Genomic DNA, 288,358 nt, shown 5'->3' with positions numbered 1-288,358 from the left:
CATACAAATCAAACTGCTTTGCTGCGGCTCTCAGAGATTTCTTGAGCCACCAAAACTTCCTGGAGCTTTCAATGTCTTTAAATTATGCTAAGATGTTTTCATCATTTTTATTTAAAAAAAAAACAAAACAAAACGAAAGAGCAAAGTATCCATCTTCTTTTGATTGGGATTTAGAGGCTTTTTATTTCATGACAAAATCATCCTAATTTGAATTTCTCAAGTCCATTTTTTTTTTTTTTTGCTTTAAAATGCTTCCTGTTGGAAATACTTGGAATCGATCAGTGGCAACAGAACACAGAATGCATCTTTATATCTTGCTCATCATGTAATGAAGATAAAATTCCCATAAAATATATGTTTCTAATAAACTATTAAAAATAGCTAATGAAAGATTTAAAAGCCAACAGTTAGATAATCCTTTCTTTTCCTCCTCAAAATAAATCTGAACTGACCAATTGGTTAATTTCCCTTTTAAGTGCTTGTGCTGAAAAGCAACTGTTCTTCCAAGAAAGCACTAGCTGTTTCCAGGATACTTACACACGCACAATGACTCATGATGGAATAGATTCAGTAAACATACAGCTGTACTGAACACGAGCTAAGCTCCATTCAAGGCCAGGAAAGAAAATGAGCACAAATAAATATTAAGGAGGTAAAGGGGGGGCGGGGTGAGGGGGGATGGAGCGCAAACAAGATCTGTCCCGGCAGCTCATGTGGCTTTGCCTCAATTCTCTTAGCCATAGCTTTGTGAAGACAGATGACATTCAATTCTATGTATAATGCAAAATAGACAATAACTGCTGAAACTTGAGACAGCTGCCAGGTGTAAAAAAAAAAAAAAAAAAAAAAAGGAAAAGAAAAGAAAAAGAAAAAAAAAGAAGAAAAGATGATAAATCCATAAATTAATGAAAGACATCTGCTGGGGAATATAAAAGATCAGAGAAGTAGGGGACTGCAGCTGAACCTAAAACGGTGTTCAAACAACCTGAGAATGTAAGTGTTGTCTGTTTACCAAGCACGGTACAACCTCACCTAAACAACAGCCGCAGGAGGAGCAGTGGAGGCAGCAAAAAGGCAAATGGGAGGATAAGAGGTTGTGAAGCCTGCAGGAAGAAAATTCTTTTTTTCCCCAACTGAACCCTGAATTGTGCCTAGAGATTTTACGTGCTGCAGGGCCAACCAAATAGATCGGGAATACTAATTCTCAAACGTTTTTAAAATCTGGAGGATTTTAGCTTTCTCCTTAAGCTCTGATTTGCTATGTGTCTAAGAGACTTTTCCCCTTAGACACCTTAAATGGGCAGAAAAGATCTAAATTCTCACATGTCATAAAGGGACAGAGCCAGTTGTGGCTCCACCAGAAGTTTAACATAATCAATGGGATGTGTAGTTTATGGAATTTTTTTTTTTAATGTACTTACTTCATAATCAGAGGGAGAGAGAAGAGAGGAACCCAGAGTCTTCCAGTCTTTAATAGTCATGTTTCCCTACAGATAATACACCTAACAGAACTAACTCCTGTGGCCCCACATGACTTCCAAAATAGTAAAAAATCAACTTCTATGGATTCATTCATATTTTAGAAATTCACTTTGAATTCAGGTTTTCTGGGTGGATTTTTAGCTTCAAATCATCAAACCATTTTTCTGTTTGAACCTCAAGTATTTTTTAACATTCCCCCTAAAAGTCCACCAGGGAAAGCTGGCTGCGGGTGCAGGGGCTCAGTTTCTTCACCTGTACGTCTTAACCGCGCCTGGAACATGGCTCTTGTGCTTTACTTGGCTGCATGCAAATGTTGGAGGCCCGAACAAGGCTATTTTTCTTGAGATGCAAAGAGGATGCATGACAAGGAACATCAGGAGGAAAAACAATTGGCTGGCTGTTTCTTTTGGAATTTGAATAAAACTTAATATTTGATTAAATAGATTCATTTGCAAAGACACTGAACAAATTTTTTATATCCAAGACATGAGCTTTTGGGGCAGGTGCACTGACATTCAGTTTACCATGCACACATTCACTATTGCCCTTCCATCAGAAAAGATACCAAGGTAGTGCATTCCATGATCTAGAACATATACGCTTAATGTGCGGGACTTGGAATGGATTTATCTGATCAGCTGGTGTCCTTGATAGTTCTTATCTTGGCTCCTTTGTTCAAAGAAACAGATGATGCCTTTGGGGTGGGAAAGAATCGTTTCTTAAGTATTCAATTATCCGTTACAGTTTGGAAAGCCATGAACTAAAGAGAAAAGCAATAATAACAATCATGAAGGTACCATTTCATCCCATTTCTCCTCATTTCGATTGAGCTTTTCAAAGAATAACTGTATAACAGGTTCAGATATGGCCTTGTCTACCTAAATTGAAGTCCACTCACTTGCTGTGATTTCTAGAGATTTCTTTGAACTAAAAGCTTGAGAATTTTGCCTAGGCATCATCATCAAGAAAGTCAAGGGAAGAACTCATTGCCACACAAGGACAGAGACGAGAGAAAAGGACATCCAGTCTCCCAACAAACATTCCTGTTCTCACTGCCTTCAGAACTGTGTAGACTCCAGAAAATGGTACTCACCTATCTTTTTCCTGAGAAACAATATAGCAAAGAGATAAATGGTTAACAGGGTGAGGTTGTGGAGGGGAAAAGAGAAAGAAACAGAAGCTGGAAGGACAGCAGGAAGGAAATGTAATCATTAATTGCAGGAAGACGCCAAAACTATTTAGTGACACACAAGAAATAACTCCAGGTGTAAGCAACTACTATTTCATAGGAACACAGGTGTTTCCAAACCATCCCTGTTGAGCAGAATCTTCTACCATAAGAGAGAGAAGTTATTCATTCCTTTGAAGAAGAAGCAACTAAATTCTCTTTAAAGCCTTTGATATGTATAGAAAGAAAAGGAAGTTCTTTCTATTCAAATCCTCAGAATTCCTCAGGGGATTTAGAGAGGGTGAGACAGGAGCAAAAGCAACACTTTCAGCAATCCAAAGATGGTTTTCTTAGAAATTCAACTTATTTAAAAACAACAACCAGAAACCAGCATCTTGAGTTAAAGAGTTAAGTATGGCCTTATAGGACTGAAACCTGGCTTCAATAGTCATCCAAATGGGCATATCCCTTTCCTGTGTGTGTGTGTGTGTGTGTGTGTGTGTGTGTGACAGAGAGAGTGAGGAGAGAGAGAACCCACCATCACTACAACTGGCTTCAAAATGAAGTAAGAGATCTCCGGGGAGCAATGGGGTCTGGCCCTGGACATAAGCCTGGTATGAGCCCCAGAAGACGCTCTCCTGCAAGGTGTAAAAAAAAAGAAAATTCAATGCCTGTGCCTTTGTTTGTTGCCTTTCTCATCACCAACAGCTATATTCCAATTTGACCAATGTTTGTTGCCTGCTTATGAGGTGTATGACATGGTGCCTGGCACAGCTTTGATTCAAGACTGGTGGATTCAACCTCAGATCTCTGAAAGTTAGATTTGTAAATCAGCAACCAAACCAAGACTCATCTGTTTACGTCTTAAGTCCTCACATCTTTCCCTCCAGACATTATTCTCTTCTTCCTCTCTACGAAAAGAGACTCCGTGCTTAACTGCCCAAGTGGGTCTCATATGTGTATCGCGCATTCACCTTATCAGAAATCTTCACTGCTGTCTTGAATAGGCCGGAAAGATGACTTTCACATCAAGGAAAATACATTTCTACCACAGCTGGGACTTTGCCCTTACATGGCAGCCTCTGGAGTGGGTTTAGATATGAAAATGCCAATCTCTAGTCATCAAGACGATTGCTAAAACCCTCACGTTAGCAACAGCCAACTTAATAGCTAAATTTTATATCCATCTGACAATTTCTTATAAAAGAAACATGCCTCTACTTGCCCCCAAATGTTACTATTCTATACCCCCAAAACATCAACAACCACACAATTTTTTAAAAATTTACTGAAAGGACCAATTTATAGAGAAAACAAAAAAACATGAGTTAAAAATAACTAGAGTTCAGGACAGGTCTAATGAAAAAATGTAACTGGCATTTCAAAAGTCAGGTTCAAAATATAAAAGAGACCTAAAAAGAGGCATTTTTAAAGTTGAATACAGCTGAGTTTTATATTTAATTGTGCTCTCTTGCTTTCCAAAATAATTTGCTTTGTGTATGTTAGGACAAAAGATTTCTGTGTATGGCTGAACAGAGGTTAATCATGCATAGAGGCAGCTGCACCAGACCCGAAGAACAGACCTTGGGTGAACGAGAGAGACGGATGTCGTCTGAATAAATTAGTACCTGTATATTTCCTTAAAAAAAAAAAAAAATCCCCCTTAAAGAATAAGGAGAGCATCTAACTCCCCATCCACATCCATCCTCTCCCACTGCAGCCTCCCACCAGCAAAGTGTTCCTCCTAAGATTTAATCAGGCCTTCTTTAAACGGACCAGGAGCCTTCTAGATGGCTAAAGGGAGAATTCTTCTTACGGAATCTTGGGGATCTCGAAACTGACTTTACTCCACTATGAATCTTACTATGTTAAAATCTGATGAGTGCAATATTACACTGAGATTTCCCCCCTCCCCCATCCTCTAAAAATACTCTTGAGGGAGAAAAAGAATAAGAAGATAATACGGGAAGAAACAGCAGAAAAAAAACACTGCTGCAAAAGCACAGATGAAATAGGAGCGCTTGGGGGCAATCAACAACTTGTGAAAGTTGCAGGGATGTTGGTTTCCTGTAAAGCTTTTGTGCAACCAGAAGCATCACGCACGTGTTGATAAAAGCCTATGACTCCGAATAAGAGGGCAGACTGGAGAAGACAGGAATCTACATGACTCTAAAACCCTGGGTAAACCTGACCTTGGGGGAAGACTTTTTGGCTTTCCGTTTGTTTTCTCCTTGGTCTGGGGTGGGGGTGGGGTGCAAATGAAAGGATATTGCACTTCCCGAATACGGTGAGATCTCAGACATGTCTTGAAGATCGCCACACTCGGATTTGATGAGAGACAAGGAGAGCCCTTCCGCGGTGCTGGGTGGGTGTGCTGGTGAACAGGGGTGGTGGCTCAGGTGATGGGACGACATCTTGGTCCTCAGACTCGTGGTCTCCCTAGTTAAGTCTAAGGATTCAGGAGAGGCTCGGTCTTTCCCCGAGAAGGAGCCGGTGGGAGCACCTATTGGACTCTGAAACGGGTAGGCCATCAAGGGGAGGGGGAAGGGGTGGCGGAAGGTGGACGTGGTGAAGCCCGCGGTGGCCGACAGGGGCGACTGGTGCAGGGGCTGGTGGTGGCCGCCGGCGGGGGGGCCGGAGGCAGACTGGTCCGAGGAGTTTTTGCGGACCACCAGGGGCAGGGCTTCCGTCTGGTCTGTGGAACCCGGCATCTGCACGTTGCCAAAGGTGTCCAGGGGATTCGGAATGATGACGTCGCCAAAGCACTGCAGGCGCTGGTTGGCGGTGTGGAAGTTGTGGTTCTCCCCGTTGACTGCAAACCTGGCCTGGGGGATCTGCAGCGGTGGGAAGACCTGAGGAACTTGGCGGGAGGGTTTGGCCGAGAAGACTTTGACCACCGTGTCCACCACCTGCGACATGGCAGTGTTCAGTTCCTGTTTCAAGGTCTCGGCCAAGTGTTTGCCTTCAGGCTGCAGGGAGTTGGGCCCGGGGTCTCGTTCTTTGTGGCTGCCTTCTCGCTTGGGCTTGTTTTCGGCCATTTCCTGCTCCCGGATCAGGGCCCGGGCTCGGTCGATGAACTGCCCTGGGTCCAGCTCGCACATCTCATTGTCTGACCTCCCCACCGAGTCCTGGGCCCTGGCCTCCAGGATCTCGGAGCGCATGCTGTCTTCAGACAGGTTACCATCTTCATCATTTTCAGAATCGGTGCTGTCATAGATTTGGTAGAACTTTTCCTGCAGCTGGCGCAGCTGTTTCTGCATGTCCTCCAGCTGCTGCTTCAGCTGTCGGCGCTCCTCTCGCTTCTGTTCTTTGCGGGCTGAAACCAGCTGCTGGAAACTCTGCTGCTGCTGCTGGGGCAGCTTCTGCTTGCGTTTGTTTTCTCGGTAACTTTCTCGGGGACTCACAGACTGCGGGGCCATCTCTCTTTCATTTTCATTGCCCCGTAATGCCACACTGGGGGAATGGCTCATACCCCGGATTATATTCTCAACCCGGGCGCGCTTTGCTCTCAGGTGCTCGTCACATAAGCGATCCACATCAAACTGGCTCATAGTAGGCCTGCCAAAAGGGGAAAGACACTCTGGGGGGCTGTCTCTTGAAGAGTTGCTGCATATATCCTCCTGATGTACTTCGGAGCCTGTACTAGAGAGACCGCTGGCTTGGAAACTGGGCTCCGTGCCACCATTTTTGTTCATGTTATTTTTCAACAGCTGGGAAATTATAGTTGCTCCTGGAAAAGGCATCATGGCATCTTCATACGAGTTCGCCCTCTTCAGCAGCTTGCGGAGTACGTTTGACTTCTCCCCATCTGCATGCTGCACCACTGAATACTCAACATCCTGCTCAGAACCTTGGGGATTCATGGCACTAAAAAACGTGGCTCTTGCCTTAGCGAAAAATGCAGATGCTGTCCCTACCGTCCTTTTCACTCCAATGTCAACTCTTCTCCTCTTGGTTTGCCGGCTTAAGAGGGCTGTGCTGTCATGGTCAGGCATCACTGGACAGTTATTGTGCCATCTTCAAAAGCTCGTCAGCTGGGCACAGCTCAAGAATCCCGGGACCCTGGCCAACAGAACAAAAGGACTGATGAATCATTTTCTTTAAATTTCTCCAAATTTCCTGACCTCAATCCTGAATCAAATGCAAAATGCATAGGCTCTGGGATTTATGGCACATTACAATTATTGCAATTTATTATGCACTCTGCTTGAAATGAAACATTTTTAAATATTTCTGCTCCACTGGTTTAAGATGGATTAAGATTAAAAAAAAAAAAAAAAAAAGGCAAAAACTGCTTAAGCACCAGTAATATGATTCTCTTTCACAAATGCCTAAAATGATACTGTTTATCTTCAGAAGAAACAGTAGATTATAAGAACACAGCCTCTGACAACCAATTGATTAAATTTTGGGCACTGAGATTCATATTACAAAAGCAGATAAAAGTGGTCCCTACTTAAGAAATAAGGTTAAATTTTGAGGATGCATGAAATCTGAATGAAAAATTCCATTTCTGCAATAGAATTATTGTGGCTTTAATGCTATTAAGGGGAAATGAGTCTAAAAAATGCAAATATTTCACATACATCCTTTATTACTGAATTTTAAAATATTTTTGTCATATGTGAAATGGGAAAGAGAACACTCCCATCAGCATCTTTCCAACACAAATGGTCAATTTAACATGGAAATAAATGCACAAATACTCATTTTACAAGTCTGCTTATTTAGCACAGATATGCGCTTTTTTAATATTAAAAATCACATCTGAAGATGGTGTCTGTTGCTGGATTTTAATGTAAGTATGAGAATATTTATAAATTTTCATCTTGTCTTTTTGATGACTTAAATTTTAAAGTTGGACTCAGTGCAAAAGAAGGACATTATCACATTTTAGAAATCCATATGTGGAACAATAAATTGAATTAGGCAAGGATAAATACATCATCAGTACTAGTTTTTTTTTTTTCCTATAATCTGCCAAAATAATACTTCAAATGCCTGAAGAAACTCTTTAACGTACACCACTTGTGAATCTTATTTCTTATGCCAAATTAAAACATTAAAAAAAAAAAGACAGAAAAAAAAAAAGACTGAAAGGAGATACATAAAGAAGAAAAAAGATAACGTCAATTAACTATGTGAGAAAGGGAAATACTGTCTCTGCATATGAACTTCCATTGTTTCTTGGGAACACAATATAAAAAGAGAATATCCTTCCTTGCATTTTACAAAAGGCACTTGACATATTTTGTGGTGTTAACCAGTGATGGCTAACCCCCAATTCTGTCTAAACGTTAAGATGTCACATCTCCTTGCTTACAATGGACGTTTTAAGAAGAAAATGAAAAAAAAATTTTTTTTCACACGGGGTTTATCTAATATTAAACTTCACGTTTGCTTAACAGAGCACATCTTCACAATAACAGGGTCTATTGCCAAAGGCAGCGTGCAGAGTGTTTGGAAGAGCTCCCATCTCTTTCGGTTCACCTGTGAAAACATCTACGTGCTCCCTAGGACTGCATCTGTGGCTAGTTTTAAAGAATGACTATCCATGCAAATAGGCATAATTTCAGCATGAAATAACCTGTTAAAAATCAAGAAAAAGCTCAATGCTTAGATGGCAGTGTGTATTTTTTTTTAAGTGACAAAGATGTCATCCTGCAACCCTTGTTCCCAGTTTTCCTATGAAGATGCAACCTTTAAATAAAACCTGGTTCAGAGTGTCAAGAAAGCAACATGATGCTTCTTTATATGTTTTTTGGATGCTTGAGGGTAAAATAGTTTTTGTGTGCCTCAGGATGGAATATCCTAAACTTGGAATGGAATCAGATCTTGATAACTTCAGCATTAGAGTTCAAAATTGAATTCAAGATGATTGTGACCCCTCACACATTAATAAATGAAATTGGCTTCAGGAATACAAGAATCCAATGGCAAATATTTCACTAACATGTTAGATCTGATAAATCAGGTACAGCTGTCAAGTGAGAGAAAAAAGGGGGGAACTGAGACAAACAAGAAAAAAGATGAATTATTTTAAAGCTCAGAAAGATTCGCATATTGAGGGGGACGTTTTTTGCAAGGAGGACTCTGTGTGTATATATCAGCTTTTCAAAAAGAGAGTTCATTGCCATTCTTTAAAAATTTTACCTCTTGTCTTTTTGTGTGTAAATCATTTTCTCCTTAATAGCACCTGAAAAGCACACAGGTCTCCAATCAAAATGTTGAATAAACTTTCTGCAGTATTTTCTTCCCCTGTTCCTGCTAACATCCTATCTGGATTTTCCTCCTACCCATCCTTGTTATAGGAAGAGCATCTCTGCAAGAGAGGCTCAGAAACAACACGCTGGTCTAAGAGATGAACACAAGGTCATCCACAGCCATCCTTCCTTTCCCAGCTGCCTCTACCTCTGCGTCAACTGCACTTCCTCTCCTCTAGCCTAGGTATCAACAGCTGCATCCCCACCTCATGCCTGAGCCAAGAGGAGGGCTGTGCTCTTTCTAATGTGGAAAGAAATGATACGCTCATCTTCAGTGGCGAATGCGTGTTAATTAAACATGATCGTTGGGTGTTATAAGAAGAAAATATCCTGTAACTTCTTTAAAATTCCCCAAACGAAACTGATTTTTGCAATTCTCTTTCAACTGGTCAGCATTCTTAGATCAAATAATAATTTGTTTCTGTTTGGGGCTAAGGGAAATTATATACTTTTAGGTCTTATTGTAAAATGTACAGCTGAGACATAACAATCAGGACAAAACAAATGGGAAAACTAGGAAAAATCCAGCTAGATATAATCCAGCAAGACAAGGCATTATATTAATAGGTGTGAATAAATAACTCTCTCCATATAGCTTTGAGCTGAATTCAAAAATGAAGGTATAGGAGGCATACACATTGGAATTATAACCCATGGAGGCTATAGGAGAGATTAAATAAAATAACTGGTGACTATAGTACTTTATCAGCATCATGTTTCATAAACAGTATATATGAATATTTTACCACACAAGAAAATGCATTGTTAAATGACTATAATAAAAATTAAATCACCTGAAAATGCTTTCAAAAGTGCTTCCATGACTTCCCAGTTCAGAATTTAGAGAATGCTATGGAATGAATTTATCAGTGATATCAACCTGCCCATTAAAGATTTTTAAAAATTCCCTTATTTCTTAATATATGTATTAAGCCATATGTTTCAACTACAATTATTATTGATTTTTATTATATTTAATTTTAATCTTGAGTTTAACCTGGCAATGGGAAACCTTCTGATCAGCACTGGTGAACATCAATATCAGCAAGTATGCAGAAAAATACTGATACAGAATTTGAACCCAAATGTATTATCGATTGATACACATATTCTATTCCTTTAATTAATATGAAAATCTACATAGAATATTTTATTATTAAATATTGGGTTGTACCACTTGGCATCTAACTACCAAATGCTTTAATAATTTCTATATGAGGAGTATCTTAACATTAGCAGATTCTTCCCAGAGAAAAGAACAAACATCCAAGTATAATCAAGTCAGATTTTAAGGACTCCACAACATTCATTAAAATCTGAATTATCTAAAGAATTAACTTTAGAAGGAGAATCCCAAGGAAGCCGATGATAATGTCAGTAGAAAAGAATTTTCAGAGGAGGATTTCAAAGGAACACTGCAGTGTGAAGTAGAAAGTGGTGAAGTGCTCTGCTTTAAGTTTATGTGTGGATGAGTCCCTTAGCGTTCACCTGAACCTACCAAACACTGTTAACAGGCTACACCCCAATACAAAATTAAAAGTTTAAAGTTTTTTGGGGAAAAAGTTATTTGGAAGGGGGTGCAACCTTTACGCCTCTATCTGGAGTCCAGATTCTGGACAAAGATGTGTTCACTATGGTTTTTATTCAAACAGTTCAGGTAAATCTTTCATGAGATGGGGAAGAAGGTATGGCTGCAGTGCTTTCCTGCTTGGATTATATAGATCATCAGTCTTGATTGATAAAATGATTTGAAGAAATTGCTCAAGCCTATGCTTTTACTTCTTTTAGAAAACCACCTTTAAGTGGGCCTCTGATCTACTTGGGTCAAGTCTCTTATGAAATTTCAAGTGGAATAACACCAACAAAGAACACTGTGAATCCATCTGGAAATCAGTAATTCAAGGGGGAAAATTAGATGACTTGATTTAGGTACCCACCCCCGTCCCCCGCCCCCCGCCGGGCCCCCTACCAAGCTGTCCCCTTCACTGTATTTAAGAGTTCATTTCTGCTAATTAGCAACTTTCTCCTTGGAGAAGTTCCTGCTATAAGGTTAAGAAAGCCTTTGGTGTTTACTGTGAATAATCCACTTGATATTAGTTAATACTTAAATTAATTAAGATTGTATTGTCAAAGCTTATAACAGATTCTAAATTTTCCTATCATAGTGTTCTCAAATCAGAACCATTTCATTTAAAATTCCTCCATTCTATCAAAAATTCCATATATTTTTCACCTGCAAGATGAAAACAGCAAATTTCTGGAACATGCCTAAAATATTCATTTCTACTTATTTAAAAAGTAATAATTCACCAGATTAGTAAACAAAAGGGAGTGAGAAATAACTTCAAGAAGAAACAATTTTTTTTCCTTCTGAAGAGAACTGAAATACTCTAACTGTCCTTTGAAGCTTTAGAATACCCCAGGCAATAGGTTTTAGAAATTTCTTATGTATATGTCCTTTGCAATATATGTCCAATACAATATGGATACTTAATTAGAATCCAATTATAACGTATCAGGCACAATCCATCTTTCTATTATTAAATTACTAACATTTTATAAGCTTTTATTAATCTTGAACCTTACCATTCCTCATCTTAACAGGTGCAAATGCAAACAATACCTATAAGAAATTCATGAAAAAAGGCCTATTTCACTTTGAATTAATAAAGAGCACGCCTGGCAGCTAGGTTATGTTTTAAGATTATAAGTGCTACTTACAGAAGAAAGATGTTAGGGAATGAATAAAGTGAGAACAAAGATGAATGTTATGTATGCATGACATTTTTCCCACAAGGTGGTGATTAAACTAAATAGAATTCTGGATAATGGACACATAAAAATATCAATAAGTGCCCAGCACAGAAAATACTTAATAAAAATAAAGCAAATGAACATATCCATAGATGACATATTAATTATGAAAGAACTGCAAAAGCATCCAAGAAAAGTATTAGGAGGAACTTGGATGTTTAAGTTGAAAGAATAAATGACATACACTCTCTCATTTTCATGAAACAATGATCATCCACCAAGCAACCAAACCAACCAGCAAAAACCATTCGCCATCTAATCTAATTCTATGCAACTCAAGAAGCAGCCTGGTTGAAAGAAAATAAATAAATAAATAAAAGATCAGATGTTGAGAATCCAGATATAGTGCCTACACTGAATTCTCAATAGCCTCCTTCACACACGAAGCCACAGTCCTTACCTTCATCAGTTTTACCATTGCAGAAACAGGTCCACGGTGTAGCCCATGGACAGGTTAACCAAATTACTCCCCCTTTTCTTCATCACCACCCACAGCCCATTTAATTTTGAAAATGCTCAGAAGTTCTTGCAAGAAACTCTTCAGAGAGCGGACTGCCTGCATCTTGCATCAAATAGAAAAGCACAGTTACCTCTCACATACTTGAGATTTTCCTTCTCCATCAAAGTACTAACTAGGACATCTGGCACATGTCTGGTACAATGACAGGCTCATTCTACTTTATGAGAGTATTTAACATACGACTTGAAAGAGTTATGCACATACCTATTCTTTCTGGGCAGGGAGAAAGCACGCTAAAAAGATAAGCATTAACAACAGTAACACTTTCAAACTGACTTTGGTATTCTTGGCAGTTACACATACTACCCATGGATGTCCAAATCTCACACACACACACACACACACACACACACACACACATACAAAAGAAAGCTCTCACCACTCCCCCACAACGCCCCCACAGACCTGGGAGACAGGCGTAAACCAGAGGGAAGCAAAGAGAAAGTCAATGTCCCTCCACCTGCTGCCTGAAGTGGGGGGTAATTTCAGCTGCCTGGCAGACAGAAGCCTGAGACACAGCCTCCCTAGCAGCCTGCCAACATCCTTAAGAAAAATAAACAAACACATACCAACTTGTCCCCCACCCCCAACCAAAGGACTCACATGGCAGGGCTCAAAACATAACAGCCTAGTTCCCATTAGCCCGGACAATCCTATTAACCAGGGCAACCATAAATTCATAAACCTCTACAACCCTGGAGCACAGCACCGTGGTCTGGAACAGTACAGACATATACAGACACAGAGGAAATTTGCACCTGTCTTTCTTGACACAACACACCTGTCAGGCCCTGCCCATGCACAGCCCTCGGGCTAATAGACCTCTGCCTACGTAGTCTAGGAAAGTACATTTTTTTTTTTTTTTCCTTTTGGTAAGGGAGGTTATAGATGGGAGAGAGGGTGGGGTGGGGAGAGAGGAAGAGAAGAGACTTCTAGCCTTGACTTTGAGAGAAGGCCACCCTGTGCTTGCACTGTTTTCATAAGCTCAAGGAGACAACCAGACCTTCTTGGAAAAATAAAAACAAGCAGGTGAGTTCTCAGCCTTCCCCCAGGCGGAGTGGGTTCTGGATTGCCAAGAACAGCAGTTTCACACTCCAACCTGCCTCCTTGGGCTATTTAAGACTGTCGATCAACCCCTCCTCCCAGTTCTTCTCAGCCTGCCAGGAGGACTCTCTACTTCCGAAAAAAAAAAAAAAAAGACTGAAAAAGTGGCGGGAGACCTGTGAGTCTCCCTCCAAAACTACTCCCCCTCTAACTTCCCTCCCGCGCCCCCCCACCCCCGGCCCCTCCAATCCACACTCTCCACCTACGTTGAGTTTTAGCCGGAGGAGTAAGTGGCGGGCACACCCGAAGAACCAACAACTTGCTAAACCGGGGGCTTTGGGGAATGTCTCCCCCCCACCCCAGCTTGCCCTCGTCGCCCCCTCTCCTTGTCTGTTCAGGCAGGATAGCCGCTTTCCCCGCGCCGCTCCCCCCTCCTCCGGACTTTTGTTCCCAGTAGCAATCACGCTCACCTCTCCATTCCTCCCTTTCCAGTCCTCCGAAGTGGGGCAAAATTGTAGGTACCACCCAGACGAACCAAGATCAGATGGAAGCAGCCCAACCGAACCGGCCGCCGGCGTTGACTGCGAGCAGATCCGCTGGACAAGAACATCCCCTACCCCCACCCGGACCGCGATCCTTCCATCCTTCTGCGGCGCTCGCGCCCCAGCTCCCCCTCCGACCACGCGACGCCCCCCCCGCCCCCCGCCCCCCGCAACCCGAGGCTTCCAGTGCCACCTTACCCTACTGAACTTGACTTAGCCCTGGGTCCTGGGAGCTCAGGAGAGGGGAGCCGCGCTCGTTGCCCGGGACCATCTCTCCACTGCTCCAACCCTGATCTCAACATTTCGGCTTCGACAGCGTTTTGAGAGGCAAGTAGCCGAGCGCCCCCCCTCCACCCCATCCCCCCCTCCTCCTCCCTCTCCCTTCCTCCCTACTCCCTGGCCCTCTGCTGGGGTTAAAAAGGAGAAGTGAAAGGTATGCAAATGACAAGCAAATTGGAAGAGCCTGGAAGAAAGGCAGCTATAATAAACAAGACAAAGAGAGAGGACGTGGGGACTAGCCCAGGAGTTTTCCTCCGGGCGAGATGGGAAGGATGAGACTGGGGAGGAGACCCGGGGGATTCAGACGAACAAAAAGCGACCCGGTCCCCCTCGCGGTCCTCTCTCCGGAGAAGAGGGCCAGAGAAAGAAGGAAAGGAAGCGAACGCCTCCTCACCGCGTCCCCCCCCCCCCCCCCCCCCGAAACAGTACACAAAAGGTGACAAGATCAGCGACAAGTCCAGCACTACTAGCCTTCTCCCCCCTCCACACACACACACACCGCCAACACCACCCCCCCAGCCACCAGCAGGAAAGAGAAAGAAATAAAAAGCCAAGCGGATCACTTACTCTTAGGAACTGGGAGGAGCGGAGCGCTGAGTTCCACTGAGGCTCCTGCTTAGAAACTGTTTAGACGCTAATTTTTTTTTCCCCTTAAATTATGATTCATCTAAAGAACACCCTTTTCTCCCGGGGATGGGGGTGGGGGGGATAGATGTGTACACGGGTCTGAGTAATGGGAGTCTCTTTTTCTGGTCTTCTCATTCAAGAACAAGCCGGTACAAGTGATTCTGGAAAAGGGGAGGGGACTCGCGAAGGGGGGGAGAAGATACTTACGCGGTGCAGAGAGCAGTGGGACCCACCGAGCCTTTTTTTTGGGGGGGGGGGCAGGCGGAGAGAGGAGGACACGCGCGCGCACACGCACGGGGAGAGATCTTGCGGGTGATGAATATGATAATTGGACAAGGGACGGTGAGTCCGTGCGGGCACGCGCTAGCGGGCCGGCGGGGAGAAGGAGACGGGAGAGAGGAGAGGGTGGGCTGGGGGAGGGTGGGAAGAGGAGCGGAGAGAGCGCAGGAGAAGAGGCGAGAGGTGAGAAGGGAGGAGAAGAGGGGAGACAGGAGAGGAGAGGAGCGAAGCGGAGAGGGAGCGGGCGGACCCGGCGAGAGCTCTTTTGCGCCGCTCTGCTTCCCCCGGCTGCAATGGTGTATTATTTCCGAGCGCTCCCTCGGCTGAGGGCTCCGCTCCACAACAAGATTTACTTTAAGACACAGCTGAAGGAAACAGGAAGACTGCACGTCACAGTCTGACTGACGTACCCGGCCCCAGCACCCAATCGCGAGGCGCCTTCGGATTCAAGGGGGGATAGCGAGGCAAGAGAACTTGGGAGGAGAAAAAAAAATATATAAAAGGGGTGGGGGTGAGGGGCTGGGAGGAGAGGAGGGGAGAGGGGCCCCACGCTCCCCTCCCCTGCCTCCATCCCCGCCCCCACTCCCCACCTCACCCGCGCCCAACAGCCGCTGCTTCGGGGCGACCGGCTCGCTGCGCCCGCGGCCGGAGCGAGCGGTCTGCGGGCGCTGTGCTGAGCGCCGCTCGGCTCACACTCGCTCTTCCAGGACGCAGGTCCTTTTTTTTTTTTTTTTTTTCCCTCCCCTTCATTTCTCAGATACCGCTGATTGAGTTCGCCGAGCGGCCGAGCGAGTGAGCGCTCCTCGGACGGGGGGTGGAGGAAGGCATAGAAAAAGTGTTCTGGAGAAAAAGTGGGGGTTTAAAGGGGGCTGGGGTGGTCTACGAGGACAGAGCGGGGGCCCTCAAATCATTCCACTTTTTAAATGATCGTAGCTAGTATCAGGAATACATGTCACTGTGGCTTTCTTTGAAAGGAGAGGTGGACAATACAGGTAGGTTTTGGATTAAAATAATAGTAGGTGCCAGAGGTTTGGCTTCGGCTCCGCTGCATCAGATATGAGAAGATCAGTATTGGCTGAATCCCAGTTAATCTCCCATCAAAATTGTTAGGAAGAAGAATATTTGTCCTTGGTTACCTCTAACAACCTTATCTGGATTGTAGGTACAGCAACCTTGGGGAGGGGTGGGGGGGGGGAATGTTACAAACATTACTACCAACCGATTACCGCTCAGTAACTCACTCACCCCAGAATGATTAGAGAGAGGTTTCATGAAGGATTTACACCGTTTTGACGTCTGGGTAACAAACTTGAAAGTTTCCTAGGTAAGAAATTTCAAGCGCTTAAATTTCGGGCTTCTGCGTCAAGCCACAGAAAATTCACTTTGTTTTGACATTTCTTGGACGAAAAATAACCAGCGAGATTTCTTTAGATCATGTGGTTCTTGAAGAGCTGCTTGGGATTTGAAAGTTGCTAATGCTAAGGCGCAAGCTTCCAGCCGCAGCGAGGATGTCGCTTTCACCGGGCACAGTAAACGGGCTTTTAATAAGACAACCGCGTTTATGACTTCAAGGTCCTATAAAAGCTGGGACTTGCAAGGGCTGTGAAGCAGAAACATTCACACCCAATCGATAAGACGCTCTTTTTTTTTTTTTTTTTTTTTGTAGGATGGGGACAAGTATTTTTCGTGTGTCCCTCGAATTTAACCAGATCAAAGGTTGAATCGTGTTGCGTCGTGACAACAGAGTGTTTGTGAAGTGTGTTACAATACACTGGCCAACTACCACCACCACCTTCCGCAACACACACACACACACGCACACTTTTCCTGGGACAATTTCAGCCTCAAATTCATCAAACTGTGAAGAAGTCTAATCTTTGAATAAGAATAGTGACAATAGTATGTTCCAGTCCATACCCTGTAGGAAACTTTTGGCATGGGATTCAAACACTGAAAAGAAGAAGGGGGAAAAAATTAAGCCGGCCGGGTTAGGTGTTGGGGACCAGGAAAGAAAGGGGGAAAAAAAAACCCACCAGACTTGCTTGAGCATCCCCCCACCTTCATGTCTCCCTTCTCGCTGCCTCCAGGCACTCCCCCTACCCATTATGGAATCAACACAGAGGCTCGCAAACACAGGACTCACACTTCCAATGATCGGCCACTGCATCAAGTGTTCTAATCGAGATGTGACAATTTAGACTGGGCACAGAAATAATCTAGCCACATGGCCATTAGATACAGGGTGGAATAGTGTTTCTTTTGGTTGGGTCCTTTCGAGGTAAGCGGGTGTACTGAGCGGAGAAATGCGGGTTCTGTGAATGGATCAGCGCTACTTCCTTTCTTCTTTTTCGTCCTAGTATCTTCCTTAAGTAGCCCAGTGTGTACCTGATCGCGCCAGCCCACAATTAAACAGAAGTAAAGGATACATGCCCTCCACACCTTAAAACCATCTGCTCAGTTTGACATTTAAAAGGGAGGAGGGCAGGGAAGGAGGAGAGGAGAGGAAGTGGGGAAGAAAGGAAGCTGAGCGGGAGAAAAGGTTCAGACTCTAGAAGGAAACGGCTTGAACTTTAGCCCACAAGTTTATGTCAATTGCACCTAGCGCCCCGGTGCACGTTTTGCACACACTATGCCCGGGAACTGGCGGCGGGAAAAGTTTCCTGCGAGCCCTAGTAAGTCCTTTATCTCTCCCGGGGGAAGGCAGGCCCGTGTCGAGGTCGGGGTACCCCGCTTGGCAAACAAGAAATCTCCTCCACCCCGCAGCCTCGGCGGCGGAGGCTCGCGGCTCGCCAGCTCTGCCGCGGTGGTTCGCAGCCCGAACTGGGGGCACCAGAGCGGCTTGTGGAGTGAAATAGGAGCGCGCGCGACGCTGGACGAGCGAGCTCGGTCCGCAGCCCAGCTAGGCGAGCTGCATATGCTGAGGCCAGAACTGTCTCCTAAAGTCTGGGCGACATACAGGCCAGGCTCCTGGCAACCTCTCCAGCCAGAACTTCGGCGTTCTCCCGGGGCTCAGGCCGCCCTGAATCAAGGCGTGAGGCCCAAGCTCCCTATCTCCGGCTACTCGCGGTTTGTTTTCTGATAGGCGAGAAGCGATCAGTCAGCCCGGAGACGAGAAGTCGCCTAGATACAGGCTCCATCTCTGAAACCATCGGGCAAGTTTAGGGTCAGACCCTTTCTCCGCCCTACTGCCAACACAACCCCAGTAACTTAAAAGTTAACACAAGTTCTGACCGGTCTTCCAACAAACCTCATCTATGCAGTTTACATTTGCTTTTTTATCAGAAGGGTGATCTGTGTGCGTTCTTAGTCAAACTCTTTCACTTATCACTTATGCATCTAGTTCTGGGTTAAACACACTTCTGCTTGATATTTCTTCGGTGTATTTTACCCCTCAGGTTCTTTCTTAAAGCCAGTAGGTGGGGATAGGAGAGAACAGTGCATATCAGTAATTTAAAAACCTTACAAACAATCGTTAGCAGATCCTAAATAAACCAATTCTGGGAATTGCAACCAGATCCAGCTGAGAGACAAACATGGATGTTTATTTCAGGAGAAGGATGCTGAAGATCCAGCCTGGATAAACACCTAACAGCACCCACCACCCACTACCACCACCGCCCTGAAGAGAGGAAGAAAAAGAAATAAAAACCCACTCTAGGGTGCAGGCCGGCCTGCTGCAGGCTGTCTAGAGGTGGACTGCCTGCCTGCCTGCCATATTCCTGCTCTTTCTCTCAATCCCTATGCCCAGTGTGAGGCCAAGACCAAAGTGGATTTGTTCTGAACGAGGGGGAAAGTGAAATGCCAGGAGATCAGTAGCAAGTAGCAGCTGCAAGGTTTCTCTCCTGGGAACCCCACTGCTTAGAAGCCTCCAGAGCGATGCTTGTTTAACCAACAGCTTTCAAAGTAAACAGAAGCGATTCACTCCAAAGAAGTTGAACTATAACTCTTACAAAAATTTGGGGTTGGGGTGCTGGCAGAAAAAGTAATAAAAAACAAAATAAAGCCCCCACCCCCAAATCAGGGCCCAGAACAAAGCTTCAAGGAGCCTAGAATTGTCCTAAACAAATCCATTGAAAGGATTCCTTACAATAGTGACCTCGAAGAAAATCACTCTTACCCCACAAACACACACTTGCGCTGGGGAGGGGGGCTTGGTTGTCAGTGATCGAAGGGGCACACTACTACTTGATTTTATGGAAGTGGGCGAAAACAATCAAATGGAGGTACGATCCCTTCCCCAGAGTAGAAAGGAGTAGGCTGGGAGCTCTGCGACGCCAACCTTGGCTTTGCCTCAGGCACCGAACTTTCCAATATCAAGATATTAACAGATGGTGGTGAGCACATGGAGGGCTGTTACTTACATAATCCAGCCACTCCGCCCGGGCGCGCTGAGCCCAAAAAGGCGCCCGCCAGGCCGCGCGCGCGTGTCTTCGGAGGGGTGCTGTTGCCCCACCCCCGACCTCCCTCCGGAATAACTTGCCTTTTTTCAACCCCACCGGGCTCTTTGAGGATTAGTATTTGGAGAGGTTGTGATTTTGGGGCGGGGGGTGGAACCATACATCGATCCTCTTGGGCTATATCTTCTTCAGTCCACGGTAGAGAAGAAGCCAAGGGCAGAGGGAAGTGAAGGGACGCTTTCGGAGAGAACTGGGCGATCTCGCTCCGAATCTGGGGGTGCTGGGGAGTGGGATTTACGCCATTTACACCCCTCCCTCTTTGGCGCGGATTAGCATCTCTTCTCGTGTCCCTGAAATACTAGAGCAGGCACGGGCCGCAGCCAGGGGGAGTGGGGTGGGGTGAGGGTGTGTGTGTGTGTGTGTGTGTGTGTGTGTGTGTGTGTGTGTGTGTGTACGCCTCTGCACGCTGGGGCGCAGTGGGCAAAGTTACGCAGAGCCTCTGGACACCGCCGTACTTCCGAGCTTTGGCAGGATTTTAAGCACTGGGTCTCGCACGTGGGGAACCCCTTTCGGGCGGTAGCGCCCGCTTGCCTGCACGCCCACAGCACCTCCCCGGAGGCCTGGTCGTCCCCTCCCCGGCCCCGTGTGTCTGAGTACCTCCGCGTGCGTGCCCGGGGACAGATTTGTTTGACGAGCCTCCTTCCCGATGGCGACTCGGGGCCGCCCAAACCCGCGAGGAACACGCCTGCATGTGTCGGAAAAGTTTCGGGTCGGGTGGGAAGGCTGGGAGTCTCCTCTGCAGCCCCGAGGCGGGAGCGGGGCCTCCGAGTCAGTGTCTTCCTCCGGGTCTCCTCCTCCCTCCCGGCCCTTCCTTCCTCGCCCCGGCCCCGCGCTAGGTGTCGCGGCCTCTCCGGTCGGGAGACGACGCGCGCGAGTAGCGGCGGCCGTGGCGCCGCGCAGCGGGCGGAGGGCGCGCCCCCTCCCACCCGGTTGCCCCGTGGGGGTGCGGGTCGCCCCGCCCGGACCCCGCGGCCCTGCCCTTCGCCCGGGGCCGCCGCCCGGCTCCGCGGGCCAGAGCTGGGCGCCCGGCGGGCGCGGAGGGCAGCCACCTGCTCCCCGCGCGCGGCGCGGAGCCGGGAACGTCCGACGCCGCTCGGCCGGCGCCGGGCGATCGCCCCCGCCGCCCGCCTGTTGCTGCGGGGTCTCGGCGGCGGCGTTCCCGCAGCCAGTGGGATAGCTCAGCCTGGAAGGTGGGGGCCACCACTGGGGACCCAGATAGGGGCGGGGACGCTTGGAGGGCTTGAGACCTCCCCTTCTGCCCACCCCCTTTATTTTCTCATTTGGCTTTTCTTAGGACCGTTTTCAGTCAAGGATGTGAATTTCGGAGAAGATGCTCTTTTCAAGGGGCTTTAATAGTAGGACTTAACTCATCCCTACTGCCCATTTTAGGAGGCTTTTAATCTGGACGCCAGCGAGTTAGAAATAAATAGGTGTAGGCCAGGCTCACAGAGGGAAAAAGAGAAGGAAGCTCCCAGTTTGGATTTATTTTGGGGTGGGTGGGGGAGAGAGTGAGTGACTCTGGAAAGTTGCATTTTGTTTAAATTAGAGCAAGACAAAGTTGAAAGCCAGATTTCTATAATTTTTCTGGTAATATTTCTTTTATGAAGTATCTAAGTATCTGTTTGTCATCATTTTGAGATCAAAAGGAGAATCCATATGCTGCATAGTTTTTCAAAATTGCTATTTAAATATGTTTTAAATGTTTTATCCGACGTGGAGAAGGCTGCTCAGAGGCAAGGCTGGTGACAGGGAGAGTGGGCTGGTTTGATGTGGAGCAGAGGTTCCCAAGACAGGGCTAGTCATCAAGAATCGCCAAAGGAGCTTTTCAAAAATAAAGATTTCTGGGGCCACCCCAACTAGGCAGTCAGCAGGAGGACGTGGGAATCCAGGGGTCATACTGTGTTTCCAGTAACTGCTTAGCGAGTTGCTGACTCTGTGACCGGGGGTGTGTCACTCTATCTGAGCCTCAGTTCTTTTTATCTGTCAAGTGGGGATATTATCCAACTCCCAATTGTAGAGAGCTTTACATGAGTAATATTGTTCAGCACATGACTGGTGCTCAATAAAAATAGAAAGTGTTCGGTTTACAAATGTGTGTTCATCACACTTGCACTGGCCTGTACTCCTCTTGTCATAGACACCTCTGCTCCCCCCTCAATATTTTGGTGAAGCTAACAGGACTCTCGTTCAATGTATGCATATTTTAGCTCATGCATAGTTGCTACTTTGGATGCTTCATATGCTCACCTTTCATTTCATAGGCCATGAAAACTAGAATTGGTGCATGTTTGAAAGCGGAAGTTATGCCCTGTGTTCTTGGACTTAGAACTGTCCATCAGGCCCATGGGCACCCATTTATCGATCTGAAATCCTTGCTTGCTTGCTTTCTCCCTTCCATCCTTTCTTCCCTCTTTTATAAATGACAAACCTTTCCTACAGAAGCCGCCTACTCCCAACAAAACCTTAGGACAAATAGTTCTATTCAAGGAGGGAAAAGCAAGAAGGCATAAAAAAGTTTTAGGTAAAACTGAAACAAATGGACTTCATCTATCATAAATGTGAATCAAACAGAGATCATCTATTTACACGTGTGAATGAACAGCTCCCCCAAATCTATGTCATGTACTATACAACCCTTCATAAAATTAGGTTTGGCCCAATGAATAGGAGCACACCCCAAAGTAATTAAGGGAAAGCTCAGCCAGAGGCAGCTGTGAGAAGAGAAAGTAAAGTAGGTGGGGAGGGGCCATGGCTGGCTGGGACTCTACACGGATGAGAGGGGAAGAAAGTCAGAGGAATGGAACCATCAGAGAACAGATCAAGAAGCCTGATGATTTTAGAAGTGGACATGGCCATAAGTGGCTACTTAACGTCCCAAGGAGGATGCTTTGCTGGTATCCTCAGAAGGCTTGAGAAGAGTAATCCCTGTGTATTCCTGGAGGGGGGTTACTGAAGAGATTTTTCCAACTTAGGGCACGCATGGGCCCAGCCCTTACTGAATGAGCCCAGGGGCTGAGAGTGGGCACCCTTTGCTTTCTGAATGAGAGACAGTGAAAGCATGACCCCTAGATGCCTGTCCTTCCAGGGTCCGTGGATCTTTGGGCCAGTGTGGAAGATTCCTGCTGTCTGGCTCCTGGGGGTGAGAAGGATATGTCTGTGACTCTAGGGGACAAAACAAAGACCCTCAACAGGTACAGAGAAACACACACGTGGAGCCAGGCTGTAGGGAGACAGGTTCTTTGGGTTTCTTACTCCCAAGCGCCCTCCTGGTGGTGGTCCTGGTGGGAGGAGTACTTTTGCCCACACTTGTTGGTGGGGCGGGGGCAGCAGGGGCAGCAGTGGAGACAGGAAGATTTGGAGAGGGGGCCCTGTGTCAGGGGGTGGGAGAATGTCAGGAAGGGAATACGAGTAGGTGCTGGGTAGAGGTGAGGGGAGATCATGGGTGAGGTGGATGAGTGGGAGGAAGTAGGTGTCCTGCAGAAGGTATCTGGTGGGGGTGGGGAGTAGCTTGTGGAGGTAGGGACTAGGGAGTGGAGTTTAGGGGAGGGGGGAGAAGGAGATGGGTGTGGACCAGAGCAGGTAACTGGGGAGCACCGGGGTGCAGGAGGTTGGGGGGGGTGGGCAAGGAGGCTCCCGTGGGACATAAGGGATGTGAAGTGTGGTTTGAGGGATGAGAGGGGGAGATGGGAGGGAAGGCAAGGCTGGAGGCTAAATTCGACCCTGCTCCCAGCTGAGGGGGACAGGTAATGGGGTGGAGGGACCTGTACCTCTTTGCCAGTCTGGCCAGGCTCTGGGAGACTCTGAGATACCCTCTGATCCCTGTTGGCAGAAAGACCTCAGAGCCCCCCTGTTGGCCACCACTTGACAGGAGCAGGCGGCTGGGCTCCGCAGTGGTGGGACGTGCCTGATTGGGAGGGGTCTCGCCATGCCTCCCCTCCTACCCAGGGCTCCCTTAGCCCTGCTCAGACTGCAGGGTCCCTACAGCACCCTGCCCAGGGCAGCAGCTTCCTCCTTCCTCCCAGCTTCATCTCCCTCCATCCCCATCCTAGGCCCAGGGTGGCTCCCTGACACCCCCAGTTCCCTGAGGAGGAGGCCGCATCCTTTTCCCTCTTGGAGTTGGTGCGTTCACCCCTTGTCTTAATGCCAGTCTTCTGGGGTGGTTCCTGGGGGGAACCGGGCAGGAGGGGCTGCAGAACTCAAAGTAGGCTCAAAGAATATGGAATCATTCGACAGATAATTACTGTTTGCAAGACATGGCTGAGCGTGGCAGCTGGTGACCCTGTTGAGAGAGCGAGTGGACCGGAGAATTTTTGGTTCTTATCCAACACGGATGGAGAGTGAGGATATGTTGGATCTAGCCAGGTTTCTGAAACCTCAATTAAGAGCAGGAGTCTAAAGGAAGCTGTGTGGGGCAAAAGTGTCAACACCTCCCTTTCTCCGTATTCCAAAGTGGTCTTTCTGTGAGAATATGAGAGGGAGGGGTGTAGGCATAGTGATGAGCAGTGATAGAAAATTCTAGCATCTACCGAGCACTTCCGACATCAGAACTGTGCCAGATGCTTTATGCCCAGCACTTCCATTTTCTTCTTTCTCAAATGCCATAGACTATAAGACACACCATCCATTTAAAGATGCCCTTTGGGAGAAAAGGAAAACATAATGACCTTAAATGCACAATCGATTGTAAGACTTATTGATCGCAGGAACGTAATAAAATATGAGAAAAAGTGAATCATAGTAGTGAAGAAACAAATACATTAGGTGTAGTACTCCCCACAGCCCTGATAAGAATTATCCCCACTGTATGGTATGGATGAGTAAAGAGCGTCACAGAGGCGGGGAGGGTTTCACCACCTGTTCAAGGCCACAAAGCCAATAAAGAGCCATCAGAATCAGAACCCATGTTTGCCTGCCTCCAGGGCACACAACCTCTGCAAGGGTGGGGCTTGGGCAGCTGTTTTTCACAGCCCAGGTCTGTCTTGACCCTTTTACCATCAATACTCCCTCTCTCACCCTCCGAGCTATGAAGATTTCTAGGAGGGGAGAGTAATTCACTGGGGTTGGGGCCGGGGAGGTAGGGGCGAGTCCAAAATAGTCAAATTACATTTTTCAGATTTAGATAAAGTCTTAGAGGGTAAAATCCATGCGTGCCGGGTTTTGCTGTGCACCGCAGGAAATCGAATTCAAGGATCCCTGTATTGCTGAAAATAGAATTGTAAAAAATAAAAGGGGTGGGGGGAGAAAGTGAACGAAACTAATCCTATTAAACGTGGTAGCATGTTTTTGTGGCACGCAGGGAGAGATTAAGCACAGGAAAAGGGATAAGTACTGCTTCAGTTTCACTAAACTAATGTGACAACTTGTCATTGGAAATCTTTGCAGCTTGTTAGTAGATGACTAGCTGATTCAGAAGTGTTTTCTATCATTCCCTTTGTGTCTCCCATGAGTTTTGTTTCTTTTTTCAATTTTCTTTCTTTTCCTGTTTCTTTCTTACCCACGCTGCTCTATTTTGCTTTTTAATCCTTCATGTCTCCTTCAAGTCAAAACATTTAGCTGGCTCTAATCAACGTTTGGTTCTGAGGATGCCCCTTGACCTTGTCTTGCCCAGAGAAGCCCCCAAAGGGAACTCGCGGCCCTCCATCCTCAACCCGCTGTCTGTCCTGGCTCTTGAGAAATGGAGCTCCTGGGGAAAACATCTCATTTCAAATTGCATTTGTCTGCAATCTTTTCTTCTTTCTCCTTTTCTTTTCTTTCTTCTTTTTGCCTTTGTGCTTTTCCTCTCTCCTTTTTGCCTTTCATATCCATACCTTTCCCCCCCTCACTTACCCCTTCTTCTCATTTTCCTGTCTCATTTCCTTCTTCTCTTGCTTCCCTCTCATCTTGTTCCTGGAATTTCTTTTACCCCTTTAATACACACCAGTAGCTCTCATATTCTTTCTCTCCTTCAGATAAGGCAGTTAAATTGGTAGAAGGAAGCTAGGAATTCCTCCTGATGGTTTCCATGTTGAACCAAAGGTGGCAGTGTTGTGGGCAGGAGGCATCAGGGCCAATCACAGACATGCAGGGAACAAAAGCTGATCCAAATCAAGAGGAAGCAAGAAGTTTGGGCTTGGTCACTGTCTTTCTAGAACAGGTGTCCAGCTTGTTTGGAAGCATGGCTCACCGTCCCGCTCTCCTCTGCCTTTGGCCCCACTCTCCCCTTTCTCCTCCTCCCTCCCCCGCTCCAACTTTCCCTGCTGGCTTACCACCAGAGGCGAGATGTTGAGTCAATGGAAAAACAACATTCGCCAACATTAAAGGGAGACTGTTTAGAAAAGGAAGGCCCTGGTGAGGTGCAGAGGAAGCCTGTACATTAACACGGGCCACCTCTTATCTGGGGCAGCTGGGCCTGCGTTGCCTGTGCTGATTCCCGGCTTTGCCAAGAGGCCTTCAGCAGAGAGGCTGCCTGCTTTTCGGCAGAGGGTGGGGGTGGTGGGGTAGGGGGCCCGATTATTACCCACAGGCATCACCAGCATTTTTTAGAGACACAAGTCATTGATTTTTTTTTTTTTTTTTTCTCCCGGGGACTTAATGGGAGAACCCAGGCCAATAAGTGAAGCTTTGAAAAAGGCAGCATCAGCTCTAGGCCTCTGTCTCTGGACATGCCTCACCAGGAACCTGGCCCCTCTCCCCTGCAATCCTTTTGAGGACTCCCAAACCCAGGACGGACTGGCCATTCTGACCCAAATGTGAATTAAGGGAAAGGACAACTAAGTGACCCAAAGAAGAAGAGAAAGTCACATGTGTAGGTTCACCCGGGCTCTAGAGTGTCTTGAGCCAGCCTCTGATGGAAAGATAAGGTGAATCCCTAATCAGTCAATAATTAACTGAAACTGGGTTAACGGTCCAGTCAACCAAATGCTGCTGACACCTTCAGAACCCTGCTGGAGTGGGAGGGTTAGGTGGGACCTTTTGATAGGAAGGTCTGTTTAGCCCACTGTCCACTCCACTCACGGGTCACCATAGAATGGGGTAAAGTTCCTATTCCTTTATCTGCCAGTGAAATCTTTTCTTAGGTTAATGCCTTTGAGTAACTTTTCAAAATTTCGTTTTTGTAAATGTCAGTATGTGTGTTTCTGTATGTGTTGTGCACTGAAGAACTTGGGGATCCACTCAGTTCCAGGTCAGTTTGAATCAAATCCCAAATGTGTTCTGATGGTTACTACATTATTCTTCCTGGAGGACCAAAATGTGTCTCCCCAGGCTTGCTCATCTTAGCCTGTAGTTTATTCTCAGTATCTATAGATATTTCTGTTCCTTATTTCTCAGTGTTAGCTCCTCCTCAACTTGTGATCAAGGCATAATTGTGTTGTAAGTAGTAAGCAACCACACAGCCCTACCAAAGCATGCAGATAATTCTTGAATTTTAAAGAAGTAGGACTTTAAAGGACTAATAAAGATTTGATCTTGGTACTTCTGGTGGATCAAGGTCTTTTTTCTTTCTACAGAAGCATATTTTTAGAAAAGATGGGTTTAAGTCTTATTTTATTTAATCGAATTTTTTTTGTTTTGCTTTACTTTGTTGTTCTTCTGTACAGTATTTACTGTGTCACCATATGCTTGTAGTTAAGCTATTAGATGAGAAAAATCAGTGTGTTAAGTGGAGTCTGAGTTTTTCCTAAAGTCAAGTTGTACGTCATGATTGCGTCAATCAATGAACTTGACTCCTAATTTAATCTGCTCAAGCCACTTGAAAAATGTGTTCATTTAGCATGAGAGGAATAAGGTATAAGAGTGTGGCTTAGTATGAATCCATCTCCATCACAGGAGATAAACAACAAAAATGGCATGCTTCTCTACATGCTTATCTACTACAGGGTGTCAGTACTTATTCCTGCATATAGTTCATCTAGCTATGCTTCTGTTGGTTCCACAGCTCAGCCTCTGTAATTGTCAACACAGTTTTTCTCTTCTCGTAGAACTCAGTAGTCTGGGAGCTCAATTAATCTTTGGCTGCTTGGGGGAGTTGCCAATGGGTGGAAATTCCGCCAATGATCTGTGACACCATTTTCCACAAGTATTAATTGAGTGGCATTTCTTTTTTCCCCAAATCATCCATCTGTCCTTTCTTATGCAACCTTTGAGTTTCAAAAGGGTAGAAGGCAAGCTTCCTTTCCATATTTAGCCTCAGAAGACAATCTATGAATTAGACAATAGAACCTACTGTAGCCTTGTAAAGAAATCTCAAAGATTCACCAGCCTGAAGCAACATGTTAAATATAAAACTAATTATATCCAGCCCTCTTTACCCTTTGCCTATTATAACTTCTTGTCTTTCATGAAGGTAGTTGATAAATGGCTAGATCCAGTGTTGCTATAATCATTTGGGGGATTGTTAGTAGAAAACATAAAAGAGGGACAATGAGAAGTTTTTTCCAAAGTAACCATTATTCAATTTGTAGTAAAAAAATCTAGGATCCTATATTTTTAGTTTCTGTGCTAATTTTTTTATTGTTTTAAAAGATCAAAATCTCACCAATAAGAGTACTGTTAAGTAAAGCAGAAGACGTACATCAAGTTATCTGCATGGTGGTCCCATTGCATGGATATTAAAATGAGATTAAAAAAAAAAACAGAGCCAGCATCTATTATTCAAGAAGTCAAAAGGCATTCATAATTACACTAATCATTTTTGAGCATCATGTTAATGATGATAGGAAACTATAGATCTTGACAGTGGTATGTTTAGTTACATTCGCTACGAAAAAAAAAATGTTGTTTACCCCTCGAGAATTTCTTAAGAAGAAGAAAAATCCATCTCCATCAATGAACAATATTTTTCTCCCCAAGGGATATTGATTTGAACATTGACTTCACAATGGGTGAGTTATTTCCCTCAGACTCCCTGTTATGAATTGTTAGGTGTCATGTCTCTTAGGAGACAAGAAACATGGTGTTTCTGGGTATAGTAATCTCATCAGGGAGATCTCAGTTCTGAATTGTGGTTGGTTTGGAATATTTCAGCTTTTTAAGGTCTGGGTTAAATTTTTCCATGAGCTATATTCCAAGTTTAAAGGCGTTCTCTCTCATCTTTCTGCCCTTTTAAATGAGGTGTAGCTTTCTCGAAGCTCGAAAGGGAGAGTCAAGTGACAGAGAATCCTCAGCTGGACCTCCTCTCAGCTTGTGTGTGGACCCAGGACTCATATGCAGTCATGCACATGTCTTCATGATTCCCTTTTCTCCTTTTCTGTCTCCAATGTCTCCAATTTGAAAATGAACCAGATTTTCAAGAAACCGATATGTAAAGGAGCATAATGGTAGATGGGGAGGGGGGAAAAATAGAAACTGTAGAATTCTTGTTAACATGATAGTCATTCTTTTATTTATCTGTTAGAATTTGTGTACATTTTCTTAACAAGCTTTTGTTTTAATTTATATTTTTTAAAATATTTATTTATTTGGCTGTGCCAGTCTTAGCTGTGGCATGTGGGATCTAGTTCCCTGACCAAGGAAGAAACCTGAGCTTTTTGCACTGGGAGCTAGAAGTTTTAGCCACTAGACCACCAGGGAAGTCCCTTAATGAGTTTCTTGCAAGGGCTTATTTATCCATCCATTTATTCTTCAACAAATATTCATTTACACTCATGTGTCAGACATGGTGTTCAACACTGGTTAAGCACAAGATAAAGAAGACCCATCAGAGTCATTCATAGTGGTTGGGAAGATATTAGGTAAGCTAGTTATGAAAACACTTATAGAGCTCAGAGGCTTTTCTTCATGGCAGTTTGGAGTATCAAGGAAGTCTTCTGAGAGGAGGTGAACATAAGCAAGCAATGAATCAGACCAGGGAGGAAGGGAAGTGAGTCTGTGTCCCTGGTACTTGGTGAGAGAAATCTTAAGCAAGTCACTGCCTTAGTTCCCTTGTCAGCAAATTGGGAAGAATAACAATACCTGCCTTTTGAGATTGTTGTGAAGATTAAATGAGAATGCATAGGAGGGCCCCAACACTGTGGCTGGCACAGAGCATACCTGCAGCAAGCGTGTGCTTAACAGGCATGAAAAAAGGGACAGATTTCAACACGCTCTCTAACACTGACCTGACAGATATTTGTTGGGTACCTACCACGCGTTGCCTCTTAGTGCTGGATCCTGGGAAGGAGCCAAATCGTTTGTCAGGAGGCCCCATGAGGGTGCATTGAGGGGTCCAGTGGCGGCTGACTTGGGCCAGGCATGGAGGAGACACGTCGCCTCAGTGCTGGGAAGCCTGAGGTGGCCTCTCCCTGCTGGAGGGCAGAGCAGAGCGCCCGGGGAGGCCTGGCAGACCGGGAAGGGCCACGTGGGGCAGCCATGGCCTCAAAGCCGGAAGGACACGGGCACACACATTCCTTTGGGGTTCCTCAGCTCCCTCGGCATTTTCCATGAACGCACGCTGCCTTTCTGTAACTGGGCTATAGTCTCTTCAGGGACCAAGGTGCCCATCTCTGTGCGGTCCCCACCCTCCCCGTGCTGCCTGTGGCAAGCTGCAACCTCTGCCCCATCCTCAGTAAATACAGCCAACTCCTCACACGGCCCTCTTCTCTGCCTGCTCAAATGGCCTCGCCGTTTCTTATGCCCAGGTGACCACAGAAGGCTCAGGCTAAAACGCTCGCTCTGGTGCTTATTCGAGAGATTCCTGAATTGGAATTGTGATCCTGTCACCACCTAAAACTTTCCGTATTGCTCAATAAAGTCCGAAAGCCTGAATGTATCCTATAAAACTTGGCATCATCTCATTCCTGTCCCCCAGAGTCCCACCTCATCTCTTGACACTCTCCCCATGGCTCCATGTCATTGGCTTTTTTTCCCCCCATTGTTTCAGCACCATGATCACCTTTATACATGTTACTGCCTCTGTTTGAAAGGCTCTCCCCAACCCCTTCTCCAGACGAATGCCTCTCTTGATTTTATTTATTTAATTTATTAGAAGTCCTCTGCTCATGAAAGGTCTCCCTCATTCCCTAATACATTCTCACAACGCTTATAGTTTTCCTTTATCCTGCTTATCATAATTGAAATGAAGACATTATTTGAACACAAGCCTTATTTATCCAACATGTATTCTTGGAACCTGTAATGTAGGTGTTTATAACAACATGCAGTAAGGCAGTCAAAGGGCCTGCCCATGGTGCTTGTATTTTAATAAGTGAGGCAATGCATAAGAAACCAAAGTAGATATGATATAATGTCAGGGAGTGATAAGTACTCTGGTGAAAAGTGAAGATGGGTAAGGAGACAGAACTGAAGATAAACTGGGGATGGGCTTAAGAAGGAAGGGCTTTTAGGTTGCTTCCATGTCCTGGCTATTATAAACAGTGCTGCAAGGAACACTGGGGTGCATGTGCCTTTTTGAAAGGAATGGATAAAGAAGATGTGGCACATATACACAATGGAACATTACTCAGCCATGAAAAGGGACAAAATAATGCCACTTGCAGCAACATGGAAGGACCTAGACATTGTCATACTGGTTAAAATGTCAGATAGAAAAAGACAAATATCATTTAATATTACTTATATGTGAAATCTTAAAAAAAAGTACAAGTGAATTTATATACAAAACAGAAATAGAGCTACAGATGTAGAAAGCAAATTTATGGTTACCAGGGGGAAAGGAGTGGGAGGGATAAATGGAGAGACTGGGATTGATATATATACACTACTATGTATAAAATAGACAACCAATAAGCACTTATTATATAGCACGGGGAAATCTATTCAATACTCTGTAATGGCCTATATGGGAAAAAAATCTAAAAAAGAGTATTGTGTCCTACTCTTTGTGACCCCCTGGACTGTAGCCCACCAGGGTCCTCTGTCCATGGAATTCTTGTCCAGGCAGGAATATTGAAGTGGGTTGCCATTCCCTTCTCCAGAGGATCTTTCTGACTCAGGGATCAAACCCTGGTCTCTGGCATTGCAGGTGAATTCTTTTCCATCTGAGCCACCAGGGAAGCCCATTATTATTTAGCACAAGGGAAATCTATTCAATTCTCTGTAATGGCCTGTATGGGAAAAGAATCTACATAAGTGGACATATGTGTGTATATGTACCAGATTCACTTTGCTATATACCTGAAACAAATACAACTTTGTAAATCAACTATACTCCAATATTTTTTTTTAAGCAGGTAGGGCTTATGAGTGTCCTAGGCTAGAATTTCCAATATCCAACACAGTGCCTGGCATCTAGAGAGTACCTGATAAATGTTTGCTGAATGAGAATCACGTTGGGTGAAGGATACTGAAGAGGGCTAACTAGGTTGTGTTGTTCTGCTTGTTTCTCTCCAACGTCCCCGTCCAAGGACTGGGACAATTTGATCTATGTGTTCACCCCACATTCAGTGTGAATCCACGTCAAACCCAATTTCCTATTCAGGTTGACTATAGTCACACCTTTCTTGAGGTCACTTTGCCTACTTTCTTCTTAATTGCCCTGGGAAAAATTGCAACCGGTTGGTGAATGAAATATTTATGCTTTGAAGAATTGATGTTCTAATCAGTTTCTATTTGTACTGATGATCAGCTCTTTCTCAGTGAGGAGGAGAATTTTTTCTGTGATCTATGCGCTTCTAAATGACTAATGAAGTCAATCTGGGCCTGGCAGATTTTTGCCACGAATTGGACAGACACAGCGCTCATGATGCTGTGTTACTTCTCAGCTCCCTGGTTCCCTGGTTCCCACTGCAGTGATCTCATCATTGGCATTTCATTCTCGTAGTGTCAGATCATCCCTGCTTTGCATTATGCCTCTGTGTGTCTTGGACTTGGGGCACTGTCTGTCATTTTCCTCTCAACCAAGATGGACTTCTTAAGGAAGAGGCCGAAGAGTGAACATCTTCAGTTACCTTTGTTCTGTTTTCATTTTGGTAGGATGGGGAGAGAGGGAAATTCATGCTCTCATAATTTCCTTCAGTTTGAATGAAAGTACTTTTGGAGATCAGGGTGGATTGTGATCCAGACAAATTGGGTCCATTCCCTGGACTTGGTTTAAAAAAATCAAACAGCATAAAGGAAATGAGCTCCAGGAATGCTCCTTTCCTTGCCTCTGGATCCTAGCGCACCTTTTCATTTGTGCTTCACCCGGCTCCTCTCCTCTCTGCCCCAGAGGCCTTTTCTGGTTCTGCACTGCTCCAGGAGTCTGTTGCTTTGTTTGTACCACTCTTTGGACAAGAAATGCCAATCAAAATCCATACTTTAGGGGAATTTCCGGGTGGTCCAGTAGTTAGGACTCTGCATTTTGACTGAAGGGGCCACAGGTTCAATCCCTGGTCAGGGAACTAAGATCCCACATGCTGCACAGCAAAAATAAATAAATAGATAAAATATTTAAAAATCCATACTCATACTCCAAGTTCATTTTGGCTTTAATCCATGCTATTTTGACTGTCCCACCCCCTTCTCTCTGCACATCACTGTTCTCTGTGAAAAATTCCCAACTCCCCAACAGAAAAATCCCACATTTTCTATCTAGCATTAACCAGCTTCCCCAGCCACCCCAGGCCCTAATAATGAGGCCTTCAAATAGTTGCTGCTCATGGAATTGGTTAAGAAAAAGACAAGAGCAATAGAATGTTTCTCCATTTTCACCCTACTTCCTTCAGTCTTATCAATTTGTAATTGTATATTTATTTATCTTTTCACTTACTGACGGTCCCCCTTCCCATAAATGTTGGGAAACGTGTCTGCCTTACTGGCCAAGGTATGCCCCATGCTGGCCAGAGCAAACATGTTTAGTGAATCTCTGTGGAAGGGAAGAAGCTTATTCAGGGTGGATTTCCACTCACCCTAAAGAAGGGATATGAAAGCAAACTTTGGTGGTTTTGTTTCACTGTGGGCAAATTCGTATGGACTGAGAAATTCAATTAACTGTATTCATCAATTTTTGTCTCTGGGGTAGAGTCGTGAGACTAAGACCCAGAATTCTTGGTCCCACCCCTTTTGTGGCATTAAAAAAAAAAAGAACTTGGCCTATTACACCAACCAGATTTTTTTTCTTTGTCTCAAAAGGCTCAGCTGAACGCTAGATTCCTCACCCAGTGCAACAATCAAAAACTCAGAAAACCTCAGCTGCCTCAGATGATGTCACAAAACCCTTAAGAATGCTCACTGCTGAGTTGGGCACAGGTCCAGCAAACACAGTTCTTTCTGCCAGTTATTCAGGGTCTTTGACAGATTAGGTGGTCTTTTTTATTCCTCCTCTTCTTCTTTTTTTTTCCATCCTCTTAAAAGGCAGTTCAGTTTACCTCTAAGCAAGACATTAGCTCTGGCTGCCCCAAATAACATTTTAATTGAAGTCTCAGTCCAAACAAATGCCTGGTCTCTTTATTAACCCCAACAGTGTAATTTTTCAACCTAAGACTGATTCAGGGGGAAACCGTCTCACTTAAACTGCCATGCAACGGAACATGGCAGTTTTCCTCAATCAGTCTCTTTTCTGACCTTAATTTGAACCTTAATCTCTTTTAACCATGTTCTCTTTATTAGCTGCTCATAGCCGTGGCACAATACTAATTTTCCTGTTTTTAGACTAGCAGTTTACAGAGGTAGTTCACTCCCCCGTCTGTCCCCAGATGTATCCAAGATTTCATGGACCTTTTTGGGAAAAGGAAGGTAATACTAAACCTTTTTTTTTTTTTTTTAGGTTTAGTAATTTAAATAGCTACTTTAAAAAATGCTCTATAGAATTTTAGACTGGGTATTTTTTGAGGTACATTAAAGTTTAGGTACAAAAGAATTAGACACTTAATTGTCAGAAAAACCTAAAAAACCTTTTAAATAGTTACAAAAGATTTTTCATCCATAGACAGGTCCACACTCATAACATGGAAACTAAAGCTATTATCTTAATAATTCAGGCAAAAACAGTATGTTTTTATTAGAAACCTCTAATCTTTGGGGGGAGACCTGAGTTATCCAGATAATTGCTTCCATTCCTTCCTTTTTTAATGCTTAGATATAATCAATGAGTAAGGATAGAGACAATCATTTTTTTCTTAATTATACCTTCCCATTTTTTGACATTGGTAAAATGATCCAAATTAAAAAGAAAAAAAATCCACCCTTTTCAATAACAATGAAAAAAGTGTTTCTCTATTTGGAGTCTACCTTAATATAGCAGAACTATGTAGGTAGAAAAACAGTGCTTAGGATCATGTGCTCAATTAGATTTATTATAGGTTTTTGTACTTTTTGGCATTAGCATGAAAGCATATTGGTTATTATTCTAACTTAATTGAAGGCTTTGTATCTAGTTACCCCTCTGTTCTTTCCTTAATACAATAGTTTGTTGATTGCAAAAAATTACATTTCTGTGACTTTAAAGTCCTAGAACGAGGACTGTCATTGAAAGTTGGAGATTCAGCCTGGTGTTTGGAGGGCAGGAACCATGTGCCCTCTGGGTGTGAGGAGGTGGGCAGCTGGGAACAATGGTCTGTCCTCTGCGGAGTTCTGTGGCAGTAGCAGCATGTTGGCACGATAAACTTCGCCTTCATTTCACTGGCTCAAACAATTAGTGGGATTGAATCAGAGTTCTCCTGGATCATGGTTTATTATATGTTATTAAATTCCATTATTCGAGAAGTTGCTGCTACGATTCTAAAACTTCCCAATGTCTCACACAAAGCCCCCATCTCCATTCTCTGCGTATTTTCTTTTACGTTTATCTTCTGCTTCTCTGATAGTCAAGGTCTCCTTTTTCTTTCCCCTTGGTACTTATTTAAAGAGCTAAGAGCTAATTTGAAAATACATCTTTGAAAGGGCAACAAAAATGAGATGTGAAAAAAAAAATGGATGAAGATTCTTAATTAGTCCATTATTTGACACGCACGATTTAACATGGTATGCTTAGCATTGTGCATTCCCCAAAAGAACAAGGCTCTTTTTTTTTTTATCCCAAACTTTAACTCCCTCTCATTCATTATATCCCTTCTTGTCACTTTCCATTAGCTGATCATGACATCCTTTGCTGGAAGGGCGAGCAAGCAGATTACTTCCAAACTGGTGTAAGTGACACTCAAAAGACTGGCCTAAAGGGGGTTCTGTGATAGCAACAAGCTCCTCAGCCCCTGGAGTTGGAGAATGTCATTTCAATAATATATCGGAGTTCATTGTCACATCATTTCTGAAGCAACTTTGCAACTTCCCAGAAGTGGCAGGAATGGGTCTTCTGCTGGAATTTGTGTGTAGACACCATCTAATGTTTTTACAGTTGCTAATTACTATCATATAATAATAATTATTATTGTTTATTGTGCCAACGCAAACCTTCTATCTAGCATAGCATCCTGCATTTTACAGATGAGGCAACTGAAGACCAAAGAGATGAAATAAATTTTCTGTAGCTGATGAGTGGCAGAGCTAGGACTTTTAATTGAGGTCTGACTATGTCTCTTACCATTAGAACAGGCTACATACACCACATCAATGGCTAGGAAACTCTAGCATGTCTCCGTAAATCTAAAGGATAAAGAAATGATCAAAAGCATATTCATTTTAATGCAACTGAAACATATCCTGTCCCCAGGTACTTCTAAATGGGGGCAGGGAGTGACTGAATGAGTCAGGGATTAAACAAACATAGATAGATTGTGCAATGAAAAGAAGTGGAGAATCTGATGCTCTGATCAGAAAGCCCTGAACATGTGAACAGTTCCCCAGCCCAGCATCCCTGCCCCCCAGCCCCCCTCCCGTACTCTCAAGGGTCCCACCTTGGGAATCTGCCTTGGAATGGGGTGGACCTGGGGAGAGCGGAATGGTTGCAGATTGAAGGTGTATCTCAGTCAGTCACAGAGAGCCATGAGCTCTGGCCTGAACAGTGCCAGGACTGAGGCTGGCCAGCACGCGGACCCTTACTCCAACTTCTTAACTCCTGTGGTCTTCTGCTCCCAAGAAAACCACATTAAGTTCATTCATCAAGTTTCAGCTTCTTCCCTTCCTTAAACAAGTTTTAGCTTCTTTTCCCAGTAACCCTTCAAACATTTTGATTATAGAGAGTTTGGAAATACAAAGAAACATTATATAAAAGTCCCCTCTTCTTCTTCCATTGAAGTGAAAGTCACTCAGTTGTGTCTGACTCTTTATGACCCCATGGACTAAACAGTCCATGGAATTCTCCAGGCCAGAATGCTGGAATGTGTAGCCTTTCCCTTCTCCAGGAGGGGTCTTCCCAACCCAGGAATCAAAGCTAGGTCTCCCACATTGCAGACAGATTCTTTACCAACTGGGAAGCCCAATCAGATATTCTCGTGGTATAAATTTTTCTGGGGTTTCTCAGGTGGCTCAGTGGTAAAGAATCTGCCTACCAAGCAGGAGACCGGGGTTTGATCCATGGGCCGGGAAGATCCCCTGGAGAAGGAAATGGCAGCTTCAGTGTTGTTGCCTGGGAAATCCCTCAGACAGAGGAGCCTGGCGTGCTATACAGTCCACAGGGTCACGAAGAGTCAGACATGACTGAGCGACTAAACAGCAGCACAGCCTAGATCTTTCTAGTCTAGGCTATCCATGTATATGCTAGGTGGTAAAACAAGTAGTTACAGGGGTAGACTCTGAAACCAGACCACCATCTTTAAATCTAGACACTGCCATCAGCAGCGTCACCCAACCTCTCTGGCCCCCTGTTTTCTCACGTGTAAAGTCCACCCCCCCACCCCCGGCCATAGAGTTGTGGCAGGGGCTATTGCATGTGAAGCAGCTGGCCCATGGACAGCCCTTACTGCTTTTCGGTTATGGCTGTATATATGTTGTTCCCGTGTTCTTGTCTTACTTGCTCTTTCTGACCGTGCTCCAGCCTCCTTGATTCCAAGCCCACAGATAACTTCATCCTCACCCGAGTTTCTGTCTCTTTTCAGTCCATTTTGTTTGACTGGCCTCCCCCTCACACCACATCAGTGATTTTTTCCAGGTCTCAATTCCTGTTCATTTACCCATAACTCTTAAACGAGCATGGCCAGCATCTTATTTCCACTCCAGTCTGATGGACACATTTCTGCTTGGCTACCCAGCTTACTGAGCCTAGCACCATGGCAAAGACTGAGCAGGCCTCCTTGCTCTTTTCTGTCTTGAGCTCCTTGAAGTGAGTGCAATTGGAGGCAATACCAGGAGCTCGTGATCACAAAGACAGCTCCAGCATCCACCCACGGTTTGGGAGCCTCAGGAAGGTCAGTGAGAAACTAGGTGCCAAATATAGATAGGCAACACAAGGGCAAGTTTATTTGCTGAAAACAATTTTAGATGTAAGAAGGATATTTTTTTAAAAATCATATTCTTTTTAAAAACTGTCTTTGTCAAATCCATCTTCTCAGAGATTTTTGCATCACTGAGAAGGGAAAAATATAAATAAAAATTTTATTTTTAGATAGCACATTAAAATATGTGTATTTTATATATTACATATAGGTATTTTTAAGCTTGGAAGTGTGTGTGATAGGAGCGTGGATGGCCAGCCACAGGAATGGGAGAAGAGGGAATTACATTTAATGAAGCTGGGACCTTTCACGTAGACCTTTCAGACTTAAAAAAATTGTTGATTTTACATGCCAAAGTCTTGAAAGGGCCTTGACGGCTCACGGCTTTGGTGTATTTTTCCAGATGGCAGATGCCATTTTGTGTTTTGCATAAACTGACTAAATTTGCTTGCTCTTTGTACTTATTTCAGAGGCAACCATTCTTTGCTTTCAATAGGACAGAAGAGCTCCTTGGCACTGGAATCCTCCTGGTCTGGGGAGGGAGGGATGGTTAAGGGACTGTTCTGAGGATGTGCAGGCGTCATCCCAAACTTCCTACGTTCGCTCTGAGGAAGGAGGGCGCATCGGGGCATTGAATCCCTGCTCCCTATGGATATTTCTGACTCTGTGAGCAAGTCACAGAAAGCAAATTGTGCTGGAGAACTTCTGACAGCTATTTTTTCCAGTTTTCCCATCGTTACTTCCATGGAGGACAAATAGGTTCATTATAATCTTATTTCAACTCCTCTCTAGCCTAACTACTAGTTGTATGACCCCTTAATGTAACTCCTTTGTACTTCAGATTTTGCAAATATATATATATAATGCTCATAAAAATAACACATCCTTCAGAATTTGTCATAAAGATTCTGTGAGTAAATCCAGATAAAGGATTTAGAACAGTGCCTGATATATGGTAAATGCTCAAGAAATTTTGATCATTATTGTTGTTATGATTACGGTCCATGGGAATTTTCACTTTTTTCTCATTTTCTGCTGATTGACCCTGCCCTACTCCTGTCACCATTTTGCTGACTCTTAGGGTCATTCTTTATGGAAATAGGCTGGCAATAGAGAGGTTACACTGTTGGTTTTGAAGTCAAATAGAATCAAGTTGAAATTCTTGAAGTAACATTTAATAGCTATATCTTCTCCACAAGTGACTCCATTTCTTTAAGCCTCAATGTCTTCATCTATAAAATAAGGATGATCACAACAGTACCTACCTCATAACATCTTGAGAGGCTTCAATGAGACAATGCTTGCAGTGTCTGGCAAAAAGGTACAGCTTGTTATGTATGTTATTATTTTTGATGCTCCAAATTTTATCAGGGTAGGACTTTTCTAAAAGACACCTAGAAGCTTGTCAAAGCTCCAGGGCTCCAGTTTTATGTCAGCTACCCTACCAGTAAAGAGGGCAAGCACAGAAATAGAAAGACGCTATGAGGCCATGACTTGACAGAGACTCTTTGCCAAATCATGTCACTGATTTGACAGAGCTGCGTATCAGTTAACATGAATTTCAGTTCCAGTTAGGAAACTCACATTCCTGAGTGGGCCCTCCCAGCTTATTTGCATTGGAGATTCCAAAGGATAGGAACTATTGGGATAGGCATGAAAGCTGTATTCTTCTATCCTAAACTCCCCAAATAAAGCATGCTGCTGCTGCTGCTAAGTCGCTTCAGTCGTGTCCGACTCTGTGCGACCCCAGAGATGGCAGCCCACCAGGCTCCCCCTCCCTGGGATTCTCCAGGCAAGAACACTGAAGTGGGTTGCCATTTCCTTCTCCAACGCATGAAAGTGAAAAGTGAAAGCGAAGTCGTTCAGTCGTGTCCGACTCTTTGCGACCTCATGGACTGCAGCCTGCCAGGCTCCTCCATCCATGGGATTTTCCAGGCAAGAGTACTGGAGTGGGGTGCCATTGCCTTCTCCAAATAAGCATAGGGTGAGGTAGAGTGTAAGGAAGAAAACGTTACTTGTGCTGGTAACTCAAGGAGGAATATGGCATTTGCACATTATGGAATATTCAAATTTCCCATTTTCCAAAATGTATCTCTTCCCTCAAACTAAAAATGGATAGAAATTGCATCTGTGAGTGAAAGAAAGCCCTCTAAACACTATACTTGTGTTACTGGACAGCTGAAAACTGTCTAAATCACTTTTGCCCTTTGTTCTCTAAGGATCTCCATAACTGAATAAAGAGAAAACCAAAGAGCTCTTGAAACTTTGCCCCAAACTAGAAGGATACCTGAAAAAATTGAGGAGCGTGGAATAAGGGAGCGTGAAAAACAGCAACAATCTTGCAAATATTTAGTGTGTCCTCTTAGATTTGTTTCAGCCTCTCCCTGCCTGTGACTTCTAACAGTAAGAATAAAATGGGTTTGAGTTAGGAGGAAAAGGCACTGACATAACTTCTTTTCTCAGTTCTGATAACAACTCTGTCTTTGTCCTTGACCTCATACTTAGAAATTACTCAGAACATAGAATTCTACAATGATCACTAACAGTAAAATAAGACAGGAAAGTAAGTTTGAGCAAGAGGCAAAGAAAGTACATATCAAAGGAAAACGGGAAGAAAAGTGGGAAAGAATAGGAGGAATCTATATTATTAAAATGGGGAAGAAATTACATAACAGAGAAAAAGAAAAAAACCTTTACATTATTGTAACAGAGAAGGCTAGCTGACCCACCAAGATTTACGCTCCCCTTTCACAGTGCAGAACTGTTTCTGGGAATCAATTGCTCAGCCAGGGACTGTATTTCCCAGACTCTCTTGCACGGATGTGGGATTATGTGATGAGCTCTTATCCCTGGAATATGAGATGAATTGAAGAGATGGCTGTCACTTTTGTCATCTGTTAAGACTGTGTGTAGTTTCTCTGTTCTTTGCTGTCTGTCTCTCTCTGTCTCTCACCATCCTCTGGCTGGATAATACCAGGACAGTCTTGATGGCATCCATATACAGGAGATGCAGAGCCATGACATGACATGAATCTGGATTCCTGACTCACTCTTTGAAGAAGAGCAGCTCAGGACAGCCGCCCGACCAGAAATGGCCACGTTAGACCTTTGGTGAGTGAGACATACACTTTCATGTGTTAAGCCACTGAGCTCTGGGGTTTATCTGTTATACCTGCAAACATGACTTAGCTTGACTAATAAGGAAATTGATACCAGAAGGAAGCTCCAGAAATGGTTGCTTTTTCTTTTTCTCTTTGCTTAAAAACCAGTTAATCATTTCCTGATATCCTCTTTTTCTTCTGTGATGTTGTCAAGAGCGGCCAGTGACAGTCAGCGTGTGATATTTTTCACCTGTAGCACAAGAGTCACGTGGTAGGACTTTCACGTTACTAACGGCAACAGCTGTGCAGAGTGTTTTTCTACTTCCTGCAATGGATCTCCAGCCCTCCAGACTAATATATCTGCTTCTTACAACTTGGCCACAAAGTCAGTGCCGCACATGTTAGGGTTTTGTTGCAGGACACCACATCTGGTACCAAATAGGATGGTCAAGTTTAGTCAGAAAAATAGAGAACCTCTCATGGCAGAGATAAGGCAATGTGTTCACCAGACTGTTTCTTCTCCCTGGACACAGAGGGAGACCACACTGGTCTTGCAATTTTAACTGGGGCTTCAGGACCGGTTCTTTGTAATGGCATGTCAGCAGGAGTCCTGGGCCACGTTTGGTTCAGGAAGTTAAGAATACACGCGTGCTTTCTCTGTGTTCTCTCCTTCTCTTCCTCGGGGGTTTGGAGGGCATGTGCTCAGATAATGTAGCTACAAGGTAGAAGCCACTCAATGTAAATCTTGAACAAGAAATAACCTTATTTTTAAAAATAATTCAGTGTTAGTTATTATTCTTTATTTGGGGGGTGAGCAAAGATTTTTAAAAATTTTTTATAGAATTTTTGAAGGTTATACTCCATTAACAGTTATTAAAAACTAGTGGCTGTATTCCCTGTGTTGTACAATACATCCTTGTAGCCTACCCTACACACAATAGTTTGTTCCTCCCACTCCCCTACCCCTGTAAGGCCCCTGCCACTGGTAACTACTAGTTTGTTCTCTGTATCTGTGAGTCTGCTTCTTTTTTGTTATATTCATTAGCTTGTTGTACCTTTTAGATTCCACATACGAGTGATAACATATGTGGAATCTAAAAAAAAAAAATGTGTATTTGTCTTTCTCTGACATTTCACTTAGTATAATGCTCTCCAAGTCCATCTGTGTTTCTGCAAATAGCAAAAATCCCATTCTTTTTTGTGGCTGAGTAGTATTCCATTTGGGGTTTCTAAGGTGGCTGTAGTGGTAAAGAATCTGCCTGCCAATGCAGGAGACATAAGAGACACAGGCTCAGTCCCTGGGTTGGTGAGATCCTCTTGAGGACAGCATGGCCACCCACTCCAGTATCCTTGCCTGGAGAATCCCACGAACTGAGGAGCCTGATGGGCTACAGTCCATAGCATCTCAAAGAGACGGAAGCAACTCAGCACACATGGACAGTATTCCATTGATATATACACACACACTACATATTCTATATCCATTAATCTGGTGATGGACACTTATTTTGCTTCCATATGTTGGCAATTGTAAATAATGCCACTGTGAACACTGGGGTATATGCATTTTTTCAAATTACTGTTTTTGTTTTTTCCTACAGATATATACCCAGGAGTATTTTGTTATACTATTCAGTTTGGAGGTTGTTACTGAAATATACCTATCCCATTCTGCTAATGTACTTGAAATATTCCCATCAGGAAGGACTTCAATGTAAGCAATTAGAGGTTTACAGGATCTTTGGGAGGGCTGGGGAATAAAGGTCAAGGGGGTTGTTCAGTTCAGTTCAGTTCAGTTGCTGAGTCGTGTCCGACTCTTTGTGACCCCATGAATCGAAGCACACCAGGCCTCCCTGTCCATCATCAACTACCAGAGTTCACTCAAACTCATGTCCATCGAGTTGGTGATGCCATCCATCCATCTCATCCTCTGTCATCCCCTTTTCCTCCTGCCCCCAATCCCTCCCAGCATCAGAGTCTTTTCCAATGAGTCAACTCTTCTCATGAGGTGGCCAAAATATTGGCATTTCAGCTTTAGCATCAGTCCTTCCAATGAACACCCAGGACTGATCTCCTTTAGATTGGACTGGTTGGATCTCCTTGCAGTCCAAAGGACTCTCAAGAGTCTTCTCCAACACCACAGTTCAAAAGCATCAATTCTTCGGCGCTCAGCTTTCTTCACAGTCCAACTCTCACATCCATACATGACCACTGGAAAAACCATAGCCTTGATTAGATGGACCTTTGTTGGCAAAGTAATGTCTCTGCTTTTCAATATGCTATCTAGGTTGGTCATAACTTTCCTTCCAAGGAGTAAGCGTCTTTTAATTTCATGGCTGCAATCACCATCTGCAGTGATTTTGGAGCCCCCCAAAATAAAGTCTGACACTGTTTCCACTGTTTCCCCATCTATTTCCCATGAAGTGATGGAACCAGATGCCATGATCTTAGTTTTCTGAGTGTTGAGCTTTAAGCCAACTTTTTCACTCTCCTCTTCACTTTCATCAAAAAGCTTTTTAGTTCCTCTTCACTTTCTGCCATAAGGGTGGTGTCATCTGTATATCTGAGGTTATTGATATTTCTCCCAGCAATCTTGATTCTAGCTAGTGCTTCTTCTAGCCCAGCGTTTCTCCATAGCAGTTAAATAAGACGGGTGACAATATACAGCCTTGATGTACTCCTTTTCCTATTTGGAACCAGTCTGTTGTTCCATGTCCAGTTCTAGCTGTTGTTTCCTGACCTGCATGTAGGTTTCTCAAGAGGCAGGTTAGGTGGTCTGGTATTCCCATCTCTTTCAGAATTTTCCACAGTTTATTGTGATCCACACAGTCAAAGGCTTTGGCATAGTCAATAAAGCAGAAATAGATGTTTTTCTGGAACTCTCTTGCTTTTTCCATAATCCAGCAGATGTTGGCAATTTGATCTCTGGTTCCTCTGCCTTTTCTAAAACCAGCTTAAACATCAGGAAGTTCACGGTTCACATATTGCTGAAGCCTGGCTTGGAGAATTTTGAGCATTACTTTACTAGTGTGTGAGATGAGTGCAATTGTGCAGTAGTTTGAGCATCCTTTGGCATTGCCTTTCTTTGGGATTGGAATGAAAACTGACCTGTTCCAGTCCTGTGAGAAGGGAATGGCAAACCACTTCAGTATTCTTGCCTTGAGAACCCCATGAACAGTATGAAAAGGCAAAATGATAGGATACTGAAAGAGAAACTCCCCAGGTCAGTAGGTGCCCAATATGCTACTGGAGATCAGTGGAGAAATAACTCCAGAAAGAATGAAGGGATGGAGCCAAAATAATAAACAATACCCAGTTGTGGATGTGACTGGTGATAGAAGCAAGGTCTGATGCTGTAAAGAGCAATATTTCATAGGAACTGGAATGTCAGGTCCATGAATCAAGGTAAATTGGAAGCAGTCAAACAGGAGATGGCAAGAGTGAATGTCGACATTCTAGGAATCAGTGAACTAAAATGGACTGGAATGGGTGAATTTAACTCAGATGACCATTATATCTACTACTGCGGGCAGGAATCCCTCAGAAGAAATGGAGTAGCCATCATGGTCAACAAAAGAGTCCGAAATGCAGTACTTGGATGCAGTCTCAAAAACGACAGAATGATCTCTGTTCTTTTCCAAGGCAAACCATTCAATATCACAGTAATCCAAGCCTATGCCCCAACCAGTAATGCTGAAGAAGCTGAAGTTGAACGGTTCTATGAAGACCTACAAGACCTTTTAGAACTAACACCCAAAAAAGATGTCCTTTTCATTATAGGGGACTGGAATGCAAAAGTAGGAAATCAAGAAACACCTGGGGTAACAGGCAAATTTGGCCTTGGAATACAGAATGAAGCAGGGCAAAGGCTAATAGAGTTTTGCCAAGAGAACGCACTGGTCATAGCAAACACCCTCTTCCAACAACACAAGAGAAGACTCTACACATGGACATCACCAGATGGTCAACACCAAAATCAGATTGATTATATTCTTTGCAGCCAAAGATGGAGAAGCTCTATACAGTCAGCAAAAACAAGACCAGGAGCTGACTGTGGCTCAGATCATGAACTCCTTGTTGCCAAATTCAGACTTAAATTGAAGAAAGTAGGGAAAACCACTAGACCATTCAGGTATGACCTAAATCAAATCCTTTATGATTATACAGTGGAAGTGAAAAATAGATTTAAGGGACAAGATCTGAATGATAGAGTGCCTGATGAGCTATGGAATGACGTTCGTGACATTGTACAGGAGACAGGGATCAAGACCATGCCCATGGAAAAGAAATGCAGAAAGGCAAAATGGCTATCTGGGGAGGCCTTACAAATAGCTGTGAAAAGAAGAGAAGCGAAAAGCAAAGGAGAAAAGGAAAGATATAAGCATCTGAATGCAGAGTTCCAAAGAATAGCAAGGAGAGATAAGAAAGCCTTCCTCAGTGATCAATGCAAAGAAATAGAGGAAAACAACAGAATGGGAAAGACTAGTGATCTCGTCAAGAAATTTAGAGATACCAAGGGAACATTTCATGCCAAGATGGGCTCAATAAAGGACAGAAATGGTATGGACCTAACAGAAGCAGAAGATATTAAGAAGAGGTGGCAAGAATACACAGAAGAACTGTACAAAAAAAGATCTTCACGACACAGATAATTACGATGGTGTGATCACTCACCTAGAGCCAGACATCCTGGAATGTGAAGTCAAGTGGGCCTTAGAAAGCATCACTACAAACAAAGCTAGTGGAGGTGATGGAATTCCAGTTGAGCTATTTCAAAAAGATGATGCTGTGAAAGTGCTGCACTCAATATGCCAGCAAATATGGAAAACTCAGCAGTGTCCACAGGACTGGAAAAGGTCAGTTGTTACTAACTTTCAAAAAAACCTCAGTTGAAGTTGAGAAATCACCAGGAAGCCAGGCTGCTGCTGACCTTAGCTGCCTGCAGTACTGAAAGGGGGGTTCTTGGGAGGATGCTCAGGAGCCCACACCTATCTCCATGCCCAACGCCCACACACCTGGTAGTAGCTACTTACTGATAGAGAAGAATGGTCTTTACTTCTCCCTTCAGGTGATTGAATCTCTCAATGGCAGGTTCTACCAAGTACCATACTGGCAAGGGAGGCTGAGAAATGTAGTTTCCAAGCTGTCAGCACTTGTGGTTCAGAGGGACACTTAGAAGGACAAAGATGGTACTTACAGAGTCCCGACAAGAAATTTCTAGTACACGTGCTCCTTGTTTTTCCCAGAGGAAATTCAGGTGGTCACTCTTCTCTCTTGAAAACTCCTTAAGGTTAGATCTTAATCAATTCTCTATCCCCAGGGCTAGACTGAACCAGACAATAAATTGTTCTGAGTTGATGTGAATGGAATGACAACAGGATGAATAGCCAAGAAGAAAGTTGTCCCCCTTTTAAGCTGGATTTCAAGGTCTCCTGTTCCTAGAATCTGATGATTCTCCCTAATGACTGCCTTAGATTCTGCCCCCGCTTAAGTCATTTTCCTTCCTAACCTGCTCAGAGTGATCATGAGAGATGTTTGCTCAAGTGACTGGAAGCTTGAGTTCTAGGTCCTGTCTGCACAGTGAAGAGAAGGATTTGAAAATAGTCTGTTTTATTGGATCCATGGAGATTGTCAATTACATATTTTTTTGCTTTAAACTGCATTATCAAGTTGGTTGTGTAAAGTTAGTCAAGGTATTTCTATATTTTATTCATCTGGTTCTAAACAGAATCTTCATGTCCTACCAGAGTTGGGGTCTCTTTGGAAATGTGGAGTTTATGATTCACCTTGGGATAGAATTTGGAGTATTCAAAATGAAAAAGGAATGGGGTGGGTTTGGGTGTTTGGAAAGCCTGTTCAGCTGTAAGAAAAGGATATTCAGTAAAGAGGGGACCTGGTGTGATTTCCTCTGAAAAGGCACAGAGTTAAAACTCTATGAAAGATTAAAGACATCCTCTTGAAATTTATTTTTCTCAGTGAAAAATGGGTAAGACTATTGTGCCTATGGTAAAAATAATGGCAGGGTGACTCAGACTTATTTACAACCATCAAAGAAATGAAAGATATGGATCATGTCACTAATTAATCTTTTTATCATTATCAAGTGGTGACTGTATCCAGCTAAAGAGTGCTGTGTGCATAATAGCACAATTATGGGGGATGTGATGATGTAACAGCCGCTAGTGCCCAGCATTTAGCCTCTCTTTTCCATTCCCACCCACCCTGGTTTCTGGCTATATTTAGTTGTTTTACACAGTGTACCTGGACCAAAGTCTGTTTTACAAAATTAAAAGAGTAGAGAGAAGAGTCAGAGTCTTCATAGAAAAATCAGGCTTCATGATGTTTATTTCCCTTGATTACCCATGTTCCTTCTTGGTTAATGTATTTTCTCCTATGTTGCACCTAGAATCATGACTGAAATACAATCATGAGTTTACTTTGTGTAAAGGGAAGTAGGGCATTGAGCAATCACCTAATGAATACAGTCAAGATGGTTAGTGAATCTGGAAAATTCCACTCTCAAAAAAATTACTTTCTCTACTCCATAGCAGATTTCCTCTTGGCCTTAATTATCCACAGAGTTGTCCAATTTTCTGATAGTCTTTACTGTTGTTGACATCACCTTAATAATTTATTTAATGGATTTCACTGGGTTCATTTGGGAGCCCTTTCTTCTTAGTGGCTTCTTTTATCAATTAATTTATGTATTCAATAAACATTGAACACTGTTCCAGTTATCTATTGCTGTGTAATAAGCTACCCTAAAACCTAGTGACTTAGTGCAATAATTTTTTATTACCACATGTAGTTCTTCATGTTGATGGGCTCAGCCGGGCAGTTCTTTCTTGAGTCCCTCATACAGTTGTGGTCAGATGGTAGCAGAGGCCAGAGCCACCTTCACTCTGCTCCTGTCACTGGGCTCGTCAGGCCTCTCTCTCTTCCCCCACATGATTAGTTTGGGCATTCTCAGAGCTTGTTGATCTTTTGGTAATCAACCTGCTTCCCTTGTGACCAACTTTGTCCAACACGTGTATTCTGAAAAACTTCATGTGGAAGTTTCAAATCCTCTTTGACCTAGCCCTAGAAGTCATCTTCTCTCCTCTGTTTTTGTCAAAGCGGTCACCAGACTTGACAATCTACTTCTTGGACTCCAAGAGTTGGAGATGGAGATTCCACCTCACAATGGTGGAATGTCTTGAACCTTCAAAGATGACCACCTAAGATGACAGTGGTCACCTCAATACCAAGTTACCTCTGACACCTGCTACATGACAAGCCTTATGGTAGGTGCTGGGGAAAAGTATTGAATAAACCAGGCACTTGTGGAAATTGAAATCTAGCTTAATTAACTTTAGTCTGATGTGGTGGTGTTTACAATCAACTGCCCAACAGTGGATCTCAAAAATCAAATATATTTGGTTATGAAACTGACAAAAGAGCTATGCTGATCATTTGTGGTCTGGTCATTTTGACTTTCTCAATAACCCAACTGAATGAAATTCATGGTTATCTAATCTATAACCTGATAACAAACTTGATGAGCCGATTCATCTCTGTATTTTTAAAAACATAATCTGAACAAAACTGGGATATTCATCTGTGACTTCACATTTGAGTTCCTGCTGAGCATGGAGGATGAAACCAGCTTTTTAAAACTCTTAATAGGGAATGTGAGAGAAGCTGAGAAATCATGTTTTGCTCCTGATGAGCTTCTATTCTTTTGAGTAGTTCTGATTTAGTGAAAGTGGGGTAACTGGTGACGATGACAAGCAAGAGGGGAACCCAGACAACACTTGCTAAACTAGACAGGCAGGATCTTTCAGTTTCCCTCCCGAGAATTATCTTTTGGGGAGAAGTAATGGGTTATTTGCCTGCGTTTTCTTGTCTCTTGTATCATCAAAGGAAGGTGATCAAGGTTTGTTAAGTAAAAGGAGATTTCAGGACAGGAATGTTTGCAGAAGAATCAGTGCTGTTCAGCAATTCTCAGATCTTATTGTTTTTGGCACAGTTTGTGTCCATTCAGTGTAACAGCTATGAGGGGCTGGGGGAGGGGGCTTGTGATGACACAAGAGATACCTTGACATTTCAGAGACAAAGGTCAACGCCCGAAAAGGCCCAAGAGTATGAAGGAGTCCTGTGCACACGTGTCAAGTTCCCTGCCATGAAACCAGTATCATACTGGGTCTTCTTAGGTTATGTCTATATACTGTGTTATCTTAGCATGAAAAGACATCCTAAGGAGATATTTTATGTAAAACAACAATAATATATACTTGGCCTTAATTACAAGAATGGTTCAAGCAAAACTAAATTTTGGCCTCATTGTCATACAGTGAGTCTCATATATCAATCCATTCACTTTAACTTTGTAGCACATCCTTCATCAATATGCAGACTTATCTCATACCAGTGAATCTTGTGTCCCCTAGGTATGGCTTACTCAATTAAACTTCTTTCCATTTCTCATGCCAAGTTACTTATCTGTCTGAAATGCCTAGTTCTACTTTACCTGGAAATTCACAATAGATGTTAACAATCACTTATTCTTCATGCAGCCAGCATATACTTACTTGATGTGTTTTGTGTTAGGTTGTTATTTTGTTCCTGATTTTAGATATATCACTTTATAACTTTTCATGGGCACCTAATTTTCCCAGTTAGTTGGTAAACTGGCAGGAGATTCTCTATATACACAGCTGTGTGTGTGTGTGTGTGTGTGTGTGTGTCTGCACGTGCACTAAGTCGCTTCAGTCGAGTGCTGGAAAGCCCATACGTGACTGTATATATGTGCAGTCAGTCGCTTCAGTCATGTCCAACTCTTCGTGACTCCGTGGACTGTAGCCACCAGGTTCTTCTCTCCAGAATGGAATTCTCCAGACAGTACTGGAGTAGGGAGCCATTCCCCTCTCCAGAGGATCTTCCTGATCCAGGGATCGAACCCATGTCTCTTACATCTCCTGCATTGACAGGCGGGTTCTTTACCAGTGCCATCTGGGAAGTGCAACTACATATGTATACATGTTCACACACACACAACTATACATGTATGTATATATACACACATAATTATACATGTAGTATGTGTACATATGCACACATACACAGAGGACTTCTTCCAACAGCTGATTGACATGCTCTATGTTCCACTTTCTTTTGGTTTTGTAGGTTAAAATCAAGTAAATTATTTTATAATTACATGCCGAATTGGATCATACATATTATAATGGATTATTCAGATTTTTAAAGCATCTTAACTTCTCAAAGATGAAAATAGTCTATATTATTGCTCATCTTTTCCTCTGAGAAAGTTCTTTTCATAGATTCATAACAAACGTAAGTACTTGAACTATATAAGTACTTGTGATTGATTATTTAAGTAAAAAATGTTAAAAAAAAAAAAGTTGTTTTTCTTTCCCCTGGAAATGTAGAAGTCTTAATTCTCAACTTGAGGCTACCAAGCCTTTGAATTTCCATGTTGGCCTTGTGGGAGTTTATCAAGTTTTGTTTTTATAGGTTGTGAGGGAGTTACAAGCATGGCTTGGAGGACTTGATCTGTTCCTTTATGATGTTTAAATATTCCTCCCACTCAGACTTCCTAAATGAACAAACAGTTTAAGTAGAAACTTGAGGTTGGCCTCAGGAAAAACTCCTGACCATCATGTCACCTCTGCTTGTCCCTGTTCTAACTAATTTGCTGTCCCTAAAATCTTTTATATGCAAAGTTTGGTGCTGGTGCTGCTAGATAAGGGGCATCTCAACTTGACTGATTTCAGGGCCACTAGAAAACATTTCCTATTCTCCAAATATGATGAACGATTTCTACATTCCTCATGTTACATTAACATGGAATAAAGCTTTCTTTTCATAATGAGGCACGTATTTAGAATATAAATCCTGTTGGAAGCATTGATATAATACTGGGTTCTTTCCACGTAAAATGATAATGACTAGCAGATAGTTTTTTGAAAATAACTTTTGATTAGGGCAAGATATCGATTGAATTTAGGACAATGGTAGGCCACTGCATTCTTAAAACAGTGGGTTCAAAAGTAGAATATCCTTACCCTACAGAGAATCCAAAATGACCCATTGAAGTGCAGAAAGAAGATGTTAAATCTTCTATGTATTTTAATTTTACATTTCATCTTAAAGTTTGGTGTGTTTATTTTTTGAGGCACACAATATAGAAACATATATGTAATTTGTAAGTAAAAATACACATATTGGATATGCCTCAAAATTTTTTACTGATAGAGGCACATGATCTAAAAGGTTAGAAACCAAACTGCTTATAAAGAACGAATGTGGATGAGGTCTTGACAATGCTACGTGGAGTAACAGGAAATAGTTACAGAACAAGTGTTTACAACCTCAGAATTCTGACTCCAGTTATTACTGATTTCAGTTCATTGATCAATAGGTAGTTTACTAACTTTCAACCTGACGCAGGACAGTCCCTTTTAAGATGTTGAGAAATTGCTCAATTTTAGGATGTTGACCGAAGAAAGTAGATTTTAATCATGCTTTTTTTTTCATTTTGTTTTCTCAAGGGTCCCATGGGAACAGAAAGTTTTGAGGGTGTTTACTGTTTGTGCAAGATGACTGGTTGGGTAAAGAAGTTCAAAGTTTATTATCTGCAGAACAAATAAAGCCTGGGCAAAGGTAACTGAAGTGAATGTCTCCCACCTTGTCCCTTGAGCCTGTCTAAGGGGATGTTTGCGCCAAAGATTGCATAACTGAGCACCTAATCTATGCAAGTCAAATGGAGAGGAGGTGCATTTTAGACTCCTACTGGTTAAAAGTCACTGTCTTTTATTTTTCTTGGTTTGAGAGGCAGTTGATGATGGTGCCTATATGAAAATCATTTCAGAAATCTATTTTTGGATAAGCTATTTCTAACTATCTGGGGTTACTTGTCAGATAGCAGCTGAGTGGCTGAATTAGAATGTTTCCTTCTTCCCCAAAGGTAGACAGAACATAGTGCTAGGTAAATACTAAAATAAGTGTACTAATTCAGGGTTCATCTGGACTTTTATTGTTGGTGCTGATTAATGGCATCAAGGATAGCTAGACTGTTCTTGTGATTAGTCCATAGTAATTACTGACAAGTATTCAGAATAATCAAACATATGATGTGAAGCTCAGCTATCTTTTAGAACATAACAGCCTATGCATAAATGTTGATAGGAAACAAGTAGAATGTGATTGAATGGTTGAGCTTAAGAACTTATTATTGGGGGAAAAATGCTTTAGGTCTCAAATATTCTTACTGACCAAATATTTACTTTTCATTCCCATTTTTTGGACTCTTTGTTGTTTATATTGGAACTTGATGTTTAGAAAGCCAGTTATGGAGGCTTTTTATATAGTACAGTCATGAAGTGTGATAATAAATGAGCCAGAAGCCAATTGTGGATAGAGGTTTTATAGATTAAAGAGTTGACCTTTCATTTTAGAGTAGGTATTGCAGAATTTTATGAATTTTTATCAAATATGTTTATCATCCAAAGACTTTTTATCTCAAATAAGTATTTAAGAAAGGGTTTAAACATTAAGAACAGAGCGATCAGAGTGAGACTCTGTCTAGTTTTTGGATGGTTGAAAAAAATTTCCAATAGGATTAGTAATGTGTTGTGAGAAATCCACAAAGAATTGCTTCTTTGTGTGTGAGTATGTATGGACAGACACAGTGATAACTAAAACTATCTACTTGTTCAGATTATTCAAATAACCATAACACTTGCTGGTGTAATTTAAAAAAAAAAAAAAAAACACAAAAACAACCTTCAGTTTCCCAATATGGAACAGACAAATTCCCATTACTAAAGCCTAAGGCTTTCTATGACCTTGGTTTGGAATTCTCTTATGACCACCTATTCAAGTGGAAAATAACTAAATACAGTATAAATTTAGATATTTGGAAGTACCAAAGGCTCGAGAGACACTAAATTGAATTGTAAATGGGTGTGTAGATTCTGGATTCTTTCAAAGTCCAGAGTAGACAGTTAAATTTCTGAGTCTATAAACTTGTAGTTTTTCCTGAAAATAATGACCTTTGGAGGCTTACCACGTTGAGTGTGTGACTTGTCCATCCCACGTTTAGAAGGAGCTCCTGTCTGTGGAAGGTTGGTGACTGTGGGAACATGTGAACACTGCGAGAGAAAGTGAACTGAGTGGTAAAGATGATGGAACAGTTTGTGATTCAAAAATAGCCTTGGAAACTTGCAGCACCTATTAGATCAGCCAACGAATCATCATAAAAACAATAGTTCTCTACCCGGGGACAGTAAGGCATTTGGTGAAGAAGATGACAGGATGGAAGAGACAAACGAGAGAGACAGAAGGAGAGAGCCAGAGCGAGGGCGCGCAGGAGGCGCATGGCTGGCGGGCTGCGAGCTCAGAGGCCTGGTTTTCCAATCTGGCACCGGGCTTGATGAGTCTGTTTATTCAGCTACAGTATCAGACGTTCCCTTTTCCTGCCCGAAGAAGTCCCCTTTGAAGAACTGCTCTGCTGGGGAGTAGTTTCCCCTTGGACGGGCTAGTCCTGTTTGCAGACCTAAAGGAAAAGCGCTGGAAAGGCCACAAGAATGTTCTTTAAAGCGATATTCCAGCGCCACGTGAGGGGAGGATGAAATAGCCGTAAAAGATGTATTTCCTGGTTGAGGTATTTTTTTCCCCTCTCTAGTGAATTAGGCGCCGAACAAAGGCGTCACATGAATGCGCCGGGGTCAGAGGTTCTTGGGGGCCCTCCAGGTCTGTGTGGTCAGGTGATGGCTCGGGGTGGGAGAGGAGGGGCACGTCAAGCTTCTGTAGGTAGACCTGGAGTGAGGAAAGCACACCTGTGAGAGGCGGAGAAAATTCAGTAGGACCGGCATTCCACTCCTGCAAGTCTTTATCTGCAAAGGAATCAATGGTGGTGACTTATCAGAGCACCAGCCTATGCCTTCAAAGCAGAGTGGCAGACGGAACTCGAGTCACTTGCGGGACAAGGTTCATAATCAAATTGGACCGTTCAGAAATTGACTCGTTCAACTTTGGAGTATTTCATGTTGATTTCTTATATTTCAGTGGCCTGTTTTTACTTTTCAAAGAAGGTTTTCATCTAGCCCTCATGTTAATTCAGTGAGGTAACCAGGGTAGATGGCCGGTTCCTCACTTTTCCTCTTTGGAAAAGGATGGAGGCAAAGAGAGATGGTTCTCTAGCTCATCACTGGCAGGGGCAGAACGACAACCCAGGTCTCTTGATTCCTGGACCAGGTCTCTTTCCTCTGTGTTCTTGGGACCTGTACAAAGTGATGATGGGAGTTTCAGAAAAAAGGAAGGTGACATTCTCCATCTCCTCCCAGGCACATAGAAAAGTGACTGTGACTTTGAAGCCACCGCTTTGCTGTGTCCAAACGCTCTCTCTGGGACTGGCCTTAGGGAGGAGATTCAAAGTGAAACCTTCAGAGGGGAAGTCTCATATTCTAGTCACTGTGGCTGCCCATGCCTCTGGTGGGTTTGTTCAATCTTTACCTGTACCACATAAAACACGAGTTCTCCAGAATGAAAAGGGTTCTTTGTTCCATCTCTGAGATGAACCCTTTCAGTAAGAGACACCACTTCACAGGGAGGCCAGGCTCTCCAGGAGAGGGGATGGGACCCACACACTCTCCTTGACTCCTGCCCGAGCCTCTGTGACTCTTGGAGTCTCTCGGGGCCTAGGAGTGAGGTTCATGCAGTGCCTATTTGAGGATTAAGAGAGAACCAGAATTTTCTTCTGGGGAATATGGATTTGTTTGTCAGAGCTCCAGGGAGAAACCTTTCGAAGGGGTCTTATATACAGGCTGCCTTTTCTGCTTTGATATACACAGGCTTGTATTTTATCTATTTCTGGGTGTTTGTCTTCTTTCTACATGGAGAGCTGGAGTTGCTCGACATTGAGCCATATCTCGTAATTATTTGTATCCTCTAAGGCTTCCTAGTGCTTAAAATATCTGATGGATGAATGGGAATCCATTTTCAGCCAACCCCTTATCCCAGCCTATAGTTTGAATCAGAATCACCTGGGAAACAGGCCTATGTACTTTGAAATAAGTCCTGAGATGAATCTCATGTGAATCAAAGTTGGAGAATTACTCTTTATCCTTTTTCTCCTTGGCTTTGAGAGTTCTTGGCGACTTTGAACAATGCTATAAACGCAAACACAATCTCAGATTTGCGTCATGTTTTCTCATGTGCAAAGTTTATTTCTCAAGGTTCGTCTCATTTAATCCTAATGTAATGGGGCTATGTATAGCAGTCCTATGATATGGATTCTTTTTCCACTCCCTTTACGGAGAAGGACACAGGGGAGCGATAGTCTTGGGCTCACATAGCCAATCTGTGGCAGAGCCTGCATTCATTCCAAGTCCTATGATTCCAGGTGCTCTGCCCTTCCCCACCACAACCCCTGCAACTCCATCCCTTGGCAGGCATTGCTGTTATTTGTGTGGAAGGTGTTATTCCTGATAAGACTTGCAGTCCACATGGCTGGGGGCAGTTACCGCGATACAGGAAGCCAGAAGAAGCAACGGTCTGTTCTCCTAAAGAAGTCTGTAGTAGAATAAGAGGCTAAGGCTAATAATGACATGTCCTTTCATGCAAATATCAGAGTATGGTATTTTGTGCTCGTTATTAAATTGGAAAAGCAGAACTGGGTACCAGGTGAGAAAAGAGAGTCCTTTCAGAGAAGGACAGACTGTTTGGTGATGGGTGAGTCATCTGATGGGTGAACTCTATTCTCCTGATTTCATTTTACTGGAAATGCTGACGGAATGGGGAGCAGGCTGAACCTCTAGAATTGGCTGTGTGACCTGGAGTCCCAGGGATAACCGGGCAAGCTCTGTTGAGATTGGTTTTGTTAGATGTCTGGGAGGTTTGAAGCTAGGGAGGTCCAAACAAGACACCTAAGGAAGGAGTCTGGACATAGGGAATTCTGTGTTGGATGGCAGCTTTCCTCTCACTTAATTTAAAAGGTCCTGAATGCTCCAAAGTCCACTTGACACTCAAGGGAACATGTAGCCCCACTTGCAGAGGCAATTTAGTGGTTGCTAGACTATTGTAAACAGAACTTTCTGGATGGCTGTTTACTCTTTGATTAGTTGTAATATACAGACAGCCATCAGAAATGGAGACTTGTCAACTGAAAGAAGAGGTGGGCCTGAAACCTCTGCTTGTCCTGATTCCCTTCCACCCAGCTGGGGAAGGCACACTTCTTTCATCATGGAGTAACAGATGATTGATATGACTGTACCCTGATTAGAAAAGGTTTCATTTTACTTGTGCATGGTACATGGAATTAGTTAAGGGTTGCACAGGAAAAGAAGTGATGGACTATTGTTCACATTAAATTATAATGACAGCCTTCCTAACCACTGTGTATTTATTATGTAAGAAAAGAAAATGTCTGGTAAAATTCTGTATAGGTTAATAACACCTTCATAATATACTCCTTCTTTTCTATTGACTTGAATAGCCCTCCTACTGACTTTTAATGGATTATTAGAGTTAATTACATCAATTGCAATATAATTGATTCTTAAATACTATGTAGAAACCTCATACAATTATGGAAAAACAAAAGTTATCTAGACATCTCAGATCAAAAAAGATTTGGAATTCCTGCACATTTAATTTCTGATAATCACTAGTCAGTTTGGACATTAAGATTGCATGGTGTCCTGTTTTCTCTTTGCTAGGTTTTGACAGAATTGATAGTTTTACAACATTTAACTCAATACGCATGGAAATATAAGATTAAAGCTGTGAATGCAATTTTTTTTTCTATAAAAAGATCACTTCATGGCTTAAAAGCTGAAATGTGTTACCTGCCTAACATTGACAGAAACAAACTCAAGGGAAAATCAAAAGTGAATTTGATGTTGAGTTTTAGAAATCTCTCTCCACAGGTGTAAAGATTCCTGTGGGTCTTAGGGTTTGTTACCTGAGGGCTTTAAAATGTGGCAAGGGGATGAACTGCCTAAAGGGGCAAAAAATTTCTCGCATTTTATTACCCTGACACGGGTTATGTGTTCTAATGTCAAAACCACTGGTTGAAAAGTGAAGCATCATTAATATCTGTTATTTGATGTCACATAGATCAAAAGAAAGCCCTGTAATAGAGTTGTTTGAATGCAACCTTTTTGTTTTTAACTGATTTCGGGAAACTAGTTTATGGGTATTGACACAGTTATAAATGTGAGTTTTCCCAGGGATTCTGCTTCACAGACACAGATTTCTAGACTATGCTAACATGCTCTACAAATAAGTGTATAAAAGGGTGATACCCTGAGGTGGCCGACTGGTCACTGGAATGTGTATCAGCAGACTTGATGCTTTCTCTTAGCCCTTAGCTCTATGACTTAACCTGACTGCTGCTGCTGCTGCTGCTAAGTCGCTTCAGTCGTGTCCGACTCTGTGCAACCCCAGAGATGGCAGCCCACCAGGCTCCCCCGTCCCTGGGATTCTCCAGGCAAGAACACTGGAGTGGGTCACCATTTCCTTCTCCAAAGCATGAAAGTGAAAAGTGAAAGTGAAGTCGCTCAGTCATGTCTGACTCTTTGAGACCCCATGGACTGCAGCCTACTAGGCTCCTCCATCCATGGGATTTTCCAGGCAAGAGTACTGGAGTGGGTAACCTGACTAGGTCTTACCATTCTCTTCTGAACTCTCCCTACTCTCAATCGCCTACCTTTAAACTCTTATTGTCTATAGTAACTCATTTGGTTCTTAATATAAGCTGGCTTTTTATCAACATGCATATTGTATGTCAATATGCCTTAATATGTGTATGTATATGTGTCTTATTGTGTTAACTTGTTTATAAGTTTCCAAGGAGAGGAACCATACCATATACTGTGTCCTTATAACATAACTGTAGTTTCCTAGCACAGAAGAGCTACTGTTTGACCAGCCAACCCACCCCGAAGGAAGTGTTTACATTTATTCCCTTGATGTGCTATAATGAGAATCATGACAAAACATCCCATTTATTCATAATGGTTTAACCTTTAAAAAATTGTACTCTATGTTATTTTATGAAACTTGGAGTTTTAAATCAGATGCATTTAAGATGGAAAATTTCGCTTTTTTTTATACATTGAAATGCAGTCCCATTTCCAATGGGATTGTTATTAGAGCTCGAACAGCCTATTCTAAAGATCATCTGGAAGAGCACTGCATGACAATAGCCATGAAAAGCAAACAAGGAATTAAAAGGAATGAGGACTTAGCTTAGTAGTCATCAAAGCAAACTATGTACTCATCTGAAGCAATACACAATGGTAGTGATACAATTAGCACACTTTTTTGTGATAGAGAAAATAACCAAAAATATTAGATTCCAGAAACAGACCTAAGAATATAGGGGAACTTAACAGATATTATGGAAGCATTGCCAATCAGTAGCTAAAGAATAGACTGTTCAGGAAATGGTACTGAGACAACTGGCTCTCCATCTGGACTCATAACATACACAAAAATAAATTCCAGATGGAATGAAACTCTAAACAGAAAAATCAAATCTATACAAGTATTGGAAAGAATTATGAATGAATCTATTAAAAAAATATTCTTAGGTGAGAAGGTCTCTGTAAATAAGATAGGAAATCCAGAGGCCATTAAGGAAGAGCTAACAGAGCTGATTTTATTTAAAAAAGAATCATAAAGTTAAAAGAGAAATGGCAGAATGGGACAAAATAATTGACTTATACATTACCGAAAAAGAGTTACTATCCATCAAATTAATGAGAAAAGTATAAATAACTCACTTAAAATGGGCTAAAGATATAAAATAAACAATCCTCAGCAGAAAATGCAGATGGCTAAGAAATATTTGGAAAATATGCTCAACCTCATTAGTGGTAAAAAAAAAAAAAACAACTGTACAATAAGAACATGAGAACATGAGTTGCCATTTTCTATGTATCAGATTGGCAAAAAGTAAGGGAGTTGATTGGATGTATCAGTTAAAATGAATGAATATCTAGACTGCCAAGGATGGATGTCAGTAATATGCTGTTAGGTGAAAGAAGCAAGTTGCAGAATATACATAGTATTATGTCATTTTGGTAAGCCTTTTAAAAACATGTATATAAATGTATTTTAATAATTATTAAAAATTATTTATGCATCACCAATGTATGACATTATCTTGTATAGTAGTTATCTCTTGGAATAGCACTAAGCTGAGTATAAGTATACATCTCTATTCTTTGTATTACTTTTCAGCTGGAAAACATCCCTTTTATTATGCTTTATTTAACACTCATCAAGCTGAATAACTGATCTTTAGGAGGCAGTTACAAGTCATTAGTTCATGGGGTGTAATTGAATTGAATATTATATGAACATAGTGCAGTATTTTATGAACCCTCAGTCAACTCTGATTAAATTCTTCAAGTCAGTCTTGTTGAATTGGGTCAATTAAATAGGGTTCTGGCTCCCCGTGGTTGTGGTCAAATTCTGTCAAGACCTCTTCTATCTCTAGGTTCCTGAGCTTTGTGCAAGGGCTGTGGTAGATCTGCCTCCTCTGTCAGTTGTAATTATTCCACGTGACATCCACAGGGCACTTCTCACCTGCTTCATGAACACTCTGTGCACTGAATAAATCACCCCAGCCCGGAACACAAGCCATCAGTGAGGTTAAACAAGTCAATGTAAATAAAGTCTTGTGATTAGTTTGAACTTGCTTCCAAACTGTTTTGTTAGCAAGGAGTTAACAAGTTCAGACTTTTGGTCATATGGGTCTTTAAGGAAAGCTTTTTTTTCCCCCCCATTCCAATGACTTCCTGTCCATGGGAAAATGAGAGGAAATGAACCTCTAACAGGAGGATGGACCCACCCTTTTCCAGTCGTGTGGCTAATTTGTCAGGTGTAATATTGGCACCTGGTGGCTTGTGTTGGCTTCCTGCCCACCCTCGCTGGGGAGGTATCCAAATACTTGTGCTAGGCGGTCGAAGACTTCAAAGCCATTTGTAAGGGAAAGGATATTGTCATTAAAGAACTTAGTGGTGAATACTCCCAATCATTTAGTGATGTCAAGATGAAAGGAAAATTTTAAAAACACATCATCTAGTGGGTTTTTTTCCCCTGATGTGTCATATGACCTGCTAAAACAAAGCAATGCAGTTGATTTAGTAATAATACATTTTTCAAGACTGTGTATATATTGACTGAAAGTCTACTTTTCCTATTTTTGAGAAATTAGCAAAGGTATCAATTACTTATAAGAAGATAATGAATTATTTCTTTAAGGGTGCAATTCTTCTTGCTCAAAAACATCCTTAAGTAGATACTCTCTTCGTGCCGGCCAGTGGATTATTTCCCTTGAATCAGAAGGGGAAACTACAATAATATCAAGTGGATCTGATAAGTGAAAAAGGACAAGGTGGGTCTAAAGAATTCATTGGGAATCTTGGATAGGCACAGCTGGTTCAGTTCCATACCTCCCAGTTTTTAGCTAGAAATAATTACTGCCTTTTGAACAATGGTATCATTAATTGTTCAGCAAGTCATGGTGAATTTGTCCACAAATTGTGATTAACCAAACTGTAATCAGTGGTCATTAAACCATAACAAATTCTGCATAACAATGGAACTTCTTTTAGTTTTTATATTTAATGTAAGCTATATTGGCTTTTGTATCTAAAACTCTCACAGCAGAATCAGTATTCATGAATATGGAAAATAAGAATAATCGCTCTAAAACATATATTCACCAACTCAATGGACATGAGTTTGAGCAAGCTCCAGGAGATGGTGAAGGACAGGGAAGCCTGGTGAGCTGCAGTCCATGGGGTGGCAAAGAATTGGACATGATTGAGCGACTGAACAACAACAAAGCATATATTCATGGTGTCATTATTTGTATTAATAAACCTCAATCAGTTGTCATCAAATGATCAACAAATATTTATTGAATTTTTAATGGTCTAATAACAGTATTAGAAATTTACATGTTAGTTACATAAGTTATTAATTAAGATACTCTTTGAATGTTTACTCAATTAAAGAGTATATAGTTTAATTTAGGGCTTCCCTGGTGGCTCAGTGGTAAAGAATTTGCCTGCAGTGTAGGAGATGCAGGAGATGTGGGTTCCATCCCTGAGTTGGGAAGATTCCTGGAGGAGGGCATGGCAACCTGCTCCAGGAGAGTGGGTTCTTGCCAGGAGAATCCCATGGACAGAGGAGCCTGGTGGGCTACAGTCCATATGGTTATAAAGAGTTGAACATGACTGAAGTTACTGAGCACACACAAACACTTCGTTGGATTGCTCTGGCAGAGACTGATGGCTTCCATAGGGCTACATAAAGATTCATTACATAGGGGTTCCTCAACCCTGTGAGTGGATGGCAAATGTTTCAGCTATCCAGAGATCTTATACTCTTTGGCAATTTAATCTGGCAAATGTGAAACAAACACATGAACAATTAGAAATAATACATTATGTGTTATAAACTATAAGCAGGGTAGGAGTTTAGAAAAGGGAAGATCAACGTTGATTGAAATAACATATGAGGAAAAGGTTAATTTTCTGAGTCTTAAGAATAACTAGTATTTAGACAACCCAAAAGGAAAACAGTGGGCATTTTAAGTGAGTGGGAACCAGGAATGAGGGTAGAGTAGGAAGGTCCTTTGAGGAGGTCCAGATGATGGCAGCATCTGGCAGATTCTGGTGTGGTGGGAAATAGGGTAGATTGGTTTGGTGTTAATAATATGAATGGTTCCCCATCCAATTAAAATAAATAAATAAATTAAAAAAATAATATGAATGGTCTTGTAGCTCAGCAGAGAAATTTAGGCTTCAAAGTATGGGGTGGGGGAGGGCTAATGTCATTTAAATAGTAATTTAGGAAGGCTTTTCTGACACTGATTTTAGAATGACTACAACAGAGAGAGGCTGTCAGAAGGGAGAGATTTGTTAGGGGGCTCTTAGGGGAGAAAGGGTTAAAAGACCAGATGGTGATGGTTGAAATGGATAGAAGAAAAATGAACTCAAGAAATTTTGAAGGAAGGAAGGAGGGATGGGTCTAGAAGGCATTGGTTATAGGGGTTGGGAGAAGAAAAATAAGTCAAAAATGACTCCAGAATTTCTATCCTAAAAGGCTGGGTGATTGATAACACCACTGTTCTCTTGATGAAGGAAAATGATGTGTTCTATTTTTAGGTTATATTTGGGATCAGTTGGATGTCCCATTGGACTGTCTTACAAGCAATTATAAACATGGAACAAGTGAGTAACCAAAAGGCCAGGAAAAAATTGATGGTTAACGGCTGCACACCACCTGTAAATCCGGATTCCACAGCCTGACATTCAAGGTCGCTGCCACCCAGCCCCACCCTACCTATTCACACTCATCTTCGGCGGCCCCACAGTTTGGGCCCTCCTCTGGCCCAATCAGTCAGCAAACTGTGCTTTTCTTTATTTTTTCTCCTTGGAGTTTGTATCGATTATTGCTATTCTCTATGCCTGGGATGCACTCCCTAAATCTCTAATTATTAGCATGTCTTTGTGTGTTAGGGCCAGTGCAGGTCCTTTCCATTTGAAGATGTTTTTCAAAAACTCCAGTGCGTACTCTTCTCTTCTGAAGTACTGGAGCATTTACAGCTTGTGCTATTTGTAAAGCACTCAGTCATATACATGTCCATGTTCTTGTTTAATCAGGTCAAACATGAATACCTACCTGGTTTTATCAGTGAAAATATACATGCCTTGAGGGTAAGGATCAATGTTCTTCTTGCATCAGTTAAGAATTATATTTCACTACTGAAAACAGAAACTCCCAGAGTGGCTGTAAAACACTGAGAGTCAAAGTCACTCAGTCGTGGCTGACTCTATGTGACCCCATGGCCTATACAGTCCATGGAATTCTCCAGGCCAGAATACTGGAGTGGGTAGTCTTTCCCTTCTCCAGGGAATCTTCCCAACCCAGGGATCGAACCCAGGTCTCCTGCATTGTGGGGGGATTCTTTACCAGCTGAGCAGGAGTTTGATTTTTCTCATATATGAGAAGTATGGAGGCAAGTAATCCAAAGCTGGTTTGGCAAATCTTGATGAGAGCAAAGCCCTAGCCTCCCTCAACCTTTCCACTTCGCCATCCATAGCGTGGACTTGTCACTTCCGAATCACAAGTTGGCTGATGCTCAGCAAGTGGAGAGTCAGTGCGGCAAGCAGGGAGAAGTGGGAAGGCAAGGGGCAAGCATGCTTGCCCGCCTCATCAGCCCTGCTTTTAGCTGCTCCTCTGGAAGCTCCAAGTCCACAAGTTCTACTACTTTGTTGGTCAACAGTTAGATATATAGCCACTCTTCTTTGCAAGCAATGCTGCAAATATTTTTTTTTTAAATTTGGACATATTAGCATCCCCACCAAAATTTGGGTTATTTTTGTGAAGAGAAGAGGTGCTGACAACTCATAGGCAATCAGTTTTTTGTGCTTTATGTCTATTTCTCTCTTTCTCTCTCATTGTGTACGTGTTGTGTGTGTATGTGTGTGTGTGTTCTTGTTCAGATACAGATACCCACACACACATATGTGGAGAGAGACAGAGAGATGATTCTATATATCTAGATACTTATCTCTTTATATTTCAATAATCATAAAAATATATATGAATATATATTATATGTATGTATATAGAGGTTTGTTATTACTGCTATATATATTTGAACATACACACACACATGAGTTAGTGAAAACTCAGAAAAATTTAATAAAGATAAGAATAAAATAATCTGATATAATAAATATGATGCTGATTATGATGCACAGTGTGATTAGGCACAAGTGGAGCTATTTGTATGGTATTATTTGCACAAAGTTAAACCAAGGCTTTTCAGTCGCTATAGTGGCTCTGATTAGTTTTCTAGTGGCCAGTAAACATCACTGTTAACAAGAATCTCTGAAAATGGTCACATGATCACATTTCTAAGTTAAAGGTTCTGAGTTAGTGACAAGGGGGTTTAATTTCTGCATGCTTAAGTGTCCCCTTTGTTCTCTTCCACTTCCATGATTTAGTCAGTGATCTTAAACCTGTGTTTGTGATATATTTTTGCATGTTAGAATTATTAGCACAAATGAAAAGATGAAAATACACCAAAGTGAACTAAAAGGAGATTGGTTAATAATTACACACAAATCGCGGCTGTTTTAACAATCTTCAAGAGTTTGTAGAAACATCCTCTCATATAGAGTGGTCTCCCCATCACTGTTGGTACCATGACACTCTTCACCACCCTGACCGTGCTTTCTTATGTTCTCCCAAGGTGCTGACTCCATTCGTTTATCAGCGGAGCTGTGATTAGGACTGAGGTCACAGCTCCAGGCTTAGTGCTCTCCATACTGTTATTCACAACAACAACAACAACAAAAACAGCAATATATATTTATGTAGAACTGTCCGCAGTACCTCAGCAATCATGCTCTATAGACAGGGCGAATACTACGATCCTTTTTAGATAAGGAAACACTATTTAAAAATCATGGCAGGTAGTAGAAAAACAGCAACTGGGACGCTGTCTCATTCACTGGTCATTGGAGGAACTTTCCCCAAGAGAATATACGTACTCAACTGGTAGCTCTTCACCAAGCCAACAGATCAGAAAGTCCCCATCTGAAGCCCCTGGACTAGTCAGCTGAGATGAGGTGACATCTGCTTGAAGGCCATTTCCTAGCTACTCTTCCTATTATTTAATCTTAGCCAATGTTATTATGTCTTAGTAGCGAAACAAACAAATCAATAAGAAAAATTAAAAATTACCATACCCTTTTGCTACACACCATTGCCTTCAATATGATAGTTGAGCTTTTAATTTTCTAAGACAACATTATCACTTAGGGTTTAGGCATCTCTTAATCTGCTGGCTGATGAAGTGTGTGGCAGGCATTTTCACACCAGGACCATATGTGATATAATTACCTAAGCATCACAAAGGAGATAGGTATAGGACCCGTTGCATATCTATTAAGGGGATGACAGGGCTTAGGTAGCATAGATCAATGGCAATGCAATAGTTAAAGACAATTAACATTCCTTGGAACTCCCTTGTTTGTTTTCTTTTGAAACCTTAAAGTTATCCAAATGGAGTGTTAATTTAAAAAAAAAAAAGAAGAAATGTTTTCTTGGGAGAAGACAATATTTTGAAATGTTTTTAATTTATGAGAGCCTGTTTCCTTCAGTCTCCCATTGCTGCATGAGGTTGAACAAATGTTAGCTGCAACTAATTAATTAAGTTTGTAGAAAGTAGCAGCAGGGGATTGGAAACTCGAAGTGGAAGTGAGCATTTTGACTGTAAACATGTTGCCTGCCTGAGAGACTATATCTGGATTGAGTGGTTGCTGAGTTATCCAAAGAAATGCATTATCTCTGGGAAAATCAGGCTTGGCAGGGAGATAAAATAACAATGTCTCTTGCTGGCAAATCCATTCATTTATTTCCCTGGTTCATTGCATATGTTTTGCTTGGTTGCAGCCACACACTATTACTATGCCATCCTCCCCGTGTATGAAGGTGACACGGTAGACTTTCCCTCAGAAGAAAAGGAACTAATATTTGTTGAGTATTTTTTCTGTTTCAGGCTCTTTTTTAAAATGTACATCATGTCATTTCTTTTTGGAAAACAGATATAATTCTCTCACTTAATAGATAAGGAATTTAAAACTCAGAATTTAGGAATTCACCCAGGATCATAGGCACAAGAACTGGGATTTGAATCCAGACTGAAGCTTTTTGAGCTACATCAGGAAGCTGTTCTAGCATATAGGGTGGAGAAGGGCTGCAAGGAGACTGGACAGCCTCTTGCCTGGTTTTCCTTATGGTTGAGGGAAGCATAACTCAGGGGGAAGACCTAGACTGTGCAGTGTTGTTCAGTCACTCAGGTGTGTCTGACTCTTTGCAACCCCATGGACTACAGAGCACCAGGCTTCCTTGTCCTTCACCATCTCCCGGAGCTTGCTCAAGCTCATGTCCATTGAGACAGTGATGCCATTCAACCATCTCCTCCTCTGTTGTCCTCTTCTCCTCCTGCCTTCAATCTTTCCCAGCATCAGGGTCTTTTCTAATGGTCGGCTCTTTGTATTAGGTGGCCAAAGATACAGCTTCAGCCTCAGTCCTTCCAGTGAATATTCAGGACTGATTTCCTTTAGTATGGACTGCTTGGATCTCCTTGCAGTCCAAGGAACTCTCAAGAGTCTTCTCCAACATCACAGTTCAAAAGCTCAGCTTTCTTTATGGTCCAACTCTCATATCCATACATGATTATGGAAAAACCACAGGAATTATGGGAAAACCACAGGAATACTAAGATCATGGCATCTGGTCCCAAAACTTCATGGCAAATAGATGGGGAAACAGTGGAAACAGTGGCTGACTTTATTTTTTGGGGCTCCAGAATCACTGCAGATGGTGATTGCAGCCATGAAATTAAAAGATGCTTACTCCTTAGAAGGAAAGTTATGACCAACCTAAATAGCAGATTAAAAAGCAGAGACTTTGCTTTGCCAACAAAGGTCCATCTAGTCAAGGCTATGGTTTTTCCAGTGGTCATGTATGGATGTGAGAGTTGGACTGTGAAGAAAGCTGAGCACCAAAGAATTGATGCTTTTGAACTGTGGTATTGGAGAAGACTCTTGAGAGTCCCTTGGACTGCAAGGAGATCCAACCAGTCCATTCTGAAGGAGATCAGTCCTGGGTGTTTATTGGAAGGCCCGATGTTGAAGCTGAAACTCCAATACTTTGGTCACCTGATGTGAAGAGCTGACTCATTTGAAAAGACCCTGATGCTGGGAAAGATTGAAGGTGGGAGGAAATGGGGACAGCAGAGGATGAGGTGGTTGGATGGCATCACTGACTCAATGGGCATGAGTTTGGGTAGACTCCTGAAGTTGGTGATGGACAGGGAGGCCTGGCGTGCTGCAATTCACAGGGTCGCAAAGATTCAGACACGACTGAGCTACTAAACTGAACTGAACTGACTAGATGGACTTTTGTTGGCAAAGTAATGTCTCTGCTTTTTAATATGCTGTCTAGGTTGGTCATAACTTTTCATCCAAGGAGCAAGCATCTCTTAATTTCATGGCTGCAGTCACCATCTGCAGTGATTTTGGAGCCCAAGAAAATAAAGTCTGTCACTGTTTCCATTGTTTCCCCATCTATTTGCCATGAAGTGATGGGACCGGATGCCATGATCTTAGTTTTTGGAATGTTGAGTTTTAAGCCAGCTTTTTCACTCTCCTTTTCACTGTCATCAAGAGGCTCTTTAGTTCCTGTTTGCTTTCTGCCATAAGGGTGGTGTCATCTGTATATATGCAGTTATTGATATTTCTCCCGGCAATCTTGTTTCCAGCTTGTGCTTCATCCAGCCCAGCGTTTCGCATGATGTACTCTGCATACAAGTTACATAAACAGGGTGACAATGTAGAGCCTTGTCATACTCCTTTCCCTTTTTGGAACCAGTCTGTTGTTCCATGTCCAGTTCTAACTGTTGCTTCTCAACCTGCATACAGATTTCTCAGGAGGCAGGTGAGGTGCTCTGGTATTCCCATCTCTTTAAGAATTTTCCTCAGTTGGTTGTGACCCATACAGTCAAAAACTTTAGTGTAGTCAATGAGGCAGAAATAGATGTTTTTCTGGAACTCTCTGGCTTTTTCTTTGATCCAGCGGATGTTGGCTATTTGATTTCTGTTTCCTCTGCCTTTTCTAAATCCAACTTGAACTTCTGGAAATTCTTGGTTCATGTACTGTTGAAGCCTAGCTTGGAGAATTTTGAGTGTTACTTTGCTAGCGTGTGAGATGAGTGAAGTTATGTGGTAGTTGGGTAGTTTGAACATTCTTTGGGGTTGTATTGAGGTCATTCTTGAGGTCATATTGGAGGAGTAAAACCATACCAAAACAAAAGACACCATCTTTTTTTCTGGCAGGAGTGGGTAAGTTCGTTACTGGCAACCAAAGAAATCTCCCTTGGAGTATTTCTACTTTACTAAACCTCTTCTTCTTTTACCTGATCATTTTAGATTTTGGGCTGGAGGTAGGGGTTTTAGTTCTGCTTAATTTCTCTCTCTAGTCCTGGATCTTCTAGGCTTTTCACAGTTGTATTTCTCTGGCTACCAAGTGAGTGAGCATCCCTGGGGGATTCTGATAGAGAACCATCTTGGTTACTAACCCTGAAAAGCAGTGTCCAGGCAATCATTTTTTCATTTGGGGTGTGTGAATTATCATTGGAACAGGCAGTCAAAAAAGAACAGTATAATGGATTGTACTTGCTTTTCTTGATTTACTCAAGTGATTTTTAAAAATAGATGCTGCACAAATATAACAAAATAGATTGTACCTAACTGGGGACAGTGGGAGCTGAAACCCCTAGAGATTAACGGATTTCAACCAGTGTCCTATCTTGTATGCAGATGAAAGGATAGATGTATCTTGTATAATCTGAATATTTATCAGTGTCTACAGTTTTCTGGGTAGGCCTGTGGCAGGCCTTTTCGTTGTTGTACCCACTTGTTTTTCCCTGTTCAGTGCTTGAGGTCATATTAGTCAAACCCGGTTCTCTATCGATATCCTCATGACATGTAGCCCGTGCAGTCTGGAATTGTGCTTGTCTGCTCAAACCAAGAACCAAATGTACACATTCATACCCCTTGCACATAATCTCCCTCATTATTCATTTCTCCCACAACAGTCTGGACTGGTGAGAGTCTCCCACTGTTAGGACTGTGGCCCTTTGATTTGGGGCCCAGGTCTCCTTCCTAGTTCTTGCCCTTTTCTCTCCCAGGAGATGGATCTGTATCACTCCAGATCTTCAGATCTTTCTCTTGCCCACCTCCATGTCACCTTTTCTGCTGCCTGTGTCAAATCTCCCTCTGCCTGTCTTGTGTAAGGGCGATTGTGAGTATATAGAGAACCTGCCTGAATAAACAGAGAGGGCAATGGCACCCCACTCCAGTACTCTTGCCTGGAAAATCCCATGGACGGAGGAGCCTGGTAGGCTGCAGTCCATGGGGTCGCTAGGAGTCGGACACCACTGAGCAACTTCACTTTCACTTTTCACTTTCATGCATTGGAGAAGGAAATGGCAACCCACTCCGGTGTTCTTGCCTGGAGAATCCCAGGGACGGGGGAGCCTGGTGGGCTGCTGCCTATGGGGTCGCACAGAGTCGGACACAACTGAAGCGACTTAGCAGCAGCAGCAGCAGCCTGTATAAAGCAGGATAACCTCCCCATCTCAAGATCCTGAATTACATCTGCAACATCCCTTTTTGCCATATAAGATAATATCTACAGGTTTCAGGGATTAGAACCCAATATCTTTGGGAGACATTAGTCAGCCTACAACTCTGGATTGCATTAGAAGCCCTGGAAGAACTTCTAAACATGCATCGCCCACACTCCACCTTAGGTACTTCAATCAGAAACCGTCTAAGGCTTGGGCTTGGCTTGGGCTTATTCTTGAAAAGCTTCTTAGATGAATCTGAAACAACTTCTAGACTACTAGGCTGAGAGCTACTGCACTAGAGAATGATAATGGAGGGGTCGTAGTGATAGGCAGGGTGTCCTCACTGGAGATTTCTGCTGCTAATAACCGTGTTGGCTATCAGCACTGTCTGGATGAAGCCCTCACTTCATACATGTCTTTGAAAGGTTTTCTGATTTTCCTTCATTGGGGTCTTGGACCTGCCTCCTTCAGTTCTTGCTGCTGCTTCTCCGTGAAGCCAACACTGACTGTGTGATGCCCAAGTCCATCCAAGTTGTAAAGAATGCATAGAGTTAACAAGTTAATTAATAGGGATCAAACTTACCTGACCTGACCTCACACAAATATAGAGTTGAGTGTTCCAGAGTTGAAAGTCCAAGTCTGAAGAACATGCCCTAAGGTACCTTTGTAAATTAAAAAAAAAAAAAAAATTAACTTTGGTCTGAACTACAAACCAACCTTAAAGGCAGATCCAGAATTGGAAAGTATGTCAGAGTCCTCCAGAACTCACCATTTGTTTTGGCCATAAAAAGGGAGTAGTTTTTTTTTCTTTCTTACTGTATCCACTTATCTATGAAAATATTGATTTTTTTCAGTGAATGTATTTGAAGAAAGTGGTAATTTGGTCTGTCAAGATCCTTGTGTTATCATGTGTTAAGAATTTGATAGTTTGGGGAAAAGAACCTATTTCGGGAGTTCCTCAGTAGCTATTTGCTAGTGGATCAGTGTTTTCAGTGCCAGTTTGAGAGACATTCCCAACCCTCACTCACCACTGGGCCACTAATTTGAGGGAAGCCATCTTTGCTTCTACAAATCACTAAATTGTCTCTGGAAGGGTAAAAATGCAATGATATCATTTTGGAGGCTTCAGCCTTTTCATAGTTGGAGCTACTAATAGGCTCCATCCACGAGGAAATGCTGGTAATACCTGGAAAAGTGTGGATTGCATCTATAAGTATGGGGAATATTTAACTGGGAATCCTTTGTGGATGGGTCCATTGTCCACATAGCATCGTTCTTCTGACACAGTGTATTATCACCCCTACCACAGTGCCACATCCTGTGTTTTACTATTTGTTGCTGATCATCACCTCAACTGGGGCTAGACATCATTGAAAAGAGTCTATGAAAATATGATGTTTCATTTGGGAAGTCCTTCTATAATCTTTCTCCTTGTAACTACCCTCTTTTTGATCCCATTATTACATGCAGCTTATTATCTCATATTACTTGGTAAAAATAGTAAATGTGTCTGCTTATTAGTGGGCTTTCTTTTGTGTACCCTTTCAATTTAGGGAAGCTGGGTGGTGGGGTTCTTTTCTGAGTCTTCAGTACAGAGCATGTTGAATGCTCAAGGTTTGAATTTATGATGGCCTTCCTTTCTGAACCCCCCTTTTAAGGCTCTCTATTTAACGTTATTTAACATATCCTTTCTTTTCCAAAGTGGCAGCTTCATGTCCTATGGATATCTTGCCTTTTCTCTTGATTACCCTTTTAAAGTGGAAACAGAGCTGTTGTCCATTTGCTAAGTTGTGTCCGACTCTTTGTGACCCCATGAATTGCAGCACACCCAACTCCCCTGTCCTTCACTATCTCCTGGAGTTTGCTCAAACTCAAGTCCATTGAGTCAGTGATGTTATCTAACCATCTCATCTTCTGGAGCCTCCTTCTTCTCCCGCCTTCAATCTTTCCCAGCATCAGGGTCTTTTCCAGTGATTCAGCTCTTCGCATCAGGTGGCCAAATTATTGGAGCTTCTGCATTAGTCCCTCCAATGAATATTCAAGGTTGATTTCCTTTAGGAATGACTGATTTGATCTCCTTGCAGTCCAAGGGACCCTCAAGAGTCTTCTCCAGAACCACAGTCTTCAGCACTCAAAAAATTCTTTTCTGCTTAGCAGCTCTGGCAGGTGGTCCCAGTAATACCTTTCTTATCTAGGAAGTGGTTCAATTATTTTCATCTCTAACAAAATGACGAACTTCAGAGTATTCGCCCAGGGATAGAAGATGCAAAGAGTGGAATTGCCAGCCTCACCACCCCTGTGTGGAGTAAGATACCTGAAAACAGCCTCACTCTCAAGCATAAATTCCCCTCTTTGTCCAAAGAGTAGCAGTGGCCGAGGCGTTGGCATGCAGATACTTGCAAAGTGAAAATGGATACACTTCCACACTCCTCATTCCTGGCCTGGAGGACAGCCTGCCAACCGTGCATGCATGTTGGTTTGGCACCGAGACAAATGTTCCCTGGAGCATAGACTGAAACCACCAAACTGATATCACATGGGACACCAGCCAAATTCTGACCTTGCTCTCTGTAGGTGAGTGGCTGTGGAATTAACCCGCTATGGTTTCCTGCTCCAGCTTGGTTGGGGGTCTGGATTTTTTTTTAAATGCCATATTTGAATATTGTCACTCTCCTCATTCCACTGGTATCTACCAGCCACAGAACCAATCTCCTGGTCTTATAAGCAGTGGGCAGCTATTTATCTCTAAGAAATAGACGAACCACACGATTTCTTCTTACCCCTTGAGAGGGAAGGGCCACTAAGGAAGTAGTTCCAAAACTGTGCCCGGGGTGGCAGGCGCTGTGGCCAGCGATGTGGGCATCTGTGATCACTATCTGTTCCTTTTGCATCCTTCTCCTCTACATTTTTCTCCCACTGCTCCAACTCCTCCCCTCCTCCCTCCTTTTCTTTTCTTTTTTTTTGTTTCCAACCCTTATTTATTCAGAGCTTCCAATATTCTAAGTTTTTCATGAATTCAGGGCTTTAATTTAGCATGTGGGGTGCTGGCGCTTCCAGCAAGCTGCTTTGGTCATTATTTCCAACTTGAGGGAATAAAGAGACAGCGGGGTGCAGGGGAGAGCGGGGGGGCTGGAAGCCAGAGGCGGCATCCTAGAACCGGTCTGCCTCTCACTGGCTGTGGGACCCTGTCTGGACACGCCCTGGTTGCTGGCCTCAGTTTTCTCCCACAACAGGCTGGGGAATCAGGATAAGATGATTTCTAAGGCTTGTCTCAGGCTCTCACTCTATGGGGCTCACCGGCCACGTGAAATCCATACTTGGTTCAGCCAGTCTCCCTTTCCTTTTAGTTTTGAAAAACTTTCTTGTTCAATGGATGAATGAGGAGATGTGAGCAGAGTCCCTAAACTAGATTTCTCCAATGCAGAATATGGAAGGGAAAGCTTTTCTTTAAATCAGTTTTCAGGGGCTAGAGACAAGGAAGAAAAAAAAAAATTGCACTTCCTGTCTTGAAACGAGAACCAATGTTTTCCACCAGGATCAGAAAGTGATTCAAGTGGTATTTGCTGTTTTTTAAAGATCTGATTTCTGTACTGTAACAGAAGCATGTATACTTGTGAGAGGAAAATTGTACTTTTGGAAGGAAAAGGTTAAAGTTGGCTACTGATATTCATCAGGAGATGGATATTTAATCTTTAATCGCTTGTCCTAGGCCTCTACTTTGGATCAACTCATTATCCCGAATAAACGATGTGTCATTCCCATTATTTATGTTTCACTGCAGCCAAAGTATCTGGACCTCGTTTTAGTAAGCACCATTCATTTCGACCCATTCAGTATTAATCTCCCTGCTAACATCTTTCCTGTTCTATGTGCTGTCCCCTATTTGCTTTTATGTTTTCTGCAGAGTGTTTATAAAAGGATAATCTTTTACAAAGCAGACAGAATTTTTGTGTATAAACTGCTCTGTTTGAATGCCTCATTGATATACCATCTAAAAACTGAAGTGTTCAGCAAGATTAGCAAAGCCCTGAGCTATGGAGCTGGGGGAAAACATGAGAACCAGCCCCTTCTCTACAGGAGGCAAAGGTGACGAAAGATGCCTGTCTTTCTCAGTGGGAGTGAGGCAGAGCTGTTCCCCACGCAGGCCCCCATAGGCCTGGCTGCCTCCAAACTAAAGGGGCAGAAAGCAAGCAGCTCAGAAGTCACTGGAAAAAGTGCGGTGGTCCAGTGACTTTCTTTTCTTGGAGATTTCTGGGAAAATGCCATGGCAGATGCTGAATTTACATGTGGTCCTCCCTTTGGCTAAAGCCTTTTCAACTTTCCTGAGCTTCAGACACTTGTGTTACTGTGGTCCACCCTGTGGAAAGGCGGTAGCAGGAACGAAATAAGACTCCAAGGAGGATGACGGTCTCTTCTGCCTCGTCCATCTTCTTTCTCCAGGCATTGGGATCTCATCCAAGCAGCCCTCTTTCACAGAGAGGAGGGAGGGAATCACTTCATTTCACAATGGACAAAGAAGGTTCCTTTGTGGAATTTTGCATGGCATGGGGTCTCAAATACGCCACTGATGAAAAGACTTAACAGATGGACTCTGAGAATAGGAATACGTTCAAGAAAAAAAACATTTAAAAAAATCAGTGGAAGGGGGTTGAGTCTGGCCACTGTAGATGCTGAGTGCAGGAAGCGCACTGAGCAAATGCTTTGGACCTTAGACAGGGTGAGTTCAGCTGGTAGAGACGAATGGAAGCATCTGAACACAGACTGTGCTTGGGTTTTTAGTTGGCAATGTTGTGGGGGAAAAAAAAAGTCCCAAGATGCACGGTGCCAAAAATTATACGTGCCTTCAAAGAGTATTTTTTTCCAACAAATTGATCACTTTGATTACTCAATCACAAGGCTTGTTATTTTCTCAGAAGTGCCCTTTGCATACATGGGCATTTTTGCCTACATTTCCTCATTTGTTAGGGAAAAGTTCAAAGCAGACGTGGTTGTGCTACTCTCATGGCATAAACCCTTAAACACTAAGGGCCTGCCAAATCTTCTCTGAAGATCTAAGCTATAAAAACACTCAGAATGTACCCATCAAGACTGTCGACAGTCAGCACTGCTTAGGGTTTTGTTTTCTCTCAAAGCTACCATTGCTGGCCGTTTATCACGAGCGTGGGGGCCCTTGTCTCAATCTGCAATCCACATCAAGTGAAGGCTCACAGACATTTGAGAAGAACCTTGAACCTTTCTCTGCGGCCTTTAGGGAAAATAACAAGACGACAGCTCTTCCTCACCACTTGGCAAGAAAGCTGTGTACGTGGGGCCGCCGCAGGGTCTGGGAGGGACTGGGGAGTTCTTATACGGAGCCTGTGTGAACTCAAAGAATATAGTGACTAGGTCTTCATGACAGGGAGTCAACCTCTTGACCACAGGGAAATTATGGTGTTGGCTCCTGGGACTTTGAGGAGCCATGTTAAGAATATACAAAAAGGGACTTCACTGGTGGTCCAGTGGCTTTGATGCTGTGCTCCCAATGCAGGGGGCCTGAGTTCGATCTCTGATCAGGGAACTTGATCTCATGTGCTGCAAGTGAAGATCCCATGTGTGGCAACTAAGACCCTGCGAAGCCAAAAAAAAGAATATACAAAATAAACTCCTCAAATAGAGGGGCTGCTTCAGTTATTTCAGAGATACTGATCTCAGCGGTGCCTCCTTTTGGACTTTATTTCTTCTATTTTCCATTCCTTTTTCATCTACACTTCTGTTTCCTTCTCTTCTTTTCTCTTTAATTTTCTTTGTGTCCCCCTCCGTCTTTCTTTCCCCCCCTATCATTTTCTGTCTTCCTCTTGGAGCTCTCCAAGACTATAATGTAGTAAACACGATCTTTGCTTCAAAAGGTTACATTATCATTAGGTAAATACAGCCAAAACAAAAGTGTCTAACGTAAGGGTTTTCCATTTCAGCACCTATCACTTATTAGCAACTGCCTGGAGACCTGTGTTGAGAGGACTCTGAGTTTAGAACTGGGCTCAGAGGGAATGAATGCCCTGATCAACTCGATGTGACAGCAAAGGACAGAGGGGAAGTGGGGAGGAGGAGCCCTCGTGGCAGAAACTTGCCATCCTGGGTCTCAATCAGGATTTATCAGCTGTGGCACTGTTGACATTTGGGCTGGATGATTCTTTGTTGTGGGGGCTCTCCTGTGTGCTATGGGATGTTTAGCAGCATCCCTGCTCTACCCACTAGATGCCAGTGGCTCCCCCACAGTTGTGACAACTCAAACTGTCTTTAGTCATTGCCAAACGTGCCCTGGGGGGTAAAATTGCCCCTGTTTTAAAAAATACTTGTCTAAATAACTGCCACAAGACTAAACACAGGGAAGTAAATGAAAAAATGAAAGAGGCTGGAAGGATGCAGAGCTGTGGAGAGGAGGCGAGGCTGTGCAAGAAGTGGCAGGATTTGAGATGGCAGAGAAGTCCCCAGGCACTGCCATTACCTTGTGCTACATCTCACTGGCTCAGATGGTAAAGAATCTGCCTGCAGGGCCGGAGACCCAAGTTCCATCCCTGGGTCGGGAAGATCCCCCGGAGAATGGAATGGCAACCCACTCCAGTATTCTTGCCTGGAGAATTCCATGGACCAAGGAGCCTGGTGGGCTACAGTCTACGGAGTTGCAAAGAGCCAGGCATGACTGAGTGACTGAGCTCCTGGATCCATATATGTACAATGTCTGTGCACTGAAATTGGGTCACAAGGCCCCAGATCTGCAGTTGGCAGGCTGGAGACTCAGGAAGAACTAATCTTTTAGTTCAAGTCCAAAAGCAGGGAAAATCTAATGTCCCAGCTCAGAGTTAGTCAAGCAGGAGTTCCCTGTTACTCAAGAGAGGGCCAGCCTTTTTGTTCTCTTCAGGTCTTCAACTGATTGGATGAGGCCCACCCTCATTAGGAAGGGCAATCTGCTTTAGTCAGCTTACCTACTTAATCGCATCAAAAACACCCTCACAGAAGCACCTAGAATAATGTTTGGCCAAATATCTGGGTGCCTTGTGGCTCAGTGAGATTAACACATAAAATTAACCATCACAGGTTTCAATCTCCCCATTTGTACAACAAAGGTAATTATAGTACTTTTATGGTAACTGAGATGAATCCTCTCTGATTTGGTGAGTGGATGAAAAGCTCAGGAAAATAGAGTGCCCTCATTTGTATCTCCAAAAACTGCTATCATTGTTGATGTTTTTATTGAAAACACTTACAGACAGAGACTAAGTTCCAGCCAGAGGGAGATGAGGGTGCTGGGGAGGGCAGAGAGAGGGACAGCTGGCTTCATGGGGTGTGTGACCTGCATAGTCACACTGGACCCCACACTTAGAAAGGCCTCAAGCTTGTTTAATGCATCCTTCTTGCTTTGTCAGCATGCTTAATAACTGTAGGACAAGGGCCCTGAATTTTCATTTTGCACTGGACCCCACAAATGATGTAGCTGGTCATGGAGTGGGAAATAGAGCATTTTAAAACATGCTCAGAGAGGTGTTAGCATGCTCTCTGGGCTCTGCCATATCCCAGGTTCCCCTCCCTCTGCTGCAGAATTCTGCAGGCATGAAAACTGCCACAAGACATTCATTTTTAATGACTTGTTATGGGCTTCTTAGCAATATATCTTTGGGTATTAAGGTGTGGAGTCAGAGATTTAAAATGATTGATGTCTTTGCTCTACACGCAGGGTCTCCCACACTTACCGAGTGCCAGATATCCACTTGGGAAATTTATGAGAGCTCTCAGCAGCCTAAGCGGCCATCAAATATTAATCAAAGATATGTAATAACTAATATATACTTAAAGAATTGAGGAAAATTAATATTCAAGGGAAGCATTCAGGGGCCCATAAAAATAACAAATGCTTAAGAGACTCAGTCAAGGTTGGCAGGTTCAGAACTAGGTCTGCTCTTACACTTGCTTGGAGACTCTAGCTTTGCTGTCTGGTCCTCAGATGCTTAGATGGCAAGAAGGGGAGGGGGGCTTTAGTGTTTATCCCAATGGATCTGGACTCCTGCTAAATGAAAGGAGTACACTCCTACTTCAGGACATTGCATTTCTACCCTACTTCCCGCCCCCTTTCCTCTGTACCTCTTTCTCATAGCAGCTAATTCTCTATGAGGTTGTCTTTTGGCAGCCCCTTGAGGACATATTGTGTCTTATCTCTCTTTATATTTTCAACACCTAGGACAGTGGCTTGCTAAAAATATTAGGTTGAACATCACGATATTTCTAGTCTTGTAGGTAAAAAATGGACAAATAGCAATTTTACATGGCTCAACTTTAAAGAAAAGTTAAAACTAATAAACAACAAGGTCTTACTGTATAGCACAGGAAACTATATTCAATATTGTGTGATAAACCATATGGAAAAGAATAAGAAAAAGAATATGCATATATATACACACATATATATATAAACTGAATCACTTTGCTGTATAGCAGAAATTAACACAACATTGTAAACTGATTATTCTTCAATAAAAATTTTTTAAATGGTACTACTGGACCTAGCCTTTTTAGTAAAACGCTAACACTGGAACTGAATTGCCTCTGCAGAGCAGGCCAGAAAATTCTGATAATTCTTGCTCTCAATCACTGAAACTTCTGATGATCCCATAGGCAGCAGACAGGTGTCTGGTCATTTACTGAGGCAGTCTCATTTTGCAATCCATTAGCCAAAACAGGGGTATAGACCTGTCCGGTAATGTCAGCTCAGTTGTCTCCAGTACTGCTTTTGGCTGAGAACTTCTATATTCTTTCCTTCCCCCTCTTGTTTTTGGCCTTCAGTTCAGTCTCACCACCACCCTATGCCAGTTCTGCTTCCTTTGGCAGCACTGGATATGCAAAGGAGTTACATGATTAACTTTTATTCACAAAATAAAAGTAAGCAGCAGAACTCAGATGAGCAGGGCTGCTGTGAGTGTCTCTCCCAGTATTACCCCTGGAAGGATGGGGATGCTCAGCTTCGCAAGAGACCAGGGATGCTCTTTAGTCCCCAGATAGGGGGCGGACATCAGCAGAAAGAGTCTACTTGGAAGAGAATAGTTTGTTCGCGTGCTGGACCACCGCGGCAGTTGCTGGTCTCTTCTGTTATTGTGGAAAATCAGGAGCGGGGCCTGTCACTTGTCATCTGTTCTTTGAGTGCAACCAACTTTTCTTCCATGGGCCATTTGGTGTGACTATGAATGATGGCTCTGGCTAAATGACACCATCCTGATGGTGGAATAAACAGAAGTGATGCTGGAACAGGCACCTTGGATCCAGCCTGTGTTTTCAGAGCTGCAGGAAGGGCCTGGGTTGGAGTGGAATGCACATAGACTGGGGCTGAGGTCTCGCCTGGGCCTCTGTTAATCTCCCTGAGCTACTGGGGCACCGGCCAGCCTGTTGGCTGGAGGGCAATCCTATACACACTCACTTGCAGTACATTCCATATAGGGGTTTAGAGCATGTGTGAAATTTCAGTATCTTTTAGTTAAGTGCCCTCATTTTCTAACCAGAGGCTCAGAGAGACCAAGTGGCTTGTCCTGGGTCAGAGGGCTGGCACTGGCAGAGCTGAAATGAGAACCAGGTTTCCTGCCCTGCAGTTATGAGTCCCTTCTCCTCTGTGGTGTGTCTATCCCCATCCTATTTCCTCTATTCTTAGGTACCATTGTTTGAATAACAACTGTGTTTTCTGAGGATTTAAAAAGCCCTCTGCTACCATACTGGGGCTTCCCAGGTGGCTCAGTGGTAAGAATTCACCTGCCAATGCGGGAGATGCAGGAGATGTGGGTTTGATCTCTGGGTCAGGAAGATCCTCTGGAAGAGGAAATGACAATTCTGGCCTGGGGAATTCCATGGACAGAGGAGCCTGGCAGACAACAGTCGATAGGGTGGCAAAGAGTCAGACGCCACTGAGTGACTGAGCATGCACTGCTACTATGTTAAATGTGCAAATCCGTTGTAAAACTTAATTTAAAAATGTTAAAATGAAAAAAAAAATGTTAAAATGAGAAAAAAGTGCATCGAGAGGCAGTGTGGAGTAGTGGATAGAAAAGCAAGCTCTTGATTGCTGAAAGACTGGGCTCCAGTTCTGGTCTACCACTTTCCCTTATGTTGGGCAAGTTACTCCCCATCACTCTGTTCCATTATCTTGGGGCTAAAAATAGTACCTACTCCAAGGGCTGATGTAATGAGTAATTGAGATCATATATGTAAAATCCTTGGCACATAGTCGGTGCACAATAATCTGGACTATTATTGTTTGTGTATGGTTTGTGTATATACACTGTACCTGGGTATGAGGGAGGCTGCTGCTGCTGCCGCCAAGTCGCTTCAGTCGTGTCCGACTCTGCGGCCCCATAGATGGCAGCCCACAGAGAGGAGTAATTCACAGGTGGTGGCAATGCAGCACTGGGGGATGGATATCTCGTTCATCATTTCAAATTTTTTTCTTTTTATTTTAATTGGAGGTTGATTACTTTACAATATTGTAGTGGTTTTTGCCATACATTAACATGAATCAGCCATGGCTGTACATGTGTTTCCCATCCTGAACCCCCCTCCCACATCCCTCCCCATCCCACCTCTCTCATCATTTCAGTTTGCCTGTGAAAATATTGTCTGAGGCATGGCACACTGCCTCAGCCCTTGGTTTCCAGGAGCATTTATTGATCAGGCCCTGGGTTAATATTGGGGCTTCCCCGGTAGCTGAGATGCTAAAGTATCTGCCTTCAATACGGGAGACCTGGGTTCAATCCCTGGGTCAGAAAGATCCCTTGGAGGAGGGCATGGCATCCCATTCCAGTATTCTTGCCTGGAGAATCCCATGGACAGAGGAGCCTGGCAGGCTACCTCCATGGGGTCGCAAAGAGTCAGACAGAACTGAATGACCAACACTTAGGTAATGTTGAAATCCGTTTAAAAGATATCACAAAAAAATTTCATATTTTTGTGCCCTCTTTAGCATCCTTCCCCAGGGTTTTATACGAGTTATAGGAGACAATTCATGTGAAGCGCAGTTTGCATGTATCCAGCGCACAGCAACTGTTCAATAAACATCAGTGGCTATCAATATGATACAGAACCTATTGCGGAGTTGTATGACAGAGAAAAAAATAAAATATTATTAATTTCAAAACCAACTTGGGCTTCTTCTATCTGGATAGCATAGTCATCTCCCAATTAATTTTCTTCACAACCCAGTTGGGAGGAGTAGGATATACCCTTTCCTTTTTTTTTTTTTTTTTTTTTTTTGGTACAGGTGGGGTGACCGAGACACTGAAGGTGACATCACCAACAGGCAGTGACCTAAGAAGTCAGGGCCAGAACCAGGTCTGGAATACAGACTTCCTGGCTCCTGACCCAGGTTCCCTTCTGCCCTGCAGCCTTCCCCAGCAGGCTGGAGGGCCCTGGGAGGTATCTGATTCAGGACTCTCTCAGTTGCCCTTGAAAGTTTATCATCTATGGACTGAGTGTTGACCCAAAACATACTGATTCCTGAGGCGACCTTACAGGATGTCCTGTTGAGACTTTTCCTCCTTTTTTTTGTCAGTGCTTTGCTGGCAGATTAAAATTCAGTGGACCCCATTTGTAGGAAGTCTGATAAAATATTCTCTTCTCAATCACAAACAATTTCTCCATCTGCCACTTGGCTGAGAGAATTAAACTCAAACACCCTCGTGAGAGGGGAGCGTGATACCAAGCAGAGGAAGGTACAGGAAACAGCAAGGGTTTGTGCCTAGATGCAGTCTTTACCTGTCTGATGGAGCTGAGTAGTCAGCTCTGTTAGGCTGCTGGTTTTTCTTCACCAAATGGATAGAATCCACCTGAAATTACTTTTGGCAATTATTTGGTATCTAGCAGGTACAGCTGTATATATGCAGTGCATAGATCTTTAGAGAAACAACAAATCTGGGATTTGGTATAGATAAGCTAGGGAGGGAATAGATTGGTGGCTATATGAAGAAAGACCAGAAAAGCTAATTTGGGAAAAGTGGTGCAGTTAGCCAAAGACATTGAAGGAAATCAATGTAACCCACTGAAGGAGGCGTTTATAATACCTATATTTGCAAAGAAATATTTTGGGGTGGATAGAAAATTAAAAGACATGATCCTACATTTGAATTGGTGAGGAAAACATTCTTTGATTCAATGATCCTCAGTAAGTGTCTATTATGTGCCAGACATGGAGATATACTAACGAACAAAAGGGAATCTACTCTCTGGAAACTTATATCTTGTGGGGGAAAGCAAGAAGGAAAATGTGACCACAGTTTGGGATAAATCCTAAGAAGGAGATAAAGAGCATATTGTGATGGAAAGTATCGAGTGGGTGGACTGGTGCTATTTCAGATCAAGGAAGCCTTGGAGAAGAGCACTGTAGGCAAAGGGAACTTCAAATGCAAAAGTCTGCGAAGAAAAATCTTGGTATATTCTAGAAGCTACCTGAAAGCCCACATAGTTGGAGTATAGTGGGAAGAAAGATGATAAAGCCGGAACAGAAATCTAGATGAGAAATGACACAATGGGGCAGTAGGAGGGAAACAAATGGATAAATCCAAGATTTGGGGGAGTGAGGGTGTTAAGATCAATGACCCCGGCTGAGGGATTGGATATGGGAGTCAAAACACAGGTAGATTTCTGCATTAAGAAGTTGGTATATGGTGCTGGCACTTACCATAACAGGAAGCCTAAAGAAGGACTGTCTTTGCAAGGGGTGTAATAAAGGATTCCATTTGGAGGCTGCAGAGATTGAGGGGAATGTCCAAGTAGACATTTGTGGTGGTTTAGCCGCTAAGTTGTGTCTGATTTTTGCCATCCCTTGGACTGTAGCCCGCCAGGCTCCTCCATCCATGAGATTTTCCAGGCAAGATTATTAGAGAGGGTTGCCATTTCTTTCTCCAGGGGATCTTCCCGACCCAGGGATTGAACCCTAGTCTCCTGCATTGCAGGCAGATTCTTTGCCAACTGAGCTCCAGGAAGGTCCTATGTATGGTTAAATATGGTGGTTTGGATTGAAGATATATAAAATATTAATTTAGAAAGAAATGAAGAAATAAGTAAAGTGCTGTGTGTGTTTAGAGAATGAAGTAATTAATTCAGACTAGGGATACATAGATTACTACATAGGGACATGCTAAGTTCAACAAAGACCATCAACAAAGGAACAGAGAGTAGATAGGAAGAGAATTAGAGAAATGTCTTTCTGAGTATGATGAAAGAAAAGGTTAATGATTAGTGATATTTAAAAGATTGTATTTTCTAAATTTCTCCCCAGAGAACTCAGCTAGTAAAGGGATCAGGTGAGGTCTGATCCATCACTAAGAAAATGAATGTTCAAGGCACAGACTGAGGAAAAAATGTAATATATAGATATATAAAAATCTCATATCCGTAATATGTAAAGAATTTCTACAAATCAACAATAAGAAGTCAAATCAAAAAATGGGCAAAAATCTTGAACAGACATTTCACAGAAGATCTCATACAAATAGCAAGAAATAAATGAAAAAAACATTGCATGTGTGTTAGTTTCTCAGTTATGTCCTATTCTTTGTGACCCCATGGACTGTAGCCTGCCAGCTCCTCAGTCCATGGAATTTTCTAGGCAAGAATACTCAAGTGGGTTACAATTTCCTTCTTCAGGGGATCTTCCTGACCCAGGGATTGAATCCAGGTCTTCTGCATTGCAGGCAGCTTCTTTACCATCTGAGCCACCAAGGAAGCCAGTAGTCATCAAGAACATGCAAATTAAACCACAGCGAGCTACTATTTTACCAACATGAAAATGTCTAAAACCCAAAAAGATAGTCAATACCAAGTGTGAGCATATGGCACAACCAGAACTTTGATATGTCTGTTGGCAGTAGTGTAAAAAAGATCCACCACTTTGGAGAACTACTTAATAGTTTCTTAGAAAGTTGATCATATATCTACTCTATATCCCAGAAATACTAAATTTGAGGTTCTTACTAAAAAAAAAAAAAAAAGAAATGAAAATATATGTGTACAAAATGGCTTTTACAAAAACGATGATAGCAATTTTAGTCATAATCACCGAAGACTGGAAACAACCCAAATCTCCACTGACAAGAGAATGGATAAATAGTAGTTTATCTGCATAGTGGAGTATAATTCAGCAGTACAAAAGGATAAACTACGAATAAATGCAACAACATCTCAAAAACATGATTTAAGTGAAGCTAGACATGAGAGTATATATGCTCCATGATTCCATGTACCTGAAATTATAGAATAAAATTAATCTATAGTCATAGAAATCAGAAAGAGATTGCCTAGTAAGGGGCTTAAGGAAACTCTCTGGGATAATGGAAATGGTCTGTCATTTAAGTGGTGGTTACCTAGGTGTATACAACTGGTAAAACTCATCAAACCAAATGCTCACTATTTTAAGATCTTGCATTTTATTATATGTAATTTATATAATATTAATTCTTTAAACTATTTGCATAGCCTAGTTTTAGAGCCTACATTCTTAAAATACTCGCCAGTTTTAGGGAGGAAAAAACAGGAAATGACTGCACGGGAAAATTTATTAAAATACAATGGATGCATTTAAATCAGCAGTCTAACCCTTTTGCTTTCTGAGAAACCCACAGCTTCTGCATGCATGGGTGCTAGATCCCTGTCAGTTACAACTCTTTGCGACCTCATGGACTATAGCCCAACAGGCTCCTCTGTCCATGGGATTTTCCAGGCAAGGATGCTGGATTGGGTTGCCATTTCCTACTGCAGGCACAGCTCCTGAGGTTGGTCTATATTTGTGTGGACATGTGGTTAAATTAGAGGCTTAAATTGTTTTTGTGGTTACAGTTCATTATGGCCTGCATCTATGTAGCACCTACTATATACTAGGTCCTTGACATGCCATGTTTCCTAAAGTGGCCTGTTGGCTCCCCAGGGGACAAGGAGTTCAGCTCCTCTTTCCTCTGCCTTCCTCTGCTGCTGCTGCTGCTAAGTCACTTCAGTCTTGTCTGATTCTGTGCGACTCCATAGACGGCAGCCCACCAGGCTCCCCCGTCCCTGGGATTCTCCAGGCAAGAACACTGGAGTGGGTTGCCATTGCTTCTCCCCTGCCTTCCTCTGCAATATGGCTTATTTTTCCCGTGATTGCTCACATGATGATGTCTGTACAGAGTGGGTGCTGAGTAAATATTTGGTGAATGAATGGATGAAGAAATGAGTTCTTGAATATCAGGTGTGTGAAAATCTAAATGAATATAAGAACTCAGTGTCTCATTTCTGTTTAAAAAATAAATTTTATCATATACCTGACCTTTAAAAACAAAACTAAAAAAACTGTAACTTTACTCTCTTATGAATTGAAGAGAACAAGAGAAGAAGATATAGGAAAAAATGGTCCCATTTTCTGTCCCTTTTACTTCTGATATCAAAGGCCAAACTGATGACAACTGTTTTAGTGGTTGGACTTTGGATTATTAAAAAATATTTTGCAAGAAATAAGCTTGGCTTATAGAACCAACAATGAGATAACCAACTTCAGTAAGAATGACAGCAACAGTTGATATTTCTGGGAGAAAACACTAACCAAAACAAGAACCCAAAAAGTCCCTTCCAATCTCAAGAGGCAATGGGATATAAAAGAGATTAAGTTTAGCTGTAGATGCCAACAGAGAGAGTCTTCGGAAAATGTGTTCAGTGAGAATCTTTTGTCAAAATTTACTAACAGCCAATATTTTTTCTATGGCATATAAAGTGGCAACATAAAGTATTTAATGATTTTAATCTAGGATATACTAGTAGAAATAAAACAGAATTAACCTTGGTCAAATACATCATCCTTTGAATACTTCTCTTAATACTGTGAATTAGCCAAGTGATAAAATAAGTTTAAATAAGTCACTGTGTTGAAAAATAGAATATAATTGACAATTTATGAGTCAGCAACCAAATATTATAAAAAGAAATCCTATTTTGATTGTATAAATTTGATGAACAATATAAAAACTCATTAAATTCTTGGAAAGTCACATGAAACTAAATTTTTTGTTCTGATCCTAAAATTTAAAAGGCTAGGTAATTTATATCCATTGGCTATTTTAATAAAAATTTAAAATTAATTTATTGCAAATTAATGAAGAATATTAAGGATACATTTTATTTGTTTCTGTCATTCCATGGAATTTATGATTTCCTCCAAGAATACCTAGTCCATTATAAAATAGAAAACAAACAGTGTTGTCTTTAGACTATAAACAGGACACGGGGAAGGGGGTGGTAAGAGGGAGAGTTTCCAGAGAGGGAGAAGTTGCAGATACCCAGGCTTCTGCCTCCTCCATTGTTCAACTGGCACTGAACCACAGATTTGATTTTGAGCTAGCTGATGACCAAATCAAAAAGAGAAAACAATTTATTGACATGATTTAAGCAAAATTTACATTAACTATAGTGACCTTAAAGAAAAGAGTATCCTAACCAGGAAAACAAAAACACAACTCTTAGAGCTAAAAGAAGTGTTTGTGTGTGTGTGTTGATTTCAGAAGACTGAGAAACAAAATGGACAATGTTTTCAGCAACTCCCTTTAGTTAATAAAATAGAGAATTTTGTTCCGGAATTTCTTCTTAACGTCAAGCTGGAGGAGACAATGCTGTTTATGAAGAGGCCAAGACAAAGAAGGATGGATTGGGTTGTAAATGACCTGCCCAGTCCTCCAGAACGTGCCTCTCATGTAAATGGAGTTGTAAGGAATTTGGGGTTATCATCTCTGACATAGGTCTTCTGTGAGGGTATTGGGTGGTGATTGCATAGCTCTAAGTAGAAGAAGAGTGTTGGCACTTGGATGAAAATTGAGATGCCAAACCAGGCAAGGATGTGGCACATGGGGAAGGGTCGGAAATGGCCAGTGGCTGCATGAATATGACGTCCTCCCATGGTCAAGAGTCAGTAGATGTGGATAACAGGGTACCCTTGGACTTGGCAGTGCAAAGACTTGACATCACCTTTTAATTGGGTGTCATAAGCAAGATCTCCTAAGTTCTTTCTGGGTCTGTCCCTCACCCTGCAATGGTGCTGGGGGGAGGGTAGCTTGTTCCCCACTCTTGGCATGTTTTTCCAAGTAGGAGGTATGGCATTCAGGACCTTCTCCATCTCCTTACTCACTTGCTCTAGGGGAGTGATTTTTTTTTTTTAATATTTTCAGTTATTTATCTGGGGCTTCCCTGGTAGCTGAGACAGTAAAGAATCCACATGCAATGCAGAAGACCTGAGTTCGATCCCTGGGTTGGGAAGATCCCCTGGAGAACGGATTGGCAGCCCACTCCAACATTCTTGCCTGGAGAATCCCGTGGACAGAGGAGCCAGGCAGGCCACAGTCCTTGGTCACAAAGGGTCAGACACAACTTAGCACATTTTTTGTTTATCTTCTTTTATAAAATTTATTTCTTTTTAGTTGGAGGATAATTGCTTTACAATATTGTGTTGGTTTCTGCCATACACCAACATAAATCAGCCATAAGTATACACATGTCCTCTCCCTCTTGAACCTCTCTCCCACCTCTCACCCCAACATATACACTACCATATGTAAAGTAGAAATTGTTGGTATTCAGTTGCTAAGTCATGTCTGACTCTCTGCGACCCTATGAACTGCAGCATGCCAGGATTCCCAGGCCTTCACCATCTCCCAGAGTTGGCTCAAACTCATGTCCATTGAGTCAGTGCTGCCATCCAACCATCTCATCCTCTGTTTCCCCCTTCTCCTTCTGCCCTCAGTTTTTCCCAGCATCAGAGTACTTTCCAATGAGGAGGGTCTTTGCATCAGGTGGCCAAAGTATTGGAGCTTTGGTTTCAGCATCAGTCCTTCCAATGAATATTCAGGGTTGATTTCCTTTAGGATTGACTGGTTTGATCTCCTTGCAGTCCGAGGAACTCTCAAGAATCTTCTCCAACAACACAGTTCAAAAGCATCATTTTGCTGTATGACTCAGGGAGCTCAAACTGGTGCTCTGTGACAGGGGAGTGATTTATCACATTGATATATTTAGGAAAAACAAACTAGAAATGTGTGTGACCCACCTGTCCCCTTTTTCTTCTGCAGAGCCATCTTCCTGCCTGCAGAAAGCAGTTCTCTCCCCCTTCTACACTGAATGGGCCATCTTCCTGGGTCCAGCATACTTGTACCGGGGAGAGCAATTCTGCCTAATTCTGGGGCTCTCATGTTTAGCAATGTCCTGCCAGTTGGCCTTTATTGGTGATAAAGGTTTTATTTCAGCTCCCTTATGCCAATCCTTTGTCTCAGGTGAAGCAGGATGCTATCTATTGACCCCTTTGGGTAGGCTCTGGGAGTTGGTGATGGACAGGGAGGCCTGGCATGCTGCAGTTCATGGGGTCACAAAGAGTCGGACATGACTGAGTGACTGAACTGAACTAAACTGAAGAGACCCCAACAGGACTGCCTGTGTTTAAATCATAGCCATCTGGCCCTGGGTGTGAGGTCTAACTAAGATAATGAAATAGCACAGCAATTCTATGGTTTGGGGAGTTATGCTCTTGGTTATTTTCCCCAGATCCTTTTAGTCCGGGGGTATCATTGAGTAATACCGATCACAACATCCATAATAAGACAATGATCTTTAACACTGAAAGTGAAACAGTGGAGTCAGGCATTTTCCTACCAAATCCTTCCCTCCTGGCTTACGGGGTCTACAGACACCTGATGAGAACAGCTGTCTTCCTGGGGCTACCTCTAGTGTTCTGCTCTGCAGTACGACTGCATTTATCTTGGCTGTTAGATGCGTCTCTTTATCTCAAGATTCTTTCCAACAGCACTATCGGGCCAAAGCCTGGTGAAAAATATAGGGTCTCTAGAAGCAGGTGCCAAATTAATAAGCATTACGAATAGCCAAGTGTGAAAGGTCCTCTTGGACCCGTGTGCAGGGTACAGAGGATGCCGGGGCAGGCTCCCCCAGGTGGCTGTTTCTGCCGAAGAACAGGGCTGACACAAACGCCACGTCTGGAAACGTGGTTTCCCAGCACGGCTTCGTCTGCCTTCCCCATCTGCTCCAGAAGCATTATTCTGGGCACCTTGACAGGAGGACTCCAAATGAAAAGAAAAAAAACAAACAAGTGTGCATGTTTTTTTATCATCTTCAAATACCTTCGGCTCAAGAATACGAATGAGAAACCCTTATCTTGTGACCTTTCAGGCTTACTCCAGGAGGAGGACAGAAGGAAAAAAAAATATGAAAACAAGCACAAAAGGTGCCATCTTGTTTCTTTTCTGTCCTTGTTTGCTCTTTATTTAAAAAGAGAAGCAAAAGAGGATTCTGGTCTTTAAGGCAACCTGTTGACAGACAGTTTGCTTTGATTTGATGTGTACTTTATTTGCATGAGTAAAAAGTAGCAGGAGAGTGTTGTGACTTAACAGTAATATAAAAGCTATTAGAGGGGCCTTGATCATTAGCTTCTTTGTCACAGGGCAATTGTATCTTGCTTTCAATCACCAAATGCCATTTAAAACATCCTCCAAAGCTGTGGAGATTGACAGACTACACAGATTCCTTCACTTCGGGGCAGGCTGAGTCAACTGCAGACGGTAACATTTACTAGATCCCAAAATGAAAAGAAAAGTGACTTCTAGATAAATTAGAGTGTCTACTCAGCCAAGGACAAGCGGGGAAGGGCAATGTCATCCTCTAGAGCCAGGGAGCTGAGAAAGCCAGGAGGAAGAGCGTGAATTTCCTTCTCCCTTTCCCAGGGATAGGACAGGAACTTAGTGCAGCTTACCTGACTGCCACGTGGGTGGTTCCTCCCCAGAGGGTACGGACTCTACCAGGGAGGCCCCACTCTCCTTGGCATGATCAGTGCTGCTGAGGCCAGTTTCGGTTGTTGGGGAGGGTATTAGGACTTAGGAGGTATTCTTCAAGAGCGGGGTCATGGTGGCAGTGTTTGGTTTGGCTCTATCCTCACACCAATCTTAGGCAAATCTGTGAGGTTTATGGGTTTTCAGTGGTGCCACATTTTTATTTTAAAGCCTTTTTCCCCTCCTTAGCAGAACATTCTCAGTTCTGCCTTTCACAGGTACAAAAACTGATTAATAGTATAGTGTGTTATTCCTCCTCGGGGTTATAATTTACCAGAGATGGAAGCCTTGGCTTTTTCAGAGAGAGAGCCTTCAGGAATCTTTGGGACAGTGGGTGGAGTAGGGTTTGAAGTAGGGGAGATAGATCTATGTAGAAACTGCTGGAGTCCCACCACATAGAGAGAATATTCTAGCTTTCCAGGGGCCAGGAATGTATGTTGATGGTGAGAAAAGTAGCTGGCTTTCAAGTTTGATTAGTAATATTTGCTAGCATATGAGGTCGGCTGCTTGTAACAGAAACTCAAAATAAGAGTGGCTTTGTTGTTCAGTTGCTAGCTGTGTCCAACTCTGCAATCCCATGGACTGCAGCACACCAGGCTTCCCTGTCCCTTACCATCTCCTAAAATTTGCTCCACAGAGTCAGTGATGCCATCCAACCTCATCCTCTGTTGCCCCCTCCTCCTTTTGTCCTCAATCTTTCTCAGCATCAGGGTCTTTTCCAGTGAGGTGACTCTTCGCATCAGATGACCAAAGTATTGGAGCTTCAGCATCAGTCCTTCCAATGACTATTCAAGGTTGATTTCCTTTAGGATTGACTGGTTTGATTACCCTGTTGTCCAAAGGACTATCAAGAGTAGCTTGTACAAAATGCAAATGTCTTTCCCATGGAACAGCCTGGAAGAAGGTGCTTCAGTGCTTGTATGGTGGCTTTGCTCTTTGGGATCGTCTAGGGGCCCAGGCTCATGCTGACATTTTGCTCTGCCTTTGCAGTGTATGGCCTACACCAGCTTGATCCAAGGTGCCTCTTCCCCGCATTCACACTGAAAACAGCAGAAGGAAGGAAGGGGGACACATGCCTCCTTTTAAGGATGTGACTCAAAGTTACACACATGGCTTCTGCTCATGTTGCCTTGGCTGGGTCTTTCCATATCAGCTGGAGGGGAGGTTGGAAAGTGTCATTTTTATTTGTGTGACCACGTGCCCTGTGAAAGAGAAGAGGAGATGGTCATTGAAGACTCACTAACAAGCCTGATGAGCAGATTTGAGGAGAAAATGTTGGAAGGCTGCAGTCACTTGCGTGGGTATGCTGAGAGGGGTGTTTGTGTGGGGCTGGGGGTGGACCAGGCAATAAGAAGTCTGGATGCTTCTCCTGTGATTTCACTTCTAGCAGTTTGGTTTTATGCATTTTATGTCTGCTTCCCATCTAATGTCTTCAGTTCCAGGCTCCCTTGTACTTCTTAGATTTCTTTTCAACTTGGGGTTGAGAAGATACATTCATGGCCTTTAGTCAAGTGATTCCAATTAATAACCATAGAGTGAGCAAATATTACAGACTACATGACATATTAGATGTGGGAATATGATACTGAATAAGTGTCTGCCCTCAGGAATTTTATGGTCCACATCACGGTTTCTCAACCACGAAACTTCTGATATTTGGGCCTGGGTGATTTTTTGTTGGGGTAGGGAGTGGGCTCTACCTATTAGATGTCAGTAGCCACTCCCCTCCTAGTTGTGACAACCAGAAACATCTCAAAATATTGCCAAATGTACCCGGGGGTGGAAGTATGAGGTGGGGTATAGCAGCCCCTACGTGAGAACCATTGGTTTAAAATTGTAAGTTAGGTCCCTGGATCTTAGGGTGTGGTTCCTAGGCTAATAGCCTCAGCAAAATGTTATCAGAATCACCTGAAACTTACTAGAAAAGCAAATCATCAGACCTTACACCAGAATGACTGAGAAACTCCAGGAATGGGGCTTAGGAGTCTGTGCTTTAACAAGTTCTCCAGGTGATTCTGAGATTTCTAACGCTTGAGAACCACTAAGCCAGGTCCTCCATTAAATGCTTTCAATTCAGTGTATTAAGTAGTGGAGGAAGGCATACCCTGAATGCCATGAGAACCCCGAGAAAGGCAGCTAATCCGACCTGTAGAAGTCACAGGCAGCTTATCAAGTAGGCAGAAGTGATACCTGCCTCTGGAAGTTTATGTGGACAACAAGCAGATGTACAAGCAGGGAAGGAATGAAAAAATCTACCCAGAGGACTGAAGGAGCACAGCATGTTTAGTGTCGCTAGATGGTCAAGTCTGAAGTCCGGTGTCCCTAGCCTTTGGGATGGAGGTGCCGGCAGGACTGCGGTCGTGGGTGCACCTGGCATGGTGCACCGGACAGTTGTTTTTAAGCTGCTCAGCCTCGGAATCCTTTTTCAGTGTGTGGACACTACACTTACATGTGATTCTTGGTGGGAGGCTGGGTTATTTCCACAGTGGGGAAATTGGATTTTCAGAGGCTAGCTCTCCCCTGCCCGATGGCAGCTAGGGCAAAGGCATGTACCTGGGGCCTGCCAGTCGGATGCCCACTCCAGGCCTTGATTCTGGAGCTAACAGGAAGAGAGAGCAGGGTAGTCCAGCCAGTGGCCATGGCAGGGCTGACAGCAGCATCCTCTGTCACATGTGGCCATGGAGTTCTATCCAGCACAAGCCCTGACATCCTCTCCAGGTGGCTCTTCAGGCCTGAGTTTGACCACCCTGGTCTTGTTTGTCCAGGCTCCCTCGGTTCTTGCCCACTTTCTTCCTGACTCTTCAGCCTTTCTAGTGATTCTGTGAATTCAGTTCAGTTCAGTTGCTCAGTTGTGTCCGACTCTTTGCAACCCCATGGACTGCAGCACACCAGGCTGCCCTGTCCATCCCAACTCCCGGAGTTTACTCAAACTCATGTCCATTGAGTCTGGTGATGCCATCCAACTATCTCATCCTCTGTCATCCCCTTCTCCTCCCGCCTTCAATCTTTCCAAGCATCAAGGTCTTTTCCAATGAATCGGTTCCTCACATTGAGTGGCCAAAGTATTAGAGTTTCAGTTTTGGCATCAGTCCTTTCAATGAATATTCAGGACTGATTTCCTTTAGGATGGACTGGTCAGATCTCCTTGCACTCCAAGGGACTCTCCAGAGTCTTCTCCAACACCACAGTTCAAAAGCATCAATTCTTAGGCACTTGACTTTCTTTGAATTACCTTTCAATAAATTCTTCCTCCGTTTAATTATACATAGATTGTCATCAGCCAGAGGTGGTTTCTATGGCTCACAACTAGGCATCCTGGATGTTATACATGGGAAATGAAGAGCCTCTGCAGAAGGGATGGCTACCACTTACCATCTGTACAAAGGGAAATGAAAGAATGCTGGCTGTCCCTTATGGAGCACATGCTGCATCAGGCGCTTTATCTAAACCATCTCCTGATCCTTAGAACAACCCTTTAGTAGATGTCCTTATTATTATCCTCATTTTATACATGGAAAGCTGAGTTTTGAACCTGGGCATTCTGTCCAGGACCTGGGCATTCTGTCCAGAGCCTGTTTCCCTGACAACCAGGACCAAACCCTATCCAAATCCCCAATTTTTTTCAAGGTCTCTATCACCTGTCAACCCCCACCACAAAATGACATCCCCTCTAAGTTTGCCTGTGTATGTGACGATCTTTCCCTCGTGTTTCATTTCACCCACATACTGTGTCAGCTCTGGGGCTCACAAGATCAGGTACTTGTTTAAATGTCACCCTAAAATAATTTCATGTCTCTCTGATATCTTCGTCTTCCAACTTTATCATAAGCAAATTGTGGGTTCTAATACTGACTATGTCACCTGCTAGGAGGTGATCACAGACCAGAATGACTGAAAATGTAAATGTGACTTGGCAGCATTGGTATGGGCAGGGGCAGTTTTCAAAATGTTGTATTTAACAACTGATTCACAAGACCACTGGCCAGGCGGGGTCTGGTCTTTTTCTCTAAGTTGTGTCCGACTCTTTGTGACCCCAGAAACTGCAGCCCGCTGGGCTCCTCTTTCCACGGGATTTTCCAGGCAAGAATACTGGAATGGGTTACCATTTCCTTCTCCAGGGGATCTTCCCGACCGAGGGATCAAACCTGCTTCTCCTGCGTTATCAGGCGAACTCTTTACCACTGAGCCACCAGGGAAGCCTGGCCAGGCTGGGTAGTCAATGGCTGTAAATATCTGTAATGCCTGGACTATGCAAATGACTGAATATTAGCTCTAGTTGTAAAAAGAAAAGTAATGAATAGAGCTCTTTGTAAGCCGTACAGCTTGACAAACTCTGCATTATCAGTTTGCCTTCCATATCTCTGTTAGCTGCCACAAAGCCTAGCATATTCTTATATACTTGGTATTTGATACATCTCTGAATTAATGGATGAATGAGTGAATAATCAACGTGATGCATGCCTTCAACCTGCTGTTAAAATCAGTAATTCCCTGTTTTAGTTGCATGAAATACCCTGGGCCATCTCCTTGATTATTTGGTGGTGAGGGGGTCATGAATCTCTCAAACAGGTCTCCCACCACACTGAGCTTTGAATCACAGATTTGAACACCAAGTGATATGAGTCATATTACACCTTCAAAGAGATAGAGACAGGGACCTTGAACTCAAACTAAGGAAGCTGGCTTGGCAAGTCCAGTCTCCACTCCCCTGGGTCCCTGGTTCAGGTGAGGGGATTGGTGTCCTGCAAAGTCCAGCCTGGGAAGCCAGGGGCTCCATGTGGCCATTCTCCAAGGCAAGCAGTAGCTCCCGGGAGCCCCAGGGGATCAGCCTGAGTTGCCCCAGGGCCCACCTACCTGCCTGGCACTCGGAGCCTGTTGCTGAAAGTTCTTTTCGTCCTTCTGTTCCTTCTTCCGTTGCCATCACGCCGACAGCTGCAGGGGCACATGGAGGCTGCTTGGCAGCTGCTTGCCACAGATGCTGAGCTCTGTAATGTTCTTCTCCCCCCTCTGCTGCTGCTTTGGAGCGTTTCTCTGGCTGCCGGGATGTCTTCGTCCCTGCCTTTGGGAGGGGTGGGCACTGAGGTGCTAGTGGGGTGTGAAGCCTTGGGGGATTGGGCCTGCTGAGTTGGCAATATGGCTAAGTTCTCAAGATCAGCTTTGCCTTTTTCACACACAAGTGTCATTTTTAAATATTCTGCATGCCTGAGAATGATTTCAGGCTGGCCTGGAGGAAAATAATGTTGGGATGTCTTTTTCTCTGCATTCTTGGAAGCCTTGCCTTCATCCAGGTCGTCATTTTCTGGACTGCTTCCTGCAGGGACCTCCCAACTGAACCAGCCTCTTTCCCTCTGACTTGCCCCCTTTCTTCCACCTTCCATGGTGCTACCACACTGACTTTCCTGTAGCCAAATCTGACCATCTCTCTTCTTCTGTTTTTTGAATCCTCATAGCTTGGAAGATTAAATCTGAACTTAGTGTGACTAAAAGGCCCTCAGTGACTCATCTCTGTTGCAGCCACATCTATTTGGACCGAAACAAATCACCTGTTTCTTAATTCGATCTTGGACTTGTGTTCACACAGCCTAGGAGTTTTTTCCTTCCTCTTTCTGTCTGTTCACCTGGTTCACTCCATCCGAGGCGGAGAGATCTCCAGGCATTGTTTTTCCAGTGTAGCCCCTCTCCTTTAACCTGATCCTTGATGGATCAAACTGGAGAAGTTATTCACAGAACCATTTCTGTATAGAGATAACCATCCAGGCAAAGCTCCTGTTGGTTAAATGGCCTACTCTGTGCCAAGCGCTGGGACACATGGGTGAGATTCAGTGACAGTCCTCAAGGAGTTTGTGCACAGTTGGAGAGATGGAGGAGGAAGCACACAATTAAAATAGAAAAAACAACAAGCTCTACGACACAAGCAAGTACAGGATGTTACAGGAATCAGATGCTCTCATAACATCCTGAATTTCCTTCTATTTTATTAGTCCTGTAATGAGTTTGTGTGTTTTCCATTTGTCTGTCTCCCCAACAATTTCTGAATTTCTTGAAGGCAGGGGCTATATCTTTCTCGAGTCGTACCCTTCATGCCCACCTGACGTCCGGTACAGAACTTCAAGAAATGTCTTTGGGCAAATGCAGCTCCACCCATAAATGGTGTGTCCACATGAGGATGGCCTTGCAAGACGCCCTGAACGTAGGGTCACCACGTGTCTCTCCAGGAGAGTGGCAACCCCAAGGAGCGTCCTGGAATCCTCTGGGGTTGAAGGACACAGCAAAGAACACATGGGAAGTGAGGGGCCTGTAGTTTCTGAAATTTCCTACCTTGTTTGCGGAAACTTGGTCCCTCTGTTTCAGCAATCCCCAGCCTTTTTGGCACCAAGGACCGTTTTGGTGGAAGACAATTTTTCCATGAACTAGGCTCATGGTGGTGGGCCATGATTTGGGGAAAATTCAAGCACATTACATTTATTCTACCCTTTATTTCTTTTTTTCATAATTTACATTTTTATTCTTTAATAATACCCTTATAGATGATTTTTATTCATTTACTCTCAAATCTTGGTCTTCATTTTTTTTTTCTTTTGGTCTTCATTTTAAATGGATATATTTTCCTTGGTCATCTAGTAATATAAATCTTAGATAAAAAGACTTCCTATAAAATGGGTTTTTTTTTTTTTTTTAAAAAGTTATGTTTTTTAACAGCAGAAACATTTGTATTGGGGAGTAGCTGGTGAGCAATGCTGTGATAGTTTCGGGTGAGCAGGGAAGGGACTCAGCCACACGTATGCATGCGTCCATCCTCCTCCAAGCCCTGCTCCCATCCAGGCTGGCACGTAACACTGAGCAGAATGCCATGTGCTACACAACAGGCTTCTGTTGGTTATCCATTTTAAACAGAGTAGTGTCGTGTGCTTTGTTTCTAGTCTAATGCCACCCTGATCTAACAGGAGGCACCAGTCAGAGGCCCAGAGGTTAGAGATCCCTACTCTACTTGTCCCTCATCTTTTCTCTCTCTCTTGAGAACCCATTTCCTCTGCTCTACTTTTTGCCTGTTTTGGTCAGAGAAAGCATCCATTAAAGGACATCGCATGTTATTTCAAAGAAAATTAAAGGGCTTCCCAGATGGCACAATAGTAGAGGGTCCACCTGCCAGTGCAGGAGATGCAAGAGACACAGGTTTGATCCCTGGGTTGGGGAGATCCCCTGGAGGAGGAAATGGAAGCCCATTCCAGTGTTCTTGCCTGGAGAATTCCATGGACAGAGAAGCCTGGAGAGCTACAGCCCATGGAGGTCCCAAAGGGTTGGACCCAACTGAGCACATACGCACACGCACACACACATACACACACACACACACACACACACACACAGATACAAAAATTAAATTTTACACCACTGTAGAGAAATTAGAAAACTCTGGTAAGTACAAAGGAAAACAAAACCTTGAGTAATCCCACCACCCAGCATTGCCTGAATCACTGCGATTGATGTGTTTGATGGTGTACCACCTCTCAGACTTTTCTCTGCACACATGTCCAGAGAGTGTTTGAGTTAAGACTTTGGACTGAGGCTGCCTGAGTTTGAATCTTGGCTTCGCCATTTCCTGACTAGTGACCGAGGTGACCTGGTGACTGGTGACCTGGGTGACCAAGGCAGTTTGGCTGGCTTCACCTCGCAGTGCCCCCTCACGGCCCAGTGGAGTTCACAGTAGGACTCGGAGCGCAGTGCTGTGGACAGACTGAAGTATTCTGCCAGGTGCTGGCAGCACTGCCTGCTGCATGGTAAGTGTGTACACATCTGTATACTATGTATACACAGTAAGTGTGTACACATCTGTATACTATGTATACACAGTAAGTGTGTACACATCTGTATACTATGTATACACAGTAAGTGTGTACACATCTGTATACTATGTATACACAGTAAGTGTGTACACATCTGTATACTATGTATACACAGTAAGTGTGTACACATCTGTATACTATGTATACACAGTAAGTGTGTACACATCTGTATACTATGTATACACAGTAAGTGTGTACACATCTGTATACTATGTATACACAGTAAGTGTGTACACATCTGTATACTATGTATACACAGTAAGTGTGTACACATCTGTATACTATGTATACACAGTAAGTGTGTACACATCTGTATACTATGTATACACAGTAAGTGTGTACACATCTGTATACTATGTATACACAGTAAGTGTGTATACATCTATGTAATTAACGAATAGTTACTGTGGGCCTATTTTATGCCAGGCACTTTTCTAGACAACATTTAACATTTAGCCAAAAGGGCCGCTGCTAGTATGCAGTTTATATCCTGGTTTAACCACCGAATACATTAACTAGCTTTGGTATTACAAAGAGTATCAGATTATGTACTGCATCGATTCTGCTTTTCTCATTTACAACATCTTGCTATGTCTTATAACAGTTTTCAGCATCGTGAAATCTTGTATTATTCCTATAATAGGGATATAGTATTTCATTGAATGGATACCATATTTTATTTAACAGTCTCCTTTTACTAGGTATTTAAATAGCTTCCAATTTTTCATATTTTCAAAACCCAGTACAATGAAAGCCTTATACACACGACTTTATGCACTAACCTGGGTATTCCATCAAGAGATACAAGTGAAGTCACAGATCAGGGAGCACACACGTGTGTAGTGTTTCTGGTAGACGTGGCCTCCTGAGACGATTATGGACCAAACTGCCAGCCCTAGCACTGGGGTTGAGAGAACGGTTCTCCACACTCTCATCTGAACCAATGCTGAACTTTTTTATTCCTTCTAGATTTTGTACATTAGGGCAAACACAGTATTATGTCATTTTTATTTGCATTTCTTTAGCTTTGGGTGAGGCTGATTTCATATGTTTATGTATAATAGTATTTGTATTTTTAGATATTTTTATATCTTACAATATTAGAGAATTATATATATGTGCTTGTGCTAAGTCACTTCAGTCCTGTCTGACTCTTTGTGACCCCATGGACTGTAGCCCCCCAGGTTCCTCTGTCCATGGGCTTCTCCAGGCAAGAATACTGGAGTGGATTGCCATGCCTTTCTCCAGCAGATCCGTCCCATCCAGGGATCAAACCTGGGTCTCCTGAACTGCAGGCAGATTCTTTACCATCTGAGCCACGATAGTGTTTATGTTTTTTATTGGCTATTTGTATTTCTTATTTTCTTTTAAATATTTTTTTGATGTAGGAATATTTTTTAAAGTCTTTATTGAATGTGTTACAACATTGTTTCTGTTTTATGTTTCCGTTTTTTGGCCACGAGGCATGTGGGGTCTTTGCTCACCGACCAGGGATCAAATCCTCACCCTCGGCAATGGAAGGTGAAGACTTGACCACTGGACAGCCAGGGAAGACCCTGTGTTTCTTACTTTCTCTGTTGATCACTTGTGTCCCTTAAAACCTCTGACTTTGATAAGATGATCTTGGATGTGGCTTAGACTGAATAGTCTTTCTCTGTGAAAGGCCTACACCCTTGATAAGCTTTGTGAGGTAATGGTTTCAAGGGACATGTGCCCAGCCTTCTCTGCAATGTATTTACATTTTCCACTAAAAATGTCTAATGTTATAAATCTGACTCTTCTGCACTTGGGCAGTGATGTGGTTTTAATACTAATGAACCACTTTGTGTGCATCTCGGTGAGAGCAGGGGCCACTTTGGCAGAGACTGAAAGTTGCTAAGGGTCGTCTGGTTGTGTGTGATGAATGTATGACCCAGTGCACACCTGAATTTCCCTCTACCGTAACTGTTGGCATGACTGAGTGTACGTGTGTGTCTGCCTACGTACATGTCTGTATCTTGAGCTGAGACCAGAAAACCATATGTGTATTTTGGGGTCTCTGTGAAGTTACATAAGTACCTATGTATTTCCATGACCTGAATCTATCTCCCAAGGGATGTTTAGTTCAAAATTTACTTCTTTTAGGAAGACTGTCCTGATTATCCACTCATCCTCAGATTACTTCCCTCTGAACTTCCTGAGCACATGTGTTTCACATCTAAACTTGCAAATGCATTGCTAAAAGCATGTCCTCAATAACTCATATAAAGTTTTTCTCACATGAGAACCCTCTGCCTTTGCCTCTGACCACTTGGAAATGAGATTCTGGGCTTTATCACATCCCCTCAAAACAGATCCAGCCCACGAAGCATTAGTGAGTAATGTAGAACTGACTACAATTTTATGGGGAGATGAAGGAGAAAGCTACATGATACAACTCCCAGCAATAAATAAAGACAAAGATCTTCGCTTTCTCTTGTCAGAGTTCCTCTTTAGTCATGGGGAGGGTGAGATGGTTTGAAGGCATCACCGACTCAAAGGACGTGAGTTTGAGCAAACTCCAGGAGATAGTGAAGGATGGGTAAGTCTGGTGTGCTACAGTTCACGGGGTCGCAGAGAGTTGGACACCACTTAGTGACTGAACAACACGGGCCTCTGGGTCTCCTCCCTCCCTCTGAATCTTTCCCTAAAGTAGCCACTGAACATCTCCTCCTTTCCTTGTCAGAGAAATTCAGCTCACTTCTGAATTTCTTAGTCAAAGCCCTTAGCTGATCGTAATGTCCAGGAAAGCCAGCATTTTTCCCATAAAAATGAACCTCTCTCTGTAGGAGAATGTACTGCTAAGAAAAATATGTTTTTTCCCCCAAGTTGTTCCAGCAAGCTACATCACAGGGATTTACTTTGTCTCTTCATCCAGTTTCATGACAAGGACCATCTTCCGTTCATTTTATGTGCTTCTCAGCCTCTTTTTCTTCCCATGATTTTCTCCCGGGCTTAGCACAGAGTAGGTCCTCAATAGATGCTTGCCAACCAGTAAGGAATCACCTCTATATTCCCATTACTTAGCTCAGCATTTGGAACTTAGAAGGTACATGACTATTCAGACAGATAGATGATGAAACCTTGGTCTGTGTACCTCAGAAAGGCAGTGGGTAAGATGGTGTGGCCAGCTGGACCCTGAGCTACTGGTGCGCTTACTGCTCTCCAGGGCATGGAGAGCTCTGTAAGGCCCAGTCATTCCTGCCCTTCTACTTCTAGTCCATTTTCTTTTTACTCTAGTTGGCTTGTAGGGTCTCCTCCTCTAATTCTCTTTGTGTCTTCCTTCATAAAGAATCAGGCTGATCCAGGAGGGAATTTCCAAGATCCACTTCCTAGAATATGATACCAGGGAACTCCACTTCCTACCTTATCCCTCCAATAATGTGGTTCCTCCCAGCCTCCCCTACGTGGGGCCTGAACTGTCTGCAGCCCTGTCCTTTCCCATTTCTCCCTAGGCCTCCTTTGACCACACAAGGGTCAGGAGAAGGAAGATTTCAGGAGACAAAAGTAGGGATATATTGATTGTATAAAGGGCAGAAGGGGCAGGAGAGGGATGTGGGCCAGAAGAGAGGATTCCACAAAGAAGAGAAGTAGGCCTGTTCTACTTGGAAATAAAGATGGCTGGATGACTGGGTCAAATCCATCTCTTGGGAGTTTTCATATTGCTCCTTGCTCTGTGCCGTGGCATTTCCTCTTGACTTCTTTGTGTTATTTATTTATTTATTTTTGAAACATACAAAATGAAAAAAAAAATACCAAAAAAGTATGAAATGGTGGGAGTCAGTAAGAAATGTCAGGGTATCTTGTTTTTTTTTGCTTTTCCTTTTTTCAGGGTATCTTTTGATCCAACACCTCAGGAAATCTGGAGGTCAGCCTAGATGCTGGGGTTCATTACCCAGATAAACAGTCTAAAATCTGTAAGGATAAAGAACTCTCCATCTCTCCCCTCTTCCCCTACTAATTCTCACTTAGAAGACCCCTTCTTTTTTCTGCCTTTTCATCAAGAGCTAGATTTCACAGAATTAGAGGAGACATGAATGAATGCTAAATGAAGATTATGGTTTTCTTATATGATCGTTTTTAGTGACCATCAGTTCAGTTCAGTTCAGTAGCTCAGTCGTGTCCGACTCTTTGCGACCCCATGAATCGCAGCACACCAGGCTTCCCTGTCCATCACCATCTCCCAGAGTTCACTTAAACTCACGTCCATCAAGTCGGTGATGCCATCCAGCCATCTTATCCTCTGTCATCCCCTTCTCCTCCTGCCCCCAATCCCTCCCAGTATCAGGGTCTTTTTCAATGAGTCAACTCTTCGCATGAGGTGGCCAAAGTACTGGAGTTTCAGCTTTAGCATCATTCCTTCCAAAGAACACCCAGGGCTGATCTTCTCTAGAATGGACTGGTTGGATTAGTGACCATAGGTGTTTCTTTTTTCCTCTCTGATGGTCTGGTTGTAGGAATTTCCCAGCCAGCCTGGCATATCTGCCCTTGCCTGGATCAGACTCATCCTGCACCTCTGCTTCTGAAACTCATGCGTTTCTATTTATTCTTTAAAAATTGTGTTTGATTTTGGTAAGAATACTTGATGTAAGATTTATTCTCTTAACAAATTTTTAAGTTTATAGTATAGAATTAACTGTGTTAAGTATAGGTACTTTGTTGAAATGGACTTCCCAGGTAGCGCTAATGGTAAAGAGCCTGTCTGCCAATGCAGGAGGTGTAAGAGATATGGATTCCATCCCTGGGTTGGAGAAGGGCATGGCAACCCACTTCAGTATTCTTATCTGGAGAATCCCATGGACAGAGGAGCCAGGCAGGCTACAGTCCATAGAGTTACAAAAAGTCAGACAAGACTAAAGGGACTGGGCATGCACACACTTTGTAAAGATACATACATACATATATATATATATATATATGTAAGTTACAATGTTGTCCAGCAGATCTCCAGAGCTTATGTATCATCTCAACCCAAACTTTATACCCACCATTTGGTAACTCTTCACTTCATTCTCCCCCTAGCAGCTGCTGTTCCACTCTTTGATTCTATGAATTTGACTATTTTAGAAACCTTAGATAAATTTCGTGGTATTTGTCCTCCTGTGACTGGTTGTTGTCACTTAACATAACGTCTTCAAGGTTCTTAAGCCCATGCATTTAAGCCCCTCCTACTCTTTTGTGATGGGGTATCTCAAAGAGTTCTTGCCCACCTCTGCTTTGTCAATATTCCAGCCCCTTCTTGATAATTCACTGGTCTCCTGAACCCTGGAGTCCAGCTCCCTAAACCCGTGGTGCATCCCCTAAATCTTTTCCCTGAGTGTCCCCAGACACTTGTCTTGCCCCGTGGGCCACACCTGCTCCTTGAAGCTCACCTGCCCCCTGTCTGCCCAGCTCTCTGGACTCCCCAGGCATCCAACCCACACCATTCCTACCAGCCCTGCCCTGCTGAGGCCCCTGCCTGGCGGGACACGGTGCCTCTGATGACTAAAAATAGGAGTTGTATAAAAGAACGGTGGGACCCAAATAAAGTCTGAAGCAGGAAATATAATGATCCTCCAAAAATATGATTCTGTTGCTTCCACAGGAGCCCTGTATCTGCTTCAAAGCATGTGAACTATCTTTATTTTGCATTCAAACTATCTTTTGGGACCAGGTTTCCTTCATAACATGGCTTATTGCAAAATGGATCTGAAACCCTAGGGAGTTTATCTGTAGTTAGGTTTTTTTTTTTTTTTCTTTCCAGTAACTGTGGGTCGGAGGTATTCCAGCCATTATTGACTAAAGGACTACTCTGTTTTATGACATCTAATCAGATGGATGTCCCACTGGTAGGACAGATTGTGTCCCTTTTTTTCCCTCTGGACTGAGGAGATAAAGAGATAAAATTCATAGGTTGTGTTATTTTTTTAAAAAAAATCAACAGCCTAGTTCCCCATGAGATCTTCACGTGAGCCTGTTATGCATGAGAGGCTAGCCTTAATGGGGGAGACTGAAGGGCTTGCGAGCAGGACATTTTGTCCTCTGACTGGCTAGGCTTGGTCTGGTCCAGAAAAATTTCTATTCAAGGTCATCTTGGATCCTGATGGTTCAAAGAAAAATGGCAGAGTCTGAATGTGCTGTTCCCAGATGTCTTCACTTGCCCGAGAAGCCAAGTTCAACTTCCGTTTGGAGTTAGATAGGATCCCCATGCTAAAATATTAGACAAATAATGTCTCAGGGTTTTCATTTCCTGTTACATAAAGTGGGCCTGATAATAGCAGCCATGACAATTTCCCAGGTCCCTGATGAGACCCCAGGCAGGCCTGGGTGTATATGTAACATCGAGTTCTATTCAAAAGCAAGGTATCATTGCAACCTCTGTTACAATGCAACTTAAGCACCCCAAACTTCCCTTTAGCATATGCTATCAACTCGAGCATCCCTACAATTATGAAACTATATAGGGTTTCACCCCCATGTCATCTCTTGAGACTGCTTGTGTCTCAAAGTAGGATTACCTTTTATTTGTCCTGAAACTTCCTCCTTCAAATCAGAAGCTGTCCCCTGGGTTCAGGGTTTTGGGATCTGTGAACAAACCTGTTTTCACTCTGCCTGCCCTTTTCATGGTTGTTTAAGTCTCCCCTCATATTCCCTCAAGGTTTGCTTTTGCAGCATGAGACCTAATTCCTTCTGGAACAAAGTTTCCTCCATAACTATGATCAATGTGGGTTCTCTCTGAACCCCCTGTCCACTGGAAATCCATGTGTATCAGCAGCTGTCTTGTCTTCCTTAACTGTAAGCCTAAACACCTTCTAAGTAATATCTCAGCCGAATGTGTACCAGAAAGCTGTCTTCATAAACACTTAGAAAATTGATTTTGGTGAAGAATCTATGGCTGAGGACCCCAAGAAAAGTCAATTACTTTCAGTGTCTCTGGCTCTTCAAGACTTAAGGCTTAAGAAACCTCTAGGAAGACACCCCAGTGTTGCTGAAGATTTTGGTAGGCAAGCAGGGAAGAGATTTCATCATGAGATTTAAGAGGCTCAGGAAGGTAACTGCCTAGAAACCCTTTCGAACAAGTCCACACAGTTCTTTGAGACATATCTTTTGTTAAAATTAGAGGGCCATCCTGTCTAGTAGGTAACTTCTAGGCTCTGGGGCTGTGCCATCTGGTTGGAATCTTGGCTCTGCCATTTCCTATATGTATGACTTGACCTCTTTGTGCCTCAATTTTCCTATCTGTAAAATGGGGACAAAAATAGCAACCTACTTAACAGGTTTAAGTAGGAACTCTTAACCCTGCACCCTTGGAACGGAACTCATCCGTATGTAGAGGACTTCCTGTATTACATATGGCGCACTTACCTTAGGCTGAACCCTGTGATCAAGGTCTTATATTACCTACTTCAGTTCTTACAGCAAGCTTGTGAGAAAGGTGCTGTTTTTTTCCTATGGATGAAAAAGCAGAAGCTTGGGGAAGCTGGTTAACTTGCTCCACATCACATAGTTAGCAAAAGCAGTACCAGAAGTCAAAGCCCGTGTTCTTCACCACTTGATCTTCTGTGTTTTCATCTATGTTTCCATCAAGGGAATTTCTGGTCTTTATTTCTTTTCTCAAGTAGGTATCATCTAGAATGCTAGAGTTTATATTATCAGCTGGTAATTTGGCTTATGGAAAGGGCACCGGATTAGGAGTCAGGAGACCTAAATTCTGATCTAACTCTGCCACTGACTACAGCAGCTGAGACAAAGTGTTTGCTTCTGCTGGGCTACCAAGTGGGAACTGATAATGCCTGCTCTGCCTATCTCAGGGACTATGGGGAGGGTCACTTTCAAATTTATCCAATAATGAGGGTTCACTGGAGGCTCAAGCTCATGTGAGCTGCATTTGCATGTATTTTTCATTATTGCTAAATAAACTTGTGCTGTGCTTAACTTAGGAGATGCTTGAAATGCAAGATACCGTTGTTCCTATGAGTTTGGACAATATGAACCAGTTTTCCTTGGGGTCTGATTGCCCTCAGACAGGCTAACCATCAGCTGGGATGAACCCTATATTTCAGAGAGTGAACCTCACTCTAGGACCTTCCCTGGATTTCAACCTTCCTCTTTCAACTGTTCCGTGATGAGGCATGTGGAGAGCTGCTTTGGAACCAGGATGCCAGCAAAGTCAAGGAGGTCAAACTGAGGCCTCCCCATGAAGATCTCTGCGAACCTAAGATCCTCACGAAGTGCTTCTATCCCTGCATCCTATCCTGCATCTTATCAGTTGCTATGGCGGGATGTTGGGTTGGTTCCATTCTTCACTAAGGGATTAGGTATAAACATACAGAAGAAGAATTTGACTGCTAAGGCAATGAGAAAAAAATGAAGCCAGGATTCATATTCAGCTGGTATGTATCAAGGTGACAGATTTTTCCCAGTCAGAATCTGCTCTCATCGGTCAGTGCGGGCTGCTTGTTATATGTACTAACTCTCACTCCTGGATAAAGCTCATTTGCTTTCTGGTTTTGCAGAGGCTCTTCTTGGTTCTGTGCTCTGCCTGGTCAACTCTTTTCCCATCTGCCTCTTGGGAACATAGAGGTAGCACAGGAAATAGCACAGGGGCTCAGGGTGGTGCCTCACAGGGGCTGACACAATGGAGCAGGTCCCCATTGCCCTGATGTCCCCAAGAGCCTGATGGGATGTGTCCATTCAGCTGGCTCAGCTCTGAGAACAGGAGCCAGATCTTCAACCCTTCATCGTGACAATTCTGTGCTGATGTTTAAATGGTGCTCAAAATGCATTCGATGAATGAATAAACCCTCCAGAAAGTATCCAAGTTTCGGACACAGTGTAGGGAGCTGTTGGCTTATTCCTGGTGGAAGGTAAATTAAAAAGACTAGATCACATCCCTCAGGGAATTCCAGTGTATAGTGGATGATTCCATCACTACATGACAAAGATAAAGGACATGCAGATAGGCATTTTATGAGTGCAAACAGATTCAATTTTTAAAAGTCAAGGTCATCATTAAGTAAAATGAAAGAAGCAAGAGAAAGCAAGGACAAGTAGAGATTTTTTTTTTTTAATTGGATGTAAAGCCTCCAGGAGAAGCAAATTCCTCTGGAAACAGCCCAGCCTGTGGCATTTCTTCTTTTTTCAAAGGCTGGTTTTGTTGGGTTTTTAACTGAGAGCCTCAGGATGGAAGGAGAAGCTATCTCCCCAGCACAGAGTTTTCCCCCTCTTTTCCAAAGGGAAGGCAGATTTGGGAAACTGGCACTGCCCCTACCCAGATGGCAGCCAGCAGCTGGCTCTGGCAAGGGCAAGTTCTCACTCCCGGCTGCTGGCTGCCCAGCCCCTCCCGTTTCCCCAGCAAGGCCGGGCCATTAGGAAGGAGAGAATGCGAGAGCCCTGCCATGCCAGCGGCTCCTCACCACCCTGACCTGGCTTCCCTGGCTCTGGCACCCGGGCCCACAGCCGGGGAGCCGGGGAGCAGACCCAGAGGCACGAGCCAGCAGCCTCAGCCTCCCGCTTCCCGCCTCAGCTGCTGACTTGGCCCCGGCACGATGGCCGCTGACATCCACGGGGCCGTAGCGCGAGGGACAAAGAGTGGCAGTGACTTCAGCGTGCATGGCCTGGCCACAGCACCGCTGGCTGGTTGGGTACCAGGGCTCAGATATCAGCCTGGTGGCCCGTGGCTGCCCCTGTCCCATCAGACACCACCCCGTCGCTCCCCAGATCGCACCTGTCCCCATGGTCTTCACCCCAGGCACATTGTTCTTTTTCCTGTCTTTTCTTCCTTTTCCTTTCTTCTCTCTCTTTCTTCCTTGTGTTCCCTTCTCCTCTCCTCTTCGCTCCTCTTTTCTCTTCCATTCCTCCCTCTCCTCCAACCCGTCTGTCTTCACAGAGTGTCTTTCTCCTACATCCGTGTTTTCCTCCTCTTTACTTTAATCTTCAAACATGTATTGACTACACCTTCTCTATCAGTCCCTCTACTAGACTCTGGCAGGTCACAGATACCGTATACTTGGCCCTGCTCCTGACATTTGTACATGAGATGAGTCTATGACAACTGATGAAGACAGAGTGTGTGAAGTACCAAACATGCCCACAAATGACTCAGACAACAGAGGAAAGGGTCACTGGTTTCTGCCTGACCCATTTTGGGGAAAAGTTTGCTGAGGAGCTGCCATTTTTCAGTTCGATTGCTTACTCAGCTTTGTATGTTCCTGAGGAAAGATACAGATTTCCAAGTCTGGTTGGAAAAATGGAAGCTTTGATTTTTGTTTCAGTTTCTGTTTACAAATTCAGATTCTAAGGCTTTGAATTTTCATCAAATCCAGTTTATCCATCTTTCTTTCTTTGATGGATAGTACTTCTGCTATCTTATCAAAGAGCTTTTTGCAACTAGCCCAATGTTGTAGAGATTTTCTGCTGTATTTTCTTTTAGAAATTTCATAAATTTGCAATTACATTTACAGTCTATGAACCATTTTGAATTAATTTTTGTTTATAGTATGTATAGAGGGTGTTTTTTGTTTTGTTTTCCATTGTCATCGTTTAGTCGCTAAATCGTGTCCGACTCTTTGCGACTCCATGGACTGTAACTCACCAGGCTCCTGCATCCATGGAATTCTCCAGGCAAGAATACTGGAGTGGGTTGCCATTTCCTTCTCCATTTTTTTTTTTTTTTTTGCATATTGACATCCAATTGTTCTGGTACCATTTCCTGAAAAGACTATCCCTTCCCTATTGAACTGCCTTTGCATCTTTTCAAAGGTGAGTTGACTATATTTGTGTGGGTCCACTGGTGGATTCTTCGAGAGCATTTTAATGTCCAATGTGTTATTGAATACATTCTGTCTCTGTGTCCTTATCTCAAAATAAATGCATTCCTACTGTGTAAATAGCACCCTATGCAGGAACTAGAGTTACTACTTGACTGGGCAAAAGAAAAGAAGTTTGGGCAAATACAGATTAGAATTCACTCTGCCCCTGATTGCAGCATGACTTTTGGGTTTTGGACTTTTTGATCTTAAAGGAACACAAGTGGGACTTGATAAGAAGTGTCATGAAGATTAATGAAGGACATGGCTAGGAGAGGACCTGCGATTTGCCTCATCTGCATCCAGATATTTGTTTAATTCCCTCTGTTTCCTTTTTCAGTGAAAATATTTGGGGGGGTGGGGCGCGACTGTGATATGAGAATAATTATATTGTTAAACTATAAGTACTTTCAAGGAAGGTCTGTCTTCTTTGGTGAAAAGTGAAACACTTCTGTGGCCCCTTCAGTAGGCAGTAAACAGGTCCTCAGTATCTCTTGTTTATCTTCTGCTGCATCAAATCAAATACAAAGATTACTCAGAAAATGCGTTTAATGTTTTAGTCCCCGTGACATTCCTTTGGCTTTCCTTTACCAATAGAATTAGTCTTTTACAATTTTGGAATGAAAAGTGTGCAAAATGGTGTCTTCATATTGCTTAACTGCTTTCCACCCATGCCACTCATTTCTGATTTTTCATGGCTTTAAGCCACCATCTGCGGGAAGGGTGGGAAGGACACTTGTAAGGTCACTGTGTCCTGCCCTCCAGCCTCAGGCCTGGCTGCACTTGGGCTACGGATGTTTCTATCTTTCCTGAAAGGTTTTCAGAGCTTCCTTCTCATCTTCAAAGGTCTCATCTTCAGGGTAGGCCCCCAGTTCTTACCTCCAAGGACCGTGTTCCTGGTTGATGGGCAAGGAAACTTCATTCCTACCAGACACCCTGGACAGCTTGTACTATGATATTGTTTTGTGACTTTGACCAACTTTGCTTTCTTTTCTTTTATAAATCATTCAAACACTTCAAGTCCAAATATTAACACTGGGGACAGCTTGTGATTAACCTCTCTACTCCAAGAAGTAACCAGCATCAGTGATTCTTCCTTCTAAAATTGCTTAACCAGTTTTTAATACACCAAAAAGACTTTTGCCCAGAGCCCTCTGGCCATCTATTTTCCTTAATGGTCTTTTATGGGGGACCTTATCAAAAGCTTGCAAGGAAATCCAAGTAAATTATGTTCCTTGGTTCACCTTTACCTACTATTTCATTAACTTTTTCAAAAACAATATGACATAGTTTTCAACATAATTAAAGGGGTTGGGAAAAAGGGAACTTTAACTACCGCCTGACAGTTTCCGGAGTTGCCTACGAGAGCTGGGTCACTGCTCATATTCTGCCTCTGCTTAAGGACACTAATTCATTTCCCAGGCTGTCTGGCGAGGTCAGCCACTAGTTCAAGGTGGAAATGACAAGTTTTTAGGCTTTCAAGTGTGCAGTACTCAGCTCTCCAGAGAGCACGAAGGAAGGAAACCACAAGTTTATCCAGGTCTGGCCCAGAGAAAGAGGAAATGATGGGACGAACCAAGACGAAGGCAGGGGCGGTGTCTCCGTGGAAGGGGGAGCCAGCACTGGAGGGCTCAGACAGTCCCAGATCGCTCTTTATTCTCTATATGGGAAAAAGGAAGGGCTGATCGTCGCATTTGGGAAAACTTTCAGTGTTCCAGGGGAGGTGTGTAAGGCTAGAATGCAAGGGTGGGCAGAGGCTGGTCAAATGAGGAGGAAAGGGTTAGAAATAAGCTCACACAACGGGTGGTAGCAGCATTTAAAAGGACGCTAATCATCGTCATCATAACTGCAGTGTATTTATTGAGTGTCTCCTATGTGCAAGTATGTGCCAGGCATGCGCAAATGCCTCTTGCATTTATGCTAATAACCTGGAAGGGTAGATATCATTATCCTCACTTACAAATGAGAAAAATAAGGCACAGGGAACTGAAAAGATCTGAAGGTCACACAGTTAATAAATTATCAGATTTGGGAGGCTACCTTCTCGCCCTAATTCTGAAGTACGTAGATTTTCATGATGCTAGCTACTCAATTTTTAGCCAATTTAGTACCAAATTCTCCCATAAGTCAAATATTCTGGTTAACAAAATGTTCTAGACATTCTAAGTATGAATTAGCAGTTTTCATAAAATAGGAATCATTATTCGATGGTTAAAAAGCAGCCACTGTTTAATTTGTATGAATGATTCGCAAAAGCATTTAAGGTTTATAGTCCTCAAAGCATCTTTATGAGCCTCCATTTTTACTGGTCTGAGAATTTGGAAGTACTTGTGTACAGAGGGCTCTGGCTGACAAAATGCTAGTAAAATTGGCTTTTTCTGTAGAAAGGAACTAGCAAAGAAAAGCTGAGAAGCTTCCGTTTCTTTCTGGCTTACTTCTTGGTTTCCACTGGCTCAGGGCCTATTTTTCCTTATGTCTGAAGGAATGGGCCATTTTTAGTCTCTTCCCCAACTTCAGAAAGCCCACCATAATTGTCCTACCACATGCTTCATCCATCTTCCCCAGGATGTGATGCCTTCATATGAGACAGCATTTCTACAGTGTGTTTTGGAGACCTGCAACCTCTCCCCAGGTGGCCTTGCAGGCTGCTGTGTTCCAGGGGTCAAGACGCCTCACCTTCTGGTCCTGCACGCTTCTTTCAGTGTCCAGGGGAACACGTGGGTGTCTGAAGGCACCTGGGCCAGGCTGAGGGGCCCAGCCACTAGGTCCACACTCCTGACTTCTCAAGACAATGACCCTTCAGACCAGGAGCCTGAGAAGCTGAGAAACCAAAGAAACAACTTGGGTGTTTCTTTAAAGAATGAATGTGCTAATTGGAGGGACTGCAAACATAGTGTTCAGAGAGAAAAAAATACATCCTTCCATCTAGCACCAAAACTGGGAACTTGGGTGGGAAAAGCAAGTCCCTCATCTTAGGAGAGAAGGTAGCCTGGGCTGCTGGTCTTCAGTAAGGCCCAATAAAGTCCAAGGTTGGTGGTTTGAAGTTCCAGAGTCCATTTCCAGAGAACAGGGGGCATCAGCTCTGTCCACTGGGTGTGCAGCCCTTCGGCAGGTGTCTGTGTGACTTGCTGGGCAGAAGGGCAGAGTCCCTGGACCATGTGGGCAAGTAGCAAGTGTCCTGCCTAGTCATGCACCCATGTGCCAATTCTAGCGCTGCACCTTCTAGGCTTGGTGACCTTGGACAAATAGATTTTGATTTATTCATCAGTCTCAGTTTCCTCATCAGGAACATGGGAACAATGATGGTTTGAGGAGTATGAAAAATAGTGAGTGTGTGTAAAGTGCCTGACAACACATAGCCAATGATGTCTTTCTTATAAATTTCTGTCCTGTTATCTTTCTAAATGCCAAATAAAGATTCACCGTACAGCGAATGTGAGCAACTTTGTGTTCTCTATAATCTCTCCATGGATGGTAAGGAAATAGCATTTCTTGGATGGAGAAGTAGTGACTAAATCCCACTCCCTCTTTGGACCTATGATGTGAAAAACTTTTTAGTAATTTACTAATAGATGAAAAATCTTACAAAGCTATACAAGCTAAATGACATTATATTTATTTCTATCCAAACTGCATTCTACCATTTAAAGCAGGGAGAGGGCCTCTGGGCATTTTGACCAGAGACTTTGCATCATTAATACAGTCTGGGGTTAAAAATCACATGCATTACACTTAGCTGAGTTAAAAGCATAGAGCATTTCATATTTTCAATGTAATTTCTCATCTTGCTCTGACCTCTTATCTCTCTCTCATAGGGAAGTGAAGAGAGACTTCTTGTTGACAACTAAAGACAACCCCTTCTCTTGTTGACATCAGCCTCTTTGGGGTAAATGCCCAGTCTTCCTGGCGTTCACTTCTTTCCTCCTACTTGTCAGCTGGGTAGCCTCTGGGCCTGGGAGGAGACTTATCTACTCGCATGGGGGTGAGGGCGGGGAAGGGGACCTTGGCTGGGCTTGTTACCTGGCTGCTTTTTGCTGTAGGATGACTGGTCCATTTCCTGGGGATCTTGGGCTGGTAGACCCAGAGAAGTGGCTCCTTCACCTGGTCTTCTGGGGTTTGTGTTTAATCCCACCCATGGTCCCGGCCATTGGCCTCTGGAGGTGGAGACCTTGTACTCCGTGGCTATCTTGCTCTAACTCCAGGCCCCTGCACAACCACTGGCCTCTCAGTACCATGGTTTCCTCCCGCTGGAGTATATGGAAACTTCCGGATTCCATGTGTACCAAGAGAAGGCCTTGAGAGGTCAGAAGCTTTACTTTAAAGGCACCTAAACAGCACCCCCAGCCGAGGTAACCTGCCTGGCAATGGTACCATATTGCTGAAGTTTCAATATACGTGCAGGCTTCTAGAAGGAGGGGTGTTGGGATTGACACCCTCCTGGTTCGTTCACAGGAAAGCAGAGAGCGAGTCCCACTGCTCTGGGGGGCTCCTAGTGTGGGCGGCACGGGTGGGCAGGCACACACTTAACTGGCTATTCCTTTTTCCCTCATTTTTTCCATTTCTTCCTTGTCCTGGTTTCTGCACAACTTTCAACTTTCACCCCAGACAGGTGAAAATGCCCCGTATGTCATAGTCTAAATTCTCTAAACGTATAAACTTCTGTACAGTCATTCCATGTATTGGTGTTCTTACAGAAAGAGAGTTTTTGAAGTTTAGAAATCCCTTTTTCTTGAAGCTTAGTTTTCAAGATTAGCATTTGATTAAGCTCTCAAACGGAGAAGGCGATGGCACCCCACTCCAGTGCTCTTGCCTGGAGAATCCCAGAGACGGGGGAGCCTGGTAGGCTGCCGTCTATGGGGTCACACAGAGTCGGACACGACTGAAGTGACTTAGCAGCAGCAGCAGCAAGCTCTCAAAAAGAGTAACTTGCTGGTAAAAGCTGAGAAATGACTTCCTTTTTTCCGGCAGATATTTACTCATCACTTGAAGATTGGCAAACATTGATTTGATGGATAGAAACCATAAGGACTCACAGTTTAAAGGAAAAGGGAGATTATTTCACTTTAAAAAACGACATCTGTTAGTTTGGACATTATGCCACCTTGGTTATCAACTATGTAAGTGGAGTTTATGGATAGCATTGGGGATGGAAATCCTTGGCTGAAGGGCCTGTCAAAGCTATTATCAGTGCATTACCAGTTTGTGCTGAGACTGGGAAGTGGCACTTAGACAATGCCTATGCTGAAACTTCCAAAGGTGGGACTTTGCTGTGCTGTTTGCCTTTTCTGCTCACTATGTCTCACCTTTAGAATCTACTAATTTCCTTTCCTTAAGGATTCATATAAACTCATTGTTAGAGTTGATTAGCAGTCTTCTTTGTCTTTGTTTTTAGAAGGTGACTTTTTACTCACTTTGCTTGATTTGAAGAAAACAAGAAGCTGCAATCTTGCCAAGTAGAACTTAATCAGTACTTTATTGAATCCAATTCACAAATATTCATTGGGTGCCTATGTCCCAAGCCACCATTCCGGGCATTTGGCGTGTCTCTGTTATAGTACCAAGTACAGATGAGTAGAAAAAGAGGACATTGCAGGAGAAGGGGAATAGAAAGTCAGGGATTAATTGCCCTAGAAAAGCACCAAACACATCTTACATCATCAGAATCATGATGATGCATGATTTTGCCTCTCTGCAAAAGTTTTGTGGTTAGTGAAATCTGTTATGCATGCATGCTAAGTCACTTCAGTCATGTCCATCTATTTGCAACTCTATGGACTATAGCCCACTAGGCTCCTCTGTCCATGGGATTCTCCAGGCAAGAATACTGGAGGGGGTTGCCATGCCTTCCACCAGGGGATCTTCTCAACCCAGGGATCGAACCAGCGTCTCTTACGTTATATTACATTACCTGCGTCTCCTGCATTGGCAGGTGAGTGCTTCACGACTAGCACCACCTGGGAACCCCAGAATATGTTAGAGCTACATCCATATTGGTACCCTCTGGAAATACAACAGATCTTCAGTAACTGGAATATTGCTCTTTTTAATTCATAAAATGAAGTATCATTTTACGTAGAATGAATTTGTAGCACTGGTGATAAAATTCATTTATCTTCAATTGCTTGTGTCTCCAGTCTGGCTGATCTCCTCAGCATTTTCTACTTTACCAAGTTTTGTGCTAAAATGTTTCCCCTGCTCTGACCATCTGCAGCTCGGTGTCCTCCAAACTCATGGGGTTACCTTCTTCATAGAGACGTCTTTGGCTCCTCCAGGCAATGCTGACATGAATTCTCTCTCTGAATCTCTGTCATACCTCTAGTTCAATTCACATAGTTGGCCTCAACACTACATTAATGGCAGGATCTAGGTCTTAAATTTTCTTTGCATTTTCTATAATGCCTAGAAAAATTATACAAAACATTATAGGCCTAAATAAATATGTAGGTAGGTATATACTTATTGAGTACTTTTAGGGATGATGACTTGGAGAAGGAAATGGCAACCCCCTCCAGTGTTCTTGCCTGGAGAATCCCAGGGACGGGGGGAGCCTGGTGGGCTGCCGTCTATGGGGTCGCACAGAGTCAGACACGACTGAAGCGACTTAGCAGCAGTAGCAGCAGGGATGATGACAAAATAGTTAATACTTAGTACAGCATGGACACTGATCACTGAGAGTACTCTGACCAATTCATATTGTCTGAATATCAGCCACACTTACACACACACATACACATATGGAATACTTACAATATTACATGGGGTGCATACATCACCTTTCATTTCATAGAACAGAGATGAGGGAACTGAGTTTCAGAGAAGCTCGTTACTTGCTCGGGACACACAACCAATGGAAGAGCCTAGATTTGTTCACTCAGCGCCTGTGTTCTTTCCACTGAACTCCTGTGCTGATTACTACTTGCGGTGGGTCAGGTCCTCTCTCTCCCTGGGCTGAGTTGTGCCTTTCAGAGGAGAGGGAGTTGGGTGACTGTCGAGCCTGCCTAGAGCACACAGATAGTCAGCTCACTTAGACTGAGCCGTCGGCATTGTGGGGACCTGCATGGTTGTGCTTAACATCTATGGCCAGTTCGCACACTGTTTTGCCTGCGTTGTAAAGATTTGGTCAGAGACAGTTATTTTACAAAGCCAGAGATCTGGTGGCTTGTGCGATGATTCTTAGCAGCTCCCTTAGAATCTCTCAGTATTTCCATTTTATCTTGTTTAAGTGGTAAAATGTTGTACTTGCCCTAAATTTCTCATAAATTATTTTAAAATTTTAATCTGCATTTTTAATATCAAAATTAAATGTCATTATTATCCAACAATCTAATTGGTGATTAAGAAAACATAGGTCATCCCTTCTCAGTTTGGCCAGTCAGTAGTGAAGAGTGAGGTGAATGATACTTTCTAATACAGGATTGAGAGCCATAAGCTCCTCAAGTCCCATCCCATTTCCTGTTCCTGAGCACACAGGATCACTTCATTTCCTCCTTGTTGGGTTGGGGTCATGTGACAGGGCTCTGGCAAAACAGTTAGGACTGAGGGATATAAGCCACCTCTAGTTCTGCCCCTTTGAAGCATGTTCTGGCTTTTGCTTTCCCGTCCACAGTGAGTTTAGATGCCGCTGATTTGTGATTGCAACATCATGAAAGGGAAGGAGTTTGGGTTCCTGAATATCCACTTGGAAGAGAGCCTCCAAAGAGAGCTGCCAGACTTTCACTGGACAGTGACACGAGGGAGAAATAAACTTAGTGGTGTGAGACCATGGAGATTGTCATTATAGCAACTGGTATGTATTGCTCTAATACAGACATTGGTACTGAAAGTGGGGTACTGACATAACTAAATTGCATTCTTTGACTGCTATACTAGCTTAGGTGTGTTATCATTCATTTCGGAGTTCAGCAACAGGCTGAAAAGAAGCTAATACCAGAATCTGTTAAGATGGAAATTCTGTTTATGCGGTGACAAATTTGGTAGAGTTATTGCCTCCTATTGATTAGAAGGTAGTCACATCACAGTTTTTATCACAAGGGTAAATGTTTAGAAAACAGAATCCTAGCAGTGTTTTGGGCTTATCTAGACTGTATGATGACTCAGGAAAGAATTCATGAGTTTGCTAGCAAAAATAGAATCAGTTCAGTGCAGTTCAGTCGCTCAGTTGTGTCTGACTCTTTGCAACCCCATGAATCACAGCACGCCAGGCCTCCCTGTCCATCACCAACTCCCAGAGTTCATTCAAACTCATGTCCATCGAGTCGGTGATGCCATCCAGCCATCTCATCCTCTGTTGTCCCCTTCTCTTCCTGCCCCAATCCCTCCCAGCATCAGGGTCTTTTCCAATGAGTCAACTCTCCACATGAGGTGGCCAAAGTATTGGAGTTTCAGCTTTAGCATCAGTCCTTCCAATGAACACCCAGGACTGATCTCCTTCAGAATGGACTGGTTGGATCTCCTTGCAGTCCAAGGGACTCTCAAGAGTCTTCTCCAACACCACAGTTCAAAAGCATCAATTCTTCGGTGCTCAGCTTTCTTCACAGTCCAACTCTCACATCCATACATGACCACAGGAAAAACCATAACCTTGACTAGCTGGACCTTTGTTGGCAAAGTAATGTCTCTGCTTTTGAATATGCTATCTAGGTTGGTCATAACTTTCCTTCCAAGGAGTAAGCTTCTTTTAATTTCATGGCTGCAGTCACCATCTGCAGTGATTTTGGAGCCCAAAAAAATAAAGTCTGACACTGTTTCCACTGTTTCCCTATCTATTTCCCATGAAGTGATGGGACCAGATGCCATGATCTTCGTTTTCTGAATGTTGAACTTTCAGCCAACTTTTTCACTCTCCTCTTTTACTTTCGTCAAGAGGCTTCTTAGTTCCTCTTCACTTTCTGCCATAAGGGTGGTGTCATCTGCATATCTGAGGTTATTGATATTTCTCCTGGCAATCTTGATTCCAGCTTGTGCTTCTTCCAGCCCAGCGTTTCTCATGATGTACTCTGCATAGCAGTTAAATAAGCAGGGTGACAATATACAGCCTTGACGTATACTCCTATTCCTATACTCCTTTTCCTATTTGGAACCAGTCTGTTGTTCCATGTCCAGTTCTAACTGTTGCTTCCTAACCTGCATATAGGTTTCTCAAGAGGCAGTTCAGGTGGTCTGGTATTCCCATCTCTTTCAGAATTTTCCACAGTTTATTGTGATCCACACAGTCAAAAATAGAATACAGAGTCCAAAAGTTAGGGCTGTAGGATTAGAAAAAATAAGCCTACGTTAGACTCCAACAGTAAGACATGCTATCAAAAGAATGTCTTTTGGTGACAAATATCTAGTAAAAGTTCTCATGTGACATGTGAATGAAGTTGTTTGAGGCAAAAATAAAATCAGCAGTAGGGCCTTCTCACCTATTGTTTCTGATAGCTTCAATGCGTTTAGGTAATTATTTTGAGAGAGAAAAAGGCATGGAGGGGAAGAAGCAAAAAGAAAAAGAAAAAAAAAGGTAATTTGATAATAAGGTTTAGAAAATAACTCTGAGTGTGGTCACTGGCACGAGGTCCTGACTGAAGCAAATATATCATATGTTTTCTAAGTTTAGAATTGCATTGACAAAGAAAGCAGGGGCTTGAACTTGAAACATTCTTGCCTGTTCAAGATTTAAAGCAATTCTCGAGTTGCCAACCCATTCCAGACTGAGTGGAAGTCAAGCTTTTGCAGGTGTACTGTTCGGAAGGAAGGATGTCCCCACTAAGCCAACTTCACGTGTGTCCAAGAAGAAGAACAAACAATGGAGTCCTTCCTAGAGCTATTCCACACACATAGCCACCATGCCCAGAAGGTGTGGGCTGTACATGTTGACTCAGGGGCTCAGCATGGCCGTGGACCATGATGAGGAGTGTTACCTATTATTTTCCTATACAAACAAGATTATTTTCCTGTATTTTCCCCATTATTATAAATGGATTGTGATGATGGGGAAGTAGGGTGCAGATGACTTGTCTTTTTAATATGTAGGCTACCTGCATAGGTCCTGCACATAGAGCCTACCTAGCGGTCCTACATCAGACTGATGGAGAAGATGCTGCCCTGCTCAGGTGTTCTGGACATTGATATGGTGGTGGTGGCTGGATGGGACTTTGCATTGTCCTCTGTGGGGTAAGGTGAGTGTGATCTGTAAGAGGAGAGTAAAATGAATATTTGATGTTCAGAAGCTCAGACTATGGTAAAACTTTTAGTGATCATCATTTTTGAGTCTCTTCTTGGACATGTGGGAAGTCTCTTCTGGGCCACCCTGAAGTTAAATGGGCCATGTGGTCCCAAGGGCTGGCCAATGGAACAGGAGCAGAAGTGATGACTGTTACTTTAAGGCCAAATGTGTTACAATCTCAAGTGTCTTCTTTACATTTTCTCCCATCTAAATAGCTGCAAGCAAAGGACTCTAAGATGAAACTGTCACACGTGCACGATGACAGCAGACATTTCTGAGTAAGTAATAACTTTGTACTGGGGATAGCACTCATATTTGGAAATTGTGTTTTATAGCAGCTGCGTTGATCACCTTGAATAATACACTATTCTAAACTGAAGACTAGTTCACAGAGCTGGGAAAGCTCTTTATTTTTCTTGAAAGGAGTGAAATCATCCTCCTGCCCTGTCATCTTCATCACATTTGGTTCAAAAAGTCCTTTTTTAGGATTGTTCTGATAGATAAGAACAAGTCAGGATGTAGAATGTAAGTGAATTGGGACAAGTGGTTCAGAGCTAAGGTTTCCATCGGTGAAGGCATTGAAGGTCCACCTTTCACGGTGGTCCTTTCTCTGTGGCCTGGATAGCACACTGGCGCTTAGCATATCTTTCTACGGCAGGATAGCACATTTCTATACATAGGCATCTAGGACATGATAAAGCTATATAAAGCTCAGTCCATGACTGAACATTGTTGCCCAGGTCTTGGGATATGAGAGCACCATGTTAAATAAACCCATGGTCAGTTGTTTCCAGCTATATGTCTTCCTCCTCATTTCCGGGTGTGGATTGCACTTGAAAACTCCAGCACAGCAATGACTCTTGACCTATCGGTGACACCCAGCAAGGCCATGCAGCAAGGGTGTAGATGCTACTGGCATTCATAACTGGAAATAAGTCCCTAAAATACCCATTTTCTCATGGTGGTCCAGTATAGAACTGTGATCCAGGAATCTCTTTAAAACCCTCTTAAGCCTATTAAGATTATCATAATCTATAACCTTGCAAGGACACAAGTCCTGCATACTCAGCTACTTTGTAACGTGGTATTTCCATGTCTTTGAGATCCTAAACCTGATTCGTCAAAGCGTGACTGCTCCTAGTATTTTGAGATTGGGTAAATCACTTCACTTTTATCTGCTGAGATCTTAAAAGGCCGTGACTGAGATCTAGAGCTTTCTCTTTGTCATCTAGGGCTATATGCAGCACCTAACCAAGTCACTACTCATGCATCTAGACAGTAGAGAAGCTCAGGCCAACAATACCCAGCCTAGAGACCTGGAGGACACCACAGCCCATCCAAGCCATCAGTAAATCCTTGAAGCTTTAACCCTGGCCTCCTCCTCCCTCCACTCCCATCCCCAATTTACAATACCCTCTCTTTTAGGAGAAGGGTGGTGGAATTGCTTTGCATTGGAATTACTGGTATAAAGAGCTACCTTCTCATCTGAGTAATGCTAATTCATTCCCATCCATGGTCATTCGCTACCTATTAGAAATATCCTGACAGCCTGCATCTCATTACCATCGCAGCAGGTCCAGCTCCCAAGAATAACCTTCTAAGGAGGATGAAATGTACGCCAGTGGCATCTAATACCAGGGCATTCACATTCATATTTTTAGCAGCATATATCAGTTAGCCCAACCTTTAGTGTACTCTATGTACTTTTAATAATCTCCATAAAAGCCTGATTTCCAATCCCTAGGCTCAAGCTGACAGTGTAAATAAAATCACCCAAATCCACAGGGTAAGAGAAATGAAAATGACAAGGATTAAAATTTGGTCAAACCTCTTTCTTTTTAAAAATTCTGCTTCCCTTCCAATTGGATCACGACCCTCTGTGTGCTCAGCTTAAGACCAGACGGTATGCTTTCACTTTTATTCCTCTCTGCAGCAGGCTTACAGTATTTAGTGAGAGTCTGTAAAGAATGTGTGCCGGGTAGAGAGTTAATACCATAATCCCCTATCGTTGGGGTCAAATGCTGAATAGAGCAAAAGAATTAGAAAACATGTTACATACAATGGCAGGAAAAAATGCATCAGCATGCTGTTCCGTGAACACCAGCATCCTTCACCCACAAGTAACGGCCATGAGGTAAAAGAGTGGATGACGAGACGTGTACTTGGAGTCCAGTGTACACAGAAGCAGGGGTGGGAGACTTGAGCACAAGTCTTAATCCCCAAATACTCTAGGCCATATTTGTCTCCATTTGTAATTGCTTCTCTCCCAGTACTTGCTCCTTGGTTAGTTGGTAAGTAACGCATGTGGGCACTAAATTGTTTCCCAGAGTTGAACTCTGATCTTTCCCTTTTCCCTCTTCAGCAATGGGTGTGAATATTGTTCTCAAAGTGAGGTCATGCATCTGTCTCTGGAGAATTCTCTTAATGAATAAGTAGAAATTTGAGGCACCGAAGGCAAAAAGAGTTGAACAGCCACCTTCCATTGTATCTTGGGAAAGTCAACTGAACTTCCCTGGAGTAAGATTACCAGCAAGTAAAAAACTTTATGTGGAAGTTCTATAAGGAGAAGTGAGTATGTGTGTCAGAGGTTTGGCCATAAAGTGACAAGCTGAATTTATTTGAAACAATATCCTTTGAAGTAGCAACTATTACAGATTCAGCATTTAAATTTCTAAAGTTTATTTTAAATTTGATACAAAGTAAATTTGGGGCTGTAGAGTTCTGTAGTTTTGACAAATGCAGAATTGTGTAAGCATTACCACAGTCAAGATACTTAGACAAGATACCTAGGATAGTCAAATTCATAGAGTTGGAGAGTGCACTGGCAGATGCCGGGGTGGCGGGTGGAGGTGGTCAGAGTTGGGGGGCAGGGGAGTGGAGTTCACATTTAGTGGGGACAGGGTTTCAGTTTAGGAAGGTGAATAATTCAAGAGATGGGTGATGGTGAGAGTTGCCAAGCAATGTGAATGTACTTAGTGCCACTGAACTGTACAGTTAAATATGGTTAAAATATTGTGTTTTTACATTATGTGACTTTTACCACAATAATTCTTATGCACACAATATCACACATGTACAACGTATACATGTTGTATATGTTGACCAGAATGATAATCCTGATAATCCGGAAGCCATATATGTAACAAAATAACAAAGACAACATCATCTATGCATTTTAAATACACATATATACTTTAACATATATAAATAACTAGACAGCCAACTTGTGTTCAATGAGTGTAGAAACAGTTACCTAACCTGCTATTGTATCAACATGAACAAAAGAGCTTATTAAATGTACATTGAATTGAATATTAACCTGGCTTCCCTGGTGGCTGACAGTAAAGAATATGCTTGCAATGTAGGAGACCCAGTTAGATCCCTGGGTCTGGAAGATCCCCTGAAGAAGGGAATGGCAACCCACTCCAGTATTCTTGCCTGGAGAATTCCAAGGACAGAGGAGCCTGGTGGGCTACAGTCCATGGGGTCGCAAAGAGTCAGACACGGACACGACTAAGTGACTGAAACACAAAACACACTACAGATGGAGAAATGACTTTGACTTAAAGTTTTAAAATCTCATGACAACTAGAGACATGACACTCTAAGCATTGCAAATATATCTTTAAATACAAAGAGAGATGAGGTCGTAGGAAGTAGAGAAAAGATTGTGTTTATGTGTGTGTGTACATGTGCCTCCGTGAGACTACATTACAAATCTGTTAGCCCCTTAGACGGATGAAAATTGACTTGTTTTTGCATGTGACCGATACTATGTATTTATGCAGAAGATAAGATGGTTAGATAGCATCACCAACTCAATGGACATGAATCTGAGAAAACCCTGGGACATAGTGAAGGATAGGGAAGCCTGGCATGCTGCACCCCATGGGGTTGCAGAGTCGGACATGACTTGGTGACTGAACAACAACAAATATGACTAAATGAGCAAAAGCTAATGGCCTTAAGGAGAAAACCATTAGAAAAATTATCGTTATTACGTTTGGCACATTGTACAGCTTATGGATTCTTAGTTCCCCAATCAGGGATCGAACCTGGGCCCATAGCAGTGAAAGTACCATGTCCTAGCCCCTAGACCACCAGGGAAGTCCCTAGAAAGATGATTAACTAGGGTTTTAGCATTATGTTTGTGAGGACAATCTTTTCTTCACTTAAGTAAGATACCGTAACTTATATGAAAACATAAGGTTTGATTTCACCAGGAAGTATAAAACATATTATGAGTAATTCAGCATATCATCTCTTTCCTGCAAGGTATACTGACCAAATTACTAAAAGAATCTGATTTCAAGCAAACAAATCACTGCTGTTTAATAAAAGGAATATTAATATATCCTTAATTTTATGTTTTATCTTTACCCCCTTTCCATTAGCCCACAGTGAGCCTCTCCATCTTCTTTACTGGTTCCTCCTCATCTAGATGGTATTCTTTTCCTCATACTTCACTCATATTCACAGAGAAATCATTTCTGCCTATGATTAGTCATTGGTCTACACCTCCAACCCAGGTTTCCCTCATGAGTTCTGCATGTTCCAGCTTTCAACTTGATCTCTCTCCCTGGATGTTCCACAAACCTAAACTTATATTGTCCAAAATGGACCTCAGTATCTGTCAAACCAAATGGTTCCCTCTCCATAGAATTTTCCATACACTTCGATTAGCTCTTATCTCACTTCCTGTTTCTTTCAGAGGACTGCAGGCAATGAACATGTGTCTTTTCCCCAGTGCCTGGCATGGTGCCTGGCATCTGGTAGGCATTTATAAATATTTGTGGAAGGAATGAGTGCATATGACACTCATATGCATATAAATAGAAATTTATTTCCACCTCAGACCCCAATGTTTATGAATAGTTTTTAAATGGATGAATAGCTCTGATACACATATAGATATAAGCATTTATTCCCACACCAACCACCAACTACCGTATCTACATAATGTCTAGAGATCAAATAAAGTTTGCTTTGTGCAGCAAGGAAATTAATTAGCACATTTCACTTTCTTTCCTATTCTCTTTTCTCATTGAAATCATATTCTTTTTTATTCGACATTATAACATAAGCATTTTCCTGTACCTTAAAAAGTCTCAGACATTATTTTCACCAATTGAATTAATACTACCTCAGAAAGAAGTTCTTGCTGCGCACTGGAAGTTCAGATGGAAGCATCTAGATGGAAGTGAGCACCTCCTCTAGAAGCAGCTTCTCTTCAGCATCTGTGTTCTACTAAGTGTGGCCTCCGGACCAGCAGCATCGGCTGCATCTAGAAACTTGTTGAAAATCCTTGGTCTCCACTCCCTCCTTTCTGCATCAGAGATGCTGGTGTGGAGCCTGAGATGTGTACTTTAACAAGCTCTCCAGGTGATCTCGATGTACAAAGAAGTTTGAGAACTACTGTTAAACACTCTTCTGTGAACCGTATATCTGCAACATGCGAATCTTGCTGCATGAATTCACTTTCCACCCTCATCAGTTCCATATCATATTTATACTGAAAAAAAAAAAGCCTTCTGTATTTGGCAATAAGTCTTTAAAATAAGGCCTGGTTTCTTGCTGTGCATAAAACATAAATAAATAGAAGTATGGTATAAGGCAGTGTTTTTTAAACTTAGTTTTAGGAACAGAAATTTGCTTCAAATGAAATATTGTGCAGAAGTCATGTGTGTGTGTGTAGGGGAGACAACAAGGAATGACTATGTTTGAACGTGGTTGAAGGGGTTGGGAAATCAGAGTCTGCTCACTGGACTGGGCTTTCTTCCACCCTTTTCTCCAGGATGCCTCCAGGGAACCCACTCTGAAAACCTCCGAGAAGGTGGAAAGGGAGTGAGGTGGGAGTCGGGAGACCTGGTCTCTGTTTTATTTCTTTGGGCCATTCATTAATAATGCATCTCTGAGCCACATATTCCTTATCTGAAAATAAGTAACCTAAAATTTCTCTTCCAGCTTGAAGTTTCTTCTTTCATTCACTTATTGGCTAGCTTTTTGTAGAAAAAGATCTGAGCTATTTTGGAAGTTCTCTTTTCCTTGGAGACTCGGGAAGACACGTTGGCTATGCCATTTGCAAGGTCCTCTGTCTTTTCTTTCAGTGTTAACCAACAGGCATTAATAAATAGACACGGCCAGGCAGGCACCTGGCCAGGCACATTGGTGCTTTTGAACTGTGGTGTTGGAGAAGACTCTTGAGAGTCCTTTGGATTGCAAGGAGATCCAACCAGTCCATCCTAAAGGAAATCAGTCCTAAATATTCATTGGAAGGACTGATGCTGAAGCTGATGGCCACCTGATGCAAAGAAATGACTCATTGGAAAAGACCCTGATGCTGGGAAAGATTGAAGACAGGAGGAGAAGGGGACGACAGAGGATAAGATGGTTGGGTGGTATCACCGACTCGATGGACATGAGTTTGAGCAGGCTCCGGGAGTTGGTGATGGACAGGGAAGCCTGGTATGCTGCAGTCCATGGGGTTGCAAAGAGTCAGACATGACTGAGTGACTGAACTGAACTGAGGCAGGCACCATTTGGAGTGCCACGAAAGAAATCTCCCACTAAAGTCCCATTAGCACTGAACAGATTTTCAACCCCAGCATTTGACTGGGACTATGGCCTACTGATAACTAAGCCTGCTGGCTTAGTGGTAAAGAATCCACTTGCAATGCAGGAGACCTGGTTTCAATCCCTGGGTCAGGAAGATCCTCTGGAGAAGGAAATGGCAACCCACTCCAATATTCTTGCGTGGAGAATCCCATGGACAGAGGAGCCTGGTGGGCTATATAGTCCATGGCATCACAAAGAGTCAGACTCAACTGAATGACTGAGCCCGCACAGGCCGATGATGTAAGGATATGAGAAGACTTCAGAGAGCAGCAGCACACACTTGCATTGGCCTTTTCTGCAGCCTCCTCCTCACCTTCTTTCCCCTCAAGTGTCATGAGTATCACTTTCCATCTCCTTCCTGCAGGCACTGCTGTATTTTCTGCATTTCCATCTTCTCTTTCTCCCTGACTTTTTCTTCTTATCAGTTCCCGTGACTCTATTATTTATTTTTTTAATTTTTTTGGCTGTGCTGGGTCTTTGTGGCTGCACGGGCTTTTCTCTAGTTGTGGCAGGCGGGAGCTCCTCTCTCGTTGCGGTGCGCGGGCTTCTCATTGCGGTGGCTTCACTTGCTGCAGAGCACAGGCTCCAGGGTGAGCGGGCTTCTGTAGTTGCGGCTCCCGGGCTCCAGAGAGACCCTTCTGCCGTGTATGTGCAGAGGACAGCCATGTATGAATCAGGAGGCCAGCCAGTCACCAGAACTGGAAGAAATCATTTGCTGTCATCCATAAGTCACCCCATCTATGGTATTTTTCATAGCCAGAACAGACTAAGACTGCTATCCTTATGTAAAACAGTTGCATCTGTATATATGTGTGTGTGTGTGTGTGGGAGAGAGTGTGTGGAGGGTAGCGGTAGTGGGGCAGTGGGGGAACCTGAGGGGCAAGTTGAGTGTGATCTTACACTTTTGGCACTTTGCTCCCATAAAGTCTCTTCTGAAGCTTCTGGAGAGAAGGTCATTCAGACTGTAGTGCCCCAAATGGCAAGGAGCATATTCTCTGAGATGCAGAGACCTTGCTGTCTCAGAGACACATTTCTGATGTGTCAGAGGTTTTGACAGAAATACCAGATGCTCTTTAATTAAATTTGTGGACCAAAAATGGCCTGACGGGGAAAGCACACTGATAAAAATCTATGTTATACCTTATATTTTACATTAGACTGTACTAGTTACGCACATATAATTATTTTTTCAAGTGAGATTTTTAAAACGCAATCTACACATCTATGTTTTTGTGTGCTTTTATCATCAGTTCAGTTCAGTCGCTCAGTCATGTCCAACTCTCTGCGACTGCATTAATCACAGCACGCCAGGCCTCCCTGTCAATCACCAACACCCGGAGTTCACTCAGACTCACGTCCATCGAGTCAGTGATGCCATCCAGCCGTCTCATCCTCTGTCATCCCCTTCTCCTCCTGCCCCCAATCCCTCCCAGCATCAGAGTCTTTTCCAATGAGTCAGCTCTTCGCATGAGGTGGCCAAAGTACTGGAGTTTCAGCTTTAGCATCATTCCTTCCAAAGAAATCCCAGGGCTGATCTCCTTCAGAATGGACTGGTTGGATCTCCTTGCAGTCCAAGGGACTCTCAAGAGTCTTCTCCAACACCACAGTTCAAAAACATCAATTCTTTGGTGCTCAGCCTTCTTCACAGTCCAACTCTCACATACATACATGTTATGCTTTTATCATATGGAGAACTAAAGCACAGATGCTTGGCTGGGACACCTGGCAGTGTTACCCAGCCCCTTTTTCCCTCTCCAGTGTTTTTAGCATCCCCTCAATCTTTAGGCTCTGTGTCTTCTGCATGTAAATGGGAGCCAATCTCACCCATCTTTTCCTTTGTATCCCCTTTACCCTCTGGTCGCCTTCTCTTTTTCTGTCAGTCAAGCTCATTGAGACAAGAATTAATGCTTATGGTCTACAACAAGGTCCCTGCCTTTTTCCTCACAATTACTCATGACTCCTCCAGCTTCCAATTGCCCCTAGACTCCCATCTGCACTCTGCTGGAACTGCTCTTGCTAAGTTATCCATCTCAAATCCCCTGACAACTTTTCTGTCACTATTACACTTGACTTCTATGAGAAAACTCCATCATTTCCTTCTTGACTTCTTCCTCCTTCAGAGTCCAAGCCCCTCTTTCTCCTAGTTTTCCTCAGAGCTCATGAATCCATTCTTCTCAGCCTATGCTGGTGCTCCCTGAGGATCTGTCTTATGCCTTCAGCTTTTCTAGGCTATTTACTCCTCCTGAGCAAAACCATCCACACCCAGGGGTTCAACCCTCACCTGTGTGCCGATAGTATCCAAAGCAACACCTTCAGCCCAGATCTGCCCCTCATGAGCTCTCAACATTCATTTCAGAATGTCTCCATCTAATATCAACCTTAAATTAAAATTATCATCTTAACTTTTAAACTCTATTCCTTTTGCTCGGTGAATATCACCATCCAGCCACCCAAGTAAGAAACTGAGATTCATCCTAGACTTGACTTACCTACGTTCAATCAATCAAATCCTCCTAGTATGGCAACCCTCTCTAATCTCTCTGTTGCTGCTGCTGCTGCTAAGTCGCTTCAGTCGTGTCCAACTCTGTGCAACCCCATAGACGGAAGCCCACCAGGCTCCCCCGTCCCTGGGATTCTCCAGGCAAGAACACTGGAGTGGGTTGCCATTCCTTCTCCAATGCATGAAAGTGAAAAGTGAAAGGGAATTCGATCAGTCGTGTCCGACTCTTAGCGACCCCATGGACTGCAGCCCACCAGGCTCCCCCGTCCATGGGATTTTCCAGGCAGGAGTACTGGAGTGGGGCGCCATCGCCTTCTCCGTCTAATCTCTCTACCAACTGCTGCCATCACTGCTGCCTGGGTTTGAGTTCAGGGAGTGTTCACATATCATCTGGGCAGGTGCCTTCTGGGTTCCCTGCCCTTAGTTTCTCATAAATTATCTACAAATCACCTTCAATCCCTCCTCCAGATGATCGTCCCAGAACAGTGTCATTCAATATGGTAGCCACTAGCCACGTAGAGCTATTTACGTTTAAATAAATTAAAACTAAATAAAACTGGAAAATTTAGCTCTCCAGTTACCCTGGCTACATTTTAAGTGCTCAGCAGTCCATGTGGCTCATGGTGGCCCATTGAAGACTGTAGATCCAGAGTATTTGCCTCACTGCTGAAAGTTCTATTGGATAGTACTGTTCTAGAACATAATTGTGTCATACCCCCAACTTGCTTCCCGAGTGATTTCACACATACCTCAGATTAAATTCCAAAATCCTTTAGCGTGGCATGTAAGACCTTGCCTTCCAGTCCACTCTCCCTTTCATCATCCCCTGAGCTTGAAACCTATGCTTCCATCGTATCAGGCCCCAGCCCTGTCCCCATGCTTTTGGTTATGCTGTTTCTTCCACTTGGAAGGGCTGCCTTCCTTTGTCCCTTTAAAACTCCTGTGTATGTTTCAAACTCAGTTCAAGCACAATTCTCTTGCTGAAACTTTTCCTTGATTTCTAGGCAGAGTTTAGATTCCCCTTTGTATAACTTTCCCTGGCAGCTTATACTACTATGATACTCCTCGTTTGTTTTTTTTTAATCTATTGATTCACTGTTGAAAGCTGAATAATGACTCCCACCCCAAGACATTCACATCCTCATCTCCAAAACTGATGAATATTGTTACCTTACATGGTAAGAGGAACTTTGCATATGATTGAATTGTAGCACTGGAGATGGGGAGATTATTATGATTATCCAGAGAGGTTTTATGATATAATCACAGAGGTCTTTATAAGAAGGGTGCAGGAGTGTCATAGTCAGAGATCTAGAGAGAAGGATATAGGATGATGGAAGCAGAGTTTTGGAGAAGGAAATGGCAACCCATTATATTATTCTTGCCTGGAGAATCCCACGCACAGAGGAGCCTGGTGGGCTACAGTCCATAGGGTTGCACAGAGTCGGACACGACTGAAGAGACTTAGCAGCAGCAACAAGCAGAGTTTAGAGTGATGTGAAGAGAGAGGAAGGGGCTGTAAGTCAAGGAACGCAGGTGGCCTCTGGAAGCTGGAAGAGACAAGGAAACAGGTTCTTCCTTGGAAACCCCAGAATGCAACCTCTTGACCCACTTTAGACTTCTGACTTCTAGAGCTAAAATATAATAACTCTGTGTTGTTTCAAACCACTAAATTTGTGGTAAATTTTTACAGCTGCAGTAGTAAACTAATACATTTACTTTTCCCTCTGTACATCTATGCCACATATCATTTGACATACATTTGTTAAGCACCTGCTTTGTGCCAGACCTAGCATTATATACTCAGCACTCTTGCCTGGAAAATCCCATGGATGGAGGAGCCCGGTGGGCTGCAGTCCATGGGGTCGCTAAGAGTCAGACACGACTGAGCGACTTCACTTTCACTTTTCACTTTCATGCATTGGAGAAGGAAATGGCAACCCACTCCAGTGTTCTTGCCTGGAGAATCCAGGGATGGAGGGAGCTTTGTGGGCTACTGTCTATGGGATCGCACAGAGTCAGACATGACTGAAGCAACTTAGCAGCAGCAGCAGCAGCATTATATACTAAGAATAATGAATGAGACTCAATTGTTGCTGGGGGAGATATGATGGAGGTAAGGGAGATGACAGGTGCTCTGAAAAACTTGGATTGGAAAGGTAATGAAGGGCCAGACTGTGAAGGGCTCTTCATGTTGCTGTCTAACGTTGAGGCCATTTTCTGTAGATAATGCAGAACATCATTAGTTCATGATCAGATCTTTGGCTGCCCGAGTGTAGAAGGGGATGATGCTGGAGGCAGGAAGATACATCAGGCAACTGCATTTTTCTGGGTGAGAAATGATGAAGACCTGAAGAAGGAGTGTGGGAGGACAGTAAGGAGGTAGAGCTAGTAATACTGTGTGATATTTCAGAGGTAGAAACGATGGCATTTTGTGATCAGTTAAATACTGGGCATGAGAGGGCAGAGTCCAAGATGACTCTGCTCTAAGATGACCCCGAGAACGGATGACTCTAAGTCAGTGCCTGGCACACTGTGGATAAGAAACAATTGTCTTGGATTGTGTGGCAAGAAGACAATGGAGTAGATCATCGCTGGGAGGAAAGGATGATGCCAATGAATCTGAATAGTGGAGGAAAATAAATAGAAGAATAAGTGTGTGTGTGTGTGTGTGTGTGCGTGCGTGTGCACAGGGCACTGAGAAAAAAGGATGTGAAACCTGTGTCCATTACCCCATATGATTTTTTACTACTTGATTAAACTTCTGCTAGAACCATGTTCAGAGAGTGAATTTAGAAAACTGTATAACCGCCTTTAAGATGCCAGATTTCTCTCAATGGTAAGTTTAGCTCTGCTCTTTGGATCTGAAACAGCTTTGAGCAGGGGAGGGAGAGCAGGGGGTGTGGGTTGACCTTCAGTGCATTTGCTGTATCGTTCCGGAATAAGGACAGTGCCTCGGGTTTCTCCCTCTCCATATCCCTCTTTGCTCATGTCTCCATCTGAGAATGAAACGTTCTCTGGCACTGGATGGGACTACATATGTGTCCCTTGCCCAAGACCCTCTGCAGTGGCTATGCATGGTGAATATTTGCTATATTGAAATATACACCTATAACCTCTGCTCCTCCAAGTGACATCCTGTTTCTACAACACTGATGGGAGAATATGCACAGTTTTCCAGCAAAGATCTTGAAGCTGTTTCTCACCAACCTTGCTCTGTGGCAGACTGTCTGTGGCCATGGTACAGCAGAGTGGGGTCCATGGTGGGGGGACAGATCTCTCTTTGCATTTATATTTGTACAGAACATTGTTCTAGCAGCTATGAATTGTGACTTTGCAGAGGAAAGGGGGAAAGTCTTATGGTCTAATTAGTTGGGGAAATTCTGAGTTAAACAAATGTGCTTCATTCTGCAAGACCTCTCAGAAGCTTTACTCTACCAATATGTGCTATGACTATCTGAGACAGGGGTGAAGATTTTCCTAAACATAGCTGACTCCAGAGCACTATAAACTTTCTGTGGAAAAGTGCTCCCTGCATCAGAGTTTGGAAAGAGTTGTGCTACTGAAGTAGAGTGGCCAAGGTGTTTTTAGATGCCTGGCACCCTCAGCAGGAGTTTCTAAAAAAGACCTCTAGCCATTACCCATCTTCACATGGTCTTCAGTGAGCATGAAGCACTCAAGATTGACTGAAGTTGGAACAATCTCCCTATTCTGACACGTTGAGTTTGGATTGGAGCTCACTTTACAGATGAGCCAGGATCTGGGTGTAAATTAGAGCCACTTCTGTCATCATTCCACATCTTATCACACTTGGGGTTTCCTTTCCTCTCCCTACACACCCCTACAAATGGCTTCTTATAATAAAAAACAATTCATGTTGGTTTCCATCTTAAAACTTGTTTTAAAAATACTTTGAAAACACTAGATACTTTTCTTGGGATATTGGAGCATAATACAATAGTAACTAGATACTGGATTGGCCAGAAAGTTTATTTGGGTTTTTCCATAAGACTATGAAACTTCCTCACCAACCCAGTATTTACGTGCTGCTTCTCTTGTTCCCATGTGAATACAAATGCAAGGTGTTTTTCAGTTTTCAGGAACTTTATTGTTTATAATCCAGATTGATCCTTAGAACAACTTGACAAGGAGGAGATGAAGCCCCATTGTCTTATTCTGCTATAACAAAACTGCCCAGACCTGGTGTCTTACAAACAATAGAAACTTATTTTGCTCAAGATTCTGGAAGCTGAAAATCCAGGATCAGTGTTCCAGCATGGTTGGCTTCTACTGAAGTTTTCTTCCAGGTTGCAGAGGGCTGACTTCTTCAGCATGTTCTCACAGAGTAGAAGGAGTGAGGGAACTTTCTGGAGGCTCTTTTATAAGGGCACTAACTCCATTCGTGAGTCCTCCACTCTTGTGACCTAATTACCTCCCAAAGCTCCACCTCCTAATGCCATCACATTGGGCATTAGATTTCAATGTATGAATTTTGCAGGGAATATAAACATTCAGCCTATAACACACATTTTATAGAAATGAAGCAAATAACATATATGGCTGCCTAGTTTATGCAGGTATTTGGCTAAGTGTTTTACATGTATGACCTCATTTAAAGCTCCTCCCGGAGAAGGCAATGGCACCCCATTCCAATAGTCTTGCCTGGAAAATCCCATGGACAGAGGAGCCTGGTAGGCTGCAGTCTATGGGGTCGCCAAGAGTCAAACACGACTGAGCGACTTCACTTTCTCTTTTCACTTTCATGCATTGGAGAAGGAAATGGCAACCCACTCCGTGTTCTTGCCTGGAGAGTCCCAGGGACAGGGGAACCTGGTGAGTTGCTGTCTATGGGGTCACACAGAGTTGGACACAATTGAAGCAACTTAGCAGCAGCAGCAGCAGCAAAGCTCCTCCCTGAAAGTGAAAGTCGCTCAGTCGTGTCCAACTCTTTGCAACCCCATGGCCTATACAGTCCATGGAATTCTCCAGGCTAGAATGCTGGAGTGGGTAGCCTTTCCCTTCTCCAGGGAAACTTCCCAACCCAGGGATCGAACCCAGGTCTCCCACATTGCAGGCGGATTCTTGTGAGCCACAAGGGAAGCCCAAGAATACTGGAGTGGGTAGCCTATCCCTTCTTCAGCAAATCTTCCTGACCCAGGAATTGAACTGGGGTCTCCTACATTGCAGGCAGATTCTTTACCAACTGAGCTATGAGGCAAGCCCTTAAAGTTTTATATTAGGATATGCTATCCTCATGTTAGAAATGAAGAACTAGAGACTAAGAGAGAATTAACTTGCTCAGTCGCATAACTTATAAAAGCAAGCTGTGGTGTTTAAACTCATGGTCGTTTAACCCCCAGGCCCACTCTCCTTCCATGATGGTACTCTTAAAGAGGAATCCGAAAACAAGGGCAACTCAAGATTTGCCCAAGTTCACACGGCAGGTTGGGGAAAGTGCTGGAATTAGGACCTAATTCACTGGACTTTTCGTCCAAGGGTCTGTCTTCTATGTACTTTTGCCAGGTCACTGGAAGGCGTTTTCAAGAGGAATTAACGACCTGTGAAATGTCACCGACAGCAACCATGACTGCATGAGAGCAGCGGGAAGAGAAGACAAAACCAGTGGCTCCGAATCTCCCACCCATCCCTGCGTGGCCTCAGTGTTGCTAAGTAGAGCAGATCCTGCATCTCTAAGAATGCCACCTTAACTTCATTCTCTTTTGTCACATAAGTAAGGTGCAGTATGCTTAAGGAGTTTGGGTTCTCCTTACCTCTTCTTTTCCTGACCAAAAAAAAAAAAAAAAAAAAATACAGTAAGTCCCCTGCATACAAATCTTCAAGTTGTGAGCTTTCAAGGGCGAGAACATGCACTCATCAATGTCAGGCATGAGTGAAATTGCAGCTTGCCCTCCGTCTCCCATTGCTGATTCTCCTTCAGCTCTACCGTCTCCCACCTCCTCTCTTCCAGTCAGTAACTCTTCTTGCCCCATATGCCAGCTGTTGTACTGTACTACTATAACTTTTCAAGGTACTGTACTGTAAGGTTAAAAGTTTCCTTTAATTTTTGTGTTTGTTTTTTATGTATTATTCATGTGAAAAATATTATAAACCTATTTCAGTACAGTCCTATATAGCTGATTGCATTAGTTGGGTACCTACGCTAAATTTGTTGGACTTATGAACAAATTAGGCTTATGAATGAGCTCTTGGAATGGAATTCACTATGTAGGGGATTTATTACAGAGCAAATTCCACTACCTGCCCTTCAGTGGTACCTACTGTTTCCACTAACCAGATGAACGCGATTCAGCCACATCTCCCAACGTTCCCCTACGTGAAATCCCTGTGCTGGTATCATGGGGACAGCTATGGAGCTGCACGGGCACACTCTCTCAGAGCCTGCAGTCTAAACACAGTGTGAGAAGTACTACTGAAGAGGTCCAAACTGTCAGGAAAGCAAGAGGTGAGACGCTCAGGGAGGTAAAAAGGAGTCCTGGACATTTAGCGTGGAATGCTCACCACTGTCTCTCAGAACAATTTCTGGGATGTCCTGCTTGTAGTCACCACGTCTTAGCTCCTCAGAGACATTTACTGGGTAGTTGCTGAAAAGCAATAACTATAGGGCAAATTTTTGTTGCCATTTTCCCAAACCCAAAGTCTTTTTGAAGTTTTCCTTGATACCAGGTTGGGACAAAAGGGTGGTTATGTTTCTGTGTCCTGGGTCTCTCCTGAGAGTGCCTTGACCCACATAAGACACGAGTGTGAAGTGAAGGAGAAGAGGGGTCTGGTCTTTATGGAGTTGCTGGGTTCCAGTCCTCCTCTTAGGAGCTGGGAGTAGCTGTGTTCATCTGCTTTCTGTTTCCCAGCTGACCCTTCCCCGCTCTTGGATGCAGCAGAGGGCAGAGTCTGAGCTTGGGCCCCCTGCGGGGTTATTGCCCGTGGAAATGATGTAAGAAATCATTCTGCTTTTTTTTCCCCACACATCCAGGCTCTGATGATTGGGCAGAAATAGAGTCGTCCAAAGGCCAAATCAAATGGATGGAGCCAACGTGAGGAGTTAAGGTAGCAGAATCTATATCCCATGTTTTGAGGGATTATTTGCTTTAGCTATTGAATGAGGATCTCGAAGTCAGGCCTTACTTCTGTGATTAACAAAACCTTTGAGGATAATGAGGGGAATCTGGAAATGGATTTAAGTTTCTCAAAGAAAAAGAGCTACTTTATAAATCCAAGGCAGTTACATACAACCTCCTGGGTTCAAAATTCCAGTGGGCTTACATTGGCCAGATTTATGTGTGCCCGTGCCCAATAATGTTCCCCCTTGCCCTTTTAGGCTTCCAGATCATTAGGCTGAGAGAAGTAAGGACTTCCCTTGAGGAAATACAGAGCTGTTATTCCACTATTCCCTCCACCCCACCGTTGACTCGGGGAATCTCTGAGAATCTCTGGAAGGGACTTCAAAAGTCACGTAGTCCAGCTGCCAGTATATTCCCTTGCTAAGCAGGCAAGTGGGAATAGAAAGGAAAAGTGCAGTTAATTCTCAAGCATTTGGACGTAGATTGTCCACAGACAGACAGTGAGAGATTTGTGTGTTTGGAGACAGTGCTTGGGGTCTCTTTGTATCTGTTCCTTCTCCAAGCTAAACAATCACAGATCATTTCACTGGTCCTTAGAGGACTGCTTTCAAACTTCTGAAATCGCATAAATTGAAGCCATTTTCATCTAACTAGGTTGATGCTGCCTTCATTTCCATTCCAGAAACTTTTGGCTATTCCCCATTCAGAAGGGACTGACTGCATTTGAAATAGGATGACAGAGGAATTACTCTCACTGAGATTACCCTTCAGCTACATCCCAGAACTGAGAGACTCTGCTAACTGCTACTGCCATAATGACTAGCAATCACGGCACAATCACGGAAATGAATTAAATTATTAATTTCAATAGCACCCCATGGTGCATTTATAAATTCCACCATCTGGGGAACATAAATATGGAGGTCCACATTCTAAACTTGGAGGCATGGTGCTTAGTGCCAAGGGCTGTATCTTTGAAGGCAGTAAAGATTTTTCAAGATACTATATGTAGAGCAGCAAGCTGTGCATTTGAGAGAAGGATCTGTCCCTGGGTCTCTATTAGCTTTACTATTTATTTAAGGATCTCTTCTCCTTTATTTTTTAACCAGTTCATATCGATAGATGCAATATATAAAAATCTTGGTTTAGGAAAAGTACACGATGGGAAATAAAGTCAAACTCTTATTTGAACTATTTATTTATTCTCTCCCTTTTCTCTTTATCCCATTTCTTCCTCCCAGAGTCTCGTCTCGTACTGACTTGCTTCACTTATGTAAATCTCTGGTTAATAAGTTCTTTCTACCTAGATAGCTATTCTTGGGTTTTGAATGGGTTCAAAAATCTCTCTAAAACTTTAAGAGCATTGTTCCTGAAGCAGAGAGGATAGAGGTCCTGGAGGAGTGTGTAACCTACTCGAATCAAAGAGATTTAACTTTCTTTCCTTACGTGGAACCATTTGGCCAGATGTTGGGGTTCCCTGAGCCTTCTCTGTTTGCCATCTGTCTTGTCCCCAAGGGCTGGTGAGAGAGGGACACTTCTAAAGACCATATGTAAATGACTTCCATGGAGCCCTACGGGGGCTCCCTAGGCTACCTTCTTCCCTCTATGGATCACCAATGCAAAGCCAAGCAACAGCCCAGGCCCCTGCCATCGTGTTCTACAATGTCCTAATATCCAAAACAGCTAGATTTCTAGCCAATGAGTTCCCTTAAGACCCACAGGAAAAATACATAGCTTCCTGCAGGATAAATGCTTCTAAAGCATCAGGGTGTTGTGTAGCTCTTGACTTCCTTGTTCTCTGTATCCAGGGCTTTAATGCAATTTGTGTGTTGACTAGCTGATGATGAAGATGACTGTTGAGTACTCCTTCTAGAACTTCTACGTATGCACAGCTAATCATACAGAGCTTAGTCAGCTCTGCAGGCCAGTATGATTTCTAATTGAGACTGAGGGAAAACTCCAAAGGTCGCCTCGTCCCCTTTGCTGCCACCAACAATTGATGATGCTCACTGGCCATTCAATGAACCAACTTTCATATATAAGGTTAAATGAACATATTGTGGGAGGGGCTATTTTTAGCAACTGTGTTTTAGGTTGATTCCTTTCAATTCTCTGTAGAGCCAAACATCAGGGTAACTTGAGATCTGGTGATCTATAACTTTGGGAAGAGGTGGATTGTACCTAAATAGAATTTCACTTCTTCATTGTTTTAGATGTCATTCTCATAACTTAGTCAAATCAGCTTATCATTAGCCATTTGACAACAAGAGAATTAACTGAACCTGCAATCGTGATAGATTAAATGAAACTTCTGATCTTCATGGCAAAGTCCTTGCCAATAGCTTCTGTTTCTGTCCCTGGATGGTAAACATAAGCGTTCATCAAATTTGAGGAGCTGAACCTCTAGGGACTCCCATGTCCTGCATTTATTAATGACAATGAAGGACCCAAAATCAGTGATTTATGCAATTTAGCCACGGCTATCCCCAACCTCTGTGGGAGTTAGTAGACTGGAATAATTACAGACTAAATAGTGATGATAAGGAGGAAATGTACTGTAGTTGGAGTTAGTGGGCTGAGAAAACAAATGTTTCCGGTCTCAGGAGAATCTGCTTGCTGTTATAAAGGAGAAAAGTAGAAGCAAAGAGACCTTGTCCTGATCTGTACGATTTCAGTAGCTGGGAAAGGCCACATAAAGTTATCATAAAAAGCAAGAGGTGATAAACACAAAAGACCCTTTAGCATCCTGCCCCCTGCTCAGCCTGCCTCCCAGCAGCGGGAAGACACACAGTCGGCACACTGGGTTTGAGATGAAAATCTGGAATAGTCACTGTTTTGCCCCCAGAGCCAATGCTGGTAAGACTGGAGGAACCAGTGTAACTTTGCCTGTATTTGCTTCTGACTCAAACACCAGAGAAAACTCACACAAAGACGTGAGAAACTTCCTATTCTGAGTTGAGGAGTTCCGTGTGAGCCTGTCACAGCATTCGTTCTGGGAAATCACAAGGCTTCTTTTCTCTTTGGGTATCAGAATAGCTCACCGTAAGCCACCAGCCGCTCTATACTGACTGAATCCCTCTGAGGCCCAGGTCAAGTGGCCTGCCCAAGGCCATGACGGAGGATCCAGGTAGACCACAAGCTCAGCAAGCATGGCTTCCTGCCAGAAACAATGCCTCTCCCCTACAGTCTCCTTGAGTCTCACTCCCTGGATAGACGTGCTGTCTGACACTGCCCTGCAGTGAACAAAGGGAACAAAGGGAAAGAAAAAAAAAAAACCCAGCATTTCTTTCTAAGATGAAAGCATATGGTACCATCAAGGGGGCTGGGTGGGAAGAAGGATGCCTGGGAAGATTCAATAGTATGTTAGTTATACCTCAAGGGCAAATAGTATGAGAGAAGAAGATGTTTTCTCATTTGTTGGGCACAATAGCCCTTCACCCCAGCAAGGGAGAGTGCCCGCCTGAGTGAGGACCGGCTCTAAACTAACTCAGCACTTGTGTTCAAGTATCTTCACTTAGCCAGGTGACGCTCTTCCAGGTGAATTTTTCCTTATAGTAAGATCTGATGGCCAATTTAACTGGCCATGGAAAAGAGAAACAGTACAGTTCTATAGAGAATTATGTAAGGAAATCTAAATAAAATCCAGAAAATTCACACATTGATCCATTCATGCATAAGTCAGCAGCATCAAAACAAGACTCATCTGGCTTCCCATACCCTCCCTTCTTCCATTCAGATGCTTGTCGAGTTTTTCATGAGGGTAACCTAATGAGGGGAGAAGGGGATGGCACCCCACTCCAGTACTTTTGCCTAGAAAATCCCACAGATGGAGGAGCCTGGTAGGCTGCAGTCCATGGGGTCGCGAAGAGTCGGACATGACTGAGCAACTTAGCAGCAGCAGCAGCAACCAAATGAGGAGATGTGGAAAAGGCTGCTTTTTGCTGGAGGTTCTCTCTGGCTGCCACAGACCCCATCCAGCTGCCCTCAGGCTCAGGCAGCAAGATCCCCTCCCTGCACACCTATATAACCCATTCATGAACCTGTGAGGAAGACCTGATCTTCTTTTCCCAAGTATGCTCGTCGGGAGGCTCTCAGAAAGGAGAGGGACCCAGGTGTACTCATACTTCTGAATATCTGACTGCAAGCCTGTCTCTAATGTTCCTTTAGGGCTGTTTTCAAAGCTCCCAAGAAATTAATCACAAGAGGCTTCTACTCTAGAGTATGCAGTTACATGTGAATTCCTCGGGGACTTGCCTGACATTATTGGCTATTACTGGGTATCACTGGACGTTGCTGGGAATCACTGGATAACCTATGTGATTATCAGGTGACTCTCTGGTCCAAAGCCGGGGACCCCTCCCTCTCTCTGGGAACCATGACTGCTGCTGCTGCTGCTGCTGCTAAGTCGCTCCAGTAGTGTCCGACTCTGTGCGACCCCATAGACGGCAGCCCACCAGGCTCCCCCATTCCTGGGATTCTCCAGGCAAGAACACTGGAGTGGGTTGCCATTTCCTTCTCCAAAGTGTGAAAGTGAAAAGTGAAAGTGAAGTCGCTCAGTCGTGTCCGACTCTTCGCGACCCCATGGACTGCAGCCTACCAGGCTCCTCCGTCCATGGGATTTTCTAGGCAAGAGTACTGGAGTGGCTTGCCATTGCCTTCTCTGACTTCTAGCCCCATGAAACCTAAAGTTGTGGAGATGGAGAATTCAGATTTCTCAAGTGGGCCACCGGGAGTGATGGTGAGCAGGGCCACTCTGCCTTGCACTTCTTGGTCCCCAACAACAACATATGATGGTTGTTGATTAAAGACGTATGTCTTATCCTGAGGATGGTACCTGATTCTTGCAGGTTTCATCTCTAAACTAGCACTTTCACTGTGCCCTCAAAAAACCATTTCATTGCTTGATCAGGTCTATAGATTCTGTGTGTGATGATATTTAATAGAACCAATGTGTATGCCCACTGCCATACCTCCTTTTCTGTAAAGTGGGTCCCAAAGTCAGAGGTGACATTCAGTGGATTTTAAGTGGATAATAAGTGACATATTACATGAATGTTGGTAGATTAAACATTTGCAGTCAACTGGTCAAAGCCTTGCAAATAGGATATATGTTGATTTCAGTCAAGAATTGCCACATCCAGGGTGAAAGGGATCCCCTTTGATCAATTTACCACCAAGTGGCTGGTTGATCTCCTTGAGGGATGGGTTCAGCCCTGGTCTTTGTGCGTCAGATTAAACATTTGGCAGTGGCAACAACTAAGTTGGCTTTGGTGAGTAGGAACCCCAGTATGCCCTCTATCTCTGTCACAGTGGCTATTTTATTCATGAGCCCATCACACCAGGATTAGAGTGGGTAACGACGTAGGCTGGCTGATATCAACTGGCTCAGTTATTATGAATAGTTGGTTGTTTAGTTGTCTATTTATTCCATGGTGTTTACTCTCTTATGGGCATTAATATGAAAAGATTTTCATGTTTCACACCCACTCTTAATAGATCCATCAACATGCTTCTTTCTCAGATTTTTTTTGTTTGTTTCTGATATTGCAAACATCTTGGTGTTACATCCCTGTCCAGCCAAGCCATTCACTGTTACTCAGGAGTCTAGAAAATTCTTACTTTGGCTGACTTCTCTTTCCATACACAGTTTATGATCAGATATACCACCTAAAGCTTTGCCCATTAGTAGGATTTCCCCTCATTTCTGCAGGCCACCACTTCATGTGACTGCAGCTCATTAGGAGTCCATTTTCAACTAGTACTCCTACACCAAGCCATCCATAAATCAAGCTTGGCTCTTTCCTGCCTTCATCAGGTAGTCATAAGGGGCCTCCCATCTGGTCAGAGATGTTAGCTAAGGTCAAGTACAACAGTGGTGGATGACATGGGCTTCTGTAGTTTTCACCTTCTGGCCCTGCCCATGCCTGATCCTGGATGTCCTATTTCTATCTTGCAACTGATGGCTTTTGTGCCTGACCAACTTTGTGATTTGGTGGGTCTGATAGACCCCCCATAATGGGGAGCTCTGGCTGCATGATCCCTTAGTATCATAATCAGATGATCCATCTCTACCAGGGTCCAGCAGCTTGCAAGGAGTCCTCTTTCGAATTGTGTTTAGTTCCCTGCCATGGATGGCATGCCCTTGCTCCAAAAGCTTAGAGTTCTATATTATGATTCTCTTGTGGGGTTGCCATACATTCTGCACAACATCCTTTTTGAGCATAAGATCCTCTGGGTCAACTAGATTAAGTGGCAGGCTGCTCGTACCACACTCTGAACCTGCTGCATGTCCTTCCCTCTGAGCCCCGCTCACAGCTGGCAGCCTTCCTTGTCACTTGTGTATTCTCAAGTTAGGAATGTGCTCTCTCCCCAAAACCCAAAGACTCCGATCACGCATGGTGCTTTCTTCTTGGTTGTGAGAAGTATAAGATATAGTAGTATCTCTAAGGGGTGGGATGTCCTGGAATGCCCCTGATTGTTTGGTATTGACAGAAGGTTTTATATTCCATCTTCTCAAGATTTCTCTCACTAGCTAGTTTTTCTCTTTCTCCTCTCCCTCCTTTAGCTAGTATTCTCATCCTTGCTCCCTGTCTCTACCTATCAGTAGGTTGATCTTTCTTCCCACAAAGTCTCCAATGTCCTTGCTATTTAGTGGATGCTCATCCAAGTAGATGAACACGACACTGTGGACATAGTGAACATACATATTCTGTAGACTACTTAGTGGGTCCTGGTCTTTTCAGACTCTACTTAGAGGGTGGGAAGTATGCATCAATTGAGGCAAGACTATAAATGTATATTGCTGTCAGTTCCATTTGAATTGCTTCTAATTCTCCTTGTTGATAGAAACAGAAATGAGTTAATTCATTATTAGGTCAATGCCCTTATACCATGCACCCAAAGCTGTGTTTTCACCCAGAAGAGCTAACTAAAATCATTAAGCAAGGTGTTAATATGCTCTAGAAAGATATTACTTGTGGTGTAATGGTTCCAACTGGGGCTATGACTTGGTGAAGTTTTGAGGATCATCCAACCTGATCCCTCTGTTTTTTGTAGAAATCACACTGGAGAATCAAGTGAGGGTGGGACAGAGACCCCCACCTCGTGTATGCTTTAGGTTTTAGGGGTGGCTTTACTCTTTGCCATTCCCACATAGAAAACCATATCATCTGTCATTGACTGTCTTGGTTGGGGGCCTTCCCCACATCAATAGCTCCTACTCTATAGTCCAAGGAGCACCTGTATGGGGGTTCTTCCAACTGCCAAGTGTGTCCCTTCCAATTATACAATCAGCAGTCAAGGAAATGACCACAGGGTGGATCCATTGGCCCAGCAGACCTACTGTGAACCAAGCCTGGCTGGAGCTCCATTTATTACCTGGCCTCTATATGCTCCCATCCTAACAGGGGCCACGATGACCCCAACGTATCAATATCGCCACTTTGGGCCCCCAAATATTAATATCACCACAGACTTCCTGTCCAGCAGTCCTTAAATATCTGGGTATTCCCCTTTCTCTAGTGTGTGGTTACTTGAATCATGATGGTAGTTACCTTTAGGGAAGGGCTGGGGAATAATTATTGTCAACCTTTGCCATGGTGTTTTAGGGTCCTTCTCATAGGTCCTGGCCTCTCCTTCAGGCAATGGCTCAGATCTAGAAACTGGGCAAGGAGTCATACTTCTATTGAGGCAACTGTGCTCAATCTCTTGATTGTTCATCCTTGATTCCCTTGCTATAAACTCAGCAACACCCTGCTGACTGCTTGTACAGTGTGGGAAGCCTGGGAACTCTGTGCTCTACTAGTTAGCTCACAACTCTCTGTCCTGGTTGCCTTCCTGACCTGCATGCTCATTATTATTAGACCCTCCTCTCTTCTAATCATTACATATGACCAGCTGACTTTGATTCGCTAGCCAAGCTAGCATCCCCATTGCTAACAGGGAGTGCAGTTTTAAAACAGTAATTCCTGTTGTGTCCTCTGGTCAGCAGAGGACAGCTGGTACTGATTTCTCAGTGATGCGGGTGCCCCTCGCATTAATGTATTCCTCATGGTTCTGGTGGCCCTCAAGTGGGGCAGGCCCTTCTAAGTTGTCCTGAGTTGGATCAAGAGGGGCCAGACACTTATGCTTCTATCACGGTCACTGTGCAGACTGCCCCTGGGAAGGAAGGGGCCCAGCCCTGAGAAAGACAGCTCTGTTCCACTTTGGGCAATTCTAGAAAGAATGGACAATCGGGGGCAGTCAACTGCTAGCACTCCAAGCAGCTTGGGAATAAGCCCTTCATTGCTGAAGAGGGGTCTGGGGGGTATGTCCCAGCCTTCACCATACCTAGGAGAGTTACTCGAACATTCCCAGCTCTCTGAACCTTTTGTCCCTTCATCCACCATCTGCCACCACTGTCTGGGATTTCTACTTCACAAATTTGAAGGAAAATTTAGATCAAAATATTTCTAAAAATATTCAGATATTTGCAAATTGGCAAAGATTAATTAGCCAAGAAATTGCCAAGAAATTGCTTGATTCTTCGATTTTAACTCTTAAATTATATGATGTCTAGCACATAAAGCATTCATGAACTAGAGTTTAGATATATATGTTTTAGAGATCATAGGCTTGAATCAACAAATCAAAGAACTTCACAACAAATTGAGGCAGATTCTCACTTGAAAAGTTCTCAGGGCCCCATGTAACTCTGGTCCTATAGGCCAGTATGCATCCCTTCTGCCTGCTCTCTGAAAGCAAGAAGCAAAAGGAGGACCTGGGCTGCCCTGGGGCTCCAAACAAGGGTGCAAAGGTGAATCTAGGTGTCCAGGAATAGGGGCCCAGAGTTAACGAGGTGAGAATATGCTTCCGACTTGCTGAAGCCTCAGTATCGGGATGCAGTCACTCTGCTCAGACCAGGGGATGGTGTCGGAGTGTAGGTGACAGGAGGTGCCCACGGACACGTGGCGGGTGACGTTGCAGAGAGGCTCGAGAGGTCTGGGCAGGAATGGAAGGACCGTGGGTTCAAAGGCTGAACACCCAGGTCTGCACTCAGGCCACAGGCAGCGTGACCTCTGGAATTGCCAAGCATTTTCATGAGGCTGGTGTCTAAGTTGAGACTGGGCTTTCAGCAGATGTTTATTTCACAGCGTGTCTTCTGGGTGAATTTTCTGGGGATTTTCAGTTTCTCCCCCAGAAAGTGTAAATTCTTCTGCTTGCCAGGTTTCGCTCCCTTCTAGACAACCTCTCACCCCTCAACCTCAAATTATTTTCACTGCTCAACACCCTATTCTCTCATTGGCGGACTTCCTGCTAACTCCCTCTTGTAACTTCAAGGCCTTTGCTCACTCTTTTTCTATTCTATCCTTTACTCGATCTAATTTCCACCCTTCCTTTACGCTCCCTATAAAAATTTACCTTCTGTGTGAAAATTGTTTGACTTTCCCCAGCGATTCCTCTTTCTCTTCTCTGCAATCCTATGGTAGCTAGAGGCACATCAATGGAAGCTGAATAAAGCACCTATTGTTTAATAATGCTTGCAGAGTGTTTCATGTATATTAACTCTTCTCACCCTAAACATAAGGGCTTCTTACAGAAAGAGTCCAAATCTTCCTACATTTTTGGTAGGCACACACAGTTCTTGGTGAACACTGGCTGATGTAGCTATTCTTTCCTTATCCTTCAGCCAGAATCATCGAAGCTGGTAGTGCAGCCCCATACACACCCTAGGGCTGAGGATATAGCAAAGTCCACACTTATCACTCCTTCTGCCCAACCCAGAAAAGTTATATGCATCAAAAACTATATCAACCTTTAGACAAGATCCTGAGTTGTCATTTGTTCCATCAGATTGTTTCAATTTGGAAATTTTTACTTTCTGCTTTGCACAGTGGTCTGACTATGCTACCAATGTACTTCACTTATGAAGACTGTCAGCTCCTGCTTTGTTCTCAGCCTCTTTGTCTCATATCAAGTGTTCTTAAGCCCACTAATTGATCGCGATGTTATGGAGACATTGATCGTGATGTTATGGAGGGTCCAAGAGAGCCAGGCTACTGAAGAGTCAGGTCACTACTCAGAGGGGAAACTGAGGCATGAACCCAGTAACACAGGCAAGGCCAGTACTGTAGGAAGTGCCTCAGTGAGCACTTTGGTTCTTGGGACGCTCGCCAAGACTTCAGATACCCAACTCCTGAAAGTTGTTATCTTTCTGGAAAGATAAAGCCTGGAAAGGCTGAGATGCTGAAACACTGATACTTTCTTCTCTAGTGAGGCAGTCAGGATATCCTGGAGAAAGTAACAACCTCAAACTGTCAATGGCTTAAAATAGCACAGGTTGATTTCTTGCTTACCTGCCAGCTAGAGATGGAGGTGTAGGGTCAGGAGTAGGTCTGCTCCACAGAGACATTACTCAGGATCACAGGCTTACAAGATGCTATTGATTCTGGTGCTGGTATCTCACCAGGAGGTTCCGGTTTGCCTCTGTGTTTGCTGCCTTGAGTACAAGCAGTTCAATATTTTGGACTCCTGTGCTCATATTTCATTGGTCCAAATTACTCATGTGGACACACCTAACTTCAAAGAGTAAGACTATGTCATCTTCTTTATACCTGGAAGGAGAGGAGAATGAGATGTTGGGACACTAGCAAAGCCTATCAGACAGAGTCAGAATTGATTCAAACTGGGTTTTCTATGGCTACATAGATAGACCTCATTTTATTGTGCTTTATATTATTGCACTTTGCAGACTGTATTTTTTGCAAATGGAAATTTGTATAAGATTTGGTAGTTGCAGATGATAAAAAACCCGCCTGCCAATGCAGGAGATGCAAGAGAGGTGGGTTCAATCCCTGGAGTAGGAAATGGCAACCCACCCAGTAATCTTGTCTGGAAAATCCCATGGACAGAGGAGCCTGGTGGGCTATACAGTCCATGGGGTCACAAAGAGTCAGATACAACTGAGCATGCACACACACATACACAAAGTTGAGGCAACCCTGCATCAAGCAAGTCTATTGGCACCATTTTTCCAATAGTATTTGATCACTTCTTATTTCTGTGTGACATTTATGCAATTATCCCAATATTTCAAACTTTTTCATGTTATGAGGTTTGTTATGGTGACTGTGATCAGTGATCCATGATGTTACTATAGTAATTGTTTGGAACACCATTAATCACTCCCATAGAAGACAAATAACTTAACTGCTCATTGTTATATATGTTCTGACTGGTCCACCAACCAGCCATCCTGCCATCTCTCTCCCTCTCCTCAGGCCTTTCTATTCCCTAAGACTCAGCAGTATTGAAATGAAGCCAGTTAATAACCCTACAATCGCCTCTAAGTGTTCAAACAAAAGGAAGGGTCATATGTCTCTTATCTTAAATAAAAATCTAGAAATAAGATTAAAGTGAGGAAGGCATGTCCAAAGCCAGGATAAACTGAAAGCAAGTCCTGTTTTGCCAATCAGCCAAGTTGGGTGTGCAAAGGAAAAGTTCTTAAAGGAAATTTAAAATGCTACTTCAGTGAACACACCAATGATAAGAAAGCAAAACAGCCTTATCATATGGAGGAAGTTTTAGTGGTCTTGATAGAAGGTCCAGTCAGCCACAACATTTGCTTATAAAGCTTAATCCAGAGCAAGGCTCTAATTCTCTTCAATTCTACAAAGTTGAGAGAGGTGAGGGAGCTGCAGAAGGAAAGTTTGAAGTTGGTTCATGAGGTTTCAGGAAAGCTGCCATTTACAGAAAGTGCTAAGTGAAGGAGCAAGTGCTGATATAGAAGCCTCAATGAGTTATCCAGAAGAGCTGCTGCTGCTGCTGCTAAGTTGCTTCAGTCATGTCCGACTCTGTGCGACCCTATAGACGGCAGCCCACCAGGCTCCCCCGTCTCTGGGATTCTCCAGGCAAGAACACTGGAGTGAGTTGCCATTTCCTCCTCCAATGCATGAAAGTGAAAAGTGAAAGTGAAGTAGTTCAGTCGTGTCCGACTCTTAGCGACCTCATGAACTGCAGCCCACCGGGCTCCTCCGTCCATGGGATTTTCCAGGCGAGAGTACTGGAGTGGGGTGCCATTGCCTTCTCTGATCCAGAAGAGCTAACAAAGATCATTAAGCAAGGTGGCTACCAATTTTTCTATGTCTTCTTTTGGAAGAAGACTCCACCTAGGACTTCCATAGTTACAGAGGAGATGTCAGTGCTTGGCTTCAAAAAGCCCAGCTGATACTCTTGTCTGGGGCTATTGTAGCTGGTGACTTGAAGTCATTGTTCATTTCCCATTCTGAAATTCTGAGGCCCTTAAGAATTATGCTAATCTACTCGGCCTATGCTCTGTAAGGGGAACAAGAAAGTCTAGATGACGGCACATCTGTTTACAGCATGGTTTAATGGAAAGTTTAAGCCCACTCTTGAGACCCACTGCTCAGAAAAAACGATGGATATCTGATGGAGACATACTCTGCAAGATGCTATAGAAAAATCCAAACAGATTTTTTGGCCAACCACCCCAAACTTCATCAACCACCATCCTGAACAGTCAGCAGCCGTCAACATGGAGGCAAGACCCTCCACCAGCAAAAAGATTGATTTGCTACAGGCTCAGATGATAGTTAGCAATTAGGTATTTTAAATTAAGGTATGTACATTGCTTTTTAGACAAAATGCTATTGCGTGCTTCATAGACCACAGTATATGTAAGTATAAATTTTATATGCACTGGGAAATTTAAAAATTGGTGTGACTTATTTTATTGCAATATTTGCTTTATTGTGGTGGTCTGGAACTGAGCTCACAATATCTTTGAGATACACTTTATGTCATTGCATGAGCTTGGTAGGAAATGAGTTGTTGTCTGGTACTAGGAAGAATAGAATAGTAGGAAGAGCTAGCAGTCAAATCCATAGGATCAAAAAGTCTTCTATAAAGTAAAATATGTTCTGAAATATAACCACAATTTAGAGTCTAGAACTATAATTCATCTTTGAGTGGGTCAACTCTAGTTTCTGGACATACATCTTCTAATTCATTAAGTAGTGCAATGGCACCCCACTCCAGTACTCTTGCCTGGAAAATCCCATGGACAGAGGAGCCTGGAAGGCTGCAGTCCTTGGGGTCTCTGAGGGTTGGACACGACTGAGTGACTTCACTTTCACTTTTCACTTTCATGCATTGGAGAAGGAAATGGCAACCCACTCCAGTGTTCTTGCCTGGAGAATCCCAGGGATGGGGAAGCCTGGTGGGCTGCCATCTATGGGGTCACACAGAGTCAGACACAACTAAAGTGACTTAGCAATAGCAAATAGTGCCACCCTTGTATATGAGAACAATATAAAGCTAAACCAACTACCATCAGAATTGACTCTTTTTTTTTCCAGTAAAAAAAAGGTGTGTTTCTACAATGAATTATCATGCCCTTTCTCCTTGTTCTCATTATGAAAATCACACCATGTATGAGCTGATTGTCTCTGCCTGGAGTTGTGGCCCATTACTATAAAAAAAGCCCTATAACTGGTCAGGGAATTGAGCCGTCTTCTTTGATTTTATTATCATCATGCCTTGACTGACCTACTCAGTCATTGCATTCCAGGAGATTATAGGAGTAATCTTAGTTTTCAAAAAATGAAATACAACTAATTAGATATAACTCAACTTAAACTCTAAAAAATTCCTAAATAATTATATGCGCACATAAACTCATATACAGAGACACAAATCTTACAAATTCACTACCTTTCAGAACAAGGAAGTTGTAATTAACAGTTTAAGAACCACTTTGAAGAACCTCTATGATGCCATAGAGTAACAAGACTCATTTCAACTGAAAAATCAACTGTGTAAATATCTCTGCCATAGATCCCTCAGTGGACACTCAAAAGAAGTGTTCTGTTTATAGGCAGGGCTTCGAATGTGAAGACTAACAGTGGGGAAGGGTTTCAAAGTTAGAAATAAGAATGGGGGATTACAACTGCAGATGATTTAAGTTGGTTTAGACTTGAGAGTCTTTGTAAGAAGGTACACCCTGTATACTCCAGCACATTGTAAGGTGATGGTCCTAAAACTTTTGTCACCTCTCAGACTGGAAACCACACTGACAGCAATTCTTGTTAGACTGAGCCATGCAAGATTGGAAGAAGCTTAGAAATTGCTTATGGATGTTCATGCTGTGGTTATTTGCCTGGAGAAGCACTCCCTTCTTAACAACCAGCCGTCGTAGGCTTTTCTTGGCTCCAGGTGAAGAGGTGACTTCCCTCTTTGGTTCAGTGTTCATAATTGGGCTTTCTGTTAGCAGGGGTGGTGAGAAAACAATGCTAATGAGGTCAAGGGTTCAATGCCCACGTGGGTCAGTTAGCTTTCTTTTGTTCTCTGGCCAAAAGTCTACGTTCTTTCACTGTGTCCAGCTACTATGATAACAATAGAGATTGGGAGAGAGTAAGAGAATGTGGACGAGCCTCTAATTCTACTCTTCCTATGGTGGAAAACAACTCCAAATCCTGTCCTTTTGCGGCAAGGTAATCTTCAAGGTTGAAGGACTGCCCCTTAAGAAGCAGTAAGGAAAATGAAAGATATAGTTTCACAGTGGTGGTAAAGAGGCTGAAACTACAGGATCAGAGCTCACAGCTGCAGCATTGCTTGGTCATTTATACTAAGAAGACAGCAGTTGTAAAGATGATGATTATTTACGGCCAATTTTCAGTTTCTTATTAGCCAAAGTTTCAACATTTCTAGACATCTGTGTGGGGGCTTCCCTGGTGGCTCAGTGGTAAAGAATTTTCCTGCCAATGCAAGGAGACATGGCTTTGATCCCTGGGTTGGGAAGATCCCCTGGAGAAGGAAATGGCAATCCACTTCAGCAATCCACTATAATACTTGCCTGGGAAATCCCATGGACAGAGGAGCTTGGTGGGCTACAGTCCATGGAGTCATGAAAGAGTCAGATATGACTTAGCAACTAAACAACAAAAATGTAAGGAATAAAGTGAGTCGGTTTGAGTTTCATATCTTTTTTTTTTTCCTTAGCCACTGTCTGTTGAAGATTCTAATGAACAATGAAACATCCTTTGATAGAAAGAGAAGAGAAGAGAGAAGGCCAAAGAAATCCCACAAACAGAGCTCAGCCCTGGAGTGTCTCAGATTTGACTTCTTAATCACGATTCATAATTCCTCATGCTATGTCCTGTTTTCTCAGAATCACTATATCTTCTGTAAAGTTAGGTAGCAATATAAATCAAAGTAGGCACTAACCAACCATGATGGAAAAACTATGGGCTTCTACATTGGCCTTATGACTCCTTAGCTTTGTGTATAGGTGTATGTCTGTGTGTGTGTGTCTGTGTGTGCACTTGCACTCACATACATGGGGAAGCTTCTTAACTGCTTTGAACCTCAGATTCCTTGCTTGTGAAATGGGGATATTAAAGTTTATCTCATAGATCTGTTGGAAGATTAGATGACCAAAGAAGAAATCTTGGCAAGTCTAGTGTGGTACCTGGAATGTTATATTTTCCCTAATGACTAGAGTTCCATTTATCAACATTGCATATATTTATTCTAGTTGGTTGTGTATATTAGTTCATTCCTTTTCATGGCTGATCAGTATTCCATTGTGTGAAAGTAAGACAGTTTGCCAATTCGTTTGCTGAAGGATATTTGTATTGTTTCTAGTTTTCAGAGATTCTGAATAACTGTGCTCCAAATATTCACATAGGTTTTCATTTCTCTAGGAGTGGGTTTTCTGGATCATATGGTAAGCAAATGTTTAACTTTATAAGAAACTACCAACATTTTCCAGAGTGGATGTACAATCTTGCACTCCCACCAGCAATGTATAAGAGTTCCAGTTGCTCCATACCCTTGATAGCACTTGGTATTGTCATGATTTTTTAATTGTTATTTTAGCCATTCTAATAGGAACATAATGATATTTCTTTGTGATTTTAATGCTCATTTCCCTAATGGCTAATGATGGTAAGCAATGTTTCATATGCTTATTTAGCACTACATTTTTTCTTTGGAGAAGTATCTGTTATATCTTTTGCTCAGCTACTTAACTGGGTGATTTATTTTCTTACCGTTGAGTTTTGAGAGTTCTTTATATATCTAGATATAAGTCCTTTATTAGATATGTGATTTGCAAATATTTTTTCCTACTCTGTAGCTTGTCTTTCTCTTAATCACAGGGTTTTAACAGGGAATGAAGAGTCTATACACTAAGTTCTTTAAAAATTAAATAGACTTGGCTCTTCCTATTAGTTGGGAGAAGGCAATATGAAAAAAAGTTTGATTTGAGATGCAAACAAACCTGGGTTTGAATCCTGTTAGTTTCCTCATCTGTAAAGGGTAGACCATAGTACTTAACACATAGGGTTGCTGGGAGAATTAAGTGAGATAATATATATCAAGGGCTTAGCCTAGTGCCAGGATGTTGTAAATGTTCAGTAAGTATAAAGATCATATTCTTATTACAAAACCCTCACCTCCAAACCTTTGCATAATCTGCTCCCTCTGCTTGGACTGTCCTTACTCCTCGCTCCCCTGTTTTCTTCCAGCTTAAATTGACTCCTGTTCAGGGGGTTTTGCTGGACATCACCGGTTTGGACCTGATACCCCTTTTTGCTCCTATGGTACCCTTTAATCACCTTCCTTCACTCTGTATTTTAAGCATAATAAGCTGTGAGTAACTCGAGGGCAGGGCCAATGTCTTTATCATCTAAAATTATTCCAGGTCGTGTTTGATGAATGAATGAATAAATAAATGAATGAGTTCATCTCATGCTTTGTCTGGGAGTTCCAATTAAACATCCCTCAGAGTATTGCCAAATTCAGTCCCTTTAAGACAGCCTTAAACATCCCAAATGGATGTCTATGACTTAACACCAGGACCCGGCTTACAATCAGCCAAACAGACACTGCATCTTTGACAAGTTGGATGCCTACTGGAGAAACTTGAATGCTCCGCATCTATTTACTTTTACCACGTGCCATAAAAATTAAAAATACATTGTACCACAAGTGCGGTATTTAGTGTCTCACTTTAATTACATTCAAGTGTGTTGCTAAATAGTCTTGAGAAAACCTTAATGACCAGCTGTTCTACCCTTTTCCCATATGTCAGAAATGGTTTCTGAAATCACATTCTGGGACAGTAAGGTTGTATAATTAGACAGTGTATAGTTAACACTTCTAGATTTTCCGCTTAAACTGTGGACCCTTTACACTAACATATTGTGCGATTCTGCCGGTTTGGCGCAATACAATTAAACGACATGCCAACAGCGACGGAGATATGCAAACTCCATCAGACTTGTTATCACTGCATCATTATTTCCTCATATCTTTTTCATCGTCGGGGTGGCATGCTTTTGCGTGTGTGTGTGTGCTATGCAATATTCAGCATGTTTGGCTGACAAATAAACTTAGTAAAGGGGGCTGTAAATTTTTAATATTCCCTTCATAATGCCATTTATCTCACTAGAATTAGATGTGAGAGTAGCTTTTGCATCCTTTTGAACAAAGAGCTATCACTCAGATACAGAGCAACCATTTAAAGAAACAAAACTAAAATTCCTCCAAGGTGGTAATAGAAGCCAGCATTTTTACTCTGCTTTTGGTAGGGACGTAGGGATTTTCACCTACCCCCAAACTGGGTTTAGGAGGTAAAAGAAGTTGAATTTAGACAATAGGTTGTTGTGAAAATAAGTCATTAGTTACTTTCAGTTGCTTGACTCTCGGTTTAATGAGTTGTTTTGGAACCATAATAGCTCATTTGATTAAATTTGTTTAATTGTTTGATTTTTGAGTATAGGCATGAGGCTGAAATAGAAATATAAAATGAGGAAATGGGAAATTCTATCAACTATTAATATTCTTTGGCTCTCCCTTTCCTTCTCCCTCAAAAGAAAATCTCCTTGACATTGTCCCAAATCTCAAGAAAAAAACAGAACTCTGATTTCTGATTGAGAGTTGCCCAGATAAATATGGTAAGACCAAGTCACAGCTGAAGCTTTCTCGAGTCCTAAGGCAGCAAATTCATTTTTGAAAAAGGCTGAGAGAGCTTCACCATTCTAAGACCGATTTACACCATTTTTTTTCTTCTAAGCTTGAATTTCCAATGACTTATTTAGATGTAAGCACTGACAGCTGTAATCATGCTTTAAATCTTGCTTTGTATCCTTAGTTATAATGTTGTTCAATTAATATTCAGAATAATGGAAGTGATGTGCCGTTGTGAAAAAGACTTGAATACAGTCCAATGCTTTGGGAAACTGACTCTCGAGAGGATTAATCAGCATTTAAAACTTGCATTAATAAAAATCTGATCTTCCGCCATGCGGCATGCATAATACTTTTCATTTTTAAACATTTTAGTTTAATAATGTGGCATCCTTTGTCCTGATTTTTAAAATGATTTTTAAACTGAGCTCCTTCAGATCAATTTTGTCTTGACCCTTGTACATAATTGGACACTTGCAATTTAAAAATACAAGGATGCTCTTTTGCATGGTGTGCTAAACTGTGTTTCCATTATTAAAGATAAGGGCAATAGTGGACTACGGGTTAGTACTTAACATTTCAGATTTTTCCCCTCCATTTATATGGAAAGAGTTTTCAATCTTTCTTCAGAGCTCAATTATCCAAACCCAGTCCTTGAGAGAAAAAGAGCTAAAAACTACATTTTAATAACAAAAAATGATCAGTGGAAATAGGATCTTTTGCTGTAAATGGTATATATCAAACAATCGATGATTAGCGGTCTCTTTTTGTTTTTAAATCAGCATAAGTAACCCTGAGTTATTTACATGTAAACAAGGATTCAGGTTCTAAAGCTAAAATGACATGATGGAAAATGAACTGGGAGATGGTGGATGCAGGGCTCTGTTTGGCTTATAGCTAAATGGGAATGAAATCAATTTTAGTAACAGGGAAGAAAGATGATTTTGAGAGCAGAATAGAAAAAAATTGCTGTTTTACTTTACTGTTTCACTAGTAAAGTGATCAGATGCTTTATGACCAGAAGTGAAGTCAAGTTAGCACGTGCTCTGTGGGTTTTCTCTCTCGTTAGACCAGAGGCTTGCTTACCGGCCCAGGACCCACTGCTTTTCCTCTGCTGAGTCCACGTTCCACACTACTGACCATGGTGCTAAATGTGACCTGGAAGGATCTTTCTTCCCTTTGCAGGATTTTAGGAAAATCTGTTAGTTTCCATGATAAAGCAGTGGGCACCTCCGTGCAAATTCTTACTGCTGCTGGGCCATATTAGGATTTTGTAGCAGGTGCAGCAAATGGTCAATGAATGCTCATTGGAAGACTCTCTTTAAAAGCCCCAGTTAAGTGCCTGCCTGCCTGCCTGCCTGCCTGCCGTGGTTGCATGGGTTTCTGCTCAGAACTTTGCTCACCTGGTCCTCCTTCCCAGCAGAGGTTTCTCTGCTTTGGCAGCTTCTTTGAGTCCCATGACTGCTCTGAGATGAGGGTGAGGGGGTGTACAGAGAGCGATGGAGACCCTCAGAAAAGTGGGGGGCAGCTGCCATACTGAAGGAGCTAAAGGTTCCAACGTGTGGGGGGAAATGGGTGTCAGGGCCATCTGCTTCTGAGTCAGGGGCTGAACACAGGCAGAGCAGATATTCAAGAGAACAAGAGCATTTCTTTAAGACTCCACTGAAGACTTGGAAAAGGCAATGGCACCCCACTCCAGTACTCTTGCCTGGAAAATCTCATGGACAGAGGACCCTGGTAGGCTTCCATCTATGGGGTCACACAGAGTTGGACACAACTGAAGCGACTTAGCAGCAGCAGCCACTGAAGACTTCCCTGGTAGTTCAGTGGATAAGACACTGCACTGCCCCTGCCAGGGTCCTGGGTTCAATTCCTGCTCAGGGAACTAGATCACACATGCTGTGTGGCACAGCAAAGAAAAAAAAAAAGATACCAGTGAAGTGCTTGCATCATACCAACAGCAAAGGGCATGTTATATTAATGAGGGTATTAAAAACATAAAACTTGAAAAACACTGAAGCCTGTGCCTGACAGAAGCGTTGGTAGCAAAAGCATTTTTATCTGCAAACTGACTACATTTGTGGAGGTGATTGGGTCTTGGTTTGAATGCAGACAGAACAGGGACCACAGCCTCTGTCCTCATAGGAAAGAGTCTTGTGTTCGAAAAGTCTCTTTCTCAGAGTACTGAAAAGGTTTTTGCAAGTTGGTTTACTTGTTTTCCTTGCTTTGTAACATTTTTCTCCAACTGTGGCTGCTGGGGAGGTAGGCAACAGAGCTGGGCCCTGTGCCCAAGTGGGTACCCTGCCCTCTACTGCGGGAGAGAGGTGGGGGCCTGCTCCCTGGGTGCAATTCCCCAGCATCCTGGCATTTGGGAAATTTGTTTAACCTCCTGGGGAAAGATTCCACCACCCCTGTTTTGGGGACAAATTACGAACATTTTGACAGCCTCAAGGCCCACTCCATTTAGCCCAGTATAATCTTTCTAAAACTCAAATAAGATTAGGTCAGTGCCTTGCTGTAAAGTGTAAACAAACGATTTCCCCTGGCCTATTAAAAGAAATCCCAAGGCTTTAATATTACCAACTCTGCCTTCACTCTCTGACCCCAGACCAGCCCCCAGGCTGTATCTTCTCCTTTTCTTCCACTGTTTTCAGACACCTTGGTCTCAAGTCAGAGTAGCCTAGACATCACTCCTTGAACAGAAGTGCTTTTCCTCTCCCTGTGTCCTTGCTCCAAGAACATCCCCTCCTTTGCCCTTTGCCTGCATGGAGAGCTCCTACTCATCCTTCAGTGCCCAACTCAAATGCCCCTTCCTATCTGCAGCTTCTCCTGAACTCCCTGGTGCTCTCTCCTTCCACATCCTCCACCCTGTCCCCCTCAAGAAGAGTGGGGATCATCACTCCTCTAGCTGGGGCTCCTCTACTATAACAACTATCACTCCATCTACAGGTGTTTTTTGTTGTTTCTCTCACAGAATTGTGGAGAAGGCAATGGCAACCCACTCCAGCATTCTTGCCTGGAGAATCCCAGGGATAGGGGAGCCTGGTGGGCTGCCACCTATGGAGTCGCACAGAGCCAGACACAACTGAAGCGACTTAGCAGCAGCAGCCACAGAATTCTGAGTTATGCAAGAGTTAGAATATTAACTCCAAAGTCGTTGGGACTTCCCGGGTGGCTCAGTGGTGAAGAATCTGCCTGCCAGTGCAGAGACACAGGAGATGCAGGTTTGACCCCTGGGCCAGGAATATTCCTGGAGGAGGGCATGGCAACATGATATAGAGATTAAACAAAACAATGAAAGTGAAAGTTGCTCAGTCGTGTCAAACCCTTTGCAACCCTATGGACTGCAGCCCGCCAAGCTCCTCTGTCCATGAAATTCTCCAGATAAGAATACTAGAGTGGGTTGCCATTCCTTTCTCCAGGGGATTTTCCAGACCCAGGGATCGAACTCAGGTGTCCCGCATTGCAGGCAGATTCTTTATCAACTGAGTCAACAGATAAATCCCATGGATAGAGGAGCCCGGCAGGCTATAGTCAATGAAGTGCAAAAGAGTCAGACATGACTTAGCGACTAAACAACAACAATACTTTTGTTAAGTGAATAAACGAATGGGCAAGCTGAAGAGTCTTAGATTGAAGATGTAACTAGAGTCCTCTGAAAATCACAGTACATGACAAGTACCTTTTCAGGCCTCAGACATTTGCCCTATATTTTCTAGTGAGATTTCTTTCTTCTAACTTCAAGCTTACCTATAAAAATATAAATGCTATTGATTCTCTGTGGATCTGAAAATTTTTTTAAATTTCCAAGAGAGTCAAATGAAGCGTACCTTGGTCTGCATAAACATGGTCATCTTCTCACTGCTTGGGACTTGCAGGGGAAAAAAAAAAAACTCATCATGAGAAATGGTGCAGATGGTATATTTGGCATCACCAGCCCGAGTCGATCAGAGATGCATTTATTTACATGACTTTGTTTGCATTGTGACCATTTATCTGGGTCCTTGCTCACATTTAACCTTTTGGAGGATCGGCAGGGACTGAGCCATTTTGCCCTTGGGATCGGATGAGGCGAGCCCCCTGTAAGGATGATGTTTGCCTTTCTTCCTACCTGCAAAGCATGCATTTCTTACAGCCTCAGAAAACATTTGGTTATGTTATCTCATGGGTCCAGGAGGAGCGTGGCATGTGCCAAATTTAAGAGCCATTGCCAAATGCCATGGTTCACATTATGTAGACAGCGTGCCAGTGGAACTGGCGCTTCTCGTTGTAGATTGGAGCTCTTGCCTCAGAGGCAAAGGATCCCCATTAGTCGTTTCCAACTGGGATCATGCCCTTTGCCTTCACTTTTGAGATATCTTTGTGTGAGTGTACAAACCATGGCTTACAGGCACAGCTGATAGACCACTGTGACTGATCTCTTCCAGGCTGGGATGGTGAGCCCCCTAAAGGGCACCAAAATGGTCTCAGCCCCCAAGGGTGACTTGGAGATGCTGAGAAACAGCATGGTGCCTTGGAAAGGGTCTTAGAAAGCTCAGTTCTGGGTCTGTAAAATGGGGACAATTTACTTACTTTTTCTGAGCTTTGGTTTCCTCATCTTTCAACAGGAATAATCAGAGTTATTGTCATGACAATTGACCTAATTCACACAAAGCATTTGGTGTAGTAACAGACACCAAGTCAGCCCTCAATAAAAGTTTTTATTATTAATACTATCATGATTACTGATACGTCTTGCTTGGTGGTTGTGAAGATTAAATAACTGGTATTGAAGTGCTCTGGGAATCTGCAGAGCTCAGCAGAGGTGAGGAATGCTTGCTTCAGCAGGGGGGAAGGGTAATTGCTTATAAAGGCTCTGTCAAAACATGTTTCAACATGATTCTCTGGCCAAGAGTCCCCAATATTTTTTAAATAAGAAGCTACTGAGTCAGACAGAGAAAGACAAACACTATATGAAATCATTTATATGTGGAATCTAATAACCAAACTAGTGAATAAAACAAAAAAAGAAGTAGACGCACAGATAATAGAGAACAAACTAGCGGTTACCAGAAGGGAGAAGGAAGAAGGAGGGGTAACATAAGGGGAGGGGTAAAAGGGCTGTTATGGGATTATATGAAATCTTTTTTTTTTTCATTTAAAAACACTTTTTTATTATGTGTTTCAGGTTTTCAGCATTAAAATTTAACATCTATATGTACTACAAAGTGATTATCACCTTAAGTCCAGTTACCAAGCCATTTTAACCTTCATGTTAAAGAAAAAGAGCTCTCCTAAAGTGCTTTGAAGCACAAGGAAAGTTATTTTCAACCTACCGAGCAGCAGAAGGAGTAGTGGTAGATGATACAACTTGCTAATTCTTTTTCATAATTAATTTCTGCCAATGGGTAATGAAGTTAAACATGGATATTTGTGAGTTTCTGTTTTCACTTTATAGTATTGGGGAAGGGTCCTAGAGACAGAATCGTGTCTCCCCAAAGTCTTATGTTGAAACCCTAATCCCGCAGTGTGACTGTATTTGGAATAAGAAAGTAATTAAAATGAAGTAAAATCATAAGGGTGGATGGAGCCCTGATCCATCCAAGGGGATTAGCGTCCTAATAAGACCGTATGAGAGGGCTCATGCTCTTTCTTTCTTCTCCGTGTGAGAACATAGCATGAAGGCAGACATCTACTAGCCCAGAGAGATCTCAGCAGAAACCACACCTTGACCTTGGACTGCCCAGCCTCCAAACCTCTGAGAATATAAAGTCCTGTTTTTTAAGCCACACAGTGCATGGTATTTTGTTATGGCAGCCCCCGCAGACTACAATACGGGCAGGGGTGCTGAGGATAAGGCGCCTTGAATATCTACCTGCCCAGTCTCCTGTAAAACGTGCTCAGATAAGTCTGTAAAATCAGAGACTGTTTGTAAAACGTTGTCTTTATGTATGGTACCGAGAAGTTAACCCCCAATGATGCATCTGAGTCCCAGGGTTTGTATTTGGGGAACAACATTCATCTTGAAAAGTCTGTAACATTTTTGAGGATGAAAAGTTTGGTATGAAAAGTAGCACTTTGAAAGCAGAGGGTGAGTAAAAATGAGAGGAAGAAAGCAAAGAATGAGGGGGGAAAAAAGCTTATATTGGCCTATACAGAATAGAACACTTAGACCAACTGTAGTACTAAATGTTTCCTTTTAAAAAAAAAAATGTCTCCTAAAACTAACTCCAAATGGAGTCATATAAACCCAAATACTAGAATCAGGGGAAATTCCAGTGAGGGAGAACATTTTGGTATATCAGTAGTTTAGTTTTCTTGTAAGGAAATAAAAAGGAAATTAATTCAGTGATTTGTTCAGAATAGTTACAAAAGTGCACAGTCTCAGAGATCAGCGGGGAATACAGTTCCTGCTGGAGGCAGCAGTTGTCTGGTCTCCTAGAGGAGGTAAGTTATTTTATTTGTGTTGAGGTGGAGGAGAGGAAGGGACAGTTTTCCGGTTTCTTTCCCCTTGTCCTGGAAAAGGTGCAGACTTTCGTGGAATATATCTCGCGCTTTCTTGCCTTATTATTCTTTCTCTTTTCTTTTATCCTTGTTCATATTTGCTTGAATTTTCCCACTTTTATCATGATATAACTGACGTATTGTATAAGTTTAAGGTGTACATGTGATGGTTTGATATTTGTGTATATTTCAGAATGATTCCAGTAATAAAGTTGGTTAATACATCCATCACCTCACAGTTACCTTTTATGCACGTGTGTGTGTGTGTAGAACTTTAAAGATGTATTCTTTGCAACTTTCATGTATATAACAATACTGTTAACTATTGTTACCCTCCTGTACATTAGATCCCCAGAAATCATTCATTTCAAAACTGGAAGTTTGCACCCTTGACCACCTTCATCCATCCCAGTGCCGCACCCCCCTCAACCCCTGGGCAACCACCAAACTACTCTGTTTCTGTGAGTTTGTTTTTTAGATTCCACATATAAGTGAGATCATCTAGTAATAGTATTTATCTTTGTCTAACTTATTTCACTCAACATAATACCCTCAAGGTTCACATCCATGCTGTCACAAATGTCAAGATTTCCTTTCTGTTATGGCTGAATAATATTCCTGTATGTGTGTGTGTCTCTGTATCTGTCTATCTATCTGTATCACTTTTTTTATTCATTCGTCCATTTACAAACAACTTGGGTTGCTTCCATACCTTGGCTTTTGTGAATAGCACTGCTTTGAACATGGAATGCAGATTTCTATTCAAGATAGTGATTTCATTTCCTTTGGATATATACCTGAAATTGAAGTTGCTGGATCATATGACAGTTTTATTTCTAATTTTTTGAGGAAACTTTGTACTCTTTTCCATAGTGACTGCACTAGTTTGCACTCCCACCAACAGTGTGCAAGGGTTCCCTTTCCCCCACATCCTCGCCAGCCTTATATCTTGTATTTTTGATGATAGCCATTCTAACAGGTGTGAGGTAATCTCTCATTGTGGATTTTATTTGCATTTCCCTGATGATTAGTGATGTCATGTACCTTTCAATCGGAGAAGGCAATGGCACCCCACTCCAGTATTCTTGCCTGGAAAATCCCATGGACAGAGGAGCCTGCTAGGCTGGAGTCCACGGGGTCGCAAAGAGTCGGACACGACTGAGCGACTTCACTTTCACTTTTTCACTTTCATGCATTGGAGAAGGAAATGGCAACCCACTCCAGTGTTCTTGCCTGGAGAATCCCAAGGACAGCGGAGCCTGGTGGGCTGCTGTCTATGGGGTCGCACAGAGTCAGACACGACTGAAGTGACTTAGCAGCAGTACCTTTCAATGTACCAGTTGGCCATTTGTATGGCTTCTTTGGGAAAATCTATATTCAGGTCCTTTGCCTACATTTAATTGGGTTATTTGGGGGTTTTGCTTTGGTTTGGGGTTGGGTTTTTCTGCTGTTAAGTTTTATGAACTTCTACTATATTTTGGGTATTAACCCCTTATCAGATATATAGTTTGCAAATATTTCTCCCATTCTGTAGGCTACCTTTTCATCTTATTCTTTTGCTGTGCAGAGGCTTTTTAGTTTGATATAGTCCTACTTGTTTATTTTTGCTTTTGTTGCTTGTGCTTTAAGTATCAAATCCCAACAAACACACAGACAAAAAACAGTGTTGTCAAAACTAACAGCAAGGAGCTTACGCCCATGGTTTCATCTAGGACTTCTGTAGTTTCTGGTATTACAGTTAAGTCATAATCCATTTCAAGTTAATTTTTGTGAGTGGTGTAAGATAGGGGTCTGGTTTCATTATTGAAGAGACTATCTTATCCTCTGAATATTCTTGGTTCCCATAACAAATACTGTTTGACCACATACGAACGGTTTATTTTGGGGTTCTCAGTTCTGTTCCATTGGTCTGTGTGTCTGTTCTTATGCCAATACCATACTATTTTGATTATTATAACCTTGTCAAATAGTTTGAAATCAGTAAATGTGAAGCATCCAGCTTTTGTTCTTCTTTCTCAAGGTTGCTTTGGTTATTCAGAGTCTCTCAGGTGGTTCCAAATTTCAAGGTTTTTTTTTTTTTTTTCTTTTTTTTTCCTATTTTTCAAAAGACAGATTTCAGGGTTTTTTATTTCTATTTTTGAAAATTTTCCTGTTTTTTAGTTCTATTTTTTAAAAGACATTAAAATCTTGGTACAGATTGCATTCCATCTGTAGGTTGCTTTCAGTTGTATGAACATTTTATCAGTACTAACTCTTTCAGTCCAAGAACATGAACTATCTTTTTATTTATTTTTGTTTTCAATTCCTTACATCAATGTTTTATACTTTTCAGTGTACAGATCTTTCACCTTATGGTTAAATTTATTCCTAAGTATTTTTATCCTTTTTGATACTGTTATAGGTGGGATTGTTTCTTTCTTTTTCAGGTAGTTTGTTGTTAATATATAGAAATGTAACTAATTTTTGCATGTTGAGTTTGTTGGCTAAGAAAGGAAATTAGAGTTGCTAACAGGCAAGCTTGAAACATTCAAGGAGAAGCAGAAAAACCAAGACTGTTTGTGAAAGATACTGCTAAGAAGGGTCAGGAGGCTATCTGTGTAGTTCTGGCCATGGAGGTGAGGAGGTCAAGGAAGGTTGTGAGCAAGTTGTATGCATCCCAGGCTCACATGAACTCTGTACTCATGGGGCTGACGAACAAGTTAGCAGTCTTACAAGTGACTGGTTCTTGCAGAAGAGCACAGAAGTAATGAAGGCCATTCAGATTCTTGTTAAGATTCCATAAATCTAGTTCAAACAAATAGATTATAGGATACAGATAAAATAAATAGATGAAGAAATGCATGCATTGTCCAAAGAGATGATGAAGGCTGAGGACATGGAGGGATGTTAGAGGACACCTTTGAAAGCATAGATGATCAAGGAGAAATGGAAGAAGCAGCAGAAATGGAAATTAACAAAATTCTATTTGAAATTACAGTAGGGGCCTTGGGCAAAGCAAAATTGGTAAAGTGATCAATGTTGTTATGGAGCCTGAATCTCCGGAAATGATGGCCACCTCAGAAGATAAAGAATGGGAAGAGGCCCTGGAGGCCATGCCTCCCAGCTGGTTGTACTTAGCAACTAGGGGCCACCCTGTTGGACCTCAGGCTTTTCTCATGGCCTACCTGCTGGGCATACATACACTCCTCTGATGCAGCTGCCATTTTATGTATCTCTTGCATTACACCTCTGTTGATGAGGCATTGCATTCTGGAGAAGATGCTCTGCTAATATCACTTCACTCTCTGCAGAAATCTTGTGATTTCAACTGGACTCTTCTTATGAGAAATGGTGTGATAAATGCATCATTTTTAGGAATACAAATAGAAGTATCTTTTTAGAGGACAAGAAAAGAAATCTGTCTTCTCACAAAGCACTTTTGGGAATAGAACTCATTGCCTGAATGTTAAGGACTCTATTTTTTTGTATGTAAAACACTATGCTGCTGCTGCCGCCAAGTCGCTTCAGTCGTGTCTGACCCTGTGTGACCCCATAGACGGCAGCCCACCAGGCTCCTCCATCCCCGGGATTCTCCAGTCAAGAACACTGGATTGGGTTGCCATTTCCTTCTCCAATGCATGCATGCATGCTAAGTTGCTTCAGTCATGTCTGACTCTGTGAGACCCTATGGACAGCAGCCCACCAGGCTCCTCCATCCATGGGGTTTTCCAGGCAGGAGTACTGGAGTGGGTTGCCACTGCCTTCTCCAAAAGTTTCCTGTGAGGAAGACACAAAAGTGTGGACATAAGTTTGGTGAGAGAAAGGTCTAGAGAAGAGAATGGATATACCAGTTAAGAGGTTTGAACTTTATCTCAAGGGCAATGGAGGTTTGTTAGAGGGTTTTAAGCACAAAGAGGTTTAAATAGAACTACTTTTTGTGTTGTTGTTAAGGAAGATCTCAGTTGATGATTGTATTCGGGAATTTTTGACGCGATCAATATCAGAGTAGGCGGTGTTTTAAGGAGAGGAAACAGTGGGAAGAATGTGGGACAGCTAGAGATCAGAAAGAGCACGGTTCATAGAAAACTGCTTAGAGCAGAGCGACCACACCAGGAGTTCCAAAGAGAAATGATTAGGGTCAAGCTGCAGCAGGGGGCATAGAGTGGGGAAGAGACACAGAGAACTTGAAAAGACAGAGTGCAGGCTCTGGCTGGATATGTGGGTGAGTGCGGGGGGTCCATGACTCCCAGTTCAGCCTGGGTGACTGGGGGACACTTATACCACTCCTGACGATAAAAGAGGTGGTACACAGAGCAGACTTTGTCAGGGGAATTTGATCGGAGCAATTTGGTACAGGTTGTTTGGAGATGCTTGTGGAACACTAGGTTGAGATGGTCCAGCAGGCAAAATGCAATTTAGAAATGGGGTTTAATATAGACATTACAACACTCACCTCAATAGCATAGAGCCCAGGAGAAGTTCAGGGAGTAAAAGATATTACCTGGGGAAAATCTCACTCATTGTATGGTGAAATAAAATCAGTACTAAAAAATAAAAATCCTGGGATAGAAGGAGGGTGTCAATACTTACAAATCAGTCAGGAGGAAAGAGTCAGAGAAGGTACTGCTAGAATTCTACGTGTGTGACTGGAGACTTAAAGGAATGAAAAGTCAACAGAGAGGGAGAGGTGAGAAGTCCAGCAGAGGTAAATACTGTAAGTGAAGAGTGGTGATGGGATTGGGTGAAGAACAGTTGAAGAGGTTGAGCTCATACTGAAGGACAGACTGTGAATCCCAGGAAACTGGAGGAAAAGGAGCAAATCGTGGAGGGGAAAGGGAAGACTCCAGAATGAGTTATAGACTCAAGGCTAAGAATTCCCACCTGTTAACCTTGGTTTCAGAGAAGGCAGTGGCACCCCACTCCAGTACTCTTGCCTGGAAAATCCCATGGGTGGAGGAGCCTGGTAGGCTACAGTCCATGGGTCGCGAAGAGTTGGACATGACTGAGTGACTTCACTTTCACTTTCATGCATTGGAGAAGGAAATGGCAGCCCACTCCAGTATTCTTGCCTGGAGAATCCCAGGGACAGAGGAGCCTGGTGGGCTGCCGTCTATGGGGTCGCACAGAGTTGGACACGACTGAAGAGACTTAGCAGCAGCAGCAGCAGCAACCTTGGTTTTCTCAGTAGAGATAAATTGATTTGCTGAAAGAGGAAGGTTGATGGTGGCAAAGAAATAAGAAAATGAGTAAAGGGGAAGAATAGCAACTTTGGGAATTGGGAGAGGACTTGACCATATATAAGAATAACAGAGAAATGGAGGGATTTAAAAGAGTCCTGTGTCCCTCATAATTTCTTGAGGGAAAACATGTTTCTGACTGTCAGAAAAAGAATAAAAATTTCCAAAATACATTAAATCAGCTAAATAAAATCACTGTGATTATATTTTATTTTAATGAAGTATGAAGCCTTACTGAGTTTTTAATAAAAAAAAAAAAAGCCAAGCCAACGAAGCACTGGGACTAGAATCGCTACTGTTCAAAGGTCAAAGATGAGGGGAAGGACTTGCATAGTCCCTGGATAAAAATCAATGTTATGGTGTCCCCCTGACAAACAAACAAACAGGCAAAAAACATCTCATGCCAGAAGTTAAATAGACTGCACTGCTATGCTTGCAGCAAGATAGATTTGCAGACCACAAATTTGAGGTGACATACATTTCAACAGTTGTGGGAGGGTTTAGCAGCTCGGCCCATAAGAGCAGTGTCAGATGGTAGATGGCCAATCTGACCCAAAGCAGAGGAGTTTTGTGCCCTGTGTAGCAGAAGGACAGAGCAGAGGGCCTTTCCCTGGAGAGGCAGCTGAGCCCTAAGTGGAAGGCCAGTGTCCAACTAAGAAGAGCTTTGGATCAAAATCTCCAACTTCTTTTTCCTATTAAAACAGACAATGTTCTGGTCAGTCTAATCAAAATGAAAAGATAGAAATTAAACATCAATCATCAATTTAAGAAACTCTTTGTAACCTTGTTATAGACATGCACTACACAAATCTGGGAGATGGCGAGGGACAGGGAGGCCTGGCGTGCTGCATTCCATGGGGTCACGATGTGAAGGAGGTCGCTCAGTCGTGTCTGACTCTTTGTGACCCCATGGACTATAGTCCATGGAATTCTCCAGGCCAGAATACTGGAGTGGGTAGACTCTCCCTTCTCCAGGGGGTCTTCCCAACCCAGGGATCGAAACCAGGTGTCCTGCAACACAGGTGGATTCTTTACCAGCTGAGCCACAAGGGGTCGTGAATAATTGGACACAATTTGGAGACTGAGCAACAACAATGATATGATTTAAAATTTCTCTCTGAAACCAACAGCCAATACTTACAATACTTAAAAGTAAAATAGCGACATCCCCAGTGGCTCAGCGGTAAAGAATCTGCCTGCAATGCAGGAGATGCAGGAGACAGGGGTTTGATCCCTGGGTAAGGAAGATTCCCTGGAGGACGGCATGACAACCCACTCCAGCATTCTTGTCTGGAGAATCCCATGGACAGAGGAGCCTGGTGGGCTACATAGGGTCTCAAATAGTCAGAAGCAACTGAGCAACCATGCTTGCAAAAGTAAAATAGCAACAGAAATATTCTTCTTAAAGGTAAGACCAAGAAGGATAACATTATAGTTATTCATTTTATGCTATTCAGAAGTTACTGCCAATGGAAAAGGGCAGAAAACAGAAATAAGAAATATAATTATTGAAGAAGAAAGAAAAATTATTATTTACAGAGAGTATGTCTATCTAGAAAACTCATGAGAATAAATTTTAAAGTTTTTTGAGCTAGTTGGAGAGTTTAAAAAGATGATCAGTAACAAAAATTAACATAGAAAAATTTACTAGATTCCAGAAATTATCAATTAAAAAAGCACAATGGAAAAAATTCTGCCCACTAGAGTAGCAGAAGTTATAATATCCATGAATAAATTTAATAAAAGCTCTCTTAGAACTACATAAAAAACAATTGGAAAATTTTACTGAGAGATGTTAAAAAGACTTAAATAAGTTGATGCTGCTGCTATTTTCAAGAATAGTGAAATAGAAGAGCATAAAAATATCAATAGTCCCCAATTCTATGTATTTATACACAAATCCCCAATTATGTTACAAATCTAGTTAAAATTATGACCTTACCTACATACATGAGCTTATTCTTATAAAAGTCAAGGTGCGGGGGTGGGGGGTGGTGCGAAACTGAAAAAAAAAGAGGGAATTTGTACCATCAGGAAGCTATAACTTATAAATATACATTTGTATATTCATAGATAGAGATAGAACCAGAAATAAAGTCTAGTACAATTAAGAACTTAGAATATGGTGAAGTTGACTTTTAAATGGGTGAGAAAATGGTGGATTACCTACTAGATGAGACAAGATAAATGGCTGCCTACTGGATTTACAGCCTCTACTAGACCAGTGTTAAGTGCCTGCTGCATTTGCCAGGCTCCCCTTCCTCCTGAGCTGCTGTCTAACAGTCCAGCTCCCCCAGCCTTCCAGGCACAGCCTCCATTGCTCTTTCTGCTGCGCAAAACCATAGAGGTTCTAGCAGCCATGTAAGACTTAGCTGAGTCCATGGAGCCCAGACTTCCCAGCAGCTGCCCGGAATGTTTGCATAATGCAACTCAGAAGCACAAACCTTGACCATCAAAAGAAAGGAGACGAATTGACAGATCAGTTCCTTTCTCCTCACCACTACCATCCCCTGCCCCCTAGCCCGGACCTGCCCCACTGGACTCATAGATGGCTGAGTCAGCCTCTCACTCTGTTGACATCCTGCATCTGGAATATGGCAGTGTTTTCCTCTGAAACTGTTGCTGTCCTGGTAACAAGGCACTACCTTTGATTTTCTTTCCTCTTTTCCCTCTTTACTTCCTCATTTTCCTTTTCTCACTCTTGATGCCCTGGGATCCCTCTCCTGCCAAACCTCGAATGTGTAAGCTTTTCCTCAGGCTCTGCTTTGCAAGGAACTGGGGCTCAGACACATTCCTTCTTCACATGTCATCCTAAAATACATCCTAGATGGATTAGAACATTACAACATAAAAATAGTGCATAAAAGATGAAACAGAAAACATTAGTGTATCTGCCTATAAAGATGTAAGTTATGGAGGTATGGAAAATCTTTCTAATCTAAGAATATGATAGATTTGACTTTATGGAGTCTTAAACCTTTGCAGAAGTATTGTAAACAAAATAAACAAGAAAATATTAATGCCTTAAGCAGAAATAGGTTAACATGTGTTAATAAATTGGTATAGGTTAATATGTAAAAAGCACTTAATAAATATATTTTTAAAATCTTATCAGGAAAAAATAGATTAAGAATTTGAACAAGTAATCCACAAAGAAACACAAAGGATTGAAAAGCATATGAAAAAAAAAAAATTCAGGCTTACTAAAATCAAGGAAATACAGATGAAAACAACAATAATTTATTCTTTTCCTCTAACAGATTTATTAAGATTAAAACCAAAGGCAGTGGCCCAAATCAGGGAGGGTGCAATCATGCTTTCACAAACTACTGGGAGGTCTTAACTTGGTACATTCTTTTTGGAAATACATATCAAAAGCTTTAAATTTTTTCTTATCCTTTAAACTAATAAATCCACGTATAAAAGTTTATCTTAAGGAAATGATCAGAGATCCAAGACTTATGTTGAAAGACACTTAGAGCAATATGATTTTTTATTGTTGTCGTAAATAGCTGGAAACAAGACAAATACCAAAGAAAGGGACTGGATAAATAGATTTTTGAGTGTTAATAAGATGGAATTCTCTTCACCTATTTCATATTTTCATATAAGAAAAGTTTGTGGGAAAATGCCCTCCACATACACTGAAATATGAAAAACTGTTTATAAAATAATGTAAAATAAAAATTTAAGTATTTAGAAAAACCCAAAGAATTTACACAGTAACATCTTCTCCAAGACAAAGCAAAACTAAACTCAGCAAGATCTTTGGAATGTTTAGAAGCACAAACATTAAAAAAAAATAATATATGAATCACTAAGTGTGTTTTTTCTAGAATACTTTTTGCTAATTTCTTAATCATAAAATATTATTTTAAAATTATTTTGAGCCATAGACCTAAATGTAAAACATGAAACTATAAAAATTCTAGACTAAAACATAAGATAAAATCTATAGGAACTTGAGACAAGAGAAGATTTCTTAGGACATAAAAATCTCAAACCATTTTACAATTTTAGAATAAAAAATGACAACCGGACTTTATTAAAGTTTTGCTTTTCAAAATATACTTTTAAGAAATAAAGAAAGCAAGCCACGATGAAAGAAAATATTTTTGATGCATATTTCTCACAAAAAGTTTATCTAGAATAGATGAAGAATTCTTATACCTCAATAAGAAGATAACCCAGTTTTGAAAATAGGCAAAATATTTGAACATACAGTTTAAAGAAGAAGATATACAAATGGCCTAAGCAATGAAAATAAGATCAAAACCATTAGTTATCATGGAAATGCAAATTAAACTACATACCCACTAGAATGGGGCTTCCCTGGTGGCTCAGTTGGTAAAGCATCTGCCTGCAATACAAGAGACCTGGGTTTGATCCCTGGGTCAGTAAGATCCCCTAGAGGAGGAAATGGCAACCCACCCCAGTATTCTTGCCTAGAGAATCCCATGAACAGAGGCGCCTGAGGAGGCTGACAGGCTACAGTCCATGGGGTCAAGAGTCAGACATGACTGAGCTATTAAACCACCACCAGCAGCAGCCATTAGAATTGTTGACATGTATGCGGAACAGGCCAAACTCACATGCACTGCTGTGAGAATATAAAATGATGTCACCACTTTGAAAAACTGTCCATTTATTTAAAGTTAAACATATTTCTACCATACCACCAGCCATTCTACTCCTAGAGAAATAATTTAGAAGTATTTACCCAAAAGAAGTAAAAATATATATCCATACAAAATATTGTGTGCAATGTTCCTAGCACTTTATTTGAAATAAAGCCCTAGACTGGAAATTATCCAATATCCATCAACAGGTGAATAAATAAGTAAATAGATGTATATTTATACAATAATGGTCAAGTGGACCTTAGGAAGCATTACTGTAAATAAAGCTAGTGGAGGTGATGGAATTCCAGCTGAGCTATTTCCAATCTTAAAAGATGATGCTGTTAAAGTGCTGCACTTAATATACCAGCAAATTTGAAGAACTCAGCAGTGGCCACAGGACTGAAAAAGGTGTTTTCATTCCGATCTCAAAGAAAAGCAGTGCCAAAGATGTTCAAATTACTGTACAACTGCACTCATTTCAATGCAAGCAGTTTCATGGATACATATATTTGTCAAAACTCACAGAATTATACACTTTAAATGGATTTAGTTAATACCATGTAAATTATAGGTCAATAAAGTTACTTAAAAATTCTTCCTGCATTCCTAGCTAACTGAGATCTACTCAATCTTGATTACTCCTTTGCTTATTACTTCTTCTCCTACTTATTATTGTATTGCTAGAATAGACTTAGGGATACAGTTGCAAATGCTTCTGTGCATGTGTGTGTGTGTGAGAGAGAGAAAGGCAGAGACAGAGATGAGAAAGAAGAGACTGAAGATTCCAAAATGCTGGGGGGAGAGGGGTTGGTAAAGACAAAGTTCCAGAGGCGTGGAATCCAAAGGACAGGTAGAGGTATGGGACTTAGCAAGTGAAGATAGGATACTGGGAAATTTGAGCTGAACTCATGAGAGTCTCAGGTAGCCTTGTCAGATAGCCTCAGATGTTCTACAAATGGAGAATAATGTCTTTTGAGAGATGGTCCTGGATGGGCTGATAGTTGAGGAGAGTACTTGCACTATAAGTCAGTAAGAAATGAATAAAACATTAAACTGAAATAGGGGAGGGTCAATGGAAGTGCAAGTAACTCCAGGACAAGGGGAACCCTCTTCTACTCCCTGTGGGCTTTCAGACCCCATCTTCTATGATGTCCATGAGGGAAAGAGCGATGCTTACTGTTGATTATCATCCCACCTTAATTTCTCAAATTCGAACTTCACAAGTATTTGTCAACTTTCTTGACTTTCAAAGTGAAGAAATTAGGAAATGGAGTTTCTTCTGCCCCGATTATTGATAGGTCTTTGTCTGATTTTCTTAAGAATCACCATATGTGATCTCTTTCCAGCTGATGGAGGTATGATACTCATGATGTAGATCCATCTCCAGTAAGCAGCATGCTCCATCTTTCCTTGTAAAAGGGATGCATTATTTTGCATATAACAAGTCCATTGACGATCCTTTGCTTTCTACTGGCATGGTAAAAATGTAGTCCTACTAAGGAGGATCCCACATACCTACTATTTGGGTTGTGAGTTTGGAACTGTAGCTAAAAAGATCCATGCCAAGCAAATGTATCATAATGACTTTGGTCTGTATCATCAGTCTTAGATAATTGTACCACAGCTGACATGACTTCCTTCCAGAGGCAGACTGTTAGAATGAATGACATAATAATGCCATGATTAATCTGACCTAGCCCTCATGGGAGGGTGAAGAGGTACAAATCCACAGGCTGCTATAACCACTGTCAAGTGATCCATCAACAAGGCATTTGTGGGTAAAGCATCAATCCTAAAACACACTGTGAAAAATAACGCCTGGTGGAAATAAGTATGTAGCCCTCTAGACCCTGATAAAGAGGGCAATTAACATTAGAAGTAGGGCACACTTCTGATATTTTAATTTGGGATTTCAGAATTGAGATTGCTGATACTCATCACTGCATCATTCTTGAGAATACAGAAAGATCCCCCCCACCTTATATTTTTCAAACCTATGTTGAAACTTATATATGATATCGCTGAATGATACTTTCCAAATATTAGTAACTGATCTCTGTGCGGTCAATTGTGTACTTGATTAATCTTAGCTGCCAAGATAGCAATGAAAAGAGCACTCTTACTATTTTCTGATGTTTTGTTTCTGATCATGGTTGTAGAAGAACTGAAAAAAATGGCGTCAGGAGAGAATAATTAGGAGGCTAATTAATTAAGGTCTGTTTATAGTTTTGTTTTCAAGGCATTTATTGGTCTTAACTGTAAGATTCTATTTTCATTGAAGATATTAGGGACGGCGAAGGGGTAGTGAGGCAAGCTAGCGAAGACATGCTTTGATAGCTGGGAGAGCAGGAGTATGGGGCCCTGCCAAGCTGACTGTACTCTATCCTTCTTTCAAAACAAAGAATGAGATTGAAAATTCCAAAATACTAGGGATTAATAGGAAGAAATATCCCAGGGGTTCCTAGAGGCATAGGATTAAGACACACATGGGAGAATAAGGCTTGGAAAGCTCTGTTTGGAGGGTTTTAAATGCATTACATTTATCCTCACAGCTCTATGAGACAGTATTACTATTGCCTCTATTTTTCAGGTAAGAACACTGAGGCCCAGAGAGACAATATGGGCATATTCACAAAGCTAGTAAGTGGAGGAAGAAGAATTCTCATCTGTACAGTGTGAGCTGGAACTCTCTTAGGTATGTTATGCTTAGTAGGTAATATGGTGCTATGCGTGCTAAGTCGCTTCAGTCGTGTCTGCCAGGTTCCTCTGTCCATGGGGATTCTCCAGGCAAGAATACTGGAGTGAGTTGTTATGCCCTCCTCCAGGGGATCTTCCTGATCCAAGGATCGAACCCACCTCTCTTGCATCTCCTGTATTGGCAGGCAGGTTATTTACCCCTAGTACCAGCTGGGAAGCCCTAGTAGGTAATATGTTATATCGAAAGTATTAATAGATAGCATGGTATCCTTCATACGATAGATGCTTAAGAGGTGCCAAAATGTTATACAGTATTAATTTATTTGGATTCCATAGTAAAACAAACCAGCTGGTGTCTATAGATTTTAAAGTGTCAAACCAATAACAAATGGCAATCCATAATAAACTGTGGAAAATTCTGAAAGAGATGGGCATACCAGACCACCTGACCTGCCTCTTGAGAAACCTATATGCAGGTCAGGAAACAACAGCTAGAACTGGACATGGAACAACAGACTGGTTCCAAATAGGAAAAGGAGCACATCAAGGCTGAATATTGTCACCCTACTTATTTAATGTCTATGCAGAGTACATCATGAGAAACGCTGGGCTGGAAGAAACACAAGCTGGAATCAAGATTGCCAGGAGAAATATCAATAACCTCAGATATGCAGATGACACCACCCTTATGGCAGAAAGTGAAGAGGAACTAAAAAGCCTCTTGATGAAAGTGAAAGAGGAGAGTGAAAAAGTTGGCTTAAAGCTCAACATTCAGAAAACTAAGATCATGGCATCTGGTCCCATCACTTCTTGGGAAATAGATGGAGAAACAGTGGAAACAGTGTCAGACTTTATTTTTCTGGGCTTCAAAATCACTGTAGCTAGTGATTGCAGCCATGAAATTAAAAGACACTTACTCCTTGGAAGGAAAGTTATGACCAACCTAGATAGTATATTCAAAAGCAGAGACATTACTTTGCCAACAAAGGTCCGTCTAGTCAGGGCTATGGTTTTTCCTGTGGTCATGTATGGATGTGAGAGTTGGACTGTGAAGAAAGCTGAGCACCAAAGAACTGATGCTTTTGAACTGTAGTGTTGGAGAAGACTCTTGAGAGGCCCTTGGACTGCAAGGAGATCCAACCAGTCCATCCTAAAGGAGATCAGTCCTGGGATTTCTTTGGAAGGACTGATGCTAAAGCTGAAACTACAATACTTTGGCCACTTCATGTAAAGAGTTGACTCATTGGAAAAGACTCTGATGCTGGGAGGGATTGGGGGCAAGAGGAAAGGGGGACGACAGAGGATGAGATGGCTGGATGGCATCACCGACTCGATGGATGTGAGTCTGAGTGAACTCCGGGAGTTGGTGATAGACAGGGAGGCCTGGCATGCTGTGATTCATGGTGTTGCAAAGAGTTGGACACGGCTGAGCGACTGAACTGAACTAAACTGAAAGGGGAAATTAACATACATGCTCTGTTCTTCCTGTTCTGTGCAGTCAGTGTGGTTGATATAGGACCCTACTCAGCAAACCAAAGTTACACAGTGTGTTTGTTGGAGATCCCGGGTGGGTAAGGAGGGCAAGAAAGAGAAGACTGCGTTCATCAGCCACATAGAGTTCTTTGCTTTACCCTCACTGTTTGAAAACAACCAGTTAAATCAATAAGTTTGACGTGGAAGTGGGAAGATTCAAACTTGTTAGGTAACACATGGAAAAAACAATCAAATCAGTTGGCTGATAGCCTCCAATCAATGACTGCAAAAGTAAGAAAGGAACTCCAACCAGTTGCTTATTTCTTGCAGACTCTAAAGTCCTAGCTATTTTATTCATGGAATTTTCCATAAAGACATATGTGGAGGTTTGGCCCATTAATTGTTCTATTTAGTCAAAGAGTGTCGTGAGGAGATGGTGTGGGGTATAAAGGTGGGTAAGGCACACACTTGACTTCATATTTTTTGGTACATCTTGTGGATTAATCTCCAAAAAACCATACTTAATGGTGTATTTGCTTAAGGAATACTTGCAAATTTATATCCTTTTTCGAGTCACATAAAATGAAGAAATTTTCAGTATTCTTCTCATTGAATTTGACATCTTATATACCATAAGGAAGTTAGTTCTATGAGAGCAGATTTGTGTTTTAATTTTTTTTTTTTTTTTTTGCCTTTTAGCATGTTTGTCTCTTGCTTGGAACTTTGGGAAGACCATCTGAGGGCTTCAATAGTTGATAAAAGCAAGCTAAAGCAAATAATCACCTTCTGGTACTTCTTTCCACATATTCTAATTTTTTAATGGAGAAAATGCATTCTTAAATTAAATATGCATAATAAGGAATACTAATAATAAGAATAAAGTGGAATATGTGAGAATGAATCTAGTGTTGTAAGCAAAATGCATTTGATTTGCAAAGGATAAAAGCTGGCTTGAATTAGTAAGAATCAGTGCAAAAAAAGAAAAGCCTCGTAATGTTCATAAATTGTCCATAATTGTATGGATTTTAAATATAAAAGTTGGCAGTGGCAAAAGCTAAAAGCCATTAGGAGAGATACCATTGTGCAATGTACTAGGAGCAGCAAGTCACAATCTTATGAAAAAAAAAAATGCTCCCTAGAGTTTTCTAAAATTTTGATAACCATACTTGAGACTTCTCTGGATGTTTACTACAATGCGTGCATTGTTCGGCATGGCGTGGCCTAATGCATATATGGATCATATTTGAAAAGAGCTACTAATTAACATGAATAGTCTTCTTCTGTGAAGGTCGTTTATTGCAAAGTTCATCCCCCCCCAACACTGTTTTTTCCCCCAGCTGACTATCACTAAAGGAGTCCTCAACAACAGCCATTAGTTTAAGAGATTAGTCTGTTTTCTCTCTGACATTGGGTCATGGTTTTAAAGAGTCTTTTTCTCCTGCCAAAGAGCTATAAAAACTAGTATTTAAAAGTAAGAGAGGTAGAAAAGAGAAAACAATCTTTCTATTATTGAGCAGTATATCCACTCCTTAAGTTTTATTCTCTCATCAGCTTCTTGTTATAGTGTTGAAAGATTATTTAGCAAAACTGTTAGATATAATCTCAGATGAAATCAGGGATTGTTCTTTGAAAACTGACTTGCCAATTCTTCTCTAGGATTCACTGGGATGGTCCCTGAACTGTTTTCCAAATAAATAAAAGCGTTTGGGGACTTTGTTCTACTGTTCTGCCCTGGAGGAACTTCCAGAACGTTTCACCACTCAGTTTTGGGTCCAGTAGGTTTTTTTGGCTTAGATGTTTCAAGCAACTTAGCCAAAATGCAGGGATTCCCAAGGGCTCTTAGGAATATTACCCAATGCTGAAAATGTCTCTAAGTTAAATACTTTTGGTTGGAGCTTTGTCTCCATTTGTGATGGTTAACTTTACATATCACCTTGGCTAGGTTATGATTGCTGTTGTTCAGTTGCTCAGTTGTGTCCAACTCTTTGCAACCTCATGTACTGCCACACGCCAGGCTTTCCTGTCATTCATCATCTCCCTGACCTTGCTCAAATTCATGTCCATTGAATTAGTGATGCCTTCCAACCATCTTGTCCTCTGTTGTCCCCTTCTCTTCCTGCCTTCAAACTCTGCCAGCATCAGGGTCTTTTCTAATGAGTTGGCTTTTCGTATCAGGTGACCAAAATATTGGAGCTTCAGCTTCAGCATCAGTCCTTCTAATGAATATTCAGGATTGATTTCCTTTAGGGTTGACTGGTTGGATTGATTCCTTTAGGTTTTGGTACCCAGTTTGTTTGATCAAACTCCAGTCTAAATGTTGCCATGATGTTTTTTTTTAAATGTGATTCGTATTTAAGTCAGTAGATTTTGAGTAAAGCAGATTATCCTTAAAAATGAGGGTAGGGCTCATCCGATCAGTTGAAGATCTTCAGAGCAAAGACTGAGGTTTCCCAAAGAAAGAAATTCGGATTCATTTTGATATTTGGCAAAACTAATACAGTTATGTAAATTTAAAAATAAAATAAAATTTAAAAAAAAAAAAAGAAATTCTGCCTCAAGATTAAAACATGGAAACTCTGCCTGATTTCAAAACTTGCCAATTTTGGGCTCAAGACTTTAATACTTATTCCTCCCTAAATTTCCCTGATGACCTGTTCTACTGACTTGCCAGCCCCCACACCCCAGAAACAAGTGGGTCAATTCCTTAAAATAAATTTATCTATCTATCTCCATCCTAATGGTTCTCTTTCTATGGAGAACCCTGACTAATCCTATATACCATACAAGTAAGATTAGTAGTAAGTTTAGAGTATAAAACACCTTCTCTTAACTGCTTGACCTATTGATTTTAAGCCATGTTTTCATGATGTAACAAAGTGCTTAAAGAGCTTTAATCAAAGTGATTAAAGTAATCACAATCACCACATTGTGATTTTGCCTACATGATACCAGACACCTTATTTGATAAATACATAAGTCATCTTTACTCATAAATCTGGTTTGAATAAGTCCATAAGAATTTGTCAACTGTGTGCAGTTTTTCATATCTGAAGAGGCCAGGGAAGCATTGTGTAGCTTTATTGGAAAGGAATGGATCACCCCAGTGAAGCTTGGTTTTTGAAAATAACCAAGAAGCTGTTCTTACACTGCATTTGTAATACATACCTTTTAATGTTAAATTTTGAACTGTGTGTTCTAAAAGTTGAAATTAAGTAAAAGGCATCTAATAGTCCCTTTAGCCCAGACTTCATTGCCACTCTCCTACTAACAGTTAGCCACTGAAAGGGGTAAGATATGGTCAGTAGAGGGGATGGAACCCTTCAGATACCACCTTCCCCATTCATGGAGCCAGTCTTCAAAATCATTGTTTATTGATGGCTCATCACATATGAATGAATGTCTTACTCAGCTCAACAACAGAAATTTGTTTGCTCACAGTTCTGGAAACTGGAAAGTTCAAGAGCAAGGACCAGCAGGGTTTGTTTTCTTTTGAGGACTCTCTTTCTGGCTTGCAGACGGCCGCCTTTTTGCTGTGTTCTCATATGGTTTTTCTTCAGTGCGTGCATGTGGAAAGACCCCACCCTTATAATCTCATTTCACCTTCAGTCAGTTCAGTTCAGTTGCTCAGTTGTGTCCAACTCTCTGCGACCCCATGAATCGCAGCACGCCAGGCCTCCCTGTCCATCACCAACTCCCAGAGTTCACTCAGACTCACATCCATTGAGTCAGTGATGCCATCCAGCCATCTCATCCTCTGTCATCCCCTTCTCCTCCTGCCCCCAATCCCTCCCAGCATCAGAGTCTTTTCCAATGAGTCAACTCTTCGCATGATGTGGCCAAAGTACTGGAGTTTCAGCTTTAGCATCGTTCCTTCCAAAGAAATCCCAGGGCTGATCTCCTTTAGAATGGACTGGTTGGATCTCCTTGCAGTCCAAGGGACTCTCAAGAGTCTTCTCCAACACCACAGTTCAAAAGCATCAATTCTTCGGCACTCAGCCTTCTTCACAGTCCAACTCTCACATCCATACATGACCACAGGAAAAACCATAGCCTTGACTAGACAGACCTTAGTTGGCAAAGTAATGTCTCTACTTTTGAATATGCTATCTAGGTTGGTCATAACTTTCCTTCCAAGGAGTAAGCGTCTTTTAATTTCATGGCTGCAGTCACCATCTGCAGTGATTTTGGAGCCCAGAAAAAATAGTCTGATACTGTTTCCACTGTTTCCCCATCTATTTCCCATGAAGTGATGGGACCAGATGCCATGATCTTCGTTTTCTGAACGTTGATCTTTAAGCCAATTTTTTCACTCTCCTCTTTCACTTTCATCAAGAGGCTTTTTAGTTCCTCTCACTTTCTGCCATGAGACTGCTGTCATCTGCATATCTGAGGTTATTGGTATTTCTCCTGGCAATCTTGATTCCAGCTTGTGCTTCTTCCAGCCCAGCGTTTCTCATGATGTACTCTGCATATAAGTTAAATAAGCAGAGTGACAATATACAGCCTTGATGTACTCCTTTTCCTATTTGGAACCAGTCTGTTGTTCCATGTCCAGTTCTAACTGTTGCTTCCTGACCTACATACAAATTTCTCAAGAGGCAGGTCAGGTGGTCTGGTATTCCCATCTCTTTCAGAATTTTCCACAGTTTATTGTGATCCACACAGTCAAAGGCTTTGGCATAGTCAATAAAGCAGAAATAGATGTTTTTCTGGAACTCTCTTACTTTTTCCATGATCCAGCGGATGTTGGCAATTTGACCTCTGGTTCCTCTGCCTTTTCTAAAACCAGCTTGAACATCAGGAAGTTCACGGTTCACATATTGCTGAAGCCTGGCTTGGAGAATTTTGAGCATTACTTTACTAGCGTGTGAGATGAGTGCAATTGTGTGGTAGTTTGAGCATTTCACCTTAATTACCTCCTAAAGGTGCTGTCTCCAAATACAGTCATACTGGGCCTTAGGACTTCAACACATGAATTTGGTGCAGGGGTTTACAGTTCAGTCCATAGCAACAAGGCTGTCTGTTTTGTACTCAAGGCATTTCTTTACGAAGCACTCTTCTGAGACTGCAGTGTTATGGGGGGATTGAGCAGGTGTACAGAGGTCTACACCATGAGTCTGAATGTGATGCTCAAAGCAAGAGTCTACAACACTGTAAGGGATGGGGCGGTCACATCCAGCTGAATGATCAGGAGATGCTCCTGCCCTTGCATTAGGCACTAAGTTCAGTTCAGTTCAGTCGCTCAGTCACGTGCGACTCTTTGCGACCTCATGGACTGCAGCACACAAGACTTCTCCATCACCAACTCTTGGAGAGTGCTCAAACTCATGTCCATCGAGTCCCATCCATACATGACTACTGGAAAAACCATAGCGTTGACCATACAGACCTTTGTTGTATAGTGACAGGATGGAAAGAGGATTTGCATTTAAATGCTGGCGTAAGAAAAGCAGTTGGGGAAGAACATGAGAATGAACATAGTCAAGGAAGATGGCTGGTTTTGGTTGTCTGGAGCTTCCTGAAATATAGCAGGGATTGTACTAAGACGGATAGACCAGAGACCAGAGAATGAGGCCAGAGAACAGAGAGACTGAAATTTCAAGGGACTTGATGGGAAGGCGATGGTGAGTCACTGAAAACTTTTGTCTTGGGTGGTGCTGGTTATTTTATAAACCTCCTTTCACTGCTTCTGATGCACTGCCTCAAACATCTTTACTAAAGAAGTCTGATTTTATCATTAGGAAACTGATTTTTTCAACATCGGACCAGTCCCTCCCCAAATGGAAACTTGCCCGTGTGCAGAAACATGTCCATAAGGGATGAACCTGAGGGGGTTGGGAGGGCAGTCAAGCAGAAGGAAGTGAAGAGACTCTGACTAAAGTAGTTTCTTCAAATGAAGAGCGGCAAGATGTTGCAGTGTGTTTTCCTGTTTGGGAAGTTTAATTCTTCACGGTTTGCTTGGCTGTCAGAACGCTTCATGTTTTTATTTGTGAACATACATGGTGATCATCCTTAAGACAAAACAGTCGGATGGCAGGTCCCTCGATGCCCGTGTTCAGAGCAGATGTTGCCATCAGAGGCGGGCTTTCAGTTCTCACCTCTGAGATGTAAACCCCATGAAGCAGCATCTCTCCTACTCTCTTCATATTTCACATAAAACTTCCCTAAGATAATGTTGGAGGAAAGAAGTTGAATTAGACAAGATTTAACAGCTTTCTGAGACAGAGCCGTCATCAGCATTGAAGCAATTACTCATAGTTCATGAGATAATCAAAATACGCAAACTCAACAGGGAAAGAAAAAGAAAAAAGAGATACGTATCCTTAGTTCATCAATAGAGAACAGCTCTGTGGACTTAGAAGGTTTAGAAAATTTTAAACATCGTGCTGGAAGACCAGTGTCTTCACATAGAAAATAGTATGAATGAAGGATTATGGAACTATATTCAACATTTTATGATACCCTATACGGGGAAAGAATCTGATATATATATATGTATACATATATATATCAATATATATCTGGTATATCAGATTCTTGATATATATATATGACTGAATCACTTTGCTGTACACTAAAACTAACACAACATTGTAGATCAACTATACTTCAATTTAAAAAAAGGTTTATGGATCCAGTGCTGAGAAAAGTTTCTCTGTTCATGGGAAATGAATTTCCCTTGTCCCACTTCTCACGAAGGGGCGATCTCCTCTCCAGCACCCCTTATGTGAGGCCCTCTCACCTCTCCTTGACCTCTTCCGCAGGCTGAAATTCGTACATTCCAACTTGTTGTTTGGGCTCTGTTGGACATAACCTAAGTCTGGATGGCAGGGTGAAAATTGGATAAACAGTCACACTGACTCCAGGGACAGTCTTTTTTATGCAAACATCTGTTTCTTGAATTTGGCCAAGGTAAGGCCTAGGGGAAAGGGGAGTTTCAATTGATGAAACAAGATCAAGAAGATGTTGCCTCACTCGTGTTTTTCCTGCTGTTTCAGGGAGTGTAAAGCCTGGGTCCCTCCAACATCACAGAGAGAGGGAACTCTTTCCAAGTTTCCTCTGCTACTGGGTTTATGCCCAATTCTAGTTCAGGTGAGAGCAAGTGAATGCTTTTTCTGGTACTTTTCTGTCCTGCAGATGTAACCTGCTTTGAAAGGAACTCCATGCATACATATAAAAATAGGAGCATAAGGATAAGTAGAGCAATCACAAATTTTTATGAAGCAGGTCCCATGTCCCCGCCTCTGGATAAGATACTAAAGTGTATGGTAGGAACTTCCCTGGTGCTCCAGTGGTTAAGACTTGACGCTCCCAGTGCACGGGACATGGGTTCAATCCCTTGTAGGGGAACAAAGATCTCAAGTGCTACACAGAGCATCCAAAAAAGAAAAGGAAAAGGAAAAAAGTGAAATATGGAGGAATGAATCCTTGCATATAGGAAATTTAAAGTCTTAATAGGAAATTGAAGTAAAAAAGAATAAAAAAGACAACTATGATTTGGTACTAAATTGCAGGGTACGGATATGAATAACTGTGGATATTTGTATAGGAGAAGACAGCATGGACTCCTGCAGCTGGAGAAGGCTTCTCTCGGGCAGCAAGATCTAAGGTGCTGAGAAGCTTGGAGCAGACAGAGCCCAGGGAGAAGCAGTGGAGGAAACAGTGAGCCTCCAACCAAGGTTACTGTGTCAGCAGATTGTCCATCCACTTGCTAAGAGCTAATTGTATAGGGCATTGTTATTCCCATTTACCAATGGGACAATGAAGCTTGGGGACAGGTAAGTAACAACAACAATAATAGCTAATACCCATTTAACACTGAACAAGTTCCGGGAACTGTTTTGGGTGCTTTGCATATTTTAAATTATTTAAGCCTCATAACAATCCTACCAGGTAGGTACTATGCTCATGTCTCGTTTAAGCAGGAGGAGACTGGAACACAGAGTAGTTAAGCAATTAGCCCAAGGTCGCAGAGGCAGTAAATGGCTGACCTGGGATGAAACCCAAGCCTCTCTCATCCTAAAGCCCACACACTACAGTATGGAAGGTCCGAGGACAGCAGCAGGGTGGTGAGTAAAATAATGCTGGCTTTGCAGGAGGGGTGAGGTCTCAGTGTTGGGTAGGGTGTGCTTGTGAGAGGGGAGGGAAGGTGGGAAGACGTTATTCTCCTTTTTAAACAATTCTTGGTTTTAACTCATGATAGACCATGATGAATTTTAAATGCGAGTCCAAACACCAAAGTTCAGGGTATGCAGACCATTGCAGAACACCAACGTTACATAAAATATGCATCAGCCCTTTGGGTTTCCCTGACAGCTCAGTTGGTAAAGAATCCACCTGCAATGCAGGAGACCCTAGAGGAAGATCCACTGGAGAAGGGATAGGCTACCCACTCCAGTGTTCTTAGGCTTCCCTTGTGGCTCAGCTGATAAAGAATCTGCCAACAATACAGGAGACCTGAGTTTGATCCCTTGGTTGGGAAAATCTCCTAGAGAAGGGAAAGGCTACCCACTCAAGTATTCTACCCTAGAGAATTCCATGGAATGTATAGGCCATGGGGTCGCAAAGAGTCGGACATGACTGAGTGACTTTCACTTTGGTACAGAAGGAAACTCATTCAAATGTTGGTCTCAAGACTTTGCAACAGTCCAGCCTTCCCCCAGGACCAGGGTCACTGGAGAAGAGAGATACAAAAGCAGCGATGCCCCCACACTGCTCTGCAGCTTCTGCTCATATGAAGTACCTATTGAGGTTAAAGTGTCTGCCTGCAATGCAGGAGACCTGGGTTCAATCCCTGTGTCAGGAAGATCCCCTGGAGAAGGAAATGGCAACCCACTCCAGTATTCTTGCCTGGAGAATCCTATGGACGGAGGAGCCTGGTGGGCTACAGTCCACGGGGTCGCAAAGAGTCAGACACAACTGAGCGACTTCACTTTATTATTAGTTTTTAAAACATTCCTGAGGTCCTACACAGACAGATCCCTGAATTCCATGAAGATACAGGATTATGTGTGCTGTCTTTGCATCTCTTGGTAGAACAACCAACCAACCTAATTGGAAAAAATACATGACATCAGTTTGGTACTCAGAACAGGAAGAGAGAGAGAGAAGGAAGCAGAGAGGATCCAGGCTGGTTTTTCTTTATCAGAATATCATCCCCTTAGGGACACTGTATTGCTAAAATCCCATTAGTAATGATTTCATTCCTTTGGGTTTCTTTCTGTAATAAAGCCAACAAATTTTCTGATCTGAATGTATCTAATCCAGTTGTTTTAAACATAGAGTCTTAAACAGAATAATTTCTTTTTTTCAAGTGAATTCTTAATTATAACCTAGGTAGGTAAGATAAAAGGTGAATTAGCCTGGGGAAATCAGGTACCAATAAAAGAAGGGTTTCTCTGCTGGCTTAGCCTTTGCTGGGTTCTCCACTTGAGCCCCTGAGACACTGCTGCAGAGTCTCTGGGCTGTGTAACTTAGCATGAACTCTTTCATATTGCACCTCACTTAAGATGCAATATCTGACTAACTTAACGGCTTAAGCATATACGGTTTCATTTTTCTCATAAAAATGTATTTCTGAGGGGCAGTGGGCTGCCAGGGTTGGTTCAGTGGCTCAGAGATCTCAGAGCTAAGGTCTTTGTGAGTTTATTGCTTTTTGCCTCATGATCTGAAGAAGGTTGCTTCAGCCCCAGACATCACATTTTTGCTCAGGGCAATAAGAAGATGGAAAGAAAGTGGCAGCCATTTCTGTTCCCTAAAAATCAAGAATCACCTTACCTGAAGTGAAGTGAAAGGCACTCAGTTGTGTCTGACTCTTTGCAATCCCGTGGACTGAGTCCATGGAATTCTCCAGGCCAGAATACTGGAGTGGGTAGCCTTTCCCTTCTCCAGGGGATCTTTCCAACCCAGAGATCAAATCCAGGTCTCCCACATTGCAGGTGGATTCTTTACCAGCTGAGCCACAAGGGAAGCCAAGAATACTGGAGTGGGTAGCCTTTCCCTTCTTCAGCGGATCTTCCCGACCCAGGAATCAAACTGGGCTCTCCTGCATTGCAGGCAGATTCTTTACCAACTGAGCTATGAGGGAAGCCCATCCTGAGAAATCTGTATGCAGGTCAAAAAGCAACAGTTAGAACCAGGCATGGAACAAAGGACTGGTTCCAAATTGGGAAAGGAGTATGTCAAGGCTGTATATTGTCATCCTGTTAATTTAACTTCTATGCAGAGTACATCATGTGAAATGTTGGGCTGGATGAAGCACAAGCTAGAAACAAGATTGTCAGGAGAAATATCAATAACCTCAGATATGCAGATGACACCACCCTCATGGCAGAAAGTGAAGAGGAACTAAAGAGCCTCTTGATGAAAGTGAAAGAGGAGAGTGAACAAGTTGGCTTAAAAACTCAACATTCCAAAAACTAAGATCATGGCATCTGGTCCCATCACTTCAGGGCAAATAGATGGGGAAACAAAGGAAACAGTGACAGACTTTATCTTCTTGGGCTCCAAAATCACTGCAGATGGTGACTGCAGCCATGAAATTAAAAGATGCTTGCTCCTTGGAAGAAAAGTTATGTAGACAGCATATTAAAAAGCAGAGACATTACTTTACTAACAAAGGTCCATCTAGTCAAAGTATGGTTTTTCCAATAGTCATGTATGGATGTGAAAGGTGGGCCATAAAGAAAGCTGAGCACTGAAGAATTGATGCTTTTGAACTGTGGTGTTGGAGAAGACTCTTGAGAGTCCCTTGGACTGCAAGGAGATCCAACCAGTCAATCCTAAAGGAAATCAGTCCTGAATGCTCATTGGAATGACTGATGCTAAAGCTGAAGCTCTAATACTTTGGCCACCTGATGTGAAGAACTGACCCACTGGAAAAGACCCTGATGCTGGGCATGATTGAAGCCAGAAGGAGAAGGAGACAACAGAGGATGAGATGGTTGGATGGCATCACCGGCTCAATGGACATGAGTTTGAGTAAACTCCAAGAATTGGTGATAGACAGGGAAGCCTGGCATGCTGCAGTCCATGGGGTTGCAAAGATTCAGACATAACTGAGCAACTGAACCGAACTGAAATGGAAAAAATCAAGAAAATAAAGGGTTTCCTGGAGACTTCCAGTATACTTCTGTTTAGGGCTCATTGGACTGAAATATGTCACATGGTCACTCTAAGATACAAAGAATTCTGGGAGAATAGATAGCCATGTTGCCAATTTAAAGAATATTGGAGTTCTATTCTCAAGGAAAAACTATTGGTGTGGCTACTGGATAGCTAACAATATAAGGTATAGCTTGATTTTTCTCTTTACATACTTCACGAAGGAAAACATTACATTTTGAAGTTTTCATGATAGGAATTACATATAAAAATTTACTAGGAAATTGGTGATTCTCTTTTGATGGGAGCAAGGGAGTCCAGATTCCTGTAGGTTTTTGGTGGAGAAAGAAAGCTGAAAGGGGACAGAGGTATAAAGAAAATGATAGAAAGCATTAAAGATGAATTTACTGGCAATTCGTAGGATACTCCATGCAATTTTGAATGAGTGTACATAATTTGTATAATAAGATGTCAGGTATCCTGGAATAAATGAGTCTAATAGGATGCAGCTTCTTAAAAAAATAGTCTGTTTCAAGTGTAGGCTATGTAGTTTGTTCAATCAAATACATTTGCCTGATTTTCCAGAAAACTGATTTGTTGAAGCAGAACTGAACTGCTAAGACATATGACGGAGGAGAGGCAGAAGTTAGTCAAACATGTTTAAAAATACACAAACGCACGCTCCCATGTCTCCCCCTTCCTTTTAAGCAGATAGTCAGGGGACAGTTTATCATATCTGTTTTGGGGTATAGTTATGAAACATTTTCAGTGGAGAGCATGAATAAGCAGGGACTTGTCCTGAAAAACAGAACACAAAGAAATTATTAATCATGTTTCCCTTTGTATATTTACTGTTTTGCTTCTGAAGGGAGTATTAGTCCAGTAAGAGATGCATAATTAGGAGATATGCCAGATGGGTAATCAATGTGATTTTAAATTTTTATGGCTAGAGAACAGAGTTGTAGCTTGGACTTTTTTTAGAAGCCACTTTAGTTCTGTGCAGTTAAAAACAAATATTTTGCATTAGAAGGATGCAATCTTCCATGAAATCATGTTGAATATGTTCTTAAATCCACCTTCTATTTTTAAAAAAATGGATAGAATAGAAAAGCTGAATGGGTCTACCAAATGGAGGGAAAAGCTCTCACACAGAGATGGGAGCCAAGGCTCCCTGTGAGCAAGGACTGGGAGCCTTATTCATTCATCATCATCATTATCATCATTATATTAAAAAAAAACACACCATAAATTCCACTTCCCCTCCTTTGTTTCCCAATCAGCTAAGACTGACTGACTTTTTCCATTCTCAGGCTAGAAGGAAATCTAAAGGAAATGTTTTCTGAATTTCATATTTAAGCAGAGTGAGTGAGACTTCAGCCAAAGGGGTCGCTGCTCTGCCAGTTAGATAGCCCTGGTGATGAGAGCAACTTGTGTGTGTGTGTGTGTGCGCACACGTGTGCGTGTGCATATGTGTGTGTATGTGTGTGTGTGTGCACACGTGCGCACGGGATCAGTCATGTCTGACTCTTTGTAACCTCATGAACTGTAGCCTGCCAGGCTTCTCTGTCCATGGAATTTTCCAGGCAAGAATCCTGGAGCAGGTTGCTACTTTCTACTCCAGGGGAATCTTCCCGACCCAGGGATCAAACCCATGCATCTTACCTCTCCTGCATTGGCAGGTGGATTCTTTACCACTAGCTCTACATGCAAAGCCCTTCAACACTATATATGTGTCCTTATATAAATCATTTCTTTACATGTGTCATCGTCAAAAAAGTTTCAAAATTTTGCTGCAGGGCTAATCGTGAAAAGGCAGTTGCTCTTTCTTTACAACCTCAATTGGAAGGAGACAAAGGTGGGGAAGGGCGGATGTAGAATCTCAAGACTCCTTTGTCCCCATTAGCACGAGCCATGGCTGGGAGCACAGATGACAGTGGGTGTGGACATCTTCATTATTTGCACACAGATATTCTTCCACACGAAGTAGATGAGATTTATGCCAAGTTACTCATCCGAAAGCAGCGTATGGAATTTGACTGGGATTGCATGACGTTTAGAAAATAACTTGTTGGAAGAGCCAACATCTTTACTTGGTTGAATCTGTCAATCCAAGTGTGTGGGGTATATGTACACTTTTTCTAGTCTTTTTCTAGGTCCCTTAACTCTGTGTATACTATTTTTTTAACAAGCTTTTCTTTTTTTACTTGATGCCTCTATATATTCATTCACAATAGAACTAAACCATGCCAAACACATAGGCGTTTATTTTGTTTATTTGACAGCTTTTTCTCCAGATGTACAGAACTCTCAGGCTCATAGGACTTGTGGGTGTCTTCCACGTGTTCCTGCCTCTGCTCATGCAGTTTCTCTGAGCAGAAAACTTTCCCTGGATTTCTGAAGGATGTTATTGCTGTTGCTACTTCTGCTCGGCTGCACACCACCCCACCTCAGGCAAATACTGCTCAATAGCCCCTACCTAGTCACTCAGCTTCTCTTACTTAGCCAGTGTTCCCCACATAACCCCTGGGATGATGTTGAAAAACAAAAATCAGATCATGTTACTTCCCACTCTAAGACTTCCAAAGGCTTCTATTGCCTTTGCAAAAACCCACACATGTTTCAAGACCCACAGGGCTCCTGTCCATGTCTCCAACCTCATCTCCTGAACTTTTCCTCCTTGTTCACGATGCTTCAATCACACTGGTCTTCTTTCAAGCCCTGAACATTCCAGCCCTGTCCATCCTTTGATACATTGGCTGTTGCTTCTTCCTGTGGTCCTGGGATGCTCCTGCTTCAGATGTTGACCATGTGGCTAACTCCTTCTCAACATGTGGACACCAAACAAATGTTTTATTTAATTTTGATTTTGAGAGTTCTGTTGTGAGCCCTAATAGAAAGTGATACTCTCCATACACCAAGTCACTACCCATTCTCTTTTTAAGATTTTATCACTCTTTCCTTACAACTGGCTATTTTCTTATTTGCTTTTCTTTATTTTCTATTTTCTACTCACCCACCACACACTAAAATGCAAACTCCAGGGGAGCAGAGACTTTGTCAGTGGCTGTTATCTCCCCATCCCTACAAAGGCACTAATGTTAAAGATATATTTTAACTATTAAAAATATGTTCATTGCTAAGGATATATGTTAATTTGATTTTACAGTGTATTTTGGAGACTTTGCTATAGGTAAATCCAGAATCTCTAGAGAGATACTCAAATGAACAAACAGCCTCCTTCCTTGAAGGAGGATGCTTTTAGAGAGATAAAAGAACTTGTAACAACACAGTAAGGAAATGGATTTGAACAGTGTTAGAAAGGATGACCTGTGAGGGCAGTTATGGGACATCCATACTATGGCTCTGGTTGGTCCAGCATTGTGGTGAACATTCTTTGCTTTTTCATAGTAAACCATTACTGACCAATCACACTTGACTTCATTTAAACACAATTAGGGTGATATTTCCCCCCACTGAAAGAAGTCATGGTAATTTGATCTATAATTCAGAAGCAAACCCAGAGGATATATGAGGCTTTCTGAGAGAAAATCCTTGGTATGTTCTCAAAATGAATATAGCTTGAATGAGATCAAAAGCTTCTCATCCTGGTGGTGCAGTCCTAAAGAATCCACTGCCTGCCAATGCAGGAGACACAAAAGACGTGGGTACCAACCCAAGGTCGGGAAGATCCCTTGGAGTAGGAAATGGCAAACTCCAGTATTCTTGCCTGGGAAATCCCGTGGACTGAGGACCCTGGTGGGCTATTGTCCTTGGAGTTGCAAAGAGTCAAACGTAACTGAGCGCGCGCACACACACACACACACACACCAGCAGCAGCAGGCTGCCCTGGCTTATCACACATTCCCATGGCTGAAATAGAATTGAAATCTGACAGCACACAGCATGTATGTTGCCACTTTTCCTTGACACCAGTGCTTGAGGAGCCTATTAGCTTGGAATTGGATAATGTTTCTGGCAGGGTGGTGCCAGAGTATGGAGGGGCCAGGTGAAAGATCCTAGGTCGACTAAGTATGGAAGTCTCAGAACCAAGAGGTGGAAGATGGGCAATTGAATAAGCTCAAAGAGAAGCCCTTCCAGATTCCAGGCAGCATGGGGGTGCAGGCATTACCACAGGGCTTCATCAGCACCTGAGGTCTATCAGGAGTCTATCAAATGTTAATCTAACGAATGAATGAATGATCCCAGGTTTGAGTAGAAACCATCTGAGATAATTTTCATTTTCCTAGAGGGAGAATGAAGGTATAACACCTGGCTTGCTGGGAACTGTCTAAGAACCCAGTGCTCTCAGTATCAATGGGGTGCAGTTTTCTGACCCCAGCCTGCAATATCACTTCTTGAAGTTCAAGGCCATCTTCATGAAGATGTGATTACATGAGCAGTGTCTCAAGTGGCCAGTTAAGTACCAAGTATTTAGTGAAGGATTGGGAGCCTGCCTTATCTCCATTGTCACAGACTGGGAAAAAGTGGTCATGGTTTGGCTTTTCTGGGTCACAGTCTTCATTCTGTGAATCTAGCAAACAGCTCTGGACTATGTCATTTAGTCTTCCCTCTTCTCCTCAGCCCTCCCTAGAGCTTGCCTGAAGAAAGTCGGGGAGCTGTTCCCCGACCCCCTCCCCAAATCTAACACGTTTCATTACCATCCTATCAAGCAGTGGCCAAGCTCAGAGTTCATGGGAAGGCCAGGTCTGTGAGAAGCATGGAGTCAGTGGCATCTATACCTTGTCACAGCAGGCCAGGTCTCTGGGCATACTTTTCCACTAGGCTGAGTCTATTCCTTTGTAAACCTATTTCCAAAATATAGCTAGAAAAAATTATTCAAATGCAAGTGAGTATAACATGGGACCCTTGATCCTCCTCTTGGGTTTTCATGTGTCTCCTCTGCGTGGTGGTGCCAAGTGCCCCTCATGAATTCTTAGTAGATGTTCATCATAGTGCCTTGACTGTAGATGATCCAACTGTGTCTAGATGGCTCAGAAGATCCATTCCTCTGAAATGTACAGCTTCTTTAGGGCTGGCAGCCCACCCAACATGAAAAAGAGTTGAACATTATGCACACTGTGATATAGCAACACTTGATCGAATATCTACTATTCTGGAATCTCCATTCTCTGTGATCCACTGCCTTTAATTCCAATGACCATAGGCCCTCCGTGGTGACATACCAGTTAAACTTATCCTGGGATAGAGATCTTTCCACTCACTCTCTACTTACTTACCCCTAACTATGTATTGTGTACTATCATATTAGATTATCAAAATAGCTGATACACTAAACAATTCACACTAAGATGCAAATAATATCTGGCTATAACAGTATGTGATAACTCTTCCATATGACATACCTGAAATTTTATTAAGCCCTCAAACCCTTAATTAAGGAGAATATTAAATGATGGGAATTTCCGCTACTAAGAGAGGGCCGCTACAGGTGTTTCTGAGATCAAGCTGTTTTGGACATTGCTTAGCTGCAGTTGTGTATACACATCTTATCATTTTTATTTGTAAACTATCCAAACTGTTAAAAAAAAAAAAGCCAGTTTAAAATTGAGTTGTATAAGGTGTTCATAAACTGTCTTTGGCAAAGCTTCTCAATGGTGATTAGAGAAATTTTTGTGCAAAATCAGTGAGAATAGACTTAAAAGGAAATTTGCTAATGAGATGCCCTCCATGGATAGCGGTGGATAGCTGTGTCTATCACCACACACACCTGGGCTACACTTGCATGGCACTCAAGTAGGGAAGGATTATGATCCCATTGGCTTTCAACAGCTAACAGCAGTCAACTCGGCAACATGGGTTTTATATCAATGACCAGACAGAGCCAGAAACAGAATATCCAAGTGTGAAAGCAGTACACTAATTGTGTAACTTTTGTCTATTTTAGCTTTTACTTTCTCTATAGGGGTTTTGAATCTGACCTGCTACCATGTTTAAGGAAAAGAAGAGTCCACAAGGTTAGTTTCACTGGCAAATCGTCAACATACTCAACGAATAGCATCATCTTCTACTCTTGAGCGAACAACATTATTCTCAGTTGAGCCATATGAAACTGCTGTTTCAGTAAGTCAAAAACAGTTGAATATAAGCAATTTCATGTGGTTAACCTAATCTTTTGTTGTACACCCTGAGAATAATGGAAACCACACCACCTAGCATGAATCCTTTTGAGCCAGGAAAAGCTATGCCGTGGCCATTCACACCACATTTTCATGGTAAAATAGATCAGTGTTAAAGAAATTGATATTATGCTTGCTCTAAGTATTGCTTTTTAATAAATTCTTCTAGTGAAGTGAGTTTCTGAGCCAGTGTGTATGTGTGTGTGTGTGTTTTAATTGGCAGAAAATTGCTTTATAATGTTGTGTTACTTTCTGCCATACAACAACTTGAATCAGTCATAATTATGTGTATGTCCTCCTCTTGAGCCTCCCTCCCTTCCCCCATCCCACCCCTCTAGGGCATCACAGAGCACCAGGCTGGGCTCCCTGCATTAGACGGCAACTTTCCACTATTTCACACGTGGTAGTGTGTATATGTCCAGAGAAGGCAATGGCACCCCACTCCAGTACTCTTGCCTGGAAAATCCCATGGACGGAGGAGCCTGGTGAGCTGCAGCCCATGGGGTCGCGAAGAGTCGGACACCACTGAACGACTTTACTTTTACTGTTCACTTTCATGGATTGGAGAAGGAAATGGTGACCCACTCCAGTGTCTTGCCTGGAGAATCCCAGGAACGGGAGAGCCTCGTGGGCTGCCATCTATGGGGTCGCACAGAGTCGGACATGACTGAAGAAACTTAGCAGCAGCAGCACTGTGTATATGTCAAGGCTGCTTGCTTAATCTGTCCTACCCTCGCCTTCCCCTGCTATGTTCAGAAGTCTGTTCTCCACTGGGTTCATCAGTGCCCTTTTGCTTGATTCCATATATATGCATTAATATACAATACTTGTTTATCTCTTTCTGATTTACTTCATTCTGTATAAGAGGCTCTTAGTTCATCAACCTCACTATAGCTGATTCAAATTCCTTTTTATGGCTGAGTAGTCTCAGTCAATGTTAAGGCCATGGCCCAAGTTTTTATTTACCTTTCTCTTTAATAATCAGAACTCAGAGCTACCATTACAATATGCTGTTGGCAACCTAGAACATGTGGACTGGAGTCTCCAGAATGGGAACTTGTTGATCTGAGGGAAATCCACCATCCAGGTGGATATGGAGAGGGTAATTCAGTGGTCCAGGAACACTAGTGGGGTATGAGAACCTCAGCCCTCACTCTGAATAATGTTGGCCCTAAGATATCTGATCAATTGCTTCGAGTATAAAAGCAAGGCATTAAGGTGTGAGTCAAATCCTATGAATTGAACTGGCTTTTGGTTTTCATTCAGGAATCTTTCTGAGGGTGGCTAATGCATGTAGTTAAATCTCGAGGTAGATGGGGAAGGGTATAAATCCAGAAACAAGATGGGTGGCATAAAAGCAAGGGGAGTCATAAGCCTTAGTTGGGTTGAGGGTGTGTCTTCTGGTCCTAGAACTGGAGTCCTCAGCAAGGGAGGCAAAGAGAATTAGGCTTCTTCCTCCTAAGTTTGAAGAGGCAGATATCCCGTTCTAGGATGAAACCAACACAGTAGGCAAGTTCGGCTAGAACTTCAGAGCTTCTCAAGTATCAGAATCTTCCTCAGCAGATTCAAGGCCTAGATAATTTTTGGCTAGAGACCTGGAAGGGAGACCTAAGACCAAAAAGGTGGGTCTGGGTCACAGGACTCAGAGCCTAAGACAGTATCAGATCAGATTAGTCGTTCAGTCATGTCTGACTCTTCGACCCCATGAATCCCAGCACGCCAGGCCTCCCTGTCCATCACCAACTCCCGGAGTTCACTCAAACTCACGCCCATCGAGTCACTGATGCCATCCAGCCATCTCATCCTCTGTCATCCCCTTCTCCTCCTGACCCCAATCCCTCCCAGCATCAGAGTCTTTTCCAATGAGTCAACTCTTCGCATGAGGTGACCAAAGGACTGGAGTTTCAGCTTTAGCATCATTCCTTCCAAAGAAATCCCAGGGCTGATCTCCTTCAGAATGGACTGGTTGGATCTCCTTGCAGTCCAAGGGACTCTCAAGAGTCTTCTCCAACACCACAGTTCAAAAGCATCAATTCTTCGGTGCTCAGCCTTCTTCACAGTCCAACTCTCACATCCATACATGACCACAGGAAAAACCATAGCCTTGACTACACGAACCTTTGTTGACAAAGTAATGTCTGTGCTTTTGAATATGCTCTCTAGGTTGGTCATAACTTTCCTTCCAAGGAGTAAGCGTCTTTTAATTTCATGGCTGCAGTCACCATCTGCAGTGATTTTGGAGCCCAGAAAAATAAAGTCTGACACTGTTTCCACTGTTTCCCCATCTATTTCCCATGAAGTGATGGGACCGGATGCCATGATCTTCGTTTTCTCAATATCGAGCTTTAAGCCAACTTTTTCACTCTCCACTTTCACTTTCATCAAGAGGCTTTTGAGTTCTTCTTCACTTTCTGCCATAAGGGTGGTGTCATCTGCATATCTGAGGTTATTGATATTTCTGCTGGCAATCTTGATTCCAGCTTGTGTTTCTTCCAGTCCAGCATTTCTCATGATGTACTCTGCATATAAGTTAAATAAACAGGGTGACAATATACAGCCTTGACGAACTCCTTTTCCTATTTGGAACCAGTCTGTTGTTCCATGTCCAGTTCTAACTGTTGCTTCCTGACCTGCATACAGATTTCTCAAGAGGCAGGTCAGGTGGTCTGGTATGCCCATCTCTTTCAGAATTTTCCACAGTTTATTGTGATCCACACAGTCAAAGGCTTTGGCATAGTCAATAAAGCAGAAGTAGATGTTTTTCTGGAACTCTCTTGCTTTTTCCATGATCCAGCACATGTTGGCAATTTGATCTCTGGTTCCTCTGCCCCTTTTCTAAAACCAGCTTGAACATCAGGAAGTTCACGGTTCACATATTGCTGAAGCCTGGCTTGGAGAATTTTGAGCATTACTTTACTAGCGTGTGAGATGAGTGCAATTGTGCGGTAGTTTGAGCATTCTTTGGCATTGCCTTTCTTTGGGATTGGAATGAAAACCGACCTTTTCCAGTCCTGTGGCCACTGCTGAGTTTTCCAAATTTGCTGGCATATTGAGTACAGCACTTTCACAGCATCATCTTTCAGGATTTGGAATAGCTCAACTGGAATTCCATCACCTCCACTAGCTTTGTTCATAGTGATGTTTTCTAAGGCCCACTTGACTTCACATTCCAGGATGTCTGGCTCTAGATGAGTGATCACACTATTGTGATTATCTGTGTCATGAAGATCTTTTTTGTACAGTTCTTCTGTGTATTCTTGCCATCTCTTCTTAATATCTAAGACAGTAGGTCAAGTACAAATCCCCTGGAAAAGAGACTGTTGCTTCCGGCCTTTCAGAAACAAATAGGCTGGACTTTGCATGTGTTTGTAATCAGATGCACAGTCCTGTCTGACTCTTTGCCACTCTATGGACTGTAGCCCGCCAGGCTCCTCCATCCATGGGATTTCCCAGGCAAGAATACTGGAGTGGGTAGCCATTCCCTTCAATAGATCCAGTTGTGAGGGATCCAGGAAGGGGCTGACAGCCTTGACTTAAGTTCACACCAATACTCAGTTTTGAGCTGTACTTTGTTAACTTTTTATTGAGAATCTACTATGTTCCACATATCAAATTAGGTTAATCTTTTTATTCTCATAACAACTTCATGAGGCTAGTTTGTGATTTCAATGTTTGAGAAGATAGAGAATATAAGACAAAATAAATTACTGGGAAAATTATTTTTGAAAGTGATAGTCGCTCAGTCATGTCTGACTCTTTGCGACCCCATGGAATTCTCCAGGCCAGAATACTGGAGTGGGCAGCCATTCCCTTCTCCAGGGAATCATCCCAACCCAGGGATCGAATCCAGGTCTTCTGCATTGCATGCGGATTCTTTACCAGCTGAGCCACAAGGGAATTGTTGGAATTTAAACTCAAATCTTTATGATTCCATAGAAGAAGGTATATTTGTTTCCTATTGCTGCTCTAACAAATTACCACAAATTTAGTGGCTTAAAAAACACATATTTATACTCGTCCAGTTCTGGGATCCAAAGTCTACAAGCAAAGCGTTAGCAAGGCTGGTTCCTTCTGATGGACTGTAGCCCGCAAGGCTCCTCTGTCCATGGGATTTCTCAGGCAAAAATACTGGAGTGGGTAGCCATTCCCTTCTCCAGGGGATCTTCCTGACCCAGGGACTGAACCTGTGTCTCCTGCTTGGCAGGCAGATTCTTTTCCACTGAGCCACCGGGGAGGTCCCTCTGGAGACTTACGGGAGGCTTAGATCAGTTTCCTGGCCTTTTTTGGCTTCTAGAGGTCCCCTGCCTTCCTTAGTTTATGGCCCCCTCCTTCATCATGCCAACCTCTTGCTACAGTTTTCACATCCCCTCCCGCTGATTCTAATCCTCCTGCTTCCCTCTTATAAGGACTCTTGTGATTAAATTGAGCCCACCCAGCTAATCTGCTCATCTCAAGATGCTTAATTTAGCACATCTGCAAATTCCCTTTTACCATGTAAAATACCATAGCCTCTGGTTCTAGGGATTAGGAAGTAGCTGCTTGGGTGGGAGAGGATTATTCCACCTACCCGGGGAGGGGATGGAGGGAAGTGCTTTGAGCTGGGGAGGTGAGACAGAAGAGAGAGTTTTAACTTTCTCTGAAATCAATGCAGAACAGGGGCAGGGGGCAGAGACAGGAGTCCCTCAGCGCACAGGAACATCAGTGGAGGATGGCTGCAGAAGACTGGTTCTCAGTGGGTAGAGACTGCTGGCCTAGGGAATCTCTGAGCTGCCTGGAGCAGTAGGGCCCACAGACAGATGGTGGGACCAGCTCTCAGCAGTAGCATCTTATGGCTAAAGAAAAGGCCATAAAAGTGATGACCATCCTGTACAAATGACCACCTCCCCCTCTGCCTTTCTGGGGACATTGAAGCCAGGATTCTCATGTGACCTCACAGAGTAAGGGAAGGGATCCCCCAAATGATTGAGATTGACCCATGGGGACCGAGACAAGATTAAATATCATTTCAAGAGTTTTGAAGGGAATGTGACATTCAAGCTTTGTATTGGTTTAAAGTCACACCTTTTGGAGTTAAAGACGTTTGCCATGGCCACGGACGGTGGAGGGCAGGTAAAGGCAGATGACACAGTTTCTTGCCAGTGTGTGCCAAGCAGTCTTTAGAGCCAGGAGGAAAGGTTGGGGACAGCACTTTCAAATGCTCCTTACTTGGGGTCTAAACCTGAGCCTAACAACCTGCTGGTTAGTCAGGCTCCTTCGATGGCAGATATTATCTGAATAACAATAACCATGTTAATAAGCATATCCACCAGGGGGGATAAAAGGGTGGCAGGGTATTCCCAAGAGGAAAATTAATTTCTTTTTATAATCCGCTGTAGTTTATTTCACATATTCATGACCCGCCCAGTATGTTTTTTCTTTATGACGAGCCATAAAAATGACAAAATACATTAGCCAAGTTCTTCGTTTCTGCTAAAATGACCATATTCAAAAATAATAACAGAGACTTGTATCAGCGATGCAAAAGATGCATGAAGTAATTGGGGCTTAATTTGTACACAAACTGTCAAGGCAGTTTTCCTCACGGCCTGCATCTTCTGAATTCATTAGTCTCTAATTACGGCCAGTGGGGACCAGCAGTTAGAAGGTTAAAGAGGTTCTGACAGGCCTAATCATTGCTCAGGAAGCTGAAAATGTATGCAAAGTCTCGGCAGATGGGGTGAGATCGGCTTCTGCCAAGTGATAACTGTTATTCCTTTGCACCTCCAAAGCTGTCATCCTAATAGGCACATTTTAAATTTATTAATGCTCTAGTTACAATGCATACACAGTCTCTAATGGTATGTCATTCTGAGTATATAAACTGAGCAATTAACACATATTACCTGGTAATGGTAAAATTATTTGTTGCCTGTTTGATTTTCTTTGGTTGTCTCCTATTCTAGTAAGAACTGTCCCAGGAAAAGCTTCCCTTTGTTAAAGTGGGAGCAAAGCTACATTGTAGACGAATTTCTCTTTTCGATATTATAACCAACTTGAATGCCTTCTTCCATGCCTCACCCAACCTGTCCCATCCATCACTGAATTCGGGCCTCTCACCCCAGAATCTAGTAGTTAAACACAATTCGGGTGAGAGGCTTGGTCAGTCTTTTGGGAAGAGGCAGAGAGAGCCAATCTTTGAAAAGTGATCCTTTAAAGTGAGAAGAAACCGAGGGTCTTACTCTTCGTTTGTGGCTTGTTACTAAGTCCTGTAAAGAAAGGTGATGTGCACTTCGCAATTTCCAATTCAGAAGTCATCAATATCTTATCCTTCTTTGGTGGCCTCCCTGACTTTAAATCCTGATTGCTTTAAGGCTAACTAATCACCAGTAAGAAGTGTGTGTGTGTGTTTCTTAAACAAATGAGGTCTCTTGTCTTTCCTCTGACTGTACCCATGACAGGGGAAGGGCCTTTAATTAAACGCAGCACTTAGTGCAACACTTGTTTGCATGTAGGAGGCTGCTGAAATGCAGACAGCTGGAATGGATAGTCCCTAAATTGTAGTCTTCATAAAGACTGCAAGATACATCAGCAGTCCTAATAGCGTGAGAAGGTGTTAATCTCAGCAACAGAGCAATTACTCATCCAGGGACTGACCTCCACTCTGATCCACTAGCCCATTTCACCTAATTGATTTACACTGCATAGAAGTAATAGAACAACAACCAAAAAATGTTGCAGAGACTTTACGTTAATTAAAAACTGTGATTACATTTCCCTACTAAGTGATTCGTTTGAGTTTTTATACCATACAGAAAAGACATCAAACTATTAGGTAATAAGTTTTCTTTGCCTGAGACCAAATAACCCATCCATTGTGGTTCCTTCAGTGGCTGGAAGGATAGCCCTGGTTGATTAACACATTCGAACTGCGTGAGCTCGAGCAAGCACAATTCTGAGCTTCTGTTTCCCCTTCTCCAATGTTAGAAGGTGGCCTAGACAGTCTCTGATCTCTGCAATCTTTTCCAGTCCTGAAAGGGCACGATTCTATCAAAGTCCACAGGGCTTGTGTAGCCAGGAGAGGATTCTCCATTGAGCCAGAGCGGAAGTCACGAGTAGGTCCGGGCTTTCATCTTCCACTTCCCGTTTTCAAATTGGGAGTTTAATTTGGTTTCTAACTATCCTGTTTATTTATAACTTTAAAAAATATGTGCACAGTGGATTTTTCCAGCCTCTTTGCTGTATTTTTGCTATATGATATATCCATTTATTTCTGGAGATTAAAAAAAAAAAAAAACTGTTCCAGCATCTCTTTAATGGGAAATCCAGTGAAGAGAGTCTAGACATGCCTGCAGGGTCAGCTTACTTGTGTGATGTGGCCTTGCAGGGAGAAGGGACACACTGGGTGCTCTGTGAACTGTGGGGCTGTGTGGTCTGCTCATGTGGGCACACCCATCCCTGGAAGAGTGGACCCTGTCTCTCTAACTAGTCAGCTGTCTGGCCTCCCTGTCTGTAGGCTGATCGTGCTAGATGGACTTCTTCCAAAGTTCTGTTTCAGCAGCAACATTTGATGACTCTCATTTATTCTGAGAGAAAGGAATTTCCTCGAAATTAGAGCCTTAGAAGCTAAATGGTAATTTTTTTTCACTTTTATTTCTTTCTTTATTTTGGCCACACATGGGGCACATGGGATCTTAGTTCCCCAACCAGGGATTGAACCCACAGCCCCTGCATTGCAAGTGTGGAGTCTTAACCACTGACCACCAGGAAAGTCCTGCTAAATGGTGTTTAGAGGAAACAGCAGGTGGGGGTGGGGGTGTCCTAGAAAGCCATTTACAGGAGAAAAGTTTGCCTGAGAAAGCCTCATTATTTTGTGGATGGCAAGTCATGGTGTGGGGAGTGACTTATTCCCCAGGAAAAAGAAAAAATATTAAGATTATCAGCCTGCAGTATAGCACAGGGAGCTCAACTCAGTAGTCCATGATGACCCAGAGGGTTGGGATGGGGTGGGAGGGAGGCTCTAGAGGGAGGGGATATATGTATAATTATGGCTGATCCACATTGTTGTATAGCAAAAACTAATACAACATTGTAAAGCAATTATCCTCCAATTTAAATTTAAAACATTTTTTTAAAAAACAAGATTAGCCAAAGTAAAAAAAAAAAAAAAAAAGTCTTAGCATCTACCATCCACTTGTGAGTCTCAGGGCAATATTTCCTCCTTTTTATCATGTGTTATCTGATGTGCTTCAGTTCAGTTCAGTTCAGTTCAGCTGCTCAGTCGTGTCCAACTCTTTGCGACCCTATGAATCGCAGTACGCCAGGCCTCCCTGTTCATCACCAACTCCCGGAGTTCACTCAGACTCACATCCATTGAGTCAGTGATGCCATCCAGCCATCTCATCCTCTGTCGTCCCCTTCTCCTCCTGACCCCAATCCCTCCCAGCATCAGAGTCTTTTCCAATGAGTCAACTCTTCGCATGAGGTGACCAAAGGACTGGAGTTTCAGCTTTAGCATCATTCCTTCCAAAGAAATCCCAGGACTGATCTCCTTCAGAATGGACTGGTTGGATCTCCTTGCAGTCCAAGGGACTCTCAAGAGTCTTCTCCAACACCACAGTTCAAAAGCATCAATTCCTCGGCGCTCAGCTTTCTTCACAGTCCAACTCTCACATCCATACATGACCACAGGAAAAACCATAACCTTGACTAGCTGGACCTTTGTTGGCAAAGTAATGTCTATGCTTTTGAATATGCTGTCTAGGTTGGTCATAACTTTCCTTCCAAGGAGTAAGCGTCTTTTAATTTCATGGCTGCAGTCACCATCTGCAGTGATTTTCGAGCCCAGAAAAATAAAGTCTGACACTGTTTCCACTGTTTCCTCATCTATTTCCAATGAAGTGATGGGACCAGATGCCATGATCTTCATTTTCTGAATATTGAGCTTTAAGCCAACTTTTTTACTCTCCACTTTCACTTTCATCAAGAGGCTTTTTAGTTCCTCTTCACTTTCTGCCATAAGGGTGGTGTCATCTGCATATCTGAGGTTATTGATATTTCTCCCGGCAATCTTGATTCCAGCTTGTGTTTCTTCCAGTCCAGCATTTCTCATGATGTACTCTGCATATAAGTTAAATAAACAGGGTGACAATATACAGCCTTGACGAACTCCTTTTCCTATTTGGAACAAGTCTGTTGTTCCATGTCCAGTTCTAACTGTTGCTTCCTGACCTGCATATAGGTTTCTCAAGAGGCAGGTCAGGTGGTCTGGTATTCCCATCTCTTTCAGAATTTTCCACAGTTTATTGTGATCCACACAGTCAAAGGCTTTGGCATAGTCAATAAAGCAGAAATAGATGTTTTTCTGGAACTCTCTTGCTTTTTCCATGATCTAGCGCATGTTGGCAATTTGATCTCTGGTTCCTCTGCCCCTTTTCTAAAACCAGCTTGAACATCAGGAAGTTCACGGTTCACATATTGCTGAAGCCTGGCTTGGAGAATTTTGAGCATTACTTTACTAGCGTGTGAGATGAGTGAAACTGTGTGGTAGTTTGAGCATTCTTTGGCATTGCCTTTCTTTGGGATTGGACTGAAAACTGACCTTTTCCAGTCCTGTGGCCACTGCTGAGTTTTCCAAATTTGCTGGCATATTGAGTACAGCACTTTCACAGCATCATCTTTCAGGATTTGGAATAGCTCAACTGGAATTCCATCACCTCCACTAGCTTTGTTCATAGTGATGCTTTCTAAGGCCTACTTGACTTCACATTCCAGGATGTCTGGCTCTAGATGAGTGATCACACCATCGTGATTATCTGGGACATGAAGATCTTTTTTGTACAGTTCTTCTGTGTATTCTTGCCACCTCTTCTTGATATCTTCTGCTTCTGTTAGGTCCATACCTTTTCTGTCCTTTATCGAGCCCATCTTTGCATGAAATGTTCCCTTGGTATCTAATTTTCTTGAAGAGATCTCTAGTCTTTCCCATTCTGTTGTTTTCCTCTATTTCTTTGCATTGATCGCTGAGGAAGGCTTTCTTATCTCTTCTTGCTATTCTTTGGAACTCTACATTCAGATGCTTATATCTTTCCTTTTCTCCTTTGCTTTTCACTTCTCTTCTTTTCACAGCTATTTGTAAGGCCTCCCCAGACAGCCATTTTGCTTTTTTGCATTTCTCCCTTACCCTACTGCTCTCCACCTGGGTGCCCTTTCCCAGTAAAGTCTCTTGCTTTGTCAGCCTATGTGTCTCCTCGGACAATTCATTTCCAAGTGTTAGACAAGAGCCCAGCTTCGGGCCCTGGAAGGGGTCCGCCTTCCTGCAACAAATGGCGACTCTGGCAGGGACTCTTCTTTGCTGAGACTGACATCCTGACCACTCGGGGTACTCAGGGGCCAGCTTGCCTGCCAATGGACCAGACCCAGCGGCCACAACTGGGACCCTTTTGTCCCTGATCTCCTCCTGATGCGGACAACTGGCCAGAGTGCCCTGACCGGCCCCTACAGTGGATTGGTCTATAGAGAAGACAGCTGACCTGATCTCACCTTAAAATGATGCTCAAGCAGGAGAAACTACACTACACGAGGATGAGAAGATGACGACATCAGAGGTAGACAGTTGCCCAAGATGCTGGACCTGATTTGTATGATCATTTATGTTTTCTTGACTTCTTAGACTTCTGCATATAAATCAAATGCTTTTCTATCATAGGCCTGATTCTATGCTAGTTTTAGAAATCAATTCAATTGTTGGGTTTGTGGCCAATTACCTGTGTCCAGTTCTGGGTTACCTTGTTAAATTTCTCTACTACAAGTCTCTAACTGGTTGGCCCTGAGAAAATTTACTTAAAAAAAAAATTATAGTAATATTCAGGTTACTGTGATATTACTAGATGGGATCCCCTCGCTGGGCCAATTAATTATGCCTTCTCTGACTCTGGCCATAAATTTGAGCTTTTTTCTATTACTCAAGCTCAATCAGAGCAACAAGAAAAGTTTCAGCAAAGGAGGAAAAAATCTCCCACAATTATGGGATGGATTTATATAGATAACACCAGGCTATGGTAATTTAGGTTTAAAGTCTCCTCTGTGTTGGAAACAATTAGATCATACTAAGGGCAGACACACTGAAACCATACTCACAGAAAACTAGTCAATCTGATGTGCTTAAACTCTCCTAAAAGTGGCACTGCCGCTCGCTCTGCTCTTAGAGAAGGAAGCATGGCTGGGAGTGATCACTAACCCTCCTCTAGGAACATTCCCATCATTTTCTAGATGGTGTTTCCCACAGAATGAATCACTTACATCAGAATTCTTGAAGGGCTTCTTAAAAAGTTGGATCCCTGGGCTCTCACTCAGACCCACGTAGCCAGAACCCAGAAGGGATAGAGCATGGGGACCCCCATGCTGCTCAGGTGATTTGTATCACCTGGTAGGTGAAGCAGGCTGAAGGGATAAGTGTCACCTGAGAATGAGATGGTCTGGGACAGCCTTTCTAGAGGAGGTGATGTCTGAATCAACACTTGAAGGAATGGAGTGAAGATGTCAGGGGCAGAGAAAATGGGAGGTACAAAGGCCTTGATTGACAGCCTAGTCAAGAAGGTGAAGGAGATGGAGGCTAGAGAGACAGGCTGAGGCCAGAAAATTGTCAGGGTAAGGGGTTTAGCTTTCATTCTGAGTGTGTCTGGAAGATCTGGGGTTGGGGTTAGGGTGGGGAGAATTGCATGATATGACTTTATGCTTTGGGAGGATCACAGTGACAGTTGCTGGACAGAGACTAGATTATAGCGGTCCAAGAGTCAAAGCGGAAACCAGTCAGGATGCTGTTACACAAATCCAGGCAACAACTATAGGGTGATAGGAGTGAAGATGTGAGATGTGAGGTTAGAGGTAGAAGAATTTAATTCTGGAGCAAGTGAGAAAAAGAGAGGGTGCCTGCTAGATTTCCGACCTGAGCATCTGAAAGAGTGACTTGTCCCTTAGCTGAGATGAGGGAACGGGGAGAGGACCAAACACAGCAGGGAAGCCTGGATTCCTGCTTTGAACTGCTTTGCTTAGTGTGGAGATGTCTATTAGCCATCCAAGAGGAGGCGTCAAGTAGGCAGTTGGATAAGTGAGCCTGGAGCAAAAGAAGAGGTCAGGGGTGGAGATACAGATAGGGATTTGGCAGTTATCATAGACTTAGCTTTAGGTGGGACTGGTGACATGTCCATTTCCTTAGGTGGAAAAGATTAACTATCAGATGTTTCTTATGATGCAACCAGATCCTTAACTCCACGAGTGAGACAGATGACAAAGAAAAGTAGGATTAAAAAGTTCTAAGGACTGAGCCTGAGTTACTTCAACTACTAAGAATTAGGATAATCACGATGGTGTGATCACTCATCTAGAGCCAGACATCCTGGAATGTGAAGTCAAGTGGGCCTTAGAGAGCATCACTACGAACAAAGATAGTGGAGGTGATGGAATTCCAGTTGAGCTATTCCAAATCCTGAAAGATGATGCTGTGAAAGTGCCATACTCAATATGCCAGCAAATTTGGAAAACTCAGCAGTGGCCACAGGACTGGAAAAGGTCAGTTTTCATTCCAATCCCAAAGAAAGGCAATGTCAAAGAATGCTCAAACTACCACACAGTTTCACTCATCTCACACGCTAGTAAAGTAATGCTCAAAATTCTCCAAGCCAGGCTTCAGCAATATGTGAACCGTGAACTTCCTGATGTTCAAGCTGGTTTTAGAAAAGGGGCAGAGGAACCAGAGATCAAATTGCCAACATCCACTGGATCATGGAAAAAGCAAGAGAGTTCCAGAAAAACATCTACTTCTGCTTTATTGGCTATGCCAAAGCCTTTGACTGTGTGGATCACAATAAACTGTGGAAAATTCTGAAAGAGATGGGAATACCAGACCACCTGACCTGCCTCTTGAGAAATTTGTATGCAGGTCAGGAAGCAACAGTTAGAACTGGACATGGAACAACAGACTGGTTCCAAATAGGAAAAGGAGTTCGTCAAGGCTGTATATTGTCACTCTGTTTATTTAACTGCTATGCAGAGTACATCATGAGAAACACTGGACTGGAAGAAACACAAGCTGGAATCAAGATTGCCAGCAGAAATATCAATAACCTCAGATATGCAGATGACACCACCCTTATGGCAGAAAGTGAAGAACTAAAAAGCCTCTTGATAAAAATGAAAGTGGAGATTGAAAAAGTTGGCTTAAAGCTCAACATTCAGAAAACGAAGATCATGGCATCCGGTCCCATCACTTCATGGGAAATAGATGGAGAAACAGTGGAAACAGTGTCAGACTTTATTTTTCTGGGCTCCAAAATCACTGCAGATGGTGACTGCAGCCATGAAATTAAAAGACGCTTACTCCTTGGAAGGAAAGTTATGACCAACCTAGATAGCATATTCAAAAGCAGAGGCATTACTTTGCCAACAAAGGTTCATCTAGTTAAGGCTATGGTTTTTCCTGTGGTCATGTATGGATGTGAGAGTTGGACTGTGAAGAAAGCTGAGCGCCGAGGAATTGATGCTTTTGAACTGTGGTGTTGGAGAAGACTCTTGAGAGTCCCTTGGACTGCAAGGAGATCCAACCAGTCCATTCTGAAGGAGATCAGTCCTGGGATTTCTTTGGAAGGAATGATGCTAAAGCTGAAACTCCAGTCCTTTGGTCACCTCATGTGAAGAGTTGACTCATTGGAAAAGACTCTGATGCTGGGAGGGATTGGGGGCAGGAGGAGAAGGGGACGACAGAGGATGAGATGGCTGGATGGCATCACTGACTCGATGGACGTGAGTCTGAGTGAACTCCGGGAGCTGCTGATGGACAGGGAGGCCTGGCATGCTGCAATTCATGGGGTCGCAAAGAGTCAGACACGACTGAGAGACTGATCTGATCTGATCTGAAGAATTAGGAAGAGGAGGAAGACTCAGCAAAGGAGTGTCTGGGATGTCAGGAGAAAACCAGGAGTCCCTGGAAACCAAATAAAGAAAGCTCTTCAAGCAAGACAGGAGTGTGTACTGTCAAACGCTGTTGAGTGGTCAGAGGACACACAGCGGATGGTGAGACATTGACCCCTGGGTCACCAGTGAAAGTTCCTGACCATGAGCAACTGTCTGACTGACAGGGGCACTTCCTGTGCCCAGCAGTTTTTTAGTGCCTGAATTCAACCTTGATGTTTTCCTTTTGGAGGTTAACAACTCATCAAGAGCAGACAGACCTATCATGGAGAAGTTTCTTCTTGAGGGAAATTAAGAGAAGTATCGCCTTCTATTCCCCAAATGATCATACTAAATCAAATATAAAATTCTCCATCGAGGGCAGCCTCTCCCAGCTCCATGCTCTGGGTGAAGCAGGTGACCTCCATCCTGACCACCCCTGCCATGTTTGAAGCAGCAGTATCACATGTGCATTTCCTATTCCTGATCGTTTACCTCCAAGGATATGAATTATCTTTGAAAACCGAGATCTGAGTGGGCCAGGGAAGGTGGCCTTATTAATCTTCTGCCCTAGAGGGACTCGGAGAAGGCAATGGCACCCCACTCCAGTACTCTTGCCTGGAAAATCCCATGGATGGAGGAGCCTGGTGGGCTGCAGTCCATGGGGTCGCTAAGAGTCGGACACGATTGAGCGACTTCACTTTCACTTTTCACTTTCACGCATTGGAGAAGGAAATGGCAACCCACTCCAGTGTTCTTGCCTGGAGAATCCCAGGGACGGGGGAGTCTGGTGGGCTGCTGTCTATGGGGTCACACAGAGTCGGACACGACTGAAGTGACATAGCAGCATAGCAGAGGGACTAGCTTGGGGGTGGGGGAGTGATGGGGAAGGAAGCAGACAAGGGACAAGGTATATTGCAGGGTACCAAGGTGACACTGGTTGGTTAAGTTGTTTGGACCTGTGAGAGAAGCAAATTATAGACACGGATACAGGAGAAGGGAGAGAAAACAAGGACTGAACCATAGAGGCAGTCTTGACTCTTTTTATATAAAAGGCAGCAGATTTCCAGGCGAGCATGTGCTTTTACCACATTTACTGCCACCAGTTAGCACAAACAAAGAACGTTACTGTGGAGCTGGACTTTGGGTAAAACATTAACAGTCTTTTCTTTACAGTGTCTGCTTCCTTCTGGGCTTCCACAGGGGCAATACGAGGCCAGGAACAAACATGCTGCTCCCCTCCCCCTGATCGGTGCTCCCTGAGCCCCTCTGTGCTGTTCATTCATTCATGAGCCCTCTGTGTGCCCAGCACTGAGCTGGCATCAAACAGGATTCAGAGATGAGTAGGTGGCACAGACAAGTGAAGGTCTTAAAGGATAGTCACCAAAAAAGGGAGGATAAAAGGGAAGTAGTATTCTAGAGAAAACTTATGTGAGACTAACTCAAGTCTCAGTTTCTGTAGCCTTTTCCCCATGGCAGGACGCTTTCTGCTCTTGGGTCATCGCAGGGTCTTAGATCCTAAAGGATGGAGAGGGACTGACTATGTTGGGCCGGGAGAGGACCATTTTAGAGAGAGAAATCCCATTACCTGGAGGGAAGGGGTTTTGGGGGTAAGATTTTTCAGTTCACTTCAGTTCAGTTCAGTCTTTCAGTCGTGCCCAACTCTTTGCGACCCCATGAATTGCAGCATGCCAGGCCTGCCTGTCCAACACCAACTCCTGGAGTTCACTCAAACTCATGTCCATCAAGTCGGTAATGCCATCCAGCCATCTCATCCTCTGTCGTTCCCTTCTCCTCCTGCCCCAATCCCTCCCAGCATCAGAGTCTTTTCCAATGAGCCAACTCTTCGCATGAAGTGGCCAAAGTACTGGAGTTTCAGCTTGAGCATCATTCCTTCCCAATTCCCAATATGCAGGCTGCTGCCCACATAGCTTAAACATAAGGCAACTCTCTGGTGTAGTTTGTTGTCACCCAGAAATGTCTTGTGGGGTCCAGGTTTCCAAAGGGAGGGCGGAGGCTGAAGCCTTCCACTCAGTGGTGATGGCTGCCTGCCCCCATCCCCTCGGCTTGTGCGAATGCTAAGTGTCCTCTCTCTGGACACAGTTCCTGAGATGCCAGAATGCACCCAAGAAGGTCTCTGGGCCTTCTCTAATCAGAAATTTGGCTTCATGTGTCTAGTTGGCCACAGTAAATTTGGGAGGGAGGGGGACTGGGTGAAATGATAGATTTCTGAGAGACTCTCTGATGAAGTCCAGGACCCCATGGTCGGGTGAGGGAGCCTTGTAGTCCTTGCTGACACAGCCACTTCATGCCCCAGAGGAGCAGAGGAGATTGGGAGACAGACAGACTGTCTTAGCTCATCTCTTGTTGTTGTGGTTCAGTCATTAAGTTGTGTCTGACTCTTTGCAACCCCATGTACTACAGCACACCAGGCTTCCCTGTCCTCCACTATCTTCCAGAATTTGCTCAAGTTCATGTCCACTTTAGCTCCATTTATTTTACTTTCTTCTGCTATTTCTTCTTCTTTCCTCCAGAAGGAAGCTGTCCTAGGACTTTGTAGGACAGCCTCAGGGCAAGCTTTTCCCAGAAGGAGAACAGAGTCCCCTTCTGCTCAGACATCAGAGCTAAAATTTGAAGGCACTTGGGGTCCCCAGAATGGGCTTCCTTGGTGGCTCAGAGGTAAAGAATCTGCCTGCCAATGCAGGAGATATGGGTTCAACCGCTGGGTCAGACATGGGTTCAAATGCTGCCTTCCCTAGAGCAGGAAATGGCAACCCACTCCAGTAGTCTTGCCTGGGAAATCCCATGGACAGAAGAGCCTGGTAGGCTGCAGTCCATGGGGTTGCAAAGAGTTGTGCAGACATAGAGACTAAATAACAATGGGGGTCCTCAGAGGCACTTGCTAAAGTGTCAGAAAATGGGGATAATTAGGAGGAATTTGGTGTGACTGGGGACAGGTCCCAATGTTCTTGTCCACATCAGTGCTGTCTGCTGTTGATTGAAAGTGCCAAGCACATCAATTGAAAGCCAGTTCTCAAGAAATCCTTCTTGGCTTATCCACCAATTGCCTCCCTTTCCTACTGTTCATCAGCATCTGCAAATTAGAGAACAAACTACTGTTTGTCCGAATAGTTGCTTGTCTACCAGCATCGCACCCCCAGGCAACTAAATGAGTACAACTGAGTCACTAATTTAAAAATGATTTAAGTTTATCAAATTCTAGTTATGTCCCTTCTATATCCCAATTTTCTATAGACTTAACGACTCCAAATGGTAAAGTTTTCAGTTGAGTTCAGTTCATTTACTCATTTGTGTCTGACTCTTTGGGACCCCATGGACTGCAGCACACCAGGCCTCCCTGTCCATCACCAACTCCCAGAGTTTACTCAAACTCATGTCCATTGAGCTGGTGATGCCATCCAACTATCTTATCCTCTGCCATCCCCTTCTCCTCCTGCCTTCAATCTTTCCCAGCATCAGGGTCTTTTCAAATGAGTCAGTTCTTTGCATCAGGTGACCAAAGTATTGGAGTTTCAGCTTCATTATCAGTCCTTCCAGTGAATATTCAGGACTGATTTCCTTTAAGATGATAAAGTTTTAAGCTATAGTAACGTATCCTTTGAGTAGCACCAGGCTTAGCTGTATTTCAGTATTAATGACAACAGCCCCAGTAATTTCAATAATTACTAACATAGCTGAGCACTTTACATGTGTTGGCCATCATGCTCAGCACCTTACATGCATTATTTCATTTAATTCTCACAAGATATCCATAGGTAAATATTTGTCTTTATTTGCATTTAAGGAAACTAATGTTCAGAAAGTTTAAGTCAACTAACTGAGGTCAAATAAGTGGTACTTCAGAGGTCCCCTCTTAGATACCCACTGAGTTCTCTCCATCCAGTGTTTCTCAGAGGGTGACCTTTGAACCGCTGAAACCAGAAAGACTCAGGGATTATAACTTCAGATTCCTGGGCCCCTCTTAGACCCAGGTAGTCAGAATCCCTAGGAGGGTGGCTTTGGAATATGTATTTGCAAACACATTTCCCCAAGAGACTCCAACATGCACCAAATTTTGAGACTCACTCTCATCTCTGACTTTTGAGATGTTTGAAACACACTCTATGATCTCACTGGCCACGAATCTGGATGCGGTGAAGGGAGTGGGAGGAGACTTGCCCCTCCCCCCACGGAGCAGCGGGGAAGTTGGAGGCAGAAGACCTGAGTTTTAGCCCTTGATTGATTATGCTCTTTATTTAATCTCACTTGGCCTGCATTTCCTAGATTATTAACCAGGAACGATACTTTTCTTTTCAAGGTGCTTATGAGAATTAAAAGAGATAACATGTGTGGAAGTAGAATAATATTTAAAAAGGAGAGTGTTCTGCAAATGTATGTGATACTAATCACAGGTTTGCTTGGATCTGGGGAAGTGACCGGGGTTCTGTGTCCAATGCTGGGCACTTTGTGCAGCCACAGAGAAGGGGGAGAGGGCAGTAGACCCTCCTGGGGACAGGACATCTTGGGACCTGTCCAACCTCTTTGGGAGGGGCCCTTTCCTTTACAACTCACAGGAATTTACTCCCTGTAAGCACTTTCTACCTGGTGTTGGCCCTCACTTACTAAACTCTTTCACATGGACTGAGATGTGCTTTCTGCCTCAATTTCCCCCTTCTGGTTAGAGAAGACAAAAGCACTTCCCCCTCCATGGCAACACCCTTTGTTGGTGCCATTTCCATAAGCCAGAATTATTTGGTATTCTCTGTGTGCCCGGATAATTACCATTTATTTAATCATCAAAAGAGTACTATGAAGTCTCTTCAATTAGACCCATTTTATGGATGAAGGAACAGATTTAAGGAGTTTAAGTAATCTGCCCAAGCCAGTCAATGGTGGAACTAAAGGACCTATGTTCTTTTCCTCCATACCACACTCCTGGGAAAGGATGTTAGGAGAAAGGTGTGTTAAATTTTGAGCTGTTCTATGGTCTCTGAAGGAACAGCCTCTGTTTTATGCCCTCCTCCTCCAGAGCAACCTCTGCCTTTTCCTGCCCCTCTACAATGCAGCCTGAGTTATTCAATTAAGGAGGGAAATAATTGGCAGTGGAGAACGCCTCTAGCAGTGGTAATTACCTCCAGCGCCTTGTTGGAATAGTCAAGCTACATTTCAGCTTATGCTATAAAACCTTAATTATAATATAAACAGCTGCCCTTCAGTCCTGTGGGACAAGCTTCCCTCCCCCACTTCTCTGGCCTCAGCCTGGTGGCTCCCTCATGAGTGGTCAGGGAGGTCCAGGAGCAGAAAGTGGCTTCGTGGAGGAGGGGAGCTAAGGCCTGTGTGCGCCCTGGGGCTAGGGAGAATAAGCTACAGGGAGTCAATATTAGGACCCCCTCCTCCAATGAGGAAGCCAAAGGCGGCATCCCCATCTTGGTACCACTCACTCCAAGTCTTTTGGTGGGTGGAAGATCCGGGAGTTAACAGCCAACCTAGTGTCATGTGGCTTGGATAGGGTTAAGCAGGATGTAGCCTAAAGAAATCAACCTTGAATATTCATTACATGTACTGATGCTGAAGCTAAAGCTCCAATACTTAGGCTACCTGATGTGAAGAGCCGAGCCATTGGAAAAGACCCTGATGCTGGGAAGATTGAAGACAGGAGGGGAAGGGGGTGACAGAGGATGAGATGGTTGGATGGCATCACTGACTCAATGGACATGAGTTTAGGCAAACTGTGGGAGACAGTGAAGGACAGGGAAGCCTGTGTACTGCAGTCCATGGGGTCACAAAGAGTTGGACATGACTTTTAGCAACTGAGCAACAACAAATATCACCTCTCTTACTTGACTTCCCTGTAAAGAAGAATAGTCTTCCCTTCTAGACTCAGACTCCATGGCCATGCATGTCATATGGAGTGCTCAGCGCCCTCTAGGTTCTGTGCTGGACATGATCATAAGTGATTCCTCATCTAAACTTGACAGTACTTGTTTACATGAGGAATTTTCATCCCCATTTGGCTATTGAGGAAAATGAGCTTTTGAATTTCATCACAGATAAGGTTTGAAATGCAAATAACCCTATGAGCTGCTGCTGCTGCTGCTAAGTCGCTTCAATCGTGTCCAACTCTGTGCAACCCCATAGACGGCGGCCCACCAGGCTCCCCCATCCCTAGGATTCTCCAGGCAAGAACACTGGAGTGGGTTGCCATTTCCTTCTTCAAAGCATGAAAGGGAAAAGTGAAAGTGAAGTCGCTCAGTCGTGTTGGACTCTTCGCGACCCCATGGTCTGCAGCCCACCAGGCTCCTCCGTCCATGGGATTTTCCAGGCAAGAGTGCTGGAGTGGGGTGCCATCGCCTTCTTCAACCGTATGAGAGACAAGCTCAAATAGGTTGATGGAAATTATATATTTTTGTTCAAGTAGGAGGAGTATGTCACCACCAGGCACTGAGAGGGCCCAGAGAATGGTGCCAATGAGGGGAGGAAGAAACAGAAATAAGAGAGTCTGAAGATGCTGTTTTGATGAGCTCACAGATTTGCCCATGACCAGCCCTGGAACCGCACTCGGGGACGACTGGGTTTAGAACCTGGACTGAAAGGATCAAGAGTGAGTCAGGGTGGTGGGGTGGGGTAATCTGATGGGCTGGGCTCCCTCTCCAGGTCTGTGGGCCAGATGGAAAGTATGAGCTTCTCAGTGGTCTTCAAAGTAGAGTGAGCAAGATCATCTCCTGGAGAGCATGGATGATTAAACTTCTGTTTTTTAATCTTTTTTTGAATGTCTGATTTCCTTGTGTTTTATAATGACTATATGTTTAACTGGACATTTACTAATTTGTGTACAAATAAGTATATGTATTTATGGGAATGCATGCTCCTGTGTTCAAGAATATTTTCCAACTTGGGGAGGCATGGTCAAAAAGTTCATAGCCCACTGGGCTTTAGACGGTAAGATACTTACTTGGATTTCTAACTTTTAAAAAACAGTGCTCAGGAGGTACTGATTCATTTACTTTGCTGATGACTTGGAGCGGTAATAATGATCACTCACGAAATATCCATGGCTTTCTCTCTCATTTAATCCTGCAGAAGCAAAGTAAATTGTCCACAGCATGGAGGCTGGAGCTATACAACTTGGATCCAAATTTCTATTCAGTTGTCTCTTGACTGTGTGACTTGGGGTAAGTTACTCAGCCTTTCTGTGCCTCAGTGTCTTCATTGGTTGGATGGGAGCTCACAGACTCTAGAATAGCTGTGAAGATGAGAAGAGTTAATGCGCATAAATAGCTTCTAGGGGTGCTTCACCTTGAGTAGCCATTCAGATGCTAAGTTAGCAAGATGGGATAAGGAAAGATAAAGAAATGGGGGTTCAGGGAGGTGAGTGGAAGAGCTGGCATTTCAGCTCAGGCCTGGCTGATTCCAAAGCACTTACATTGGGATCCACAATGGAAATGATTTGAAGTCCTTACCAACAAGCAGATGAGAAGATATATCTGCTTCTGCTAATCAGATTCTGTGATTCTCATCCTCCTCTCTGCGCCTGTCTTTGGCATATCCACAGCCAGCACAGAGGGAGAACGACAGTGCGTCTTCCTCTCAGTTGGAGGAAGCCCCACGAGCTGGCCCTTGCTAGCATCAACCCCAGTGGGTGTGCTATTCCACCTCTCTATGGCACTCCAAAACTCTCCCCAAATCCCCCAGAGTGTCTTTGTTCCAAGAAGGGGGTCTAGAGCCTTCTGGAATGCAGAACAGATAAGCAGGAGTGTTGCAGAATGGAAGATGCTACAGAGGACTCAGGCAGGAAAGAGTGTACTTCCAATGAGAATGGTGGGGAAGATGTCTGGGCAGAAGGACCCAGGCTGCACCTCACAACCTCGCCTCCTGCCTCTGGGGTTCCTTGACAGCCCTTGAGAATGACACACACATGTTCAAATTCTGTACAAACCCAGGAGCAAGGTGTCCTGGCTGCAGAGAATTTTTGGAAGTTTCTATCAACTTAAGAGGCCTCTCAGGTTGATCTAACCCCAGTCTTTGCCCTGACAGCAGCTGCTGGGTGAATCTGAGGTTCATTCAATCTGTAAAGAGCTTCAGACCCAGGGCTTCAAGGTGGGGAGAAGAGATCACTGGGGTGTTCTTTGCTATAGGCTACTAGAGATAAACTTGCTGGTCGCAGACCAACTCTGCCCCAGCCCTACAAGCTGGCCTCCTGATTCCAGAACCATCTATGGTGCCATCTCCCATTAACATCACAGAACAGACTCCCTGCCCACCTCCCTCAGAAGAACATAGCTTTGGGGGATTTTCTAACGGTTTTTAGGGTAAATAGCAGTCAGGAGCTAGCACGCCATAAAACTTCTAGAAATAAAGAGAAATTTGCAGTGTTTCAGGACTCTTTAAATGATGCACTTCAAACAAGAGGCTTGCATTAGAATCTAAGTTAAAGTCCTGGAGTGGCTTTTTGTATTTTTTCTTTCATGTTAACCTGACTACAACTTTATCTTCTCCATTCACTTCCAAGAAGTCCTTCTGTAAAGAAGAGTTGAAGGCTGAAGCCCACGCTTACTCAATATGGGGCATGCTTGCCAGCTCCGTCTTGTCAGTTATCTCTTGGTGGATGATGGGAGGAGGGAAGTGACTCTCAAGAGACAACTAAAATGGTGCTTTAAGAAATCCTCAGCCAATAAAAAGTTGCTTACAGAGGTATAAGTCTTCTCTCTGTGTCAGCTTTCTTAACCTCCTAATCTCAACTGTCTAATTATGAATTTACAAGACCCGGGGGACAGCTGTCTTAAGTACCCTGAGAAGAATGGTCGCGCTCTGTGTGAGCTAAAATACCCAAGGCTGGGAGCAAGAAAAGGAACTACCTATCAGATATTTCATAAAACCAATCCCTAAAGTAGAAAAAAATAGTTCCCTCAAGACTTGCCCTATGGACTGCCTTTCATGGGCTGATTCATATTTATAAGCCAATTCGTCTGGAAATAAATCTCTTTAACACACTCAACTAACTCCAAGAGGTGTGTCCCATGGGAACCAATCTTCTTAAATGAACTGTCTCAAGAAAGGCTTTAGCAGCAACATTGTCAGTCCTGGAACTTTTACCTTTGGGGTGGGGGGCGGGGAATATATATATATATGTCAGGGATGGGTTGCTTGGAGACATAGTATACACAGAGTTTTAAAAACTGCCAAGTTGAATTCAGAAACCTAAAAAGATCTTCATATACCTGGTTAAAGAGATGGCGTTGGAAGTAACAGGTGTCTTATACAGCCTGAAATTCAATAATGGGTCATTTGATCTGACCTCATTTGGACAGATGTTGGGCTTAGAGTCCACTACATTTTTTTTTTCTCATCCAGAGAAAAGTATGTGTGCAAACTTGAGATTTCTTTCCCTCCCTTCTTTCTTTATTCCTTCTTTCTTATCTTTGAGGGTAAAAATGGCATCCCACAAAAGTTAAAATGAAGCTTTAGGAGATGACGGTGTTTTGGTTTTGGTTGGTGGTTTTGGGGGTGGAAGCTTGTACACCTTCATTTCAAAACTGGAGATTTTTTTCATTACATATTTTTATTGAGATATAATTATCACACAATAAAGCTATCTAATTTACAGAGTTGTTTTGAGTCATAAGTTACTAAGATTAAATAAAAGAAAACATGTGGCAGTCCCTCTGTACAACGTCCAATGTCAGTTGGATTATAAGTATGACGTCACCACTGATGCCACTTTTTCATTTAAGAACCTTCACTGACTCCCCATTTCCTACAGAACAGCCTACAATCTAAGGCTCAAAACTTTAAGGTGTTTAATAATTCAACCCCACTCTTCTTTCTAGTATTATCTGCTACTACCATCTCATACCCCCCACTTGTCAGATAAAACTAGATGACAGGCAACTTTCATGTCTCTCAAATTCCTCATGCTGCCCCTGTCTGCCTATCAGGGCCTTGCCATCCTTCAAAGAGAGAAGCCAACTCTTTCACGAAGGCCTCCTGATCACTTCAGCTGATATCTCGTTCCTGTCCAGTGATCTATCTCATTATGCTGTGTCACTTCTAAGGTATTTGACACATGTTTCGTATAACTACCTATCATGACTAGCTCCAGTCTTTCATATAATTTTGATAAACATTCTTCGAGCATCTCTAATATGTGAACAGAGAGCAAGGCATGGGGAGATACTGGGCAGTGGTACGAAGATGAACGACATGGTGTCTGCTCTGGAGGAGTTCAGAGCCTGGAGGGGACCCTTGAGGTGGCAAAGCCCCACCATGGACAGTGCTGTACCTCCAGCTGCGTCTACAATTTCCATGCACACCGGATATAGATGCTAATAAAATCCAAGAGTCTTAAAGATAAAAAAGATCAGAATGTTAATGTTATTCCTTCATCTAAGAAAAGAAGAAATTAAGGCTTGAACAGGTTACTTAGCATGTCCAAGATCACCAGCAACTCCAGAGTTTTAGGCAGAGTGCTGTAAGTAACCACAAACAAAACTGGAAAGTCCAGCTGGGAAGACAAGGCACGGGGACTATTGTTTGTTTATTTTCCCTAAAATCCAGACTTGCCCTTGGTCCCAAGAAGTCCATTTTTGCCCACGGAAATAAACACCATTTCTTATGAGGGGCCACTCTTTGGCCTCAGTAGAACCCAGATTTGAATTCTGTATCAGCCCCTTATCCTGTCTTCCCTAGTGCCTCAGATGGTATAGAATCTGCCTACAGTGCAGGAGATTTAGGTTCGATCCCTGGGTTGGGAAGATCCCCTGGAGAAGGGAATGACTATCTACTCCAGTATTCTTGCCTGGAAAATTCCATGGACAGAGGAGCTTGGCAGGCTGTCGTCCATGGAATCGCAGAGTCAGACATGACTGAGTGACTAATACTTTCAGCTGGATGCCTTGGGATAAGAGAATTAATTACTTGTAAACTTCATTTTCCTCATTTGTAAAATGAAGATGGTGTTATTTACTTCATGGGCTATAATAAGGATTATATTAACATATGAATTAAATTAATATAGGAAAATAAATGAGTCTAGCCCCTGCCCCCTGGTTAGTATTGGTGGTGGTGATGGTGGTGATGGTGATGGGAGTAAATGTCATAATTTAAACACACCTAAAAGTTAGCATGAACTTTCTACTAATGGCGTTTATGCCCTGATGTGGTCATTTGTTAATTTATCGCCTTCATAATTTGAGAAGCAGCTGCCATTTTAGCTTCCAGGGCTTCCTGCTTCCATACTTAGCTAACCCTTTGTAGCATTTTGGTAAGCCAGAAGGAAATTCATTTCATCATAGTTTTCTGAATCTCCTTTTCTGAATCAACCAAGTTCTGGGTCATCAAACCCAGATGACCCATTGCAGGGCAAAGCATGCAGTGAGGAATAAGAGTGATACTCTTATAATATGAATAATTTTGACACTTCTCTCTCTGTCTTGTCTGAATTTTTTTTTTCTATGTGTTCCTGGTATCCCCAGGAATGAGTCCTCCTCCCTGGATTACTGACACATCTTACTGATTCCTTGAGGTCAGCTTGCACGATTGCTTTGCTAGTTCAGACATTCTCCTTCTCAGCCGTGCTTCATACTCATTCCATGCCACAGTTAACTCTCTAGGAAGCAACCTGCCTACTTCCAAGTTATCTTGATCATTAAACAGTCAGGCCCTCCAATGTCTCTCAGTTCCAATGGTAAGAGATCGAATGGTGAGGGTGGAGGATGGAAGGGTTGCTATTCATGGAGGGGAGGAGAGAGGCAGTTTGTGATGTATTTACACCCTTCTTAAACCAATACTTACATTGCTTTTGCTAAGTTGCTTCAGTCGTGTCCGACTTTGTGCGACCCCAGAGACGGCAGCCCACCAGGCTCCCCCGTCCCTGGGATTCTCCAGGCAAGAACACTGGAGTGGGTTTTCATTTCCTTCTCCAATGCATGAAAGTGAAAAGTGAAAGTGAAGTCGCTCAGTCGTGTCCAACTCCTAGCGACCCCATGGTCTGCAGCCCACCAGGCTCCTCTGTCCATGGGATTTTCCAGGCAAGAGTACTGGAGTGGGGTGCCATTGCCTTCTTCGATACTTACATTAGCTAGAAGCTAAAATTCAAAGCTACTCTCAACTCCATTTTTACTAAGAGAGATGAAAACGCAAGGGAAAACACTGATAAGTAGAATTAATTAAGAAAAATTACTTCTAGAGAATGTATTAGGGTAATATTGAATTGCTTGCTTAGTTGCTCAGTCATGTCCAACCCTTTGGACTTTAACTCATGAGGCTCCTCTGTCCATGGGATTTCCTAGGCAAGAAAGTTGAGTGGGTTGCTGTTTCCTCCTTCAGGGGATACTCCTGACCCAGGGATCGAACCTGCATCTCCTGTATCTCTTGCATTGCAGGCAGATTCTTTACCTGCTGAGCCATTGGAAAAGCCCTAACATTGGATTCAGATCCATCTTATTCATCCTCTCTAATGTACAGCATGTGTGCATAGTCTTGTCTGACTCTTTGCAACCCCATGGACTGCAGCCCACCAGGATCATCTGTCCATGGAATTTTCCAGGCAAGGATACTGGAGTGGGTTGCCATTTGCTCCTCTAGGGGAACTTCCAGACCCAGGGAGAGAACTCGTGTCTCCTGCATTGGCAGATGGATTCTTTACTACTGTGCCACCTGAAAAGCCCTTATTAGTTAATCATCAAAAACCAAAAAGCACAAGAGATAACAAGACAATGAGTATACTTTTGATATTGAAATTATTGTACTTATCTCTAATTCCTTGAAAATCAGTTATTTTGAAGGCATATATGGTAAACTTTGGCCAACTAAAATATTCAGTTTACTAGAACACTTGCCTAATTTAATAATTATGGGCTTCCCTTGTGGCTCAGTTGGTTAAAAATCTGCTTGCAATGCGGAGACCTGGGTTCGATCCCTGGGTTGGGAAGATCCCTGGAGAAGGGAAAGGCTACCCACTCCAGTATTCTGGCCTAGAAAATCCCATGGACTATATAGTCCATGGGTTCACAAAGAGTCGGACACAACGGAGCACCCTTTCACTTCACTTAACAGGCTAATTTGGAATAGTGAGACTTTATTGATCATCTACTCTATGTAAGCTCTTTGTTAAATACTCTAAAGTAGCAATTCTTAACCTATGTCTGTAGTATTTGGAGAGATTTAGGAATGGACTTCGGAGCACGTGAACCCACTGAGTTAGTGTGCAAAATTTTGTATCTGTATATTTATGCTTATTTTCCTGCACGAAAAGAGTCCATACCCTTCATCAGCACTATTGTTAGTTATAAGTAGACCTTAAATCAAGACTCAGGATAAGTAGATATTTTCTCCATGGTATGTGCTTAGCAAGGATGCTTTAGTGAGAGAATGTCACAGATTTTTAAAAAATTACCAAGTATTAGCTGAATTTCTCCCAGAAAATAGTTAATCCAAGGGTGGATTTCTGGTTCCAGCAAAATCACTCCAAAAGCGATTCTGTTCTTACTGTTGTTTTATTTCATTTGAGGGGAACCTTGTTCAGACCCTGGAATGTAAAGCCATACTCTTTAACTCCTACCCCATCACCACTTACCAAGAAAATTTCTTTTCTCGTTCCTAATTTTTTCCTTCCTACAGTTTGTCCTGTATGCGCCACATTCTTCCCCCTGCCTGTTCCCTGTCTTTGCTTCTCTCATTCCCTCTCAATTCCTTTCCTCTGCCCCTGGCTGCAAATCGACTCTGTCATTCACAACAGAGCAGCTGTCGTTGGCTGGGAGAACCAGGCTCCTTGGTTTTAGACGGCCCCGGAACAAGGCAGCGACTTTGGTCTCCGGGCTCCTCAATAGACCAAACAACAAAGCTGTGGTGAAAGAAGGTGTCTTCTAAGAAGTTCACATTACGGCCCACTGCAAAAGAAAATGGTGATATTGTTACAGCCGCCAGTTTCTTCCCATTGTCTTCCTTGTCAAAAACATGCCCCCTCCAAAGGGACGGGATGCGTTTCAGTACAATTTGAGAATGTTCAGTAACCCAATATTATCTCCGTTTCCCTCCTTGTTTCATGTTACTTTCTGATCCTTGCGCTCTCCCAAGTTCACAGCGGTCCATGACATTACGGTGACTCGCTAACTTTCCCATTATCCTTACAGTCAATGGGAGAACAATAGATCGTGTTATTCTGTATTTCGCTTCCCTGTCACTCAGTGTTTTATCTCCGCTGATACCCCGGTACCAGACACAGAAACCAAAGTAGGTTGTCTTGTCTTCAGCAAATCTTGAATGCCTTTTGTTCAGAGAGGCGTTTTGTATTCATCAGTCAGCTGAGGACTCATCCTGAAGAAGGCCTCAGTCAGCACAGCCCCAAGTGAAAAAAGGATACCCAAGTTGTGAAATATTCATGGCAAAAGGTACCTCAATCACGTTCACCTTTTGCCCCCCGAGCCCGAAAGGATCACTAACAGTAACCTGCAAGTCTTGTAGGACATGAACATTTCCTGGATGAAATAACCTGCCATGTCTCCTATCCACGGTTGATATTAAAGCTATTCACACAGGCCCATTTATCTTCCTACTCTATCTGCTAGCACGACTGTGTCAAGCAGTTTTAATAAAAGTCCAAAGGTGAGATGATAGTGATCAAAGCTTAACCCGATTTTTCCCCTTCTTCTTAGAAAGAGAGATAGCCTTTCCCCCCTCCATACACCGCTTCTTTAATGCCTCTCCTGTGGTGCTTAGAGACAGTAGTGAAGCCAAATTAAATGACATGGCGTTTATGTTTCCGAAGAATAAGATCTTACCAGATCAATAAACTCATGTCTAAACAGACAGTAACTGAAGAATATAATGGGTGCTAATTGAATGCAATCAGTTGATGACTATTAGGTGTCAAATTCAACCAGAAATCCATCAGCAGGATTCATACCTAGATATGCAGAAACAGAAGAAAAGGGGGTGGGGGGAGGGGGGGGGGGGGGAGGGTGCGAGCAATGGGACATAAAATACCACTTTCCATAAGAATGATTCTCCCAGAGTTCCTGATAAAATAAGAGCTCAATACTCAAGATTCCATGGAAGTTCTATTTTTATATAGATCTAGATTTCAGACAAGGAGGACCCACTTCCAAAGTAAAGAATGCAGGTGGGGGACTTCCCTGGTGGTCCAGTGGCTAAGACTCCAGGCTCCCAATTCAGGGGCCCCAAGTTCAATCCCTGGTCAGGGAACTAGATCCCACATGCTGCAACTAAGACCTGGTGCAGTCAAATGAAGAAATAAATAAATATTTTAGAAAAGAATGTAGGTGGGCATCAATGGGGAAAAGAAAGTTAATGAATGAACCCCAGGTTCTTGCCAAATTATACCTACTTTATTAGTGCTTATTCTCTGTCAGATGCTGTACTATGCATTTTCCATGAAAACATAGGAAGGTTAAAAGTGGTTTGTTATAATTTCCTAGTGCCTTTGGAAATGCGAAGAGTTTAGATGAAGAAGGGCAAAGAGAAGCCAACTTAAACAACATCCTGGATAAATCCTAGTTGCTGCCTTTAACACTAGTATAAGGTTTGCACCCCAAAAGCATCAAATAATACTCCCTAAACACAAAAATCTATGCCATAAAAATGAGATACAGCTCTCCCAGCTGGGAAGATGGCACACATACCCACATTTTCCCTGGTAGCCAAAGGTGTATCTCTACAAAGAAGATCAAGTTCATTTTCTATTATCAATCTATTGGAAGTCTTACTGGTACAGAAAATCTCTAGCAGTAAACAGTTTAAAAATCATTTATGTTTAGCTTCATAAAGCAGCAACAACAGACTGAATTTCTAAACACTCCTTTTCTAAGTTCATTGGATTTGCTTTTTCCAGTAGGAGATGACTTAAGAATACATAAAATGGCAACAGTTAAATTAATTTGGCGTTTCCTTGCCTCATGGCTGGTGTATTCAGTTTCATAGGTCCATCCCCACTACCGTTGGTACACAACTTGTCTCTCCCAATCATTTGCTTTTTATGTTTCTTACAATGCATTAGAGAGGCATACCTCCTTCTTCATAGCTAAAGAATCACCATTACTTGTCCTGTATTCAAATTCCCAGTTTGTGGCATGGTGATGACTAATAAAACAACTGGGAGTACTATCACCAAAGTGGTTGAATACATGTTGCAATTCTTACATTCACATATCTTGCCCTTGTTTGAAAACTGAATCTGGGACAAGTAATTAAATCTAGTGGGCTTCCCTGGTGGCTCGGTGGAAAAGAATCTGCCTGTAATGCAGGAGACGTGGGTTCGATCCTTGGATTGGGAAGATGCCCTGGAGAAGGAAATGACAACTCATTTCAGTTTTCTTGCCTTGAAAATCCCATGGACAGAGGAGCCTGGCAGGCTATAGTCCATGGGGTCGCAAGCGTCAAACATGACTTAGTGACTAAACTGCCACAACCAATCTAATCTAGTGGGCAGTTGTCTTCCCTACATGTTTTCTAACACACAATGTCTTAGCAAGTTAATCTTTAACCAGTCCCTTCTTCTCTTCATGTTGTCTACTCTCTTCCCAAAGCACAGCTCAAAGAAGACTGTCTTATGTAATGATGGGCTCTGAAAACCCTAAATACAGTTTTTATCCACCTGCTTGTGTCATTTCCTTCTCCCTAACAATGCAACTTATTTCAAGAGAGTTTTATCCTTTCTTCTTACTTTCTTCCTGTGTATTTATGTATATTCAATTTGTAACATATATACCATCCTATATATGACATATATACATGCCATAAATTTAATCAAGGTTTTATTTACATTACATGGAAAAGGAAACAGAATCACAATTATGAATTTGAAATGTGATAAAAGGAAAATAAACTGAAATTTTTAAAACTTGCTTCGTATGTGTGAGGTTGTGTATATTTCTTCAAGAGTAAGGCTACCTTCTTTCTCCCTTGGATACAATTTGATCTCTTGAAAGAATACCAGAATCATGTCATTGTCACTGGCCCATGCAGATGGGACTGCAGTAAGATGTCACTAAGATGACTAGATCACAGCAATTTCAAGAGAAAAACCAGGTGATGAAGAGAGATTCAAGTCAGCAGAAGTCTGTACCCCACATCAGCTCCTCGGGACAAGGGAGTGGGAGTCAAGGCTGCTGGGACCCCAGGTCTATGAGGAAGAAGCACCTTGGGCCATAATAGTCATGCCAAGACTGCTGCCTTCTCTCAGGAGGCTTTCAGTGTGAGTTTCACAGTCATCCCACCCCATCAGCTGAAGTCCACTATCATGTGTCTGAAAAAACATTAGTTCACTTCTAATCACAAGATGCTGAGCAAGTAAGACTTCAGTAAAAGTTGAAATCACCTCTCCCCAGCACAGGTACTGAATTTTTGCAGTAGTTTTTCTGCTCCCAGATTAAAAGAAGAAAAGATGAAAGGGTTTCCTATTTTTTAAGAAAGACTAACAACAATAAACTGTGGAAAATTCTGAAAGAGATGGGAATACCAGAGCACCTGACCTGCCTCTTGAGAAACCTAGATGCAGGTCAGGAAGCAACAGTTAGAACTGGACATGGAACAACAGACTGGTTCCAAATAGGAAAAGGAGTACGTCAAGCCTGTATATTGTCACTCTGCTTATTTAACTTCTATGCAGAGTACATCATGAGAAACACTGGGCTGGAAGAAGCACAAGCTGGAATCAAGATTGCCAGGAGAAATAGCAATAACCTCAGATATGCAGATGACACCGCCCTTATGGCAGAAAGTGAACTGTGGTGTTAGAGAAGACTCTTGAGAGTCCCTTGGACTGCAAGGAGATCCAACCAGTCCATTCTAAAGGAGATCGGCCCTGGGATTTCTTTGGAGGGAATGATGCTGAAGCTGAAACTCCAATACTTTGGCCACCTCATGTGAAGAGTTGACTCATTGGAAAAGTCTCTGATGCTGGGAGGGATTGGGGGCAGGAAGAGAAGGGGACAACAGAGGATGAGATGGCTGGATGGCATCACTGACTCGATGGACGTGAGTCTGAGTGAACTCCGGGAGTTGGTGATGGACAGGGAGGCCTGGCGTGCTGCAATTCATGGGGTCGCAAAGAGTCGGACACAACTGAGCAACTGAACTGAACTGAATAACACTCCACCAATAACTCAATCTAAATCCATGGCTCCCATTTTCCCCGTTTCCATATTGAATCAGAGAATAATTAAGGGAACGTCAGCTTTGGAATGGAAATCAGAGGTAAACCACTCCAACTTCCTGTTCGATATGAACATTTCTTCTACAAGGGCTGTATTCTTCTCGACTCTTCTCAACACCACTGATGACATGGAATTCCCTATCACAGGGGCAGCTCTTTGTGTCCGTTGGAAGCCTATCTGTAGGAAAAGTCATCCTCAAAGAGAGCTAAAGTTTCCCTCACTGTGTCTAGCATACTTAGCTCCTCTCTCCTCTCTGGAACCGCAACTGATCATTTTTGTCCTGTTCTATCTCAAACTTCTGTCAACTCCATCATGTACTTCTTTGCAATAAATAAGCACAACTGAAGGAGATTTTTTTTTTAATGATTCTGCTCTTTTTGGCTGTCTGGGTCTTCATTGCTGTGCCCAGGCTTCTCATTGCAGTGGTCTCTCTTGCACAGTACCGGCTCTAGGGCACTTGGGCTTCAGTAGTTGCAGCACGTGGTCTCAGGGGTTGAGGCTTGCGGGCTTAGCTGTCCCGTGGCGTGTGGGATCTTCCCAGACCAGGGATCAAATCTGTGACCCCTGCTTTCGCAGGCAGATTCTTAACCACTGGACCACCAGGGAAGTCCTGGAGGAGTTCTTAAGTCACCTGTGGATTCTACCTTCTAGAAGTTTCCTCTCTTTCTCTCAGTTCCTAGAGAACACCGTAAAATTTGACAAGAAAACTTCCTTTCGTTTTATTTTTTAAAGAAAAATGTTCAATTATGATTACATCCGTCAAGCAGAATTTTAGTAAATTGACCTGTTAGGTGCTGGCCATTCCATTACCAGCACACTAATGGGGAGTTCAGGCTGGGGTGGTCTTTAAGCCCAGCAGCTCAAGTCAGCAGTAACTGCTGCTTAGTAAGAGGCTGCAAAACACCATCCCTAATGATTTAACAGCTTGTTCCCCAAAACACATTAACCAAGGGAGCTTTTAAATATTAAGAAATAATTACACCAACTCAGTGTTGTCCTGCCTCAAAATTACATCGCATCCGGGCTCTACTAGATGAATAAATATAGTAAAGGAACACAGGTCTTCTAAAAGTGAAAAACTGTACCCAATGAAATGCTATTTCCAGTGGATGGCAGGAGGGCGGACAGAGAAGAAGGAAGAATTAATGAAACTACTCTGATTATTTTCCCAAATGATTGCTTAGAGTAGCTTTACCTCAACCAAATTAATTCACTCTTATTGGCGTTTCACACTCTTTTTCACCATCTCCAAACCAAATGGGGTTAGATTAGAATTGAGAGGGACAAGAGGATGTCCCAGGACCAATATGATCCAGTCCAACCGCAAGGATTTGTTTTAAGCCCACGATAAAAGAACCCAGAGACCTGGAGCTCTGAGTATGCATTCCGTTAGGGCAGAGAGGCGTGGCCTCACTTTCTTGAATGGGAAACATGATGTGGGGACAAGACAAAGCAGACTTCTAAGTCTAAAATATTATTCCCCACATAAGGCCTGTGGTGCCTAAAATTCTATCATTAAATATTGTCCTCTTTCTGGAGAACTGCTGAAATTTTGAGTGAGCCTAAATAGGGTACGTGGCTCATTTACCTTTTTTTTTTCCCTAGTCACATGTAACAAATTACTTTTGCTTTTTTATAATCAATTTTTGTTGGATTACAGTTGCTTTACAATGTCGTGTTAGTGTCTACTGCACAGCAACGTGAATCAGCCATACATATATATCCCCCCCCTTTTGGACTTCCTTCCCATTCAGATCACCACCGTGCATTAAGCAGAGTTCCCTGAGCTATACAGTATATCCTCAATAGTCACCTAACTTATGCACAGTATCGATAGTGTATATATGTCAATCCCAATCTCCCAATTACTCCCACCTGCCCCTTTCCCCCTTTCCACACATTTGTTCTCCACAGCTGTGTCTCTATTTCTGCTTTGTAAATAGGATCAGCTATACCATTTTTCTAGATTCCACATATATGCATTAACAAATGATATTTGTTTTCCTCTTTCTGACTTCCTTCACTCTGCATGACAGTCTCTAGGTCCATCCATATTTCTAGGAAACTATAATCCAAAAAGATACGTGCACCCCCAATGTTCATAGCAGCACTATTTACAATAGGCAGGACAAGGAAGCAGCCTAGATGTCCATCAAGAGAAGAATGGATAAAGAAGATGGGGTCGTTTACATTTGGGTGTGAGTGAGTTTAATCGTTTCTCTTCCCCTGCCCAAACAAGAAGACCCTGGGCACCTGAGGTCACCAGGCGTGTAAGTGGGAAGGGCCCTAAAGGAAGGAAAGAGAGAGGCACACACTTCACAGCTTTGTCCCCACCAAGGCCAAAGGGCAAGCTCTGGGACTCCCAGGTCTGCTGGCCTCCTGCGGGGAGCCCTGTCCTCCTCCAGCCCTGCTTTACTTATGAAGTAGAACAGACCTCAGTGGCAGCCTGGGTGGACTCTGAGAGCACAGATCAAGCAAATGGGGAAGCCACTTGGTCTGCTTGGGCTAGAGCACATGTTTATGGGATGAACTCCTACCCGAGTAAGCCCTTAGGTGTCATGAGACTTCACTTTTTCCATTGCTTTTTCCTTTGCTACAAAGAATCTCTGCCTTTTGGTCACCTTTTGAAGTTAACGGCAGGGCGTAGCTGCATATCCGTACTTTTATAGGCTTCCTAATGACCTGCTTAATTATTTGCTTTCTTTGGGTCAGGTTTGCTGCCGCAAGGCACTGAGAATTTGGGCCCCGATGCAGCCTGGTCTCCTTGATGGCCCAGCACAGAGTTCCAGGCATCTTGATGACTGAATTCCAAGAGACTAATCTCCCTGGGGCATACAGACTTGAATGTGAAGCTTTATTTGTGTTTTATTTATTCATTAGATTGGCAGAGGACTTCTCTCCAGAGAGCGTTAGGTGCCTAATATGAAATTAACATCTATATTTACCCACAAAGTCAACTGCTTTGTAATCCTTTACAGCCTTTCTTGTGTTCTGAAGCTTAAACATTCAAAAACCAAGAACACTTAGGTCTAAATTCAGGATGATAAACACATACCAGTGAATACAGACACAGCCTCAGTTCTTTCTTAATACACAAGCATAACTCATTTTACTGGACTTTGCTTTATTGTGCATCACAGGTACTGTGTTTTTTCAAATTGAAGGTTTGTGGCCACTCTATGTCGAGCAAGTCTATCAGTGCCTTTGCTCACTTTGTGTCTCTGTGTCGCATTTTGGTAAATCTTGCAATATTTCAACATTTTCAATATTGTTAGACTTGTTATGGGGATCTGTAATCAGTGATCTTTGATGTTACTACTAATTGTTTTGAGGTGCCATGAACTGCATTCATAAAGAGAGTGAGCTTAATCAATAAAAGTGTGTGTCCTGACCTTTCCAGTGACGGGTCATCCCCCCATCTCTCTCCTCCCTCTCAGGCCTTTCTAGTCCCTGAGACACAGCAATATTGAAATTCGGCCAATTAATAACTCTACAATGACCTCTAAGTGTTCAAGTGAAAGAATCACATGTCTCTCACTTTAAATCAAAAACTAGGAATGATTAAGTTTAGTGAGAAAGGAGTGTCAAAGCCAAGAGAAGCTGAAAGCCAGGCCTCTTGTGCCAAACAGTTAGCCAAGTTTCAAATGCAAAGAAAAAGTTCTTGAAGGAAATTAAAATTGCTACTTCAGTGAACACACAAATAAAGTGAAACAGCCTTATTGCTGATATGGAGAAAGCTCTAGTGGTCTGGATAGAGGATCAAACCAGCCACAACATTCTCTTAAGCCGAAGATTAATCTACAGCAATTCTGTGAATGGTGAGAGATGTGAAGAAGCTGCAGGGAAAAAGAGAGTTTGAGCTAGCAGAGGCTGGTTCATAAAGTTTCAGGGAAGAAGCTGTCTCCATGACATAAAAGTACAAGGTGGGGCAACAAGTGCTGATGTAGAAACTCAGCAAATTATCCAAAAGATCTGGCTAAGATCATTAATGAAGGCTGTTACCCTAAACCACAGATTTTCAACATAAATGAAATAGCCTACTATTAGAAGAAGCTGCCATCTAGGACTTCAACAGCTGGAAAAGAGAAGTCAATGCCTGGCTTCATAGCTACACAGAACAGGCTGCCTCTCTTGTGAGGGAGTGTGCAGCTGTTGACTTGAAGTTGAAGCCAATACCCATTTACCATTTTGAAAATGCTAGAGCCCTTAAGAATTATACTAAACCTGCTCTGCCTGTGCTGTATAAATGGAACAACGAAACCCGGATGATAATATATCTGTTTACATTCTGTTACCACATGCTTTAAGCACACTATTGAGACCTACCACTCAGAGAACAAGATGCCTTTGAAAATATTGTGTGTGTACTGAGTCGTGTTTGACTAATTGTGACCCCGTGGACTGCAGCCCACCAGGCTCCTCTGCCAATGGGGTTTTCCAGGCAAGATTACTGGAGTGGGTTGTCATTTCCTATTCCAGGGAATCGAACCTGTGTGTCTTGCGTCTCCTACACTTGCAGGCAGATTGTTATTACGTGCATCTGGATACCCAAAAGCTCCAATGGCAATGTTCAAGATTAGTGTTTTCATGCTTGCTAATACAACATGCATTCTGTAATCAATTGAAAGCTTTCTGGATGCCATGAAGAACACTGCTGATTTGCAGGAAGAGGTGAAAATATCAACACTAATAGAAGTTTGGGAGAAGTTGATTCCTACTCTTATGGATGACTTTGAGGGGTTCAAGACTTTGCTGGAGGAAGAACTGCAGATATAGTCAAAATACCAAGAGGATTAGAATTAGAAGTGGAGCCTGAAGATATGCCTGAATTGCTATAATCTCATGATAAAACTTGAATGGATGAGAAGTTGTTTCTTATGGATGAGCAAAGAAAGTGGTATCTTGAGATGGAATCTACTCCTGGTGAAGATGCTGTGAAGGACATTGAAATGACAACAAAGGATTTGGAATATTACATATACTTAAAGCAATGCCAGGGTTGGAGAAGATTGACTGCTATTTTGAAAGTAGTTCTACCAGGATACCCTGGTAGCCCAGCTGGTAAAGAATCCACCTGCAATGTAGGAGACTCCGGTTTGATTCCTGGGTCAGGAAGATCCACTGGAGAAGGGATAGGCTACCCACTCCAGGATACTTGGGGCTTCCCTTGTGGCTCAGCTGGTAAAGAATCCACCTGCAATGTGGGAGACTGGGGTTCGATCCCTGGGTTGGGAAGATCCCCTGGAGAAGGGAAAGGCTACCCACTCCAGTATTCTGGCCTGGAGAATTCCAGGGACTGTATAGTCCATGGGGTTGTAGAGTTGGACACGATTGAGCAACTTTCACTCACTACTGTGGGTAAAATGCTATCAAACCCCATTTCATACTACAGAGAAATCATTTGTGAAAGAAAGTCAATTGATGCAGCAAACTTCATAACTGTCTCATTTTAAGGAATTTCCGCAATCTCCCCAACCTTCAGCAACCACCACCCTGATCAGTCAGCAGCCGTCAACATCAAGGTAAGACCCTCAGCAGCAAAAAGATTTTGACTCTCTGAAGCCTCAGATGATGCTTTGCAACTTTTAACAATGAATTAAAATGTATAAATTGTTTTTTAGACATAATGCTATTGCACACTTAATAAACTACAGTATAGTGTAAACATAACTTTTATATATACTGGGAGACCAGCAAATTATGTGACTGTTTTATTGCAATAATTGCTTTATTGCAGTGGTCTGGAACTGAGCCTATAATGTCTCCATGTCATGCCTATATTTATACACATGTTTGAGCTGAATAGCAAAATAATTTCAAAAATTTAAATAATGCTCCAAGTAATAGATTAAAAAAAATTTTTTTTTAAATCAGGTGCTAAAGACAACTTGTGTGCTTAAGGGCACCCCTAAACTTTAAGTGTGATGTCCTTCATTCCCCAAACTTGCTGACGTCACCAGCAGAGGTCTGGAAGATCCAAATCTGATCCAGAAGTGCCTTTCTGGCCTATTTCTATTTTAACATCTGGGAGGTCACAATCAGGTGACAAGGAGTTGACTCCTAAGGATTTCAGCATGCTACCTACTCAGACTTTTCAATTAAATAGGTTAAAGTTCACTATGATTTAGCCTTTACATCCTGGAGAAGAAAATGGCAACCCACTCCAGTATTCTTGCCTGGAAAATTCCATGGACAAAGGAGCCTGGCAGGCTACCACCCATGGGATCACAAATTGCTCAGACACGACTGAGCACATACCTTTATATATGGACATGGATGCTTTACAGGCTTCTAAATCTATTTGCCTCAGGCAAAACAATCCTGTACCCTCTTCTAGGTGCTGAAAGGACCCTGAAAAGGTGTCATCAGACATAGGTTATTAGCCTCTGACACTCTCAGCCTATCTTCGTGCTGATAGAACCATCTGTTTATATAGTTCAGAAATCCACCATTGTCATCAGACAAGTAAAAAAGGTGGGAGAAAGGATTTTTTTAATGCAATTATTATTTAGACTGGCTTGGATTTCCATACAAGAACATTTTATTTTCCCCCTCATAAGAAAGGTAAATAAAGCAGTGACTTGGAGTTCCAAAATTGCTATCACACCTGAACTACCACCTGTAGGATGCCCACCCAAACCCATCTCTGCTTGGACTTCCTGCTACGCATCTTTCTAATGATTGCTCTTAACTATGAGAAGAGAAAGGGCAGAAGGGTGAAGGTTTTATTCCACATCTAGGGGAAAGTCTTGCCCAATGAGAAACAACAATTTCATTGATATTTTTGCTTTTATATTTATGGAATGACTATATTTTTGTTTTATGTCTGTACACTACAATTTAAAAAAAAATTAAGTAACAGGCGTTAAGCGAATTAGAATACTTAATATGGGTTTTGAACTTCTGCCAGGAATAGGCTCCAAAGCCTGTTCTTCCTATTTGTATTGTTGCATTTATCCATTTCCAAACATTAGAAGATCCATCTATCAGATTCTGTGTAAATCCAGCACACAGATAATTTGTAAAAAAAAAAAAAAAAAAAGCTTTCTTTCAAAATGTTCTGCGGTTTTTCTAATCTCGTCGCTTTTCTAATTTTCTAATCACATAACCTTGAAGTCGAAAGACACAGCCTGTGATAATCTGTGTACACTGTCTTCATTATTATCACAGACATTTCTGGGGGGAAAAAAAAGGGAAAGAAAGAAAACACACACACATACAAAACACACACAAAAAAACCCTTTCCGCCCCCCACACATTCAAAGCTGCCTTTAAAGTCCTACTTTAGTCACAGTTCAATCAGATCCACATTAGTCCTACTCATCAGACAGAAAAGTGTTCATGAGCATAAGGGGGATATTGACTTTAAAAATTTACTGGCGAGGCGTTCAGAGCCTGCAGGAATGTCAAAACTCCAACCTGCATTTTGATGTTTTTGCCTCCGGTTAGTCTTGACTGACATGCTTGGAGCACTTTGGTCTGTGCTCTGGCATCCATTAACTGTCCTTGACTCAATGTTATCCAGGCCGTTATGGGCAGCTCGGTGCCTAATGGTTTCAGTGGATTAGACGCCCCAAGGTGTAAGGAAAAACTCACGCCCCGTTTTAAGGGATCACATTGGCTATTCTTGGCTTCATTAGGGGGGCATTGTTTGATCCTAAATAATGAGAACCTGTTAATTATTATTCTGATAATTGGGCCTCATGTGGGAGCAGGGCAGAGCGCGAGGTGTTTTAAAAGGAAGCAAGTTTGGAAAAGGGAGAAAGAAATGTCAAGGTTGAGGTGTCTTTGAGAGGAGTTTGTTTATATGCAAAGTGTTTTTACCTAAGTGGGGACGTGGGGCTGGATGGAGGAGAAGGAAGGAGGCTGTGTCGGCCCAGGTCTATACTTACTTCAGCTACAGTGGATTACAAAATTACTACCTTGGGCAAACCATTCAAAAAGGCTCACCAATACCACGACTGAACCTATAATTCTGGACGCAGAGATTGGGAATTGGTATCTTTTAGAGGAGAGAGAGATGATATGGGGAAAAGGGTCCTTTCTGACTCCCACCTGCTCTCTGGGGAAAACCGTGTTTCCTGATGTGCTACTGTTTTTGCTATTTTCCCCTTCCGTAAGATGACAACCAAATCCCTTAAGGGTATCATGGGGAGACTGCTGCCTAATCAGACAGAAGGGGTGACTGTCTGTCCAGGAGGCACAAATAAACGGCAAGAGTGCCTGAGTCAGGAAGGAGCAGATGACCTTTGTCATAGAAGGAGGCGGTGGTGGTTGTGGGGGAGGGGGGAGGGGTTTCCTTGAGTGAGTCAGTCCCAAATGAACTTCTGAAATGCTATACAAATTCTGTTTTTTTCAGATTACCCTTAAATTAAAAGGATTGCTTTACGGGACTAAAATCTGGACTTGGTCTCTTTCTCCTTGAGGAGTGCTGTGCATTCACATTCCATTTTAATTATGCCACCCATGTGACTCTGGGAGAGAAAATTTCCAGATCTATGAGTCCACTTAATGTTAGGTCTTTCTTGGACTCTAAATAAGAGTCCACAGCATCTCCATCCACTTGAAAGAAGGACTGGGTTAACACAAATGTCTCCATTTAAAAAAGAGAAGGGAGAGTTCCCGGAAAGGTAAACTTACATGCGAAGCTTTAACCTGGGTTTTTGTCAGACTTCCACATACTTCAGGTAGAGCTGGCCGGCTGAGATGAGAGCTGGCCTGCCTATAGACCAGGTGACAGTGGCCGACAGGAAGAGAAGAAATAGAGAGAAGGACCATACGCATTTTGAGCTCCAGGGCTATGTTCACCTGACTTCGCTTGGTTCTAAATCTCACTCTTCCAATTAAACTGGAGAGACTATCAAAAGTGCGTGTTCAAAACGGTGACATAGCCTGGAGTTTCGGACTTGCCTGAGCCTTCTTCATACGGCTCTGTGATTCTCTTTTGTATGTGTGAATGTTCTTTGAGATGCACCGTGGGAGGCGGAGCAGGAGGAAAGGGTGGGAGGGCCAGGGGCACAGTGTTGGGGAATTGAAGAGTTAGTGGCCAAAACAGGTGATCTTGCCTGTGATCTCTCAACTGTTTCTCACGGCTTCAATGCATCTCATAGGTTCATCAAAATGCCACCGCACTTCACTAGAACATGGCATACTAAGCGCAGTTACTGGACAGCAGAGTCATCTTGGATCCTGTGCACGGGGAAATACTAAAGTCAGAGTTGGCCAACAGAGGTAGGCAGGTAACACCAACGGGCAAGTGGAGACCTGGACCTCACTTGACCACTCATTCATTCGGTGACCTTGAGCTTAACTAGCTATTATTCTTGGTCTGAGTCCTCACCGGTTTAATGAGGTTGCATATCTGCCTTCAAATCTGATAGAGATGTGATAAAACTGGAGTAAGGAATAATCATAAAGCAATCTGTAAAAGTGAAATACTACATCAACATGTTATTTCCAGATAAATTAAGACAGTAGGAATGCCTAAAATGACCCCTTTCTACCCGTCTATCTCCTAGCTTGCTGCTTTTGAATTCTTATCTTTCCATTACTGAGTGGATCAGCTTCCCGTTGAAATTCCCATAAGAATAGAAGAAATTTCTGCCATCAGAACACAGTAATGAGTCTTTAGAAATAGTACCTAGCAGAGTGATCTACATGCAAATATTTGCTAAATTTAATACAAACCTTTGACATTAATGTTTTGTTGGTGTCTGGAATACAATGAGTTTGTTAGCAAAGACTATATCATGTTTCTGCTCAAGATCTTGCCCTTAAAGGTGAAGAACATAAGACTGACAACTCAAGCTTCCTTTTAAACAAGATTCTATAAGAGGAGGTTTTAAAACTTTTCCCTTTGTATTTTCAGCCCACATCATTTCTTGGAATTTCAGGTTCTAGCTTTCATTTAGCCAATTTCTTTTTATCTGTCCTGGAAAAGCTGCTTCATGCTTCCATGAGGGACAATAACTATGTCTTCCTAGAATTACTGAATAGGTGTTCTAGTACCCTATCCAGATCCTTATGTGGAGAAGGCGATGGCACCCCACTCCAGTACTCTTGCCTGGAAAATCCCGTGGACGGAGGAGCCTGGTGGGCTGCAGTCCATGGGGTCGCGAGGAGTCGGACATGACTGAGCGACTTCACTTTCACTTTTCATTTTCATGCACTGGAGAAGGAAATGGCAACCCACTCCAGTGTTCTTGCCTGGAGAATCCCAGGGACGGAGGAGCCTGGTGGGCTGCTGTCTTTGGGGTCACACAGAGTCGGACACGACTGAAGTGACTTAGCAAGCAAGCAAGATCCTTATGTTCTATAGATTTACTACCATGGTTCTCCAAGGTCTTAACTTTTTCAACTGAGGGGTCCTAATTTTTTCTAGTTTGTTTTCATTCCCTCATGGCTCAGACAATAAAGAATCTGCCTACATTTCAGGAGACCCAAATTCGATCCTTGGGTCGGGAAGATCCCCTGGAGAAGGGAATGGCTACCTACTCCAGTATTCTTGCCTGGAGAATTCCATGGACTGAGGAGCCTGGTGGGCTATGATCCATAGGGTCACAAAAGAGTCGGACGTGACCAAGGGACTAAACAACAACAATTATTCCAAAAAGCACATTCTCTCTCTAGAGTTCACAATGTGCTGAATTAGATGGGTGATACATCACCAAGGGTCGTGGGTCAGAGACACTCCTGGATGAAGCCATTATTTCAAAGAAGGAATAAAGCTTTGTTTACCCCCAGAGCTTCCCTATTTCAAATAGAAAATCTTCCTCAGGTTTACCAGTATCCACTGATGTCATCTTATGTCTTGACATTCCTAGGGCAGATGATTGCCAAGGTCTTTGTTGCCTTTGAACTTGAACAAATAGTTCCACTTCAGTGAAAGTGACTCAGAAGCCAATCTCCACAGCAGCTGCTCTGCTCTCTGGGTGGTGGGGTGTTTGTGTTTCATGGATAAACCCTAGACAGAGGATGCTATAGCAAAACACATCTTCTCTCTTTTTCCCTCTTAGAATCATCACGGTGTGCTTCTTCTACTTTTTAGCTGAGGTTACACCAACCACTCTTTTAAACTTGGCATTTCCTGTGGTTCAAAATAGTATGTTCTTTTCTGACTACATATTCCTTAAGAAAAGAACTTTGTATTCTCTGTCAGACCTCTACTCATCTTCCCTAAGCCTTGCTCACTAATGATGATGGAGAGAAAGTCATAGATAACCGCTGATCACATACTCTGTCAAGGTAAAGATCACTCACCTGATCCAGCAACCATGGGATGAATTAAAAGCTGAAGCAAATATTCAGGATTCAGTGTTAGAGCTAATAGGAGGCCAGGATTAGCCAATTTGGAATGTGGTGTGCAACCACACCCACCCCCACCCCATCTGGCCCCCATCACCCACTTGTGTGTTGACTACTGTGTAAGTTAGCTGTGGTGACTTGGTATGCTGGACCGATTCACCCCTTTTTAGAACTTTCCTCCTTTCCTTGGCTTTGAATCCCAAGGGGAAGGGATGAGGCTGGCTGTCCAAACAAGGGACCCAGTCCAGAGCTTTTAGGTTTTTATGCTTGTATTATCCATACCATCAAGTTCTTTGCACATTACAGATAATTGAAAGCTATTAATTTAAGAGAAAATGCTTTTTTTTCTAACCTTGAACAAAGACCCTTTCATTTCATAGTCACAAGTAACAAAGGCCTATCAAATTTGACTTGTTCAAAAGTTTCCAGTAGGAAATGGTGTGGGAGGCTAACGTGGATGGCATTAGAGACGTGCGTGAAAACATAGTCGGGAATTCTTTTCTCATTTTTCTTGTCACGGTTTTCTTGTCACTTTTTTAGTAGATATAGTCTTAACACAGCAATCAGTCACACTGCAGTATCAAATAGACCTGACAGAAGGAAGTGTTTTCATCCCTCTACCTGGGTGAGGATGGTTTGCTAAAGCTTCCTCTATTCATGAACAAATTTGTCTAAAGTTAGGAAGCACTGAGGGGCTTCCCTGGTAGTTCAGCTGGTAAAGAATCCACCTGCAATGCAGGAAACCCCAGTTCGATTCCTGGGTCAGGAAGATCCCCTGGAGAAGGGACAGGCTACCCACTCCAGTATTTTTGGGCTTCCCTGGTGTCAGATAGTAAAGAACCCGCCTGCAATGCGAGAGACCTGGATTCGATCCTTGGGTTGGGAAGATCCCCTGAAGGAGGGCATGGCAACCCACTCCAATATTCTTGCCTGGAGAATCCCCATGGACAGAGGAGCCTCGCAGGCTACAGACCATGGGGTCTCAAAGAGTCGGACATGACTGAGAGACTAAGTACAGCACAGGAAGGGCTGAACAGGCACAGCTACTACATGCTCAGCTAGTGATATAGTTACTATAGTTACTAGTGATATAGTAACTGTATCACTAGTTGAGAAGGATATCCTGAATTATAGCTGTTAAACCCAGGCATATGGCTATTGGTTCAGTCTGAGTTACCTGGCAGTTCATGAAACAGCTCAGACTTACTTCTCTAGCATTCTTTAATGCTAAACCCTTTCAGAGGCTGTGCTTACACACCCAAACATTTTCACTAATTTAACAAATATTTCACATCAGATTGGAATGTGCCAGGTACTATCCTAGGTCCTGGAGATGGATGACTGAACAGTCTTCAGTCTCTCCCCCTTTTGGCTCTGAAGAGTCTAGAAAGGAAAAGAGACATAATTAATCATTGATGTGGAACGGAAGGAAAAAATATTCACAATAGCTACTGACTAAATTCAAATCTTTTCTCAAGTAAATTAGTACAACTGATTCTACATTTTTCTCTCCATGATTTTTTTTTACCTCCCTCCCCTTGGCTCCTTCTCGCTGGGTCTATAGTAAGGGCCACATGACTGTCCCAAAAGAAACCAGTGGACTCTCAGTCTCCCAGATTGCTATAGGGATGTATGGTCAACCTCTGCTGCATTCTTCCCCTCCATGTCCAAAAAGTCATTTGAGATAAATTTTAACATCTACCACCCCCTCCCAAAGGAAATTCCTCTGTGTGTCTATATGCTTATTCATGGAAAGAAGACGCTTTAGAGATTATATGTACAAATCTCTCTTTCAAACACTTGCACTTCGATTGTCGAACAAAGACCAATGGACATGTATTCACCAACTTAGTAATTTCCATAGTAGATTGGTTCGGGGGTCAGATCTAGGAGCGTAAGAGAGTCTGTAGCTTGGGCCATCTGTGTGAGCTCAGGCGAGTGACCAGAATTGCCCTCTCCCGTGAATCTGTAGCCATTTGGCACGATTAACTCTAAGTTTCCTGTCGTTGTCTTTTCCATCACAGCTGCTGCATGGCTCAGATAAGTGCGTGCACAGGGGTGTGGGGACGGAGTAGGGGGAGGAATGGAATTTCTGTGGCACTGGTTTTGGTTTGCTTTGATATTTTCAAACTTGGAAGAAATGCACAGTAGGAAGTAGATCAAGTTTAGCAGAACTTTCTAGTTGACTTAGGAGACTTGGATACTCATCTTAGTAGATGGTAAGCAGTAGTTACTGAAGCTGTTAGTTTGATAGACCTAGATGGTAAATAAAATCTTTGGCATAGACTATACTACAGAGGGACAGAGATCCTTTCATTAAAATGCATTTTGTTTCTAGCGCATTTCAGGCACATTTTCCAGGCTGCATCTGTAGCACTGAGTAAAGGAAAGTTTGATGGTTACTACACTTTATTTCTACCTACTGGGCCAAGGCAATGTTTTCAAAATCCTTAACACGCTATTAAATCACTCAATTCAGGAAGAAAATAAACACCAGTCTTTTTACAGAATGGACCATTCCGATTGGGAGAGACCCTTATAAATAGCCCCTCTGTTTTTCACCATGCCATGCCGGGTCGATTGAATGCAGAATTATGACTTATTTAATGTCTTTAGCACCCTCTTCGGAGAAGGCAATGGCACCCCACTCCAGTACTCTTGCCTGGAAAATCCCATGGATGGAGGAGCCTGGTGGGCTGCAGTCCATGGGGTCGCTCAGGGTCGGACCTGACTGAGCGACTTCACTTTCACTTTTCACTTTCATGCATTGGAGAAGGAAATGGCAACCCACTCCAGTGTTCTTGCCTGGAGAATCCCAGGGACGGGGGAGCCTGGTGGGCTGCCGTCTATGGGGTCTCACAGAGTCGGACACAACTGAAGCGACTTAGCAGCAGCAGCAGCAGCAGCAGCAGCAGCACCCTCTTGCTTTTTCTTCCTAACTTGATTCCTATCTATGGGTGCTCTGGACTCTACACTGTCGTCATTGTCTAGTTTCTTGACTGGACAAGGACTACCCTGTCCCACAACTGGATTTGACATTTCTGTTCATTAGTCCCTGTAAGTACAATTTATTAAGCACTTGCTTCATATCAGATCCTCTTCTAGGCTCTTTCCATGATTATCTCAAACACCAGTAGGTGGATACTGTTATGATCTCCATTTATCAGATTTTCTAAATGTTACCAAAAAAATTTACAAACCTATTATGTCTAAAGCAGAATCTGCTCCCCTCCCTGACCAAATTACATCTTCCTCATTCACTTTGCTCTCATATCAATTCCCAGGGTCAGTTCACTCCTCTTTCCCTCATCTCCCATCTAATCCAGCAACAAGTATTGCCAAGTCCACTTTTACTATCTGTCACAAATCTTTCTTAGGAGTTCCATGTTTTCTCTCTAAATTTAAGGAAGACTTTGCATTGATATTTTTTCTCCTTTAAACATTTTTCTCTCAGAATTTCCCCTAGCTCAGGCCATTTCTTCATCAATATTTAGGTAAAATGATGCGAAGAACTGACTCATTGGAAAAGACCCTGTTGCTGGGAAAGACTGAGGGCAGGAGAAGAAGGGGACGACAGAGGATGAGATGGTTGGATGGCATCACCAACTCAATGGACATGAGTTTGAGCAAGCTCCAGGAGTTGGTGATGGACAGGTAAGCCTGGCGTGCTACAGCCCATGGGGTAGCAAAGAGTTAGACAGGATTGAGTGACTGAACTGAACTGAACTGAAAATGTTACCTCCTTAAAGAACTTTCCTTTCCTGCCCTATCCTGCTCTTCTCATACTCCCTTTATCCTGATTTAGCTATTTTTATGCTAGCTTTCACTCGTTTTTCTTAGTGCTTACTTTAACCAGTTTTCTCGGTTTATATTCTATCTTCCTTGGTAGAAAGTAAGCTTCATACGTAAGGAATCTGATGCTGTAATTACCTAGGACAGGGCCTGACACAGAGTGGACAATAATACAAATGAATGCATAAGCAGGTGAGGAAACACGAGTGAACAGACGGGAGTAACTCGCCATAGTGCGCGCAGCTCGTGAGCGGTGGAGCCGGGGAGCAGCCTTTGTCAGTCTGCCCCTCAATAGTTGTGCCAAACCCATTTTCACTCTCTTTTCTCCTCATCCCGCACCCTGGCTTCTTCATTCTGGTTTCTCAAGAAATCCTGTCTAGCGTAATTCTATGTCTCATTTCCTATAAGACTGTAAGTTTGTTTGAAAGGAAGTTTGAGGATGCTAATTGGTTATTCAAAAGAATGAATCACTATGTCCAATTAAAATTCCACTCACTAAGAAGGAAGAATTGGGAGGCATTTAAGTGGGAGAGAGGAGCATGGAGACAATGAAGAAGAAGGTAGATAAATCTATGTAAAGACTGGAGTAGCATCATCACCCCTTCACATGTGCGCCAAATATACAGTTGTCAAAGGTATTTCGTGTGTGTTGCTACCTCCTTGCCCTCCTCAAAATAACCTTTTAAAGTTAGCAAGTGGGCTTCCCTGGTGGCTCAGTAGTAAAGAATCTGCCTGACAGTGTGGGATACATGGGTTCAATTTCCAGGAAGATCCACATGCCTCGGGGCAACTAGGCTGTATGTGCCCCAACTTCTGACCTTGTGCTCTGGAGCCCAGGAGCTGCAACTACTGTGCCCGCGTGCTGCAAATTCTGAAGCCCGCACGCACCCTGGAGCCCATGCTCTGCAACAGGAGAGGCCATTGCAATGAGAAGCCCACGCACTGCAACTAGATAGCAGCCTCCACTCGCTGAGACTAGAGAAAGCCTGCCTAGCAACAAAGACCCAGCACAGCCGTAAGTAAATAAATAAAAATTAAAAAAAAATAAAGTTAGCAAGTGATGTTTCTTATTCCCACATGATAAAAGAAGAAATGGAGCCTCAGACTGGCTACCTGATTTTGTCCAAGGACTCCTGGCCAGAGTGGCAGAGCAGGAGATGATGTCTGTATCTTCTGAGTCCTAGTGAGAGGCTCTCTACTCACTATACTGTAACAGAATTTCATTTCCAGGTTGTCCCTTTAACAGTGTGAAGCTTGGAGATAAGGAACTACGTATTAACAAAGGGGAATAACTATGAGGTGCAGTTTGGTGCAAGGGGAGAGAAAAATCATCTTTTTATCCAAAAGAGAACAATTTTGTTATAAGTTTTGACATAGCTGGTACTATGGAAAAACAAAAAAACAAAATAACAAACATTCAAAAACAGACCTTTTTATGCTTCAGAACTTCTGATACTTTGTCCCAGTTTTAATCTTTCCCACCAACTCCTTGCTATCTCTGCCAATCTTCTATTTTATTGTTGAATCATTTTATCTTCCCCCACCCTCCCTCACTCCTACTCTCGTCCTTCCTTCTCGTCCCTTCCCTTCCTTTCTTCCTCCATTAATTGTTAGACTAAAGTGAAGTAAAGGGTACAAATACTTTCATGGCTCAGAGTTCTTTGGTCTCATTGCTTAGAGAATGATCCCAACTACTTTGGTTGCCTCTTCATAAGAATTCCATAGAGACCAAAATGCAGGGTTTGTTCCCTTCACAGTAAGAAGAAAAACTTCAACTTTATTTGGCACCTGATACATATGGCATTACCTTTATCATGCCATTCAACTCTCAAAAGACAGAATGAGGTATTATGCCCATTTTCCAGATTAGAATACTAAATCTAAGCAATTTGTCCAAACTCACTGTAAACTCATGGATGATTCCAAAACTTGTCTTAGCCACCCTCCTAGGTCTTGAAGTTACCAGCCATGGCAGACATGGCTAATCACTCATGAAAACTTTAGGACCAAACACAGAATCTTTCTTACTCTAGCCCTTCAGGCCACTATTACCACTTGCTTACCATTGACATGGAGATAAAATTATCTTCTATCTCTACATTCCTTTGTATCATCAAAATAGTCCTGATCTGCACAGCTAGAAGAGTTCATGGTTTTGTTTGGGGTTTATTTTCCTATTTCATAGAGTTTTCATAGGCCCCATATTTCAAAAACAGAAACACTGACAACTCCAGAGATACTCGCCTTGATTTGCAGACCGCCTCCCCTGCGTTTTTTTATGTTGAAGGTCTAGGGGTTTTCAGGAGACACTCCCTTTTTCCAACAGGAGACAGACCACTTAGGTTCCCTGGGTCAAGACCCCAGGCTATTTGATAATCATCTATATGTTTAATTTGACATAACTGCCTTTGTCAAAAGAACTATATAATGCATGGGATTTTCGATGCTACAACTGACAATACATACATAATAAAGTAGCAAGTTAGGAACTACTAAATCATAAAAGAGAAACAGATGGCCAAATATATTTGACTGGTTTCAGGAAGGTGGCATATCCGATCTAGCCACACATGAAAGGTTTTGCATTTGAACATCTAAATGAACAACTTCACCTTTCTCGTATTTTTCACTTCCACAACATGTGTCAGAGATCAGCAATGATTTCCCCCACAAACAGAATCTCGAGGCCCTAAGGATGGAGGGAAGAAGAAGGAGGAGAGAAACCCATTGCTAATAGGATCAGAAAGTCCATGAAGAGTCGTGTTGACTTAGGATGGGCAAAGGAGAATGACGGGGAAGCAGGAGTCTGCGTGACTGTCACTTGCATCCTGGGAAGGTTGCTCCCCTCCCTGTGGAGCAGCACCACCCCGTTCTCAGGGTTCAGGTCTCAGTGAGGGGTCTGCCCCAGAGGGCTCCCACTGCCCTGTCTCAGCCAGGCTCTGCCACAGACTTGCTGTGCAGCCTTAGACAACTGACTTAAGTCCTCCGAGTCTCAGATGCCTCCTCGGTAAAGGCTGATTTTCCATTCTCTTTGGAAATCAGAATCAACCAGAGAACTTTTTTATTTTTATTTATTTATTTATTTATTTATTTTTTTTTGCATTCTGGATTCAGTTGACATGAGAAGAATGCTCAGGGAGGCATCCACATTTTTACAAAATTTCTCGGAAGAATCCAAACCACTGGACTAGATGATCTGAAGGCCCCCTGTGGCTCTGACTGATTTCACGTCTCTGAGGTTCCAAGCAGAACCTCAGGAGGATTAATCAGTGGGCTTACTTTGGGTAACCCAGCTTTCACATCGAAACTTAGGATCCCGCGAAGTCCTGAGGGTTCAGCTGGACCACTCAGAACTGTCCATCCTCAGGAAAGTGCAGGATGTGAAGTAACCTCATCCCTGGTCAGTTTGCAAGATTTGTCTGGCTGTGAGTATCAAGTGGGTGCCCGAAATATTAGAAAGTCAGTGAAAGTGAGCTGATAATTAGCTGAGCCATGTTACTGGTCGAGGTCAGACAGCCCTTTCGTGATAGCAGAGCTTCCTCTTCTCCCCAAAGTAGCAAAGCCTTGTTGTGGCCTGAGGTTTTGTTTTGTATTTTTTGCTTCTCCACTAACCCTAACAACAAAAAGGAACTTCTCAAGGAAACTTGACAATGGGATTCAAAAGGAACAATAGAATTGGATTTGATTTGTTTAATTCTGAAATCAAGGTCACTAGAAAGTACTACGGCTCTTATTTGTGTGGTTTGGGTTTTTGTGGGGTTTTTTTGTTTTTTTTTTTTTTGGCAACATCTTTCTTTTCATTTGACGGTCCTGTCATCCCCAGAACTGTGTATGTTACTGATCCTGCCTGTATTCAAAGCTGTTATTAAGTGGAGTCTTTTAGATTTTAGAGAAATGATAATGGTTCCAAAGATGACAGAAAGTGGCAGCTGGTGACAAAAAAACCCCTTGATAAGACGACAACAGTAAATCAAACTACCGCCACTTTTTCGTTTCATGTTTGTTAATACCACCTCGCCTTTTGAAGTTTAAAGCAAGGTTCAAAAAAGCCAGGTGCTGAATCATAATATTAAAGCAAGTAAGGAGCTCCATGAAAGCCCGGAGATCTGAGGGGGGAAAGCAACAAACACAGCTTTCAACTGCCTTTTGTCGGTCTTTCTGCAGATGTCACCAGTGGTTATCCCAGCAGAGGGTTCGGCTTGTAGCAGCGCCTCTGGCTGATTCCCGCGCTGCGTTTCAAGTGTCAATCAAAAAGGAAGGACGCAGCTTAGGTCCTGGTCATTGTCCTGTGAAAAGAGCCAAGCATTTAACATTGATTTAGCTCCCTCAATATACAAAGATAGAGCCAGCTTTGTGCATCGAAAAGGGCCTTTGGCAAGGTTGCTTGTAGAGCGATTCCATCGCATCCGATGCGCCTTGGTTTAGCTGTCACACTGCGGTGTCTGGAGCCCTCTGAAAAGTTATTCAGGACTGAGTGAGCAAATTAAAAAGAAATAGCACACTCTCAGCAAGACGGGGGCTGGTGCTGGATATGGCCGGCCAGTGTCTATGGGTCTTGAAGACATTTTAAATAATTACAATAAATACCCAGGGCTTTTGAGAGGGTGAGTTAGAGCAAGCCAGACAGGAAGCCGGGTCCATCCTGGAAAGGAGGGCAGTTTAGCTCACAACGTTTGTTCCTCCAACTTCTTCCTCGCCTGACTGTGTCTCACGTGGACTGCAGGGCTGAAAGTCTCGACCCATTCCTACTGTGCCTTACCTTTATTTGTGCTTCCATTTCCTGTGGTCAGACGCTAGTTGGACCACATTTTGAGGGGAGAATGATTATGGCCACATTTGAGCTTCACCAAATGACCTAGTGGTTTTTTCTCTTCTGCTGCTTTGTCTTTTCTTTTTCCTCCTCCTCCTCTCCATTCTCCTTTTGCCTCCGTTTCTCTACACAGTACTTAATTTCAGAATCACAGTTTGGCTTGTCTTTTCACTTTTCAGCTGCTTGGTCTGGTGCCCGTGTGCACACAGTCAGCCCCAAGGCATGTTCCCCTTCTCACTTTCTGGGTCTTTCTCCCCACGTCAGGAGTCATGCTCCCTGAAATTCACTAAGTGCAGGTAACGTCTATGGGATCCTTGGTTGTTGACGCCTTTTAACAGTTATGCTTGATGCTCTCTGAACATCTGTGCATGTTCTCTTTCATTTCTAGTTGTCTTTTCAGCTGGATTGGGGTCTGGAATGAGTTTGTGTTCATGGGAATGTGACCAGAGTGTTCTACTGCTTCTTTGAGGTGCTAATAACCAGTATGTCCACTCCATCCTCTCACCCCTTTAGAAGCTAAACGGTGAGATGTCAGAGCCTAAAGACAGGAGTAACTACTAATCCTAGTTACCCCACCGTCACACAACCCCAGTGAATTTTGCACGAGCAAGAAATAAACCTTTATTGATTTAAACCACTGAATGAGCCTCACCCATCACGTCTGAAGTCTCCTGGTTAGGCACTTCTGGAAAAGGGCGGTTCTGAATTTTTGGCTAGCTGGCCAGAGAGCTTTTTCCAGCAGCTGATGGAACTGTGTTAATATAGCAAGATGATAAATGGAAACACAACACAAAAATGGTTCTTTTTCCATTTAGCCAAAGTTCTGAGTCCTCCTCATTGAATAGTCCGTCATGCTGAGGGGTCACCTCTTCATTTATGCCCACCCGTATCCTCAGTTTCCCAGGCGGCACTAGTGGTAAAGAACCCGCCTGCCAGTGCAGGAGACATAAGAGACATCAGTTTGATCCCTGGGTCGGGAAGATCCTCTGGAGGAAGGCATGGCCCCCTACTTCAGTCTACTTTCTTGGAGAATCCCACGGACAGAGAGGCCTGGCTGGCTATAGTCCGTGGGGTCACCAAGAGTTGGGACATGACCGAAGCGACTTTGCATCACATAAGCTCAGTTCCCTTGTTAAAGTGTCCTTTAGCACATCTGCTTGTCAGCACCCTAAGACTCAATCAAACATCTGCCTCTTCTACTCTTGAAACCAGGCTCGTGAGTGTCCCTTAGGAGAAGTAAATTGACCATGCTATAGTGCCACATCTGATGTTTGGTCTCCAGTCTCAGCTGCCCCTCAGTACCAGTCAACGATTCCATCACATGTCCTTAGTATCAACAGTTTCTTTTACCAACCTCTTAATAGATTATATGGCTTCCAATTTCATAGCAAAAGAGTGAGGGTAATTGACATGATCTCCCTACATTTCCCACCCCTATCCCACTTTTCCTAGCCTCCCTTCCCAGACTGTAAGGATTCCTCCTTCCATCCAAGGATGAGCCACGCGCCCGTCTTCTGGATCTCATCACGTAGAACTTTGCTTTATGAATTTGGCATTTGAAGGAAGCTCTTCCTATGGCCCTTTGGATAGAGTGGCCTACACTGACCTTTTCCTTTTACTCATTCACCAACTATTACTTGACTCCTAACAATCTGCCTTCAACCTTCTCTATTTAAACTGCTCTGGTAAAGGCCACAAATGACCTTCTTGCTGTTACCTAGAATGCTAGATCATCATATTCTCTGTCTTCTCTTTCTCAGTGTATTTTGCTATCTCCCTGTCTCTTTCAACAACATCCCTCCCCTGAATGCCAGCTCTCAAGCTCTAGTTGTCATCCCCCTTTTTTTCCAGCTTATGGTTTTTGATATAACCTTTGACATAGGTGGCTGGTTGGAATCTGGGAAAGGCTGGGATTTTAAAAACTCAAAATTAACTATTTATTAATAGAGGGATCTTCTTGGCCCAGTCTGCAGCTCTATAACAGAGTCGTAATTCCCCTAATTCAATTGGGTTGTACAGTTTTGCAAATATGACTCCCCTTGTGCCAAGGACTGGATCTCCATTTATTTCTATATGCTGGCCTCTGCACAGAGCTCCTATAGATAAGACTTCTTATGTTTGTGGCATCCCTTATGCAGTCTAGTTATAGGAGTAGAGCTGGGGTTGGAGGGATAGTTCCCGCTTTCTGCCCCAATGTATTTGGAAAATACACTCTTTGCCTGTGAACTATGCTCAAATGCCTACCTGGGGATCAAGTTCTAGGCAATTCAATGAGACATAAACCATACACCTCTTTCGCTCTGTTCCAGAGATGCATCTTCAGAGTCTGTCTTCCTTGCCATTTATTTTTGCTTTACATTTTTCCAATGCAAAACTCTTTACTCCATGGCCTTTCAAAGTGTTTAACACTAGTACGTAATTTTACATGTTTTGTTTCGATTTGGCTCTAAACTCCCTGAGTCACAAAACATGTGCTCTGTTCCTTATGGGCTTCCCTCGTGGCTCATTTGGTAAAGAATCTGCCTGCAAGGCAGGAGACCCGGGTTCAATCCATGGGTCGGGAAGACTCCTTGGAAAGGAAATGGCAACCCACTCCAGTAGTCTTGCCTGGAGAATCCCATGGACAGAGGAGCCTGGCAGGCTACAGCCCATGGGGGTCACAAGAGTTGGACACAACTTAGCAACTAAACCACCACCGCCTAGTTCCTAGAAACCCACTAGATATACATATACCCACTCTTCCACTGACTAAGACATCATACTAAGAACACATCCTCAGCCTTCTCCTTGTTATTGTAGACACAAAACAATTCAGGAAAGAATTATCCTTGGAGAAGTGAAAGCATATTGGTCTTATCAAAAGCTGAACTTTTCTGGGCATCTCCATGTGGCAACTGGTTGAAGTTTGTTTTTTTTTTTGGTGGGGTGGTGCTGTAACAGGTCTTAATTGCAGGCTTCTCTAGTTGTGATGCATGGGGTCCAGAGTGCTCTGTAGTCTGCAGAACATGGGCTCACCAGTTGAGGTATGTGGGTTCAGTAGTTGTGGTGCTTGCTTAGTCACCCCTTGGCATGAGGGATCTTAGTTCCCCAACCAGGCATCGAACCTGCGTCCCCTACATTAGAAAGCAGATTCTTAACCACTGGACCACCTGGGGAGTCCCTAGTTGAAGTCTTTTGACTGAGATTAATAGTCTGTTAAACAACGTTATCAACTCAAATTGATTCATTGTTATGGACCAAATGGTCACAAGGTCAAGGGCACATACACATTGATTTTGTGACTTCCTCCCAACTTCCTAGTCATGATGACAACTCAGCTGTGATTCTTTTTTAGTGTTAACCCAGTTCTTAAGCCACAACAGACAGCAAAGGCAATACACCTGTCATCTGGGAAAGATGGAGTCATAGGGGGCATTGAAAGAGAAAGGACAAACACCATGAATCCACAGACAAACAAAACAAATGTCATATGACGTGTGACTTTGTTTACTCAGCACTGGGGGCTGGTGAAGGAAGGTGAAGGAGAATTGCTCAGAGATAAGAATCATCTACACATCGAGTTTATTAAAGATTTAAGGGGCCCTGTGGGTCTTTCCAGGCAAAGACTATTGTCTTCCTCTAGTCACTCAGTTACTATGCCGCCCTTAGGGCACTCAGGATCACAGTGTAACCAGTATGATTTAACCGCATCTCTGGCCTTTAGTTACAACTTCTCATCCTTTTATTATGCTCCTGAAATGGGGAATATTTATTGCAATTTTTAGCAATAATTGACTCTTATTCCTACAGGCCTTTCTAGAATGTTCAGACTGAAGTTTCTGAGATCCCAAGAAGTGGTGAATCAAGAAGAAAATGGAGGTCAACACACTCTTGACCCCTCCAAACACCCAAACTAAACACAGGAGTGCTTGAGAGAGTTCCCAGAACCTCCTGAACCCTCGATGGGATGTGACAGCTCACGTGGCCTGGGTGGAGCAGTCCCACGTGGGGCCTTCCCTGTGGGCACCCCAGACTCTGGCAGGCTGAGTCTGACCCTACTGTCCTTCCTTCAGGACCATGATCCCTTTGGTCCGAGATACCAAGCCAGAGTATATATGTATTATATACGTATATATAATTTAAACATGCAAACATATATATATATATAATTTAAACATGTGCATATCTACATTTATAGAGCTTTATTGTGTACACACAAACACATGTATTTTTGTAGGGGTTATTCCGTATGTATTGTTACTACGATCTGCCCTTATCCTTTAAGGAAATAGTGTGCATTGGGAACAGTCTCCCAACTCCCCACAGCTAACCTCCTCCCTCCCGTCTTCTGAGTCTCTACTTAGATAACCTCCTCTGGGCCTTCTCTGGCTACCCTCAAGAAAACAGCACCCCTCAAACCTCCTACTCCCCACCCTACTCTTTTAATGAGGCACTTCTCTGTCTGTCATCTAGACTCTCCAAGAGGACATAAGGGCCTCCCTGGTGGCTCAGCTGGTAAAGAATCCACCTTCCATGCGGGAGACCTGGGTTCAACCCCAGGGTTGGGAAGATCCCTTGAAGAAGAGAAAGGCTACCCACTCCAGTATTCTGGCCTGGAGAATTCCATGAATTGGATACTCCATGGGGTCACAAAGAGTCAGACACGACTGAGCAACTTTCACTCTATACGTTTGCCATCTAGACTCTCCAAGAGAACGTAAGCCTTAGTCTCCATGCGGCCTCCCACTCCTCACCCAGCTTGGCCACTGTCGTTACTCACTCTGCAGTTGTGGAATGAATTCATATTTAATTCCCACTTATTGCTTCACTGCTCACACTTTTCTAGTAACTTTATTTATGGGACAGATTTCTTGAGTCATCAAGTAGTGCACTCTGAAGAAGTCCAAACTAACCTCTTTCCCCAAACAAAACATGAAAGAGAAGATAAGTCTGCTAAGAACTACACACGTGGACTAGATAAGCACGAAGATCGATTAGAGCCTGCAGTTTTAGAGTTCACTGTGCAAAATGTATGAAAACCCTACCTATGAAGGTACACGCACTGTGTATGCCTCTCATTTGCCACTAACATGAGCCCACCTTGCATTTCTAGTGTTCTGTTTACCTGTCTGTTCTACCGTGAGGATGGAAGTTCCCAGGGGCAGGGCCCCAGAGAGACTTTTTGGGCTTTTCCCCCACACCTAGTGCGTTTGGAAGGGCTGAGCAGTAAGGTGCACAGATGAAGGACTCATGTCAGCCCTTCACTGCTCTGAAATCATGCGGAATCCATACCCAGACTGCACCAAGGAGGACCGGAGACTGCCTGACAGTCTGCACTTTGGGGTCAGGATTTAATTCCCTGACAAGCAACATCTGGCTTACCTCTAACCCCGATCCTCCACTCTCCAAAGGGAAATAAGCTACACAGTAACCGATTTACCTCAGCTGAGGTTATAAAATATTAATTATAGTTTTTACTTTGATAACTTGCTGAAAGGACAATGAATGGTTCCTAGGAGATGAGACCTTGACATCACCTCCACAGGGCATGGTGAGCCAGCAGTGGTGGGGAGAAAGGGGCTTGAAGGCCTAGTGTGTCTGGAGGAAGGGCGTGCAAGGAAAGAAAAAGGGAGGAGGCCACACCCGTCCCTACAGCTTGGAGAGAACAGCTGCTCCGAAAGCTTTACCCAAGAGACGAACTTAGGGAGTCATCCGTGGAAGCTCGGTGTGTGATCATCTTCCCGTGTCATCTCGGTTAAGCTACAGCACCCAGTACCAATATCAATAGAGGTATTGCTGTGAAGGTATTTTCAAAAAGTGGTTCACAACTACAGCCAGCTAAGAAAGTTACTCTCAGTAATGTGGGGTGGCCTTCATCTAAGTAGCTGAAGGCGTAAGCATCAAACCTGAGATTTTCTCCAGAGAAGAAGAAATTCGGTTTCATGACCACAGCATCCTCCTGCCAGAGTTGTCAGCCTGCTTGCCTGTCTTAGGAATTTGGGACTTGCCAGCCCCCACAATCAGATGAGCCAAGTCCTTAAAATAAATCATATACGTATGCACACATTCTGTTTCTTTGGAGAGAACCCTGACTGATACAGTTAGGGAAGATCTGTTCAGAAGAGGGAGATTTCAGTGTGGACAGCGTGCCAAGGAGAGGAGAAGGACCTCAAAGACATCCCTGTTGCTACTGCCAGAAATGAAGGACATGCCAGCTCAGCGAGAGGAACTGGGACTCGAAATAGTCTGGGATACAGTGTCAGTAAAGAACCATGCGTCGGCCTCTGGAACCAAGGTGGCTAGCACCAATCCCTTGGACCTCGATGGGCATCAAGGTGGAAGCAAGAGTGACCTGGAATTCTTACTAGTGTGTACTTTACACTTCCCCAAACTACTTTCATCCTTCCTGCCTTGGTTCCCACCAACAGTGCAAGTTGGCAAGGACCAGGGTTAAAATGCCCATTTCACAGATCAGAAAACAAAGAGCCGCTAAGTACCTGAATCAGACTGGGAACTAACTCACAGATGCAACAAGAAAGAGACAGAATGGTGTTTCAAGTTCAGTCAAACTGAGGGGAGTAAGGAAACGGGGTCAACCAGCCTCTTCTGCACTCAACAGAGCCTGAGATTTCTCTAAATCAGCAATTAAAAAAAAAAAAAAATCCCACACGTTAGACGTTACCTTACTGGAGAACAGTCCCCAGGAGAGGGCCTGTCACCAGGAGATGCCTCCCAGGAGAACCCAATGGGAAAGGCTTTGGAGGACAGAATCTTTTCGAGGGGACATTGAGTGGTGGCAACAAAAGTTACCCGTCGGCAAAAACAGCTGGGGAGCCATCTGTCCGTGAGAAGCCTCCAGCCCGTTGTCATTACCACCCCCCCCCTCCTTCCTGCATTTGCAGGAGGTCTGGGCACTGATGGGAGGCGGTTTATAGTAGAGGGAACAGAAGGAAACCAGTTGGCCCTTGTATAACCTTGGCCTCATTAGCATCGAACCAAAGCCCACTGCGCTATTGACTTCTGGTAAATATGCACCCATCCAGGAGATTTCCCCGAGCCCTGCCCGGGGGCCGTTCAGACACCAGACAGGGCCTTCCTGCTCCTCCATCAAGGGGCTTTGTGACCCAGGAGCTGCTCCTCCCCGCCCACACCAATCCAGCGTTCAGAAACCACTCCATCTTCCGGGAGGGGAAAGAAGGTACCCTCCGTGGTCCCCCAGCCGAAACTCCCCCATTCTCTCGCTCCAAAGGGCCAAACAAATAAACCCTAGAAAGGCGGTTCAGCCAGCGAAGCGTACACAATTCTATTTCCAACGGCTTTGAAAACTTTTATTTCTGTACAGCAAATGACACATTATCTTTGCGGAGGTCAGGGAATAATGCAGTCGGATTCTTGCGACATTGCGAGAGTTCATGTTTCTGTTTGCCATTGTGTCCTGCGCAAAGAAAGGCGGCCGGTCACCTGGGGTTAGCAAAACACAGCACAGAGATGGTCGAATCCACCAGAAGTGCTTTGAAAATGTTGGACACTATTGTGTGGACGGCCTCCTTCCTGGCCCGCGCTGCATAATGGGCCTCTGAGAGCTAAGGAGATAAACAATACTATCCTTGGAGTGTCAGAGGTAGAGCTCTCCAGAAGCCGCATTCATAATTTCCTGGAACTTAAGGACTTCGATTTTTTAATAGTAATTGAAACATATAATTCAATAGAAGGGTCACTCTAATATAATAATTGCCAAGGAAATTGAACCACAAAGAAGTAAATTGCAATTTACCTTTATTAGAGTACTTGGAGCTGGCAATGTTTTCTCATCAAGAAAGCCACCCCTCCCAGATATCTTCCCCTTCTATCTTTTGAATGTTCATCCTCATTCACACCGCCCTCTTCAGCAACGCCTGCACGTCTTAGGTTTCCCATGGGAGTATTTGGCTCCTCTTTAAATACTTACCATTGCAAAGTGTTTGTATTAATTGCTCTGGTGAAAGCTTCATCATATAAACTTCAGCTAAACTCTTCATTGTCAAATGTCAGCTCCCTCACATTCTACCTAGAATGTTTTCTTTGCTTTCGTGAGGATAAGTGATATAATGGTGCTTTGTATATTTAAAGGACTGTGTAAGTATCAGTTGCTATAATTGTGATTCTATATATCTTTCCTAACATGAAACAATCTTTACATGAGTTACATTATACCACCACTGAACTAAATTCAGGATTCAGAGGAGAACAAGATAAAAAGTCCCCTTACCCTTCCCAGGAGGTATTGCTTAGAACCATCTGAATTGTTAGCATCATTATCATTTCTGATTATTGATAAGCAGTGAAAGACTTCAGCTCCTAATGCTATGGAAATGCACGGCCTGTCCCCTTTTCCATCCCACCCTCATGGTCACCGAGCCTTGCTGTCACTCTTTTGCTTGCCCTGGGTTCAGATTCTTTGTAGAATCACCTACATCTCTTCTTTTACCCATCTATCCCGGGGTTATTTCTAGGAAGCTTCTGGCCTGAGAGTGACCCAAGATGGGTGACCATTTGAAACTGATCCATGCAGTCCCGGAAAAGAAAGCAGGTGAGGCCCAGTCAGAACTCAGTATTATCTTTGTTCTCAGGGATCCCAGAAATTTACCATGAAATTTAGAACCTGGGTCTCCTGCATTGCAGGCAGACTCTTGACCATCTGAGCCACCAGGGAAGCCCCATTTAGATCCACACCTGTAGGCAAAGACATAAGTGATAGCCAAGTCATTAGTGAACATTAATTTATTTAATTGAAAAGTTTGAGTAGGTAGCAACCTGAAATTCTTAGGTATCAACTCCTTGTCACCTGATTTTGACCTCCCACATGTTAAAATATAAATAGGCCAGAAATGCACTTCTAGATCAGATTTGGATCTTCCAGACCTCTGAGAGTGACGTCAGCAAGTTTGGGGAACAAAGGACATTACACTTGAAGTTTAGGAATGCCCTAAAGCATATATGTCAGCCTTAGAATCTATTGCTTGGAATATTATTTAAATTTTTGAAATTGTTTTGATATTCAACTCAAATATATGTAAATATGTGTGTGTGTGTGTGTGTGTAGGCATGAAATGGAGATATTGCATTCCAGACCACTGCAATAAAGCAATTATTGCAATGAATCAGTCACATGAGAACAGTATAGAGCGGGGAGAGAGAGGTTAAATGACAAAGAAAGAACAGGGGGCAAACAAAAGAAAGGAAGGGAGAGAAGCTCCAGGGAGGAAACAAGAGAAGCTAACCACACACCTCCTGGACAAAGTCTGCAACACTGAGGCAAGTGGGGTTAACTGAGCTACAAAGCATGCATCGTATGCCTGTAACTATGGAGAATCTATACTTACAAAGACAGAGGACAGGAATAGAATTTACCAAGATGAAAATAGATATATGATAGGTTGTCAGGATCCTGAGTATTATTTTCTCCATTTTTGGTACTTTCTATTACATATCATCTTTATAGGGGCTTCCCTGATGGCTCAGATGGTAAAGAATCCACCTGCAATGCAGGACACACAGGTTCTATCCCTGGGTTGGGAAGATCCCCTGGAGAAGGAAATGGCTATCCACTCCAGCATTTTTGCCTAGAGAATTCCATGGACAGAGGAACCTGGCGGGCTACAGTCCACGGGGTCACAAAAGAGTCGGACACAACTTAGCAACTAAACAACAACAAGACACCATCTTTATAACAGAAAAGAGGAAGAGAGGAGGTATTAAGGAGGAGGTATGTGCAGAGGTGTGGCCACAGCTGCCCCTGCAAAGCCCCTCCCACCTCAGATCCAGGCTTTCACAGCTGAGAAAGGAAGCCTAAGCTTTATCCTCAGTGGGGTGTCTCCTGCCCTCTCCACTCGGGAGTCCTCCGGACCTGAAAGGAGCAGAAAAGTGGGAGCCATGAAGAGCTCTATGTAGGAATGTGCTAATCCCAAAGACTGGTTTAGAATTCTTTGTAAGTCAAGTGTTGCAGGAATAGCCCAGGACCTTTCTTAAGTGACTCTTCCTAGAGGTCTGAATTCGAGTTGTTTTTCTTTTTTTTAATTGAAAATTGTTTATTATTATCTTCTTTTAAAAAAAATGTACTGTCATCTCTCAAGGCAGCACATATATTGGAATTGTTACCACACAAAGGGAAGTGAGTCTGGCCCGTGAAAGAACAACATGAAGAGCCCAGAACATCCCACTGTTGGGAGGACAATGTAATTAAGTACAAAAGGCTTGGGCTCTGAAGTCACCTGGATATGAATTGTCAACACACTTGGCAATTTGGTTAACCCTGCTGGGCCTCAATCTTCTCCAGGGCTAAATGAGGGTCATTTATCCTGCCTCTCTGGGTTGCCATGAGAGGAAAGGGTCTAGAGTTTGCAACGGGTATCAGATGCTTTGTGCATTCAAGTGATCAGCAGGTGTAGCACTCACGTCCTTCTGACCCAAGGATTCCCACTCACTCCTGTTCACTTCACTGGGTCTCTTCTGCTTCCAAAGCACAGAGAATAACCCTCAGGCAACCCTACATAACTTGCTATCACACACATGTGATACGCCATCGATTCAGTCATGACCCATAAAATGTTCCAACACATATAATAACAAAGTCTTGTAAAACACACTTGCTTGACAAGTTCCAGTATTGAAAGCAGGTGTTTAGGTGCTGGGGCAGAGTGCTCACCCGACAAGGTACCAGGTGTTCCAAGCGTGAGTATAAATACTACAAGCCATGGAGTGACTTTGGGCAAAGACACTGCTTCTCAGGCCTCGGTTTTTGCACCTGCAAATGAAAGGAAATGGCCAGAATCAGGAATTTAAAAACACTTAGAACCAGAACTTCAAAAGGGTTTAGCATCATTTCTGTGTTTAAATTGAATCTTACCTGAAACAGATATTCTGGGGGAGGCAGGGGCAGTGCCTGGTGACCCCTCCCAACCTGACATCTCTTGCTTTCTTTGGAGGGGGTTGACCTTGGAGGCACATCTTCAGGGTCACAGAGCAGAGCTGGAAAGCACAGATTTTTACACTGTCATGAACTACTTAGCAATCTAACAGTCCACAACTCTACAGATTTCTATTCTACTTTATCAATACCTGGTCATATGACATGACTCTTTTTAAAAGTATTTTCAATTTAGATCAAAGCATATCATCACATTGCTTTGTCCATGTCCATTTCTGGAGATTTTAAAAAATAGTCAACACAAAATTTTGCTTCCCTAAGTGCCAGTTGTTCCTCCCACCAATCCTCCCTTCTCTTCCTCCTCCTCCTCCTTCTATTATTGTTTGACTTTCTTTCATTCTTGCCCTTTTCCAGAAAATAAAAAAGAATCCTCTCTTGCCAATATTCTCCATCGGTTCAATTCCTCAGCTGATTCCTTACCTGGTTGCCTTGTGTGTTTGAGAGTGAGGAAGGAGCCAGCAGAGTTAGATACTGGATGCTTGTCATTTGGGAAAGCTTTTCTCTCTGTCTTCCAGGCAGTGTTTCTCATTCATATTTCTGTCCCCAGCTCTTCCCCGCACCATCTCCCCCACAGACATCCTCTAAACTGATCCAAGGACCCCGGCGGTGGTGTTACCTTGGAGGCTTCTTAAAAATTCAGATTCCTGGGTCTAATCCCCTATCTTCTGAATCGAGATCTCTGAGGTTGGAGTTTAGAACAGGAGATGCTAAAAAGAGCTCCTAAAATGATTTTTCATGTCCTTAAATTTTGAAAACTACCTTTCAAAGTGCCCTCCCCAGTTTCTCCCATTTCTCCCTCTCCTGCTTCTCAGCTTCTTTCCCCTCAGTTTTCATCCTAATTACCAGCTAACTGGTGGATGTCACCGCTGCTTAAATGTGCTCCCACTCTGGATCCCTAATCATGCCAATTGTGTTCCTCAAAGCTGAGTCAAGAATTGCTGCCTTTTTATTTCCCCCTCTCTATATACTGCAGGAGGAAGCAGGTCCCTGCCGCTTTTGTTGGCCCTACTTCTGGGCCGAGCTCCATTTGCTGGTGAGCAGGGCTTATCTTCACTCTCCCCCTCGAAATACTGTAACATTCAGCATCCTTTCATGTCTGTGCTTTTAAAGTAAATCTTTGGACAATTAAAGATATGAAATGGCTAAATAGAGTTCTACAGGCGTTGTTCTCTGCTTTTTAAAGGTTTAATCACACTTAATGGCTCTCTTCAAAACTTGAATTTTCCATTTTGGTGTTTTGACTCCATTGAAAGAGTTTACTAATATTCTTTCAAAAGTATTCTCTGCTCAAATGAGCTATTCAATAAAGTTTTGTGGCAGGCTATAGGATTTACGCTAAATGGAAAATAATTTAAAGGGAGATCAGAGTTGTGTGTGTGCGTGAAGGGGGGAGTGCTGTTCCTCTCTACAGGTTTTGTTAGTTAAGCCGTAATCATCAATATCAAGTCCATTAAACGTTGGTGTGAAGGAAAGAGAATTATCACTTAGATGTAAAGGAGACTATTGCAAATGCAATTTCAACACCCCCCAACCTTTTCCTTGAAGATAATTTATTGTTCATCCTTGTGAATCTATAAATAGAAAGTTAGGAAAAATTCTCTTTCTTCCCTCCCTCCCTCCCTTCTTCCTTCTCCTATTTATTTTCTTCCTGAAGAATAGTGGCCAAAAGAGTAGGGGTAGGTGAAAGGAACCAGTTACAGATTGTTTTGAACAAACGGCCTTGACTCTTCCCCGTCTTGGTCCCGCTGAGTTCTCTCTGGTTCTTACTTGTCACCGTCAGGACTAGAAAGCTGGCAGGACACTGAGGACCCCCTGGGTCATGCTCACTGTCCAAATGATGGAATTGTTACTTGTGGGGGAAATTTAGTGGAAAAGCAAAGCCAGTCCTCCCTGACAGCATCTTTATGAACCCCCTAGACTACTCTTTAGTGGGCTAAGTGATATGGAGAGTCATGTGATACTAATGAGGTGCATGGACTCAGATAAGAACAATTAATGCTCTGTGTCTGAGACCTAATAAGGACACTCCTTCTCCCTGCTGCCATCTGGCTTGTCGCCTTCTGCTTTGGTCAGTTCTTTTTCCCCACAAGTGACCTTTGGGCACTTGCAGCATGCCCGGGGGGTGCTAAGTGCTAAGACAAGTTTGAGAGAATTTTGACCTGACATTGAAGGGTTTCACATTCGGCTAAAGAAATGAGAAGGAATATAGATAAGCCAAAGAACACAGAAGACGTGATCTATGATCCAGGCATTGTCATTTGCCAACTATGTGATCTCTGGAAAGGCATTTAACCTCTCTAGACTCACTGTTTCTCGTTCAGGAAGAGGGTTGCTGAGGTCAAGTAGCATTTATTACGATCAGAAAGTATCTCTTTATTTTCTATTTTATGTACCTCCCCCACCTCCCCAGTATAAGCTCCACAAGACCAGGGGACTTGACTGATCATTCAGCTCTCGATCTCTGTGCCTAGAACATGCGCTGGCGCAGAGCAGATGCTCAGCAAATAATTGCTGAGTGGATGCAAGTATTATGTTTAAAGAAATCTTGAACCACTGACCTACCAAGCTTTACTCCATGGGACTTGCATCAGGCAGAGGAGACAAACAGTATTTCAAAAAGATAGCAGCAGAGGGAACAAAACAGAACAAAAGCAATTTCTGTTTCAAAGATACTGAAGAGACCAGTTTGCACTCAGGAATAATGGATGTGCTTTGGGAACCATGGATTTGGGCCAGATTTGAGAAGGCCTGATATGCCAGAATCAGCCAATGGGGAAATAGTGATGTGTTTTGATCAGGGGTGTTATTTGAAGAAAGTGAAGTTTTAAGATTAATCAGGCAGCGATATACAAGACTGAAGATGGTAGAGAAATAAATTAAGAGGACATCATAATAACTGAGGTATCAGGTGACAAGGCCTGACTTAGAATCATGGAAATGGGAGCCAAAAGGAAAGGAAAATTAAGAACTCTGACAAAGCAAGAATCAATGGAACTAGTTTCTTGAGGAACTAGAAGAGATGAAGGAGAAGAAAGCATTTATGATATAAAGACTAGGGACTTCCCAGGCAGATGTGAAGACTACAGTTTTGGTAGCATCGATAGAAATAGGGAAATCAGGAGGGGAAGCCATGTTTCAGAGAAATAGATTGAAATTGTTTCAGTCATTTTGAGGTTTGGTGGAACACACAGGTAGAAATATCCAGCAAGCAGTGGAAAATGTAGGGCTGGGGAAAGGTACATGAATGGTGTGTGTTACTCACTCAGTCGTGTCTGACTCTTTCTGACCCCATGGACAGCAGCCCACCAGGCTCCTCTGTCCATGAAATTCTCCAGGCAAGAATACTGGAGTAGGTAGCCATTCCCTTCGTCGTGGGATCTTCCTGACCCAGGGATCAAACCCAGGTCTCCTGCATTGCAGGCAGATTCTTTACTATTTGAGCTACCGAGGAAAAGACCCTGATGCTGGGAAAGATTGAAGACAGGAGGAGAAGGGGACAACAGAGGATAAGATGGTTGGATGGCATCACCAACTGGATGGACATGAGTTTGAGCAAGCTTCAGGAGTTGGTGATGGACAGGGAGGCCTGGCGTGTTGCAGTCCATGGAGTCGCAGAGAGTCATATATGACTAAGCAACTGAACTAAACTGAACTACCCAGGAAGCCAAAGGTAACAGATGTGAAAGTCCTCCCCTTGGAGGTGATAGACAAACCCATGGGAGGAGATGATGTCTTTGCAGGAGAGAAGAACAGAAGCCCAAGTGCAGAACCTGAGTGAATGAATCATTTAAGAGTGAGAAGGGGAGGAAGAGAGGCCCAAACAGGTGCACCCGGGAGAGACGCAAGCAGGACAAGGGATGTTTGAGATGCTTATCGCCATGTCAAGGTCATGATACATAATCAGTACAGGGTTCATTACGATGCAGATCCTTATTATGTACAAGAGAATGGTCACTCATATCAAATGCTGTAGAGGAGATGTCAGGGAGAATGAAAAATTAGAAAATGTCTTTAGATCTGCCCATTAGGAGGTCCTTGAGAAGAATAGGAGAGAGACTGTAAAGTTTTTCTACAAGGGAACCTATTTCACAAGGTAATTTGACACATTTTCAGCCTTTCTGTAAGAGTCCATGCTGGAAAATTCTGTTTCCTTATCATTTCCAACCCACAAGGAATGTCACCTGAGGAAGTCTTTATAAGCCATGTGACGGCAGCTCAGTCTGTGTTTTCAATTACTCGCAGGTTAACAGTTACTGATTAATTGCACCCAGTAGAAGAGGAACCACTGATTTCTTATCTCTAACTCTTGCCATCACCACTTCTTTGTTTTGCCTTTTTCTGGAACCAAGTTCTCACAAATAGCACATTTTTAAGATGCAGAGAGGAAAAAAGGAATTAGATGTTAAACAATCCTTGGTCAAGTGTTGGGCTTCTACAAATTTAATTTCATCTCAGAAAGACATGTTAGGAAGCTGGGTTCCATTAGGTACAGAGCTGATCTAACACATAAGTATGCTAGGTTGCTGGCTGGCTGGCTACCTGTTAACATTTTGAGTTACATTTTAAAATAATTCTCTTCTCTGAAATACTTTCCCAAATCCAACCATTTCAGCTTGGAATTCCTTTAAGAGAACAAAGCCATGGATCCACAAGGAGAGGTCAAGCTTAACATTCAGAATCTATGCTGTGCACTCACCCCCATCACCACTTGGTTTAATTAAACCCTAAAAAGCAAAGAACTTACAACAAAGAAGAAAAACCACAATTTGACTTTATAAGACTCATTATAGTATCCCTAAATACTGGTGCTAGGAAAGGTTTCAAGGCCCAGGAACTTGCTGAAATGGACCAGAGAAAGGCAAGGGCGATCCGGGAGTGAGAGGGAGCCACCTCTTAGGGCCCTTCATGGAAGGAAATAGCCTACTTCTGATTGGTCTTTTGAGGAAAGCAAGACAGCAGTGGGAAGGAGGAAGCCTAACTTCTCCAAGTGTGGAGGGGACTCACTCAGCCCACCTGTGATCTTCCACCGCTTGATTGGAGAGGCAGGGAATTCAGCTTTGGGCTTGACCTTGGTGCCTTCACTTGCTTGCTCTGCCACATGACCTTGGTTGGAAGCGACACTTCAGCACTAAAGTTGCACTTTGCAAGCTTTGCACTGACTCCCCAAGTTAGAGTCCTGTCCCCCAAGAATGTTCACTGCAAAGCTGTCCTAGGGACACAGTCAGGGATGATTGGAGGCTGAGGCCAGTACAGGCATGCAGAACCAGAGCTTTCAAGTTTTCTGGGGCTCATGAGACATCGAGAAGAGACAGTGATGGTCATTAGCCCCTTTCTGATTAGGTCACATTTTTGCTTTTTGTTCCTCAAACCCCGACAGCAGAGACTTGCCAATAAGGGGGGTTTGATGGAGGCTAATTCTGAACCCTTGAATGTTGAAGAAGGAGGGGCGCAAAATGGGAGGGAGATGATGTGCAGGGAGGAGCCCTGGAAATCATCCTGGCTGACGATTGCCCCAGGTCAGCCATTCTTGGCTCTAGGAGATTCGAAGTCTAAGAACAATTCCCCTCCTCCCCAAAGTTTTCCTTTCCAAGAGAAATAGATTCCCTCTCTGCATGTCTCTCTCAACTCTCAGCAAGACCAGTACAAACACATGAAGGCTGTAAACCTGCTACTTCACTGGGGCTGTTTATTTCCAGTCGACAAATATTGTGCCAGTGTTCACTTCAATTAGGAGACACATTTGACAATCTGACTACTCCATCTGATGCCTGAAGGGCAAATTTCAGATCTTTCAGAATGTTAGGGCCAATAACGGATCCATATGAATAAAATATACAGACAAGGAATATTTGAGGCAGTTTGGGGAAAGCACCTTCTGTAGCAAGGAGAGTAAAATGTCTACATGGGGAAAAAAATCGTATAAATAAAGCATGGGGCTTAAACGGGAGGGAGGCTGGGAATTCAGAGTGACGGCTACAGTGCCTGCTCGCCCTTCACCTCCCTGGAGTTGGAAATCGGTGAGAATCAGCACTGTGGAGCCTAAGACATGTGTAATTCTATACAGGAAATCCTTGCAGCAGAGCGCAACTCACTAACACACTCACTAAAGTTATTCCAGCTTTTAAAATCATCCTAGAAACCAGAAGCTCTTCTGGGTATCTAATTTCAGTCCTTCTGCTAAATCCCATCTCTTCTTTATTACCCTAAAGATGACCAGAAAAGCGGCTTAGCATCCTCCTTTATGGGCTTCCCTGGTGGCTCAGTGGTAAAGAATCTGCTTGCCAATGCAAGAGACATGAGTTCAGCCCCGGGGTCAGGAAGATCCCTTGGAGAAGAAAGTGGCAACCCGCTCTAGTATTCTTGCCTGGAAAGTCCCATGGAGAGAGGAGCCTGGCAGGCTACAGTCCATGGGGTTGCAAAGCAGTCAGACACAACTTAGTGACTAAACAGCAATTCACCTTTACACAGGTTTCCATGTCCTGGAAAGTGGAAGTCAAGCACCAGGCCCTGCTAATAGAGCAATTCCTGCTCAGAATGGACCTTGGATCCATGTTACCCTTTTCCTGGCAGTAGCCCAATTGGGGGAATGGGTTAGCTCCTCAGCCACACTGCCCAGCTGCCTTGGGTAAGTTTTATCAGCTCCCAGGTCTCCTGTACCTCCATCAAGGGCAGGGAAGTCAGTTCCTTCCTCATCTTACAAGGCTCTTCTGGGAATAAAATCATGAGACAAGAGTGAAAGGAAGTGAAAGTCTGATAGATATGGTGGCACTCTCGTTATTTAGTTCCTGTTCTTGAGCTGACCCGATCCCAGGTGCAATGAACTCCAAGGGGCAGCTTGGTCATGGGTTAGGAAAAAAAAATTGTCTTTAAGTCTCAAACTTCACATTCATCTAGTTCTCTTGTTAGTTAAACTGAGTTATCTTAAACTACTTGTATGCCTATTTGTTTTAAATAGGACCTCACTCAGCTTCTTCATAAGCTTATCAACAGAATATGATTCATTTTGTATTTTAATATTAATGGCAGGATCTATTTTGAAAAGCCATTATAAGCAGCTATTGTTAAAATAGAACTCTCTTGAGAGTGACCATCAATACTACTGTTTGACTTATCCTTCATTTTTATTTTTATTGTTATTAGCAAATCTAATTAAAATAAAATTTATCCAAAGAGAGTTCTTAGGTTTACACTAGTATTTGGTAAAGCCCTAATTAGCTATTTCTCATTCCTTCCATTCTCTTTTATTCATTCATTCCTTCACTCAACAAACATTGATGGGAACCCAGGATGGGCCAGGATGCTGGGGAAGCTCTGAAGTAACCTCAGGTTTTCTTGCTCTGGGAGGCAGAAAGGCAGACAGCCACGTGGACAAAGGAAGCGAAGCTGAGGGGAGAGAGTGCACTCAGCTCTCTGCTGGGGAGCACACAGGTTGAACCTGAACCTCAGAATGTGAGTTGGAAGCGGTGGTGCCCCAAAGGGTGAGAGGACCTCGGGTAGAGCCCATCACTAGTGCCAAGGCACAGGGTCCCAGCTGAGACAGCACGGCTCTGGGCTTAAGAATGGGCTTGACATTTAAAAAAACAAAATAACGCCTCTTGCCGGAACATGGATTCACCTAAAAATTGTCATACAGAGTGAAAGTAAGTCAGACAGAGAAAGACAAATATCGTATGATATCCTTTATATGCAGACTCTAAAAAGAAATGAAACAAATGAACTTACAAAATAGAAACTGATTCAGAGACTTAGCAAACATACTTATGGTTGCCAAGGGTGGGGTCGGAGGAAGGGATAGTTAGGGAGTTGGGGATGGACATGGTCACACAGCTATATTTAAAATGGATAAACAGCAAGAATCTACTGTGTAGCACAGGGAACTCTGCTCAATGTATGTTCCAGTCTGGATGGTAGAGGAATGAATCTGAGGGACAACATATTCTTGTATATGTGTGGCTGGGTCCCTTTGCTGTCCACCTAAAACTACCACAACGTTCTTAATCGACTATACTCCAATACAAAATAAAAAGTTAAAAAAAAAGAGAGAAAAAACATGTGTCTATACAAAAAAGAAAAAGAAAGAAAGAAAGGAACCGGACTTGGTTTTCCTCCTTCTCCCTCTTTGCACCCATCCCGCCCTCCTCCCCTCCAGCTCCCTTCTGTTTCTCCTTTCTCCCTTTTCTCTCCCCCACCTTCTTTCTTTTTTTTTCTCCCTGCTACCATTTTCCTATTCAGTCCCTTCCTCACCTTCATACTTATGACTCTAGCAGTAATTTTGGTCTCCTCTCCAATCCAGATGCCTCTGAACAGAAACAGAAAAAAAAAATCAAATATCTAAACTTCAGTCCATGTTCCAATAAGCCCTGGGATGAGAGGAGAGGATCCTCAATGGCCAGAAGCTGGGAGTCGGCACCCCACCCCAGTACTGACCACCCTGAGACACCCCTGCCTCTCACTTGGTCTCCCAGGTAGGGAGGCCCATCATTCTTGCCTTCATCCCTGCTACCGGGCTTCTTTTTCTTTTTTTCCTACACGCTTGAAAAATTCATCTGAAGAACCCAGGGACCTGGCCAGACATGGAGAGGATGCCTGAGCGGGCAAAGGAGGCACTGAGCCATTGGAAGTTGATCAAGGACCCAGAGGCAGAGGTATCTGGACAGGGGTCATTTTCATGCCCTCTAATCCCAGCATCAACCAGAACGTGTGTGGACCATCCAAACGCCTCGGCAGCCCAGATACCAGACGACAGAAAACTACTATGCAAGCCTTATTAGAGGTCCCCCTGAAATTATTGGGATTCTTTCCATCCCATCGATGTCACCCATACAGCTGCAAGTAGCGGAAAGTTTTAAAACTGTTTTCCCATTTGGGTTTTCAAAAGTTGGTAAAAGAGAAACTGCTCCAGCTATTGGCCATGGCGGCCATACAGCACAGCCTTTCCTCGCCCCCAAATTCATCTGGCTGTGCTTTTGAGCTAAACAACTACATCCTCAGACTTCATAAATCGTCATTCCTCTGCCCATCCGGAGAGCAGAAATTCATGACTTGATCTCAATCAAACAGTGTAAAAACCCAAACAAAAATACATCTGGACAGACAAACAGGATGCCAGGTTTTTGCTTGATGAGAAGGGAAATGGCTCAAGCCTGGCCCCTTGAAATGAAGGCTTTATCTCAAAAAATGCTCATGGAACCTTAACAGAGTCACTGAGACCAGCTTCGCTTATAATATCCAACATAAACTAGATATGGAGCTCATTTTGCTCAGTGTTTTGTGACCTGGAAAACATTTTGTTGGAGCCTTAAAAAAAAAATTAGCCCATGTTCATTTTTTTCCCCCAAATGCAATGATCATCATTTTCTGTTCCTTGAGCCCAGGTGAAAAGCAGCCAGTGAGCTTGGGCAAAAAAAAAAAAAATAGGTGGACTTGCAATTTCCTGACACAGTTAACAGGCTTTTAAAATTCTGTCCTGCTCAACCTTCATGTGAGCGTTCGGGGAATCAGGAAGCTAGAACTACAAGAGAAAAATAGATGCTCGTCACTCTGACTGGTATCTGCGCACCAAGTGGACTGAAGAGTCAGCAACAGCAAAGCACCATTCACTGGTCAGTCAGTTCAATAATCCATTACCCCCAAAACTCGTTATTCATGCGATGTTTGTCCAAATCCACTTTTTTTCCTTCCCCCCATCTTCCTTCTTGTGTTCTGTAGGTAGGTAACGTGGAGATCCATTTTAATAGCTGGAGATCTATCTGAAATCTTCCCACTGAAAACAAAAGCAAAAAGCAAAGGTTATCGGAGCTGAGATCCTCTCCAACCAAAAGGGAAACCTGAAACTGTTGATACATTTTCCTGTCTCCTTCTGCTCCCCCAAATTCCTCTCTCCAGGGCTGACTTGTTAATGGGGGAGGGGGTGTGTGGGCAGAGGCAGAGCAGGCAACAAGCAAATATTGTCTTAATTGTATCCTGGCCATTACTCAATTGTGGAGGCTTTTAAGATAATTTATTAATATTCTCTTTAACCACTGTAGATGCAGCAGAGGGCTGCTGCGGGTTTTTGTGCTGTGTGTGTGTGTGTGTGATTTCTTCCTGAGTTATTTATTTGATAATGATATTAAATATTAGAAACTCTAACAGCTGGTGTGTTTATCCCGACTTGAGTGTATTAACCTCTTTAGCCCTTTTTTCCAGAAGAAGGATTCAGCATCACAGATTTGACTGTCAGCTGTGCTGCCTGGCGGCCCAGCCTATTGGCATCCTGACAGAATCGAAAGTCCAGAGCAGCAAGTAAACATGGATGACATTGCAGGGAGAGAGGAGACCACATGATAACTTGAGGCACCTGCGGCTGCTTCCACCCAAATCAAAGTAAAGGCTGAGCTCACTGAAATGGAAAAACACTGAATTTACCGGGAGTGAGTTGGCACTGTGCTGGGTGCAGGAGGAGGGCGCTGGATGGAGGGCAGGGGAGGGCACGGGCATGTTGCCCACTGACAATACTCAGCTAAAGTACCTTGAGGGAAACCCCTGGGTCCTAAGGCCCACTGTGTCCCATACGGTGAGTGAGGGTGATTCGCTGCCAACGCTGGGCGCATAGGTCAGTGGCTGAAGGACGACCGCCTGGGTAGGCTGAGTCACAGGACAAGACCAAGGTTATATTCACCTGAACACACGGGTCTAGCCCTGGAACTACCTCTTACTGCCTGTGTGACCTTCAGCAAGCCATTTAATCTCCTGGCCTCAGTCTCCACATCTGTAAAACGAAAATAATTATAAGCTGTCATGGTCATGGTGAAAGTGAAAGTGTTTCCTGCTCAGTTGTATCCGACTCTGCAACACCGTGGACTGTAGCCCGTCAGGCTCCTCTGTCCATGGGATTTCCCAGGCAAGAATACTGGAGTGGGTTGCTGTTTCCTTCTCCAGGGGATCTTCCTGACCCAGGGATCGAACCCAGGTCTCCTGCCTTGCAGGCAGATTTACCCTCGGAGCCAAGGAAGCCCTGGTGAGCCATAATCAAATGACGTAATGAATGGATGAAACACAAATACAAAGCATTACTAGTTTCCTGTCTCCCCTTAGCCCATAAGAAATGACTTGGGACCCTTCTCAACTGACAACCTCCAAATTTGAAGACACAGGCATGTCCAAGCTTCTGTAGCTTCCTTTGCTCCTGGACTTTAAGAGTGGAGGATCCCACTTTGGACTCCAGCGAGCTCTCAGCCCTGTTCTGGGTCTGAATGTCCCTGGAGTGATGACTCTGATGGAGGGATAAGAAATAGCACAAAGCAGTGTTTAGGGTATAGGCCAGACTTCCCCCTTGGAAGAGACATATTCTCTTCTAGGGCCACCCCACAGTCTCAGAGCCCTGCAGTGTGAGATTTGCGGTGACTGGTCCAAGCAGATGGGGTGCAGTGTCAGGAGGGGTGGAGAGCCAGGGAGGAGGCTGGGGTTGCATTAGGTGCTTATAAAGGTGCTTCCTTATAAGGTAAAGAAGGTGCTTCCATTGCTCCAGGAAGCCAGGGCTATTTCTGTTTATCACAGTGCTTGGCATTTAGGAGGTACATGAATTGGTTAATGAAGGAATGAAGAAAGGAATTATTGAATAAAAATAAAATCTACTTCTGCAATGGAGCATGACTAGAAAGTATTAACACATTTTGATGAGTCACCACACTTCCGGCAGGGAGTTTCCGTACACTGGACAACTCTGTGTCTCGTCTCATATCCTCTTGAGCTCACTTGTACCCAAGGTCTGAGACCTCTGTACCACTCCACCTGCCACCAGGGGCCAAGGAAAGCCCAGCCTGACCATGCCGCCCTGGCACCCTCGGTGTCTCTCACCATCCCTTGGGGCCCTCCCTGTTCCCTTGGAGGCAAGACGCACTGTGGGAACTTCTTGGTGCCCACACAGGTGCCACTGTAACATGTGGAGGAGTCAATTCCCTGTGTGGGCGGAGGGAGGGAGGGCAGGGATGGTGGGAGGCCCAATCTGGAAGAATCTCTTCAATGCAATGACAGACTCCCAGAATGTTTTTTCATCACTTTACTTGGGTACACAGGAATTAACACATTCTTAGCACACATTTGCACTATGGATTAAAAAGTTAAACAAAAACAACTGAACTAGATTTGCTGAATCATCTCCACTTCTACTTCAACCAACCTGAAGTGTCAGATGGGTTTTCTAAGCTACAAAAGCTGGGGGCAGCAGCAAATCCATATAGAAGGATTCAGAGCTCTCAGGAGTCTAGAGGGATGTTTAATCCTGCTTCCCTCTTAGAATTCACCACTCTCTTAGAGGGTAAAGCATATGCCTACAATGCGGGAGACCCGGGTTCAATCCCTGGGTTGGGAAGATCCCCTGGACAGGCAATGGCACCCCACTCCAGTACTCTTGCCTGGAAAATCCCATGGATGAAGGAGCCTGGTAGGCTGTAGTCCATGGGGTCGCTAAGAGCTGAACAGGATTGAGCAACTTCACTTTCACTTTCACAGGGCTGGGGACAGGGGGAGGGGCTGGTAGTTAGTCCAGTCTTCTTCCTGTCCTTTCTCCATGCTCCTCTCTGCCCTTCCTGTGAGCGTAGTGCAGCACAGTGATCTTTCATGGGATGTATGCACAGTAATTGTCATTTGTAAATTAATTCTACAAACATTCATTGAGCACCTACCTACAGATGCTTTGCTTTTGGGTAATATGGGGTTCATGAGGTCGTGGTGGAGGAGGGGTAGATTCATGGAGGTGTATGTGCCCTCTAGCTGCTTAAGGCCCCTGGAAAAGAGGGATGGATAAGTTCTGGAGAGGTCAGATGAAGCCTCCGTTAAAGGGCCAGGTGGTCTTGGGAACGTGAGTATGAAAGGAGACTCCAGATGTGGGTGTCCAGAGAGCACGTGGCGTTGGGAAGCATGGTGAGGACAGGTCTGTGATAGGATAAGGGGCCATCTGAGGGCTGAGGGGTGGAACAATCCGGTGGCAACTCAGGAATGGCCTTCTCATTCTGGATCTACAGGATTTTGTCTACAGCTGCCCTTGGGGGAGGGAAACGGATTAAAGCTTCTTGGACCCAGTGATCCCCACAAATACACAGCTTTGCTGCCCAATCACCCAGATAGAGGCTGTTGCCACTGCCTGCTCTTCCCCATGCAGCAAGGCTTAATCGACAGCCAGCAGCCCTCACTGGATCCACAAATGGGTTCCATATTTTGCCCCTAACATCACTTTAACCTTACATCAAAATAGACTTCCCCCTCCCCCCAGGCCTACCCTGAATTCTGACTCTTTCTCCCAGTTCTGGGGAAGAAGTGGGCTCTCACTGGGCGGGGGTGTGGGGCGGGGGGGGGGTGCGGCGCGGCGTGGAGAGAGAGGCGGAATTGGGAAAAGATGAGAAGGCCCTCTGTGCGCCAAACCTGGAGTCCAGGAAGGCGACTGCCCCCTTGCTCAGTTATTTCATTAGTTTTTCTTTTATTTTAAATTGAAGTACAGTTGATTTCCAATGCTGTGTCAGTTTTGGCGTATGGCAAAGCGATTCACTTATCATTCTAAGAGATAGAAAACTCAGGATTCCAGCTTTAGGAATTGTTGAAAGCAGGGAAGGACCTGCTCTTTTGGTTTGCTCTTTGTGATGGAGAAATCTTGGCTTGGAAGTGGGCTTGGAATGCAGAAGGCATCTGTCTTGATCTGAAAGACTTGAGAAAAAGTCCTAATGAAACCTGTTCACTTTTCCTTTCCCTCTTCCCATTTTTACTTCTCCTCCCTCCAAGTGCTTGGTACCTCCCAACAAAGCCAAGGCAAATCAGTTCAAAAAGAATATGATATTCCAGTTCAAGTTAGAGCTTGATCTTTATCTATGTAGTCTTTGAAACTGTGTTTTGTTAAGCTTCTCTCCTTTCTCCATGGACTAATGCTTAATTCAAAGGAATGACTTTCTAATAGTAGAATTTCTAGTATTTAACACCTTATGGGTAATGGAAGGGGTGAAGTCCTTACTGACTTTTCCTTTAATTTTGCCACATCAACAAGCACCTGCTTGTGAGGTGAGCTCTGCACATATGTGTAAGTCAGGAGCCAGCAGCCTGACCACAGGCTAAACTGGGCGCACTGCTTGTTTCTGTAAATCAAGTTTTATGGGGCCACGGTCACAGCCGTCCTCATTTGCTTAACATATTGTTTATGGCAGCTGTCGGCCCTACAGTTGTAGAGTTGAGGAGTTTGGACGCAGACTGTATGGCCCATGAAGCCTAGAAGTATTTAGTCTCTGGCCCTTTATAGAAAAGATTTGCCAAACGCACTGTAACTTAATGCCTATCTTAGATTTACTGTAAGTTGGAGACCTGGGTATTGTCCAGTCAGAACCCGCTTTTGACTCTATCAAAGGATATTGTCTCTGAAAGTATGAGGCATGCAAAGAGCCCTATGTTCTGGTTTTTCCAAAAATAATACTAATGCCACCACAAAACAAAGCCTTTTACTTCATTTATCTGATTGTAAGACTCACAATAACTCCTGGGATAGACATCGTTAACCCAATTTTAGAGATCGTCAACTTGTGTCTTTACAAAGTTAAGTAAGGTGCTCTGTGTCTCCTGGGCCTCCTAGGGTAGTGCTAGTTTTAAAGAACCCACCTCCTGATGCAGGAGACATAAGAGACACGAGTTCAATCCCTGGGTCAGGAAGATCCCCTGAAGGAGGAAGTGGCAACCCACTCCAGTATTCTTGCCTGGTGAATCCCATGGACAGAGGAGCCTAGTGGGCTACAGTCCATAGGGTTGCAAAGAGTCGGATGACTGAAGCAACTTAGCAGGCATGCACGTGTTCATAGCTGTTAAGTGGTAAAGCTGGGATTCTAACACTGGACTGGGTGTGAGCTCAACCCCTTCCCTATACCTCCAATGATGGTGACTACTAGCACATATTAAGCATTTATTAAATACCAGGTACTATGTAGTTTGACTTCCTCACATTCTCTCATTTAACCTTCAAACCAACTCCATCAGATGGGCATTTGCATCTCTATTCCATATATAAAGTCTCCATAGCTTTTATGAAGTGTCTGCAAACTAACCACAATGACAGTGACCAGCAATGACCCTTCCTAAACCCTTCAGCTCTCTGGAAAAGGCAGCTCTCTTTCCCTTCCCAGCAGTTGATTCTGCTCATCTCTGGGGCGCTCATCTGCTCTGTGACCTCCTCCCAGGCTGGGAGAGCTCAGCCTTCCCCATCTCTCTCCCACGTCAGGGCAGCTGGACTGGTCTCGCCGAGTGGCAGGTGGCAGAGGGACTCTGGGCATCTAATCGGGAGGAGGGAATGACAGCATGGACCAAAGCGTGGTTTGGCTGAAAAGACAAGAGAAGTGTGGTTTCTCAGCTGCCGGCGTGCTCTGGCTCAGGAAAGACAGCAACGCTGGGGTTTCCAGCTTTCCAGCTTCCCAGTACGTTGGAGCCACTGGGTCACAGAGCCATTCTGGGAAACCACATTACCAACGCAGCATGCTCTTGCATGCTCTCTAGCCCTTCCCAGCCCTTCCTGACTGCCAGGATGATTTTTACCATCTCTCCAATGACTCTGGTGTTCACTCATTATATCACCAAGGCGCTCTGGGCCAGATGCACTGAGAATTATTGTCTGTGTAGAAAATGCATGGTCATGTAGTAAGTTGATAAAATTGCTATAGGTCTACTTCTTCCCAAACCTTCAAGACACCCAGTTCTGCCAGAGAGGGTCAGCTAGAAGGACAGAGCTACCCTGAAGGCCTATGGTTCCCGGAAGTTTGGACTGGGCACCAGTTTGGCTCTTCTGTGTGCTTGAGTTCCTCCAGTTCCATATCCTCAGTTCTTTTTATGACCAGCAATAGGTTGTTTTGTCACTGCCATCCCTGGCAGAAAAGATGAAACGTGAGATTTAAGAAACTGAAATCAAAATTAATTTCCTTGGTTATTGATATGACATGGGAAACTTTGTAGGGAGTAAGGGGCAATGGGTTGGAACTCCATCAAACATGATATAAATGCTGGTGGAATCACATTTTCAACCCTCTCTGTCATTGTCACTCCTGAATCCCAGACTTGCAAAAGCAGTTGTCTATGAAATCTCCACCTGGATGTCCTTCAACCAGGTACTTTCAACCCAACAGTTTCAAAAGAGGGCCGTTTCTCTTCCTGCACTGGTTACAGGTTTCACCATCCAGCCAGTCCTCCAAGTGAGCATCTTAGCTGTCACCTTGACACCCCTTCTTCCAGCCCATATATCCATTCCCATTCCCAGTGCCCTGGCTTAGACCTTTGTCATCTTTCCTGGATGGTAAGAGCCTCCCAACAGCCCCTGCAGTTTGTATTAATCTGGTGACTCCTTGCCAAGCTAGAACAAACGGTGATAGAGACATCAATCAAGAAAGTGAGTAAGCAGAGAGAAGGATGGGGCCAGTGCAGAGCTGAGAACAAAGAGTTGCCCTCTGACTTCCAGTGGAAGTTTGGGTACTGATCCATGTTTGAAGCAGAAGACGTGGACGTGTAAGACGTTGCTCCTTTGTGGCTGGAAAGGAAGCTGAGAGCCGGCTATGCTATGCTTCCTTATAATCAAGACTGATGTTTGCTCCAAAATAATCTTTGGTAAATTGTCCCTCACCCTCAAACGAAGTAAACAAAACACAGGAAATAGGCTCTTGAGATTTGACTCGCTGTCAAATTTTTCAAAATATTGACTAAAAAGGCTATTTTCATTTGACATGTGTCTTACCTAGCGTTTGACGTTTGGGAAGATAAAGCAGGCTTAGTCTATGCAGCTCCCACAGAACATTTTGAAGCTAGGTAAACAAATAGTGACCTTGGGGATGTCCGCTGTCATCTTCCCCCACAATCCAGTCCTCCGATATCAGATGCATCGCTCACCTCCTCAGTTTATCACACTTGCCCTCCTCCAACACCACGAATCCACCAGCAAGTCTGGAGACACCCACACAGTCCTCTTTTGTGGTTGTCCCCTGAATAAGCGCTGCTGATCGTAGCTGCCACTCTAGACTCTGTATTGAAATGTTGTGCCAAGTGGGCAGGACAGGAGAGCCAAGGGAGCTGATGGTGCTCCCAGAGCACGTGGGGCTCCTTCGGCTCCTTTTTTTTTTATTGGGGGGGATAAAAGGCAGGCTCACACACCCCTCTGATTTGCCTCTACTCCTGTCCTACAGAAAGCCTGGGGAGTAGGTAAAGATCTGAGAGACAACGACTACAAGGCCAGGGGCACAAGCCCGCTGGTTGTAGGCACGTGCTTTTGTCTGCCGTTCCCTTCCCTGGAGGGTAGATTCTTTACCACTGAGCCACCAGGGAAACCCAACGCAGTGCTGACATATGACAATATTCCATATATTGGCTAGTTGACTGAGGATTGCTATATTTTTCCCATGGTAAAACTAAACCAAACCCAATCCCAGGTTCTTTGAAGTACACAGAATTTGGGAGCCTGTTTACAGTAGCCAGGATGTGAAAACAATCTAAATATCCAGTGACAGATGAATGGATTTTAAAAATGTGATTGACAAATACATTGGAATATTATTCAACCTTAAAAAAAAAGAAGGAAATCCCACCATATGTGACAACACGGATAAACCTGTAGGACATTATACTAAGTGAAATAAGTCAGTCACAGAGGAATAAACCCTGCGTGATTTCACTTATACATGAGGTATCAAAAATAGCCAAATTCATAAAAACAAAGAATAAAATGATGGTTGCCAGGGACTGAGGTAGGGGAAAATGGGGAGTCGCTAAAATCTTTCAGTTTTGCAAGATGGGTTAATTCTAGAGCTCTGCTGTATAACACTGTACCTATAGATAACAATATTGTATTGTATGCCTAGAAATCTAAGAAGGTAGATCTCATGTTGTGTTCTTATTATACACACACACACACACACCTAATGCCTTTAAATATTTCAAAAAAACAAACAAAAGAAACTAAATTAAACAAAACCAAAACCAATACAAGGCAAACAAAAATTTACCTTGGCCATATTTCTTTATGTTTCACACTTATTTATTTGGCCCCTAGGATCTTCATTGCGTCAGACAGGGTCTTTCATTACAGTGAACAGACTCGCTAGTTGTGGTTCAAGGGCTTAATTGTTCCACAGCATGTGAGATCTTCATTCCCTGACCAGGGATTGAACCTGCATTCCGTGCACTGCAAGGCAGATTCTTAACCACTAGACCACCAGCGAAGTCCTGGCCCTAGTTCTTTTGCTAGTTGCTGTTTCATTTCTTTGCTTTCCTCTGCATCAAATCCATTCAAAGCAATTTCTTTCTTCCAGTTTTATTGAGATTTGATTGATATATAATACTGTGTTAGTTTAAGGTATACAACATAATGATTTGATAAATGTATATATTATGAAATGATTATCACAAAGAGTGAACATCCATCACCTCACATAGATACATTTTTTTCTTGCGATGAGAACTGTTAAGATTTATTCTTTTAGAAACTTTTGAACAGTTCAAATATGCAATTCAGTTAACTATAGTCAGCATGCCATACCTTGTATCCACAAAACTTATTTATCTTATAAACTGGAAGTCCGTACTTTCTTATTACCTTCAATCCATTTTTGCCATCCTTCACCCTCCACTTCTGGCAACCAGTAATCTGTTTTTGAGTTTTGTTCTTTAGATTCCACATGTTAGGTCATTTGTCTTCCTCTGCCTGACTTGTTTCACTTAATGACATAATGCTCTTAAGGTCCATTCATGTTGTGAAAAGTGGCATAATTTTCTTGGGTTTTATGACTGAACAATACTCCATTTTATATATATGTGCATAAACATATGTATATGTCACAGCTTCTTTACCCACTTATCCACTGATAGACACTCAGGTTGCTTTCCTGTCTTGACTATCATAAACAATGCCACAGTGAACACGGGAACACAGATATCACTTTGAGATACTGATTTCATTTCCTTCAGATATATACCCAGAGGGAATCACTAGATCGCATGGTGGTTCTATTTTTAATCTCTTGAGGAATCTCCACACTGTGCTTCATAGTGGCTATGCCAGTTTACATTCCACCCACAGCGCACAAGGATTTCCTTTCCTTCGCATTCTTGCCAACACTTATCTTTTGCCTCTTAAATGATAGCCATTCTAGCAGGTGTGAGGTAAACTCTCACTATAGTGATGATTAGTGAGGCTGAGTCTCACATACCTATTGGCCATGTGTATGTCCTCTTCGGAAAAAATATATACATATTGAGTTCTTCTGATCATCTTAAAAATTGAATCGTTTGATTTTTGCTGAGTGATATATTAATCCCTGATTAGATACATGATTTGCAAATATTTTCTCCTATTCCTTTGGTTGCCTTTTCATCTTGTTGATGGTTTCCTTTGCTGTGTAGAAGGCTTTTAGCTGGATGTAGTCCCACTTGTTTATTTTGGCTTTAGTTATCAAATCCAAAAATAAAAATCATTCCCAAGACAGATGTCAAGGAGCTTATCCATTTTCTTCCAGGAGTTTTATCGTTTCAGGTCTAACATTCCAGCCGTCAGTCTATTTTGAGCTGCTTTTTGCGTAAGTGGGTTTTCTACATTGTTAGTAATTCCTCTCCTCTCATTTTCTCTTAGAGTTTAGCCAGTTCAGTGCTTGCCTGAACTACTCCTCTGAAACAACTTTTGATCAGGTCACTAGGGGCCTCACGTTGCTGGAAAGAATGATAACGTCTCAGTCCTCATCTTTCTTGACCTCCTCAGAGCACTTGAACCAGCTAATTTTGATACGTTTCCTTACCTGGCTCCAAGAACCCCACTCACTCCTATTCTCAGGTGGCTCTCTCAGCCTCCCTTGCTGGTCTTCCCCCCTTCTCAGCCTCTTAATGTTGTTCTTCCAGGGCTCTGTTCCCAAGAGTGCACCAACCTGTCCTCCTTGCATCTTTACTCACTCCCTTGGTGATCACACCCAGTCTCACGGCATTTAAATATCACATGTATGCAATCCACTTCCAAATTTATATTTAAAGCTCAGCGATTCCCCTCCAAAATGACTTTAGACCTGAACTCAACATTTCCTCTTGGATGTTTATAACAGACATCTCAAGGCTCAACATGCCTAACACAAAACTCCTGATTTCTCCTTGCAGGACTGAAGACCCAAACCCTTGGATACTACTAATCTAGCAGGAAACCTCTTTGACTTCATCTCCAGGTTATATCTGGAGACGGACAACTTCTCACCACCTCTGCCTCTGCTGCCTCCTTCATCTCTCTTCTCCACCTGTCTTCCTGCTTGCCACTCTTGCCTTCTTTTCCCAACACAGCGACCAGAGTTCTCCTTAACAAATCTAAATCAGATCTTGCCATTCCTCTATTCAAGATTCTCTTACAGCTCCTGAACAGATGAACAGAATCCTGTTCATCTCAGAATAAAAGCCAAAGGTATTACAGTGGTCAATAACTCCCTACAGGGTTGAGAGCCCAGGACTTCCCTGACTATCCATTACTCACCCTCAGCCACCCACATACACCCTGATGTAGTCACACTGGCCTCCTTAGGGGGATTGTACTTCACAGTTCTTTCTGCCTGAAATCTCTAGCTCTGCGCATCTGTATGGCCCAAGTCCTCCCCTCGCTACAGTCTTTGCATAAGTATCACCTCCTCACCAAGGAGGTGATTCCTCACCCAGCTGCAGAGCACCCCCGACTCTGTCCTCCCAACTCCCCATGCTCTCCTGTGCCTTCTCCATAGCATTCATCACCTTAAAGCATACAATAATTTTCAACCTTATGTTTATTGTTTATCACCCATCTTCCCCCACTGGCACGGAAGATTCACAAGGACAGAGATCTGTGTCTATTTTGTTCAGAGCCATCCTAAGCTCCCGACTTACGGTAGACATCCAATAAAAATGTGCTGAATGAATTAACGATTCATTAGTCTACCACTCTAGAATCAAGCAGGCAGAGTAAAGTCCTGCAGTGGGTTTTCATAGACCAAGAAAGCTCGTAGGTACAGGGTCCCAGGAACAGGAGGGAATGAGGCATGATCGTTTATCCACACGCCCTTCTCCTGGTGGTGGTGTAAATAGCGATTTAACCCGAGCATCCTTCAAAGCACTGAGCCTTCCCAGGAGAAAAGTGTTGACAAAGTACAGGAGGATGGGAGTTGCCAAGGGTGAGACTTTGATTACAGAATTTCAGTTTACTGGGAGAGCATGTTGGGGTCCTTCCCTCATCATGGGACTGGCTCCCTTTGTCCTTCTCTTCCATCCCGGCCTCAGGGCTACACCCTGCGATCAATCCTCTTCCCCTGGGGGACAAGGCGGGGCTTGGCGCTAACAGGAGACCAGCCGCACCACCCCAATCGATGCTGAGATCAATGCTGGTGTTTGAAATCCAAATCTGCAGCGTTCACTTCATCCGGGGGCATTTTCCTCAGCCGAGTGGGGACTCCAGGAGCTACAGCCTTTTTCCCTTCTAAATTGAAAGTCATCTTTTTTTTTAGTCACAGTAGTGGGTTTCAGAACTGCAAACCGGAGAGGCGTTTTGATTCCACAAACAGCCCCCAGAGGAAACCATTTCAAGCCCGACATTTTTCTTCTTTAACCAAGGGACCCAATAGCATCATCTCAAAACTCTCCTTCCCCCAGTCCTCCCCCATCCCTTGCACAGAAACACACACACAGGCAAAAAAAAAAAACTCTACCTTCCATTGAACTAACTTAAATGGGAAATAAAATCAGTTCCTTCAGCCTATTTTTACTCCATCAGAATGAGGAGGGAAAAAAATGTATTATAAAGAACGGTTCTAATGACCTTACCTGCTTAGAGCTACAAACACCAGAGGATCTTATTAGCTGCAAAGTCTCTTTTGTGTTCGCATCTGTCTAGGTAGGGACACTACGGCTGGCGTGTTTGTGTTTGGACGGGGCCGCCCAGCCTCCCGACGTCCTGCGGAGAGAGGCACCTTGAAGTGTCTCACAGCCACATCAGAGCCTGGGTCTGCTTATCTGGGTCAGCAGAGAGCCAGCTCCCCCCAGGCAGCCGAGCACTTCTGGGGGAAATTGAGGATTTGCTAAGAAGTATGTGTTTGTTCCTGTGCTTTTGTGACTAGCAGCTCTCCCCTTCCCGAGAAAGAGAAATCTCTATCTGGAAAGGAACAGGGGTGTCTATAAACATGCTTTGCACCTCATCCTTGCCTGCTTTCAAGAGCTATCTCACCTGCTGGAAACTGGGGTTGTCCCAGAACATTCCTCACCTTTGGAGAACACAGAAGCCTGGGATATCAGGGCTGGAAGGGATATTAAAGGTTGACTGATTCATCCCCCTCCCCATTCCCATTTTACAGATGAATAGACTAAGGAACAGAAAGAAAAGGCCATAAGCAAACGAGGAGCAGAGTCTTCCCAGGTGGCACTAGTGGTCAAGAATCTGCCTCCCAAAGCAGAAGACTTAAGAGACTTGGGTTCAATCCCTGGGTGGGGAAGATCCCTTGGATAAGGGCATGGCAACCCACTCCAGTATTCTTGCCTGGAGAATCCCCACGGATAGAGGAGCCCGGAGAGCTACAGTCCACAGGGTTGCAAAGAGTCAGACAAGACTGAAGCGACTTAGCATGAACACACACAAACGGGGAGCAGAGCTGGGCCTAACTGGAATGCAATTTGTTTCAGAATTTTCACACAGGGGAAACACAGGGGGGCAATGTGTGGGGGCCACCAGAAGACATATTGTGAAGCTACTTTTGCAGGCAATAGACTGTTTGTTACATGTTGACTTGGAAGGCCTTGCTGGAGGCTGTAGAATTGATCAGACCTTCTCTCTTCAAGTGCCCTGTGGTCCACTGTAGAATCCAGAAGTTCTGATTCTTCATCTAAAGGCGTGTCTACCACCCCTCAATGCCTTTCCAGGGGGAGACATTGTCATCATGGATAATCATCAAAATGTCCCTCAGAGCCTCCGCTGGAACCATGATCAGGGACCCCACTCCAGCACAGGCTGGGTGGCGCCTTGCTGAGGAGCGTGTCATTACCCACTGGACAGCTAGGCTACAAGGGAACGATCATCATTCAGATTCTTCTTGCTCAGAAATTCCAAACCCCTTGACCTGGAGAGTCCTCACTTCTCTACTCACTCTGACTGGACCCACTCTGGCATTCTCTGTTCAAAACTGTCTGTCCAGCCTCCAGCTACCAGAGAGCTCGTGAGGCTAACTTTGCCAGAGCCTCACCTTGTAGAGCTCACTTCATGAGCAAGAGGCCTGCCTGGGCCCTGGCAGCTTTGCCCAAACCTGGACCGGCTCACTTTGCACATATTTTTAACAAGACGAGCCATCAAGGGACTGACAGTGGGTTCGTGTGACCTGTCCATCTCCTGAGAAAAGAAGTCTTAAGTTCTTGCCGCAGTGCTGGGGGCTTAGGAATCACGAAAACCAAATGAACAAGTCACGGTTTCTTCCAACTGCAACGTTCTCCCCCCTTCCTCCTGCTCAAGAGAATGATGTACATTTGCAAATGGTCTGCATCTCCAGTGTTTCATAGGACACACATCCTGTGAAATATTCTGAAAAAAGAAAGATTCAAAACCAAGTAAATTGCATGCCATTCTCTGCAAGCCCCTCATCACCCAAGCAGACCAATAAGACTTAACCTCTAATGAGTAACCAAATCACCTGTAGATCTTTTTCACACTACAAATTCTTGTTTTCCCCAGAATCAGGATTTCTTCATTTCTGTAGAACTGTAGGGATGGGAGAGGAGTAGATTTTTTTTTTAAGTTTGTTTCATTTTCATTATATTAACATGTGCATTTGGCTCAAGTAAAAAAATAAACAATCCAGAAAAGTTTTTGAAGAAAAGAAGTCCCTTGCTCTCTTCTACACCCTCCCAGCCAATTCTCTAGGCTTTTACCCTCAAAGACAACCAACTCGATCTCTGTCTTCTAGTTACTTTGGTGATCACCACTGTGGGTCATATAACACCTGTCATTTTTATATTTCTTTATTTTTAATTTATTTCTTTGGCTGTGCCTGGTCTTAGTTGTAGCATGTGAGATCTTTGATCTCCATTGTGGTATGCAGGATTTTTTAGTTACTACATACAGGATTTTTAGTTGCGGCATGTGGGATCTGGTTCCCTGACCAGAGATTGAACCCAACCACTGCCCCCCTCCACTGCCCCCCAACCACCAACACTCACCCTTGCATTGGGAGTGTGAAGTCTTAGCCACTGGACCACCAGGAAAGTCCCTTGACTTATCAGCTATAGATGTTGTGTTTAATGGAGGAGGGTTTGGCTCATTTATATAAATGAGTCCCCTTTGTTCCCCTGACCAAAACGAGCATCGGGTCCTTTTCTGTCACCCAGTTCAGGAACACGGAGCAGCATGGTCAGAGCGCCACTTCCTGTCCACCCCCAGGACACACTGTCTGCAGGCAGCGCTGGCGAGAAGAGGTGGGGTGGGGGGAGGGTAGCATGCTTGTCCATAGATTCAAAAAGTTAAAAATCAATAGCCAGTCTTCATGCGATGATTCTCACGTCTGTGCGGTTTTCTGTAGAGCCAAGAGCAGTTTGTCCTCCTGTATGTATACAACTAGTAAACAGGGCACAGTGTCAGGACACGGACATTGTATTGGTTCACAAATAATTTTTTTTTCCCCAGCATGTTAATGTTTGCAGCAATCAAGTACAAATTTTCTCACAATTAAAGAGAAGCCCTTGACATTACATGAAGATCTTAAGAACATAAACATTCTAGAGTGGTGATTTTCATCCATTCAGGAAGAGATGGGTTTAAGAAAGAGACTCACAGACACAGAAAATAAATACATGGTTACCAAAGAGGAAAGCTGGAGATCCATACTGTTGTATATAAAATAGATAAACAAGGACCAATGTATGGCATAGGTGGCTATATTCAATATCCCGTAATAACCTACAATGGAAAAGAATCTGAAAAAGAATATACATGCGCACACACACACACATATAACTGAATCACTTTGCTGTACTTGAAACTAAAACAACATTGTAAATAAACTATACCTCAATTTAAAAAAAAGAAAAAGAAGAGGTGGGTTTAATAGCTTCTGTATTAAATAATGGAAGGAAACTGCAATACAAATGTTGCTACCACAAAGATACAACAACCCCTGTGTTTTAAAAAATTATTAATGAAGAAGGCTGTTCCTAGATTGTACATTTTAATCTTGACGACCCTGGTTTCTGTCTTCAAGGACCAAGGAGAAGCAGAACCCCAGTGTTTATGGAGAAACTACCTGTGATTCTAGCTGCAAATGCCAGCAGTTAACTGTGCTGATGGTTTTCTTAGGATTATTACTGTTTTTGTTGGTGCTTTAGTTACAAAGTTCTACAAGTTTTGATTCATCAGCCAAACCCTATTTTTCCCGTCAGCCCTATTATTTTTATTGCACAATTTTGTAGATCATGAAATAGTTCAGGGATGCTGTATGATGCTATACCAGAAAAGCCTGATTGTGTTGGGTTTATATTTCCTTCTCAGGTGCTTTGATATGATCACTGTGATACTCAAAAGAAAATAGTCCTAGAGACAACTTTGAATGAATTATTCCTTCCTTCCTACACTTCACCTCTATAATTTTCTCAAGTTTCAAACTCTCCATCATCATCTCTAGTCTATTAATTAATTATGTCTAAAAACTAATCTCCAGTTTCCTCATTTTGCTCCACCCTAGGCAGGTTGCTCCCTGGGACCATTCATAGCTATTGTCTTCCGATGCAATCTTTGTTGGGTTTCTTTCTTTCTTTTTTTTTTTTTTTTTTTAGGCTCCACATTTTGCTCTTATTTGATTTAGCTGCTTTTCTTTACTGGCATATCTTCTTAAGAAACACCCTAAAAAAGACTGCAAGAGGCATATTTGTGAATCTTTGTATATCTGAAAAGCCTCTATCTGTAGCACTTCACCCAAGATTTGACTGGGGATAGAAATCTAGGTTCAAAATATTTGCCTCTGAATTTTAAAGACATTAATATACTGTCTTCAGCATCCAGTGTTTCTAAAAAGATCTGTGATGCCAATATGATTCTTATTCTGTTTTGTTTTGTTTCTGACAGATTTAAGGATCAGTGTTCTCACTGTTCTGAAATGCCACATGTGTGCTTAGCTGAGACCCTTACTCATCATGCCTGGTGCTTGGTGTTTTCCCATTTGAGAAATCCAGGAAATCCTCTGGTGTTAATTCTTTGATAAGTTCTCACTTTTATTTTTACTATTTTCTATTTTGATAACTTTCTTAATCAGATATTCAATCTCTGAATTAATACTTGATATCTCATATATTTATCTTATTTTTTCCATTGTAAAAAATTTTTTCTGAGACTTTTCTAGCTTTATCTCTGGAGCTTTCTATAATTTTTTTTCTAGTTTTAACAATCATACTTCTAAATTCCAAGAGTTCTCTGGTCACTGCTTTTATATTAATATATCCTCTTTTTCTCATAGAAGGTGTTCTCCATTTTTTCTAAATGTATTTACATATTCTTCCTTTTTGCTTTTGTTCCCTGAAGTACCTGTTGCCTTCAGGTGGGAGCAAGGCCCCCTCTGTCCTCCCCAACCTCTCGGGGCTCTTACAGGCTCATCGCCTCCTTCTTCACGGCACATCCTCGAGCCGAAGGCTTCGTGAATGCTGCTTCAGCGGTTGTCACTCCCACATCCACTTTCTGTCTTCCAACAGGCCACTTTGTGGAACTCTTGCCCGTTTCTCCTTTGCACTGTTTTTATTGATGTGGGTTCACACCAGCTTTTAATGAGATCTCCTCATGGAGAACATGCATCTGTGGTCAGTTCAACATCTTGTGTCAGATGTTGGCACCTGGAGCTTCTAAAAGCTCTGAAGGAAACCATATGACCTCTGGACATTTATCCGAGAAAAATGAAAATTTTTATTCACATAAAAATATGTACACAAATTTCATAGGAGATGTCCTTGCAATAACCAAAGGTCTGAAAGCAAATCCAGATATTCATCAACTGGTAACTAGATAAACAAATTGTGGTGTATCAATACAATGCAAAACTACTTGGCAATAAAGAGGAATAAGCTATTGATATAGGCAACAACTTGGATGGATCTCCAGGTCATGATGCTAAAAGATAAAAAGGCAATCTGGAAATGTTAAATGCTGTGTGATTCTATTTATGTAACATTCTCTAGTTGGCAAAATTGTAGAGATGTGGAAGAGATCTGTGGTTGCCAAAGATCAAGGTTGGGGGAACAGTGAAATTATTAAGGGGTGATATGAAAAAGCTTCTCTGTGGTGATGGAACAGTTCTATAACCTGATTGTGGTATTACTTGCTCAAATATACACATGTGAAAAAATTTCATAGAACTATGCACACAGAAGGGCTTCCCTGTGGCTCAATAGTGAAGAATCCACCTGCAACACAGACTTGCAAGAGACATTGGTTTAATCCCTGAGTGGAGAAGATGCCCTCGAGAAGAAAATAGCAACCCACTCCAGTATTCTTGCCTGGAAAATCCCGTAGACAGAGGAGCCTGGCGAGTTACAGCCCAGGGGGATCACAAAAGAGTCAGGCACGACTTAGTGACTGAACAATAATGCACACAGAACTATATACAGAGAAAGTGTATGTAAAAACTCATGAAATTCAAATAAACTATACATCTGAGTTAATATCACTTTAACAGCATACAATGTTTATGTAAAATACTTTCACTGGGGATTCTGGATGAATAGTATATGGAACTCCGTACTATTTGGTGTGGGTTTATATCTGTTGTTTTCTTTAAAACCCACTGAACTAATGAGTCCTAAATAATTTCAAAATACGAATTTATTAAAAAAAAAAACAATTTCACAAAAAACAAAGCTCTGCAGCTGATGCCAATTGTGAGTCAGTAATGAGTTTTACTATATTGAACAAGGCTTTGAGAAGTCCTACAATAAATTCATCCCAGTGAACTCAGTTCAAACCAACATTTACCAAACTCATTTGGCCGAGGAACCTCTTTTATTACATGACGCTTTCTCGATGGTTCAGTTGGTAAAGAATCTGCCTGCAATGCAGAAGACCCCAATTCAATTCCTGGGTTGGAAAGATCCGCTGGAGAAGGGAAAGGCTACCCGCTCCAGTATTCTTGGGCTTCCCTGGTGGCTCAGCTGGTAAAGAATCCGCCTGCAATGCGGGAGACCTGGCTTTGATCCCTGGGTTGGGAAGATCCCCTGGAGAAGGGAAAGGCTACCATCTCCAGTATTCTGGCCTGGAGAATTCCATGGACTATATAGTCCATGGGGTCACAAAGAGTCAGACGCAACTTTCACTTACCACTTATCATTTAGAAACCGACTCTGGAAAACTCAGTGAGAGATGATAATAAAACAAATCTCAATGTTGCTACAAACAGGTCCTCACTTGAAAGTTTACTATAAACCAGTGCAGAGTTCTCCAGTCTCACCGGCTAACCTATAAAGTTGGGTGCCTGACATCTTTTGTATTCGAATATATATTTTTTAAACTAAACTTCCAGTGCTGTTCTGACCCATGGGACTGCCCTTAGGACCTGCATCCAGGCCTAGAACTTCAGGGTGTGAGCCTGAATGCAAAGGTCTTCCACCAAGTGACCCTGACAACAGCTTCACACCTCTGGAGGAGTTCTGTCTCCCACCCTGATTAGAACACCCTCAGTTCAGTTTGGGGTTAATGAAACGGTGCTCAAAGCAAATCAAACTTGCATTCCAAGACATGAGATCTGTTCATCACCCAACCTAGACTGTGGTGTCGGATGACAGAAATCTGCCTGGCTAGGCAGGTGGCAGGTAGATGATTGCCCTGGACCTTTTTCTTGCCTGTAGATGTCAAGTTGCCACTTGATTTGCTTGGCTGATGGGATGGAGGCTGGCTGCCGCAGGCACAGCTGTCTGATTCCTCACCTGCACCACTTCTAATGCAGTCTGAAGCCACCACTCTGTGTGCCCACATTAACCTTGCCTTGAACTTTTCAGGAGTTATATAACCTTGCCCTCCCTCAGTGCCTTTGAACTCTGTTTTCAGTATGCCAATTTGCACTGGCTTGTGTTTTTGTTTTTGTTTTGTTTTTGCTGAAAGGACAGGAAAGTCCCTGTCATGGGCATAAGCTACATATTCAGCCTTGAGGATTCACACTTAACATTGCTTTGAAATTACACTAAGGTAACGTTAAGGTAAATGTACCTGTTTCCAAGTAGCTGAAATCACCATTTTTGACTCCTTAGTAAGCAGTCAGTTCAGATAAATCTGTCAAGCTGAGTATGTTCTGGCCCTAACCTAGGTCTTTGCCAATGTAACTAGAAACTCTGTATGGGATGGGATTTACACTTTTCATAAAAAAAAAAAAAAAAAAAAAAAAAAAAAACACTAACTAATAGCAACAGGAAAAAGTGAAAAAGTCCCTCAGTCGTGTCCAACTCTGCAATCTCGTGGACTGTAGCCCATGGAATTCTCTGGGCAATAATACTCGAGTGGGTTGCCATTCCCTTCTCCAGGGGGTCTCCCCAACCCAGGGAATTGAACCCAGATCTCCTGCATTGTAGGCAGATTCTTTACCAGCTGAGCCACCAGGGAAGCCCAGCAACGAGCAAACAATCCCCTAAAACTGCTTCACTGTCCAGCCCCAAGTCCAGAACCCTGCACACAGTTGATGGCCAAGAAATGCTCAGCTAACCTGCATGGTCTTGTGGAAGAAGTCTGGCTCCCAGGTCAAGGGGTTGGATCCTGGCTTGTTCCCACGTAAGATGAGACTGTTAAGGCCTCAGCATTCGGCCATGGAAATGTTCACACAGAGTATTGCAGATTCTAATGTGTACAAGCAAATTGGGAGCTGGTGTGCTCCGTAGCAGCACAGTGGGAAGGGACTGGAAAGCCCATGTAATCACCATCACCTTGCCACCTGCTCCAGCTGACAGGGGCTCCAAGGGCTGCTTGGAGAATAGTCGGACCACATTTGGATGGTACCAGTTTGGTTTCTCTTTTATCCCTAATCAGATCAGTCGCTCAGTCGTGTTCGACTCTTTGCAACCCCATGAATCACAGCATGCCAGGCCTCCCTGTCCATCACCAACTCCCGGAGTTCACTCAGACTCACGTCCATCAAGTCAGTGATGCCATCCAGCCATCTCATCCTCTGTCGTCCCCTTCTCCTCCTGCCCCCAATCCCTCCCAGCATCAGAGTCTTTTCCAATGAGTCAACTCTTCGCATGAGGTGGCCAAAGTACTGGAGTTTCAGCTTTAGCATCATTCCTTCCAAAGAACACCCAGGGCTGATCGCCTTCAGAATGGACTGGTTGGATCTCCTTGCAGTCCAAGGGACTCTCAAGAGTCTTCTCCAACACCACAGTTCAAAAGCATCATTCTTTTTTTTTTTTTTTATTTTTAAACTTTACATAATTGTATTAGTTTTGCCAAATATCAAAATGAATCCACCACAGGTATACATGTGTTCCCCATCCTGAACCCTCCTCCCTCCTCCCTCCCCATTCCATCCCTCTGGGTCGTCCCAATGCACCAGCCCCAAGCATCCACTATCGTGCATTGAACCTGGACTGGCAACTCGTTTCATGCATGATATTTTACATGTTTCAATGTCATTCTCCCAAATCTTCCCACCCTCTCCCTCTCTCACAGAGTCCATAAGACTGTTCTATACATCAGTGTCTCTTTTGCTGTCTCGTACACAGGGTTATTGTTACCATCTTTCTAAATTCCATATATATGCGTTAATATACTGTATTGGTGTTTTTCTTTCTGGCTTACTTCACTCTGTATAATAGGCTCCAGTTTCATCCACCTCATTAGAACTGATTCAAATGTATTCTTTTTAATGGCTAAAAAACTGGAAATAGAACCACCTTATGATCCAGCAATCCCACTGCTGGGCATACACACTGAGGAAACCAGAAGGGAAAGAGACACGTGTACCCCAATGTTCATCGCAGCACTGTTTATAATAGCCAGGACATGGAAGCAACCTAGATGTCCATCAGCAGATGAATGGATAAGAAAGCTGTGGTACATATACAAAAGCATCATTCTTCGGCGCTCAGCCTTCTTCACAGTCCAACTCTCACATCCATACATGACCACAGGAAAAACCATAGCCTTGACTAGACAAACCTTTGTTGGCAAAGTAATGTCTCTGCTTTTGAATATGCTATCTAGGTTGGTCATAACTTTCCTTCCAAGGAGTAAGCTTCTTTTAATTTCATGGCTGCAGTTACCATCAGCAGTGATTTTGGAGCCCAGAAAAATAAAGTCTGACACTGTTTCCACTGTTTCCTCATCTATCTCCCATGAAGTGGTGGGACCGGATGCCATGATCTTCGTTTTCTGAATGTTGAGCTTTAAGCTAACTTTTTCACTCTCCTCTTTCACTTTCATCAAGAGGCTTTTGAGTTCCTCTTCACTTTCTGCCATAAGTGTGGTGTCATCTGCATATCTGAGGTTATTGATATTTCTCCCGGAAATCTTGATTCCAGTTTGTGTTTCTTCCAGTTCAGCATTTCTCATGATGTACTCTGCATAGAAGTTAAATAAGCAAGGTGACAATATACAGACTTGACGAACTCCTTTTCCTATTTGGAACCAGTCTGCTGTTCCATGTCCAGTTCTAACTGTTGTTTCCTGACCTGCATACAAATTTCTCAAGAGGCAGATCAGGTGGTCTGATATTCCCATCTCTTTCAGAATTTTCCACAGTTTATTGTGATCCACACAGTCAAAGGCTTTGGCATAGTCAATAAAGCAGAAATAGATGTTTTTCTGGAACTCTCTTGCTTTTTCCATGATCCAGTGCATGTTGGCAATTTGATCTCTGGTTCCTCTGCCTTTTCTAAAACCAGCTTGAACATCAGGAAGTTCACGGTTCACATATTGCTGAAGCCTGGCTTGGAGAATTTTGAGCATTACTTTACTAGCATGTGAGATGAGTGCAATTGTGCGGTAGTTTGAGCATTCTTTGGCATTGCCTTTCCTTGGGATTGGAATGAAAACTGACCTTTTCCAGTCCTGTGGCCACTGCTGAGTTTTCCAAATTTGCTGGCATTTGAGTGCAGCACTTTCACAGCATCATCTTTCAGGATTTGGAATAGCTCAACTGGAATTCCATCACCTCCACTAGCTTTGTTCATAGTGATGCTTTCTAAGGCCCACTTAACTTCACATTCCAGGATGTCTGGCTCTAGGTCAGTGATCACACCATCGTGATTATCTGGATCATGAAGATCTTTTTTGTACAGTTCTTCTGTGTATTCTTGCCATCTTTTCTGAATATCTTCTGCTTCTGTTAGGTCCATACCATTTCTGTCCTTTATCGAGCTCATCTTTGCATGAAATGTTCCTTTGGTATCTCGGATTTTTTTGAAGAGATCCCTAGTCTTTCCCATTCTGTTGTTTTCCTCTATTTCTTTGCATTGATCGCTGAAGAAGGCTTTCTTATCTCTTCTTGCTATTCTTTGGAACTCTGCATTCAGATGTTTATATCTTTCCTTTTCTCCTTTGCTTTTGGCTTCTCTTCTTTTCACAGCTATTTGTAAGGCCTCCCCAGACAGCCATTTTGCTTTTTTGCATTTCTTTTCCACGGGGATGGTCTTGATCCCTGTCTCCTGTACAATGTCACGAACCTCATTCCATAGTTCATCAGGCACTCTATCTATCAGATCTAGGCCCTTAAATCTATTTCTCACTTCCACTCTATAATCATCAGGGATTTGATTTAGGTCATACCTGAATGGTCTAGTGGTTTTCCCTACTTTCTTCAATTTCAGTCTGAATTTGGCAATAAGGAGTTCATGGTCTGAGCCACAGTCAGCTCCTGGTCTTGTTTTTGCTGACTGTATAGAGCTTCTCCATCTTTGGCTGCAAAGAATATAATCAATCTGATTTCGGTGTTGACCATCTGGTGACGTCCATGTATAGAGTCTTCTCTTGTGTTGTTGGAAGAGGGTGTTTGTTATGACCAGTGCATTTTCTTGGCAAAACTCTATTAGTCTTTGCCCTGCTTCATTCCATATTCCAAGGCCAAATTTGCCTGTTACTCCAGGTGTTTCTTGACTTCCTACTTTTGCATTCCAGTCCCCTATAATGAAAAGGACATCTTTTTTCGGTGTTAGTTCTAAAAGGCCTTGTAGGTCTTCATAGACCCGTTCAACTTCAGCTTCTTCAGCGTTACTGGTTGGGGCATAGACTTGGATTACTGTGATATTGAATGGTTTGCCGTGGAAATGAACAGAGATCATTCTGTCTTTGAGATTGCATCCAAGTACTGCCTTTCAGACTCTTTTGTTGACCATGATGGCCACTCCATTTCTTCTGAGGGATTCCTGCCCGCAGTAGTAGATATAATGGTCATCTGAGTTAAATTCACCCATTCCAGTCCATTTCAGTTCACTGATTCCTAGAATGTCGACATTCACTCTGGCCATCTCTTTTTTGACCACTTCCAATTTGCCTTGATTCATGGACCTGACATTCCAGGTTCCTATGCAATATTGCTCTTTACAGCATTGGACCTTGCTTCTATCACCAGTCACATCCACAGCTGGGTATTGTTTTTGCTTTGGCTCCATCCCTTCATTCTTTCTGGAGTTATTTCTCCACTGATCTCCAGTAGCATACTGGCACCTACTGACCTGGGGAGTTCCTCTTTCAGTATCCTATCATTTTGCCTTTTCATACTGTTCAAGGGGTTCTCAAGGCAAGAATACTGAAGTGGTTTGCCATTCCCTTCTCCAGTGGACCACATTCTGTCAAAATTTATCCCTAATACTGGGGGAAAAAAGAGAAACCAAAGAGGACCTGAGGTCTTCTTAGAATGACCAGCTGTCCCGGTTTGCCTGAGATGGAGGAGTTTCCCAGAATGCAGGACTTTCAGTGTTCAACTAAACCAGTCTGGGGCAACCTGGGATGGCTAGTGACTTCACTGAAGATCCTTAGAGAATATGGCTTCAGATGGTTTGGGAGAGAATTCCAACAAGGTCAGAGTGATTAGAGAGGTGGGAAGAGATTCCAGGTGTGTGGTAGACAAATCCTTGGTGACCCCCCCCCAACACACACACACCAGTGACCTCACCTCCTGGAGCCCACGCTTTTGTGCGATCCCCTTCCTTTTAGTGTGGACAGGGCCCAGAACTTCTGGCTAGTCAACAAGAACACGCAAAGGTGGTGGTCACCATTCCATTTTAGCATCCTGGAGCTGGAACCCTTTGAGGAAGCAAGCAGTAAATTTGGAGAAGCCCATGTGGCAAGGACCTATGGGCCACCTCCAGCCCAGAACCAGTAAAAAGTAAGAGCTCTTGGTCACACGACTGCAGGGAAATGAATTCTGCCTACAGCCTGATGCACTTGTAGACAGACTCTTCTCTAGTGGAACCTCCAGTGAGAACACAGCCCGGCTGAAGCCTTACCTGCAGCCTCGTGAGACCCTGACCAGAGGACCCAGTAAGGTTGTGCTTATTCCCGACCAATAGAAACAGGGATAACATACATTGTTTAATGTGCTAAGGCACTTCAGTCTTGTCTGACTCATTGCAATCCTATGGACTGCAGCCCTATGCAACCCTATTTGGACTGCAGGCTTCTCTGTCCATGGGATTCTCCAGGCAAGAATAGCAGAGGGGGTTGCCATGTCCTCCTCCAGGGGATCTTCCCCACGCAGGGATTGAACCCACATCTCTTACGTCTCCTGCATTGGCAGGCGGGTTCTTTACCACTAGCATCACCTGGGAAGCCCCTTTGTCGTAATTTGTTCTACAGCCACGAAAAACAAATATGAGGTGTTTTCAAATATTTTGCTACGTATGCCTGTGATAGCTCAGAGAGGAAAGGGCTAACGTCCTCACCACCGTACTGTTCCGCACTGTCCTCAGCTGCTGAGAAGGTGGCCCACGGGTGGGGCCCTGGTTCTCTGTGCCCGAGGTCTCCTGAGCCATGCTCTGTGTTCCACAGAGAAACCACACGGAATCTGGGAGGACCTCCTTGTTTCTAGACTAAGAGTCTCAAAATTAGATAACCAAGGTTTTAAAACAGGACACTTCTGACTTAGAATCACCCTCGTTGTGTAGCAGCAACCTGCTCTCATTAGGATGCTACATCGGCTTTTAACAAATTGTCAAGACGGGAGTGAAAAATCACCCTTCAAAAGGATTCTCTTCCTTCCTTCCCATGTCCTTTTCTTCCTTCCCTCCCTCCCTAGCCTCCTCCCCATTCATTTGCACTCATTTCTCTTGTTCAGATAAGATGGTAAAAGGATTAGAACATGCAGCATTGTACCAAATTGGTCTAATGGAAATGAGGACCCTGCTCCGAGAAAAGCAGGGAGGACATAAAATAGGATAATTGACAGTTTTCACATTGCAGGCCAACCTCAGAGTTCCTTTGTTTGACTGGCCTGACCCCCATCTCAGTGTGATTATCTATTTTAGCACTGAGTGAGGGAAATAGAACCAGAGCAGCACGGAAGTCTAATGCGCCCACCTGTGGATGTAGCAGCACGTGGGTGTTTTCGGTGGCCCCTTTCTAGCACCTCATCACCCTATCCCTAAGACTGAGCCTCCCCAGGAAGATGCCTTGATCCCAGAAAAGTAAATAGAATCAGGAGATACCCCGGATACTCTGAGCTTAGGAGCAGGGCTGAGAGCAACTCAGGGATGTTTCCAGTTGGAGAGAATCCGGGAAGCATAACTCCCTCAGGATGGCAGGTAGACAGACTCTGCTTTCAGAGAAGAACTCACCTGACCTCATCAATGACAGGGCAGCCAGTGCCACAAGCAGCAGGAACGAGATAGCTTCAAAACCATGACA

General features: G+C 43.1%; 1 protein-coding gene, 2 long non-coding RNA genes and 1 pseudogene across 18 annotated transcripts in view; 3 read left to right on the top strand and 1 right to left on the bottom strand.

The window, feature by feature from the left end:
* The window catches only part of PROX1 (prospero homeobox 1), a 60,061-nt gene extending 39,964 nt beyond the window's left edge, over positions 1-20,097 (bottom strand). For 5 of the 14 annotated variants that reach the window (XM_006074269.4, XM_006074274.4, XM_006074275.4 and 2 more), the window contains exons 1-2: positions 14,947-15,422; positions 4,921-6,712 (exon numbers count right to left, since the gene is read on the bottom strand). In XM_006074269.4, the coding sequence (XP_006074331.1) occupies positions 4,921-6,645 (1,725 nt within the window). In that variant the 5' untranslated portion in view covers positions 6,646-6,712; positions 14,947-15,422. The other 9 variants (XM_044942701.2, XM_044942700.2, XM_025285459.3 and 6 more) reach the window with 9 other exon arrangements.
* A 25,454-nt stretch (positions 20,098-45,551) lies between these two features.
* On the top strand, positions 45,552-138,359 carry LOC102390734. 3 transcript variants are annotated; one of them, XR_003109366.3, is made up of 10 exons: positions 45,552-48,059; positions 49,942-50,109; positions 51,327-51,438; positions 61,965-62,030; positions 111,322-111,392; positions 115,113-115,292; positions 117,518-117,663; positions 117,926-117,988; positions 120,073-120,278; positions 132,349-138,359. It is a non-coding gene; the product is annotated as an uncharacterized LOC102390734 (long non-coding RNA). The 3 variants fall into 3 exon arrangements; XR_006551045.2 differs by lacking the exon at positions 132,349-138,359 and having other exon boundaries at positions 117,531-117,663; positions 120,073-123,999; XR_006551044.2 differs by lacking the exon at positions 132,349-138,359 and having other exon boundaries at positions 120,073-123,999.
* A 4,252-nt stretch (positions 138,360-142,611) lies between these two features.
* On the top strand, positions 142,612-161,545 carry LOC102391178 (annotated as a pseudogene).
* Positions 161,546-209,943: 48,398 nt separating this feature from the next.
* LOC102390950 lies at positions 209,944-212,371 on the top strand. The gene is made up of 3 exons (XR_328903.4): positions 209,944-210,126; positions 210,606-210,697; positions 212,035-212,371. It is a non-coding gene; the product is annotated as an uncharacterized LOC102390950 (long non-coding RNA).
* Positions 212,372-288,358: the final 75,987 nt, after the last annotated feature.

Source organism: Bubalus bubalis, chromosome 5 (genome assembly GCF_019923935.1).
Source record: "Bubalus bubalis isolate 160015118507 breed Murrah chromosome 5, NDDB_SH_1, whole genome shotgun sequence".
In the NCBI taxonomy this organism is placed as follows: Eukaryota; Metazoa; Chordata; class Mammalia; order Artiodactyla; family Bovidae; genus Bubalus; species Bubalus bubalis.
This window is presented reverse-complemented; position numbering and strand designations above follow the sequence as displayed.